The 254,996-nt window shown below is 37.4% G+C and overlaps 4 protein-coding genes and 2 long non-coding RNA genes across 17 annotated transcripts; 4 read left to right on the top strand and 2 right to left on the bottom strand.

The window, feature by feature from the left end:
• Positions 1 to 357: 357 nt before the first annotated feature.
• On the bottom strand, positions 358 to 95,756 carry UBAC2 (UBA domain containing 2). 3 transcript variants are annotated; one of them, XM_087967309.1, is made up of 9 exons: positions 95,664 to 95,756; positions 86,842 to 86,969; positions 84,506 to 84,625; positions 79,066 to 79,172; positions 40,579 to 40,702; positions 38,757 to 38,804; positions 21,037 to 21,276; positions 4,717 to 4,839; positions 358 to 1,004 (listed from the first exon to the last, which is right to left on the bottom strand). In XM_087967309.1, exons 1-9 carry the CDS (start codon positions 95,752 to 95,754, stop codon positions 897 to 899), a joined length of 1,089 nt encoding a protein of 362 aa, XP_087823435.1. In that variant the 5' UTR covers positions 95,755 to 95,756; the 3' UTR covers positions 358 to 896. The 3 variants fall into 3 exon arrangements, with proteins under 3 accessions (XP_087823435.1, XP_087823436.1, XP_087823437.1); XM_087967310.1 differs by lacking the exon at positions 95,664 to 95,756 and adding an exon at positions 92,507 to 92,693; XM_087967311.1 differs by lacking the exons at positions 21,037 to 21,276; positions 95,664 to 95,756 and adding an exon at positions 92,507 to 92,693.
• On the top strand, positions 49,117 to 54,406 carry GPR183 (G protein-coupled receptor 183). The gene is made up of 2 exons (XM_026668929.2): positions 49,117 to 49,238; positions 53,184 to 54,406. Exon 2 carries the CDS (start codon positions 53,212 to 53,214, stop codon positions 54,304 to 54,306), a length of 1,095 nt encoding a protein of 364 aa, XP_026524714.1. The 5' UTR covers positions 49,117 to 49,238; positions 53,184 to 53,211; the 3' UTR covers positions 54,307 to 54,406.
• GPR18 (G protein-coupled receptor 18) lies at positions 74,035 to 75,803 on the top strand. Its single transcript, XM_026668931.2, has 2 exons — positions 74,035 to 74,162; positions 74,662 to 75,803. The coding sequence occupies exon 2, from the start codon at positions 74,680 to 74,682 to the stop codon at positions 75,670 to 75,672; it is 993 nt and encodes a 330-aa protein (XP_026524716.1). The 5' UTR covers positions 74,035 to 74,162; positions 74,662 to 74,679; the 3' UTR covers positions 75,673 to 75,803.
• A 639-nt stretch (positions 95,757 to 96,395) lies between the features above and the next one.
• On the top strand, positions 96,396 to 97,057 carry LOC148130579 (uncharacterized). The gene is made up of 2 exons (XR_015749916.1): positions 96,396 to 96,695; positions 96,741 to 97,057. It is a non-coding gene; the product is annotated as an uncharacterized LOC148130579 (long non-coding RNA).
• A 12,278-nt stretch (positions 97,058 to 109,335) lies between these two features.
• Positions 109,336 to 122,116, bottom strand: LOC148130578 (uncharacterized). Its single transcript, XR_015749915.1, has 3 exons — positions 118,349 to 122,116; positions 117,955 to 118,044; positions 109,336 to 109,472 (listed from the first exon to the last, which is right to left on the bottom strand). It is a non-coding gene; the product is annotated as an uncharacterized LOC148130578 (long non-coding RNA).
• Positions 122,117 to 126,159: 4,043 nt separating this feature from the next.
• DOCK9 (dedicator of cytokinesis 9) lies at positions 126,160 to 238,786 on the top strand. Of its 10 annotated transcripts, none has more exons than XM_026668923.2 (54): positions 126,160 to 126,473; positions 160,894 to 161,010; positions 167,861 to 167,950; positions 170,452 to 170,534; positions 171,259 to 171,328; positions 172,917 to 173,012; positions 173,209 to 173,343; positions 175,290 to 175,464; positions 176,389 to 176,453; positions 180,144 to 180,218; positions 180,305 to 180,445; positions 180,920 to 181,123; positions 181,207 to 181,329; positions 181,847 to 181,929; positions 182,245 to 182,367; positions 183,660 to 183,739; positions 183,824 to 184,011; positions 184,148 to 184,213; positions 187,070 to 187,162; positions 188,280 to 188,403; positions 188,509 to 188,630; positions 188,735 to 188,821; positions 189,953 to 190,042; positions 191,179 to 191,294; positions 193,553 to 193,622; positions 193,723 to 193,848; positions 194,263 to 194,334; positions 194,859 to 195,005; positions 196,277 to 196,360; positions 198,228 to 198,339; positions 200,152 to 200,330; positions 203,024 to 203,140; positions 203,262 to 203,382; positions 204,048 to 204,181; positions 207,314 to 207,428; positions 208,464 to 208,530; positions 209,749 to 209,796; positions 213,148 to 213,191; positions 218,601 to 218,716; positions 219,695 to 219,832; positions 220,318 to 220,500; positions 221,389 to 221,502; positions 222,438 to 222,653; positions 222,971 to 223,028; positions 224,236 to 224,342; positions 225,589 to 225,711; positions 226,339 to 226,452; positions 227,540 to 227,575; positions 228,237 to 228,383; positions 228,707 to 228,917; positions 231,172 to 231,362; positions 231,714 to 231,814; positions 231,907 to 232,045; positions 237,563 to 238,786. In XM_026668923.2, exons 1-54 carry the CDS (start codon positions 126,324 to 126,326, stop codon positions 237,683 to 237,685), a joined length of 6,249 nt encoding a protein of 2,082 aa, XP_026524708.1. In that variant the 5' UTR covers positions 126,160 to 126,323; the 3' UTR covers positions 237,686 to 238,786. The 10 variants fall into 10 exon arrangements, with proteins under 10 accessions (XP_026524708.1, XP_026524705.1, XP_026524701.1 ...); XM_026668920.2 differs by lacking the exon at positions 213,148 to 213,191 and adding an exon at positions 212,598 to 212,665; XM_026668916.2 differs by lacking the exon at positions 213,148 to 213,191 and adding an exon at positions 212,529 to 212,665.
• The last annotated feature ends 16,210 nt before the right edge of the window (positions 238,787 to 254,996 follow it).

Below are 254,996 nucleotides of genomic sequence, written 5' to 3'. Positions count from 1 at the left end.
TATGGGGAATTATAGTGCTGGAAGGGATCTTAGAAAACTTCTTGTTGAAGGCAGGGAGGCTGAGCAAAGTTAGACAGAGTTCAAATATTGGTTGGAGATGGCTAGGTAGATTGTCCCAATGCATCCTTGTAAGAGAAGGAGTTGGATACCAGCCTAGAAAGTTTCTATCTGCTTCTTTGCTCTTAACTCTTTTATTCCCGTTTCCCTCCCGGTCACATGAACTAAGGCAGAGCAGATGTTCCACAGGCCATACATAAATACTGATGGTAAAGGGGTTAAAAAAATATTCTAGAAACCATGTTTTGCATGCTCTCCCCAACCCTTAAAAAAATATGAATAGAATCTTCCGAATACAAGTTTTCAGTCCTTTCTCCCTTTATTGAAATTTCATGGCCAAGGAATTTTGCACATTTCTTGAAGCATTGATAAAGCAGATGAATGACATGTAGCATTTTTTAAAAAAATTAAGAAAATAAAATGCTGCTTTGTTGGTTATATGTAAACAAAAGATTTTTTCGGGGGAGGGAGAGTAAACGGAGTTGTTTTAAAAAAAAAACTTGCTTTTTCTTTGTTATCAGAAATGATCAAACGTGTAATGCTGATTTTGGGGGTGGGGGGCAAGACATAGACCCAATTTTGCAAAATAAATATTGATATATAACATATGTTTATGATTGCAAACACTTTTCCAGTGCAACCTGGCTAGTACGCTCCATTCAAAGGGAAAGATATTTCCAGTGCCAGCCATCTTTTCTGCAGTAATATATTGCATGTGAAGAGGCAGCTTCTTTTTCTTGATTTAAACATTCAAGTGTCTACCCTGCAGTTGTTTACAGTCCTCTGGAAAGCACTTGACGCGTGTCAATTTAAGTTCTTCCCTGCAGATATTCAATTCATCAGTGCTGCAGCAGAAAATTGGTGGCTACATTAAGGTCATTATTAGACGCTCTCAACGCTTCCAAAGCATCTACTCGAGAAAATCCCATTTCCATGAGCCTTGCAACCTATGGAGAAATAAGAGAAAATAGTAAAATTCATACCCAACAGCCAACATAGCAGCATGCGTTGAAGAACTGGTTGTGGACAGGTGAGATATAGCTATAACATAGCTGGTGGGATGGATTATTTTTTCTTGTAATGAAATATATTAAAATTAATTAAGTTATTTAGTTTATCAAGCAGCATAGGAATTTATGAGACTACCTCCATTTTAGATTGATGAACTGCTCTGCTGACAGTACCATCTCCTGTATCAGCACTGCTTCTCATGTTAAGAAACTAGACTTGATAGTTGTGTTATCTACTTATCATAGGAGCAGTAATATCCTTTCTTGCTTAGAGCAATAAAAAAGATGTATGTTTTATGGGAGGGACCCACATGCAACTCATAATGACTCCTTTTCTAGAGGTTGGTTTGTAAGGGGAGATACAGTTCTGAGGCTTCTCTATGTCACCAGTACAGGAAAAGGAACACTACAATGATGTTAAGACTGCCTGTCAGCATAATGTGAAAATTCAAGTCACAGTTTTCAAGAATGTACCAAGATATAGCAAGGAGCGACAATCAGGCTTCCGTATGGAGATATTAATAAACATTATCTGGGTATAACGATAAAACAATACAATAACTGAATTTGCTTTGAGAACACAGCTATTAAAAATCCTGAAACTTGGGGAAATCCCTTTAAAATTTCCAAGCTTAGCACAAGACAACTATCATATGATATCAGAGTCATAAACAGGGCGTGTGTTCGGTTTTAGGCAACTGCATAATTTTTTTCCAGTTTGCTTAAGCAGCCTGGATACTTTTGGATATGTATAAAAGGAATCAGAAAATAAAGATTACTGAATGTTTTTCTATAATTGCCAATGTATACAGAAGGAGAGGAAATGAAAAATGAAAAGGGGAAAAAGAAGACAGAGGAACTCACAAAATCAGAATTAATTGCATGGGGAAGCCATCCATGCTATTCAACCTAGTAATAGCTGGGTTGGCTGGACAGGGGTGCTATGAACAGCCCCCACCCAGTCAGCCTATTCTACATTGTAAAAACAAAAGAACCCCAAAGAGTCAGTGTGGTGTAGCATTAAGCTTAGGAGTGAGAAGATCCTGATCAAGCCTGTCTTAACCTTGGTCTCATTGAGACTGGGCTACTGTACTCATTCCCTTTCAGGTCAGTCTATCTTACTCCATTCTGACCACTTGAAAGAAAAAGAGGAAACCAAACCAAATCAATAAGGAAGGAAAGAGCAAATGTTGGAGCCATTCTGCTCTTTCTACCATTCCTTTCCCCAAGTTTATGAGATGGAATGAAGCAAAACAGATCTCCTTTTACTCCCCCACCCCCCGATAGTTCAGTGCTATTGGACATACTGCCCCAAATCTTAACAACCTACCAATCACAACATGAATATTGAAATTATGTCTGAATTCTTGGCTTGGCTCAGCTTCCCCTTACCGAGCAAATCCAAGGTGGGGATTTGAGGAAAACACATTTAAATATTAAGTTTGTGAGCAGCTACAGTCACTTTGTTTCCCAGAATGACAATATGAAAAACTTGCAGCTGGTTTCCTGATGTTACTCAACTTGTTTTATTATTAAAAAAAATAAGGTAGTGCCATGTTCTCTGAAGGTTGTTTGGAAATTTTTAACTGGAAAATCCCAGAACAGCCACATCTGTGATTATTTAAATATATAATCACCTTCTATAAAAAAAAATTATATTTAATAACAGTTTATTTCAAATTTTTGTTAAGAGCTTTTATTAGACCTTTAACATCTTCTAAAACTTTTTTTTTAACATATAGAGTTCCAATTCCCATTAAACGCTTTATTATTTTGTTATGGTAGAACAGTTTTTTCCCCTCTCTATTTTGTCATTTGGTGATAAATGAATGGATAATTCTCAAAACAGAAAATGTATTTCTAAATGATTCAAAGTTTCCAGAAAGACAATATGAGTCTTGTCTTAAAAGAAGTTTTATAGAACAGAAAGTGACCGGTATTTCTTACTGTCCTCAAGTTTCATTTTCTCCAATTTCAATAATGAATCAGAGAGATCAGTAAGGCAGGGAAGCCCCCGAGCCAGTTCATCTGGCCAGACTAACGGCCAGACTGCTTCTCCGTTTTTAGGAAATTCATGTCCCAGGGCTTTGTGTTCAAGCTCTACCAGAGGCTTCCAGCTGAATAAACCCTGAGAATCGAAACAATAAGGCTCCCTCCAGTGTCCCAGCTAACGCCAAGGGACACCTGACTCTCTCCCCAGTTTCAAATGAAAAACTTCACTGTATAATTGTATGAAAGAATGGAAATGAAGTTTGCTTATTTTTTTTCTCTTTCCTTCCCCCACTTTCCTCTCTGCATTGGATCTGCTAGAGCAGGGGTCTCCAACCTTGGCAACTTTAAGCCTGGAGGACTTCAACTCCCAGAATTCCCCAGCCAGCTTTGCTGGCTGGGGAATTCTGGGAGTTGAAGTCCTCCAGGCTTAAAGTTGCCAAGGTTGGAGACCCCTGTGCTAGAGTATCATGCATTTAAAGAAAAATGTACCCATATACTTTGGAAGACTGTGTATAATCATAATAATAAAAAAATAAGCAACCAAACTTAAATAAAACCCTTAAATACCTCACATACTTTGATGTTACTATCCTTTTTTTAACGGATGGATGGATGGATGGATGGATGGATGGATAGATAGATAGATAGATAGATAGATAGACAGACAGACAGACAGATAGTTCTCAGCTTACCACCACAACTGAGCTCAAAATTTACGTTGCCAAGTGAGAAATTTGTTAAGTGAGTTTTGTTCTGTTTTACGACTTTCCTTGCCATTATTTGTTAAGTGAACCACTGCAGTTGTTAAATTAGTAACATGGTTGTTAAGTGAATCTGGTTTCCGCATCGACTTTGCTTGTTAGAAGGTTGCAAAAGGGACATGACCCTGGGGGCACTGCAACCGTCACAAACGTGAGTCAAGCATCCGAATGTAAATCATGTGACTCCTGGGGATGTTGCAATGGTCGTAAGTGTGAAAAATGGTCATATGTCACTTTTTACTGCCGTTGTAACTTCAAATGGTCACTAAGCGAACTGTTGTAAATCAAGGACTACCTGTAGTAGGGTAAAATATGTGTATATATAGCATCTATGTGATGCTTTCACAATTCTCTGTGTATTAAGCGCACAATTAATTTTCCTTTCAACTCAAGGTCTTGAAAGCAGGTAAAAAAACTTTTTTTTGAAAAAAAAAAGCTCTAACTCAGAGGTCTCTAAACTTGGCAACTTTAAGACTTGTGGACTTCAAATCCCAGAATTCCACAAGTCCACAGGTCTTAAAGTTGCTAAGTTTGGGGACCCCTGCTCTAACTGAACATTCCTATTTCTGAATGTACAAAGTAGATGGAACATTTAAAGAAGATACTATTCCAGCACCTGAAAATATAATGCACAAGTTGATGATACATTATCTGGCAGTTCAAATGTATTCTTATTGTGGGTTGCTAGGCATACATTGGAATAGTTCATGTTGTATAATGTGCATGATTGCTTCCCTATATTTAGTGAAGGGTTGTCATGTGATTAAACCATATGTGATTACTCATATATTATACTGTTGAGCAGTAAGCATGGAAAACAGTTAAATGTGCTTAAGCTTAGCAGAATCATGAGTCTGGAATACTGTGGTTTTCTTCTCATAAAAAGCAGATGTTACCTGTTCTTCAGAAACTTCAGCTGGAGGCCGTGCTTCCTGCACAGTTGGGTGATTATCCAAATAATTTGCATTAGGTCGGTGACGTAAAGGAGGAAAGAAACGATTCCAATTAACTATTCCACCCTACAATGAAATATTCTAACATTACTCTTAAATACAAAAAATACAGTTGAGTATTTGAATTAACTTTCAAATTAAAAACTAACAGCAAATTATAGGAACTGGGTAGAAATGAGTGATTAAAGTAATTCTGCAAAAACTCAACCATAGAGCCAAGCTTTCTAGGAGCCAGCGGAAGTCCCCTACTCTAAGTTCATAGTTGATTCCTTCTTTCACTGTAGATTTGGTTTGGTTCCTTCGGTTCTGAAGGACTGGCCTATAGAATGCATACATCTTCCTTACATCTAACCATTAAACTCCTTTTTTCAGAAAGTTGCAGTCTTGGTATTGTGTGTATGCTTTATCTTTGGTTTTCAAGCTTCTATGGCAGTACTTTCAGCATTTGGGAATAGATAAGATTCTCTTCACTCCTTATCACCATCCCCTCCCACTTGTGACTGTATGACTGTAACTTTGTCACTTGTATCCTTACGATTTATATTGACTGTTTCCTAGTATGATTTGATTGCTTATTGTACCCTATGATGATCATTAAGTGTTGTACCTTATGATTCTTGAGTCTTGACGAATATATCTTTTCTTTTATGTACACTGAGAGCATTTGCACCAAGACAAATTCCTTGTGTGTCCAATCACACTTGGCCAATAAAGAATTCTATTCTATTCTATTCTATTCTATTCTATTCTATTCTATTCTATTCTATTCTGTTCTGTTCTATTCCATTCCATTCTATATTCCTCGACTTATGACCTCAATTGAGCCCAAAATTTCTGTTGCTAAATGAGACATTTGTTAAGTGAGTTTTGGCCCATTTTATGACCTTTCTTGTCACAGTTGTTAAATGAATCACCACCAATTTAGTAACACAGTTAAGTGAGTCTGGCTTCCCCATTGTCTTAGCTTGTCAGAAGGTTGCAAAAGGGGACCATATGGCCCCAGGACACTGCAACTGTCATAAATCTGAATCAGTTGCCAAGCGTCTGAATTTTGATCACATGACGATGGAAATGCTGCAATGGTCATGTGAAAAATGGTCATATAACTCACTTTTTCCAGTGCTGTTGTAATTGTAAGTCGAGGATTACCTGTGCACTTCATGTGCTCCATTTCAAGGAAATAGAAAAATATATTTGTTTGTATAATGTTCTGTTAATGGAAAGTCTTGGGCAATATGCATTTCATTTTTCTCTCCATAGCTTTCTAATTTTAACAATGTCCTTGCTTCCACCACTTCTCTTTTTTATTACCCACATTTAAGTAATCCATTGAAACTTAACACAACTTATTTCTGTACATCTTCTTACATACACGACTGTCATCTCCAACATCCACTTCATTTTTCCTATCAAATACAAGTAGCTTGGTCTTTTATACATTAATTTTCAAATCCATGCTACACGCTGCATTGTACCATGTAATATTCACTGTAAATTAGTCAACAAGGCACATACAAAAAATACATGGACTTTCACCCTCCCTATCCCCTCCATTTCTTATTTTAAGATAAGCATTATGGAAAAATGTTTAAGGAATGTTTACTTCCTAATTAGCAGTACAGCATTAGCAATAGCACTTAGACTTATATACCGCTTCACAATACTTTACAGCCCTCTCTAAATGGTTTTACAGAGTCAGCATATGGCCCCCAACAATCTGGGTCCTCATTTTACCAATCTCGGAAGGATGGAATGCTGAATCAACCTTGAGCCCGGTGAGATTTGAACTGCCAAACTGCTGGCAATCGGCAGTCAGCAGAAGTAGCCTGCAGTACTGCACTCTAACCACTGCGCCACCACAGCTCAGCTAAACTTTTCATTCATTCTCATGAATATTTTACTTCCATCTACACCATTCCTCTCATCCAGCAGGCAATTTTAATGTTTCCTCAAAACAGTTCATGATTAAAGCCTACTCGCAGAATCAGATGCGTTCTCTGAATTAAAAACTATTCAGCCATTCAGAATAGTTCGTGATTAAAATGGTATATAACAGTGATGGCAAACCTTTTTGTTGTGGTGTGCCGAAAGCATGCATGTGCTGGTACCCACAATGCAATGCCCCCCACCCACCCCCGTGCATGCAACACCCCTGCCCTGCCCCTTAGCTGCACTGTGCATGCGCGTGCCTCTCAGCTGATATTTGGCCCTTTTGGCCCTCCCGAAGGCTCAAAAGAAGCCTCTGCAGCCTCGGGAGGCCAAAAAATGGGCCTTCCGGAAATACCAGAAGTGCCTGTTTTCAGCCTCCAGAGGGCCTCTGTAGCCTGGGGGAGGCCGTTTTCACTCTCCCGGAGACTCGAGGAAAGCCTCTGCAGCCTTGGGAGGCTGAAAATGGGCCCATTTTGGCACTTCTGGTATTTCCAGAAGGCCCGTTTTTCGCCCTCCTGAGGCTGCAGAGGCTTCCCTCGAGCCTCCGGGAAGGCAAAAACGGCCTCAAACAGGCCAAAAATCAGCTGGGAGGTGCACGCATGCGCAGTGCAGGTAAGTTTGGCTGGGGCTCGCGTGTCCACACAAATGGTTTTGCGTGCCACCTGTGGCACGCGTGCCATAGGTTCGCCATCACAGGTATATAAGCTTTGTAGCACTAGCAGTTAGACTTATATACCACTTCACAGTGCTTTACAGCCCTCTCTAAGCAGTTTACAGAGTCAGCATATTGCCCCCAATAATCTGGCTCCTCATTTTACTGACCTCGGAAAGATGGAAGGGTGAGTCAGCCTTGAGCCAGTGAGACCCAAACTGCCAAACCGCTGGCAGCCGCTGATCAGCAGAAATAGCCTGCAGTACTGCATTCTAACCACTGCTCCACCATGGCTCTTATTGTAAGTAAGTTAATACCATATAGTTTTTGATTTTCGAATAAAAAAATCTGGCATAAAGTCACGTTGCACTTCCCAAATTTTGCTCAATTTCAGATCTTGTAATCTTTTGATCAGAATAATGTCAAATACCTTCCCAACCATATCTAATATTATTATCCCCTTTTCTATAGGTGAAAAATAACATTTTTCTAATCATTGGGTCCAACACATTCTTATCATGTTAGACAAAACCATATCTATATTTTAATATTCCTACAGTAATATCAGTCTCATTGGCTGTCAATGATCTAAATGCATTTAAAACTTCTTTTCGTCCTTTTTTCCTTGGACTCCAAAACATATATTATTTATTTCAATTGCCTTTTTGGCATAGCACTATCGTTCAATACACTTTTCTGAAATACTTCTTCCAGCATTCCCTTCTTTTGGGTTTCTCTCAAATCATTTCATCTGTATTTATTTATTTCCGTTTAGCCTGTTAGGGGCTCCTTGTTTAGCCTTCTTTACCTATTCTCAGGATAGTTTATTATTCAATCAAAATCAATCTGCACTTTTAATTGTTTCAATCTCAACAGTTCTTTGCTTGCTTTAATTCTCTGCAATTCTCTTTTTATACAAACTCTCTTATACTAATTTCTTACACTAATTTTTGCTCCATGCGCATGTAATTCTTCCCATTTGGTTTAATTTCTTCAGGTTCAAGAAATAGTTCGAACTTCATTTAGAATCTCATCACCCATATCATTCCACTCTCACTTAATTCATAAGCCTATGGCCTATTTATTTTTTATTTCATTCATTATATCATGTATTTTATCATTTACACTTCATACATTCTAACTCTCTTTTTCCGTATGTTGTAATCATTACTGATGACTTGTGCTGCTCATTATGGTTTCACGTAATGCTTTTTAGTAATTTATCAAAGATATAGACTGGTTTACTAGATTTCTGTGCCACATGCAATAAAGATAATGCCAATTTTTTGCTACATTTTAGCCTATATCTCATAAGTACAACTAAAATCCATTTGTCCCCTTATTGTGTTCGATCTGGGGACTACCCTGCAAGTCAACACACTGTTGCTACAGCTCATGATCATGGTTCATATACACTCATGACTCAAGCTTAAAACACTGAATTTGGAATATTTATTTAACACAATACCACAAGTTTGTCAGCTTATTGTACTGCCACCCAACTTCCAATAAAATCAATTAGGGGATACATTATTTTGAAGGTGCTAGAAAAATACAAGTTTCTGTTTTTCAACAGTTCCTCTTTAAAAGAGTCTCATTTAGTTGCAATTTTGTTTCTATGTTTGTTCCTTTTGGTGATAAGTGGTAAACTAGTCTATATCTTTGCTAAATTACTAAAAAGCATTATGTGAAAGCATAATGAGCAGCTATGTAACCTTTAATGATTTCTAAGGAATATACACCAGGCTGTAATTTTTATTGTTATAGTCTCGGTCCAGCATTTTGTACAATTATTATATAAGGTTTAAAGGTTCAAATTAAAAAATAAGCATTTCTAAAATCAAATTAAAGGAATAGTTAACTAAAAAGTTATAAATGCAAATAACGGAATATTAATAAAAGAGCAAAATAAAGATTAGCATTTCTTTTTTTCATTTTCAAAGCAGTGGCAATTATAGAGGTCATCAACTTTAAAGCGGTTGGTTTGATTTTACTTGAGATTTGTAAGAGCTTGGAAGCTATCTAAGGCACATTTTGGGTGATAAAACATTGTCAAGATATAAAACCAACACTGCAATTGGTAGATAAAGAAATTATCATTATTAAATCTCTTGACGCCTAGGCAAGAAATTCCAAAATTAAACTAAAGACACCAAAACTCAAATTAATTAGGTTTCTTCTAACATTATGAAAATAATTATGAAGGAACTCCAGAACTGCTGTGTATCAAATGTGAGCTTTATTTATATTGAAATCAAGTGTCAAATTATTGTCCCTTCTGTGAAAGTGATGCAATGAAATGGAAGCTACTCTCTTGCAAGTGAAGGGATAGCTGTCAGCGTTCCAGCAAACCTCCATTCCAATCAGTAACTCCGAGACAAGCGTCATCTCAAAAGAATATTATTAGAATAGCACCCGGCACATCTGTGAAATCTCGGAACTAAATTCCCCAGAACTTTCCACAATGTCCCAACCTACAACCCATCCCCTTTTCCCTCATCATCACATCACATGAACCAATCCCAAAGTAAGTTCCTTTTTGTTTCTGCACCACACTTCATGACCTTGAACTAACAAAAGAATTCTATTTTGTCTACTTAGAGCTACTCAATTGAAATCACCCCCTCCCACTTTCTCAAGCTATGTGGCAGCGTTGAATAAAGTTTCCAAAGCTGACAGGCGTCCCCCCTTGAGAAGTTCACCTCCTAAAAGAAATAATAAACACAACCAGGGGTTAATACGATGCCCTTAACCCCCTCCCCCCCAAGAGGACCCTTTGGTTTCTTAGGGAATTCCTCATGGAATTGGTTAACTAATCTATCTGCATGTACATCCCAACTTTTAATCCAAGTAGCATCTGATACAGGGTAATGTTTCCACAACACCAAGTATTGTAATCTCCCTCGGTGTAATCTAGAATCGAGGATTTTCTTGATTTCATAATGTGTCTCACCCTGTATGATCAAAGGTTTAGGGGGAGCTGTTGGTATTGGTCTTATAATTGATGCTACAGCTGGTTTCAATAAACTACTATGGAACACTGGGTGTATTTTTCCCAATAACCAGGGAAGACTTAATTGGACTGTGAATGGATTGATTACTATTGATTGGACCTAAGAACTTAGTGCCCAACTTCTTACTAGGAAGTTTCAATCTGAGATATTTTGTTGACAAAAACACTTTGTCCCCTACTTTAAAGAGTGGTTGGAGGAATCTATGTTTGTCCGCCTGCTTTTTGCATTCCTTAGCAGCTTCAGTCAAAGCTTTTTTCATATCCTTCCAACCCTTTTTTAATGAGTCCATCCATTCTGTTATAGATATGGGTGTGGGGGGTTCTCTAGGTAATTCTAGCATAGGGACAAATTCCATGCCAGTGTTGATTTGGAATGGAGTCAAGCCTGTGCTGCTATGTACTGCATTATTATAAGCAACCTCCGCAAATGGCAATAACTCCGCCGTTTTCTTGTTGATAATTTACTTAGCATCTAATGTATTGTTCCACTATGGCATTCATCCTCTCTGCTGCTCCGCTGCATGCAGAATGGAACGTTGAGGAGAATCCTTGGGATGACCCAATACACCTTAAAAACTCCCTCCAGAACTTAGCGGTAAACTATACACCTCTATTTGAGATTGTTCTACGAGATACTCCGTGTAGCCTATAGATATGTTTCGCGAACATATTTGCAAGCTTTTTTGCAGATGGTAGTTCTTTACAGGCTGTAAAGTGGGCTTGCTTAGAGAATAAGTCAATAACAGTCCAAATTATTGTATTCCCTCCACTCTCAGGTAATTCTACGATAAAGTCCATCACGATTTCTTCTCACGGCTGTGTTGTTTCAGCTACTTGTTGGAGGAGGTCACGGGGTCTCCCAGTTCTGTGTTTCATCATGGCACAAATTGAGCAGCTTTTCACATAGTCTTCAACATCAGGTTTCATTTTCGGCCGCCAGAACTGTCTCCTGACTAAATGCAGGGTTTTTAAGAAACTGAAGTGTCCCCCCAACCACACGTCGTGCCTACGCTTTAGTACCATTAGTCTTAGATTAGTGGGTACATAAAGTTTAGTCCCTTTCCAAGCCAATCCCTCATTCATCAAACCAAGTTACAGTATATACATCTGAGCCGGTATGTGTGATGTTGTGCTATTGCACGTTTCTGTAAATTTCACCATCACTATAACTCAAAATAATTTTAAGGAGCTTCTGAATTTATTAACTATCCAATCCTGTTAGTTCAGATCAGGCTTCATCATTCTGACTCTTTGGATACGTTTACCATTACAAATCTTACACTCTCTGAGAATGGTCATGCTGTCTGGGTATTCAAATCACTAGTAACCAAAACATCAGTATGAATCCAAATTGAGAAAGGTTTGTTTAGACTGTCATGGCTAGAAAACATGCTAGTGATATTTCAACAGGTTTAAATCAGATGTGTTCCACTAACAACCAATGCGCTCTATGCAGCCTTGGACAGCTAGTAACACAGATCACAAGATCATAAAAAAATAAAGGAACTTTGCTATTTATATACATTAACTTTATTATGTATTTTATATGCGATCCATGATAATTCCTCTTCACTCAATGCAGCCCATACAAACCCATGGTTTAAATGTACATGCTGTCTTTGGAACAAACTAAACAAGTACAAAGCATAAAGCACATTCGTTTTAAGAATGATGATGTTAATAAGATGATGTTAAAAAAATATATTGTCACTGCCTGAATGGTATTTGTAACATCAAAAAAAAAAAAAAAAAAGGTAGAAACAGTGAACGCTAAAAGCAATTTTGTGGCTGTGGATCTTGCTAGATTCATGCTTATTAATGTGACTAATATGTGGCACAAATGCATCAAGCAAAATTAAATCAAAACTGAAATAGCCAAAAAATTAAGTAATTTGACTCATTTTGCACATTCTATTATTATTATTATTATTATTATTATTATTATTATTATTATTATTATTATTATTATTATTATTATTATTATTTGCACAATCAGGCTTCAGACTGGGTTTGGCATTTTTGTCTATTTAGCAAGTAATTTCTAACAACCTGGATAGGCAGATCTGCATGTTTGATGGTGTTACATATATTGTCACAGGATGTAAGTTGTTCTGCGTAAAGCCGCCTTTTGCAATTGACTGAAGGTGAATTTGTCAATGTCTTTGGTATTCAAGTGGTGCTCCAGTTATTTTGGGATTGCACCCAATGCCCCTATTATTATTGGTACAACCTTTGCTTGCTTTTGCCTCAATCGTTCGAATTCTATTCACAGATCTTTGTATTTTATCTTTATCTTCTCCAGTTCTTTCTCTTCTATTCTCTTGTCTCCAGTATACTGCCATGTCCACTATCCAGACTTTTTTTGTTTTTCTTATTGACAATTGTTAAGTCTGGGATGTCATATGGCAGGTGCCTGTCTGTTTGAATTCTAAAGTCCCAGAGCAATTTAGCTTCTTCATTTTCTATGACTTTCTCTATTTTATGGCCCCACCAGTTCTTGCTTGCAGACAAATGATATTTCTTGCAGATCTTCCAATGCACCATTGTTGCCACTTTGCCATGCTATTGCTTATAGTCAGTCGGGGTGATCCTCTTGAAGCAGATCACCAGGTGGTCCATTTGCATAGGAGACATTTGCTGTCGGTTGCTGTCTTCTCAATTCTGATTTTGTATGTATTTGTTCTTAAGGCTTGGTCTTGTGCAGCCAGAATTACTCCCTCTGTCTCTTTCTTTGATTGTCCTGCTCTTAGCCATTGCCAGGTCTTGTTATTATCTACTTTTCCTGCTATATTTTTAATGTACTGGCCTTGTAAATGTTTTGTCTTTCATGTCCCTATTATGTTCTTCATTTGGTCTTTCTTGTAGGCCAGTTTGATCTCTCCAGTAAGCAGGGAACCTTCCTGGTATACTAGCTTCAGTCCATCTTCTTCGCTGTCCTTCAGATATTCTTCCAATGTCCTTTTCTCTTCTTCAACCCTCTGATGTACTTGCAACATTTTCCTTGATAGGTAGAGTCTGTCAATGTCACTGCGAGAATGAAGGGCATGACTCATTGTCATTATTTCTCTGGTCCTCCTATCCATGACTTTTAGTTCTGCTTGAGTCCAGCTGATTCCAGCTGTGTATCTAATGATTGGAATTGCTCAGGTGTTGATTGCCTTGATGGTATTTCCTCAACTGAATTTGAACTTTAAGATCTTCACTCTCTTGATATATTCACTTTTCTGTTGATTTAGATGTGTCTGCTGTTGTCTGCTTGAAATATGCCCAGGTACTTGTAATGAACATCTTCATCCAGACTCTTGATGTTATTTCCATAGGGCATCTTGATTCCTTCAGTTTTCACTAATTTTCCACATTTGATGGTGAGCATGAAGCATCTGTTCAGTCCAAACTCCACCGCAGTATCTTGGCTGTATGTACAGAAAGTGTTGAGTAGTGATTCTATTTCAGATGATGTTTTTCCATTCAACTTCAAATCATCCAGATAAAGGAAGTGGGATAATCTGGTAGATGTTTTTGATATTTGATAACTATGGCCTGAGTTATTCTATACTGTCGACAGAGGTATCAGTGCAATGACAAACAGTAGAATCTCCTTGGAAGATTCTTCTCTTGATATTAACCTCTCCCATACTATTGCCATTGACAGCAACTGTGTCTTTCATTGTACTATCGATCTTTGCACAAAGCTTCTGATGTTTCTACTCACTTCTGTTATTTCTAGGCACTTGATTATTCAGTCATGTGGCAGGGAGTTGAATGCCTGTTCTTGTTGATGTTGTTGTTGTTGTTACCATTATTATTAACATTATCATTGGGATAGTTATATTAGTAGGAGACTACAATGCTAATGCAGAATAGTAGTTTGACTGCCAATTTACTAGCTCTATTGTGGTACATGCATGCTTCCCAAGGTGTGCCACAGGAAAGCAAGCTAGCTTTGCACCAGAAAGAAATATGAGCTCTTCCTGCAGTGTCATCTAAGCCCCCCTACCCATCAGAGCCACCTCACAAACGAGCATCACAACCGTGACATTTCAGAGTCAGCAAGAATCTGACTGACTGCCTGGAGCACCAACTCATCTCCTCACTGAAGAGTTCTACTTGCATAGAACATGCTTTTCAATTGCTAGGGAGGCAGAAGCTGATCCAAGTGATGGGAGCTCACTCTGTCACACAGTGCTAGGGCTCAAACCACAGGATCATTAAGCCACTGAGCCACTGCTCCTTGTAGGGAAAGCGAGTGAGTTGAATTACAAATGGCTTGGAATAATGGCTAGTGTTAAAAGGAAAAAGGGAAGAATAGAAACAATAGTTGAACAAAATAAATACTTTCATCAATATAATATTTAACCAGCTTTTGAAAGCAGCAGCAGCAGCAGCAACTTCTGGAAGCAGCAAACTAGATGCTTGCAAGCTATTAAGAAAAACATATAACATGATCAGACAGCACTTTTTCATACATAGCTTCATAAATTGAAGGAGTTCTTTTCTGAAACTATTATATGCATTATCTGGAAATAGAAACACCTTCTTTTATGAGTTCTGCTTTATGTCATGCCTTCATACTGTAGGTTTCATGATTCCACCACTTCAGTATATTCCTGTCGTTTACACATTACTTGATCACCAGGACGTAATGTATGACCAGATTTGTCCTGACTGGCATTCTTTAGGTATATGCAGATATAATTAGTATAGATCCATTATTGTTAATATGGACTTTATGTTATTCAAATTCTCTCTCTGAATCACTTACATAAAACATAAGTTGGGATGTGTGTGTGTGTGTGTGTGTGTGTGTGTGTGTGTATTTGCCCCACCTTTATTATTTTTACAAATAACTCATGATGAACATATCCAACCCCTCCCCCCTACACACACACTGATCAAATAATTTCTGAAGTTTAAGTGTATCCATAAATTTTGAATACATACAATCCTGAATATTTTAAATTGATCTGGCATTGATTATAGCATCTTGCTGAATTATGTACTATCATCAAGGGAAAGACAGCCAATGCTGTTTTCAAATATGCTCTAAAACAGGGGTGTCCAATCTGGGCAACTTTAAGACTTGTGGACTTCACCTCCCAGAATTCCCTAACCAGCCAGTTTGGGTGTTGAAGTCCACAAGTATTTTAATGTAGCCAAGGTTGGAAAGCCTTGCTCTAAAATAAACCTATACAGAGCAGATGTTCAAATTACTTGTATCTTAGCCATCAGAGAATATCAGCCAGATGACAATTCTGTCAGTAAAGTATACGATAATTAGTGCCACAACATGAAAAACAGATCTTGTAACCGTTTCTATATCTCAGGCTAGATATATTTCTTGCAAAATATCTTTCTCAGTCAATTGGATGAAGAAGATACAGTTTATGTTATGTAATCACTTTTACTAAGCAGCAAAAACATTAAAAACAAACCTTTTTTTAATTGAACAGGAAATTCAAATCTTCTATGCTAAACTGACAGAATTATTTACTTCTATTGCTGCTTAGCCTTCTCTACTTTATTGGAATAATACTTCTATCTTACCTTATCTAATCTCCATATTAATGTTGCTGAAATATGTTTAACGAGGAAAAAGTGCTGCATCCCACCTTATTCTTAATTCATCAAATATCCTGTGAAATGGCTTCCAAAACATTAATTCTTTTTATCACAATATATTCACTAAATATCCTCTCAATCATTTAAGATATTCTATAAAGATTATCAATGTTTGTATTTACTCTCAGATCTTACTCTAAACTCACCCACACAGGCAGGCAAGACATCAGAATATAAACTGACAGCAAATCGTACTCCTTACTATAGCATTGGTAATGTTACCTAGTTAGGATAGTGAAATGTCTGCAAGAAAACAAGCAAGCTCAGAGAGTACCAAGGATCCCTAATTTCAATTCTGAGCTACAAATATTCCCCTTTATTGATTACTCTAAACTATTTCAAAAAACTAAATTTTCACTCTAGTTTTTAAAAATTCTTTTATATGAATACAGGATTCAATCAAATTTATAATTAATCATTTAAATCTCTCTAATTTTTAGATTCCTTTTTACATTTAAATTTAAAGTTGTTTTTTTTTGCTTTTTTGCAATTCACTTGTTTACTGTCTTACTTTACTTTATTTTTCACTTTGATTTCTGTCCTTCTGTCATGATGATTAGCTAATTATATTTCAGTCCATGACCAGTTTATAATCTGTCATGGAATTCTGTCCTACTTTCGGCAAATGATTATCATAATAAACAGACATACAGTATTGACAGAGCTAGGAGATTTCAAGATAGCATTTCTTTCTGAAATGAGATCTGATTTCTCATTTTTATACTCCAGGTGAAGAAGAATAGCACGAGAGCTCCTCAACCCCTACAGGGTGATATTTTTCCTGAATGGATAGTTTTATAAAACTAGACCTAACTACAGGAAATTTAGAAGCCGTAAGTTAAATAATTAAACCTTCATTTTATAAAACAACAGGATAACATTTATGGAAAAATAAGCTCCTATTTTGGGGAGATCTAGCTACCTGCCTTCTATCTAAAGGTCAGATAACAGGAATTCGTGGTAAGTAAGTTTCCGCTTTCTTCTAGCTTTGCATAGGCCATCCGTCTTTTCAGGATGTAACAGAGCAAAAGCACCAGAGGGTGAGCTTCCTAGAATTCTTTAAATTGTTGCCTATTTTGTTACCATTTGTAAAGGGTATATTTGTCTTGCTTGTAAAGGTTGGGAAAGTATAATTACTTTATATAGATCGCCCTAGAAACTAAACTTGAAAAGCTACCATGTTGCTAGCTTACTATAATAATAAGCTCTGACAACCCTCAACCAATCTCAAAATAATAAATATTTCATGATACCAGTGCATAGCCCTATAAGAAGTCATAAACGAGGCTAGCAAATATTTAAATTTTTACTCTTCTCTCCAAGCAAACATCAATATCCTGAACTCATTCATTCATTCATTCATTTATTCATTCATTCATTATCTAGTCAATGGAGGATATGAAATAACTGGCTAAAATAAAGGAAACTACTGAACAATTGTACAGCACAGGCTAAGGCGGGAGATTTCACCCCTCTTCCCCCAGGCCTGAGGGTCTACACAACTTCTTTGATGTAGAAGCTTTGTACCTATTGCTGCTACCACCTATCTTCAGGGTGGTCATTTCCCCTTGCTCAAATCATAGCAAAATATAAGGTAATGGCTTTGTAAAAAGATTCCTAATGATAAACAATTAGTACAGGGACAACATATTAAACTTAAACATACAATCAAAATTATAGCCTTACCCAATATTTCTAGTTATTGCTTTAATTTACCGTTTTAAAGAAGCTTTTTAAAAATAGATTCCTTCTCTATCTGAATTCTTTTTGGATTTCTCCTCCATTATCTCTGAAGGTTGGAGGGAGTTAATTTGGAGCCTGTTGTTAGATGGAATAATCCCCATTTCTCTCCTCACACTTGGTTCCTTGTGTTTCTTGTTTAAAGTTTTCTATAAAAAAGGCAAGAGCTTGGGGCAATCTCACTGCACAGGTGATCTTCAACCATGCCTCTACTAGAAAGATCTGCTGTGAAACAGAGGAGTATGTGAATATCCTCCCTGGCAGTAATCTGTTGTTCTTATGAATGCTAGGTAACATCACAAAAAAAGTGAAAAAGGGAAACAATTTTGGGATCAAATAGTAGACTGGGGCATAAAACTATTTTCAATGAAAAAACATAAAACCAAGGAAAAGTGTAAAATTGGCCAACCTCCAGTTCATGATCATAAGAAAACATGTCAGCATATGTATCATATTGTGCTCAAAGGAAACAGGTTAGAGCTGCCAAAGTCCAATTTAGATTCCATGTAGAAATGACAGTCTACATAGCAAATCATAGGTGGATTTTAAAGGGTGACTTTTCTCAAGGAATGCTTCAATTATGGATATACGGAAAGAGGTCCATGTCCTTTAGAGACCAGAATGCCACTGAACGCTGCTATTCGGTTCCTTAAGAATACGAAGCAAGCAGCTGAAAGCATTTAAAATATGAGAGATTTCCTATGATTGGAGCTTTACCTATATATATTGAAAGACAATTTTGTCTAAAACATTTTGTTGAACCAATAACATGCTTTTAAGTTGTTCCTCAGAAAAATACCCTTGCAGTCTTACCCGACACAGTAAGATCCAACTGAGTCCAATTCTTGATTTCTTACACCTAATAGAATTTACCAGATTAAAGTTATAATCTAACCTAATAAATATACCCTGGTTGATTCTAGGGTGTGACTACCTTGAATCTTTTCTTGCATCCCCCATCCTATTCAGGACTGCACAGTCTCTTGTCTTGGGCCCCTCCCTGAAATGTGCTGACTCCTTTCTGAGACATTTGATGCTACCCCCCCCCACCCTCTTCAGCTGTCCATTCCATCACACAGCCTTAACCTATTAATAGATGAAAGAGTTTTGATGAGGGCAAGGATTAATACTTATTATTGAACATTCTACTTATTATTGAATGTTCTGTCACAATGGAAGCTTCCAGTGAAATTTCACATGGTTTAAGAACCAAATTGCCTCAAATAATAAGGACCTATTACATTGAACTTTGCTTTGATCCTTACGGTAGTTTGAGGAAGCTGAAGAATAAAAAGAAATATGTACCACAACCCTCTTGGCCCCTAATCTTCTACTGTGCTTGTTTCAATAGCTGTACACAAGGAACCTAGACAGGAAAAGAAGCAACATCCTGTTTTCTTTTGTTGCAGAGTCCCCAATGCTGGATTCTGTTTCAATTATGTTAACCACACTATATGCCTTTAATCACCCATCCTGGTAAAGATATTTTCTGAATTGCAAGTCATTAAGGACTATCTCTAAGATTCCAACTATTGGATGAGAAAGCATTTCTCTCTCTCCCTGTAACAACACTGCATTAATCCCCAGTCTCTTCTATGTCTTCCATATGCTAAAGAGACACTGTCAAAATGGGATTGCCTATTGTCTCTAAGAAATGACAAAATCTCAAAGTGACAAAAGTCCTTTGCAAATTCAAATACTTTCCATACATTCTCCACAGATGACAACAACCATTTTGAAATGATTAACGTAAACTGGTCTCTATAAAGAAACTTACATAGCCGAGAAGGAAGTGGTAAAACAACGTGACAATAAAACAGTAAATCTTTATGACACTTTAAACATATAGACAGACTCAGCTCTTTTGATCCTAGCACTTTCCAGAAAGGATGTTGAGATATCAGCACACATGACATATTTAAGGGGAAAAATAGGATTGATGATAGGGAGGCGATAACTGCAAGGGTTGGCAATGTAAGAATTTAAGACCCTTCTGAACTGGATTCAAAAAGAAGCAGAATCCAACCAGAGTTCCATAAATATGCCCTTAACTTAAATATGCCTCCTATATTTCTACGTCAGTCAAGAGATCCAGTAGTGAGGAGCATCTTGGGCAACTGGAATGAATGAAAGAAGAAGGGAATCTGAGAAATGATTTTGTAAGGGGAAGTATGAAACTATTTCATCACTTTAAAGCTGGATTGCAAAAGCCATTGCCACTCCAAAGTTTTCTGAGGTTAATGTAGACCAGACTACCAAAATTAAGTTCCTCTTAATCAGGAAGATATGAGTCCAGTGAACAATTCTATAGTTATCAGATTTTTTTAAAGCTTCCTTTTTTTTTTTCAGCTAATGATCACACTGAAGTCACTCTTATCCCCATTCAATCTTCCCATAGCACATGGAATTAACATGATTAAGGGTAAATTCACCCAAAGATATTTTTTTAAGGGTGGGAGCAATGGCACTTAGAGTTAGCCACAGGCAGGAAGTCAGACCTAACTGTAATTTTCCACCAAGCATCTGCAAACTTTTGTCCTCTTGAGTTCAAATCACCTTTAATGTCCTCTGATTTAACTCATCTTTAATGTCCTATCCTATGCCCCTCTCACCCCAAAAAGGAATGGTGGGAGTCAATTTTTGGATTAGCTATACTCTATATGTTGCTTGTGTATGTAGGAATATATAGAGCCCTACTCTATATGTTGCTTGTGTACATAGGCATATAAAATATGCACAAAGGCCAATTTAATTTTCATTGTTCAAATGTAGAATTGTGAAAATGACATTTCCACCAATGGAACCATCCTTGTTGATAAGACCAGTGCAGCCATGTTTGTCCTCTTGGGACAAGTTACAAGTTAAAATTCTGGGAGACTTTTAGAAAAGAGGAAAGGGAAAATCCTCACAGATACCTTTACACACTGTTAGATACTTGCATATATAATTAAGTCAACATAAACAAAATTATAAACATTGTAAACAATAAAACATCACCGAATAAAATTAACTTGGTTATTGAAAAACCATTATATGAGTTCACATAATACATTCAACTATAAATTGATCAAATGGTATGAATTTAAACAACATCCTAAAGCAAGAAGCACACATAGACACATGAAGTCTAACCAACATTTGACATGTAAATTTGGCATTTTGTATAATTGAATCCACTAAGAATGTTTTGTGAATAAATAGAACATATCCATAATATGTAAAAGGACTGTTAATTTCATGAAGGATTAACTTTATAAATGGATAAATCCATTTCACAAATATGCTACATCCTACAGAAAAAGGACTTTACTTGTCTTTGTCGCCTCATCTGAGCAACCTGAGAGATCAGTATCTGTCGATCAAGTAGCTCCATCCGCTGTTGCCTCTGTATATCAATAGTGGCTCCCATTCCAACTCCAAATTCATTAGAGGGCTCCGCTGATGTGAAAATTGGTTCAAGAGTCCGAGCAAAGATCTTTGCTATGCCAGAGGGCACACAAAGTATGCGGTACACTTTTAAAAGACTACTACTGTAGCACATTCCAGAAATCTAAAAGCAAAGAGAAATAGACAGATTGAAAAACTGACATATTGACAAGGAAATTCAGGGACTAGGATTAGTTCCCTCACCAAAATCTACTGGATGTCAAAAATGTATTACTAATTCTAATTCCAAAGCAAAACTTCAAAGTTGCTAGTATTCTCTGTTCCCCACATTAAGGAATCACAAACATGTTATGATAAATGTGCAATCTAGTTCTAACCTGGTACTAGACGTATAGTATGAAATATATACTATTGATTATAAAAAAAATTGTTTGTTCAAGAACTGAGAATTTTTGTAAATACTCATCTGAGATCCATTTTCCAGTTTGGCTTTGAACTTTGGCTTTGAATAGTTCCGTTGCTGCAGGAACAAAATTGTTTTGCCCCTGTCAACTAGCAAATTTGTTGATTGCTAGAATTCCTTTTTGTGCTTTCATAGTTAATGACCATAGCATGTTGAAGATTGGAAGTGAATACCCAGGTATTTAAGTGACTTCACTTGCTCAATGAGTCTGCCATTAACTTTCCAACTTGATAATTATCAGAGCAGTGGGGGAAAAACAGAGCTTTTTATTTTTGAGTAACTTTGATGATTCTATTCCAATTCATAAGGATGTATTCTAACCCCCCCCCCCCCCCATTAACTTAATATGCACATTAACAGTATTGTAGTTTTTATTAGTCCAGATTTTCATCCTCATTCCTCACCTGTTGTCCAATCCCCATTCTTTTGTATGTGGATGATGCAGCAATTCTTTCCATTTCAAAAATTGGACTGTGTAAAGATTTCAAGGAGCTTTCGAGGACTCTCATGACGTCCCAGCTCCATATGGAAGTTTATTAGTATTTTTCTGCCAAATGATAAAATGCTAGGCACCAATACATTATAGAATATTCATTCTCAAATCCAGCCTGTTCTGGGACTCTAATACATACTCTATACATCCAGACAGAAATCTAACGTTTAACACAATTCTTCCACATAGACTAGTGTCTAAACTTCTGGACCTTGGACTTTCTAATTCAACCTGCCTTTGGATTATGGATTTCCTATCTGGCCATTCACAGAGGTATTAGGTAATCATATTAGGTATCAGATTCGGTAATCATACTTCTTCAGCCCTTATTCTTAACACTGGTACACCAGAGGGTTGCGTGTTGAGTCCCTTACTCTATACTCTTTATGTGCATGACTGCATTCCCACTCATGCTAGTAATACTATTGCTAAATTTGCAGATGATACAACAGTGGTGGGACTTATCTCCGGGGGGGATGAATGTGTCTACCGAGATTAGGTGGATCAGTTGCTTTCATGGTGTGGAGACAATAACTTGGTCCTCAACACCAATAAGACCAAGGAGCTTATAGTGGATTATAGAAGGAACAGATCAGACATTTAAGATGTCCAGAAACAGCACACCCAGGAGAAGCAATCCTTAGATCCATTTGTACCACTTAAAGATACCAGCTGGTCTCACTCATCTCACAAGATATCCTAAGGAAATCATCCAGCTTTAAGGAAAGGTCACATGCCCCCCAGTAAGGCAGTAAAAAAAATCAGTGCCAAGCTTGCATCCTGCCTCTTGGAAGTACACCCCAAAAGGACAGTGCCAGATATCACTAAAGCAGTGAAGGAAGACCCTCTCCCCAGATAGAAAAAGATAGAAAATGAGGCAGGAAAAAATTCAAACACAATACAAATAATTAAATCACAACAGTAGCTGTTGCTTGTTGAAGCTGAATCGGGAAAATTATCCCATCAATAAACACAGGATTAAACGTCACCAAGCGCAGAATTAACCTTCACCAAAAACCAGTTTTAGACCAAAACTCAGAAAGGGTATGTAAACTCACGTTTGAATGTCAATCTTTCTAGCTAGCCAAGAAGCCTTGCTGAATGACACTCATCTTGGTTCCCTGTCATTAAAAGCTTCTTTCTGACAACTCTGCTTCATTATTCAATTATTTCTTCAAAGTGCTGATTGTCCGGGGAAGTATTTCCTCCCAATAGCAGTGTAAAAATCTTAAAACAATCCTTCCCCTTTAAGAAAGTCAAGCCCCAGAAGCTCCGAAGACAGGAAGTCTAAGCATACTGGCAAGAATGTAATTTAGGGTGGAAAAAAACAAAAGGAGATTGCTTCTAACTACTAGTTCTCCGAACTGCTTAGAAAACTAACAAGGGGTTCTATAGAACTGGTCGGAACCGGTAGAATCCCACCCCTGTAATAAAATATACTTTAACAGAATAATAGATGAAAGAAAGTGGTATTCTACCATTTTACACATTTTAATTAATTTGAATTTTATTAATTCTTGCTATATATAAAGAAGAAAACAAAATTGAGAACATTGTTTATGTTCTATCATTCACTTGTTTGTCTTATTCATCAGAACGAAGTATATTTTTATTTTAATAAACATTTTGCACTCTAATGTTCTATAGTCTATACCATCCCATCCCAAACTTAACCTTACAAAAAAAGGAAGTGGTTGTGGCTTTGTTTTCACTTCCGATAAATCAAACAGACGTTGTTCACTGCATTATATAGGGCAGAGATGCCACTTGAATAAATCCCTGTCATTTATTCAGTTAGAATTATAATTCTTCTAAATAATTGTGAAGAACCAATTAAACCATGGCAAAGCCATTGCTGTGTGCATGAAAAAACCCTCCCCTCTCAAAACGTTTTTTTAAATTTTCAGCACATTCTTCCTGACTAACAAGATTCTATTCTAGTAACACATTTACTTCCTTCCTCCTTGTATTCTTAAAACTCAACTACTGTTCAATACAAATAGTATTTGACTTACAACCACCATTGAGCCAAAGTTTATGTTGCTAAAGGAGAAGTTTGTTAAGTGAGTTTTGCCACATTTTACAACTTTCCTTGCCAGTTAAGTGAATCACTTTCATTTTTAAATTAGTAACACGATTGTTAAGTGAATCTAAATTAGTAACATGGTTGTTAAATGACTTTGTCACAAAAGATGATCACATGACAACTCTCATAAATACTTGTTAAGCATTCAAATATAAATCACGTGACCATGTGGATGCTGCAATGTGAAAAATGATTTTTTTCAATGTGAAATATAATCATAAATAACTTTTTTCAGTGCCATGGTAACTTTGGTCACTAAATGAACTGTTGTAAATCGAGGACTACCTGTATTACAGTACTAGGCCATTTTGATTTGATGTAGACATTATCAATACCATGCTATGGTATAGACAAATATAGAAGATAAAGAGTTTAAAATCCTCCCACTTGATGTTTAGTTCTTAGTCCAAGCCATACAACTTTGGCAAACTATTTTTTTCAGATTATACACAGGTTTCTTTTCAGACTGTATAAAACTTTCACCTTTATTTGTGTATTTTTTTAATGATTATGTTTTTTTATTTCTGTTCATTGCCCAAGTTGCCTGTATGAGAGGGTTGGCCGAATAAATGAATGAGTAAATAAATAAGCAATCAACAAGCATGTAACATTAATTATTCGGCTGCTAATTGCTTCAGTGGAGGACCAAAATTTTATGTTGCTATTTCTGCAGTTATAATTTAGTGAATGGCTAAGTTGACTAAGTACACACAACTACTAAGTACAACTCATAGCTATTAAGATTGTTGGCTGAGCAGGGACAAAAATAGCCAGAGAAATGATTGAAGCCTGGGAAACAGGCCCCTTGTCAATTAACAGGAATGCTGATCTGCATCAGTTTACCAGATACTTAGAAGCTGTAGGGCATAGCAGCACGAAGAAACAACTATTTAATAGCTAACCATCAATACCCAATCAACAACTAAAAGATACACACAGCCAGGTACCACATAAATACTATACATAGAACTGCCCAATGCACATATCCTGGAGATTGAGAAGTTCCCTGAGGAAGGAGATCCAGCACGAGTCCAAAAGCTTGGAAGAACAAACCTCTGGTCCTGGTGACCAACTCAGATTGGATCCTGCAACATTATCCTAGGGCATGCATATATGCCTTCATTGGCATGACTAAATACAAGTTACTTTCCATATATTCATGGTATTTATGTTTTCAAAATGTTTAAAATACTTCATGCAAGTAAACATATTCACAGTTAGACTTTGCCACCTCAAGAGGACTACGATAAATCCTGAAATAACAGTAAACAATTTTGCCTATACAAAATTCTTGAATTTAGTAAAGCACATTAAAACTTTGATCAACAACAGGATAGTAAAAGCCTAGTTTTTTCCTCAAATAGTCTTGGCTTTGGATAGCAGCCAAAACCATCAACTCTAACAATAACAACACATAGACTCACCTAACCACCTGACACCCATGCTTCTGGGGCTGCCACAGAGAGGAAGGGGTCAATCTATTTTCTAAAGTGCCTGTAGGCCAGACAAGGAATGATGGATGAAAACTGAACAAGGAGAGATTCAACCTGGAAATAAGGAGAAACTTTCTGACAATGAGAACAATCAACCAATGGAACAGCTTGCCCTCGGAAGTTGTGGGAGCGCCATCACTTGAGACTTTCAAGAAGAGACTAGGCTGCCATTTGTCAGAAATGGTGTAGGGTCGCCCGCTTGGGCGGGGGGTTGGACTAGATGACCTACAAGGTCCCTTCCGACTCTGATGATCTGTTATCTGCTTCTGAAAAAACATCAGGTTTAAGGCCAACCTAATCCTGAATAGCAATTATGTTCCTAAGGGCAGTCCAGCAGCAGAAAAGGCATGCTTGCTGGACTTACCAGATGATACACCTTATGTGATGAAACCAAAATGTGCCCCTTCTGCAAGACCTGATGGAGCAGACAGAGACAATTGGACAAAGACAATCTCTCAAATATCCTGGCCTATGTCATGAACACCTTTGTAGTTGAGAATTGCATTCAGAAACCAACTGGGAGTTGGTACAGGCAAAACGTGTGTACCAAAGAACACCCATAATTATTTGCACTGCTGCATTCTGCATCAACTGCACCATCAGATATTCTTCAATAGCAGTTCCATGTAGAACATGCTACAGGTAAGTCCTTGACATTCAACAGTTCATTTAATGACGGTTCCAAGTTACCGGAGCACTGGGGGAAAAAAAGACTTCTCACACTTAACGACCATTGCAGAATACTCACTTGATCAAAATTCAGACACTTGGCAACTAACTCATACTTATGATGGGTGCAGTATCCCAGGGTCATGGAATTACCTTTGCCAAGCAAAGTCAATGGGGAATTCAGATTCGCTTAACGTTGGGACGCTGGGACGCTGACACTGTGTCACTAACTTAAGAACTGCAGTGATTCACTTAGCAACTGTGGCAAGAAGGATCATCAAATGGGGGAAAAATCACTTAACAACTGTCTCGCTCAGCAAGATAAATTTTGGGCCCACTTGTGTCTCATATCCATTTCTGGATTGTGTCTCACATCCCGGCATGAAACCTGACTGAAAGAGATGCAGAAAATCTATTTCGTCCAGGAACTTCTGAAGCTGCAGAAAAGGTTGGAGTCAACCAAAAGTTATCTAACATACTGGCGTCTAGCAATGGTTTCTTGAGAAGAAACCACCTCTTCCTTAAGCATTGAAAGGACCAGCCTCTCTCAAGCATGTGTTCACAATTGTCAGAAACTATCCACATTACCTTCAGGAAACCTTAGTTAACCAGGAGGAGCATGGGTGTACTTTCTTACCCATGATTATATTTGTAAAACATCTGTCACCATCATGCTTCATTTTCATAAAATGAAAACTTAGTGAGTCATTTGATAAAGGACAGTCATTTGGTATCTACATAATTAGATATTAAATTTCAAAATCTGAATTTTGCGTTTTGAATTTAAAAGGCAAACTTGCAGACAAATCAATGCAGGAAATTCTGATCATCATTCCAGAAATGTACTTCATAGTTATTCATGATAGATAAAACTAGCCCTTTGGTTATTGCATGAACAAATTTGAGAGCGCCAAGGCATATCTCCATTATCACGGGGAACTTTCAGAAATATAATCATTTGTTGTTGTTTCAGTTGAACTATGTTCTTCATTCAAAAATCAATAGGATTCTTTTTCATTTTTGAAGAACACATAGCATTCTAAGTGGCCTATGTAAAAAAAGTTAAACAAGACCACTTTTGATGGGGTAATGTATAACAACGATATGAACAAACTTCATTTTCCTTTAAAGTATTAGAAAATGTAAAGTATTATAAACAAGGGAATCTCTGAAGAATACCATTCAGGGTATAGTTTGAAATTGTGCCAAAAGCACTGTGCAGTATCAGTGTCTAGGCTCCTGCCTCTCACACAAAGGAAGCGACATCTGTTAAAACAATATATCAAAAGACAACTGCTTCCTTTCATCCATCCAAATAATCAGCATAAGCATTTGTTATTTTAAAAGCAAAAATGAAAAACCTTAATTTTCTTGTTCATTCTTGCAAACCTTTCAGTTTTCAACCAGCTAATAAAACAGAAAAAAATAATGAATGCAGTGTTGACTTAATATGAACTAAATTATTAAATGATACAAGTCCAATATATAATTCTTCGATGAAAGATGTGTAGACCAAAGCAGAAAAGATTAAAGAAAGAAAAAACATTAAACAGGGATGGGGAAACAGCCAATAGTCATAGGTCTTGGCTCTTTTTCAAAGTATCTCCAGGTACCACTTATGCCCGGGAGAAGGAAAAGTAAAGTGCAGACAATTCTGGTAAAAGTAAGTTCAAGCAGCTCTATTGCATGTTTGACCACACATAGTCTTTCTCCCCTGAGAAAAAAGTGCACTTAGCAGGAACCACCTTACACAAGACAAAACAATTTCAAACAAGGCAAGTTGGATAGTGATGTTTCCTCACATTGTTCTGTAAACATAAATGGATGCTGGGCAGTAGGATGAAAAGCAGTGGTATCAGGGCATTTAGCCATTTCTTCCAATGTTAGGGACCCTGGCAAGAAAGATAGCGTCTGACTTCTGAACGTGAAACTGATAACACAAAATCAAATCTTAATTTATAAATTGTTATCTCTGGTTCTAAGATTTACCAACTATTAAGAAACCATAGATGTAAATTTATAAATAGCATCTCGGAGGTGGGGCAGTTAGATGTAAAGATGGATATGATATAAAACATATGAGCTTATTGTCTATAACAGGAAATATCTGGTTGTTTTTTTCTGGATTTACACTGGTATTTCCTGTCAATAGCCACAACTGTGTCAAATTTTGTGATCCAAAGTGAAGGGATATTAAGAAGATCAGTGAAACGGAGGCTGCATTCACACGTACATTCTCTTAAGTATGTAACTCGGGGTTCACATGCATAAGAACTTCAAAAAGGGACTGTTAAACCGAGCCCCACAAGATTCAATTATTTCATCCGATCCATTAATCTTATTTTGCTTACCTAAACTAAGAAAAAGGGTTGAAGAAAAAGCGATGGCCTCCACATGGCAGAAGAGAGTAATTATTAATGGTCCTTGTTAGTATTTTCCTTTCACAGGAGCTCAGGAGAACATGGGTAAATTCCCCAAGAGGTTATTTTTGATCAAGTTTGTGTATCTTGTATGTTGACAGAAGTAGCAAAACATTACAATTATAATGTTATAGCACTGCAACTAGTCAATCCAACTAAGCAGATTAAGCATGTGGTCAGAATAGGGCCAAAATATAATAATTACTGACTCCATGTTGGTACAGTCATTTGAATATTTTTCTCCATGGTGGTACAGCCATCTGACAATTTAAAAAAAAATGAAATATTTTTTATTTCTTTTTCTTTTTTAGCAAACAGGCTTGGTTCACATTAATTACCTAACCAACATCATGAAATATCTGTAGTTAAACAATATGCTTTTTTAATGTTACCTTTGAGTAGATTTCTGTGGCATTAATATGTGTCAACCCAACCCATTTGGTTGCGTTCTGATTCACTAAATTATGCAAATTCAAAAAAACAAATTAAGAATGTTTAAACATATACAAATGTGGAGTGATAAAAAGATGGACATCTTAGCTCATTTTAACAAATTTCTTCTCAGTGACTTTCTGAAAAAAAAGTTACTAAATACCTGGAACAGTGTGTGAGTGTCATGCCCCTGTTGAAGTCTGAATCCAAGGAGGAAGATGAACAGCTGACAGGGAGTGGGAGTGTGGCTCTGTTGGCTGGGGAAGAAACTGGGGAAGGGCAAAGTCTGGCTGGACAGAGCAGGGGGGAGGTAGAACAAAGGAGAGGGAGTTCAGAGGAAGACCCAGGCCCACTCCCTCTTCATCCTAGGGCACGCAGAGAGGAATGGAGAAGAGAGCAATGTGGGTTGCATGGCTTATGGGGGAGGAAAGGGCCCTGATTCCCTTCATTAGCCACACCTGGGAAGAAAGTTTAAAAGAGATGCATGCTAAGTGCAGCATCTTCTGGGAGCAAACATGAGTTTATCTTGTGTTGACTTTGCTTATCTGTGTTCTTGGTATCCTCCCAACCATGTTGAATTACAGCTGTTCCTTCAAGTCTGGAATTCCTTCTACCCTGCCGGACTAATTACCTCATCTTGCCTTGATTGGACTTATAGTTACAGTTTTTGTTGATCACATTTTGGACTTGATTCTCTGCATCCAGGCTGGTCCTGGGAGAGTTTTTCTTCAGCCAGAAGGTAACCAGGACATTGGGGGCAAAGTTGGAGCTAATAAAGAGACTCCTACTGATTATCTGACTGTGTTGCCTTTGTGCCATGCCCAGGGTCATCACAGTGAGACAGTTAATTTTTTCTTCTTCATTCCTAGCCATATTTAGATCCTTGTAACGAGAAGGATTTTTCTGATAACAAGTATTATACTTCTAAGACAAGGCACAACGCTATTATCTATTCACCTTTACAACAAGGCTTAGCACTGCAACGATCACTTCCTCTCTGCTTTGGAAATACTTCCTGTATTTGGTAAAACTATGTATGTAATTACGTGCAAGAACTTCTCAATTCAGATCTGTGGAATTTTTACTGGCATTTAAAACTAGTTCATGTACTATATTATGATGACATGTCTCTCACTTACTAGGATGTGAAAATTCATTAGAATTCAGCATTATGTGGAACTCAAACCACTTTTATTTATTCAAAAAATCAAACTGAAAAATCCTGGCCAGTGAGTGTAGGAGTGATGGTATAGGAGAGTATCTGTTAATGTGCTTGTGACCTTCTTCCTGGCATTTCCCACATTGTTCTCTGCCCTAAACTTGTCATCTATGTCATCTACCTTTTATCACAACATTCTCCGGTCATTAAACAGATCTGACTATACAGGTTTTCCTCACTTTATGCAAATTTACTATTATGTGGTTGATCATTTTACTTTGATTTGTGCCAGCATAGTCAATTTGTGCCAAAGTTCTAGAAGCCCTCTTCCTGCCAAAATCACTTTCTGCCTTCACTCATATTTTTACCATCACGTTACATAATTCTGATTTTGCTTCCTGTCTTATACTTAACTCTATATCTCAGGGCTGTCATTGCGGCCTGCAGGCCGGATGCGTCACGCGCTGGCCATGCCCACTTTAGTGAAGGGGGGAAAAGTCCTGATACATCACATGATGCCCTGTGATGATGTGAGTTTGACACCCCTGCTATATCTATAGGGTCAAAATGGCCCTCAACATCTTGTCCAAAATCTTACTGGGAAAGGAAAAGGATGTAATACCAAGAAAAAAAGTTGGACACCAAAACTGGGGAAAGATTGCTAGTCACAGAACAAGCTTTTAACTTGGAAAAATCTACATGTGGGCAACATAACAATCCATGCTAATAAAATTCATAATGCCATGATGCATTCTACCTCTTACGTCTGCCTTGATAATCAAGTACATTAGAAATCTAGCTCTACGAAAGATGTAGAAAGGCTTTCATGCTACATAGAACATAAGATAAAATGTATTTGGGTAACCTGGTGCTTAAGAATAAGGTTCTAAAAATGTATGACATTTGTCAATTTATCTGGGTTACAAAATTTACACTGCATCCACCACCTGCTTTTTTCCACTTGCTTTATGCAAATTTGCTTTATGTTTTCAGGAAATGTAACCTAGCATAAAGCAAGTAGAACCTGTCTTTTGTTTAAATTCCCCATTCGGTAATGGAATCTTTTATTTTAGCACTCACAAGCCAGTGTTTGAACCATGTCATTGGGCTGATTCTGCAAAAGTCAAGAATTCTCTGGAACATGACCTGCCTGAGCAACATAAAAGAGCTACCACAGAGTTCAGAAATACTGTCCAAACAGGATCTAATTCTGGCCAATCAGTTCATATTCAGTAATTTGAAGAGAACGGTCTTCAAGGTTGTTGCTGTTTGAATCACAATACTCCAAAGGAGAGGAACGTATTCACTGTATGGACAGCAGATATTATATGTCCTAAATAACATCGATAGCAGCACTTGAGACAAACCTGAGCATGTACACATTTCCATGTATGACTATGAAAGTTAGTGTCAAATGCACTGAGAATATGAGGGTTGAGGGTAGTGATAGGTCTACATATCTGTAAAAGCTTGTGTATACACACAAAGCTCCGAATTAAGGAACTTCTGTATACACTCTTACATGTACATGCTTCAGAACAATGTATGTCAACATGTATTTTTCCATGCATGGCACAATTAACTAGAACTTACCATAACTATTGTACCATACCAGTGCGAGAATTTATATCCCTACTCCCTCCCTACTCCCTGAAAACTAATTTCACCTTATCTGTTTTCATTTTCCTGCTCTTTTATCTGAATACATTTTTGACAGCTTTGGCGGCATGAATTTCCTAAAATTTGTTGGGGAAATGGATGTAGTTCCTATCTTGGGAATTTTAAAATTGTGGAGAGCTATGAGCATCTCAAAACAACTTAAAAAATAATCTGATCAGATTTACTCAGGTAAAGCTTTTAGCATTGTCAGAATCCCAAATTTTGCCTCCACTTTGTACAAACCCAAACTCTGAAAACATCTATGGTACATAGATTAAAATATTATTATTAAAAAATCAATGTTAGGGCCATGGTTGGTCTTCACTGAACGGTATTACTCTTTTGTCATGAAAACTTCTTACAATTTCCAAATCCTGATATTTTAGACCATTTGTTCCTTTAAATATGTATGAGATCCTGCCCCAACAGTTCCTCTTCTTTTTTCCCCTCCCCTCAACAGTTGCAGGGCAACAACAACAACATGTCAACTAAAAACCAAACAGAGATTGTAGTTTTTTGCATTTGCTGATAATGTGCAAACTGTGTATCTATTTTAAAGAAAGCTTTATATAACATGTAAGGGGAAGTAAAGAGAGAAAAACATTCTGTACAGTGGTGGAAAATGATTGTCATAAAAGCAACTATAGCCCCAAATTGTTTGTCAAAAAGTTGCATTTTAGTGGGAGTGTTTTCAATTATAATTATAATCGTTCAATTATAGTTATGATCAAGAGAAGACAGGAGGCAGTTGCTGAACTAAAAATAGTAAACTGCAAGTCTATTTTACTCAAATTGAAGGATTATGACTACGGCAGATGAGGGGCTTTCCCACATTCTGGGAAAGACCCCACTCTGGATTTTTTATAAAAATTCATTCTATTTAAGTGAAAGAACTTACTAAAAGGAAGGTGACTTAGAAACTTAGAGAAGATACACATTCTAAATAGAGGCAAGCAACCACAGCTACTGTTATGCTGAATTCTCTGTGCATTAGCAATCTCCACAGATATATTTTCCCATATGTTACGTATGTTTGGAACAAAGCTGCCAAAAGGAAAATAGCAGCCAGTGTATATGTATATGACTTTTCAGAAATCTTCAGTTACAAAAATTGGTATATGAACTTACAAAATACATGCCTTTTAATGTTTTTTTTTGTTTCCTTAGGGACAACTATGACCTGGATGACTGAGAATCTCCACAGACATTTCCTCAAGCAAGTACCTAAATAAGATCATCCAAGCCCTTGATTATATGTAATGTCTATACAACAACAGCTTTCCTAACTTCATGTTTTGTAGATGAGTTGGGTTTCAAATCACATAATCTCATTGACTAAATTGACTGCAGATCAAGGATGATGATGTGGGAAGGTACAGAATTGATGAGATCTGATGTATTTATTTTACTAAACTACCATGCCTCCCATCTTGCCAAAGCCATTCCAAGTGGCTTGTAGTCATTTATATCATCACAGATCTGCTGGAATGTAGCTTCAGCAGCTACATGAATTTTCATTAGGGAGTATTGGACACCCCAGAGACTGTATTTGAAAAGAGAGGTATTGTGATGTTGAACTATATAACAACACTTTGGAATATAACTCACTGGAAACTGAATAATGGTTCTATCAAGCATAGGAGTGGCTAAAAGTCAGTTTAACAAATTGGAAAAGTGGTATTATTCCAGATCAGAAATTTGCGATCTTTTCAGATGCAATCAACCAGAACCCACCTGTAGATAGGCCCAAACAGATACTTTATTATTAATCACCTATAATAAGAATTTTGCCAGACAGCCTGCAGATATACACCTAAGGGTTTGATCTCAGACATTTATTCCACTGAACTGACTCTAAACTGGAATGTCTCTTTAGTTCCCCTGGCAGAATCCCCTCCCCTTTAGCTGGTTCCACCACAAATCCACAATTCCACATTTTGGGAAAAGGCAGTATTTTCTATTAATCAAAAGTTACAGCGATATATGTTAGTATGGTAAAGATACTATGATATTTTATTGTTAATATTTTGGTTATATTAATGTATTTAATCCCAGATGTGGTTGTTAAATGACTGCATGGATCATTAAATGGACAGAATGAAAGAGCTGCCTGCTATAAGAAGGCAGGCTTAAGAAGAGAAGCTCAAATCCCCAAAGCCAAAGTTTTGTTTCTTCAGTCCATTGCAGGCCTTCTCCTCTCCTCCATGTGTGAATGGAACTGCTACACTGAGATGGAAAAGGGAAGCTCAGATTTTGAGATCTGAATTTCCTTCCTCCCCCATTTGCCACAGAAGGCAGACCCTAACTCTAACCCTCTCCTCAAGGCACTAGCCTTTCTACCATCCAGAAACTTGCATTTGCTAATTTTTTTTTCTGGGTACAAAGCTAGCCAACCAGAGGTGATATTCAGCAGGTTCTGACCAGTTCTGGAGAACCAGTAGCGGAAATTTTGAGTAGTTTGGAGAACCGGCAAATACCGCCTCTGACTGGCCCCGCCCCCGTCTATTCTGTGCCTCCCAAGTCCCAGCTGATTGGCTGGGTCTTCTTTTGTTGCCCTGCACAGGAGAATGGGGATTTTGCAGTAACCTTCCCCTGTCATGCCCACCAAGCCACGCCCACAGAACCGGTAGTAAAAAAAATTGAATCCTACCACTGTAGCCAATGCAGTGTTTCTGAGGCCAAGAAAGGCTGATCTTCAGGATGTAAGCTGCTTTTCTCCAGCCCAGTGCAGAAGTTCCCTTCTACACATAGAGGAATCTGGAGAAACTCCAGGACTTGGCAGAAAAAAGAAAGCTTGGATGGAGAACAGCCAAGCATCTTTTCTCCAGCCCAGGGCTGAAATTCCCTTCTATGCATGGAATCTGAATTTAATTTTTTCCAGCCCACTTCAGAAGTCCCTCACCCCCATGTACATAGGGGAGGCAAAATTGTTTGGCAGGTGGCAACAGCTTGCAAACTTTCCTGCCAGCTTTCCCATGAATTTTCTGAGGAAATCAGCAGATAAGATTTTAAATGCCAATCAAATGCTTGCAAAATACTTGGCAATCAGTTTTAAGTGCAAACATGTTGCCCAATTCCTGAAATGCAATCAAATGACCCTGTCGGGTATGGCACTCCTAACTTAAAGGGTCATAAGTAACTTTTTCTAAGTCTGTTGTAATTTCAACATATACAACCAGCACAGCACACTAGCCCCCACCACCAGTATTTATAGAGAGACGGCAGCTCCAATCACACACTGCTTGCACTGGCACGAAGCCGAAAGCACCAGCCTGAGGATGGCGAGTGGGACCTCATTGAAATGTCGCCAAGATATTCTTAATCTTACACGGGAAAAGACCCGAACACACCTAGACCTACATATGTATGTATGTATGTATGTATGTATGTATGTATGTATGTATGTATGTATTCTTAAGTTTTCACGGGTATTTATATGTATGGTATTCAGCTTTGTTCGGGTATTTTCCCACATCATTATAGTTGTGCTTTTAAAGTTGTAGTGACGTTTCGGCAGAATCTCATCTGCCATCATCAGGCTTGTGTATTGGGTTCGTCTGTGTGTCAGGCTTTCACAGCCGTTTCTGTTTTAAATTTGGTGCTAGCCTCATGCTGTGTTAGAATGTTTTTTTCTTCATCCTGATTGATTGGGAGTCTTGGTCTTGGAGTTTGCTGTGTTCTGCTTGATTGGTGTTTCTAATATCTTCTGTCTGTTTTGTAGCAGTTTTTTGTCTTGATTGGCTGGCAACATTGTGTTTCATGTATTGGGGGCTTTTAGTGCAGCTTGGCTTCGGGTGAATGGCTGGCTATCATTTATTAGGAAGCTAGGTTTCATCTGGGTGGGTGGTTGGGGTGTGTTTGGGCTGGAGGTATCGGGGAGGGGGTCTGTTTGTGCCCAGGTGTTTGCTTGGCTTGTGGTGTGGATATTTTTTTGTTTGTGAGTGCATCTCTTCTATTCATGCTTTCATATATATATATATATATATATATATGGAAAAGACCAGAAAGCATAAACAGAAGAGATGATTCCACCAGACTGTCAATCATTTGGAAGCCTGCACTCACAAACACAAAAATCTCCACACCACAAGCCAGGCAAACACCTGGGCACAAACAGATCCCCCCTGATGCCTCCGGCTCAAACACACCCCAACCAGGCACCCAGATGAAACCTAGCTTCCTAACAAATGATAGCCGTCCATTTACCCGGAGCCAAGCTGCACTAAAGGCCTCCAATAAAGTAACACAATGTTGCCAGCCAATCAAGATACAAAAGGAGCCAAAAAACAGACAGAAGATATTAGAAACACCAATCAAGCAGAACACAGCAAACTCCAAGACCATTAAACACAGACCAAGACTCTCAACCAATCAGGATGAAGAAAAAACCATTCTGGCACAGCAATAGGCTGCCCCAAATTCAAATCTGAAACCACTGTAAAAGCCTGACTCACAGATGAACACTATACAGAAGCCTGATGAAACGTCGCTACAACTTTAAAAGCACAACTACTATGACGTGGGAAAATACACGAACAAAGCTGAATGCCTACATACATACATATATATATATATATATATATATATATATATATATATATATATATATCATTCAGCTTTGATCGTATTTTTCCACGTCATTGTAGTTGTACTTTTAAAGTTGTAGCAACGTTTGGCAGAATCTCATCTGCCATCATCAGGCTTCTATATGATGATGGCAGATGAGATTCTGCCGAAACGTTGCTACAACTTTAAAAGCACAACTACAATGACGTGGGAAAATACCCGATCAAAGCTGAATGCCATACATGTAAGTACCCGCGAACACTTAAGAATATATATATATATATATCTCAAAGCTGAGAACACTGACCAAGTAATGCCTATTATAAACATTATATAAACAGATTCACAAATCAAAACTTTCCTCTTCCTTAACATTGTTTTATATTGCCCAAAATAAAACTGTGGGTGTATGTGTTTAAACAGGCACTTTCCTTTGTAGACAGATATTTTAATCAAGAGGTACACATGGCTTCTGTTAGTTCTTCCTTATAAAATAAATTTCTTAAATTTCACTAAATTTCTTTAATTCATCAATAAAATTATTTAATTCCATTACCTCTGTTATGAAACTTTTAATTGTTTATAGTTTTTAGTCTGCATTTTAAGTATTCTGCCCTTTAGTTTGTATATTTGGATGGGAAAGTTGCCTTAGAACTTTACTGAAGAATAAGATAGACACGCTAGAAAAAGAGCAAAATGATCTTATGATAAAGTTTCCAGTAACCAGGAAAATGATCCACTCATATGATCTGTGAAAACAACAATGGGGCTAGGAAAAACATTTGTTACAATTGCAGCAATGAAACATGGCAAAGTTTAGAGTCATTCAAGGGGACTTTCCAACCATGTTCAGCAAAATATTTAGAACATTTATTATTTATGTACTTTATTAAAAGCATACGTTAACCAATTTCCAACAACTCTGGGCAGTTTAAGATTTAAAAAAATATTAGAAGCAAGAAAAAAAACCCAAAGACAAAAAAAGAGTGAAGATGGGAAGTGAGACAAAGTGTGACAAAGAAAGGAAAGAACAAAAGAAATAACCCAATGTAGTCCAAAGGAAACTTCACTCACGCTTACTTAGGGCCTGGGCAAAGAGCAAAGTCTTCAATGCCCCTCAAAACATGAGTAGGTTGGGAGATGTCCAGATTTCAGGGGAACCTCATTCCTGAGCGTAGGTGCTGCTACAGAGAAGGTATACTTTTGAGGTCCAACAGATGTCATTGTTTAATCAAAGATGGAGCATACCAACCCTACCAAACTAATTGGCTAGGCCAGCAATCCTCAACCTGCTTGGCAGCCCAGCTGGGAGGGGGGAGAGGGGAACTGAGTGGCGGGCCTGTGCACACACATGCAGCTCAACTTGTGTGAGAGATAGGTTGGTGCACACTTACGTGATTGCCCGCCAGCCGCTGCTCGCACAAGTTGAGCTACATGTGCACCAGTGGTGGGATTCAAATTTTTTTTACTACCAATTCTATGGGCATGGCTTGGTGGGTGTGGCAGGGGAAGGATACTGTAAAATATCCAGTCAGAGATGGAATTTGCTGGTTCTCCAAACTATTCAAAATTTCCACTACTGGTTCTCCAGAACTGGTCAGAACCTGAATACCACCTCTGATGTGCGCTCCGACCAGTCACTCAAGCGGCCCAATTCTGAATATGCCACGGCCCAGTAGTGGGCTATGGCCCAGGGCTTGGGGACCCCTGGGCTAGGCAGATAGTATGGGAGACAGGCATTTTCGGGTAACCAGGCTCTATACCATGAAGGGCTTTGTAGATTATGAACAGTACCTTGACTTCTACTCCAAAACAAAAAGGCAACCAATGCAGCTCACAAAGGAAATGCTTTATGAAGGTATGCCTATCATGCCCGCAGAACTTTGTCCTGAACCATTTGAAGCTTTCAAGTGTGGTTCAAGGGCAGCCCATGTAGACTGCATTGCAGAAGTCAAACCTTCAGGTGATCAGGGCATGAGTGATTGTAGGAAGGATTGTTAGTAGACTGTTCCAGATTCAAAGAAACTGCCTGTTCATGCATATTCCTAAAGCAAACTGAATTTGGCAAAATATGTTAATATGAAAGAAGAAGAAAATACCGAGAAGTAAGAATGGAAGAAAAACACATCCCATAGATGCTTTATTATACCTGAATGAAAAGCATGAAAAGCACCAAAGCAATAATTAAAAGAATTATACTTACCAGCCCACTTAAGGCTACGATCCAGATGTAAGACCCAGAGGTTAAAAGCTATAAAACAAAAATGTGTAATTTAAAATGGAATTTAGATTGCACAGTCCTTACACTAATATTATTTCAACATTAATTCAAATGCAGTAAAGGAGAGAATATCATAAATTACATTTTGTTTTTATGCAACAAAAGGGGCTCAAGTATTTCTTTAAATGTTGTCATGCGTTTAGAACAAAATTTGGTTCTGAAAGCAAAGCAATTGAAAATCTGAATGAAGGCTGAATGAAATTTGAATAAGGCTGAATGAAAAAGTGGAACAAAAAGAACTGAACATTTGCTGGGATTTGCTAAGTTTTTTTTATTGTAAAATTCAGTTTGATTTAATAAAATTATTTTCTCCAGAATCTGTTATAAAAGCCAACTTTTACAGTAAACATGTAAAAAAGTGCCTTTGTTTTTCATTAGCCATCTATATGTTCAAGAAAAAAACACAACTTCTAAAAACTAATCAGGCAACAAAAATACTGAGAACTATACCCTTGATCACAAACTTATTTTAACTTACTTTATATTATGATGCTTACACCGAATAGAGCAATACTAAATGGAGATGTCTGTCTATCTATCCCACATGCAATGAAACAACTATTTATTCCTCCCTGTCATTGCTGCAAAAAGAACCGAAAATGAGCGTGTAACAACTTAAAAATGGTCAATTGCATTTTTCAGGCTATCAGAAAGAACATTAGGAATGGTTGTTTATCAATTTGCACTCTACTCTCAAAATCCAAGTTATATTGTGTGCATCTTCCATTAAAAAAAACCTTGAAATGCACAACATAGGGTTAATAATATTTTATACTTTTGAACATTGTTTTATCAAAAAAAAATCAGCAATCTGAAAATTTATCATATGTCAGATATATAATTATTCTGCAAGAGAGATAACAATTTAGCACGATCTCAATTGCTTTCAGAATGAAGGAGTGATTATTTAATGGCACTTATCCGTTTGTTATGATAAGACTGGAGAACACAGCAAAGAAAGTGAAGATATGATAATACTAGAAAAATGTCAAGAGTTGCTTAATCAAAGTAACAAAACATATTCTTTATTTGGTCTGAATATTTAGGGAAGGGTAAAAGTATCGTTCAGACTAAATCCATATTAATAGCCTGAGCTGAAAGCTTGTTTGCCAATGAAAAGCCATAATTTATTATTGAAGTAGCTATCTGTCAAACAGATTACTTATAGAATTATTTAAAAATGGAAGAAACAGAAGATTAAGATCCTAGTATTTACCAAACCAGGATTGTCCCCAACATAAAATATTCCCTTAGGTATGTTTAAAAAAATAAATTTGTAGGATAACACATTTATCAATAATGGAATAAATAATAAACAAATGAATTCACTAATCTAGGATGGAAGTTTGAATTCTACGGGAAATTTTGAACTGAAGTCCAATAAAAAGTCCAAAAAAAGTCTATCACAAAATAAAATACTAAAATCACACTGAAAGTTGGTTTCCCCATTGCTAGCAATTAAAAGTGGTGTAAAGCTATGAGATGTATTAAGGTTTACTTTTCACTCACAGACAATATATATATGTATTGAATATCATCACTAAGTTCCTATTGCTACCTCTATCAATTTATTGCACATCTGCAGATTTACGCTACAGTGTTTAGTGCATTTTTAAAAATTAGTTTTGGAATTTTTAGGAGTTCCAATTTTTTGGAATTTTTAGGACCAGACATTTCTAGAAAATAGTGGGTGCAAATGGAAAATGCTAAACTAAGGGAAAAACAAATGAACATATATACAAACCTGCAAACCCAATATATAAACCAATGTCTTGTTTGTGATGGAAAATTGTCCCAGAATTTGTGTCACTTGCACTCTTGGAATGGAGGTATAAAATGGAACAAAAAGAGCAAATACAGGCCCCAAGCTGTTGAGACAAAATATATGCAAAAATGGAATATCAACATAATTCTTACAGAAAGTATTAACTCTCTCTTCCTCAACTATTTTGAATAATCAAATGCAGCTTAGTACTTTTTAAAGTATTAAATACTGTATCCAGGTTTACTAACTGACATATTTTAAATATCACAAAATGGTCTTTTTGTTTAAATTTGTTTTTAAAAAGTGCACTCAATGGTATAGAGCCCACAGAATAAGAGGGCCTTTTGCCTGCTTCTTACTTAAACCATCCAATAAGCCATAATTAAATGCTTTCCTCAATGAGTAAAGTCCAGGAAATGAATTCTTTCTTCCTTCACTTGATACTCAATCACTAGGTAGGAATAACATCTGTGTCTTATCTTTTGCGTGATCTATTCTTCTCGATCATTCTTGACAAATATTAGGAGTGATGTATACATACAAATAGTCTAGAAAGTATTCAATTTTATAAAGGCAGGAGAGGAAATATACATATTGTATACAAGCGATAGTTTTAAGAGAAGAGAACATACAATAGGTAGTTTAGGCTTTAACTGTGGAGTCCTTGGGGTGCACTGAAGATGTTACTACAGTAGTTGGGTAACAACAACCAAAATCAGAGACTACCAAATGATAATTTATATCGAGCTGCTTCTTTGACACACAAGTCAATATTGCAAGAAATCAATGAAAATCAGTGCAAATGGTATTTTAATTATTCAATCTTTCAAATCCAAGTTGAAGGCAACTGCATCTCAAAAATCTCAGCATCCATCTGAACTCAAACATAACCACAGATGCTTCTTTAAATAAGTAATCCCCCCGCTATTTTCAAGGACAATATATTTATTCCTACAAATACTCTGATTGTATTGACAGAATACTAAACATATCCCCTCAGACAGATGCAAAAAGATACAATTCAGACTTGGTCATGCACAATTTAACAAACTAAAATTAATTACATTAAATTAAACTTTTGCCATGCTTTTTTTAAAGTACATGTTTACAGTTAACAAGAAGTGTCATCAAAATATTTATGAATTACTGTGAAGAACAGTAAATTTATTACAGACACTTCTGTAATAGTCACAGACAGAGACACAATATTATGTAACATTATGACATATATTGACTGATATATTGACTTGAATCTGCACAACATATTTGTTTAAAATATGCTTGGCTTATTAGTTTATTTCTCAATGTATTCTGTCTATTTATTTAAAATACTTATATGGCCCTCTATCTTCTGTACAATAACCCTGGGTGACTCACAGCAAAAATAATAAATCATAAAGAAATCAGTAATGCTAACATCAAATTTCATGGTATCCCAGCCCTACCATATCCCTGTACGTTTGTTGGTTCCAATATTCCTCTAGCCTGATGCTGTCATATTTAGACAATTTGGGTCAAGTTTTGGTTCAGTAGGTTGCATAGACCCAAGCAATATGGTTAGCATGTTATGGAAGTACTATTAAGCTATATATTAAGGCTTAGTTTGATATGTGAACTAACAATGATTTGCTGCTACATTAGAAAGCCTTTAAACCCTATCTTTTCCTCTTCTCTCTACAGCGTTGAATTAGACAATAATTTTAATTTATTCTTGTGTCCGCTTAATAGATACTTCATAAGTTTTAAACGTCAAGTATGCTGATTAGGATTTAAAAAAGCAGTTTCCCCCAACACTTCCTCTTAATGAGGGGAAAGTTCCACTGATTGATCGTTGATTCTGATAGCTTTTATTTAACACCACAGCATCTCATTCTACTTTAACATCAAAATAACTCTTTTCTCCCTCTTGCTTCACACACACACACACACACACACACACGTGTGCGTGCACACAATACAACACACACACACACACACACAGGCAAAGCAAATATAAAAACAGTTTTCTTAGACCTTTCTCATTAATATATTCCCCAACATCACAAAAGGCTGCTGGTCTCTTGTTGATTCCCAGATATCTTCATTATAAAAAGCTGGAGAGCTGCTACCAAAAATGAGGAAAAGAAACCCTGGGAAGCCAGTTCTTCTTCTTGGTTACACTTCTTGTCACATATCCGCAAACGTACATTTCCTGATCTTTTGTAGCTGACCATTTTCTTCCTGAGAAATCACTCTACCACAGGCCAACAAAACTCATACATGGGAAAAGGCCAGATTGGTATCTTAAGAATAATTGTGGGTCACAAGAAGAATAGCTGGAGTGCTGATCAATTGTTTAGCTGCAGTATCCATGAGACCTGAAGGTATCTGGCAGAGTATCTTTTGTGGTGGAAGAAACTGCAAAGAACTAGCAGATCCTTCCTACCAGTGCAATGTTTGATGGCAGTAGATTGGTTTGTTTTTTTTAATGGTGTAATAGTAGGTGGGATGACCTTGGAAGACAAGAGAAGATCCATAGATTAGACAGTAGTCAGATAAGTGGTATCTGAGTCCGCAGATAGAACAAGGGCGTGGCAAACATCTCAAAGGAGGCCTCCCCAGTTTCTTGGGGGAGAGGTATAGTTTCAGACTTGCAAGATTCTGTTGATGTCATCTGCAATAACATTAGGGCTAGCACTTCCAGAAGTGGACTGCCTCACAAGGTTGACAACCTCTGAGCTGCCATATGCATCCTGTGGGCCATTTGTTGTGTAGGTCTGCTCTATAGGAATACTTCTATTGTCAAACTGGTCTTGTGGGAAATCTGTGATCAGAACTATGTCTGCATATTTATTCATCTGACACTGGTATAATCGCTAGGAAAATATAAACTTATTTAGAGCTTAGAGAAGTTAATAGAGGTGTCTACATGACATACCGTATTTGCCGGCGTATAAGACGACTTTTTTGCCCTGAAAAACATGCCTCCAATTGGGGGGGTCGTCTTATATGCCGGGTCGTCTTATACGCCGGCAAATAGTAATTGGGAAGCACTGCGGCTGCCCGCGGCTGAGGCACTTTTGCGCACCGTGGAAGCAGATCCCGTGAAGCCGAAAGGAGCAGCCAGCCTTCTCCCAGCTCCCAAGGAAACGAGGCTCGCACCGCCCGAGCTCCGCTGAGGTATCCGGCTGGGGCTGTCAGGAGTTGTTACCGCTGGCGCGGCTCCGCGCGGCTCCAGTCCCGCGCTGCCTCGGGAAGGGAAAGGAAAAACCAGTAGCCGCTGCTGCCATTGCAAAGCGCCGCCGCGGCTCTTCCTTTTTGCCTTTCCCTTCCCGAGGCAACGCTGGACTGGAGCCGCGCGAGCCGCGCCAGCGGTAACAACTCCTGACAGCCCCAGCCGGATACCTCAGCGGAGCCCGGGCGGTGCGAGCCTCGCTTCCTTGGGAGCTGGGAGAAGGCTGGCTGCTCCTTTCGGCTTCACGGGATTCGCTTTCCACGGTGCACAAAAGTGCCTCAAAAAAAAAAAAAGTGCAAAAGTGGAAGGCGTGCGGAAGAGGGGGCGAGTATATAACAAACTATATTTTGAGTGGAAATGTTGGGGGGTCGTCTTATACGCCGGGTCGTCTTATACGTCGGCATATACGGTACTTAACCAAGGGAGCTAGAACCATATAGTACAATAAAAGTTGCCTTGGGTTACAAATTTGTTCACTTCCCACCATTCTTGGTTTTCATAGAGCCATGATGGCGAACCTATGGCACGCGTATCAGAAGTGGCATGCAGAGCCATTTCTGCCAGCACGCAAGCCATCAGCCAGAACAGATCCATTACTCATGCACACACGCCTCCCACCAGCCAGCTGATTGTCGGGTATCTACAAGGGGCGTGCAGAAGACGCGCATGCATGCACAGGGGGCAGGTCGCGCACGCATGCACAGAGGTGCACAAGGGGGTTGCACATGCATGCACAGGGGGTGGGGGGATTGTGCTCGCATTGCATTATGGGTGCAGGCACGCATGAATGTGCGCACACACACACACTTCTGGCACGCAATGATGAAAAGATTAGCCCTCACTGTCATAGACCATTTAGAAAAAAACGACACAGTGGCCTGATAGGACGACTGCCAAAAGAGATGCAGTGGCTTACCATTTCCCTAAACTTCTGCTCTTATTTCCCAATCCATGGGGCAGTGGGAGAATGAAAAGTAATATGGAAAAGAAACAGTGTTGCTACAGGAACACTTTTTTTTTTTTTCCAAATTCAAACCTTTATTGTCAGTGCAAAACATGTGTACAATGAGATTGGTTGAGCCTCCCTTTTTGTGGGTCAATCTAGGATTTTATCTATCAACATTAAAATGATTTAACTTTGTTATCAATATTTGCATAACACAACTGATTGACAAAGGTTTCTTCCCAGCAACCCTAAACCTCTTATGGGTTAAAAGTAATCCCTCAAACTTGTTAATAAATGTAGCAGTTCATAAATCACACTACCTCTTTCTTTGACTCAGTTAAACATGCCCGGAAAACAAGACTATTCATACATTTTTCCAGATTAATCAGATTTCTTTTCTTTTAATGCCTGGTGGCTAGCAAGCAACAAAACTCTAGCTTACAACTAGCCTGTCCTTTTCATCTGAAAAATGTTTTGGGTTTTTGTCAGAGTCAGGGATATTCAGGAAATTGGAACATCAAAAAGTTCACTTTCCTAAGTTTTAAAAATATTAATTAATATCAAGTTGTTGAGGGCTCTGGCAGACACTGTGTTGTCAAGAGTACCACACTGCTGACAAAAATATGTAGACAAAAATTTGCTCAATATGTCTAATTATATGTAATTATATACATAATTATATGTATGTAATTATGGATCACAGTCTGGTGGCAATGAGTTTCTCAAAAGTTGTACCTCCCCCATTGCAGGGAGGCAGGACCTATTAGGCTGGTCCGCCCCCGTTGACTAATGGACCTGGATGGATTCCAGAAGGAGCTGGGGGTTATAACTGCAACTGTGCAGCCGAGCTCTTAGTCACTGTTTGGAATAGGAAGGTGACTGAGGCTCACCTCTCCTCACCCATAGACCTCTCTGTGCCCCGTAGTATACAGAGGAACTGAGAGGGATGAAACGCATGAGGAGGCCTCTAGAGCGCCGCTGGCGGAAGACGGAATGAACTCGATTGAATACGGGTAAGAGCTACTACTAAGGCCTACCTCGTAACGATTCGTGAAAGTGTAAATATTTCTCCACACTAATTGCATCTGCAGATAATTGCCCAGCAACCCTATTTAAAGCGAGCCTTCTCCTCCTGGGGAAGGAGGAGATTGAGGTCCACCTGAAGGGGCATGCTGAGGAATTTGCGGATTTTCTGGAAAACAAAATAACTCGACTTCATTCCCAATTAGATGTTGGCTTGGTTGATGGTCCAGTGGAAACCCCTGAGGCAGTTTCTTGCCCTGTTATCTGGGAATGGTTTGACCCTATTGCTCCCGAGGAAGCGGACAGGATCCTAGGGAGTATGCGTGCAAGCACCTGTGTTATAGACCCATGTCCCTCCTGGCTTGTGAAAACTTCCGAGGAGGTGACAGGTGAGTGGACTCTGGTGGTGATTAATGCTTCCCTACAGGAGGGGGCAGTGCCCAAGCATTTTAAGGAGGCTGTGGTCTACCCTCTTCTTAAGAAGCCATTGCTGGATTCCACCTGGTTGGATAATTTTTGACCCGTCTCCAATCTTCCCTTTTTGGGGAAGGTTGTTGAGAAGGTGGTCGCATGGAAGCTCCAGACGTTTCTGGATGAAATAGATTTATCTCAATCCCTACCAGTCAGGATTCAGGCTGGATTTGGGACAGAAACAGCACTGGTTGCACTTTTGGATGATCTCCGGCAGGAGCTGGATGGGGGTAGTGCATCCAACCTTGCTTTACTTGACCTCTCAGTGCCTTTCGCTACCATGACCATGGTATTCTCCTGGGGCAGCTTTGGGGGATGGGAGTGGGAGACCTGGTTCACTTGTGTTGTCCTGGTTCACTTCCTTCCTCTGCGGCCGCTCTCAGTCAGTATTGATAGTTGGGGAAGGATCCAGCCCTTGCCCACTGCTTTACAGGGTTCCGCAGGGCTCGGTATTCTCTCCATTCCTGTTCAACATTTATATGAAGCAGCTGGGTGAGGTCATCTGTCACCATGGACTGAGGTATCACCAATATGCTGATATTACTCAGCTGTATGTCTCGGCCCATGGTGAGTTAAGTGATGCTGTGTCCTCCCTCTCACAGTGCCTGGAGGCTGTTAGGGGATGGATGGGGAACAACAGGTTTAAACTAAAACCTTGTGAGACCAAGTGGCTCTGGATTGGGGTTCGTTGGCTCAGGGAGAATTGCCACTTTTGGTCTTAGATGGGGTGGCACTACCCCAAACAGACCCTGTGTGTAATCTAGGGGTTTTTGTGGACTCACAACTCCTGCTCTAAAAGCAGGTGGCTGTTGTGGCCAGGAGGGCCTTTGCGCAACTGTGGGTTGTGCACCAATTTTCCTGGACCTTTTCCTGGACCAACAGTCCCTACTCACAGTCACTCATGCCCTGATCACTTCCTGTCTTGACTATTGCAATGTGCTCTACGTGGGGCTGCCCTTGAAGAGCATCCAGAAGCTCCAGTTGGTGCAAAATCAGTGGTGGATTTCAAAAAATTTTATTACCGTTTCTGTGGGTGGCTTGGTGGGTGTGGCAAGGGAAGGATAATATAAAATCTCCAGTCAGAGGTGGTATTTGCTGGTTCTCCGAACTACTCAAAATTTCTGCTACAGGTTCTCCAGAGTTGGTCAGAATCTGCTGAATACCACCTCTATGCAAAATGCAGCAGCCTGCATAGTTTTGTGCAGATCCTAGCATGCACATGTATCACCTCTCCTGCAGGAGCTGCACTGGTTGCCAATTTGCTTCCAGGTGCAATTTAAGGTGCTGGTTGTCACCTTTAAAGCCCTTCATGGCTTGGGGCCAGGTTATCTGAGGGACTGTCTCTTGCCGGTCACATCTACCCGACCCATCAGAGCAGGGAGGCAGGAAATGTTGCGGGTCCCATCCCCAAGGGAGATACACCTGGTGGGACCCAGAAGAAGGGCCTTCTCTGTGGTGGCTCCCTCTCTCAGGAACATCATTCCCCCAGATTAGAACAGCCCCCACTCTAATACTCTTCCAGAAGGCACTGAAGACTTGGTTCTGCCAGCAGGCCTGGGGAACCCAGAGCGGGATGGAGCCCATTAAATGGCTCATGTGATCTGCTGTCGCCAGGGCGGGGTGGGTGGGAGTTGGGGAGTTGATTTTGTTATATTGTACTATATTTATTTGATTCTTTTTGTTAGTTTTTTAACAGGCAGCAATATAAATTTAGTAAGTAAATAAATACATACGTACCCTTGTATTTTCACAAAAGTATAAATCCATCATATCAGAAACTGTTATCTAAGAGTTTTTTTTTTTTGTTTCACAATATCTATAATGCTTTTCTACCCTCATTGTTTAACTGAATGCACTGTTGGGGAGTCTCACTGAAATTCAATATTCTAAGCCTTGACTTAGACATATTCTGGCCTGTGACCATAATAAATATTTGATTTGATCTGATCTGAGTAAGTCTTGACAAAAACACAAATATTTATTTCTTTATTTTGTATCCAAGACCACAAGTGAAACCTGATGTAACAGCTCAATAAAAAAATAATTATTGGCCTTGTTTCACAAAATCTCAAATTTCATTGAACAAAATACTGAATGATAAAGCTAAAGCTATTCATGTACCTTCCCCTTTCCATGTTACAGAATACAGCAAAGAAACAAATTGAACTTATAACTTCTGCTGGTTTCATTGATGCCGTCAATTCCATTTTCATAAAGGGTGTGTGTGTGTGTGTGTGTGTGTGTTTTGCAAAATTACAGAAGTGACTTACCATTGTCTTTCCTGAAAACAAGATTATTGCACTGGTTGCGTTTTAGGTATTTTCATTCTTGCTGCAGCATACTTCTTTTGGTCTCTCGTTTACTGAATTTGTGTCTTATCTTTGCCCAACTAATTAACTATTCTGCATTAATGTCTGCATTAACAATTAACTATATTAATTAATATAGCCTTTGGCAATATTATTGTAGGCTAGTCTAGAAATGTGTCATTCATATATAATTCATACAAATGGGAAATGCAGAGTTTAGTTTGAAAATACAACTGGTTCATAGGAAAGGACACTCAATGTCCCAATTACACCCAAGTTTGATCTTTAGTTTTCAAGAGATACTACCATTGTAAGATTGGGACTGAAAAAACCCTCTCTCACAGCAGAGAAAAGCTCACAATACTTGCAACAGCAAACACTGAATATTATATACTTTCACCTTATTTTGCGAAACAGTTCTTCATTTTGCTCCTTCTTTCTGCATTATTTATGTCTACAAAGGCTACTATTTTATCTGGGATGTGTTAACCAGAATTTTTTTTTTATGACTAGATACTTCAGGTTTAGAGAGAGAGAGAGAGGAAATGCCCTCATGTCTATAAAAGGGGAGTGTGACCGAATCAGTCTTAAGAACAATATACAAAAGGGGAAACAGTTGCATATGAAATGTACCGTCACAAAGAACACAGCAGAGGACTTAATGAAGTAGCAAAACGTAAGTATAGCTAACATTGTTTTTTAATAGATTAATTATTGTGAAGCATGAATATTAAACATCAGTAGTTCATCAAAGCAAACAAATGAACAGCAGGCTTTTATTCTGGGATTATAATTAGCTTTTATTTGAATAGCAAAAATGTAAGGATTAACTACAGCCAACTATTTAAAAAACCATCATATGGCAAAGCAAAAAGTCACAGAGACAATTTACGTTAACCTGTTTTGGCTTTGTTCTAAGATAAATATTATTAAAATAAAAGGCAACTTTTGGAATTTCCTTTCAGTGCTTAAAATGTCATATATCCTCCATAAAATGTTTTATTATATTTCATCTTTATATGGCATTAAACATTTGGAAAAGTCATCTTGCTTTCTCTAGAATATTGTATACAGTCAAAGTTCTGCCCAGAAATATGTCTCATTGAATAGAGTGGTGTCTACTCCTATTTCATGGGTCTTGGACTCATTGTATGCTGGACTAACTGAATTCCTGTAGTATCTCTCTGGATAGTTAATTGAACCAAAAGTACTTGAAAGATCTTAAAAAGGCAGTAGATTTATAGGCGGCTGATACCACTTTTGGGGGAGCATGCTAGTATGAAGCATATTGATGACATTTATCTAACAAATTTCTCTTTTAGGATAACTCCAGTTTGAAAATTGTAGATATTCTTTTGGGGGAAAGTCATGAAAAAGAAGACAATCTTTGGATCAGGTTATTGCTAATCACCCAAGTCTCCTGTCAGAGGAGATTAGATTGTTGAAAATTGCCCCTGGAGTATACTTAAAGTCTATCTTGATTTCACAATTGGGTCCAGATGCATCAGCAACATAAAACTCCAAAACTATTGTCAATATTAGTATGTAAATCTTTTGCATGGCACTTTTTTTAAAAGTGAAAAATTAATGAGTAGAGTTAAGGTAGATACTAGCAACAATTCTGGAATAACAAGTTGAAACAAATTCAATAGGTACGGGTTTAAAAGAATACAAAATATGCTTCTTGTGATGTTAAAACTATTAAAAAAACAACTTTCAGATTTATTGGACACCTCAGAGAATGTCTTCAAAAAGTTAGCAGTCAACCTCAATATGATGACCGTGCAGAGTGGTAAAGAGGATATAAGCTTCTCCTAACATTGCCCGTTTTGGTTTAACATCCTTAGACTGATAATATGTTGTGTACAATATGGCTTATAGATTGAAATATTCTCTTGAACTGTATACCAAGTATTTGGAATTTATATTAAGAGCTATGCCTTTACCAGACTAATATTTCCAGCAAACGATGTTGCAAATACAATGCTGAAAATGCAGTGCAACCCCAGAAGTACTATCTTGGATGAAATACCTATAAACACTTCTGCCTAAATTGTTTTCTGACAATATAATGGAAAATTTAATCATTATTATTCTGCATGATCAAGGACTAATGATAGTCTTACTGACTGTATAAAATATTTTTTTGATTTTCTTTATTTTTTTTTCTGGTGGTTTTTTACATTAAAGCAGTTAAAATGCACTATATCACATATATTTTACATTTAAGTTAACAGTGTTCACATAGAATTTAATTTCAATGCATATGATGTAGTTTCATGGAATTTTATTTGGAAAAAAACTGCAAATCTATCTTTCAAGAAATTCTGACTATTATAAAAAAACATAGACTCAAGTTTTGACGGCTAAGTATCAGTTTAAGGGACTAATTAACATCTATGTTATAGAAGCATATCCCGTAGCAATAGCAATAGCATTTAAATACCGCTTCATAGTGCTTTACAGCCATCTCTAAGCAATTAACCGAATCGGCATATTGCCTCCAACAATCCTTATTTTACCGACCTCGGAAGGTCTGAAGGTTGAGTCAACCTTGAGCCGTTCAGAATCGAACTCCTGTAGTGAGCCATGAGTTAGTCTGCAATACTGCATTCTAACCACTGCTCCACTGCTCTACCACGGCTCTTATCCCATAGCCATTCATATTAAAAACACAAATGAAATGCAAGCCAGATTTAAAACAAGATGCCTATACTTCTCATCAACCATTTTCATATAAAAGCAAACAGAATGATCTGCTCCTGAAATTTAAATAAAACTGATTTATTAACATTTTGAGCAAGAATAAATAATTAAAAGCCATAAATATAAAATAAAAATGTCCAACTGCCAACAAAGAGTAACTGGCTTTATGGGGGTTGCAGTGTATGAAAAATTGACATAAATTTTTTATATTGAAAAACTGGAAAAGAAGCACAGCAACAAAAGAAAGCTATAGACAAGAAAACACAGAGGCTCCCTGCCACTCCGGCTCCTGTTTGTCTTTATGATTTTTGGGTGGGCAGTTCCATGTTAGCTAACAGACTGTGCTGACAGGGTTACTGTTATGCAACAACATTTCTAACATTACTTCTAATATTAAAACTACTAAAATCCCATATATTAGAATTAACTCTATATTAAAATTTGGAGAAAGCCGCATATGTCAAGCACCAGGGAAATCAAGAGATCCAGGAGATCCAGTTATCCAGAGTATAAGGATTTATTACAAGCTTAAGCTCTCTACAAAAATCTCACATACTAACGGTCAAGTGAAATGTGTGGGAATAAGAAGGCATTCCAAGTGGGCTGGGCTTAGATCTCTTATTAGCGAGCAGGGATTGATGACTTATGATGCATTTGACCCCTCCCTCGGACTCAGCCTAGTCATCTCCTATATCATACTTGAAACCTGTTTTACATTAAGAGCATCCAATGCCCCAAATTAAAATAGCTATGGCAATATATCCTCTTTCTTACTTTTCTCTACCTGTTGTCCTTGTTTTTCACCTTTTTCTAAACTAATATTTAATTTAAAAACATGTAATAAAATACAAGTCCTGCAAGCTCCTTCATTTCAACAGGCCTTGTTCCTTATTCCAGAATACGTATCTATGATGGGTAAGTTCAAAAGTAAACTCAGTACAAAGTGGACTAATATCCTGCTTACATTAATGATGATGTAAGAATGGTGTAATACTGTTAAGCAACTTGGTTTTCTAACTGTACACTTGATAGAACAAAATTAAAAAGTTCATGAAAGCCTAGAAGTGAAAAGACCAAAAACTCATTGGGTCTTTATAATTCTTTATAACTATCTCCTCTGCTATTGCTCAGTCTACTAATCCAATGTAACTTATTTTTAAGGATATTTTTAGTTTTATTGTTGTGCTTAAAAATTCTAGGCCGCCTCAAATAGTTTTTATAATAGAAAGATGATTTTTTTGATAAATATGATAATGAGCAGAGACCTTTAATTTGGACACACATAATCAACTTCTTTAGCATGCAAAATATTTCTAATATTGAAATCCTGTCAATAGAGAAAAGTTAACATTAACTGAAACTAAAAATCTAAATACCACATATTTTTTGTGACAGCACAAAATAGAATTTCAATATGCAGTAGTGTTTTTTATTACTGTCCTAATGTTTTTAATCACCAATCATTTTCTCCCTATTATTTATCTCTTTATTTAATTCAATAAACATTTACAAATTGATTTTAGATGACTTTTTAGGGGAAGGAGAGGGGAAAGGATTCAGTGATATTTCACTTTCAGAAAGCATATTTTTCCATTCATAACTTTATACCTTTATTTATTAAACTGAACCTAATATAGCACATGTGTTAATACTTAAGAAAGGATAGCCCTGGTGTTTTCAGCTTCCAAACTATTGCTATCATCTTATTTTAAAATTACCTATGATTACCTAATAGTGTTCAATCAAAAAGTATTTGCATATTAAGAAGATGGAATTTTGTTTTGTTTCTGAAATGAAGAGACAATTTCATACTATCTAATTTCTGGACTTCTAAAATACTTAGCTAGCTATTAAAAAAACAGAACGTCTGAATTCATCCTAACATTTTTTCTGTTTCTTTTGTCACTTTTTCTAGGCCTTCTGAACTTTGAGTCATATTAACCATGGGAACAATCTTTCTATCTTCTACAACAAATCAAACTCAAAATGAAACTTGTGATTTATATGAACATAAAGATTCAGCAAGTATTTTATTGCCTATTTTCTACAGTGTTCTTTTCGTAATTGCAGTACTTGGAAATGGACTTGCTCTCATTGTGATTGTAAAAAATAGGAAAAAAATCAATTCAACCACTATTTACTCAACAAATCTTGTTGTGTCAGACCTTCTTTTTACAACAGCTTTACCTGCAAGAATAGTATACTATGCACTGGGTTTCCATTGGCCATTGGGAGAGGTACTCTGTAAAATTACAGCCCTTTTCTTTTATATCAACATTTATGCAGCTGTGAATTTTATGACATGCTTGAGTATCGATAGATTTGTAGCCGTGGTTCATCCTTTAAAAACCAAGTTCAGAAAAGTTAAAAGTGCAACATACATTTTTTGCTTTGTGTGGTTTCTTGTATTTGCCCAAACTCTCCCATTGCTTACACTACCCATGTCACACAAAGAAGAAAAAAGGGTGACGTGCATGGAATATCCAAACTTTGAAAAAATTGAACAACTCCCTCTGATGCTTCTAGTTGCCTGTTTACTTGGATATGTGATTCCCCTTGGAATTACAATAATCTGTTATTCAAAAATCAGTTACAAACTCTGTCAAACTGCAAAGCAAAACCCACTAGCAGAAAAATCAGGAACAAACAAAAAGGCAATTAATACAATTATCTTCATCATCGTTGTATTTGTAATCTGTCTTACTCCTTATCATCTTGCCATTATTATATACATGATTAAGAAGCTTGTGCAAGGAAATATTCCCTGCAGCCATCAGAAGATCTTTCAAAAGACGCTCCATTATACTGTGTTCCTGATGAACTTAAATTGCTGCATGGATCCTTTCATCTATTTCTTTGCTTGCAAAGGATACAAAAGGACAATAATGAAAATACTGAGGCGTCAAGGAAGCATTTCAGAATCAAGTGCTGCCAGAACTGTTGCTGATGAAAGCTCCCGGGATGTTGGAGACACAAAACTAATTCCCCTTTCAACATCTTTAAATGGAAAAAGGTTAACCCAAGCCCTTTCATTTTGAACATGCCTCCAGAATTTGATTTCAAAAATGCTGGAAATAGCAAGAATCATCATAGCAAGAAAGGCAAAGAAAGAAGAGAGAAAAATCCAATTGTACATTTTTTTTAAAAAAATCTACCATTTGATTTTTTTAGGAGTGAAGCAGAAGATGGATTACGCAACGTATCATTACCACAGATATTTGATTTAATAATATTTGGGGTTTTCCAAATAATGTTGGTTTTTTTTATCTTGCTCTCATGTCATTTCTCCTTGCAAAATAATATGTACCGTATACTTCTATTTTGGGATCCTATTACCCAAGTTCTCAGGAGGAAAGCAACCAGTTTAATGGGTTTAAAAACCAGACTCTAAACAATATACCTTGAATTGGCAAAATAACATGTGACAGATATGCAAAAGGGAATATTTAACATTTTCTTTTTCACATCTATATATGAAATAGATTTAATTATATAATATCCCATATAAATCATTTAATTATAAACAGTTTTGTTTCTCAGGAGGAAGTATGTAGATAGCTTTAGGCAATTTACTATATTGTTAGAAAACAACCCCCAAGCTTTTAAATAACTTACTGAACACTGGATCCTATGTTTCGTTTGATTATTCCATGATAACTTTAAGATATCTAACCTACATAGTTTAAAGTTCATGTAACAAAAGCAGCTGAACTTCTAGGGTGGAAGGCTGAAAGTCTCAAACCTCCTCTCCATGGGTGGGATTCAAAATTTTTAACAACTGGTTCTGTGGGCGTGGCTAAGGTGGTGGGCGTGGCTTGTTGGTCATGTGACTGGGTGGACATTGCTTGATGGTCATGTTATTGGCTGGATGTGGCCAACTCAATATCACTCACATCAAGGCATGCATCTCCTCGCCTGGCCTCTCATGACTGTGGGGATGCTGCAACAGTCGTAAGTGTGAAAAATGGTCATAAGTCACTTTTTTCAGTGCCATTGTAACTTTGAATGGTCACTCCACACAAGCAAAGAAAGGGAAAAAAATCTCCAGAGATGTTCCTGAGACAGGAAGTCTAGTCCTGCCAAGAATGTAATAAGAGTTAATTGAGAGGCAGTTTCTGTAAGCAACACCAGAATGTTTCCTTCCTGCCTTCCTTACAGGATTAGGCCAGTAATTTTTTCTGACAACTGGTTCTCCGAACTGCTTAGAATGTTAACAACCGGTTCTACCGAATAGGTGCGAACTGGTAGAATCCCACCCCTGCTCCTCTCACAGAAGCTCTCTTGTGTTTTCACAAACAGGCACACTCTTAAGGCAGTGTCTTACAATTTCTGCCATTGTGCTTCAGTTTGTATCCTTTCCCAAGCAATAAATATAGGATTTTACAACCTCTGCCACCTTTCTGTCTATTAAAAGATAAAAATGGTTTTAAAAAAGGTTAAAATGTAAATGGATGAAATAATTTGAATAGTACTGCTTTCTAGTTTAACAATGAAAAGGAGCATGGCTAGAAGGTTTAGCATTTAGATGTGTGTGTATGGGGGAGATCAGGCCAATCTCATAAGAGATGAAGAAAATCAAACATTATTTTAAAACACGTAGAACATTTCAACTTCAAGTATTAATACTTTCTTTTGCAAGAAAGAAATACAGGCACTCCTCATTTAGTGACCTCGGTTAGCAACTATTCACAAATAAAAAAGTAACAAAATTCATTTTCTGACCAATGCATGCATTGACAACCAAATTTTGTGCTTCTGACAACACATTCCAGTGACAGTAATACTGACTTAGCTGCTCAACGAATCTTTATCTGAATGAAGCAACAGCAATCAGCGATCTCTCTATCATGGGTTCATTTAGTGATCATTTCACTTAATGATTTGATCAATAGAACGGAACATAGTCACTAAACGAGAAGTGGGTGTACAGATAAAATGCTTTCAGAAGATCACAGGGTGCTATTAGTCTGCTGATGGGAGTGGCTTGGTGGGCATGGCAGGGGAAGGATAGTGCAAAATCTTCATTCCCTCCCTCCCCACCCCACTAACCTGCTTTCCAGCTCCGTCTCCTGTGCAGGGCAACAAAAGAAGACCCAGCCTATCAGCTGGGACTCGGGAGGCAGAGAATAGATGGGGGCGGGGCCAGTCAGAGGTGGCATTTGCCGGTTCTCCGAACTACTCAAAATTTCCGCTACCGGTTCTCCAAAACTGGTCAGAACCTGCTGGATGCCACCTCTGCCTCCCCCAAAAAAGAATAGATACAAATAATTCCTTGTGTGTCCAATCACACTTGGCCAATAAAGAATTCTAATTCTTACTATGTTAATAGTCAGGCAACTGGCAATATAATGCCTATCCAGGAATATAAGAACACTGTCTATGTAACATAGGGCTATTATTCTTGGGCTACAAAGTGTGCATAACTACAGGTGGTCTTACTGGTAAACTTACAGCCATTCATTTAGTAACTGTTCAAAGTTACAACGGCACTGAAAAAAATGATTTATAATCCTTTTTCACACTTACAATCATTGCAGCATCCCCATGGTCATGTGATTAAAATTAAGATGATTGGCAATTGACTCATATTTATGATGGTTGCAATGTTCCGAGGACATGTGATCACATTTTGCAAACTTCTGACAAATAAAGTCAATGGGGAAGCCAGATTTACTGAACAACCATGTAACTCAGTGGTCCCCAACCTTTTTTGTACCAGGGACCAGTTTCATGCAGAAACACTTTTTCAAGGACTGGGTAGGGGCAGTGGAGTCCGAGTTTGGTGGTTTGCTTGCAGACATTTCATTACCTGACTAGGTAACATCTGATGTTGTTACCTAGTCAGGTAATAAAACGTCTGCCAGCAAACCACCAAGTTCAGGGAGCGCCAAGGCCTCCTCATTGCAACCCTGAGCGACAGATATTCTCTTCTATTGGGACATTTAAAACGGAGGGTTTCAGCTGCAGATTCAGGAACTGCGCCTGGCTGAGGAGCGCCTTCAAAACTGAGCGCTGGGCGGCGGCGGCCCACGGCTGTCTCCGCAGCTCAGGACAAGTCCCTGCAGGACGGCTGAGAAGCCCCGCCTCTCGGCCCTTCCTTCCTCAGCCTCATCCCTCAGGTGTCTCCCTCCCTTTAATAACTATTCGCCTCTTTTTCTCAGCCGAAGCTGCTCCGAAACAACCAGAAACGAAGGCAGGCAGGCAAGCAGGCAGAACGGAGCACTGGATTGAACCGCGGGCGGCGGGGTGGGGGTGAACCGGCGCTTCGGAGGAGCTGCGCTGACAGGAAAAGCCACCCTGCCGGCTTCTTTGAAGCAGTTTCTTCCTGGGCTGGTGGAGGAGCGAGAGAGCGACTGAGAGAGGAACGAGGCGGGAGGAAACTGAAGCCACTGAGCTGGAGAGCAGGACATTCTTTGCGGCCCGGTACAAAATGATCCACGGACCGGTACCGGTCTGGGGCCCGGTGGTTGGGGACCCCTGATGTAACTAACTTAACAACAGCAAAGATTCACTTAATAACTATGGCAAGAAAATGGGTCATAAAATGGGGCAAAATTCACAACTGTCTTGCTTAACAAGGGAACTTTGGGGCTTAATTGTAAGTCGAAGACCACCTGTACTAGACAGCAGGAAAGGGGAAAGCTCTTCATTTCTCCTTCCTGCCATCTACTGGTTTTCTCAGAGCCAATATGGTGATCCTATTTATCAACAATGCACCTGATCAGAAATGTATGTTACACATATGCTGCACTCAAATCTATAAATATGCTTCATGCTGACATAGAGCTAAGAACAGTTAGACAGATGTTAAGCAATCAAAAGAAATCATACCAAGACAGTATTGCAGAAAATACATTTTTCCTATTTAGTGGGAAGCCGGTCATTTATCCAACAGAAAAACTGTAATTGAGTCATTTCTATAATTGTGTAGCAAACAAAATGGAGAAGTGGGGAGGGTAACTGTTTTATCTTCTGCAATATCTGCTGTCAAGAATTCTTTGTTGTAATCTTGTTTTAATACCTGTTTGTTTTGCATCAGTTTGTTCCTGTTTATCTTAATCATAGAACTGTTTGTATCTTCTACGTTTCTATATGGTGCTCTTCACTTTCATAATCAGGTTATTCTTTCTCGGGTGGCCTTGTTCTCGTAAACCCAATAATATATATATGGAGAGCTTTGTTTTTATCGGGGCTAAGAAAGATAAGATGTAAAAAATAAGCATTATTTTTAAAGTTCCAAGTATTTGATAAAAGAATAGATTGGTTCCTGAGTGGTTAGGTGAAAAATTCAAATTTATGCAGGAATTGAAAATTTCAATAAAGGGGTGAAGCCTAGAAAGACAATTGCTGACGTAACAGTGATTTTATCTGTATATTGGTAAAACTCTTGTGTCTGTTTGATACTTTGTAACCTTCAACTAGACGAAATGCTGCAATATAGAGCAAAACTTTGCCAACAAAAGCCAAGTTAGCTCAAACGGACTAGCTTACAGAATGCCTCTGAGACTCATGATTCCTGAGGAACTGAAATTTGTAGAATTTTTTTGCCACCTCAGCACTGCTGTCATACTACCACGATTAACTGCGTTCATGTAAATCCCCATTTTCAATGATTCCTTACAGCCTCCCACAAGCCACGGAGAAACCAAAAGCAACTGATACGATTGACGATTCTCCGACACTTCTTGCCGCCTTCCCACAAGCAAGGTGGAAAGCTTGCAGGGAGAAAGTCAAGAGAGAAATGGTCCAGTCCCTCTGTCCTCATACTGAGCCACCCATTTGTGCCTTCTCCCACCTGGCAGCAGCCGGGGAAAGGAAAAGAATATTTCCAGTACTCACTGCCAGTTTCCCACAGGAAACTCAATGGGGAAGGTGACTGGAAGTCGAAAGTCACTCCCACTTCCACTGTTTTTTTCTGATTTTTTAAAATCCGCCCTATTGTCATTGTTTAGGTAAAAAAATATCTCTGAAATGATGACCAAATGTATAATGGGTTTACTGGCATGTTACATAAAGGGAGTGTTTATTCTGATGTAATAAATAGTTGTGGATGGTACCTAAAATTGGTTGCTCTCCAACAAAACTAGGACAGTTGTCTGTGCAGATGTAGCCCTGCAGCAGGAAACAAAGGAACAGAAATCAATGGAGTTATTACTTCTCCTTGCACTTTCCTCTTATATAATGTTGGGGGTGGTGCCAGTGTCTAAACATCTGTTCTCAATTAGAAAAGGCTAATACTATGTTGCAGAAAGGATCACTTAAAGTTAATGCAATGTTTAATCTTCTATGGATGTTTAAACTACGCTTACAGTTGAAATTTTCATATCAAAAACTGTCTGAAAAAAGCTGGAATGACATCCGTTATCAGGCCCATAGATTTAAAAAGCATTCACCAAAAAAGTATCTAACGGTTTTTAAAAAATTATCTTCATTCCCATTATTTTTCTGAATGTCAGTGAGATCATTATGGAAAAAAAGCTGAGTGACTACCCTGTTTCTCCAACAATATGGCCTCCCCCAATAGGAAGTCCCAGCATGTTTTATAGGCATGAAATGAAATTAAGCCCCTCGCCCCAAATTAAGGCCTATATTAAAACATGCGAAATGGGGGGGGGAATGGCAGGGGGGCTTGCTGTTAGGAAGTACTTTTGTTGCACACCCAGATATGGTGCTGCCTGCGTTGACCCTGGTACAAAGTGCCCCTCCAACGCCGAGGTCAACATCCAAGCTGTCGACGCCCGCCTGCCCGAAGATGCAGGGGGGGGAATTAAGTCACCCCCGAAAAGACGGCCTAGCCATTTTTTCGGGGCTCAAAAAAAAATAAGACCCGGCCTTATTATATGAGAAACACGGTATCAAATACCTGACTGGATTTTCTCTTTTCTTGATTAACTGTTTACTCTTATTGGGTCGATACTGTAACTGAATCAATCTCAGTTATCTCCACCAAGTCCTTCGTTTACTTCACAAATTAATTCCTAAGAAATGTGAATTTTCTTAATCAACTAGATGCATTTCTCTTTTCCCCAGCAGTTTTAATCAGCTTGTTCCTGTGCATCTTTGGGGGATAAATACATTTACTTATTTGAAATGAGACATTTCACCAACTCAAGATACTATACAGATGTATAAAAATAATAAACAACAATCGGCATAACTTATTCCTTCTTTTAAAAAAGAAACATAAAACTAAGTCAGTTAGACTTAGTAACAGTGAGATGTAACTTTATAAAGCCAATGCTCATCTTGCCTCATCTACAATATGTGCACAAGAAATCAGCATTTTACTCTTGCTCCTTTAAAAAAAACTACCTCAAAAAATAAATTTTATTTGGTAATTTCTTGTCAGAACTGTAGAAACGTCCATTGACAGAGTTTAGACAAGCAGCATGAAAACTAGCCAAAAGATACACATTTAACATATAATTTACAAGAATTTTTTTAGGTATTTATATTACTTGGCAATAACCTTTATTACCCTTTGTTACCATTAAGATAGGTTATAGTGTTTATCTATAAATGTAAGTAAAATGTAGTGGTTTAGGCTTCAGCTATTCACTATTCACTTCCGTGCTATTGTTAGCAAAGTATTAGAATATTTAAATGATATCACAATGTATCAAGGAATGAAAAATGCTGATATCTGAAAACAGTATTTTATAACTGTCCCTTATGGTTTCATCATGCATGAAAAAGGAAGGAAGTATAGTGACAAAGCCTGTCAGAACGGAGATAGCCTGAAAAACAGAAAAACCAAATATAGACATACAATTGGCAAAACATCAGCAGTATGCTCAGCTGTGATCAATGAACCAGATCCACAGACAAGTTAATAATCAGCACAGTAGTACTAATTACTAAGTGTACAATAGTCATTAATCCCAGCTGATTAGCAGTTAAATCTGTATTTATTTGATATATATAACAATCTGCAGGCCATGAACTGCTCCCAGTTTCTGTGTGGCTCTAATTGTAAATTTGGTTGCAAATGTCAATGTTTTTCCTATTTGGGAATAATGGAACATAAAATTAACAGGCACATTAAGCCTCTGTAAAGCTCAACTTAAGACCATAACTGAGACCAACATTTTCCTTGCTAAGTAAGACAGTTGTTAAATGAGTTTTACCCTATTTTATGACCTTTCTTGCCACAGTTGTTGTGAATCGCTGCAGTTGTTAAGTTAGCAACATGGTTATTAAATGAATCTGGCTCCCCATTGACCTTGCTTGTCAGAAGGTCAGAAAAGAAGGGATCATATGACCCCAGGACACTGCAAACATCATAAATATGCATCAGTTGCCCCGTGTCCAAATTTTCATCACATGACCATGGGGATGCTGTAATGATTTAAGAGTGAAAAACAGTCATAAGTCACTTTTTTCAGTGCTGCTGTAACTTTGAACAGACACTAAATGAATGGTTGTAAGTCAAGGACTGCCTGTACACATTTTGTATATAAAAAATAAAGCACACAATTGCCTTCCACACTTCCCACTCAGGTGAAAATTTTATTCTCTACATACAATTATATAAAGTTAACAGTCATATATCTCTGCATTAAGTTAGCAGTCATACATCTCTGCAGCAGAGAAATTGCTCATCTCAAGAATATAAGAATTTTTTTAATGAAAAAATGTTAAATGTTGTTTTAGATGTAATAGGGGTAATTGTCCAAGAACCATTTCCCCTTCTCTTTTTTATAGAAGAAAACTCTTCTAATGTGTTCTTTCCACTCTGCAGTTTTATTACTTAGGAGTATCGTATTATTGTACCTTTTACAAATATGTACCGTATTTGCCGGCGTATAAGACGACTTTTTTGCCCCGAAAAACATGCCTCCAAGTGGGGGGGGTCGTCTTATACGCCGGTATATCCACTGCCGGCTTTCGGATGCTTGTTGGACGCAGCGAAGGAGCCTCTGGCTTCCCGGATCCCCTGCGTCGCTTCCGCTTCATCCCGCTCGCCTCGCTCCGCCCGAGGCTGCAGCCTTCCTGCTCTTCCCACGGCCCCTGGCACTCCGCCCTGCCGCTGCAGCCCCGGGGATTTCTGGAGGGCGTTTCTGGTGGTGGTGGGGGGTCGTCTTATACGCCGGGTCGTCTTATACGCCGGCAAATACGGTACCTGATTTAACTGTACCATATACAGTATGGCACAAATAATAATGTGATGCACAGTAATCAAAGTTGTGCAAGATTATTGACTACCTACACAACTAGCTCCATGACGTAACTAAGCTTAAAGCCGTTTGTTGTGGCTGAAAAAAAAATAGTACAGTATGTCACATCAAAATGTTCTGAAACAAAGATATATTTTTAAAATAGTTTTGAGACATGCCATGGGATAATAGCCATCTGTTTAAGGGAAAAAAATATGCTCAAATCCTAAATCAACTTTCTGGATTCAATCCAGTTAAGAACATGATCACTGAAAAAGTGAAGAAGCCTACGTTATTTCTAAATGATACCTGTTTAAGTTCAGTTCATCAGAATTGTTTGGGCAACCCTTAAGGTCTGCAGAAATAATGTTACAAAGAACTTCAGAAAAAACAATAAAAGAAAAGAAACACCACCAGCAGCAGCCAAAGTACTGAAAAAGAAGTCAATGACCATATTTACCAAACAGAACCGTCCTGAGTCTTCTTCTCCCAGGGAATTAACTCACTTCATGAGTTGGCAGCACACAAGTCAGGAGCACATTACAGCTATCCTGACAGCCATTTTCTCAGATCTCCCAGCCTCTGCAAAGGAAATTGATATTTCCTTTTAAGAGGGGTTTGGTTTTTTTCTGAGGTTAAAACAAGAACATTGCTGTAGCTAGTGCTCTGCGGAAAAAGATAAGAGGGAGTGCATTCAATCTATCCAACCAGTTTTCATTTTGTGAGATTTGGACGAAAAGAATTTAAATTGTGACAGAAATGGAAGATCGAAACAGGACGCATTTTCCAGTTTCTCTAGGAATTTGCCACAATCACAGGAAGGGCAGTTAACCATCAAGTCAGTTCTTTGAATTCCACATTTAATTTGCTTCAGATAAACCAAGGACTGCTGGGATTAAAATCAAAACTTTCTCTGGATGTTTTTGAATTAATCTGCTTGTTTTTCCTATTCATATAACATGTTAACCCTATCATCCCATTACCTAGTTCAGCACATTATGTGAGCATCACTAAGGATCCAGGATACAACCAGTGGATTGCTGAGATTGGAGAAAGCCAAAGACTTCAACAATGCTTCAACATTTTCTTTTGTTTGTGTATATATGTGCGGGTGTGCATGAGACAAGAATTCTACATATTTACTCCTCATACAACTACAAATTAGCGTTTCAACTGAATAAATTCTCTCTAAACCATCCTTTCCAAATAGGGCCCCTCAAAACCTACAGAAAACTAGATGGCACAGATTGGAGATCCTTCTTTTCCTTGCCATGTTAAGTAATGTGGTAACTATAGCAATAGGATGTGGTTTGAGTTTCAAATATTTTCTGAGAACTGCAAACAGACCGTGCCCCAAGTATCATTTATAAGTAGATATTAATCTGCAGCAAACAAGAAAAGGAAGTGAATTTGTTCTGAATAAAGTCGTGACAGTGAACCTTTTGGCCTCAGCATGTCATAAATTCAGAAAATGTCAACTTGACTCTGCTGGAGTGTCTGTCTATCTGTCTGTTACACATACACACACACACAAAGAAACAATTCTTGACATATTAAAATAGAGTCTAATCATGTGTGTGATTTCCAAGGATCTGCCTCAGACTATGTACTTTCAGGTATGTTCTTTTTCTCTTAACAGTCCCAAGGCCTACCCTATCTTCAGGTCTCATGAAGCTTTTTGTTCTTGAAGCTACTTTGGCAAATGCTCTTTTATGGCTTCTGCAGCTTCTAAAAACTATGTGAAATCACGGGCTATTCTCATGTAGTTTTCGAAGGCATTAGAGGCTGGATGAAAACATGGTCGTCTTTTTATTTTGTGGCAATGGGCAAGAGCACACCTCATTTTTGAATGACCTCCACAGCCTCTGCAAATCGTCCAAGGACAGGGGCGTGTTTTCAAGAATAGACGTTATTATCTAAAACCTTCTAATGTGTCAACTTTGACACACTTGTCATAGGTTTGCCATTATTGGTATAAAGCAAATTGTACGTGTACCACATTTTTATTCAATCTCATCATTCCCTATCAGTTCTAACTTGGCTAAGGCACTATATTGATGGAAGTGAAAGCTTGCAAACAGAACTACATATCTGTTTGGCACAATAACAAAATTTGAGATACATTTTTGTTGTGAAAAGATGTTCTGAATTAACAACATTCAAAAGCAAGACTAAATGGGAATGGTACTCGTAGCCTGTCTGGATTTGCATAACACAGTAACTCTTGTATTACATTAATAAGATCTTACAAAGAAACACACACAAAAAAACACAAAAAAGTTTTTTAAAAAATTCCAAAACATAAAAAATAATGAAAACACTAAAAATAATAAAGCTATTTTGAAAGTCATAAAAAGATGAACTCCAGGAAAGCATCACCAGTTTCCCTAAAAGAACAATCCTTTGCAGGTTTTACTATACCAACATTACCAAATCCCCAGGCCATATGACCATATATTCAGGCCCTTTTGGAAGGCCAACAAGGTTGGGGCCAGTCTAACTTCAAGAATGATGTTCCAGAGCAGGGGTGTCAAACTCAATTCCACTGAGGGCTGCATCAGGTTGTGTTTGACCTCAGGGTGCCAGGGGTGGGTGTGGCTGGGTTGGGTGTGGCCAGCTCGACATCACTCATGTTGGGGGCAGCTGTGGTGGCCCAAGCAGTCTGCCAGCAAAAATGGGTTCCTGAGCTCCATTTTCGGCTGCAATGGCCTCCTGCAACTCTCTGCCAGCAAAAATGGAGCTCAGGAGGGCTGCCCTCCTGAGGTCTGTTTTCACTGGCAGAGGCACCGTGAACTGGTCCTTCGCTGTTTCCTGGGCAGCACCGCGGGCCAGATCTAAGCACCCTGTGGGCAGGATCCTTGAGTTTGACACTCCTGTTCCATAGAGTGGGCGTTATGGCAAAAAAGGCTCTCCAACGGGATTGCATCAGATGATATTTCTCTGTGGATGGCACCCATAATATGTCCTTTCTGCTGGATGTGATAGGGGGAGGCCATCTCTCAAATATCCTGGCCCCATGACACATAGGGTTTTGTTGATCCTTATCAGCACCTTGAATTGAATCTGGAGGTCAACGGGTAACTAATGCAGCACATAGAGCAAGCATGTAATGTATGCTGATCTAGTTGCTCACATAACTCCCACCACCACCACATTTTGCATCATCTGAAGCATCCAGATGTTCTTCAAGGGCAACCCCATGTAGATAATCTCTAGATACTTGACACTCACCTATTGTCACCAGCTTTAACGGTGACTGTTAAAGCTATCATTGGGCAGAGTGTAAAACACAAATAAGTAAACATCAAAAATCAGACCGAGATACAAGGAAAATATATATATCAGTGCTAAGCTACTGATATTAGCAAAGTCAATAGTAGATACTGAACAGTAGAGGGCGATAGTGCTACATCTATATTTATACCAGGCACACTACATTAATTTAAACATTACTACACAGGAATTTTTTATGAAAGAAATTTGCTCCCAATTGACTTTCTAGTGGCAAGCAAAGACTCTAATATTGGAATTTTTCCTTAATCAAATATTAGCAATAGGAAAATCTGGATGTACAGAAGTAATAATTTAAAAAACTTGCATTGACTAAATTACTGTTTTAAAAAAATATATCCTTGAGAACATTAATATAACAAAGACAGATATCAATAAAACTTGAATTAAAAAAAATATGTTATTTATTTATTAAACTTGTTGCTGACTATCTCTCTGCATAGCGACCCTTAAAAAAGTTTAGCAATATTACAAAGTAAATAAGTTCTGAGAAAATGCATAAAAATTTGTAAATATCAACAGTTATAAAGTATCTTACTCCCTAAAAACAAAACTGTAAAATAATGAATAGACTGGAATACTGCCTTATTAAAACCAAGAGTAAACTATGTTACATTTTGTTTATTCATACATTTACACCAATATTTTTTTTAAAATTATTATATAAAGATAATGAATTCTTAAGAAAAAATGCCATTGCCGGTGTTTTGGGTGATTGCTGTTTCTGGTTGGTTATAACTGCCAAAAACTTACCAGCTAAAAAGACAATTTTAACAATATTCACACATCACACTAAGATATGGCTTGCTTTAGCTTTCTGTATACAACTTACTACATCAAGATCAAGCAAATCAAGTGATGGTTTAAATTAATACACAATATTTAAATTAATTTAAGCTATCATTTGGTTTAACAGTCCAGTATCTGGCTAAAGAAACCAAATGAGATCTCAACATTTTGAACTTTCCTGGGTCCAATTTTCGTTTTCCCACAAAATGCAACTCCAGATTTAACTGGTCACGCAGATCAGATTCAGATCTAGTTGTGGCTATGTATTTATACCGGTAGTTCTTAACTTACAACCATTCATTTAGTGCCCGTTTGAAGTTACAACAGCTCTGAAAAAAATGATTTATGACTGGGTTTCCCATTTACAATTCTTGGAGCATCCCCATGGTCATGTGATCAAAATTCAAGCGCTTAGCAACTGGCATGTATTATTTACGACAGATGCCCTGTTCCAGGGCTACGTGATCACCATTTGTAACCTTCCCAGCCAGCTCCTGACAAGCAAAATCAATGGGGGAAGTAAGATTCATTTAATAACCACAAGATTCACTTAACGACTGCTTAACCATTGTGGCAAAGGTCATAAAGTAGAGCAAAACTCAATTAACATTATTTAACAACAGAAAATTTGGGCTCAATTGTAGTCGTACATTGAAGACTACCTGTAGATGATTGACACTGGGAACTGGCCAAGACTGTTTCTGGGTGTAATATTTTTAATATTTTAGCATTTCAACACCTATGGGTAAATGGCATTTTGAAGCATCAAGATCCAGCTGACTGAATTTGCCAAAAGGAGACAACAGGGAATCATTATTTAGTTTCCTGTACATTCAGCCATGGGGCATCTAAAGGCACTTTTTAAATCATCATTGAACATATATATGGTAGAAAAGAAAGATTTAAGGCCAAGTAAGATCTATTGCAAAACAGACATTTTAATCTAGGTTTGGGCTACCAGTAGAATGCTTATCAACCATTCAAAATTATGACAGCTCTGATTGAATAAGAGTTATGACTATTCCTTGAACTTACAGATGTTGCAACATCCCTGAAGTCACATGATCAAATTTTTTGGTGCTTGGCAAAATTTGACTTCTTGGCCTTCCCACATTTCAAAACACAGCATGCGATTCAACTCCGCCCAACATTTCCCTGCCCCTCTGGCTGCCCTGCACTCTGCTACCTCCAGCTGATCTTCACTGTCTTCTATTCCTTCCCTTTCCTCCTAATGCTGATAGCAATAGAATTAAGATTTATATACTGCTTCACAGTGCTTTACAACCGTCTCTAAGTGGTTTAAAGAATCAGCATGTTGCCTCCAACAATCTGGGTCCTCATTTTACCGACCTTGGAAGGATGGAAAGCTGAGTCAACCTTGAGCTGGTGAAACTCAAACTGCTAAACTGCTGACAATTGGCAGGCAGCAGAATTAGCCTGCAGTATTGCATTCTAACCACTGCGTCACCATGGCTCTGATGAGGCATTTACAGCCAAAGTATCTTTGTGAGGCCATGTGAGGGCTCACACAGTATTGGGAGGTCTTGAGAAGGGCCAGCAGCTAACTTGGACAGGTAACCGTCATCAGCAGTGGGAGGAAGAAGACAGCAAAGGCCAGCTTGGGGGAGGGGGGGCAGAGCAGCAAAGGGTAACCAAAAGGGCAGAGATGGCGGGGCAGATAGGCCAGTAGGGGAAGTTGACGTGGAGATGAGCATGGCAAGGCAAGGGAAACATGACATCCTCACCTAATGTTCACAGCCAAGACTACTGGAACTGTCACTGCTAAACAGAGCGATCACATGATATTTTGCCTAACAATTGCTTCATTAGCAACAGAAATTCTGCTCCCAGTTAGGGTCATTAAGAACGAACTACTTGTACAACTTATTCTGGATGGGATTGCTTTTTCTTTGAAGAAAGGAAAGAGAGACTCTGGTAATGATTTTGGATTTCCTTTGCACCTGGATGCTAAAAGAAATAAAACATCTGGCTGAGAACAGGAGGAGCTTTTTTTTGTTTTAACTTTACATGCTGGGGGAAATCTGTATTCATTTTTTTTTAATTTTGTCTTGTAAAGTGTGGTTAGATGTGGTGGTTTTATCCTTAATTTCTGTGTGCTCCACCTGGTGATATCCATGTATACAGATGTTGTTTGATGACAAGTTGGCAATGAAGAAATCACAGAATTGACAAGCATCAACTATTATTTTCCTGCTTCATTTTGGTTTTGTAAGTTATGCAGTCCAGCTATGTTTTCATTCTTACTATTTCAAATTTTGTTATTTGGGTTTTCTTTTAGCTTTTCATTTTATTTTTACTCCTGGATTTTGGCTCCATTCAGGCTATTTGTCATGCAGCCTATAGCTGCAGAGCTCCCAGGCAGCCATTTTGTGTCCCTGCTTCTTGCCCAACGCGGCTGTTTGATTGGTAGCTGGATTGTTGAGACGATAGGGGAGAGCAAAGATAGGAGGGGGAAGAAAGGAGCACGGGTGCTTACAATCTGTCAGGCTTTTCATTGCTTCTCAGGTTGGATGGCATTCAAGATGTTACTGAGGAAGAACTGAGGATCTTTCAAAGTACTAATGGCATTTATGATGTGGCTAAATTAAGCATGCTGGGCATCCAGTTACTAACGTTGCCATGCAGGAAAAGAAAAGCCAAATCTGCAAAGACAGAATCCATGGGAACAGGAAATGTAAGAAGCAATGAACATGGAAAGCTCAACACAGTGAAAGATGCAATGAATCAACTATATACTAATATCTTAGATATCCGTGAATTGAAATGGACTGGAATCCGATACTTTCCATACAAGATCACTGTAATTACTGCTCAGGATACAAAAAGTGGAAAGTAACGGCGCTGTTTTCATAGTCAGGAAGAAAAAAATGAAGAAAATATTTGGGTAATGCAATGAGTGACCGAATAATAACTAATTCTGTGAGCAGCCCCTTAATGTGAGCTTATCCAAGTTTATGCTCCAACTGTTAACACAGACATTTAATGGGGTTTGGCCTCAGGTTCAGACAGAAAATAACTGCTGATAGGAAAAAGATGTGCTGCTTGGGGTGGAAAATAGGAATGACAAGTGTATGAGAGATACAGAACAGAAAGATATAAATATATAATGAAATCGGACTTTAGAGAAAACAGTATAGATACAAAGCCTCTGGAAAATAAAAATATAATTTTAATTAAGATTAATTTCTAGTTTAGAAGTAGAAATTAATAAAAACTAGTTTAAGGCGTTTATAATTTGCCATTCTTTTTTTATTCTTTCTTTTTTTAATGAGCTTTCCTTTTGTAAAATAAAAGCACCCCCCGGCCACTGAAGGAAGACACTCGTCCTATTTCCAAGTTTTCTGTGCTTTTTGTCTATTAAGCCTATGTCAATCTGGTTATTGGCAGTTCAAAAAAGAATCTGCAAGAGAGGCCCATCATCTTCATAGGCAGCATAGGATAAATTACTTTATGTTGCCTGTGTGCATCTGGTTTTCTCAGTAAAATATAGGAATGGTTTAGTATTGCCTTCTCCCGTGCAATATGAAATTATGGCATTGTTGTTGCCATTAAACAACAATGTGGTTCCAGCATCTTCCTATACTGGTACTGTCAATACAGGAGCCAAGTTGCTTTAGATGGGTTAACTTGAATGATTTTCATGGCTCGAGTGCCCTGCTGGAGTAGATTTTCTTGTATACACTCCTGGATTTCTTTCCTAATTTCCACCAGGAACACACAGAAACACACATATGCAGATGGACAGGAGTGCGGGACTATTCTATAGGGATGTCCCAACAGTGCTTTTTTGAAAAGCAACTGGACTTTGTTTTTCCTTGAAGACTTTTCACTTCTCACCCAAGAAGCTTCTTCAGTTCTGTTCTTGGATGAGAAGTGAAACATCTTCAAAGGAAAACAAAGTCCAGTCACTTTTTGAAAGAGCATCTTTGGGAAAACCATGACTTGGATGACCGAGAATTTCCATAGACATTACTCCATAGGGATCCATTTTTATAATGACACTCATACATGGAAAAAGTTTTTGGCAAATTATGGGGATCACTTCACTTACTTCCTATTGTCAGTCAGCCATCGTCATATCTAGAAGAGTCGCAAAATTTCTTTCAGTCACCACTGATTTATGCAGGAATTTAGAATTCTATTACTATAAAATTCATTTTGTTCCATCTGAAGTTCTTTATCTTTTATTGTTGCTTTGTTTCACCAGTCACTAGCTCTAATAAGATTTCTATACATTAGACAATAATTTATAATTTATAAATTAAACTGAACTTATTTATATACTGTATACTAAGACAAAGAGGAAATGGATGGCAATTCCTTGGTATTCAGTTTAATTTCATCTTGAATTGAAAATTACACTTCAATTAAGTTTGAACAGAAGCAAAGAATTAAGGATAATTTTATATCAGATAACCCTTCAAATAATCTATGAACATCACATAAGTAGTTTATATAAAATATAACAACTGCAACACTTACAGTATTTCTTTATAATATTTCAGCATACATATACTTTATGTTAGACAGCTGAAGAAGATTACAGAAACATTTTGTCAGCTAACATATGAGATATATAGCATATATAATTTGTTCATGCAACAAATTATACACACAGCCAAAAAAAAATTCGTAGAACCAATTGAGAATCTAGTTGCATTATGATACTTCCTGATTATGAAAAGGTTTCTATTTTAGATCACAGATCTTAAGACAAAAACTAATCTTTTGCTTGCCTGGGTTGATGAAAGACATCACTGAAAAGCTAAAGGTAAGAAAACTTGTATTTTATATATACTTAGGCATATGTGCAAATTTTGAAATTTTTCAAATTTTCAACTTGAATTATGTTTTAAAATTAATGGAACATTGCTAAAGACTTTGAATATTACAGAATTATGTCTCGAATGAATGTTATCTTTTAAAACTATATGCAAGCCTAAAAATCACTGTTTTTATAAACCAATCAAGATGAAGTAAACAACAGCTGAAGTAAGGAATGTGTGAGTTACAAATAAAATAAAAATAAAATAAAATAAATCCACTTAGCTGTTTAAATAAACAGGCACTGGTACCAGTATACTAGCTGAAAATTACTAACGGATTCAAAATGGAAAATACAGCTATTTCTTAAATGGGTACATGTAGAAGGGTGCATACACATGTAAGGTTGCATACATGAGTACCACTTTAGATATTTCTAAAAATTTGAGGATAGCAGATGAGGTTTTGACTTTTCATACAACACAGAATATTTGATTCAGAAGGCTCTCTCAGGCCAACACATCAACCAGGATTTGTTGTGAGGAAAATAGGAGGAGAAAAGAGTACTAAATATGTTCATCATTTATTTATTTATTTATGTTATTTATAAAAAGTAAAGGCAGGAAAAAACCTCTAATAAATATTTGAAGATCTGTTATACTAGTTTTCTTTACATCCATTTGCCTTACTTCAAAACTCTTCAAATAATGGTTTTATTTTATTTGTACAATTCTTAGTATTTTCTACATAGTTACATAAATTTGTATTTATTCAGCAAATCAAGGAACAATCAATCTTGTGTTAGCATTCCTGCAAACACAGCCAGCACATTGTAAGAACCCAACCAATGGATGAATAGCTTCACTATCACTTTCTTTCAACCATCTCAGCCAGTGAAAATTACTAACAACATCTAAGTCCGTCCAGCCAACCACAAATTTATGTTCACATAACACAGTGCCGGATTTGCACAACAGGCCTTTATAGTATTCTTGATCTGTTTTCCAAAAGGTGTTTTGGAGGATGTGAAAATAGCTGTTTGCATTTCATTACAGCAGCTATTTCTTTTCAAAGGGGTCTGCCCTGTAGATTCTGTCTGGAATTGAATCCAAAGCAGTGGAGATCCTGATTGCACTGGCTAAGTTCGCAAAAAACATAAGCCACATACTAGCAAATTTCAATTGAGGCTGTTGTGCAAAACATTTAAATACTGAGTCATGAGAATCCAGAAAACTGCACATAAGTCCATAGTTTATAAATATGTGCATGCAAGCATGTCAGATGAAGAGGGTAGGGTCTTCTTGTGTAACCTAAAATCCATTAGAATAAACCAACAGATACTAATCTATGTAGCCACTAATGCAGCCTCTAACATTGACTAAGGATCTCCTCCAGAAAAAGTACAGTAATAAAGCTTTACTAGAGTAAAGTAAAGGGTAGAGTAACGCTTTATAAGACCATTCTTATGGGAAAGGACACAATATTTTTGGAAACTACTAGAGAAGTTGGCTATTATACCATACATAGTGGAATTTCAACAGTTTCTAAATTGGACTGCAGTACAGCAGCTATTTTTGTGATAGCTGCAAATCTTTTTAAATTGAGGATAGTGAAGGAAGGTAACTCATTTCTATTTCTCTTTGTCCTTTTAATAGTCTTGCTGTGCTTCATCATTCAGAGCTTTCTGAAACGGTCACTGCCCCACTTTCAAGTCTAATCACGATTAAGTGGAATGGCAGCACCTAAACAGATCTGGCTGTAACCTCTGCAAGAGTAGAAAGTAGCCATGTTCAAAAACAACACATATTTTACCCTCTGAGCAGTGCAGACACAGGAATGATGAAGAAAGAGTGAACTCTTTCTCTTTCACCCACAAAAGCCAAGGAGGAGTTGAGTCAGTGCAGATGTAAAGCAGCAAATATCTGCAGCCCACCTGCAAGAGCAAGGGAAGCACAGCTTCTCTTTCAACATGATTGACCAGCTTCCTCTTTCAAACCATGCTACCAAACAAATTTGCATCATTTTAAAGCCAAATACCCTCCACTTTCATGATATCATTTTGTCTTAATTATTCCAGAGGAGATAAGATTCATCTTTACCAAGAGTCATTGACATGAGAGAAAATGAGTTGATAAAAGCAATCCCTAAATCAGGGGTGTTCAAACTTGATAGCTTTAAGACTTGTGGACTTCAACTCCCAGAATTCCACTTCCAGTCATGTTAGCTCAGGAATTCTGGGAGTTGAAGTCCACAAGTCTTAAACTTGCCAAGGTTGAAGACCTTTGCCCTAAATCTTTAGAAAGGGAGCTATTTATGGGTAATTGCCCAATGTTTAATGTGTCAAATTGCTTGTATTTAACAAACTGCAGAGATTTTTTGGCGATGACATTAATTAGAAATGCTGAGCACTTTTTCTAGAGCACTAAAAGAATAACAGAATTGGAAGGGACCTTGGAGGTCTTCTGGTCCAACCCCGTGCTTAGGCAGGAAACTCTATACCGTTTCAGACAAATGGATGTCCAGTCTCTTAAAATTTTCCAGCGTTGGAACACCCACAACTTCTGAAGGCAAGTCATTCCATTGGTATAAAGCCTTCCCATGGCATAGAACCAGACTACTTGATGGACCGTCTCGTCTTGCTAAAACAACTCTGTCTACTTGTCCCAGCAGAGGAGGCCCGCTGAAGACCCCAACGGTCAAGGAACTCCAGAGAAGGTCCAGAAGAAGAGTCTACTCTGCTGCAGCGCTGGACTTCTGGAACATCCTGTATCCTGGGGTGAGGTTTGTCCCCACTCTCCTATCCTTCTGCAACAGCCTGAAGACCTGACCCTGCCGGATGACCTGGGTACTCACAGGCGAGTACATCTTTGGAGGTAGCTATTGGTCTAATTAGCTGACCCCACCTCCCTGCTGCACTTCCTGCTTCCCCCCTGCTTCCCCTCTGTCCATCTTTTTATTTCATATTATTGTACTTCCCTTGTTTATTTGTATTGTTTATCCCTTTGCTATTGTTACATTTATATTTTTTAAACTTTCCCCCCCGTTTTATTGCTGTAAACTGCCCAGAGTAAGCCCATAGTGAGATGGGCAGCAAATACATTTAACAAATAAATAAATAAAATAAAACTTGCTGGAATTCTTTTACAGCAAACTCAGACTTGAGGCCCATATAAATTACACTAACTGTTTGGCTAGTTAAATTCTCAATTTAACAGAATACTGAAAATCATGCTTTTGAAGATTAATGCACTCAATTTTTCCAGAGTACCCTCTGTACAGTACAAACCTGGAATTGTCTGATTCTTGGTGCTTACAATGCAAAACTGTTCTAATTGATAGCTAAACTTGATCTTTCTCCTGCTTTTTTCTTAGATAACGTATTAGAAAGCTATGAATAACTACAATCACAGTCTAATTACAATGGTTGAAAATAGCTATCCTGAGGAATACCGAATTTCATCACTCGTCTTCTACAGCTTCATTTTTACAACTGGCTTAGTTGTAAACATTACAGCTCTCTGGGTCTTCAGCTGTACCACCAAGAAGAAAACAACTATTACTATCTACATGATGAATGTTGCGTTGCTTGACTTGTTGCTTATACTCACCTTGCCTTTTCGAATGCATTATTATGGGAAACGCTCTTGGATCTTTGGAGATGTCTTCTGCCGGATTCTTAGTGCTTTCACTATTTTTTACCCCAGCATTGCAATATGGCTGCTAGCTTTTATAAGCATTGATAGATGTCTGGCTGTTGTTCAACCCAAATATGCCAAGAAACTCAAGAACACAAGCAAAGCTCTGATGGCTTGCACAACACTTTGGATCTTAACTCTTGTGACAACTTCTCCCCTGCTTTTCTTATATTCTGATCCAGACAAAACTTCAAATTTCACTACCTGCATAAAGATGATGGATATTATCTACCTAAAGGAAGTCAATGTGTTAAATTTTTCTCGGTTAATATTTTTTTTCTTGATTCCCATATTTAATATGCTTGGTTGTTATCTAGTCATCATTTATAGTATAATTCGTGGAAGAACTTCCAAGCTAAAACCAAGGGCTAAAGAAAGATCGATCAGAATCATTGTGACACTAATTACCCAAGTGCTTGTGTGTTTTGTGCCTTTTCACATTTGTTTTACATTTCTCATGCTCCAAAATGGAGAAGCAAGCTACAACCCTTGGGGAGCATTTACCACCTTCCTCATGAATCTCAGCACATGTCTAGATATAATCCTTTACTACCTAGTTTCTAAGCAATTTCAGGCCCGAGTTATCAGTGTTATGCTTTATCGTAATTATCTTCGAAGTGTTCGGAGAAAAAGTATACGGTCTGGTAGTATGCATTCATTAAGTAATATTAACAGCGGGATCATATAAAGCAAGTAAAGCAATACAATACAATACAAATACATTTCAAAGCAATACCATATACATGTGCTAAGTAAAGCTTAGAATAAACTCAAATTTCCAATAAATGTATTATGTTTGAACAGGAAAGTTTTTATTATTCGTCTTTTAAATTGGTTTTTTTCTTTGAAAAAGAAATTAGTCTAGCTTGAAATGCATAATCATTTCTGCCTCTTTCATATTAATATATTCCATTTTCCTTCATTATTTATTCCAGCATTATTTTTGCTACTGAGGTTTCAGCTTCATAACTTCTATGAGTTGCACAATTTATTAAGAAGAGAGCGATACAAATGTATATATGTATGTATGTATGTATGTATGTATGTATGGTATTCAGCTTTGTTCGGGTATTTTCTCACATCATTATAGTTGTGCTTTTAAAGTTGTAGCAATGTTTCGGCAGAATCTCATCTGCCATCATCAGGCTTCTGTATTGTGACTCACAGATGAACACAATACAGAAGCCTGATGATGGCAGATGAGATTCTGCCGAAACGTTGCTACAACTTTAAAAGCACAACTATAATGACGTGGGAAAATACACACACACACACACACACACACACACACACACATGCAGGTCTTGGCGTGTTCGGGTGTTTTCCCGTGTAAGATTGAGAGTATCTTGGCAACGTTTCGACAAGGTCCCACTTGCCATCTTCAGCCTGGTGCTTTTGGCTTCGTGCTTGTGCGAGCAAAGCGTGATCAGAGCTGCCATCTCCCTATATATACTGGTGGGGAGGTTGGCTGTGTTATCATTTCTTGATTGGTTGATGGAGTTGAAGTTTGCAGATTGGCTGGCTTTTTCTTAAGAACATGTGTGGCTGAGGTATTGGCTGTGTGTCTATCAGCCTCCTGTGTTGTAATGACCTGGGTAATGGGCTGTGTGATGATCTTCTGAGTTCTATTGTTTTGACATCTTGGGTCTTGTGCTGTAATCTCCTGGGTCATTGGCTGTGTTGTAACATCCTGAGGTTTTGTGGTGTAACCTCCTGAGTTCTGTGATGTGATATCCTGAGCGGGTGGCTGTGATGTGACGTTCCGGGTTTTGGTTTGGCTCCGAGTTTGAGGCCTGGCTATGTGTTCATGGTGTGTGTCAGTTTGCTTGGTTTGGGGGTCGGGGTGTGTGGCAGGTGGTGATGCAGCCGTGGTCTGGTTTCTGGATGTTGGTTGCCTTTCGTCTATGGGGTAGGTTTGGGTTTGAGTCTGGTGAGGGAGATTGGTGGTGGCATCATGTGTTGTTTCGGGTCCGGTGTTGATTTTCATGGCTGGGACTCATTTGTTGATAAGGGCTAGTTTCCAAATATCTGGTAGGCGGGAGGTATCGTCCCGTTTATTCATGTTATGGGGATGTTTCTCTATTTCGATGGCTTTCCTGATTATTCTCTTGTTGAAGTGTTCAGTATTGGAGATTAATTTGGTTCCCTCAAAATTAATTTCATGTCCTGTGGCTTTAAGGTGCTAGAAAAAGAATGCACAAAGCACGAAGCCAAAAGCACCAGCCTGAAGATGGCGAATGGGACCTCGTCGAAGCGTTGCCAAGATACTCTCAATCTTACACGGGAAAAGACCCAAACACACCAAGACCTGCATATCTGTACCTGTGAAAATCTATGAATATTATACATACATACATACATACATACATACATACAATCACATGATTTCAATGTTTACAGTATTGGAAGGGGGTGGGAATTCCATATTTCTAAATCAAGTGTTTCATCTTTAATAAAAATTTAAGTCTTCATGTGTACATCCCTTAAGGCAAAATGAAAAAATCTCCAACATACTAATGAGTTTTAAATTACTTCTGGGAATCATTTACATGTGCTTTCATTTGTTAAAACAGGTGGCTATCTCCTCAATGCTATGGTCAGACTGATCTAGTTCGTACATGGGGAACAATCAGGAAATTCACTGTTGTAAACCTTATTGAAACATAAGTGGGGAATCTCAGAAAAAGGCAATACCAAGCCATTTCTGTATTAGTGGCAAGAAAATAATATGGAGATGTTTTTAACTTGGGGAGATATTAGTTTACTTATGTGCCAAGACGAATGCATATTCAGGTGTTACTGCACACTGCATATGTTACTGTGCATCTAGTATTATAATATAGATTTTGTTATCATTTTTATTATTGAACAGCAGAGAGGGGAATGTCTGGGCTCAAGATACTTTGCATCTGCAATAATGCTGAACTGAACACCAAAGCTCTTTCTCCTGCCAAGTAATATGAAAAAAAATAAAGAAAATGATACTTAATGTAGCACAGCTAAAATGGAGACATGGAAGAAAATGCCTAACAATGCGTCAAATAAAACACTTCTTCTGAATAAGAGAATTTAAATAATGCTTAACAAGATATTAAATGTAAACTTGAATTTAGGGTTTCCATCCTGGAACAGAACCTGGCTGATGAAGCAATAAAAGTAAATTCGTAGAGAAACTTTTTGTATTGCAAATTCTGATACAATACAGGTGTCACCAGTTTAACATCAAATAGAATGTGTTCCCAAATGTGTTCTCAAATGACTGTCACTGCTATAAAGAAAGTTATCAGCTGTTTTTTGTCTCAAATACAATCATATCCTCTTTATAATCACTCTGCTTACTGTGACAACTGTTGGCAACTAATAGCTCAGCCAATCTGACTTCGAGCTTATCCAGTCATGATTGGCTAACACAATAAATTTTGGAGATCCAGAGTTGAATCCAAAGGCATCCGTTAACTGGTAAAACAGCATCTGGAATTAATTGTGCTATTTATCTGTATTCACCCTAAATCTGCTCCAGAGAATCAGATGACACTTCAGAGGAGATCTGTGAGATTGCTTGGTGGCCTTACAAATTTGATAAACAGTAAAGGGGAAAAGCAGAACACCTATCAATGAATATGCCGCACAGATTCAAATCATTAGCAGTATAGATATACAGTATTAAACTTACATTTGAGAATGCAGCATTCTGAAGAATTTCATTTCTCTTCTGGGTGGGGAGTGAGCTTCTCCAGACCTTCCCATTCTGGGGCAATTGACAGTTTCCAGAAATAAAACCTCCAAGCCAGATGTTGGTCAGAGCCCTTAACAGGTTTGCTATGTCCAGGAGATTGAATTATTTCTGATTCAGAAGATTTATCTGAGAACTGTTAAACTACCTCCAGAACAGCAAGTTCTGAAATTCTAAAGAGAGAACACAGAGTTCTATAGTTCTAAAGAACATTCAGTTGCTGAATAGCTGAATTTCACACAACCCAAATTAATAATACTAAACATTTCATTTTTATAAATTTCAATAGCCCTAGAAATAATATTTAAGATACAAAGAGAGATGAATGTCTCTTAACAGTAAACTTACAATCCTGAAGGCAAGCTGCTGATGTTGAGGTCAAAAGAATATTCAATAGCTTCTACCAGGACAAAATCAAACATCACTGATAGCATCCAGGAGCCCAGTAAAAATGACTGAAAAAATAAAAATTAATAATCACAAACTGTCCACCTTTTATAACAAAAAAAATATCCATTAAAAAAATACAATGTTGAACTAAATCTAAAGATACAACATTTGTGTGGAGAAATTAGAATTGCAAAATTAGACCACATTCTACCAAACAAAGATTTTGGAGTAATGAACCTGCAGAACTGAATGCTCAGGTTACTGATAAAATAAGAGCATTTCTATTGCAGGAACTGTGTCTGATTTTGCCTAATAGTCAGTCATGTTAGGCAATGAGTCTTAATGCTGCATTATCTGTGAACCACAAAAGTCCCACAGGATTGTAGTGGGAAATAATGAGTTAATAAATATCAAGAGAATATAATAGCAACATTAATGGCATCAACATTTAAATCATGGATGTCCAACTTTTTGGCCTGCCTCAGCTGTATTGAGTGATGAGAAATTGTCTTAGATCGCATATAAAAATATAATAAACATATATAAATTACATATTAATGTTTATGATCTTGTGGGGTTGCATTACTAGCTGTTCAGGGTTGCACATGGCTCATGAGCTAGACCTGCTTGATTCAAACTCTAGCAGATGGAATAAATTCTAATGATCTTCCCAGCCGTTGATACAGCTCCTAGTGAAAAGAGATCTTTCCATTGTTCAAAGACCTTCAAATTAGGATCATGGAACATCAATGGCTTAAATCTAGGAAAGCTGAACACTGTTAAGAACGAAATGAATAGGTTCAACATACTAGGCATCAGTTGAAGTTCTTTGAACTGGCTGTGGCTTCTTCAACTCCGATGGTCATATCATATACTACTCTGACAATGATACCATCAGAAGAGCAGTGGGTTTCATACTAAAAAGAACCACAGAAAGATTTCAAGCAGTCAGTGATGAGATTATGGCAATACATATCAATTGATACGGATAGAGGCACAGAGGAGGTCAGCAAGGCTGCTTGCAAGGAAGCAGCCCTGCCCCTCTTCACAAGGAGGGAAGGTGTGTTTGTCGGAAACACCTGTTCATTTTGGATGTGCTTCTTCCTGGCATTCCTGGATCCTGTTCCTTGAACTTCAGACTATGTTTTTGAACTCTGAACCTTGGACACTTGTGGACTTGGACTTGGCTCTCAGACTTTGCACTCTTGGAGTGTGCTTTGGTTGTTGGAACTCTGGACTTGTTGGTATTGTTACCTCCCTCTTGCCTTGTGGCCCGGCTGGGACCTAGTTTGTAAATCCAGGGAAAACTGAGGGCTCAAGCGGAATTTCTCCATCACCATTGGTGGGTGGATTGTCACTGTGGTGAGTAATGAGCAGACCTGCCTTGTCTGTGTGACTTGGGTCAGAACATCCAATACCAAAGAAAGGTGACATGAAAGACTGTTTCAACCACCAAACCAAAGCCTTGATATCACAGGTAAGTAAAATTCTCTTGAAGATAATCCAGCAACGTTTGAATCCAACCACCAAGAGGGAACTGCCTGATGTACAAGCAGGATTTCAGAAAGGAAGAAGAACACATGATCATATTGCCACTCTATGTTGGATGATGGAAAAAGCAATGGAATACCAAAAGATCTCTACTTCTGTGCTTCATTGACTACATAAAAGCCTTCAATTGTGTTGACCATGACAAGCTCTGGAACTGCCTCAAAGAACTGCAAATATCACCAGACCACATCCTGCTCATTCAGTCATTCTGCTGTGATCAGGCAGCCAGAAATATGGACACACAAAATGGTTCAGAATTGAAAAAGGCACTTGTGGCAAGGTTGCATTCTGTCACCTATACTAGTCAACATGTTATGAGAAATGCACATTTGGAGGAATCTACCATTGGGGTTAAAATTGGTGGTAGGAATATCAACAACCTCAGATACAACACGGAAAGCAAGAATGATCTGGAATGGTTAATTCTGAGAGCCAAAGATAAAAATGGAAAATTCGGACTGCACGTTAACATCAAGAAAACAAAGGTAATGACAACTGTAGAGACACACAGGTCAGACTGCAGACGATCTAAGCAGTAAAGGAATTGATTTTCCTGAGCTCTAAAATCAACCAAAATGGTGACTGTAGTGTGGAGATCAGAAGGTGCATAGCACATGGAAGAACTACAATATCTGGCATGAATAACATCTGGAAGAGTAAAGACAAATGCCTTACAACCAAATGCAGATTAGTTAATGCAATAATTTTTTTCAATTGTTATTTATGGCTGCGAAAAAGGCTGATAGGAGAAGGGTGGGCGCCTCTGAACTGTGGTGCTGGAGGTGACTATTATGCACCCCATGGACTGCAAAAATAATAAAGAATTCCTAGACTGAACCTCACCAAAAATATCACTTGAAGCCAAGATCACCAAACAGATATTTTTTCATGAGAGCTGACTCCCTTGAAAAGTCAATCATGCTGGGAGTGATCAGTGGCAAAAAAGAAGGGGCCAACCTAATACCCGCTAGCTGGACACTATAAAAGATGACACTGGGATGACCATGAAGGATCTGACAGAAGCAGTGTAAGGCAGACAGGCATAGAGAGTGGTGATCCATAGAGTGACCGAGGGTCAGACACAAATGAATGGCTGATGACAAGAGTTTTCACTCTCTGAGAACCACAACCAGATATATGTTATGCATTAATTTCACTTACAATGCATAAATTATCTGTGACTCTTCCAAGGCATTCACAATGGAATGGAATGGACAGTCCAGGTAGTTATATCTATACTACATGTGGCCTACGGGCCACATGTGACCCTGGACAACTAGTAATGTGGCCCCACAAGATAATAAAAAATAAAGGAAGTCTGTTATTTATATACATTAACTATATATTTTATATGCAAAAAGACAACTCCTCTTCACTCAATGCGCCCTGGCAAGTCAAAAGGTTGTACAACCATGATCTACACTGGTCACAAAATATTTAAGCAGCATATTATTTTGCTACATGCCATTTTCATCTAGTAATTTATTAAAACTACAGTGCTTTTAAAGCTAATTGAAGCATTTTAATGCTAACTAAAGAAAGAGGTAACCATACTGCTTATGAATTGTAACAAATATATGGAATTAGTCTACAAAATGGTCACAAGCCTTGGCTTCAAATGATAAGCACAGCACAGCTTTGTAAGGAAGGCATCGAGAGAAACCTGGGGATCACAGGGAGGCATGCAGAAAGTACAGTATCAGCATAAACTTTGACATTAGGCCAGGACCTAATACAGTAGTAATAATTACTAATCTAAGAAAATAATAATCTAGAGCTCCTGAAAATGGAGCACTATACTCTGGCCTGGTATCCACAAGAAGCAATTACAATACAGCAATGTCCCAAATAGGCCTTTCTACTTTTTAGGAAGTAGTAATATATTCCTTCCCAAAACACATCAGAAATAGAGTGTGAAGTTCGACAAATGAGAGCTGATCTTTTGAATACTGACACCTATTCTCAAGAAGGCAGCACTTGAGGTAAGTGATACATGTTAGATGAGGATATACGTAACTCGTAAAACCTCGGAGCAAATTGCTCTGTTAGCTGAATTCTGTCCAAGTTCCTGCTGTCCAGGACCTTTATTACTGATCTCTAAAGGTATCGTCTTGTGGATTTCTGCAAGATAGAACAGGAGCAAACCAAGACCCAATTTATACACTTCAGTTCATATTCATGCACTCACACAGAGAGTGCATCTTCAACTGCTACCTTAGAATAGAAATGGCCATTCATTCATTCAGGCTGCTACGTACTAGTCTGTATATTAGATATGGACTAATAAAAACAGTGAAATATATGTATAACACTATACATATTACTTACTTAACACTCGTAAGTTCTTAACTTATGATGGTTCACTTTATGGCAATCCAAATTAATGACAGCCTTGGAAAGGGTGCTTTACAATATATAAATATATACATTACACTATATAAAGCAAAGTTCCCCAACCTTTCTGGCTTTGCAGACCCGGGGAGAGAATGGTTCTGTGAGAGAGGTGGGCAAGCATGCACATGAGCACACAGCTCCATTTGCACGAGTAGTGGGCACAAATGTTGCTCACACAAATGGAGCAGGCGCACATGCGCTTGCCTGCTGCTCACACAAGGGCGACGTGTGTGCACGCACTTGCCTGCCACTTCCGCAGTCCACTTCTGAACAGCTCACAGCCTGGTAGTGGGCCGCGGCCCAGAGGTTGGGGACCCCTGATAGAAAGCCCTTCTGTGGTCATATGATTGCGATCCGGGTGCTTAGCAATTTGTTTGCCCTTATGACAGGTTGCCAAGCACCCCGTGATCCTGTGATCGCCCTCAACGGGGGAGTCAAAGAAGATGGCAAGCTACTATTGTCTGCCAAGAGTTCTGAAGGAACTCTGTGCCAAAATCCAAGCAGGCACAAGGCTGAACTCCTTTGGCAGGGAGCTCTTTCAGCCAGTTCCCAGGGCGAGAAGGAGCCAAAACCCAAGCAAGATTTTCAGCCATGACCAGAAAGCCAAATGCAGTTAAGGAGTCCAGGACGCCTCAGGGGACTGGAAGAGAGCCTAAGAGGTCCAGCGCAGACCACGTGCCAGTTTCTCCCTGTTCAGGGGCTGAAAACTCTGCTTGGATTTTAACAGGGAGGACTTTCAGCTCCTGAGTGGAGAGTTACGTGCCGGGCTCCCATAGTCTTCCCAACCTCAAGGCACTCCCACGTTCCTTATTTGAGACTCTTGTCTGCTTAATGACCTGCAACGTGTTTTAATGGCTGCAATTGTTAAGTGAACCAGTTGTATGACATCTCGCTTAACTGCTATGCTATACAACCAAGAGTTTGATCCCAGTTATGTTGAGGGTACCTGTATTACAAAAAAATAATTTGTAAAAGCAGCTTGGGTTCATTATTTCCACTTAGAGCTCCCCAAAATGGGTGTTTTTACTGCATTGCAAAAAGTAGACAAAACTGGAGCATCATGTAATTTGGGGGCAAGGTTTCCATAGTATGGGTCCCAACCCTTAAAACGCATTTCTGGGCTTCCGCTATTTTTCTCATGACATATTTGCGTAGCAACCGACTTAGCTTAGAAACAGACCAAGCTTTTCCACTATCGCCTTTTGTTGAGGTTCGAAGTATTTTAGGAGGTATCTTTTTTCTAAAATTAAGTTTAATTGAGCTAATAAAATAGCAATTATTTTGCTTACTTTATTACTTAAAAATCCATTTTAAAATGGAAATATAAAAATGGCTCCCTAGAATTTTTGAATACCAGTTGTACTAAATACTGGAATAGGAAAAAGAAAGACAAATAAGGAATGTAAATATATTACTTGTGAAACATGAGAACAAAACCAGAACATGAACTTACTGAAAATTTTCTACTGCCATACCGCCTTTCAAATATTCTGAAGTTGTAGATAAGTAAACTACTGCAGAAAGTGTCTTTAAGATCAAGGCACACTGTTCGTCCACACAGCAGCCTCCAAATCTAAAAGGTAACAAAACAGTAATCATAGTTTCCACTTGCATTTTATGGAAATTTAATATATAGCAGGCAAACTTTAGCAGCTGGTAGATGAACTTTAAAAAGCAGGGGGAGGTGCAGCAGGCAGGATGATATTGCAATGATGAAGAAGGCAAGTTTTTCTACAAATTTCCTTCTGTATTTCTGAAGACAATGAAGTTAAATATATGTTGAAACACCAATGTTTTGTTTTCTCTCATGAAATGGCAGGAAGTAGCATCAACGTTTCTGGTGGTTTGTCACTGAAATTCAGCATCCCCATTTCTGTTCAGGGACAGGAGGCAGATTCCATCTCCTGCCAACTCCAAAACATGTTTGTGTCATAATGAGAGACGACAAAATGTAGCTTCCAAATGTCAACTACTCTTTTCCCTAAGCTATTTTACCAAAAAAAAAAAGGGCGTATATGAATATATTCTTTTCCTTATAACCTTCACTTTATAAATTATATGTTAACTGAAGTCACATTTTCCAGTTATAGTTCTGCTCCATTTACCTACAGAAGTTCTTCCTACACTCCAAAAACCACCAGCCCATAGCACAGTAAAGGTGTAAAACACACAAGGGCACAACATGCTGTTAATAGTTGTCAAAAAGAATCCTTCTAGCAAGGACAGTGCTATTGTTGGAACAAGTATTACCTTTCATCTCCATTTAAAGATACAAGGAAATGAAAAATGTTAGCATGCTTCAGCTACCCAGGCTTTAAAGTATGCTTAAAGGTAGCTATAAATATTTTGCCCATGTTAACTTTTTTTCCTTGCGGCCCTATTATCAGATATTATTTTCAGAACAAGCTCCATACTACCGTGTTTCTCATATAATAAGTCCGGGTCTTTTTTTTTTTTTTTTGAGCCCCGAAAAAATGGCTAGGTCGTCTTTTTGGGGGTGACTTAATTCCCCCCCCTTGCATCTTCAGGCGGGCTGGCGGTGACAGCTTGGATGTTGACCTCGGCGTTGGTGGGGCACTTCGTATCGGGGTCAACACAGGCAGCACCATATCTGGGTGTGCAACAAAAGTACTTCCTAACGGCAAGCCCCCCCACACCATTCCCCCCCCATTTCGCATGTTTTAATATAGGCCTTAATTTGGGGGGAGGGGCTTAATTTCATTTCATGCCTATAAAACATGCTGGGACTTCCTATTGGGGGAGGCCGTATTGTTGGAGAAACAGGGTATATGCTGCTGAGCAAACCTATATTTTTTTTCTTCTGTCTTAATTATAAACACAGCAGGGAGAGGGAACAGATCTCTGTCTGAAACGAAACAAGGAGGACTTTCCCCCCAATTGCTGTATGCATCATTTTTCATTCATCCAGAGTCCAAAGCATTCTAAGTTAAGTTCAGCTGGGAAGAGAGCAAGAAAGTAAAAAAAGAACCACTACTGAGAGACAAGCAGAAACTGGCACTAGAAGGACTCCAATTCCTCATCACTTGTTCATTCCAACCACTTTCTACGTGCTTAAAGGCACAAGTTATCACTGTCATAAGTATTAACATAATTCCATTATCTCTATATCAATTTGAGGGTGGGAGAAAAAGAAAATAAGAATGGTCCATAGTCCCAGCCTTTCAGTTTTAACACACAACAAAGAATAACCCTTTTTTTCTCTCCCAAAAATGTGTGTGCAAATATACACTCATTTTTAGGCCAGGAATTTTGCTGAAAAAACTACCTGGAGTAGATCATAACCCTATGAATTAAGATGTATAGGGGCTGATGTCCCGGGTTTAGAGATGCCACCTAGTATAATGTATAAAGCACAAAATCTAGCAGTATTACTACTGTCAACTCAAGTTCCCCTCATCTGAAATACATTTGGGACAATGTTTTTCTCCACAGTTACCAGCATCACCTTTGGATTAACTCAACATCTTTGAAAACATTGTTATCTGATTTTAATTGTGAAGAGTTTCAACAAAACACACGTTAATTAATCGTTAGCAAAACTAACAAGAAATTAGAGGCTTCCTCCTTCCCACACTGCAGCCACAACTCATTTCTCACATATCTACATTTTACATGAATGTTGCTCTGCTATTGGTTGTGGTATGGAGTGCGACATCATTCTAAATTTAAAGTTCAAAATATTCACACCAGAACTCATATTAAAAAAATAAAGAACACCAGCCCCATGCTTATCCCATGTCACAATATTATAAATCAATTGCTGCTTACCTGAAATTCCTCTTTTACTGCTTGCAGATTGTAGGTAAAGAACTTTTGATAATGCTGAAAGAGTAGAGCCAGCAGTAGCGAGAAGATGCTTGGTATTATTAATAGACCCTTTGAGAGAGGTGCTTTATCTTCAAAAGAAAACAAAATACACACATATCCAATAAAGTTATGGTGAGGATTCTTAAAACAATTTAAAAAAGCAATCAAGTACTAATTTTTTTTAAAAAAAATATGTTTACAATTAAATCTATTACACTACTAAAAGAACTTTCCACCTCATATTATCCGAATTTTGGTTCAAGTTACGAAAACAAAACCAACTAGGTGCATGCAGGAACCACCTAATTCATTTCAAATGCTCAAACTAAGCCAGAAAATGATGCAGCACTTTGGCTTTGTCTGGGAAAATTCAGTCCAACCTGGTGCCTGAATCCAGAGAGTCTGCAAGAAACAAAATTCCAGTCTCCTATAGAAATGCCCTGGAAATATAAAAACATTCTCTTCCTTTTCTTCGATTAGAAGAAATCAGATTGAAATACACAAGCAAGTTAGAGCTTTGTAAAGTGTACTAACAAAATACCTGATGTACTTCTAAATTTTGATTTAAAGGAAAATAAATTGCTTACAATATTGTTATTCTCAGATAGATGATTACTCAATGTTCTTAGCATAAGCATTGGGGTGAGTGAGTGTTCAGCCCAACAGCACAGAGATCACAGAATAGAAACAGAAGAAACCTTACTATCAAAGAGTGTTCTACTATACAGGGGTCTTCAAACTTGACAGCTTTAAGACTTGTGGACTTCAACTCCCAGAATTCCTCCTCCAGTCATGTTAGCTCAGGAATTCTGGGAGTTGAAGTCCACAAGTCTTAAACTTGCTAAGTTTGAAGACCCTTGTACTATAAGGATGGATTTCTATTCTTTCTGTAAGATAAATGAATTGTTAGGTGAAATCAACACGAGATCTGGAAAAAAACAAGATGGAATTAAGGGGAGAGGGGGGAAAAGGACATTTACAATGCAGTAAATGGTATGTTGTCCTTTCTTCCCAAATGACTTCACTACCCATCTGAGATGCTGTAATTTGAATAAGGCAGATTGCTTGTAAGGCAAGGAAGGGATCTGATAGCAAGATCTCTATTGTCTTTCCAAATATACCACTAGTCATTAAGGGAGGAATAAGTTACTTGTGGAAGTCAATGTGTTTAGGATTTTGAGAACATGTTTTGGGAGCTCTTGCAAAATAACTGCCAGGGAAGATTCACCTAATCATAAAATCACTGGGATTGTTCCTTGCTATGCTGTTAAGAAACACTGAAGGTTCCCTATCACTCCTCTAAGTTGTTTTGTTTTCATTTTTCTTGATTAGTGGCATTCCTTTGGGCAAAGCACTGGGTTATAGCCAGCTACCATTTCCATTTGTTAAGAATGCCTGGAAAGTTCCTTTGTGGCTTGGGGCATTTTTATATATAATGAATACTTCAGCTTCCTTTTTTATAATTAACTGGGAAGAAAAAGTAGCTTATGGGATTTACATCTAATCATAGACTTAATGTGGAAGGTGAGAATGATAAATATTCATATTAATTTCTACCATGAGTGCAATATTTCCAGGTTAATTTTACTGCTTTGTTTATGCATACCTTATGCTCTACCTATTACAATGCTGTGGTTCTTATCTGGTGTTTTATTTCCTGTTACTTTATTAAAACAATTGTTAATAGTTTGTACACAGAAATATAGATGTATTTAATAATTTACCCAAAATTCTGCAATTTAACATTCTGATTGTTATATTCTAATCTCTTTTGCATACATTCCACATTCTACCCACTGAATAACTCAAATTCAGCTGTCATATAAATGAAAGGGGCATGAATTCCATTTTAGAATAACACTATTCCACTGTATAAATTAAACAACTGAATTAAAGGGAGATTGTCCTTCTGTTATACACTCTCAAGATTAGAAAAACGTTTTGAAGTATGAGTACATGCCATTTAAAAAGATTTAAGAACTATTGAAATATATATATATATTGATTTCCTAGAATGGTATAAAAATGACAGTCTGCTAGAAAAATACTATTTAAACAATGCCTCTTAAAACTGCTTCAATGTTAACAGTTCCAAGAGGGGGGGAAACATTTCCTCCTCTATTTAAGAAAGGATGTTTTTATATTAAGAGATGTTAATGGATAAACTCTACTTGAAAACAATGTGTAAAGCAAATTATTCTTATTTTGCCCTTAGTGTAGGTGTATCAAACTCGTGACATGTCATCACATGATATATCGCAATTTTTTTCCCGTTCACTAAAATGGGTGGGTGTGGCCAGTGCATGACGCATCTGGCCTGCGGGCCACAAGCTTGACACCCCTGCCTTAGTGCAACACATGAATTAAGCTTTGTACATTTTTTAACAAATCAGGATTAAAGCAAGCTCTGCTTAAGGATATGAACATAGACATAGTGAATTGGTATCCTCATATAATGTTATTTGCATCAACAAGCATTTTCTGTAAAATCACATTAGCATCATATATTAATATTTCTTTCATATCTTCATTATTTTTTTTAATCTGGTCTAATTTAGATCACTATAAATATACTATAAGCACTGGGCTCATATACAATTCACTAACCATGCAGAAAACTTGAAGACATTCTATTCAGTAAACCACGTTGTTATGTGAACATTATGGTTTATTTTAGCTCAAGATAATTATCAAAAAAGGAAATATCAAACTGACCATTGCTAAGTTCAACTAATTACCATATTGTAGAAATATAGTTGTTCTTTTTGTACAGAACACTCAGGTTCTAGTTTTTAACTTACATTGTTAGCCACTTTGCACTTGTGCTTAATTTACCTGGAGAACTAACTGAACAGTTCACAACCAGCTCAAAGTTACTAGGTTCCTGCATTGTACAATACCATTTAATTGGGGAAAGGTATTAGAACAATTTCTCACCTGAACTGGCATGTTTCTATATTTGTTCAACATGTTGGGCTAGAAATAGTCCAGTAAAAGGTGTTGTGCAATTGTATCTAGTGAGTCATGGAAATGTAAGCACAGATTTGATTCACACACCACATTAAACTTTAAAATAGTTAATCTGGTTTTGTGGCTTAATGTTTTGTGAACCCTGTCACTGTGGTTTCTAAACCATGGTGCATGGTTTAATGTACTTATGCAAACATAGCAACTTACAGTGGCTTAAAACCATTCACTAGGTAATTTAATTAGGTCACAGTTAAAATTTATTTTAATCCCTGCTGGCCCAATCCTATGCATTATTGTTTGGAATAAGTTTATTCAATATAATTTATATCTGGAGGGGGGGAACAGTAGTGTTGGTAATGAAAAGCTGGACTTTGGTATCAATGGGATGCTTTATTCTGTATGAGTTTACACTCTCCAAGCAGAAGCAAGTTTGCAGTTTGAATGTACTCCCTGATCCCAGCTGTAACTGGACTTTCAAGTAGCAGCTGTGGTGAGGACCATGTTTACACAACTATGATCAGAATGCCAACTGCAAACTTTCCCGAACCAGCCAGATTTAACAGCAGTTATCCAGCCCTTATTACCACCCAACCTGATTATAGCAATGCACGTGGGGCTTCCCTCGAAGTGGATCCAGAAAATACAACTTGTGCAAAATTCAACTTCTAGGTTGATGACAGATACAGTATATAGGAAGCATCATGATACCATATGAAAGATCTGTTCTAGTAGCCAGTTGTCTAGTGATTATAATTCAAAGTATCCATATTGCTCTATAAGGCCCGACTTTACAGCTTAGGGACTGCTTATCTCTCCTACTAAAAAACTACTAGTAAAAGTGAAGATATCTTTGTTATTGGAAATTCCATTATTGGTATGCAAGAATAGGTTTGCATTTAGCAAGCTGACTAGGGAATTCTGGGTGTTGAACTTCACAGCTCTTAAAATTGCTAAGGTTGAGAAACCCTTATGGCCACCCACTTGACTGTCAAAATTAGAAAGTTGAGGAAACCACATCTCTTCCACCAAGTGTTTGTTACTTAAATGTTAGGTTTTAATTCTAACTGTTCTGTTTACATTTTGCACCTTTTCCTGTTGCAGGCCACCTGGATGGTAACAGAATGAAAAAATGGAGCACAGGTAGTCCTTGACTTACAACAGTTTATTTAGCAACTGTTTATCAGTACCTTATTAAGATGTGAAAAGATGTGAAATTGCAATGCCTCATTCAGATATATAATAACATATTACAGTACAATCCATCTCTTGTGTATTACACTCGGCAAAGCATCACGGTCAGTGTTGGATGTATATTTTGTGTATATTCGTAGATATTGTACTCTCTAACTGCAAATGGAGATGCAGGTACTCTATTTTTCTTATCTTCATCTTTAAGTGCTCTGGTTTTATTGTATTGCAAACAGTTGCTGGGGTGCATCCACAGTTTCGTTGTACTTGTACAATGACAATAAAGCTGTTGTTGTTCCTCCTCCTCCTCTTCTTCTTCTTCTCCTTCTTTTCTTCTTCTTCTTTGTTTAGCAACCGTTCAAAGTTACAACAGCACTGAAAAAAGTGGCTTGACCCCTTTTCTCACTTATGACAGTTGCAGCATCCCCACGGGCATGTGATCACAACTTAAGATGCTTGGCAACTGATTCATATTTATGATAATTGCTATGTCCCAGGGTCCTATCATCAACTCTTGCAACCTTCTGACAAGCAGTCAATAGGGAAGCCAGATTCACTTAACAACTGTGGCAAGAAAAGTTGTAAAATGGGGGCAAAGCTGACTTGACACATATCTCACTCAGCAACTTAAATGTTGGGCTCACTTGTGGTTGTTAAGTCGTGAAGTACCTATAATATAAATCCAATTATAAAGAAAAAGATAAGGAGCTATGTTTCTCTTCATTTACAAGATTGTAGGGTACATTGGAGGTGGTGACACTTTGAGGGCTGTATGCAACAGAATTTCATTTTAATGTATGCCAATTAATGTGCATTCAAAGTGACAATGAAGTTATTCTGAGATTCACCCTGGGGGAAGACACCAAGCAAAATCTTCGCTGAAAGCATACATCAAAGCAGCACTGGCTAGAAAGGAGAGCGCTGCTTCACCTCTATTCAGGTTAATTTAACCCAGGGGGAGGGGGGGTTTCTCCAAACTTGGCAACTTTTAAGACTTGTACACTTCAACTCCCAGAATGCCACAGCCATTTTGAAGACCCCCCTTATTTAACTGAGTCGCAAGAGCCGCTCGAGATATTCCCGAAGTCAGAGATCTCCAACCTTTGCAACGTAAAGACTTCAACTCCCAGAATTCCCCAGCCAGCCAGCACGGTATCCAACCTGCAGCATGGCTGGCTGGAGGAATTCTGGGAGTTGAAGTCCATAAGTCTTAAAGTTGCCAAGGTTGGGGACCCCTACCCTAAGCCGATATGACTTTAAAGCCACGTTCCTCCCCTGGCTGGCAAGAGGCGCCCCCGCTCGGGCCGGGAAAGAGCACCGGGGTGGAGGTTCAGCCCCTGAAGGGAGAGGCCGTTCCCACAGCTAAGCAGGAAGGCAAGGAGTCGCCTCACCGCGCCGCTCGGCTCCCGACCTTTTGCCCTGTGGAGCGGCCCCTCCTCCCGGGCGGGGGAGGCGCGTGGATACTTACACAGCCCGCTGGAGCCCGTGCTGGTGAACATGGTCCCTGGCGGGGAGGGGGGCAAATGGTTGCCCTGGCGATGCGCCTGGCCTCGGGAAAGCCGCCGCTCCGCTGATTTCCCAGCCCCCCTCCGGAGGCCGAGCAGCCTCGGAGACGGCCGGGCCGGGAGCTCCTCCTAAGGCGGCCGGGATGGGTCAAAGCCGGCAGGGCAGGGAGAGCCCCGCACAGCGCCCCCTGCCGGAGCCTCCGTTTCCTCTTCTTCCCGGACGGGCGAGGTCGCGGTTTCTCTCGGTCCTTGCACGTCTCCGTCTAAATAGGCCTCTGCCTCTTTGGGGTGGGCGGCTCGGATTGAAGTCAACCTAGCTGAGCGCGATAGGAGTCCCGGCCTGCTTGGAAATGCACAGGGGAGCATCCCGTCGAGTGGCCCCGGTGACTCTGCAGTCGCGCCCATGGACGTTTCCTTGGCATTGGCAGCGCTGCGGAAGGGCCGGCTGGGGTTTCCCTTCTGTTTTGTTTGACTTCCCCGTCCAGCCTACGTGCTTGGGGTTTCCCTAGATTCGAGGAGTCGCCCCTTGTTGACCCTGCATATAGTATTCAAGGTCAGCGGGATGCTGCCATCTGCTGCGGAACTGCAGCCTTGGAAGTTAAGGTGCAACCTCGGTGCGTATTTGCAGAGAAAATCTCAACCGTGGAAGTGGTTGCAAGGGTCCTTTGGGTGCAGCCGGGGAATTCTGGGAATTGAGGGTCACCTGCCTTGACAGGTGTCACCTGTCTGATGTTCACTTGTCTGAAATGATATAAAGATCTGCTGCTTGAGCAGGGGGCTGGACTAGAAGACCTCCAAGGCCCCGTCCAGCTCTATTCTGATTCTGTCTTAAAGTTGCCAAGGTTGAGAAATGCTGGTGTAAACTACAGGGAGTCTCAGCTTACGACTGCAATTGAGCCCAAAATTTCTGTTGGTAAGTGAGACATGGGTTAAGGGAGTTATGCCCCATTTTTACGACCTTTCTGGCCACAGTTGCTAAGTGAATCACTGAAGTTGTTAAGTTAGTAACCCAGTTGTTAAGTGAATCTGGCATCCCCATTGACATTGCTTGTCAGAAGAAAGCAAAAGGGGATCATATGACCTTGGTACACAGGAACAGTCCTAAGTGTGAACCAGTTGTCAAGCACGGTTGACAGTTGTCAAATAAGGACTCAGATTATGCTGACTCTGTAAATTGCTTAGAGAGGGCTGTAAAGCACTGTAAAGCGGCATATAAGTCTAAGCGCTATTGCTATCTAATTTTGATCACATGACCATAGGAATGCTGGAAAGGTTATAACTGAAAAATAGTCATAAGTCACTTTATTCAGTGCCGTTGTTACTTTGGTCACTAAATGAACAGTTGTAAGTTGAGGGCTACTTGTACAGGGCTTAATCACTTAGTATGTTATGTAAAGCCTGTAGCTCTTGAGCTTCTGAAATGTGCTTATGGATGAAAAGGAGATTCCTATCCGTGTTAATAATTAGGAGGAAGGGAAACACAGATTAATCAAACTGGGCTGCAAAATGGCATTTGTTTCCTGTGTCTCAATAAAGAGTTGAAATCATCACATGCACACATTTTCATGCCTCCCATTTTTAATGGTAAACGTATATGCAGTTTGCCTTCTTTTAAGCTGTCATAGCAGGGCAATACAGATATTATGACATGTATGGGGGCATGGTATAATACAAAAGGGCTCCCTCTTTCTTAGGACTCCATTGTTCTATGTTAAAAACCAACGTAGAAAAGACATCTAAACTGGTAAAATTAATGCATGCCTCAAAGAAAAGTAAAACTGTTAATCATTGGAATGAAATAGGATAATTGCAACAATTATTTGTAACAACTCACTGTAATATGAATTAAGGACAAAATCCTGCCTACCTATCAAGGCGGTTTTATGGGAGCCAGCTCCTGTGTAATTTAGGCCACTGGGGGCTTTTCTGGACACAGAGCTAAATCTGGCTAAATGAGTTAGGATTTAAGAATAACGAGTGAAATCAAATCCTTCTTTGCCATTAATTTATGACAGGCTATGCACATTACTCAGATTTCCTTGGAGGAGGAATTGTATATTAGTAATGGATGATAATAATGGTGGCTATATTATAGAGTTTGAGATAAATATTGAAACTATATATATATATATATATATATATATATATATATATATATATATATATATATATCTTTGTTATTCGGTTTTCTCCACGTAAGATTGGAAGTATCTGGCACGTTTGATGAAGTCTCACTCATCATCTTCAGGCTTGTCTTCAGCTCTGTGCTTCTCAGAATGAAGCACAGAGCTGAAGACAGAAGCCTGAAGATGATGAATGAGACTTCATCGAAACGTTGCTCTAGATACTTCCAATCTTACGCGGGAGAAAACCCGAATAACCAAAGATCCACATACAAATACCCGAGAACCTCAGAAAACAAATATATATATATATATATATATATATATATATATATATATATATATATATATATATATATATATATATATATATTACAATATAAATGCAATATTTTAATAATAGTATCCTTATAATACTAGACTATGACCTAAATAAAATTGTAGACCATGTCATTGGTAATAATTCTCTGCATGCTTGAGCTGAGTGTATCTATATACATGTCATACAATGCATGGATAATTCAGCCTGTGAGCCAGTACACTTTACTGTTACATTTTCAGGGATATCCTGTGACACGGACTTGCAGGTGAAAATGAGCCCTTTCAGTCATGAAAGCAATAAAATGCCATATAATGCAGATAATTGTGCAAAGGAGGTGGGTAGCCTGATGATCTTCTAGGATGAATTCAGTGTTAACTGAGTTTCCTACTATTTCCTTTTTATTGAGAATGTTTCAATCAGAATAGAGCTGGAAGGGACTGTGGAGGTCTTCTACTCCAACTCCATGTTTAAGCAAGAGACCCTATACCATTCCATGTTAAGGACTACTACATACAAGCAAATATTATTGAACAAGACACTTGTTTCTATTCCAGCTATCTCCAAGACATCTTGGAGTTGACAATAGCTTAGTAACTGTTAAGAATAGCATGTCAAGACACAAGGCCTCTTTCTATAACTGATATCAGCATGTGCCCTTTCAAATTCGTTACTCACAGACACAATTTTCAGAACTCTTTCTGGTTCTAGGTTCATCCTCTTCACAGCTGCATCTCATAAATGGGCATGCTTTATACCTTGCTGCCATTAGAAGACAAGAAGATGAAAAAAATAACATTAAATTCATCAGTCTGGAACCCACACTACGTATCTGATATTAGCACAATTGAGAAAGTCCAGAAATATTTCACAAGAAGAGTTCTCCACTCCTCTACTCGCTGTAGAATACCTTATGCCACCAGACTTGAAATTCTAGAACTAGAAAACCTTGAATTACGCCGTCTTCGGTCTGACTTAAGCATGGTATACAAAATCATACATTGCAATGTCCTACCTGTCAATGAATACTTCAGCTTCAACCATAACAACACAAGAGCACACAATAGATACAAACTCAAAGTAAACCGCACCAAACTTGATTGCAGGAAATACGACTTCAGCAATAGAGTGGTCAATGTCTGGAATACTCTACCCGACTCTGTAGTTTCTTCCCCAAACCCCAAAAACTTTAACCTTAGACTGTCTACTATTGACCTCACCCCTTTCCTAAGAGGTCTGTAGGGGGCGTGCATAAGCGCACCAACGTGCCTACCGTCCCTGTCCTATTGTTTCTCTTATTCTTTTATTTTTCTTATATGTACCCATTTCATGTATTCACAACTATGTATACACTTATACTTATTATCTTGTAAACAATTGGCAAATCAAATAAATAAATAAAATAAATAAATAAATAAATATTACTGGCGCTTCCTTTTTGTAAACTCCTGACCTTTGGAGGCTGAGCACAGCCTCAAACACAGCATCCAAACAATAGCCCTTTCCAGGGATGCAATCAGCTGGCTACAGATGTTTATGAATAGCTGTTCAGAGGCTTTCAGAAAACAAAAAGCCAATACTTTTCAGTACAATGGCCCAAGCAAAAGAGGCTTTATAGTAGCCTGTTGATTTGTTTCTAAACCACATATAATTGCAATGATGGAGGCTGCCATTGTGTTGTGCATAGTAATCGTACTACAGAGAGGCTTAGTATTTAGATCTTGCTTCCTCAAGTTCTTAAAGCAATGGCTATAGCTGATGATAAGATACTATAATTAACAATTTTTCAAAAGATTTTTCAGTCATGTCTCATTTCACTACTGAAATTCTCCTGTACTTGTTACATTATAAAATCAGGAATTGCAGTGGTGCTTAAAGAGCTTAATAGTTGACCAACTGCAAACATGCAATGCTTAACTCTGGCTGAGTTTCTGGCATAGTTTGAAAATATTCATACCACATGGTAAGTTGTTCAGTTTTGATAATGAGAATGCCTTTGTTTTATCCCCTTACACTATGCAGCTGTTTAATCACAACTCAAGGCTTTGTTGAAAATAAATATGTTTCCTAAACGTTGTGTCTGATTCTTTATATTTAAACTATAGGATACCTTATTATGGCATTCCACTTGTATTCCCCTTTTTTTTTATTCTGTCAGCCATTGAAAAGGGTGTTTTTGTAGGCTGTGCTATCTATATATATAAGAGAAAAAAAATGATTTGCCAAACCACCCAAGAGGATGGAAATTATAAAAAGAAAAATTTTAAACCTTCAAACATGGATTGTTCTCCTTTGAATAGCAGTTTTGGGTTGCTTCTTCACTGTTCACTTTGCCTGGATTTTAGATCACAAGGGGGAGATCTATGTTGCTTAAGTTTATTAATTATTTGTTTTTATCCCACAAATTATTATTGGTGGAAAACCTATTTCATTAATATTGAAATTCAAAAGTTTGTCTCTTAGGTAAAAAAGAAAAGCAATAATAATAATAAAGGTCCCAGGATATTTGTTTACTTTGGAAGTTGCATTTACCATTCTTTAATAAACATTTGTATTAGCAGACTTGGCACAACATACAGCTGGACTTATGCCAAGTGCTAATACAGCTAACATAGTTCCAGTTTGTACAAGTTGTTTGCATGCTTAAAACATCACAATCTGTTACCGAAGAACCTGGAAGCGATATTATGCACTAATTTGCACTGGGACAAAGATGTTAAAAAATCAGAGAAACATAGCTAATTCCATTGTTTGGTTGAAAGGAAAAGTTACCCAGGCAAATCAGTGATTGGACAAATCCAAGAGGTTAATATAGTTGTGATGAAGAGGTCAGAATATTCCCATCCCTCTCAGGGTACCTTTATTCTGTCCACAGTTTTAAGTTTTATATTTTTAAACTTTTAAGACATCTATTTGCAACAGTCATGTGCAGTTAGTTCTTCAATTTCATCTAAGGAGTCAGTGGTTCATGCAACCCATTTAACTTCATTAAATTAACTATGGCTTGTGGGATGAACACGATTAGCTGTGTTATAAACTAATCAGAAAAACTGGGTTTTTGTATAACATATATGGCTACAAAAAAAGTGATGGCAAACATATGTCACGCATGTCAAAGATGACATGGCATGACATTTAGATGACACACCAACTTTCACCAGTACCTGACAACTATTCTTGAAAACACACCCTGTTCTCACATATTTTGGGGGACGGTAGAGGCTGCGTGCGAATGGGTTGTGCTCTTGTGTGAGTTCTGGACCTCCAAAAATAGAACAGGGTGTGCTTTTGTATGGTTTTGGAGGCTGCAGATGCCACAGAAAAATGTTCTCCAAAGCTGCTTCAAGAATGAAGGCCTTATGCCACTCTTAAGTTGTCTTAGGTAGGCCCCAGGACGGGGGAGTGTGGGTCAACAGAAAGAGAACTTTGCCTGAAGGTAATATGATTGGACCACATATATTTAAAATAAATTAAAATGTAAAGAATTATTTCTCTTTTGTTCATGGGAGGGGATGGTAACACGCCAGCAGAGTCAAGATAGGCGTTTCCTCAATTTTTGATGCACTGAACTCAAAGTTTTGCCGTCACTGGCTCAAATGTGGATGATTAGTTTATGGATTACCACAATTTGGTGAACCCAAGCTATTAGCCAGTAAAGGTTAAATGACTTATGAAAAAGTGGACTAGGTTGAGAACAATTTATCTGTGTATTACTGCCAGCATTACACTAAGGGCAACATCCTGTGTATTTTACCACACTCAAGTATTGCAAGAATGTGTTGTTCACATGCAAGTAAAGTATTTCATATACGCCTAGCAAGAAAACAGGTATGCAAACCGACATTTCTTCTATTTCTGTTAAGTTTTGGTGGAGACAGGGATGGTCCAGAACAAGATTATCAAGAAATTAATTGGGACACAATACAAAATGTAGTAATACAGTTATGATGTAACATCTCAGAATAGAGATTCAAAAGGCCACATGGGGAAAGAATGAAAAAAAGAGAGAAACAAGTAGGGACAAAGAGGTGAATGAATAGATTCCTTTCTAGTACCAGGAATGTGACAAATATGGGAGTCAGTGCAGTATGATGGTTAACTGATTTGGATTGGAGAGATCTGGGATCAACATGGATCTTATTGAATGACTTTTACAACCCTTTCAGCCATATCTAACTCACTAGAACACTTGCTGAGATGAACTTAGTAGACTACTACCAGCCTAAGTATACCTCCTGACATATAAATGCAATAAAGAAATTATACATAAATATGAATAAAAAGGAGAGAGAGTCGGAAGAGACCCTTCAAACTTGTCATATTTAATCTAGAATTCCAAAGCCTCTTTGAGGTGACTTTTTCATCAAGTATTAGATGGAATTCGCAGGGAAATTTGCCTAAAACCCTTTTAGGCTCATCTTAGGCAATTTTCCTCAAGTGGATGCTCTCAAATATTTGGATCAACAATGTAAGGAAAGTCATGGCAAACTTGTGAGCCTCATTCTACTATAAACTCCAGTTATTTCATGGTCCTGTGTGTTGTGCTAACCCAGAAAAGAGCTAAATGACCACAAATAAGCTGCTGGCTTGGAAATGTATGTGTTTTCAATATCTCTTGAATCTGATGCATTCCAAAATGACATTGGCACCTTGGCTAATAATAATGAAGGATAGATATGACTAGTATGAATATTCTCCGGGAAGTCTCTGTCGGAGTGGTTCAATTATTAACTTTTTCATCCAGATAAACATTTTAAAAATGATTGTTGGAAACACTAAATTTTGGATGTGCAAAATGAGGAGAATAAAGACACATAACCAATCACTCTGCAAATTTTTCAAACCCATTTTCATCTAACATTGTCATTGTTCACTGCGTTGCATCGTATGTATGTATTTACCAGGTTCTATGAGGCTCCAGATGAAGCTTTTCTGAGTGCAGATCATTAAGGAGCCTGTTTGGTTTAGTGCAGTGGTTCCCCAACTTTTTCGGTCCATTGCCCCCTTGGTGCTACAAACTCATCCTCAGTGCCGCCCACCCAGGGGTGGGATTCAAATTTCTGTGGGTGTGGCCTAATTTGAAGGTGTGGTTTGCTGGTCACATGACAGTAGGCGTGGCTTGCTGGTCATGTGACTGGGTGGGCGTGGCCAGGTGACTGGCAAACCAAATACAAGTGGTCCTCACTTAATGACCGGTTGTTTAGAAAGTGTTCTAATTTATGACTGGCCTCCCCTGAGCTACTTGACCAGTTTTTGGAGTTTTGACAGCTTTAGATCAGGGGTCTAAATCCCACCCCTGCCTGTGTGTATGAGAGAGAGGGAGAGAGAGAGGTTGGATCAGATCTCTCTCTTTCTCTCTCGCACCAATGCTAGAAAGCCACCATCAGTCAAAATTCATATTAGTGGTCTCCGGGATTTAAAATTATGAGTTTGGTGGTCCCTGAGGTCCAAAAGTTTGGCAACCCCTGATCCAAAGGGATGAGCCTGAGAGAGGGAAAAAGAGAGAGAAAAGAAAGAGAGAAAGAGAGGAAGAAAATAAAGAGAAAAGGGAAAGAAAGAAAAAGGGACAAAGAAAGAGGGGGGTGGGTGGAAGGAAGGGACAGAAAGAAAAAGAAATAAAAAAGGAGGGAGGGAGGGAGGAGAAAGATAATGAGATATCTATTCTAGTCCAATCACCTGCTCCAGCAGGGTTAGAAGGGAGTGTGTGTGTGTGTGTGTGTGTGTGTGTTCTTGTAATTTACCAGTACATTTTGGTTTTGCCTTCTTCAGAAGTGGCACTGTAATACATTGGGGAAAAGTAATTTTTAGGGTGGAGATCTGGTCCAATGGATCCTGTTTAAAGCCTCAACAAAATGTGAGAGCTTCCTGATAGTCTTGACCATTTTTCATTCACAAAACCTTTAATAGAAGCCAAAGAGGTTTCAATGTGCTGGCAAAGATGTTTCAATGTGGAAAAGGGCCTCAGTCTAAACTAGGCCTCATTCAATCTGATGCATCAGGTCTCTCTCTTTCTCTCTCTCTCTCTCTCTCTCTCCCTCCTTCCCTCCCTCCCTCTCAGACTGACTTTGCTCTACTTTCCCGATGTGCCTGCGGGGCCGGCGCTTCGAACATGGATGGATGGATGGAGAGAGGGAGACAGAGAGAGAAAGAGAGAGAGAGAGAGAGAGAGGCAGGGAGGCAGGCAGGCAGGCAGGCAGGTAGGTAGGTAGGTAGGCAGGAAGGCAGGAAGGCAAATAGACAGACCTTTTGGATGGATGGATGGATGGACGGACGGACGGACAGACAGACAGAATGCGACAGCAGTGACACTTTGGGAAAGCGGTGGCAGTGGCTTTTCCCAATGTGCTGCCGCATTCGAGGCACCAGTTCTGGAGCATTAGTACAGTCAATGGGTGAACCTGCAGGGCCAGCCTCTCGAACCCCACCCTGCCACCTCTTAGCGTCCCCAAGGGTGCCGGCAGAGGGGAGCTAAGAGGCAGCAGGGGGGAGTTTGAGGCGCCGGCCGGCCCTGCAGTTTCACCCATTGACTAGCACTGCTCCGGAGCTGGTGCCTCCAATGCGGAAGCGGTGACACATTACATGCCGCAACGGCTGCGTTCGACGCGCTGCCCCCCTGCCGCCTCTTAGCACCCTTCTGCTGGCCCCCTTGGGGATGCTAAGAGGTGGCAGGGGGCGTTTGAGGCGCTGGCCCTGCAGGTTCACCCATTGACTGTAGCACCGCTCCGGAGCCGGTGCCTCAATGGATGAAACTGCAGGGCCGGCTGGCGCCTCAAACACCCCCCTGCTGCCTCTTAGCGCCCCTCTGCCGGCCCCCTTGGGGACACTAAGAGGTGGCAGGGGGATGGTGCATTGAACGCTGCCGCGGCGGCACATAACGTGCCACTGTTTCCGCATTGGAGGCGCTGGCTCCGGAGTGGTGCTACAGTCAATGGGTGAACCTGCAGGATTGGCACCTCGAATGCCCCCCTGCTGCCTCTTAGCGTCCCCAAGGGGGCCAGCAGAGGGGCGCTAAGAGGCAGCAGGGGCGTGGCGCATTGAACGCAGCCGTGGCGGCACGTAATGTGCCACCACTTCCGCATTGGAGGCGCCGGCTCTGGAGCAGTGCTAGTCAATGGGTGAATCTTCAAGGCCGGCACCTCGAACACCCCCCTGCTGCCTCTTAGCGCCCCCTGCCAGCCTCCTTGCCTCTTAGCGCCCCCTAAGGCATCCCACCGCTCCCCAGCGGTAACACCCACTTTGAGAACCACTGGTTTAGTGGCTTAGGCATGAAGCTAAAAACCAGGACAGTAGTTCTAGTCCTACTTCAGATAAAAAACCAGTTGTGTGATCTTCAGCCAATCTCTCTCTCTCTCTCTCTCTCTCTCTCTCTCTCTCTCTCTCTCTCTCTCTCTCTCTCTCTCTTTCTCTCTCCCTCCCTCCCTCCCTCAGACCAAGGAAAAAAGTAAGGGGCAAACCACTTCCAAATATCTTGCTAAGAAAACTGCAGAGACTAATCACAAGGAGTCAAAGTTGACTCAAAAGCACAGAAAAAAATAATAATTAATTTATCAGTATGAAAATCTGCCAATCAGATTACATGATGGGGAAGATGCCAAGTGAATGACAAGCATCAAGCAACATTATCCAAGGTGTTCACAGGTGCTTGGCATCCATAGATCCCTAGGTTCAGTCCTGACATCTCCCAAGTAAGACCAAGAAAGAAAATTTCCAATGCTTCCAATACAGTGCCATATTGTCTGTTGCACCTAGTCTATTGCTCTGAGTTAATATAAAGCATTATTTTTCATTGGGTTTTTTGCACTGGGTGAATGAATATGTTGTCAGTCAAAATTGGCTTATTATAATATGCATGATTCATGAGCTAGATGCTTAGTTAGCTTTTCTTCAGCAAGAGGGGGAGAGGCTATTTAGTCATTGCTAAAAAACGTTGTTCTGAATATAAATTAAGCAAATGAAATAATTCATGAAGCCCAAATGGTGAGAAACAAAAGGAGTAATCATGAGAGACTAGGAGAAGGAATGTAGGAAGTTGGCAAGGTGTGGAGAGTGTGGAGGAGGTGAGGAGGCGAAAAATAACGCTGAGCCTGAAGTTGTGCAAATGGTCTTGCCTTCAATAAGATTGGGGAAAAAAGGAAGGAAAATCAGAAATAATTATATGGGAATAAGAAATGAGGACTTACATTTTAATAGATAATTATTGTTTCTTCAAATTTTTCTTTAAAACCTGCATATCTATGCAGCTGTTCACACTGCAGGCAACTCTTTAACACAATCGACCATAAAAACCAAAATTATCTAATGCCAACTCCTCAATCATGTTTTCCCAAACTCTGGGAGAACAGGTTTTTCATTATGACATTAGGGTGGGAGCTGTTGTGAATCTCTGGGTGGATATCCTTCCAAAGGGTAGGTATTAAATTCCTGGGTCTTATTAGATGTCATGGGAGTCAGAAGATATCCACTCTGCATGATTTTACTGGATGAGCAGAAACAGACTGAGATAAAATGGTCCCTCAAACAGCCAGGACCTATTATGCCATGAAGGGCTTTATGGGGGAGAACCAGCACCTTGAATCACCTGGAAGCTAACTGATGACCAGGGTGCACCACAGCTTCCTTCAAGGCCCAGTTGACTGACCATTCTGAAGGAAGCTGATGCCACCTGCCAGGCAGCCTTAACTGTATTCAGGAGAAACCCAGATCTAGCAAGTAGCTGGTCAAGCTCACAGGCTGGAGGTGCTGGCCAAAGAGTATTTGTTGCATTGGCCTTGCAGCCAATGTAGTCCATTCCTTCCCCAAGTAATCAAGTAATATTAAATCAGGGGCCTGGACAGTTCTCATCATAGGCAATACAATCTGAGAAATAAACCATTTTTTCACCCTTATTGCAACATTGTGATGCTTATATAAATGAATTCTTACTCATGCTTAGCCTGCTTACCACAAAGTTCTTCAGAAATAGATCCAGAGGCTGCCTAATTAATCTTTCCAAGGGATGCTATAATGATTTTGTCTCTGCCTGAATGACTGTAATCTCATGTATTGCCTTGCCTTTTAACTGTCTCCTTATAATGGTGCTACCTGCTACCTTCTCTTGGATGAATCTTCCCACAATTCAATTTGGCACATCGATGAAAGAATTTGACATTAGGCCTGAAGCTACTTCAGTTGCCTGAAGTAGTTATGGCTGCAAGCAGGAGAAAACAGACAAGAGATTTGCTGCCCTAAATTGCCTATATATGTGTCATCTGTGTCATCTGAAAGTACGGTGCTAATTGGAATTCTTGTGTTATTATAACATTTTCTTTCCTTCTAAAAATAGTATTAACTGGAGGTCTGGTATTTTTGGTTCTTGGATTAATATTTTTTAATCCGAAAGACAGGGAGGACTGGCATAATTCTTTTGGACGGTACATTGAGTGATAGACTAAGATTGTTTCTGCAAAAAGAGGATTGATAGAGAGCAAAGTCTGGACCTCTATTTTTGTCAGGCTCCAAAATCCAAGAAAGACACATTGAAATTCTCTAAGTAGTTTCCTTTATTGTTCCTCATTTACAGACACAAACTTTGCCAAACAAAAGCAGACTATTTGCACCATAAAACATACTGTGGGAACTATTAGGGAGAAACTGTCTTTCCCCCTTTTCCTCCCACACAAAATATCTAAAGTGTGATGTTTCTTGCTCCTTTGGAATGCACTTGCTCCCTCCTGGGAAGCCACACAACATTCCATCACAATTTCCCCAAATACATTATCATGTTTACAAATTTGGAGAAGACTGAAGAGCCACTGAGAGTCAAGCAAGGACCAATGAATTTCTGACCTTTGCAAGTTATGCATTTAATTCAAGGTAAATCAAAGATAATGTCAACATGAGCCCAAAGCCAATACTTTCCAAGGACTATTAGAAAATGCAAGGGGAAGGTTAAATTGATATGGGGTTATTGCTGATGGTGAATTACAGTGGTTCTGTGTGGTCAGTTATTGGACATGCACATAGAATCTAGTGATCAATTGATTCCATCAAGATGACATAGGCTGAGTAGATATGATGAAACTTTTGTGGATTTGCTAGTAGTGCCAGAATCTAGTTGCCAAATTTCACACCTGGACATAACCATAAATCACAGATCTCCTGAACTGAATTCTCAGCAAGTTTCAGCAGAAGATTCATGAAGAAAAAGAAGAGCCTGAAGAATCTCAACAAACCAAAGAAGGCCTAGGAAGCCTTCATTTAGCAGGCAGAGGGAGTTGTCTCAGGAGACTTCAAGAATTGCAGCTGTAGATCCTGATTAAATCTCTAAACCAGGGGGGTCCAACCTTGGCAACTTTAAGACTTCTGGACTTCAACTCCCAGAATTCCTCAGCCAGCAAAGTTAGCAAAGCTGGCTGAGGAATTCTGGGAGTTGAAGTCCAGAAGTCTTAAAGTTGCCAAGGTTGGACCCCCCTGCTCTAAATTAAAGGCACTTGTGGCAGGAGGATTAAAAGGCTAACTGGAACTAAAACATGCACCATCAGGGAAAGACACTTCTGGAGTAAAGGACTACTGGTCTTACTGCTCTCTCCATGATGCATAAAATAGATGCAAGCATGCTGTGTAGAGGATGAACACTCTGGAATAAATTTACCTTTTGAAAGTAAGCCAATGCTGGAAAAAAACCTCTTTTGGCTTCCTACGACGATTATCTGAACTCTTGCCTTTTGGTTGGGGATAAATCTCTTGGATCTGGATGGTATGGTGCCTGTCTCTTTCCTTGTGCTCTTTGGTGATTGGCTGTCGACTTGTTTAGATATCTGCAGAAGTGTGTAAAGGACCCAATGTTTTTGTCAAAATAATAAAAAGAGCATTGTGCTGTTGCACAGCAATCTCCGCCCCTTTTAGATGCGTATGAAGTATCATAATAAAAGAAAGGCACAGCCTCATTTATCACCTACACTAACCCTTTTGCAGTGAAACCTGGATAATGGACTTTGATGTTCTAATAAAAAAACCGGTTGGATCTAGCTTGCTTAAAATCTTCACAATTAAAAGTACCTTTATTAATTGTCTCTGGTCTTCGGGCTGTTTAAATGCTTGAGAAATATTATTCCATACTACGAATGTGTCTCAAATTGGGCAAAAGCCCAAATAACAAGATGGAGTAAGGTAATGTATAACAAATGTTCATTTTTATGAGATAAGCAGCTCTGAAATGTGACTTCAGAGTTCCAATCTATTGCAGGCATTGCAACAGCACTGTGAAAAAGAAGGGGAAATAAAAAATATTTCTCATTGGGGAAGAGAAAGAATACAGGTAGTTCTTGACTTACAACAGTTCATTTAGTGACCATTCAAAGTTACAATAGCACTGAAAAAAGTGACTTATGACCATTGTTCACACTTACAACTGTTGCAGCATCCCCACAGTCACACGATCAAAATTCAGATGCCTGGCAACTGACTCATATCTATGACGGCTTCACTGCCGTAAGTTCATGTGATGTTATGACCTTATCACAAGCAAAGTCAAGGGTGTTACTAACTTAACAACTGCAATGATTCACTTAACACTTGTGGCATGAAAAGTCGTAAAATGAGGCAAAATTCACTTAACAAATGTTTCACTTGGCAACAAAGATTTTGGGCTCAATTGGTCTAAGTGGCCAACAGCCCTCTCCTGTGATCACAGCAGCATTTATAATCAGAATACCATTAATTATCATATAGGTAGTTCTCGACTTACAACCGTAATTGAACTCAACATTTCTGTTGCTAAGTGAGACAGTTGTTAAGTGGACTTTGTCCCATTTTATAACTTTTCTTGTACAGTTAGATGAATCACCGCAGTTGTTAAGTTAGTAACACAGTTGTTAAAGTGATTCTGGCTTCCTCATTGATTTTATCAAAAAAATCGCAAAGGTGATCACATGACCCCGGGAAACTACAACCATTGTAGATCTTTTTGATTGCCAAGCGCCTGAATTTTGATCACATGACCATGGAGATTAGTGATTCAAATTTTTTTACTACCGGTTCTTTTTTTTATTTTTTACTTAATGATTTTTTTATTTTTATATTTTAAAAAACACCTCTTTTTTGCGAACAGTATGGTTCCAGGTTTTTACATTTCAATACTACTGGTTCTGTGGGTGTGGCTTGGTGGGCGTGGCAGGGGAAGGATACTTTAAAATCTCCAGTCAGAGGTGGTATTTGCCGGTTGTCCGAACTACTCAAAATTTCCACTACCGGTTCTCCAGAACTGGTCAGGACCTGCTGAATACCACCAATGATGGAGATGCTCCATTGGTCAAAAATGTGAAACAATCATATGTTACTTTTTTCAGTGCCATTGTGACTTTGAATGGCACCACATGAACTGTTGTAAGTCGAGGACTACCCATATGTGGAAAAATCATGGAGGCTCAAAGAGACCCTGTATGATTTACCCTTTTCCACCAGCTCTATTATTCAAGCTAGCAACTAACTTATTTTGTGAGAATGGCTACTGAGTTAATTTCTTTTTCAAAACCCAAAAATGTAATCCAATTTATTCCACAGAAATGCTTCTGATCATCACTTCTGCTTGAAATCTAATAAGACATTTCCCACAAATGGTTCTATTGCCATTGCAAATTCCATCACACTCTATCTTCTATAAGGAAAAGAATTTGCATAGTCTGTACAATTCTGGTGAAATCCAAACACTATATTTTGGGGAAATGGAGTTCTAATTCTCTGAATTGCAATCTAGATCTGAACATGGAATTGGATTGGATTATTTCTGGGTGGCCCACTTTTGAAAAATGTCCAAGTTCCAGATCAGGCCCTGAGATAGATTCCCTGTTCTCATTTATTATTCACAATAAATTGAGATGGGCTTATGGTCAGTGGTGGGATTCAACATTTTTTACTACCAGTTCTGTGGGCGTGGCTTGGTGGGCGTGGTGTGGCTTGGTGGGCTTGGCTTGGTGGGCGTGGTGTGGCTTGGTGGGTTTGGCTTGGTGGGTGTGGGAGGGGATGGATACTGTAAAATCTCCATTCCCTCCCCATTCCTGGGGAAAGGTTACTGCCCTAACCCTAACCCCACTAACCTGCTTTCCAGCTCCATTCTCCTGTGCAGAGCAACCAAAGAAGACCCAGCCGATCAACTGAGACTCAGGAGTAGGAGAATAGATGGGGGCGGGACCAGTTAGAGATGGTATTTGCCAGTTCTCTGAACTACCGTATTTGCCGGCGTATAAGACGACTTTTTTGCCCCGAAAAACATGCCTCCAAGTGGGGGGGTCGTCTTATACGCCGGTATATCCACTGCCGGCTTTCGGATGCTTGTTGGACGCAGCGAAGGCGCCTCTGGCTTCCTGGATCCTCTGCGTCGCTTCCGCTTCATCCCGCTCGCCTCGCTCCGCCCGAGGCTGCAGCCTTACTGCTCTTCCCACGGCCCCTGGCACTCTGCCCTGCCGCTGCAGCCCCGGGGATTTCTGGAGGGCGTTTCCGGTGGTGGTGGGGGGTCGTCTTATACGCCGGGTCGTCTTATACGCCGGCAAATACGGTACTCAAAATTTCCACTACTGATTCTCCAGAACTGGTCAGAACCTGCTGAATACCACCTCTGCTTATGGTCTTTTTCAGTTCTAAGATTAGCCATGGAAAACTACTGGCCATTTTGAATATTTGCTAGCCTAATTACCATCTCTGGGATATTTCAATATTTGATGAACAGTACTGAGAAACTGACAGGTGTACTGGATCAATTCATGAGTCATCTTATACCTGTTCTAAAATGCCTTGGGCTTGCTGCCAAGTTGTTTCTATAGCTGTCCAGGACTCTGGAAAGCACCTTCAGAAGACTTTGGCTGGCTTTTATAATGTATTCCTTCTGCCACAATTTTAAATGAAACACTGCCCTATAGAGTACATTGCACAAAACCCACGTTCATTATTTTCAATATTGCTAGTTTAATTTTTACTTTATCTTTCATCGTGATCTGCTGAGACATCAGCAGTATAATAACTTTAATAAACAATGATCTCTATTATATTAATTTGTCTGCCTACTGAGGATTATGGTTGTTTGGGCATTATTGTTCCAAAAAAAACAAAGGAATGCTGACCTGGTTTATTGCCCTCTAGCCTAGGGGCCTCAGCCTAGGGGTACTTTCTGGGACTGAAAATTACACAATTGTCGATTCTCTAGTTCTGCTTAAGGATTTGTTGAAGGCTGGAGAATTTATAGCTGCTAAAAACATACTGGTAATCATCCATGAAACTTTTATTTTTTCTTTTATATAAAATGTTTATTATACTGTATTTTATATACATACACTATCTATTACATTAAAAAATATTTACCATATGGGCATACAGAGAGATGAATATATTTAAGCATGCAAAGCTAATAAATTGTTCTCAATGCAAAGGTCAGGTGAAATGCGTCAGTAAAACAGGTTCCTACATCCATTTCCTTTGTGCTTCATCAAAAAAGCATCAACTCCAGAGTGTGCCTTACTACAATTGAAAGAAACAAAACAAGTGTTAAATAGACTAATAAACCCAAATAAACCCCTCAGATTTAGTTAAATTTCATTAAAGCTGACAGGTATAAATCCTTCTTCCTTCATGTTTCTAAGGAAACATTCTGAGTTGATTGCTCAATGTTTGAAAATCACGCTGTTTGAAAATGATATAACTTCTATTATTGTGTTAACTGAAATTGGGGCAGAAATATGGGCTTTCTTTCAAATCAAAATCTATAAATATATTATCCAATTATTTAAACTGAGCTGCCTGAGATGAGTAAGCTTGTTTCACTTAAGGTAACCTATATTTTGTTCACTCATTACTTATAGCTGTATTTCTAATTATTCAGTATTATTTCTGTCCAATAAAATAACATGAACATTTATTTTTCTGCAATTTTTGCATGATAAAACAATGTCAGCTTTTCTAGCTCTGATAGAAAACTTTCCTGTGGATAAAGTTGTAAAATGTAGTATTATGAAGCCTAAAAGACAAAATAGATTCTACACTAAGAATTACTGAAGAAATAAAAAGCCCTTTAGTTACACCCATGGTCCAGTTCTCAGCCAAACCTACTACTGAGTACATAAAAAAAGCATAATTTTACTAGGCCTACATATAATTTCATTTTATTCAAGCCAAATATGAAAAATTGTAAGAGATAACTGCTGCTGGTGTTTATTAAGACCTAACATTTCAAAAGCAATCTGAGTTTTTCATGCTCTTATTTCCCATGATGAAATGTCTGGTATTTTTATTAAAATTATAATTAATTCCAACTTTGCATCCATGTGTATATTTGGCATGTGCGATTTTAAATTAGCATACTACTTGCTCACTCAGCATTAAGTGTATAAGACAAGCTGGGCAGCACATATTTCTAATAAATTAATAATAATAAGTAAATAATATTTATTGCTTGAAATTTAACCTGGAAACGTCCAACAAAATTCTACTGTGACATAGTGGAAGTGACTCAACAATTATGGTTCTGCATGAATGATAAAAAGAAAAGAAGAGATGGTAAACAGATCTATTTTCTTTCTTCGTGGTCAATATAAAGAAAAATCAATTTTCAGACTAACACCAGAACTCTAAGTTCAGAAATCTAAGTGCTAGAGCCCACTGCAACTACATAGCCAAAAAGGCATTAAGAGTTGTTAACCTAATCCTACGTAGCTTTTTCTCTGGTAATATCACACTACTAACCAGAGCATACAAAACATTTGCTAGACCAATACTCGAATACAGTTCATCAGTCTGGAACCCACATTACGTATCTGATATTAGCACAATTGAGAAAGTCCAGAAATATTTCACAAGAAGAGTTCTCCACTCCTCTACTCGTTGTAGAATACCTTATGCCACCAGACTTGAAATTCTAGAACTAGAAAACCTTGAATTACGCCGTCTTCGGTCTGATTTAAGCATGGTATATAAAATCATACATTGCAATGTCCTACCTGTCAATGAATACTTCAGCTTCAACCATAACAACACAAGAGCACACAATAGATACAAACTCAAAGTTAACCGCACCAAACTTGATTGCAGGAAATACGACTTCAGCAATAGAGTGGTCAATGTCTGGAATACTCTACCCGACTCTGTAGTTTCTTCCCCAAACCCCAAAAACTTTAACCTTAGACTGTCTACTATTGACCTCACCCCTTTCCTAAGAGGTCTGTAGGGGGCGTGCATAAGCGCACCAACGTGCCTACCGTCCCTGTCCTATTGTTTCTCTTATTCTTCTTTTATTTTTCTTATATGTACCCATTTCATGTATTCACAACTATGTATACACTTATACTTATTATCTTGTAAACAATTGGCAAATCAAATAAATAAATAAATAAATAAACTCTTATATGCCGATGCCAAATGACCAATCAAGACCAATGTGGGTGGTTGTTTATCCCAGTTGTTGTGTGCTGCCAATTATACCACAGACAGCTTCTGCTATAAATTCAAGGTATTTATTGCAGTCTTAAATCGTTAACTGAAGTTACATAAAAGCATACTGAAGATTTAAAGCTTCCTGTTTCAGTGTAGACAGGACAGCTTACTCCTCCAAGAGTCCAGAGGAATAAGTCATGCGTTCAGGGAAGGCCCAAGAGCAGTCAATGTCCGGTTTACAGGTGAGCCAGTAAATCAACCCAGCATGCAAAGAGAGCTTCGGGAAAGAGGACATAATTCGACAAAAAAAGAGCCAGTCAATCGTTTGTCCCCTTTTGACTGCCAGGTATCTAATTTGCTGGGTCTATTTCTTTCTTTTGAGTTGTCAGGTTGACTTTTCTTCCCTTTGTGGTTTGTGATGTATCAGCAAGTGTAGGACCTTGCCCAATTCAGGCTCTGAGTCGATTGGTTAAGATGCTCCCTAAATTCAATCTGATTTCATTGCCATTTTATTTAATTATTAAGTTTATCTACTGCCCATCTCATGGTTCAAGGTGACTCTGAGTGATTGACATCACTGTTTATCTCCCTAAATATCACCACCACCTCCAGTACTGTTCTTTTGACTACATTCTTTGTCTTCCATGCTACTGCTACTTCCCCAGGTACTGTGGCACCCACAAAAAAATGACATTTTCTATTGTACATTATATGTGTCCTATTATATGCCTAGGGACAGGCCTCACTCCTCAAAATGTTGCTCCTTGTTTGGGTCTCCCCTGAAAGTGGAACACCTGCTGTGGTCCTTATGAATTCAGTTTACTAACTGATCTCAGAAATTTCTGTCCCTCCCTCCTTCCATTCATTTCTTCTCATTCCTTCCAATGCCAGCTGTTTCTAGGAAATAAGAAATGTGAAATCGATTGGTTTAGCTTAATTTGTTGAAAGGCTGTATATGATCCCAATGAATAAGACTCAGATATAATATATTTCATGGTCAATACAAAGGACAAAGAAGAGAGACTGATTTTTTCATTGCTAGCTTCATAGTTCATTTATTCACAAACTATCAAAGTTTCATTAAAAATGCTGGCCACACTGTGTTTACAGAAGAACACTATTTTATTGTTTCAACACGATTAAATACAGCTTATATGCATAAAATTTACTGTTATCGCTTTCCCCCATCGACAAAGAAGCACAAGTATATTAATTGCTTTGAGCACAAAAACTTTGAATGCAGCTACGAAGGCTAAACTGTTTCCAGAATATTGTTATTGAAAAAAATGGATTCTGATCAGCATTGATTGATCTATCTATCAAATGTATTTAGCTGCCCATCTCACCAAAGCCAACTCTGGATGAGGCACAGAAGAAATGGATAAAACCACACGTATAAATCACAATGATAAAAATACAAAAAAGTTGTATTAAAAAGTAAATATAAAAACAGATACAAATCCTAGGTGAGGAGAGAACCTGGTCCTGTGCCATGAAGGTCAAACCAGCACCTTGAGTTGGACTTGGAAAAAAACTGTCAATCAATGCAACTTGTAGGGCAGTAGTTTCACATGTGTGTTTTAAGAGCCGACATAACTGCCTGTACCACTGCATTCTGTACCAGCTGAAGCTTCCAGAAACTCTTCAAGGGAATGTCCATGTAGAGTGCAGTGCAATAGTACAATCTGGAAGTGACTAGGACATGAGTGACTGTGAACGGGGCCTACTGATCCAGTAACGGGAGCAACTGTTACACAACATGAAGCTGTAAAAAGGTTCTCCTAGCCACAACTGTCATCTGCTCATCAAGCAGAAGTTGTGAGTCTAGGACAGGGCTGTCAAACTCCCGATCCACGGGCCGGATGCATCATGTGCTGGCCACGCCAACGCCCGGTTTAGCAAATAGGAAAAAAGTCCTGATATGTCACATGATGCTGCCGTGATGATGTGAGTTTGACATCTCTGGTCTTGGAGGACTCCCAGATTGTGCATAGGGTCTGTTTGGGGTAATAAAACCCCAGCAACAAAAATTGCAGTCTTGGACCCTAATATTCAGATTTTCTTTTAACCCCTACATCACCCAATTAGAGGAACAATTAAACAATTACTGAAACATTTAGGGTCATCAGTTTCAGCTAATAGGTATGAAAACTCTGTTATCTCAGCTGTGGAGGTATTTATGGGCACTTCAGCTGCTCAGAAGTTCAAAGATCACCTCATGAAGTCCACAGAAGTATCAGAAAGACTTAATAAACATCTCCATGCTAATTTTAACAGGTATTTTCACCTGCACTCTTCTAAAATATACCCACTTAATTATTCAGTGAGATATACAATCACGTATTGTTATTAACATGTTCACTAATTTCACATATGCATTCTTACAAATATAATTACAGAATAGCAATTCTTGCAGGATTAGATTTCCAATTAACTTGCTAAATCTGCTGGTTTCATCATCTTGATGAGTTGTAATAATGATTGGACACTGAGTAACTCATGAGCAAAGAATAATTTTGTAACCAAAGATTAAAGATTTGTTGGTTTGTATGTGTCACAAATGCTGAACATTGCCATAATCTTAATAGCTTCTATTTGGAAGTTAGCCCCACTGATATCAATGGGATTTGCCTCCCAGTAAGCAGGAAACAGACAATAATGGACATACCTGTATGTTCTACATGAAAAATGTCAAGGGATAGTTACTTGGATCTAATATTTGTTGGAAAAATTAAAGATTGATACCTTGTGCTATTTAGTAACATTTAGGCTTATTAACAGATAAAGACATTGGTTGGTTTGTTTTTTTTCACTAATGCTTTTCCTGAGTTGCCCTGATCTTTTTTCACTGGTTCATAGCCCCTCCTCCTACTGGTATATATCTATAAGGAAAATGTATTTGGGATCATAAGATATAATGTCATTCTTTTGGTTAGGACTTAACATTGAAACCACAGTTTATGGTTTAGCACTGTATAACCCTGGCCACTGTGCTGTACTCATGAAACCACAGTTAAAGCAATGTGTGAAGACAGCCATAGTAGAATTATCTTCCATTTTTTCCTGGTCATTCAGGTTCTTTATCTACGTAAATATTCTTTATCTGAGTAAATAGGTTGCAGACAGATTCCAAGTTTGCTTGACAGCAGAAATCAAATGTTTGATTTTAAAATCCTGACTTTCAGGAAGTAGGTTTGTTTCGGTATGCTTAAGTTGTCAAGAAACAAAGAAGTTTTCTTAGGAAGAGACATGGCTTGACAACTTAGCAACTGTTTCAAAAGTCCATATGATGTCCATTAATTCTCTCTACAGTATTAATTCTCTCTACAGTACTCTACAGAGTTTAAAATAAAAATCCCTGAAAATGCTGAACAAGAGTTAATTGCTGTAATATTTTAGTGAAAGAAGCAACAGGATGAAAATTTCCAGTTTCATAAAACCATTCAAATCAACTTTCCATCATTGCTGTTAGTTAACTATTATGTATTGTCTGAAATCACTATATTATTGTCATTTGTTGACCATTATCACATGGTTAAGGAAAAATAGTTGAAAATTAAGTTGTTATTTTTTAAAAAAAACTCCTAAGAAATTTCCCCAAGGGCCAAAAGAGAAACTTTGAGTTGTGGCATTATGATCTGAAAGCCAATATGAGATTAGTTTGAACAAAATTTCCAAACCTTCAGTTATATTTCTTAGGCACATCAGTATGATTGTAATTGGTTTGTTGGCTTTTTTGTAAGCCTTAGAAATAGCTCTTCTCCATGTTTACTCTGGCTCACTGCTACCTTGTCATTTCAAAACTAAGTACAGCTGATCTGAGTAAATAGGTTGTAGACAGATTTCAAGTTTGCTTGACAGCAGAAATCAAATGTTTGATTTTAAAATCCCGACTTTCAGGAAGTAGGTTTGTTTCGGTATTCTTAAATTGTCAAGAAACAAAGAAGTTACCATGACAAAAAGGTCCAAAGATAATTGTGGACTAAAGAAAAGAATTACCCTTTGTAGTTTGAACTACATAGAATTTCTCCTGTCTTCAAACCATTGAAACTACTGAAACTACAAACTGCTGAAATATTCAGGGAGACTACAGATCACTTAAGGCTGTGTTGGAATTTTGATTCACAGTCTTTCCTGAACATTTTGCATGGAGTATTATTTATTTTTTTCATGCTGTGTGATTCTCTAACCTCAGGTACTTAGCCTTCCTAGGCTTCTGTATGCCAAAAGTATTAAGACAGCAGTTATTGCAAATGAATTTCACCCATATCTTTGGATGTTCTTTGCAGTAACTTTCCTGTTTCATTGGTGTATAGAAAAATGAAATTAAGAAGGAAACAATTCTAGAGAAAAATCAGAAAATGTTTTCCTGCGTCCAGAGGATAAAATATAATATACTAGTATGTACAAAAAGTAAATTGGATGGATTCATTAGAACTGAAACAGATGAGGTAGCAAGACTTTTACTCTGTTAAAGTGTAGTCATTTCCAAGATTGCTTTCTCCAAAAACAGCTCCAGGCAGCATGAATTCATGATGTTGTCTCTATTTGGCAAATCATCTGATTTATTTTGCACTCAGATGAAATGTTTTTGAAACTGCAGTCAGACTCACAGATCCTTTCTTAGGATCAGTGAAGCTTATGCGCTCGTGGAAGAAAGGTATAACTATAAATCTAACAAATCCATTTCACTTCTATATCTGGTGCAGATTGACCACTTGGGGTTGGCCTTGTTTCTCTGTTCTCTAGGTAAAAGAAATGTAGTATCTGGCTTCGGTTTCTTTACAGGGATCAAACATAAAATTACTCTGGGAATAAAGCTGAGCTGTGAAAGAATTGCACATGGCAAACTGACACCATCTGGTAAAAAGGCTCAAGCAGTGGGGAGTAAGATTTTTCTTCCAACACTTTGGTACAAGAAGAAGGATTTTACAGCCAGCTATCCTTAGCATAGTAGTCAGACCAGATTGTTATATTTAAGATATAGACTGTTGTATTGGTTGGACGGACACACCAGGCAGACACAGGAGCTGAAGAATAACGTTTCTTTATTTGAAGCAGTAACAGATTAACGTGGCTGCCCAGCTGGGCTGGCAGCCGGCTGGCTGGAGCCGGAGCCCCAAAAGCCCCTAGTTGATGCCGTTTGACAGCTCCTTATATAGTCTGCTGTCAAACGGCACCAACCAATGGGAACAGTCGGTGGTCCCGCTCAAAATGCGGACCAGGTTGAAGACTTAGCTAGTCAGGGACACAACATAGACCACACCTCAGCCAAAACACTTAATCACAAGACACTGCTAAACTGCAAGTCGCTTTTTAAATGCTCCAGAGATTTTTCTGAACACTGTCCTGACTGTTGTGGGAACAATTAATGAAAAATGTTGGTCCCTGAAACAGTGACACAATTTCTATGCCTTTGTTCAATTATATAAAGAATACTATTGGTATACTAAAATATTTGAGATTAAGTAAGTAAGTGTAGTAAGTGTGGTTCTGTTTATATGTTACTACGGTTGGAGGTTAAGAAGTGACTAACTTAAACACCATTGCCTGAAAGAAACCTACCAAAACTTTAATCCTGCAAATTACCTGAATAAATAATATTGCATTTCCAAGAATTTAAAAACCCACATTACATTATACAGTTAATCCTCAACTTATAACAATTGAGCCCAAAATTTATGTTGCTAAGTGAGACATTTGACAAGTGAGTTTTGCTCCATTTTAAGACCTTTCTTGTCACAGTTGTTAAGTGAATCACTGAAGCTGCTAATTTAGTAACATGGTTGTTAAATGAATCCGGCTTTCCCATTAACTTTGCTTGCCAGAAGGTCAGAAAAGGTGATCGCATGACTCTGGGACATTGCAAATGTCATAAATATGAGTCAGTTGCCAAGGGTCTGAATTTTGATCATGTGACCATGGGGATGTTACAATGGTCGTAAGTGTGAAAAATGGTCATAAGCCACTTTTCTCACTGCTGTTGTAACTTCAAACAGTCACTAAATGAATTGTTATAAGTTGAGGATTACCTGTAGACACAGGACAAAAAAAGAGGAAACTAACAATAGCTTGAAAATCTTTGCCAGCAAGATGTTTTCTCTACCAGAAGAATAGCATTTTTTGAAGGTCAGCTATTTATAAATAAATACCTGCTTTTTAAAAATAGAAAACATGATACAGGATCCCTATTTCTGAGTCAATTAGAACTTACTGTTTGGAGAAGATACATTAAAGCCAGTGAGTGCACTACTACTTTAAAAAGAAACAGGACTTGGCTTGAGAATGTAAAAGAAAAATTGCTTGCTGGCAGAGATCCAAGCTTAGTCAACTGTTCTGTGTGAAATACTTTTCTGCAGATATGTTTAAGCTGTACAAACTGCCAGATTTTGCAGCTGAATATTATCCTGACTTGCTCAATCTTGTCTTCTCCTTAAATCAAAGATAATTAAATGCAGGTGAAACACAAGTGATTTTTCTGAATCTGCATAATGTTCTGTTACATAATAGAGCTATCCAAAATGATTTATCCTGTCTCAAAGTTTTAATTTCAGAATTTGCAATGGGCACATACCTCCCCATCCCAGCAGTGATTTGCACAAACTCCCCAGTTAAGCTCAGCATCATATACAGATCAAGTTGGGAAATTCTTGAACTACAATTTCTAGAATAAGAACAGTTAAGTGTACCCTATTTAATAGTAGTCAGTATTATTAGTTTTTAATCTGGGTATATGCAATGATTGTGCTTAATTAAATCAGTATAAATTAATTAAATATCATTTACTCCAGAATAAGAATATAATACATTAAGAACATTTTGTCTCATATGTGGCTGCGCCCAGGGGTGGGATTCTACCTGGTCGCACTGGTTCTATAGAATCGGTTGTTACAATTCTGCGCAGTTTGGAGAACCAACAAATTGCACCATTGGCTGGCCCCACCCTGCCCTGCCCCATCATTCCTTACCTGGCATGAGCGCCATCCAACTTGTCTGCTAAGTTGCTATTTTTCTTTTTTTTCCCTAACCATCAGCTGTTCGGAGTATCAGCTGTGCGGGAGATTTAGATTAGCTAGAAAGCAGGAAATAATTGGATTTCTTGCTTTCTAGATAATCTAAAAGCAGAGCTGAATCTTCCTAGCTTCTATTTTTCAGTGCAGACTCAAGTAGCAGATTGCAGAAAGATAGATCTCTGAATGAATCTGTAATTCTGTGAGCAGCTCAATCTGTCTGCCTCTCTTGCCTGATTTTGGGTAAAAGTTGCTTTTTTAAAATAAAAGATTAAATATTTACATGCATGGTGTGTTGTGAGTTAATTTTGTGAGTTTGCTTGCAAGCAAATTTTATGTGACAGAGTCAGGCAGCAGATTGCAGAATGGTAGATCTCTGAGTGAATCTGTAATTCTGGGAGCAACTCAATTTGCCTGCCTGCTTTGCCTGATTTTGGGTAAAAGTTGCTCATTTTTATACAAAATTCAATATTTATATAAACATTTACAATATTTACATACAAATCACGCCCACCCAGTCATGTGACCACCAAGCCATGCCCAGTCAGCAAGTCACGCCCATCCAGTCACATGACCACCAAGCCACACCCACAAATTAGGCCACGCCCACAGAACAGGTTGTTAAGAAATTTTAATCCCACCCCTGGCTGTGCCTGGCTGTCCTCTGATCTTGGAACCAAAACACAGCCAGGGTAGAAGACCAAGACTGTAGATCAGATTGAAAAGCATCCCAGAAAAGGGCACGGCATATGCACGTTTGCAAGAAATCTACACCTAGAAGGTGTGTCCACAGAATCATAAGACGCTGTGTTCGACTTGAAGATGCCTCCATCTGCTAAGAAAATATTAATTTTAACAGAATATTTCAAAGAGCTTTCACATGCAGTATAAAACAATGGCACAGTACCTTTGGGGCACCAGGGATCACTTCTATGGGGAGAGGATTTTCTGCAGACTGGGAGGGACGTGGTTTTGGGTGCTGCCTGCATCCCGTGGATGGGGCTTTGCTTGTTTGCGCAGCCTGGTTTCTAGCATGTTGCAGCCCATGCCATTTCACAGACCAGTGAACTGGGCACCCCTGGTATAAAATACAATATTTTAGATGTACATTTATACAATTTTTGAACAATAGTGGAGCAATGGATGATACTGAAAAGAAATCTCGCTGGCCTTGTTTACACATCAGTAAAGACAGGATTCTTAAATAGTATTTTATTGAACAAGCGAGCTTACTTCACACAGAATGCTAAGCCGGAATGGATAAAATGGGTGTATAATGCTGATCTGGGAAGAAATTATTATTTTGGGTTTGCTTTGGATAAAACTTAAAAGAGCTGTTAAGGCAGATGGGCTTTTTGGTATAATCCAGATGATTTAAGTAAAAATTGTGCAAACATGAGAGTTAATAGGCAGAACCTGTGAGAATTAAATTTTCAGGCTACTAGCAACCAGCTATTTCAGAACAATGGTGTTCTTTGGACAAGATCCCGGTTAATTGTTTAGCTATGAGCAGTTCTTGAATTGCCAACAGAATGATTTACAGTGCAATTTCCTGCATGCTGCATGGATGTGTGTTTTCATTTACTCGTATATAAATATTGGTATGTGTTTTGGGGATACACTTGTGTGCAAGAACACAAATTGTCAGTCTACAACAATCAACTCCCCAAAGTGGAATCTGTCAACCTTTCTCTGTTATATAGAACTATTGCTCTAAAGCAGAGCTTCTGTCAAAAAGAAATAAGATCAAGAATATATTCTGAACTTTTATTAAAATGTGCATTAGATATGTAATGCATAAGTTTATTTATAATTATAGGATTATTTATAATTATCTACACTTTTCAAGATTTGCAAAAAAAATTAAAGTAACCAGTTCAAAGGATTTTGTAGTATTATCTGATTTTAATTGTTAATTTGCTGTTTTAAAACAATACTTATTACATTTTTGTGGTCCCAAATTCTTATTTTATGGCCATCCAAAAGAACAAATAGGACTTTAATATTGTTTTCATATATCTGGGAGTGAACCTCATTAAGTTTGGTAAATATTACTTCTGCGAAAGCACTAATTAAATTTCCTATCCTTCTCCACATTTTGTTGAGCTACAACCTGCCAACTAGTTTCGCCAGCACAATTTAGCAAAATGTGAATTGTCACATCTGGTCTATATAGGCTTAGATTTTTTGAATTTTATTTTTTTAGGAGTGAGGGGGCGAGTTAGTGCTTTTGAGTCAGTGTTGATTCTAGGAAATTGCCCAGACAAGTCTCTGCAGTTTTCTTCGCAAGATTTTTCGGAAGTGGTTTGCCACTGCTGCTTCTGTGGCTAAGAGAGCGGGGACTGATCCAGATTTTTCAGCTGTCTTTAAAACTCAGAGTCTCCCAGTTTCTAGCCTGATACCTTAACCACTACACTAAACTGATTTTCTTTCTACGATTGTTACAGATTAATATTGTTGTCGTCATTGTTCAGTCATTAAGTTGTGTCTGACTTTGTGGCCCAATGGACCATAGCATGCTAGGCTCTCGTCTCCTCCTGGAGTTTGTCCAAATTCGTGTTCATTGTGTCAATGACACTATCTAGCCGTCTCATCCTCTGACTTCCCTTTTCCTTTTGCCATCAATCCTTCCCAACATTAGGGTCTTTTCCAATGAGTCCTCTCTCCTCATTTAATAACTGAAATATTTGAACTTCCGGTTCAGTATCTGTCTTTCCAAAGGGTTGATTTTCTTTAGGATTGACTGATTTGCTCTCCTTGCACTCCAAGGGATTCTCAAGAGTCTTCCACAACACCACAGTTCAAAAGCATCAATTCTTCAGCGCTCAGCCTCCCATGTGGTTCAGCTCTCACAGCCATACATTACTGCCGGGAAAACCATAGCAGATTCATGTCATACTAATTTTTGTTTTATTAAAATTAAATTTAGCTCTGCTCAAATTCTACAGATTTGGATCCTTTTAGGCGTAAGATAATCTCATGCAGGGGTGCCAAACTCAAGGCACGGGGCTGGATCTGGCCCATGGGGCAACCCTGGAAACCACGGCCCATGGTGCTTCTGTCAGTGAAAATAGAGCTTGGGAGGGTGGCCCTCCCGAGTTCCGTTTTCGTTGGCAGTGGGCTGCAGGAGGCCATGGCAGCCAAAAATGGAGCTTGGGAGACTGTTTTTGCTGGCAGAGCATTTGGGTCACCACAGTCACCCCCGACATGAGTGACGTTGAGCTGGCCATGCCCATCCCGGTCCCCTGAGTCAAACACAACCCTGATGAAATTAAGTTTGACACTCCTGATCTAATGCATTATTATTGAAAGTATCTTTTTTATTGTTGCATGGCTCTGGCTAAACAGCTATCGATGGGAAAGACTCTCCATCTTTTGTCTGATGTCAAAAGAGAAGAAAGACTCTAGAAAACCTAGATGTGCTTGGCTGTGTCATGTGTACACTGTCTAAGAAGAGAACATGCATCACTGAAAAGAACAAAATGAATGCAACATATTTGCATGCATTTGTTTATATTAATATTTATCGTAATTTAAATAGGTAACCTAGGGAACCACCTTCGTCCCATTATATCAGCCTGTCTCACTTGTTCAGGCAGGGAGGGTATGCTACAGAATTTTGATTGGCGGGGTCTAGGAAGAGAGCCTTCTCTGTCACTGCCCCTGCATTGCGGAACATCCTTCCCTCGGAGATGAGGCAGGCCCCAGCTCTCTTGGACTTCCGCAGAGGGGGTCAAAATTTGGCTGTGCGGCCTTGCACGGAGGACACAGAGGCTCATACAATCATGGAGCTGGCTGGCTCCATGAGAATTCCCCTACCTGTATTAGCATTCTGATTTTAATTTTATTGATAAAGTTGTACATCACCAATGGGGAGTGTGGATAAGAAAGATACATACGTGTGTGTGTGTGTGTGTGTGTGTGTGTGTGTGTGAGAGAGAGAGAGAGAGAGAGAGAGAGAGAGAGATTTTGCATACAGACACACAAATTTCTCCCTGGACAACTTACTTATTTTGCTCTGAATTGCATTCTGTTTCTCTCTATTCAGTTAATGAGGGCATGCATTTCATCTTATACACCTTGTCAATATTAAACATGTCCCCTAATTCACCGCCCTTCACCAAATTACAGGTAGTCCTTGAGTTATGACCACTATTGAGCCCATTCTTTCTCTTGCTAAGTGAGGCAAGTAGTTTTGCCTCATTTTACAACCTTCCTGCCACTGAATCACTGCAGTTGTTAAGTTGGTAATATGGTTGTTAATTGAATCTGGTTTCCCCATTGATTTTGCTTGTCGGAAGTTACCAAAAGATGATCACATGACCCCAGAACACTGCTACTGTCATAAATATGAGTCAGTTGCCAAGTGCCTGAATTACATGGGGATGCTGCAATGGTCATAAGTATGAAATTCACTCATAAGTCATTTATTTCAATGCTGTGGTAACTGCGAATGGTCACTAAATGAACTGTTGTAAGTTGAGGACTACATGTACACACATGGCAAAAAAAAAAAGGAAACTACCAATAGCTTGAAAAACTTTTGTTAGCAGGGTGTTTTCTCTACCGGAAGAATATAATTTTTTAAAGGTCAGCTATTTATGAATAAATAGCTGATTTTTAAAAATAGCAAATATAATACAGGATCTCTATTTCTGAGTCAATTAGAACTTATTGTTTGGAGAAGATACATAACAGCCACTACTATTTTAAAAAGAAACAGGATTTGACTTGAGAATGTAAAAGAAAAATTGCTTGCTGGCAGAGGTCCAAGCTTAGTCAACTGTTCTGTGTGAAATACTTTTCTTTAGATATGTTTAAGCTGTAGAAGCTGCAATGTTCATAAGTGTGAAAAATGCTCATAAGTCACTTATTGCAACGCTGTGGTAACTTCGAATGGTTGCAAGTCAAGAACTACCTGTACTCATAGTTAGTTCAAAAGCACTGAAGAGGATTTCAAGGTGGCCCATTTGAAACTAGGCAGATTTCGGCTTTACATTTTTCCTGTGGGAAGCAACAGCTACTCTGAATTTTTTTATGGGTTTAGGTCAGAGGTCTCCAAACTTGGTAACTTTGAGACTTGTGGACTTCAACTCCCAGAATTCTCCAGCCATCATAGCTGGTTGGCTGAGGATAGCTGGTTGGCTGAGGAATTCTGAGAGTTGAAGTCCACAAGTATTAAAATTGCCAAGGTTGGGGACCCCTGGTTTAGGTGTTAAGTGGCACTTACTGTTCATTTACTGCCTCTTTTATTGTGTTCTAATCTAATAAAGCAGAAATTGCACAAGCAGCTCGACCAAGAATCTGTGCCATTTCTCTTCTTTGAGAGAGGACTGTTCAAAGTAAGGCAAGAGGAGACGGGAAGAAACTGAGAGAGGAATTGAACTTCTCCTATCATTTGGGAAAAGAGAAGTATGAAGCATAACTTTTTTTTTTAACCAGTGTATGGCCATTTCTACTTCTAATAATTTATAGGGTCTTGCTGCATCATCCAACCATTGATATCAGTAATGAAGAGAAACTTTCTATCTCCACAGAGATGCTCGGATGAGTCTATAAGAAGCTATAGATCACTCAGGGGAGGTTTATTTCATTCTGCCCTTCTTCAGTTAATGTGAAAGTCCAGTAGAGGTGATGGGATCTCAGTGAATTAATAAATATGTTCTGAACAGCAGATATCTTGTAAGCTGGATATATGAAAAATGAGGCCAGTTCCAGTTAGCTACACTCCCTAAGCTGCTTTAATAATTTAATGTATTTAATGTATTTAGCCAAGAAAATAAACTAAAGGATTATCACTCACATCAATAAGAATTTCATTTCAGGCATAAATGTCCAGGCTCAAATTATCTTACTTTGGACACATTATGCAAAGTAAGACCTAGTTTATTTTGGAAAAAGCTGTCATGCTAGGAAAAAGGGAAGAAAAAAAAAAAGGAAAAGACTAGCGACAAGGTGGTTGATTCAGTTACAGTGGTGTTGGAACACCACAAAATCATATCAGAGACAGACCATTATAGAGAATATATATATAGATATATATGGTTGTGAAGATTTGGCACCAACTTGATGGTACATAATCAATTTATTAATGTATATGGCACCAAAATTGTATAACTCATTGTTTAAAAGTATATAAAATGCAACATACTGTTCCCTGCAATGAACCAGATGTTTTACCAAAATGACAAAATGTGCATTATGATGTTACAATATCTACCCCTTATGTGCTTGTGTATGATATCTCAATGCAATACGAAAGGGTGAAGTTATTCCAGTTTCATAATACAGTTGAGTAATAGGAAAATGTATTTTTATTACATGGAAAGGTACAGCTAGTCTTCAACTTATGACCACAATGGAGCCCAAAATTTCTGTTGCTAAGTGAGACATTTGTTAATTGGGTTTTGCCCTATTTCACGACCTTTGTTGCCACGGTTGTTAAGTGAATCACTGTAATTGATAAGTTGCTAACCCGGTTGTTAAGTGAAATTGGCTTCCCCCTTGACTTTGCTTGTCACAGAAGGAGATCACATGTCCTTGAGGCACAGCAACAACTGTCATAAGGATGAACCAACTGCCAGGCATCTGATTTTTTTGACCACATGATCGTGGAGTTGCTGCAAAGGTCAGAACTTCAAATTTCATTGTATTCATGGAATGCAATGACAATAAAGGTATTGTATTGTATTGTACTGTATTGTATTGTATTGTATTCTATTCTTTTCTATAAAAAACTGTGAAAAACGGTCATAAGTCCCTCTTTTCAGTGCTGTTGTAACTTTGGCCATCAAATGAACTGTTGTATATCAAGGACTACCTGGACTTGACTTTCTGCTAGATTAGGGTGTTTTTTTTTAAATAGTAGAGAGTACATTATTATGGATCAAAGCCATGACCTGACTCTATTAAATTTTTAAAGTAGTAGCAACAGTATATGTATACCAGAGCTGTCAAAGGATCACTGCTTGTGAGAACTCGCTTCGTGATAGGTGATGAAAATGGAACTTCTGCAAACGCCTACAAGTATTGCATTAAAACGCCTAGTTTAAAAATGCCGCTTTTGATTAAAAAAAAATTGAAGGGGGTATTTATGTGATTTGGAAGTCCACTATATTTGAATGCCTGTCTCAATAGTTGCCCATATTAAAAGAAAGACAATTTTCATTTACGTTACGTCCACATGGGCGTAATTTATTTATTTGGAGCTCCGTGAGCTGAATGGAGCCGTCACGCTTGGATTTTCGATGTCTGCACTAAGAGGCAGGAAAACAAATCCCAGAATGATGCGGTTGTTTGAAAAGGACCCTTCCGCGCTGCTCTCCTTTCCTAAATGACCAGATCACGAAAAGTCTAACTGGGGGGACGAGGTCATTGCTTGGGAGGGAATGGAATTTCCGCTCTTCGCTGGCCACGCCCCAAGTCTTTAGCAGGGGGCGGGGACTACTCCATGGATGGGGAGTAATGGGGCAACCGCACAGGTAATCGTATTGCCCAATCAGAGGCCGTGTAAGGAAATGGGTTTAGGCGGACACCGCGCACTTTTATTTAAAGCGACACCACATCTTACTGGGAAGAGCAGGGCCACGCCTCCTCCATTCCGCTTGCGCCAATCAGCTCTCCGAGGGATCGCTGCCTCCCGAGCGTGCCAGTGTTTGGAGCCAGGGGAGCAGCAGCGGCGGCGGCGGCGGCGGCGGGCGGTGCCTCGCGAAAGGGAGGGGCTACCTGACAGGAGCGGCGGCGCGAGGCCAGCCGGCGCCGAGCCAATTGCGACACGAGAGGCACCGGCGGGCGGACCGGACGGCTGCGCTTGACGAGGGACTACTGAGGAGGGGAGGGGGATGGGGCGCCCCAGCGCCGGCGAAGCAGCGCCCTGAGAGGTGGCCGGGCCGGGCTCGGTCTCCGGAAGGGAGGAAGGACCGAGGCGGGAAGGATGGCGACGACGTCTCTTCAGTCCGCCGCCTCCTCCTCCTCCTTCTCCTCCTCGGAGACTCGGAAGTTCACGCGGGCGCTCAGCAAGCCGGGCACGGCCGCCGAGTTGCGGCAAAGCGTCTCCGAAGTGGTGCGGAGTTCGGTTTTCGTGGTGAGTGGCGGCGAAAGGGCGGGCGGCGGACCCCGGGAAGGTTCCCTCGAGCCGGGCGGGTGGGTTCAGAGACCCTCCTCCACCCTCGGCGCCCCTTCCTCCCTTGGACGGGGTGCGTGTGTGTGTGTGTGGGGGGGGGAGAGACAGCAGCCACCTCCGAGTTGTTCCCTCCAGTCCTGTCCCGTTTGGAGGTTGGTGGCCACACACACACACACACACCGGCCAGCCTGCCCGCCCGCCCTCCTGTCTGTCTGAAAGCAGGCGCGGGTTCGCCCGTATCATCAGCCCGTCGGTGCCTTCAGACGTGTCTCCCCGCGTTTTCCTCGTCCGGGGTGGGTGGGGGGAGAGAAGCGTGTCTGAGCCCCGCTCTGCGAAAGGTGCGAAAGAAGGAAGGGAAGGCATGGACCAAGTTTGGATCCCGCTGCTTCTCCCCGTCCCGATGAATGGCAAGATCCCTTTCCGAACCGAGTCGCCGGGCCGGAATTCCCGAGGTTGATTCGGGGAGCGGGGGAAGAAAAGAAAAGAAAAGAAAACCAAAACCCCTCCGCTCGCGGGGATGATCTAGCACCGCCCGCTTCCGGCTCGGCTTTCCCCACCTTTGGTTCTTTCCCCTCTCCAGTTCAGCGGAGACCTGTTTCCCGTTCCCTGCTTCGAAGCACTGAATACACAGGAACGGGAAGGAGGGGAGGTGGTGGTGGGGTGTTGATCCCTTCCCATCTGCAGCAGCTGGCTCCAGACGTTCGGGTTTTCCCTTTTCTGTGAAAACTTCCGTCCATTCACAAAGGAGACCCGCCTTCGTTTCCTTCCCGCGATACCTATGAATGAATGAGTGGTTGGAAAACTTGGGAAGGAGAGGATTCCAGGAGTTGAAGGGTGGAATAAAAAAGGTAGCTGTCGTGAAACACCTTCAGCAGTGGCTTTGGAAAATAATAATAATAATAATAATAATAAAGCACTACATCTTTTTAGTTAAAAGTTTTAAGCTTCCATGCTCAGAATAGGATAGGATAGGGTTGGAATAGGAATAGAAAGAAATGGGATAGGATAGGATAGAATAGAATAGAGAATAGAATAAGAATAAGAATAGTTTGTTGGTGAAGTGTGATAGGACACGCAAGGAATTTGTCTCCAGTTCATAAGCTCACAGTGTACATATAAACAGCAAGTAATAGGCCATAGGTCATAATCATAGTTACAATCATTAATCATAAGTTACAAACAACAACTGATAAATCATAAGAAAGCAGTAGGAGAAGATAGTAGGAAAGATGACAAGATGAAAAAGAGGGGATATACAACCTAGTACTGTATTTCTCTTTAACACTATTTTTTTTAAACAGTCTTCCCTGTTTTGTTTTTATTTTGTTACCAACGGAAATGTTTCATGGACTTTTTGTAACAAGGTTAGAAGTTTTAGAGGGTTTGTCTTAAAAAGTTGGTAGGACCAAAAGAAAGAGGTTGATAGAATCATGACAAATGTGAGGGTGAAATCTTGATGGATTAACATGACAGTTTAAATCAAACTATTTAAACCAAGTTAGCATTTTACTCTGTGCACTTACCACTTTTCTTTTTCTGTGGGAATGAGCATCTATTGTAAGTAGACTGTAGGTTATAGATCTTTGACATACAAGGAATAAAGTACCACTCTGACAGCTTTGATTGTCTCCAGCTCTTTCTCCTACAGTATGATGATATTCAAAGAGCTGCTTGCTCATTTTCACCCAGATAAGTTAAGGATAAATCTGTATCTAGGGTAGTAAAAGGAGACTGAGTTCTTGTCCTGCCTTCGGCACAAAGCCAACTAGATTGGGCCAGTCACTCTTCCTCAGTTCTGGAAAGCAGGCAGTGGCATACCACTTCCAAAATCTTGCCAAGAAAACTGCAGGGACTTCTCCAGGTACTTGCCAGAAGTCAAAGGCACACATAGAAACGTATAATACAGTAGAAGCTATTCATGATTGGATAAATCACAAAATTTGATGGTGATATTAAAGAACCTTACGAATGAAGGTGAATATACATGTCCCAGGATAAAGAATCTTACTCCCTTATGGTGAATGGTGAAACCACGAATACTTGATATAGTTCTAACCATTAAAAATAGACATTTAATTTCTTTGAATTTCAGAGACTATTAATTCTAGTCTTTCTTTAGACATGGAAGGTAGCTTGGTGACTTTGTAGAAAATGAGAGTGTCTCTATCTCTCATCCCAACCCACCTCATTTGATGTGGGGACAAATAGAAGGAAGCATTATGTACTCAATAAGACACTGTCAAGACACTGACTTGACGGTTCATAATTTTAAGTCAATAGGTTATAAATCAAATAGTTTTCAGCTCATTAGGTACTTCAGGTTTGATAAGCATTGCTGCAGATATATTAAATATAGTTTAATGAATTTTCTAATCAAGACTGCAGGCTTGGAATAATTTTATTAAGAGTACTTAAGGACAGCTATATTACATGATTGTGTTTTTGGTGATTGCAAGTTGCACGTTATTTTATATTGGCTCCTGCCTTGGTAAAAAGTTCAAATTATGCAGCCCTGGTCCCTTCAAAAAAATTTAGGATTAGATCTCTTATGGATCTTGCTGGTAGGATTGGTCATATTGATTTCAACCTTTGTAGGTTGAGAGTAACCTAGTCAGTAATGATTTGGTTGTATCTTTCTATTACATTGATAAAGTTTAGCATTGTTTGCTAAACTATATCTTGGCTATATGTCTATATGTTGTTGCGTGTATTTCCACTTGATGGGACTCACATAGTTACATTGTCTCTTATAGAATGTGAGTATGCTTAGAACAGGAAGGAAAAAGGTATTTCTATGAAACTTAGAGAAACTAAAAGGGTATAACAGAGCTAAATGGAGATGGTCTGATCTTATGAGGTTGATGAATATATTCAGGAAAGTGAAAACATAGGTTTAACCATGAATGAATTACTGATCTCTGTTCTTAAGGGTGTATATGAAAGTAGGAATGGTTGGTGACAGTTGCTTGCCATTTGTCATACTAGAAGAATGAATTTTGGCGAAAACTATAACATTCTGTATAAGAGTGATCTGGGGAAACTTACTTTGCTAAGTAACATGAATAAATAGGAATGAGCAGAGAGAGTTACAAAAAGCAATTAAGTGGTTTGGCAATGCAAGGATGAATATGAATTTGTCAGTGTTTGATGAATCTTTAGAAAAATATTCTGAATACATGATTTAAGATAATTCCATTGATGCTTACATGTAGAAAAGAAATGAATAGAAAACCATGACTAAGAGAAATAGTGGTAGAGCAATGATTCATGATTCTGAAGGTAGATTATGGTATCAAGAGTAGATCTTGACAAAGAAATAGGTATGTAGGAAAATAGCATTTTTGTTATGAAAATTTATTATAAGATAGATTAGTTTCCTAACTGAAAAAAATGGAAAGTTATCAGAAGGAAAGAAGGCATACAACTGCCTTCTTTTAGTGAACAGAATTGTGTTTCAGAGTACCACATAAAAGTATATGGAGTAATGATAAAGAGGAATATGAAAAATAATGCTTGGTGGAATGACCAAATGAAAGAGACTGTGAATTAAAAAATGCATATAAAAGTATAATTGATGCACAAATCTAGAATGTAGAGATGGAAGATAGTTGTAGAGGATGTAGTCAAGAAAGAATGAAAAAGACGTAGATGGAATATGCAACAAGTTCTATAAAAGTTTGTTTTGGAAATGAGAAAAAAATATGGAGCCTCCAGCAGCATTACTGTATCAAATTATCTGAGATGAAAATGAAGTCAGAAGTTGCCAGAAGGAATATATACAGGATTTGCATAGAAATGTTAGTGGAATTGAAGAGCAGGTTTGAAGACAATGCTAGAAATGTTAGCATCCATGAGAAAAATAATGAAGTCATAAAACATATACAAATGTTGTAAAATGGTAAGACTGTAGCTATAACTGAAAACATATTAAAATATGGCTGTTTTTGATTATGGAACGACTGCTTATCATATGTTTAGATCTGTACATTATGATAGAAGACTTGTTACCTTGGCTTAGGGTAAGCAATACGAGGAGAGGTTGCATTTTTAATATTTTGTCCCAATAAATTCTTAAGAATTGTTGTTATTGTTCTATTACATTAAGATCAAGATAGCAAATAAATTAGCTTTTTTGCTGTGCCAGGGAAAAGTCTTATTACGAAGGTGTCAGTAAGCAGAATGTTGGAAGTGTTTAGCTTTGAGTTGGGCAAGATATGTGCAGGTCAGAATTTTGTTCTTTGGAAATTTCTGAGAAATGTATAAATTTGAGAAAGAAATCTATTATATATTTATTGATTGTGGAAAGCATATGATAAAGTAAATAGGATTGAGTTATGGATATGTTTAATGAATATCTGAAGGTTAGTTCCTGAATGCAACACAAGCAGTATGATTTTGAGGTGTAACTGATGTGAGATTACATTGAATGCCTAGCAAATGTGCTCAACAGTGAATAAGACAAAAATGAGTGTTATTTCCCTGGTTGTTTAATATTTTTATGATTACATACATACCCAATGTTTATAATAACATTAGATTTTGCTGATTGAGGACATAGGAATATATAGAATGTGTGTATGTGTGGAGGGGAGAATGTTAATATTTTTGGCTTGGAACCAAATTACAGCATGTATTATTAGACTCTATGATATAGTAAAGCTCAAATGCTGGTAAAAAAAAAATAGGCAATATGTGGTTTCTTGCAAGAAATGAATCTTGATAGATGGAAAAATGGCTGTGTATAGAGTGTGCTTTTGCCCACTTTGTTATATGGAAGCGAAAGTTGGGTTTGTGAAGAGAAACGTAAAAGTTAAATGTGATGAGTTATTTAAGAGGTATGTGTGATAATAGCTGATCCTCATATCCTATCCAAAGGCATTTTATAGTTATTTCAACTTTCTAATTGGTTTAAGGACTGTTTTGTTTTAGAGGAAAAGTTAAATAAGTTAATTTCTCTCCATCCTCAAATCATTAGCAGTCAACCTATTTAATACTTGTTCAAAACTTCATAGATGACTTTTCGAACAAGAGTGAATGATGCAGGTTTGCTGAGCAAGTAAAACAAATAATTATAGTTTGCTGTGTCAGAGGTATTATGCACACCCAGAGTTTTTAACCATCTATTCTAGACATAACTATACAGTAGCCCTTTCCCTTTTTTTCCTGGCCATCATATTTTCCTTTATCAAATGGGGAGCCAGCAAAACTTTCAGCATATTAGATTTATTCATTCAGAAATCAGGGCATTGCTAACTAATACTCTAGTCTTCTGTTGCTTAATTTTAGCTTGTCATGTCTTCTGTCTCTAAATAATTTAAGCTATCACCAACTTTGGAAATTTGGATGATTCAATGCAGAGGTTGTGTTAATTTGTTGCTGGTTGTTTTAAGTTTTGCCTTAACTATGCAATTATATATGCACTACTTGTATTATTATATGTTGATTTATGGTGCTTTTTTTAACTGTTAACCTCCCAGAGTAATGAATTTGAGTTGGGTAGCCATGTATATATCAAAACAATAAATAAATCTGATAAACCTAAATCATCATGAAGGGAAATCCAAATATTTTAAGTCTAAAAAGGGAAAATGTATAAAAGGCAATAAATTACAGTGTTATCAGCTAAGGAAAGTGGATCTAGAAATATGGGGATAAGGGCCTACATTGTAACCATGATACAAAGTCATGGTATTAAATCTGATATAAGCCACAGCCTTCCCAATAAAAAGTATCAAGATATTTTGATGTTGCCAACACATAGTTAATCAGAAAGACTTATAACTTTTGAAATTAAATCATTTTTGAATATTCACGATCAAATATTTTCATTTTGCTCAACAAATGCCTAAATTTCATATTTTATTGTTGAAAAATGAAATAATAGCCACACAGTTATAGATGCAGTTATAGATCTTGCCTCCTTCAAGTAACAAAATAATCTTTGAAATTTTTAAAAAATCATTGCCACAAATCTCTACCAGTCTCTCCAAGTATTTTCAGAATGAAGATAGAATTATTAACAATGATTTGATAAGTCATGGAGAATTTTGAATCACAGAAAGGGAATTAAAGTAGCAAATTTACAACAAATGATTTCCAAACTATCCTGAACTGCCTTGATCTGTTTTGACTTCGAAATTTACACCAAACTAGTGAAGAGTCCTAGACAGTTAAAACAAACAAACAAAAGAAAACAAATTCTCCTTCTTTTACAATACTTGGAAGGTCTTACATAAAAGTGTAGGAAACCCTTAACGTTATATGAGAACATGGAGAAATAGGTAAGTTGTCTTTTAGTGATATTTACTGCTTCATAAAACATAAAGCCATTTTCCAGTTTGGTTTATTATGTTCCTAAACTTACAGAAGCAGGTTAGGGGCCACAAATAGGTTGATATTAATTAAATAAGTAAGTAACATTGACTGTAGCTTCATGTAATAAGGACCAATAATTAATTTATGCTTAAAGAAATGAGTTCCCAGGACCATGACAGAAATGCTTTGCTGTTGTCTTCTTGGATGTTTCTTCAACTTTTCATCTACAACCCAGCTATCCCATCCAAATACTAACAAGCCTGCCCTTGTTCACCTTACAAGCTAAGTGTAGCCACCTACTGAAGCACTTGTTTGTGTAAATGTTCAAATTAATAGCAATAGCACTTAGACTTATATACCGCGTCATGGTGTTTTTCAGCCCTCTCTAAGCAGTTTACAGAGTCAGCATATTGTCCCCAACAATCTGGATCCTAATTTTATTGACCTTAGAAAGGATGGAAGGCTGAGTCAACCTTGAGGCGATCAGAATTGAACTCCTGGCAGACAGCAGAATTATCCTGCAATATTGCATTCTAACCACTGTGCCATCACGGCTCTTGTAATTCATATCAGACAGATGTCTGTCAACCTTCTACATGAATATAGGTGAGATTACTACATTTGTGGGTAATTGATTCTGTTGAAAAACTGCTGTTGGTGCTAGGAAATATTTCCCCCCCCAAGATTTTAGTTGGAACATATCTATTATCCTATGCTCTACACTGTGAAATAATAATGAAGGGGCCTTAAAACTTTGTCTCTGTGACATCCTTTCAAGTAATTGAGTAGTCTCATTTCTTCATCCAGTCATCTTTTCTAGACAAACTCAGCTCCTTAAATCTTTTTTCATAGGATTAACTTTCTAATTTCCTGGATATTCTCACTCTTAATTTTCTCCAAACCATCTTAAGGAGAGGTATCCAGAACTGGACATAATAATTGAAGTGGCATTTAACCAAAATGGAAGTTGAAAACTTCTCCTCCATGCTGCATCGAGAGCCCAGGATGGGTTGACTCCTTCCTATGATGTCATTTAGCTGAGTCTGTACTAAGATATAAAAGCCAGCCCCCGGAAGAGACCTCAGCTTTTGACTCAGCTCCTTTCAGTCAATAGCTGTGTCTCTGACAGCTTCTGTTAGATAACACTCACCAGCGATCTTCAATGCCGTTTTTTCCTCATTTCAAGCAAGGTTGGGAGCAGCGTTGCCAGAGCGCTGTTCAGGCAAGTTGGGCAGCGTCTGTAGACCTCCCCCATGCCTGCGATTTGAGCGGTCGTAAAAAAGCGATCGGCAAACCGATAACAGCTTCAGCCAGCTGAGGTTTTGTAGATAGCACTCACCAACGATCTTCAGTATATTTTTCCTCGCTTCAGCAGCTCCCAGGATCTGGGCAGCTGCTCTTCCAGGAGAGCAGGGCTCTCTCTCTCCTGTAGTGTTGGGAGCAGCGTTGCCAGAGTGCTGTTCAGGCAAGTTGGGCAGTGTCTGTAGACCTCTCCCAAGCCTGCGGTTTGAGCGGTCGTAAAAAGCGATCGGCAAACCGATACCAGCGTCAGCCAGCTGATCGTGTGGCCAGAGGCTGCCCTTTCCTTTGCTGACTTCACTCAGGGCTCTTTATAGCCTAAGGAGAAATTCTTCGATCTCGGAGCCTGTTTCCCATAGTCAGTGGCCATCTTGGATTGAAGCCTTCCACCACGAGGTGAGCGGCCATTTTGTAAGCCCGGGGGCCAATTTATACCCTAAGGGGCTTAATACAAAAAAATTACAAACAGTTTCTTTCCATCGTAAGAGCCTTTATTCTTCAAATGGAGCAAGATAAGGGTCAGGCAGAGTCCCACCCCCCCCAGTGGAACAGTCTCTTATGCCAATAAGAAAAAAAGTTGTAGGCAAAGCACCCAATCAGTCCAGAGGGAGGTGGCTGCTAAAATCAGAGCTAAGGCTCTAGTCTCTAAGAAGGCAACTCAGGCTGAGTTGAGGGCAGAAAAGCGCAGACATGCAGCCGTAGAGAGGCAGTTCAACAGAACTATTCAACAGAAGGGAGTGCAACTACAGCATGTTTCATGTGATACCTGTGGGCCTCAGCCAAGCCCTCCCAGGGGAGGAGAAGTAATCTAAGAGCCTGTCTCCTGAGGCTTTTGCAGTACAATGATCTTCAGGATCTAAGCAGATCTGGGCCTTATTTCCAACAGGCTTCTGGGCCCTATGCTCCTCCCCCTCCCTCCAGGCCTCGAACCTCTTCTCAATCTAGGCCTGAAGCCACCCTCACTCCCTCAGCAGCGGGCCTACGGCCTTCTGCCCCTACCTTTGAGCATAGACCAGGGGATATCCAAGATGTTGTCTCTTTGGCCATTAGGCAGGGATTGGTGCAAGGCTTCAAGCAAATCCTTTGACCTCGGAAAGGGTTCAGGCCCTTCTCCCTTCTCAATCTATAAGTTGCCTCATCACCCTGATTTACACAGGCCCCAGGACCTCAGGGTCCATTCTTCTCTACCGGAATGGGAGGAGGTTGATGAGGAGGGAAGGGCTTCACCATCTGAACACAGTGACTCCTCTCATTCAGAACGTGAAGAGGGCGAGACCTTTGACCAAAATCTTTCAGAAGAAGAGGACTCTCTCCCAGAGCAGACATCCTTTGCATTGGTCTTCAATCCTTCTCTCTTCAGGCCATTACTCAGCATGGCCTTGGTCACTGCCAAGCTGTCGCCAGAGGAAGTGGCTCCCGAGCCACAAGGAATTCCCTCTAGCCAGGGAGACTCATTCTTCTCCGAGCCTGTAGTGCATGCAAAGGTTTTGTCTTCTCCCACTTTGTTCCTGGACATGGTCAAGGAACAGTGCGCTTCCCCTTCGGCAGGTCCTCGCCCATCTTCTCTGGATAAGCATTTCTACAACATCAGCACAGCCCTGGACAACTCCTTGGCAGTGCCTTCTGTTGACATTCCGGATCTGGCCTCGTTCCCATTTTCTGGCACTCTCACGTGGGCATCCATACGGTAGCTGCACCAACTCCAGATTAGATTGCCTACATCTGACCTTCGGTCTCACCAAGGCCTTAATTAGATTATCGCAGCGGCGGAATTCACTGCAGATGCCACTCTCAATTCGGCCAAATTTGCATCTAGGGCCATGGCATCTTCAGTAGCAGCAAGAAGACTGTTATGGCTCAGAAATTGGCAGGCGGAGTCACACTGTAAATGGAAGCTCGTTTCAGTTCCATTCGCGGGCGATAAGCTTTTTGGCGATGCTCTGGAACCTTATCTCATTGAAACCAGAGATAAACGTAAAATTCTCTCTTCCTTTGGGAAGAGAGCTGACTATCGCCCAGCTCCTTATACTGGTAAACAGCCCTTTTGGGAGGGCGGGAGTAGTTCCTGCCATCGCTCTAAGTCAGAGGTGGGCAACTATGGCCCCTTTATGACTTGTGGACTTCAACTCCCAAAATTCCTGAGCTAGCATGGCTTGCTCAGGAATTCTGGGAGTTGAAGTCCATAATTCATAAAAGGGCCATAGTTGCCCACCCCTGCTCTAAGTAATCCCTCGTTCTCCCAACCCATTGGAGGTCGCCTAGCCTTCTTTGCCTCCAAATGGGAGGAGTCAACGGCGGATGCCTGCGTGCTCAGCACTATTAGGTCAGGATTACAATTGGACTTCCTAATGTACCCCCCCCCCCAATTTTTTTTATCTGTCCTGTCTCTTGGCTCATTTCAAGGCAAGACCTCATGAATCAGGCCATTCAACTCCTTTTTGAAATCCGAGCTATTCAAACCTGTTCCCCCCTCTCAATGGGGACGTGGGCTTTATTCTCACCTTTCATTGTTCCCAAAGCCTCAGGGGGGGGGTAGCGAACTATCCTGGATCTAAAATTTCTCAACCAATTTGTAATATACAGGCTATTTAAAATGCAGACTCTGCATTCTATGTTAGAGAGCGTTTGGGAGGGCGATCTCCTCTCTTCCACTGATCTCATGGAGGCTTACCTCTACATCCCCATTTGGCCTCATCATCGCCAGTTTTTCCGTTTCTGTTATCAGAATACCCATTACCAGTATCGAGCACTTCCCTTCGGCCTCTCATCGGCTTCAAGGGTCTTCACGAAGGTTCTGGCAGCATTGATGGCATCTCTGCTTTTTGTTCCAGTGAGGATCCAATGCTACTTGGACAACATTTTGATTCTGTCCTCCTTCATCCATGCAGCCCATCGGGATCTGCAAATTACCCTGTCATATCACCAGAGCCATGGATTTTTCCACTCCTGTCCACTCTAATGTTTCCTGCTTCCCTACCAACGAGCAGGAACCAGCCACTCATCCATCAAGGTCCCACTCCCACCACAAATCCGGAGATCTCTCAATTGGTGGTGTTCCCTGTTAATCTAGTGATAACCACCAATGCCAGCCTCCTGGGTTGGGGTTCCCATATGCAGGGCCAGATAGCTCAGGACCTTGGTCCAGGTCAGAGCAGGCCCTTCCCATAAATTGGCTAGAGCTCAGAGCCATTTTTCTAGCTCTCAAGCATTTCAGGCACTCAGTGACCGGCTCTCATGTTCTAGTCCTTATGGACAACATGGCCTCCATGGCTCATGTCAACCGGTGGGGGGGATGAGGTCCAGAGCCCTCATGGGAGAAGCTCTACGGTTGGGGTTATGGGCAGAGCAACACCTGTTGTCGATCTCGGTGGGCCACTTCTCCGGGATCAACAACTCTCAGGCTGACTGGCTCAGCAGGAGCCTAGTCAACCAGGCAGAATGGTCTATTCCTCCTTCTCTATTCAGGGACCTTTCCCTCAGATTTGGAACGCCGGATGTGGATCTTCTCCACTCCTGAAAACACCCAGGTCACCAGATTCTTCACCAGGTTTCCTTGCCAGGGAGCGGAGGGGACCAATGCCCTTCGGTGCAGATGCTCCAAAAGTCTCCTCTATGCCTTTCCCCTGCTCCCATCATTCCGGCAGTAATTCGGAAGATGTTGGAGGAACGAGCGGAACTCCTCCTCCTGGCACCCTATTGGCCAAGGACGCCCTGGTTTGCGGACCTGGTCAACCTGTCAGTGGCTTCTCCTTGGAGGATTCCAGCCCATCTAATCTCCCTTCATCAGGAGATTCTGCTCTACCCGGAGCCCCAGTGGCTCAAGCTGACCATGTGGCACTTGAGCAGCAGCGGCTAGGGGTGGCTGATCTTCCTGAAAGGGTCATCATCACTATCCTGGCATCTTGCAAACCTCCCACAAGGTGCATCTATGATGCCACTTGGAAGGCTCTTCCCGATGGTGCCTTAGGGAGGGTCTCTCTCTCCCGCTTTAGCCCAGTTGGAAGAGGTTCTTAGATTCCTTCAGCATGATCTGGAGAAAGGTTTGGCCCCCAACACCTTTACGCAGGCAGGTTGAGGCCCTCTCCTCGGTTCTTTCATGAGGTTCACTTCCTTCCTTATCCCATCACCCTTCAGTCAGGAGGTTTTTGAAAGGGACTTCCAACCTGCACCCTCCGGTGGTTCACAGGTATCCTTCCTGGGATCTTCATGTGGTCCTTTATGCCCTTACGAAGCCCCCTTTTGAACCCCTTAGAATATTGTCTCTCCATTTCCTGACTCTGAAGGTAGTGTTCCCCATTTCCATCACTTCAGCCAGGAGGGTTTCCGAGCTCGCTGCTCTTTCCATCAGACAGGACCTTTGTTCCTGTCACGATGATAGGGTTGTCCTCAGTCTGGACCCCTCATTTATTCCAAGGGTTAACACCTGTTTCACAGGTCCCAGGACATTATGTTGCCTGGCTTCTGCCCACTCCCACACCATGACTTAGAGCAGCAGTGGCACTCGCTAGACGTAGGTAGGGCTCTTAGAATATACATTAAGCGCACTTCCTCCTTCAGGAAGTCTGAAGCCATTTTGTTTCCTTTTCCCTTCTTACTTGGGGCACAAGGCCTCTTCTCCTACTATTACCAGGTGGGTCAGATCTTGCATTGAGCAGGCCTACAAAGCTGCGGCCTTTCCGGTTCCTCGAGGTTTGATGGCGCACTCTACCAGAAACGTGGCCACTTCGGCTGCCTGGGCGATCCAAGCACCCTTGGAGGAGATCTGTCGTATGGCCATGTGGACATCTCCGTCTCCTTTCATCAGATAGTACCGTCTGGATGTCTTTGCCTCGGCAACTGCAGCCTTCAGCAGACGGGTGCTTCAACAAGTGGTTCAACAGTCGGTCTGATGAGCCGGACGAGGACCCACCCGTGGACATGCAAGCTTTGGTATGTCCCATCCTGGGCTCTCGATGCAGCATGGAGGAGAATGGGCGTTGGTAGAAGTTACCCTGAACGCCCTTTCTATCTATGCTGCGAGAGAGCCCAGCCCCTCCTTTGATTCGTCCGGAGAGGGTAAGTCATATTTCTGTATTCATTTTGTGCTTTCAGAGACACCTTTCGGTCTGTCAAGTATCTTCGCCAAAGCTGGGGTCTCTTCCGGGGGCTGATTTTTATATCTTAGTACAGACTCAGCTAAATGACATCATAGGAAGGAGTCAACCCATCCTGGACTCTCTCGCAGCATAGATAGAAAGGGCGTTCAGGGTAACTTCTACCAACGCCCATTCTATTGATGCATTCTAAAACTGCATTTGTCTTTTCTGATGTCAGATTACAACGATGACTCTTATTGGAAATTAATTATTTGTCAACATCTTTTCTCCCGAATCAAGATAGTATCTCATGATGGTTTTTATGTTATTTCTATTCTATAGCTATTAGCTATCTTACCCAATTTTATGTAATATCCTAATTTGATAAACATTCTCTGTACCCTTTTCTCCAGGACTGATCTTTATCCTCAGCCCATTTATTAGCTCGCTCCAGTTTAATTAGGAACCATTAAAAAGCACATTCTGAACTTAATTTTTGAACCAGCTATGTATTCAGTTAATTGCTATGCCATGCAACCACAATTAATTAGCTGAATAGAATGACATGGGTGTTTTGTAAAATTCAAAATAAGATTAGCTAATGGAGATTTGTGTTTGACAAATCCATGCTGATTTCTGGTAAATATTACATTGTTTTTAGTTTGTCTACAAATAGCTCTCTATGTCATCTGTTTTACAACTTTCCCAAATGGCGGTACGATATTAGTTTAATTCTCCATATCTGCCCTCTGTTTTTTAGAGTTGGAAACAACATTTGCATTATCTCAGATATTTCAAAGTTACTATATAAAATGACAAGCATCAATTAGTTTCTTTGGAGCCATAGCATGCAGTTCATTCTGTTTGGAGGACTTAAACTCATTCAGAGTAGAGATACTTTATAATCCTATTTCAGTTAGTTCCATGTTACTTTTGTGCTTCTTTTTCCTTTTTTCAGACTTTCCCTGTAGAATATACATAGCCCTCAATTATTTGTTATAATTGGGACCATGAACTCCAGTGTTAAGCAACATGATTGCAAAGTGACTCGACCACACTATCTTACGATGGCAGTTCTAGTAGTTCTGGTTGCAATCATTCAGTGAATTGCAATTTGTGACTTCTTACCAGTTTTCCCATTGATTTTGCTTGATGGAAGCTGCCAGTGAAGGTTGCAAATGGTGATCATGTGACCGTGGGAAGCTGCACACAAAATAGGATCATGTGATTGCGGGAAAGCAGTAACGGCTGCAACTTGTGGCAGTTGTAAATCTTGCTCAGAACTGTCATAATTTTGAACATTTACTAAACGAGTGTTTGCTAAGCGAGGACTACCTGTACTTTTTTTTTGTTGAACACTGACAGGAGTTGATGGTATTTTAATGTCTTCATTGAGTACCAAGTACACTGATTCTTTTCTTTTCTATTTGAACTGATTTAAGAAGCTTCCAAATTTTTTTTTCTTTGCAATCTCCATTCCTCTGAAATCTTACAATTCTTGATACCTTCTTTAAAGTTCTGGACTACTTGGTGTGTACAGTACTCCTTCTTGAGAATCTAGATCTCTTTCTTTATATCTAGCCTTTTCGCCTCTCTACACTGGATGGTCACATTGGTACTTTCGCTATATTTTTTTCCCATGTGGGAATGATTTGAAATTGTGTTTTTATTATTCCTTTTTTAATATTTTTATTTTATTTTAAGACAAACATAAACAGACAATACATAAAAAAACCTAAAACCATCTCCCATTTTGTACATTTATTATTCCTTTTTTAAAAGAGTGTTCATTCATTTTGAGCTCCCTTTTCCATTAGGTTCTCTTATTCCTATTTCTCCATTCATTAAAATATGCTTTTTTTCAATCCAAGATATGTGTTCAACTGTACTTACAATCAATTACTTGAATATCACTTTCCTCCATAATCTAATTTCTGTTTCCTAGTATTGCGCCTTCCATATTGGTTAGTATCTAGTGAAGGAAAGTAGATCTTTGTCTTTTACCCCAGCCTCAGAAGAAAGTTGATTGATACATGAATTTCTAAGTTTCAAGAAAACATACAAAAGTGAACTATATACAATTAAATCTATGCATAAACTCTAACCACTAGATGGAGTACTATTTCATAGTTTCATACAACTAAAAGATTCAAGATTTAAATTTTAAAGATAGTTAAAGTGAAAAATTTGCATACCCTTTAATATATTTTTATAAACATGTTTATAAAAATGTAAACATTTATAAAAAATATAGTTTCTTATTGAAACTCATATACTGTAGTTTCTTACTGAAGATACTGTTGAACAGTAATAACATCTAAAGTGTGTTTTTTTAAAAAAGGTATCCATTAGAATGCCTTTTATGGTCTTATGGACAAGCAATTTTAATGCTATGTGTTCACTCTATAATGTGCAATATAAATGGTTGAATATAGAAAGTAATATTGACTTTTTAGTTTCCACACATAACCAACTGATAAAGCAATATTATCATGTCACATGCAATTCAGAGAGGTTTTTAATACATGTTATTTACTATCATCTTCCTATAGATTTGCTCCCTCAAGCTGTTGTGTATCCTTCCTCCCATTGGTTAAAATGAGAATTTTTAGTTTTAGTTTTCATTTAAGACATTTTGGAGTTTTTAACTTTTGTAGTAGTATTATGTATTTATATTAATATTCTTACATACACTATTTGCTATATGTCAGGATTTGTCTGTTCCTTTCTCAAAATATTAATATTAAGCAGAAGAATTGATATTTGAAAATATCTGTTAACAACCTTTTTATGAAAGAGCTGTGGTGGTACAGTAGTTAGTATACAGTATTACAGGCTGACTTTGCCCACTGCCAGGAGTTCGATCTTGACAGGCTCCAGGTTGACTCATCTTTCCATCCCTCCGAGATCAGTCAAATGAGGTTCCAGATTGTTGGGGGCAATATGTTGAGTGTGTAAACCACTTAGAAAGTGCTGTAAAGCATTATGAAGCAGTATACAATTTTAAGTGTTATTGCTATAAAAGAACTCTTTAGAAAATATTTATTTCTGCTATAACACTTGTTTGAAGGGTGGGGTGGTAGATAATTTGGGCTGTTTTGCGATGTTATTTTTGCCAGTAATGGGCAATGGAATGTATATATTTTGAATGCCATTGCAACTGTTAAAATCTCCTAAGCGACGTTCCTTATGACTTTAGCTAAAGTAAAAAGGCATATTATTGCTTTCAAAGAAAAAGAAAAGAAAAAAGAAAAAGGTTAATTGGAGACATTTTATGAGATACAATGAATAACACCTCCCTCCTTCAAAATGCTTTCTGTAAAATATATTTTTGAAGTAGCAGGCCATCTTTAAAAGCCTATAAATGTTTATACTGATTAATCATTTCCCCTCACTACTGATTGAGGCGCTTTATGTTACCCTGTTCTAGTCTTATTTGCTGAATTTTTATTTTATTTTTACTGTTTTCTGGTTGTTTATTATTATTATTATTATTATTATTATTATTATTATTATTATTATTATTATTATTATCATCCTTTTGATGGAGAAATGCAGTACACATTTTTAAAGAAAGAATGCTGTTTCCTGATTTTTCTTAGCAGCATTGATTTTTCTTAGCTGATTAAGAAAAATACATGTATTAGTTAAATTAAATTCAAAGTCTTAAAAATAAAACTCTGGTCACCATGCCCCCAAGTAGGACATAGCAGATTTTAATTTCAAATAGATTTGATTTACATAAATGCGTACTCTTAGTACTGAATTTTAAGCAAGTTCAACAATCAGGTAGCAGTATGAAGGTTGTTCTGGCTGTGTACTGCTGAAGTAGTGATGGACTGGATGGAGAAATTATATGTCCATTCCGAAGTGGACTTTAGGACTGCAACCAAGCTCTGACGCCAAACTAAGTTGTAATCTCCACTGTATCAGAATTAACACACTGGCTAGACGTTTCTAATAAGCTTGTATTAGCAAATCAAATTAAATCAAAATTTTAATTTGGTCATTGGCCAACAAAGCATTACACAATCAATCCAACAATTTGATTAGAACAAAATAGTCAAAACTAGAAACACTGGATTGATTATGACTACAGTAAAATAACAGAATAAGTCAGAATGTTTATGGTCACAAAGATTATAACTTGAAGATGTAACTTATTGTTACTTCTAATACAATAATTCTGTAATTTTCATTAAATTTGGGCTATAATCTGTGCATTAGGCATAAATTGCATAGGTCAAGAAGTAAAACTTAAATTAAAATTAAAATTTATTACACAATTACATTAGAGCAGTGAGTGCTTAATGCAAACATTCATTTGAGTCATTAATGAAAAATTTGTTAGAATCAGATCTGGAAATTGAATAGTGAAAATAGATTACTATAAAAGATGATTTGTTATTTTGAAAATAACTCATTCTCTAAGAATTAAAAACCATCAAGCTCATATCGTGACCTCAAATGTGTATTTTTCTGCTATATAATCTGTGACATGCTTAGCTATATTTTTAGATTGAGATGTTATACAAAGAGAAAATGTGGTTGGCTTGGTTTTAACTTCAGGTATTGTGTCCAGCTACTGTGGTTTATGTATTTTTGGTATATGGGTAGTGTTAGATGAAAACCCAGATATTGTGACCTATTCAGCAAACAAGGTCTTCACATACTGAAGTGTGATTTGAAAATGAAAGGAATCCTCTACAGATCCACCTAGAAATGGTGGGTCTGTAGGGTTATTCCTGGGTTCACAGGTATAGAATTGTCTCTGTAAACAGTAATTAAGCTTCCTTAAACTCTGTAGAAATTGCTTCTCAGTTAGCACTTATAGACTCTTACAGTTTTCTTTATTTGGAAATGTATGAATGAAAAAAATAACCTATATTCTTTCATATTCCAGTAACTGCAATGCTGCTTACACTGAATTCATTTAGAATTTTTTTTTAAAAAATGCTCTGTTGTCTGCTCTCTAGTGGTTTACTATTTACAGTACATGTATATCTGGATATTTAAAATAAGCTTCCACTGCTGCACGTATCGAATAGTTCCTATAGCAGCAACAGATGGGCATATCTTCTGCATCTCTTTTTGTACAAGGTCAAATGTTCTTTCAGCAGGAATCTTAACACCCCCACCCACTCCAAATCCAGCACCTCAATATTTAGGTTGACAAAAAAAAATTGTCTGCTGGTGCAAATTCTAAGCTAAGCATTCTGGGAGAATGCTTTGCCTCCAGAGATGAGAGAATTCTTTGTGCCTGGCACTAGAAGCTGCAGCAGGGTGCTTTTTTTCCTTTTCCTTTTTCTCTTTTGGCTTCGGAAAATTTGTCAACATTGGCAAATGGAAATCAAGACAGCTTAGTTAGGAGTGCTGCATTTTTTTTTAATCTATTTGTTTTTCGAGCATTTTAGGAAGGATTCTGTTGGAGGCATGGCTGCATTATGAGGTGTGGCTCTTGCTGATATCTTCAAAAGATTTTTTGGCATTCTTCTACATAAGCTTAGAATATAAGTGCTATTAAATCTTAATAGATATATACTGCTGGAGTGGCTGAAGAAAACCATGCTTGTGAATTAAAGGAATATATTCTGGAAACATTAGCTGGAAAAGCAGGCTGCAGAGAAATTGTAATGGGTTGCACAACTAGTGTTGTTTTGTTTAAAGGTATTCGTACAGTTATTGAGAGAAACTGTTCATATATTTGCAAACATCAAAGAGAAAATAAAGCTCTGGAATATACAGCAAATAGCTTAACAAAAGAAGATTCTGGGATACTACTGATCCATTCATTTTTGGTAAATGTTGATGTGCTTCATTAAGATATTTTAAATTTATTTTATATATTCTGTATCTGATGCTTTTGAAATTCTCCATCCATTCTGATTCTGTTGCTGTTGAAGCTTTATTATTATTTTAATAATAGTACGACATGCTAAAATGCTGTTGATACCATTTGTGAGCAATATTTTAGTAAAATATTGATATTTTTTCTCAGTATGTCTATGCAGTACTATTTTTAGCATTCTCATTGTTGTTTTATGAATGTCCAAAGCATGTGTCAGGAAAAGCAGATATTATAATTGTAGTAGAAGATAGAAGAATACAGTAAAACAAGGTATTCTTACTATAAAGGTGAAGTGATTCTTATAAAGATAAGCAAAGCATTTAGAAGGAAGAACTTTTCAAGTATGTTTTTATTGTTATAATGAAGTGCATATATAGCATAAGGCAATTGTTAAATAGTGCATACTTAGCAATATGATGTATCTCAGCATTAGGCGTATTTTATTAGCATTTGAGGGAGTGGTAATGTAGCATTTATTAATGCAGAAAATCCACGTGCATAACAAGTATGCATTTTAATGTCTTCCAACATTAATAATGAATATAGCACAGTACTGATTATGCTATTTTATTAAGCCTGATTTGAAAAAAATACATGTTAACCTAGAGGAAAATTAATTAGACAAAATCTTTATTATGAATTATTTTTAAATTCTCCCAATATTTTCTTTACTTTGTTTTACTTTATATGAACCATATTTTTGAGAAAAGATGCACAGTATTAATATATCAATGAATGTAAAATAAGTCTTTGAATAGATATTATAATATTTATTAAGATGATTATCAACTGCCTTTCTGACCAAAGTCATTTTTACGAAGATATATAATTTTTAAAAACAAGATAATTATGTTAAGTACAGAGTAAACTTTTTTTTAAAATACAGAATGTAAACTATCTGTTAAACCATTTCAAGTGAAACAATATTGATACTCTTCTAACAGAAAAGCCACCTACCACTTGGGTAAGAACTGTTATAATCTTGGTGCATCCATGCTACCATTTCACTAACTTTTCTTATGCTGCAATTTGCTAGCAGCCCTTGAATCATGACCATAATTGAGGCCAGAATTAGAGTCATAAGCCATTGCAGTTGTAAGTCTAGACACCCATGTGACAGGAACAGTGGTGGGATTCAAATTTTTTTACTACCAGTTCTGTGGGTGTGGCATGGCTTGGTGGGCATGGCAGGGGAAAGATACTGCAAAATCCCCATTCCCTCCCCACTCCTGGGGGAAGATTACTGCAAAATCCCCATTCCCTCCCCACCCCACTAACCTGCTTTCCACCTCTGTTCTCCTGTGCAGAGCAACAAAAGAAGACCCAGCTGATCAGCTGGGACTCGGGAGGCAGAGAATAGATGGGGGCGGGGCGGGACCAGTCAGAGGTGGTGTTTGCTGGTTCTCCGAATGACTCAAAATTTCGGCTGCCGGTTCTGCAGAACTGGTCAGAACCTGCTGAATACCACCTCTGGACAGGAAGTAATTTATGGCCTTTATTGTGGCAGTCATTAGGCAAATGCCACAGTTGTTAAACAAACCCATTGGGTGTTTTTTGGTGGGTTTTTTTGGCCAAAAACCAGCAAACTCCACCCCCCCATGAATCACAGTCATGTGACCATGGGATGCTTCAGTGGGTTGGTTGTAAAGCTGACTTGGCATGTTGTCATGTAACCACAGGGAACGGGCACAACCATGGGCACTTTATGGGCCATTAAAGCACTTGTTCCGTGGCTGTTGTAACTTTGGTCATTCAGCAAGGACCACCTGTATGACAAAGCATTTGAGGAAGGTAGTGAATTGATTTTGGGGTATCCTGGTTACAAACTTTATAGCCAATTACCTTAAATTTTGAAAAAGTATCATTTGTATATACTATAAATATGGCATGATGCCATTTTGGTCTAGTAGTTAAGGTATCAGGAGACAGAGTTCTAGTCATGCCTTTGCCATAAAAGTTGACTGGGGACTAGCCTCCTTGCCCTCTCTCTCAGTTCAACTTACCCACAAGATCACAATGTTTCAGGGAAGGAATGTGTCCAACCTTTGTGCAGAAAGATTCATGGAGAATGGTCCCACAATTAACCTGATCCCATGCTATGTAGGAATTTAAAGATGATAACCTACACCTTGAATTGCATCTTGAAGAAGACTGGGAGCCAGTGCAGCTCACACAACGGGGGTGTTAAATGGACATCCAACATGGTACCCTCCACTGCATTTTAGACCAGTTGTAACTTCTAGGGGGTCATCAAGGGCAGCCCCATACATAATAACAGTAAATTTAAATGGGAATGACCAAGGTATTAATGACCATGAGCAAGATCTCCTGGTTAAGGAGAAGGCACAATTTGGCATACAAAATGAATAGTCCAAAGATTTCTAGCACAGCTCTGACCTAACTCATCAAGCAGGAGTCATGAGCCTAGGATGATCCTCAAATTACACATCAGCTCTGAATGGGGTAGTACCATACCCTGACCCACACCCTGAGTGACCTTGGGCCAGTGACTCCCTCTCAGCTCTAGGAAGAAGGTATTGGCAAATCATTGTCAAAAAGTTGTCTAGAAAATATTGCGGACTTGCCGAAGAATAAAGTAAGAAGTAAGGCAAGAAGCACAGATTATTCAAAGGCACCCCCTAAAAAAATAAAACAACTCTTTAAGACCCTACCTAAAAGTGTAGTTGAAAAGAGATGTGTTTTAAAGGGATAAGCTCATGGAAAATCAGGTTTTCAATAACTATTCGTGTTGATGGCTGTTTACTATCTCTTGAATCATAGGTAGCCTATCTTCAATACTGATTGCTTGGAAGTGGAAAAAGGCTATTGTCTTTACTTGAGGCTTGTTATCTTTTTCAGTGCATCCTGTTTGGTCTCAGCGAACACGTAACATACATAGATTTTCACCGTGACTGTTTATGCCTAACCCAGTCTTTCAAGTCTTCCAAATGCTTGGCTCATCACCATTGTAATTGAATCTATTGACCTTCCTGCTTGGTCCTCTTCCTCCTCCTCTTTTTCTTTCCACTTTTGCAGGGTTGAATTAGATTGTTCTGAATTGTCTTTTGCATTTTGCATTACTGGTAAATACCAAAGGTATTAGCAATAGCACTTAGACTTATATACTGCTCCACGGAGCTTTATAGCTCTGTGCAGTTTACGGCGTCAGCACATTGCCTCCAACAATCTGGCTCTTCATTTTATCAACCTCGGAATTATGGAAAGTTGAGTCAACCTCGAGCCTTGTCAGGATCAAACTCCAGACTGTGGGCAGTTAGCCTGCAATACTGCATTCTAACTACTGTGCCACCAGGGCTCCTAGGTATTGCAGGTATAGTGGAGTTTGTGTGTGTGTTTGTGTAGCTAGAACCCACAAAATAGACGTTAATTTTATTTTTTAATTAAATATTTGAAATCCTTCCTCAAATTTTGGCATGTATTGTTCCAGAGTTTGGACTCAGAATATAAACAGACATGAACTTCTTGGTACTTGCATGAGATAATTCCAGGGAACATCAGGATAAACAGAAGTAAAAAAACATCCTGGAAGTAGGCAGTAGCAAACTATAAACGTTTGGCTTATACAATTTATTTGGAAAAGACAGTTCCCAAGTCGTAGGGTTAGGTGACTAAAATTTCTGTCAAAATGAATGGGAGGCCAATGTAGCTACTGTAACAATGGAGTTTGGTCTAGTGGTTAAGGCGCCAGGCTTGAAAGCAGGAGACTGTGAGTTCAAGTCCTGCTTTAGCCATGAAAGCTAGCTGGGAGACTTTAGCCAGTCACTCTCCCTCAGCCAACTCTCCTCAGAGGATTGTTATTGTGAGAAAAATAGGAGGAGAAAGGTATGTTGAGAAAGGGGTCAGTTTTTGGCTTGAATGTAGACTTAACAAAGGAAATCAAAAAATGGACCTCCTCTGATTTGGAAAGCCAGTAATCAATTCTAATCTAATAAAATTAATAAAAGAGGCCAATGATCCAGGTTAAAAAAGCCACAACAGCAACACTTTTGCAGAGCATACAAGCATCAGAAAAATTGCAAAAACATTATGACAACCCCCCACCCCAAATATCCGTTTGCTTGGATTGCCAGCCCAGCTACGTGTTTCTCATATAATAAGGCTGGGTCTTATTTTTTTTTGAGCCCCGAAAAAATGGCTAGGCCATCTTTTCGGGGGTGACTTAATTCCCCCCCCTTGCATCTTCGGGCGGGCGGGCGGCGATGGCTTGGATGTTGACCTCGGCGTTGGTGGGGCACTTCGTATCGGGGTCGACGCAGGCAGCACCATATCAGGGTGTGCAACAAAAGTACTTCCTTACGGCAAGCTCTCCCACCATTCCCCCCCATTTCGCATGTTTTAATATAGGCCTTAATTTGGGGGGAGGGGCTTAATTTCATTTCATGCCTATAAAACATGCTGGGACTTCCTATTGGGGGAGGCCGTATTGTTGGAGAAACAGGTTATATATAAATGTTGGGAGAATGAACTAGAAGAGTTAATGCAAGTGTTATTTTTCCATTTAACTTTACATTTACGCAGCAATTATTATTTAGGAAACTCACCAGACTATCCTGATTCTTGTTCTAGATATTTTCAGGATGATTGTTAGACGTTGCCTGAATGAGTTCTCGTCTTATGATTTGGATCCAATAGAACTTGTTGCCCTATTCATGCATGCTCTTTTCTTTAAGGCCAGTTCCTAGGTTTATCAACCTGAATCCTTTATCTCTTTACTCTTGAGTATGTATGGATACCTTATCTGCATGTTAGGTACCATCCTTCTGGTTTATTTATTATTGCCTACATATTTTGAGGGAATTCAAGGTGTTATATATAAGATTTTTCCCAATTTTCTCAATACAGGTGGTCCTTGAATTACAACAGTTCATTTAGCGACTGTTCAAAGTTACAATGGTACTGAAAAGAGTGACTTATGGCCATTTTTCACATTTAACAATCATTGCAGCATCCCAATGGTCCTATGATCAAAATGCAGATGCTTGGCAAACTGACTCATATTTATGATGGTTGCTTGTGACCACCTTTTGTGACCTTCTGACAAGCAAAGTCAATGAGGAAGCTAAGTTCACTTAATCATGTTACTAATTTAACAACTGCAGTGATTCACTTAACAACTGTGGCACAAAAGGTTGTAAAATTGTGTAAAGTTCACTTAAGAACAACAAAAATTTTGGGCTCAATTGTGGTCATAAATCAAGGACTACCTGTACAATATCAGTCCAAGAGAAGTGCTTGCCTGGGATAAGAAATTTATTTGTCCAAAGTTACCCAGTGAAGTTATAGGAAAAGTGATAACTTGATCTAGGTGTCCTCTCTCCAGATCCAACTCACCAATCACAACACAACACAGATTATTGATATAATCCAAATTATTGGTACTTATAGAATCAGCTAGTCAGACCAGCAACATCTGCTGGAGAAATTGGTTATGTTACCTTTCCATATCAGAATCCATAAAATAATATTTTTATTGCATTTCAAAGTCACTAACATTTAATACTTAAGCTGGCAGAGCCCACATATTCTATGGTCATAGGACTCTCTTGTCTCTTTTTATTCCCATGAGAAAAATTGTTTCATTTTAAAAGTACTCTGACTGAAAGAGCCCTAAACACATAAATACAATGTATTGTTGAACTTAATTGTTTAGAAACTACTGGTTTAGAATATTTTAAAATATATGATCATTAGCTTCATTTTATGAGAGCGGGGAAGAACTGTTTGGTGAGTTTTATGCCGAGATGGATCCACCTCCTTTTCTCCCACACTCTCTTTCCTCCCCCTTCTCGAGGGCTGGCCTTTATCTGTCATGCATTCCCACCATAACTTGACTAAAGTCTTCAGCAGAATAACACAACTACCCTCTTTGCAGTTTTAAAGGTGGCAGAAGGTTTACTTTTTGCTCTATCCTTGGTATGCTTCTGTTAGAAGATAAAGTTGCTGAGATTTACATTTGTGTGAAATATTCTGGATAAGAATGCTGGCAAGAACAAATAGTAAAAATATTAAAAAGGAACTTACAGATTTTCCTAAAAAATGTTTGGATGCAGGAGCTTCTGAAACAGACATGAACACTCCAATACAGGTTTTGGTAAGGTGTTTATTTTCTTTCTTTTGCTGATTGTCTTTGTGTTGCTGTTGGTTGGTTTTTTGTTTTTTTGGAGGGGAGAGAAAAAAAAAATTATAGCATTTAAGATTGAACAGTTCTAATGTCCTCTTTCAGTCTCTTGCTGTGTTATTTCTGATGAATGTATATATAATTTGTTCTTTTATATTTTAGAAAAGCATTTTTCTAAGTGATATGTCAGTACTGGTTGAACTTAAATACATTTAAACTAGAAAGTCGTCCTAGCTTACTAGTTTAAATATAATGAAACTGATGTTCTACTGCACCCAGTTCAACTTTCAATGCTTATATTTAATATTTCAAATGAACAAATTGTTACATTTTTATCTTGTAAACTAAGGTGCACAATTTCAAAATTTTAGACTTTGATTAAATACACCTCTGCAATTAAAAACAAGCTATAGAATATATATTCAGTAGGAGCAATGAAAATGTTTTGCTTTCTGTGGTTAAGACATCAAAAGGCAATTTCTATAGTATGTGAATCTTGACATGTATTTTTGTTTGTAAATTTTGGGTTAGCTATTCAAATAGGGAAGATAATGGAAAGCAGAAAATATTGCATCTCATTAATTTCTGACCTGATACCAGAAGTTATATGGTGGATCTTATTATCAGGAGAGTCACTCGGATAACCAAATGTAATTCTTAAGTTGGTGGTCAGACACTTGAAACATCATAACTACAAGTCAGTGTTGGTTATAATTGATAAGCAGTCAATTTTAAACTTAGGTGCATTCCTTAGGAATATAAAAATGACTGATGTCTACTGGGTCAAACTATAAATGTTTTCTGTGGCAAAATAAATATGAAGATTATGTCAGAAAAAGATTCTCATAGATTTTGAAAGGATAAAGTTGTATATAGAATTCATTAGTACATGTACTAAAGGAAGTCCAAAGGAAATGTTTATTGGAAACAAATTTGAACAGAGATGTGAGCCACACCCAACCAACGCAGTACTTATTGGGAGTGTGTTCTACATAACAGCCAGGTTCCATTCTGTGCTTCAGCTATTCTTTGGAATGGTCATTAATTTCTTTATAATAGACTATATCTCTGACCTTAGTATGGATAAGCTAAATGTTTTAATAGAAGTTCTATAGGCCAATATTTGATTTTGTACATTTTAAACAAGCATTGTGAAATTTACATTAATAGAGGATAAAGACTAATCCAGAAACTTGGGGTATTGAAAAGTATTGATTTAAGAATATTTCTTTTGAAAAAATCTATTAATAGTTCAACTCCTTTATGACACCCAAACAAATATCATTGTTATTGTTGACCTCATTTGGGATTGTTTTTCCACAGTCTTAAATAATGGAACAAATACATATCAAACAACCAGAAATTTGAATATGAATCATATAAATGCCAGCTTATAACCCTAATAAAGATTTTATTAATATAAATTTATGTAGTCTTATGATATTGAGCAAGATGAGATTGTTATCACATTCTTTAATATGAGTTATTTATTTGAATTTATCTAGACTTTATTATGAAACTTGAGTTATGTGTTGCCTCCACTTGTTTGTGGAACTGAAAACAGACTCTCTAATCTGTAATGCAATTTTGATTGGAATGAGATATGGTGTGATATATAAATTCATATGTATTTCAGGACCTACTCTTTTGTTACCTATGGAGATCTGGGAGAAAATTATTATGTACTTTCAGTGGTTCATTTAGTGACCGTTTGAAGTTACAACAGCACTGGAAAAAGTGATTTATGACCTTTTTAACATTTACAATCATTGCAACATCCCCATGGTTACATGATCCAAATTCAACGGCTTGGGAACTGCAGTGTCCTGGGGTCATATGATTATATTTTGTGACCTTCTGACAAGCAAAGTCAATGGGAAAGCCAAATTCATGTAACTGTGCAACTAATTTAACAACTGCATTGATTCAGTTAACAACTGTGGCAAGAAAGGTTGTAAAATGGGGTAAAACTCACTTTATAAATGTCTCACTTAGCAACAAAAATTTTGGGCTCAATTTTGGTCATAAGTTGAGAACTACTTGTGTTTGGTTTTTCCTGTCCTTGAGGTTTGTTAATCATAAAACTTCAGACTTCTTTCTGTCATATTATGATTATAATTAAATTCAGTGTCAATTAAATATACTGATTTTTAAAAATATTTGGTCATAGATCATAGATCTCACCTTATCTATCTCTTTCAGTTTTTTGGGTTACTATAATGCAGTCTTGGATCCATTTTTATTATTTCTGCCTTTTTTAAAAAACTAATTCTTTCTCATTCTAAGTTCGTATCCTATTTATCAGTGTTCCAATATAATGGTAGAATGACTTCAGTGGTTTTAAAATACATGAAAGGTGAAATTTTTTGGTAGTGCTGATAACAGCTGAATATAACTATATGAATTGTCAATTTCTATATTGGGGATAGTGCTGCTTATGCCATTGTTCTTGAATATATTATTTGCATCTATTTCTCTCCAAATACTAGCTTTATGTTATTACTAACATCATTTTGGACACCTCAAACTTAAATGCAGATTTTCTAAAGATAATCATGTACTGGAATATTTCAGTTTCTGTTGATGTATATAGTTCCATTTCTCCACTTATTCAACTTTTCCAGAAAAAGGTAGGAATGATTGATATAAGCTTTAAAGATTCCTATTGGAGACGTGTTGATGAGAAGAAATACATATATTTTTTATGGTTATAACAAGTTCTCTACAGCTTTCTGATAAATCTTATGGTGTTGAATAGCAAAGGACATATCTATTTGCTTCTCATTGCTTGTATTTTAAATAGGAAAACCACAGAGTGTAATGATAAGGTGTTGGGTTTGCCTACTTAACCATGGAGATCGCTAAAAAATAGTTCAGTCTTTTTCAGGCCAACTTATCTTAGTGTTGTTATTGTGGGAATAATACTAAGAAAGTTCTCCTAAGAAGGTCTCCTTATTATTATTTTTCTAGGGGAAAAGTATTATTTGTTGTTTCTTTTCCCTTCCAGGTTTCCCTTTTTAATTTCAGCTTTTTTCCTTGATTTCTGGCACAATATTCAAATTTTGTATGATTTTATAATGGTATTTTAAAATTTTGTTTATTTTAGGAAAAGGAAGTAATTATGATGTGGGATAAAAACAGCAGAAAAAATATCATATAGTATTATCTATAATTTTTCTAGAGTAGAATCTTTTTCTCATGTGCTGAAGCTATTTATAAATGGAAAATATTTCTAAGAGAATATGAGAAAGAAAGATTCTGCTTTCCTGTAAAAGTGTTGGTATCAATGTAGCAAATGCCAAAGTCAATATATTGTCCTCATATTCTTTTGTTAGGGATGATGAAATTTCCTTCCTCTTTTTGTAGATCTGAACTCGCAGATGAGTTTGAAACAAATGCCTCACAAGAGTTTTTTCAATCAGGTTAATTAGTTTAATTTAAAATCCAATGTTAGATCTAAATATAGATATATGAAGCATTATAAAACATGCTATTTTCATAGGAAATTTTGAATACGATGACCATTTGTTGGCTAAACATACATGAGCACAAAAAAGCAGTTACTTCAGAATCTTAAATTTATTTTAGTAATCTAACTAGTCCAATGTTTAAACCTGAAAATACATCATTTGAAGAAAATATGTTTGCTATATGAAATATCTTAATATAAGTTTCTACTTAATAAAAATAGTAGCTTTGTACCATATAGTATCAATCTCTTTTTTCTGCTCTGTATTCAAAATGGATTGTGGTGTGTGTGTGTGTGTGTGTGATATGTATATGGGTATGTATATATATTTTCTTCTGAGAGTGGGCATGAAAATTTCATTTTTTAAAAGTGCCAGTGTGTTCACAGAAATAAATGACAATAAAAATTGTCTTGTCTTAACCATAAGAATGATTAATATTTTGATTTGGCTTTTCTGAAATTTAGCTGGTTTTGAATTAAGTGAGGTGAAAATATATTCTGCGCTTAAGCGTGTGACATAATGTCAAATAGATTTTACAACTAGCATTTATAGTACTAACAGAAATCCAATGCTATCAATCAATTTCTACACATAAAGCTTTAATGATCTAGATATGAAAACCTATTACAAGGAAATAATGGTTTTCTGAAATGTGTATATCCATTCTAATACCGAGAGGCATTTGAATATCATTTGCTGCTTTTTCCCATTCCCAACCTTTTAAAACTTTTTCAGGGTTAGTTGGAGAGACTGGAAAGGCTTGGGGGAAATATGGTCCAGAATTAAAACTATCAGAGAATATTGACAGACATGAAGACAGTTTACTGGTCTTCCTGTCTTTGAAACACCACAAATGCTGTACTGCAGGGGTCCCCAACCCCCAGTCCGAGGACTGCTACCGGTCGACGACCCATTGGGACCTGGGCACATAAGCGGCAGGCGAGTGTGTGAAGCCCCATTTGTGCATGTGTGGGATTAGGTTGCACATAAAAATCATCCTCTCCCCTCCTGCCACTGCTGGTCTGCTGAGGGTTGTAGTAAGGTTGGGGAGTCCTGCTCTACTGGAAATGTGGGGGGGAATCTACTATAAGGCCTTGCTGTGGGGATACATAGTTTTCCTTGTATCCAGAAATTCAGAGAATATACATTCAGTATAACAACAAGAACAAATTTCTGAAGGTATCATTTGAAGAAAGAAATAGATTATTATATGATATTGACTAATATCCAATTGGGATAGGAATATATTGGACTTGCAATCACATTTAACTAGTTAATATTACATGCAGATATTTCAATTTTGTGTTGCCGTTTCAGGCTGCCTTTTTCTTCTTTTCCTTCCCTCAGTTTTACCAAGCATATTCTGAACAAGTCTTTACAGTCAAATCCCAAACAAATCTGAAGCATATTTGAAACAATATTCTGTTGTTATACTATTCTGGATCAGGGATCCATGCTATCAGCAAAGCAATTTGAAAGAGCTTTCTTAACCAAATGCTTTACTATGGTGAACTATTCCATGACATGGCGTGTTTTGATACTGTCAGGAAACAGTTTTCAGGAAGCATATGCAAAAACAATAATGTGTGTTGAAAATCTTTCCACTTAACAATATAGAACAACCGCTCTTTCAAATTGTTTTGCTGTCAGCATGGATCCCTGATCCACAACAGCATAAAAACAGAATATTGCTTCAATTATGCTTCAGATTTCTTTGGGATTTGACTGTAAAGACTTGTTCAGACTATACTTGCTAAAACTGAGGGAATAAAACAAGGAAAAGGCAACACGTGAGATGAAGGGACAGGACCAGCAAGATGATTAAGAGTGTCCTGAGAAATAGCTGTTAATTATTACTAAAATCAGATCAAGATGAAGCACATTTGTTCATGTAATCTCCATGAGTTCAACTTGATTTGATGACATTTCAATAACTATTGAAATTGGAATTAGAGGAGAAATCCCAAAGACTGCCAATCCACAGTTGGAGGAGAAATAGCTGGAGGAAAGGGTGTGTCTCTGTAGAGGTTGCTTTCATTTCCTTCAGTGTATATTGATAATGCGAAGTTGCAGTGTAAAAAGTCCCTCACAAAGTTTGGAGTTAAGTCTAGTATTTTTGTAAAAAAGCCCATAGCTTGCTGTCTCCCCACTTCTTTTATTTGCTGACTTTTTGCTTCAGTGCAAGAAAGGTAATTGAAAGTCTGCATCAGCTCAATGTAAGACATTGCACATTTGAACTTGGATTGCCAAATTGTATTCCCAAATTGTTATTGAAGAGTTACTTCAATTCTTGTATTATAAAATATAGTGGGGGTTTCTAAATTGTGAAAACCAATGTATTTAGTACTGATAGAAAAGAATATTTGTACTTTAGAGCTGAACTGTAGTGCCCTTGCTGTTCTCTGAACTTGGTGGTTTTCTTGTAGATACTTCATGATGCATTGATGATGTTACCTGGTTGGGTAATGAAACGTCTGCTGGAAAACCACCAAACTCCGACAACAGCAAGGACTCCACAATGTTTTTAATCTTTTTATCTAATGTTTGGGTAAAAATAAGGAGTCTTTTGTAATAATATTTTTAAATTATAGTGTCATAATATTCTTATTATGCTAACCCATATTCAATTCAGTAACATAGAAAAAATAAAATTATATTTCTTTGTGCTTTGAAAAAAAAGAACTCCAGAACTTGTTCTTTCTGTGTAATGTCTCGCCCTTTTAATATTTAGTGGATTGTAAAGTACAAACAAATGTAACACAATACAGGAAAACTTAAACACTGAAACAAAATAGTCTGTGTTAAATATAGCTGACAGTGAACAAAATACTAATAGTTTTATTGCCTAAAATAATTAAATAATCCTAAGATAGTTCAAAATAATATTACCATTGGAAAATTAATCTGTTAGATGTCATTGTCTTTGTAAAATTAAACTTTCTGAAAAAAGGAATGTCAATCCACATTTTGTTACAGCATTCATCACATTAGGGAAGTAGCAAAGCATTGATGAAAATTAAATATTTATAATAAAGAAAGCTATTTCTAATATAGGTAGTCCTTGACTTATGGAAATTGAGCCTAAAATTTCTGTTGCTAAGTGAGTTTTGCGCCATTTTACGACCTTTCCTGCCACAGCTGTTAAGTGAATCACTGCTGTTGTTGGTAAGATGGTTGTTAAGTGAATCTGGCTTCCCCATTGACTGCTTGTCAGAAGGTTGCAAATGGTGATCACATGTCTCCAGGACACCGCAACTGTTATAAATATGAACCAGTTGCCAGGCGTCAGGATTTTGATCAAAAGATCATGAGAATAATTGTGAAAAACAGTCATAAGACACATCTTTTTTCGTGCTGTTGTAACTTCAGTCACCAAACGAACTGTTGTAAGTCAAGGATTACCTATAAAACTACTATATTGTAGGTGGGAATTATGACAGTAATAAAATACTATTGAAGGTTCCAACTTATGTTTTTCTCTATGTATGAGCTTGTTGTCTCTATTACTTCATTATTAGTTAGAAAGATAATTTATTTCTTACCCAGTTGTAATAATGGGTAATAAGTGTTGAACTGTGTTTAACACTTTTTATGTTTAATTATCCATCTGCAGAAGACTTAGATTTAAGTATTCATTTCTATGAAAATATTTCTATAAGGCTATATATGAACTGACATCTAATTGTCTTGGTACATTTTTTGAGCTAAATCACTTAAATGAATTAGTTGAAGATAATGTTCAGCATGCTTTGTAATTAGCAAAAAATGTAGATGTGTACTTCCTGATTTTTTAAAAATCATTGTTAATATCCTCTATTTATATTTTGCTCTTTTACTACTTTTACTTTTGCTCTTTTTGCAAGGGCTAAGTTAGTGTTTTCAAAATGAATTTTGTCTATATATTTTTTAAAAATGTGGGTGTTATTCTTTGAACTAAGTGTACTCTGCTGTATCAACAAAGCATATTTTCCTGCTATAATGATACATAGTGTGCAGTCTTAAAAAAATAGTTTGCTTCACAGTCTTAATTCTGTAGCCGCTCCTTCATAATGAATCTTTCAAAATGTAACCTTTTGTTCTTTTGAACTCCTTCCAATAACATTATTCAAAGACAGTATCTCCATGTGGTAGGCATTAGACTATGTGAAGTAATCTTCTTTGACCAACCTATCTGCTGATCACGGTACTTCTATAACACTTTTCTAAGAAATCATTATCCTAGAAATACTTTATAATGGTACTTCAATCTAGAATGGAAATGTAATGTTTTTACAATCTAATTTCACATTCTCCATGCAATTCTAATGTTGGAATTTAAGCTTTCCTAGTTTTTTTCTGAAGAAACCTAGGTATTTGGAGAAATTTTTAAGCTCAAAAGTAAACTGATTTTATTTTTTTGTTACATCAAAACAGCCTTTGTAGCTAACACCAAAAATGAAATAAAACATATAATTGTGTTTGATGCCACAATATTTTCAGAAATGGAATTGGAGATTTGTCTAGATTCATGATCAAAGGATTAGAAAACAGAATCATAGTCTAAGATGAAGAGTAATAAAAACAGTTTCTATAGCTAAACAATTTAGATGGTTTTATAGTAATTTTCAAGCTATTAGCATGAGGTTTTTATGTTAAGAAACTAGATGTTCCTACAGTTTATAGTGCCTAGTGCTACCAATAATTATAATACAATAGAAGTTCAAGCTCTATATTAAATATGGAAGATGCAAGATTATATTTGGACTCATACGTCAAGTACAGTCACACCTACAAGCACAAATAGGCTGAAAAACAGCTTCCATTCCAGGGCAGTAGCTCTTTTGAATTCTACTGTATAGTGCAGTGTTGGTGAGGTGTTGCGGGTTTTCGGTTCAAAGTGTGGAGTGTGAAGGATGTGTGTTTGTGTTTATTTTCATGGTAATGATGTTCACTGAAGATGGTGTTTGATTTCGTTGTACGAGGTGCAATGACAATAAACTAAACTAAACTATCTCCCTGAATCCTTTGGTTTAGAATTGTGAAGTAGAGTTTACTCAGTTTCTCTTGAACATAAGAACTTGAGTATGACACAGAGCCTGGCTTTCTGAGATATTGATTGTCTCCCAATAGCTTCTGTCCATTCAGTGCATTCCAGCAGAATGGCTGTGCTCCAAGTCCACCTCATTAAACATTTCCATCTTGTAGGATCTAGAAACCTACCCCGTTGTTGCCCCCCAGAACAGCATTCCCTCTCCGCCCCATCCCCCCCGGGTTAAGGACAGCGCCCTCTCTCCTACAGTTTCAAAAAACTTTGAAAATTTTTGGTCTCAGGCCTGGGAAAATGTTTATTATTTGTTTAATGGACCTTGTTTTAGTTTGTTAATTTTGTTGTTTACTAGATAATTTAACTCTGGTTTATCTGTATGTTTTTAGCAATTTTTACGTTTTTCCCCCCTTAGGTTGTATGCAATGGGCAGCCAATGAATTTAAAATAATAATAAGGTCCTTGGAAAGGACTCAATAGGTGGATAAAAAGGCAAAATCCAGTCTAAATACCACTCCCTATACCACATATATTCCATCTTAAAAAGGAACATTAGAATGTTAAGATGTGGTTTACGTATAGTTCTCCAGATGAGCGGTTCAGAGTATCCAGGCATGGGAGGTGCTTCCTTCTCTGATCCGATAGGCTGAGCTGATTTCCGAGGACACTCCTCCTTGAGGCTCCTCCTTAGTGTCCCCAGTTTTTGCTCAGCCTTCCTTCCATAAAGGCACATTTCCCTTGGCTGGATTGTCTGAAAACAAAAAAGGTCAGATCGTGAATTTAAAAGCTCCCAACGCTGCACTTAACAGTTCTGAATCAGTTATTGCAAAATAAATTAGCTAATTGATTAAAATGCAATGACCAGGGAAACTGATATCAATTAATGGAAAGACTATGAGCTGATTAAAAATCAGTTGCATTTGTTTCTTTAGACAGAGTTGAACTACATATCATCTTAATAGGTAACATAATGCTTATTTTTCCATATATAATTTTAACACATAATTTTAAGTTCAAAACCTTTCTTGATAAAAACAGTAATTCTGTACACTCTTAACTAGGGAATAAATCCAGTGTAAATAATGGTATTTAATTTTGAGTAGTCATAGTGAGATTGTATTGCATAGGTTTATGGATATGTATGGCATTTTAAAATATATATGGGTATAAGCATAAAAATCTCTCTTCATCAAATTTTTTCCCCCTTTTCAGGCAAAACCAAAGGTAATAGACCCAATAGACTATGAAAATATAATTGTTCAGAAGAAAACTCAAATAATCAACGATGGCTTGCGTGAGCTGCTACTTTTTCCATATGATGATTTCCAGGTACTTTTTATTTTTTATGAATGTTGAATTTTATTAATGTTGAATTATATTGTATACATTTATTATACAATACTATAATACTAAGGCTTGAAAGAAAATAGTTCATACAGTGTAGCTGATCTACCAATTTCTAATATTGTACAGCTGTGTGGTTTAGGTACATCATAAATAAATGAAACAATGAATCAAGTCTAAGTAAATTTCAAGGGGTTTGTTAGATCACTGCTCATAATCTGTAGTTAATGGTGAAGTATTGTTATCTTTCTATTTTTGAGCTTAACTTGATTGTTGATTATTTCTTTTAAAGTCTTAAACAGGATAGGACTAGATCACCTGATATGACTCACTTTATATACCTTCTCAGTTTTGGAACTCCAATCATCTCTTCGGAGAATTAACCCAAAGTCACCTGTGAGTTTTTAAGTGATGTGGAAACACAGCTATTAAAGACAGCCTTTAGAAACAGATAGCTTAACAGTGGATGGATAAGTGTATTTGTTGCTCATTTTCCTAGTGCTGTTCCCCCCACCCAGGGGAGAATGATCATATTTGTCTATAGATCTATGTTGGCTTTGTTGTATATTCTGATTTTGATCTGATTTTTCATTGTTAATCACAGTTTTGAAGGTCAACTCCAATTTGTTTATGACATTGTGATTATTAGACACAAAGAGTATCCAAAGAGATTAGTTGGCCTGAAAAATTAACAAGAAAAAAAGATCCAAGGCTTGTGAAACTAGTTTTACTCATCTAAGCAGATTCTGAGCCAGCAGAGAATGTGAGGTGTGCAACCTAAGAAAATCAGAAGTGGAAAAGCTTCAAATATTTGAAGTTGACTACCTATGAGCTGGAGAGATGAATCATGGAAAAATCTTGGACCTAACTGAATCTTTAAAAGATTTGTTGATATATAATATGTCATGACCCAGACTCTGCATTCAGATTCTGAATCTGAAGTTGAAGAAGCTGCTGCATCTAAATGTATGGAATGTCAGCCTCAGGGACAGAGCCAGACATTGCATGAGGCTGATCAATCACAAGCACTACTTGAACAGCTGGACTTGTCAGTTGATGATGACATAAGGTCTCCCAGTCCTTGCAGTAGATAAGTGGACAAGAGATAGAGCAAAGTAAGTCTGTTAGGTTACTTGCCAAGCAATGGAGTAAACATTCTAATTAGTGGCAGCTGGCTGCAGCCTATTAAAAAGACATGATTTATCCCTTTGCTGGAAACAATACCAGGCTCATGCATGACTCCTGTGTGTGAATTCTACTCTTGGACATTAGATGCTTGGACTAACTTACAACTTGGACAGATTCCTGAAACTTTAGATAACTCTTCTGCATGCTCCTCTTTGAAAACAAACTTCACAGTCAAGCCTTTGTGGTGTTTGATATTGCTTGCTACAGTACTGTTGCTTGAAAATAAAACTGATAATCTCCCCCCAAAAAACTACATATTGGTTTGTGGCTGAAACCTAAAGCAGGACACAATACAAATATGGTGTCACTGCTTCAGGCAGAGAACCTACCTGAATAAATATAATGACTGAAGTACCAAAGATGTCATATCAGTATAACAATGTCAAACTATATGTCACTGCTTGAATAGATGAACAAATGGTCATTTTGTGTAACTTGAAGAATCTGTTCCTTGTAGAGTTGTAGGCCAAGATGATAACAGTAGTCTTCAAAATCAAGTTGTTAGTAGAAAAAGTAATTGGGTGAATTGATATTTAATCATTTTAAAAATGATGTTATAAATGACCATCATTCTTGCTATGTTGAGGGAAAATGATTAAGATGTTTGAACAATGCGATTAAAATATTTTAGAAACTGTCTGAAGTAACAGTAGAATAAATAGCAATACATAATCAAACAATATAGGCAGTGAGAGATAGGAATTTATAGATCTGCCAATTGTAGTATGAGGATAAGAATTGGCAGACTGAAGACAGTTCTGCAAAAAGCAGACCTGACAAATGCAACAGAATGAAGAGCTACTGAGTAGTCGACCAGCTCTTTTATAATACCTCCCTGGACAAGAAGAGTACTTCAGGTCACCAACAAATGCTCCAGACAATTGCTTCTTGTGAGGAATACCCCAAAAATTGTCTCCAGCAGGTTTAGAGCTCTGGGAGATGAGGAAATAAAGATCTTGCTCAAACTGCAGTCATTGCCTTTGAAAGAACACTGGGTTCACGTATTTTGTTTTCTAATCACTTTCAGAAATTGCTTGTTAACTGCCTTTATTAGGAACATTTGGAGTAACAGGTTTTAAAGCACCAGATGAATTTTCTTGAATCCACAGTGAAAGAACTTTTAAATCCAAGATTAAGGATTTATGTTTTGTGGAATGAACAATAAAGGAGTGATTAAAACTTTGATTTTAGAAAGTTCCACATGGGGGTCCAGATAAACTTGAAACTATTTTCACATAGGGGTCTAGATAAATTTGAAACAAAGATTTTTGGAATTCCTTATTAAAATGCTTTTGTTTTGAAGTTTTTTTTTAAATAACAACTTTAAAATTAGTCAGTAGCAGAAATCATAAGGAAGTAAAGATTACAATTAAAGAAGAATACATTGAAATACAACTTACAAATACAGAAAAAACAAAAACAAAATATTTTAACACTGGACATGTTGAAGAATATTTTTGAACAGTGTATCCAAAAGTTAATTTTAAGAGTTTCTGCCTCTGTAGATAGACTCTAAAGGATGTTATGGAAGAGGGCAAGTTTTATATTACAAAATTGAGACTGATTTGGAAGTGGATTGAAAAGTGACTGGCTACAAGAATGACATGGAAAAAAATAACACACTGGATACTGGCCTACATTTTAAGAATAAAATGATATACAAATATACAGATATAGAAAAAAAAACCTGGGAAATTTTCTTATATTAGATTCATAAAAGAACACTGTTAAAGCTTTGAAGAATTTTGTAAGAATAGACAAAAAAAAAGACATTTATTTGAATAGCTAAAGGTCCAGATTGTTAGATGTGCTAGGAAGGAATATAAAGTTGGTTTATTTAATCAAGATTAAAATACATATATTACTTCTGATAAACTTCAATGGACTTTTGCTATGCTAGGACTAAATATCTATGGAGACTCTCAATGATCTGCATCATAGTTGTCCCAAAATTGCTTTTCCAAAAGAGAACTGGACATTCTTGTTCTTTTCCCCCCTTGAAAACATTTTGCTTCTTATCTAAAAAGCAGAACTGAAGAAGTTTCTTGGATGAGAAGTGAAATGTTTTCAGGGGAAAAAACCTTGAAAGTCCAGTTGCCTTTTGGAAAAATACCTTGGACTGAAAGGATAATACTTTAAGGATTTGTTTATAGATGGAGATCAGCTATGGGAAGATGATGTCATTTGCTGTATTTTAAGAGAATGTGATACTAAAATTGTACTTATGTTGAAGGACGAAGTCATTGCTTTATATATATTTTCTTCTTAACTGTTATTTTTCTATTTCTTCTATTTTTCCTTCTTTTTTTCTTTTTTTGCACTTTTTTTCCAACTTGTTCTAATTGTAATTTTTAATGAAGCTACTTTATTAAAAAAGAGTAGTTTTTCTAGAATGGCATTCTCAAAATGTGTTGATATGGTACAATTTAAAATCTGAAATGCTATTTGGAATATCATTTTTTTACCTGTTCTATTTGGAATGATCATTTTCAGAATAAAATAATGTAACATTAATGATGATTAATTGATACATTTATGTGGCTGCTCAACTCAAATTATGTGCATGCATAGTTTGATATACATCCTCGATTATATTTGTTCTCAGCCTTTGAAAAAAAGTGAAATTGGAAACACTTTTTTTTAAAAAAAACAGGTTTATTGTAGAGTTAAAGTTTTTATTTTTATATATGACTAGTTTTGCCTAAACAATTCGTATTTTAAAGAACCCCGTTCCTCTTTTAAAGGAATTGAACTATTTACTTGTGTGTTTGGAGAAAACTATATTTAGTAGATCCAATAAGAAATATGTTGAACATTTATAGAAGGAACCACATCAAATGCAGGAAACAGGTGTGACTATAAACAATAGGAAGTGCATATGTACTTTAAAAGTTAAACATCTTGGAATTTATTACCAGAACATTGACCTCTAATACAGATTTAATGTCTTAAGTTACTTCTAGATTTGGCTGTTACTATGAAGTGTCTCTACCTTCTCCATGCAGTATTTCAGAGATGGGGAATAGCGGGAAGGAAGGGATCTTGTAATGTTCCATTTATAATTCTCTGTTTTCTAATCTTTCCTTCTATTTTTGCATCAAATTAGTTAAGTGAAAAAAAAAAGATGGTAATACAAAAGCCGTCATATGAAAACAGCCCTAGATTCCTTTAGAGAGAAAAAAACCTCTATGATATCAAAATAATCGTCCATGTAATTTATATAGAATAGAATAGAATACCTTTATTGTCATTGCATTCTACAAATACAATGAAATTTGAAAGCTACTCCAGCACAGTGCCCCAAACACCACATCACAATCACACTACAGAATATTTAAAAATGATGATGATGATGATAATAATAATAATAATAATAATAATAATAATAATAATAATAAAAATTAATAATAATAATAATAATAATAATAATAATAATAATAATAATAATAATAATAATAATAATTAATAATAATAATAATAATTAATAATAATAATAATAATAATAATAATAATAATAATAATAATAATAATAATAATAATAATAATAATAATAATAATAATAATAATAATAATATGCTGCCCAACTCCCAAATTACTCTGGGCAGCTATAGCTAAGAAGATTTCTATATATCTACATTCTGCATACTTTTTATTGTAGTAATATTATTAGTAATGAAAAGTACCTTGGGATTGGCAACTCCATTGCTAAGCAAAGTGGTTGTTAAATGAGACAACACCTGCCTGTCCTGTTTAACGGCAGCAGCTCCAACAATCCCAGTTACAGCTATTAAGCAAACTACCTACAGTCATTAAGTGAGAAATCATGTAAGTATTACTTGCAACCTTCTGTCGATTTCCCCATTGGCTTTGGTTGTTGGAAGACATCTGGGAAGGCTTACATGATAATCATGTGTATGTAAGTGCAAGCACTGGTCATAAGTTACTTTTTTCAGGAACTTTGGAGCTAAACAGTGGCTAAACCAATGATTATTAAGCATGGACTACATGTATTTGTGTATATGTAAAATATATTTCTCAGAACAAGTAATCTTCTCTCTATATAAAAGTGAAATACCACTCAAGCATCATCACAAAATCTCCAGAACTGTAAAGCTACAAACTTGAGCTTTGGCATGTGTGTTCCTCTTGGCTTCTAGGTGCTCACTAAGAAATCTGTTGAATAAATTGATGACATGCTTTCATGCTTTCTTTTGAAAATATTGGAATGAATTTAAAACTCAGAAAATATGCACATACATAAGTACGACATAAAACGGCAACCTGCACTATCACCATTTGCAAAATATTTTTAAAAATCACATAGGAAGTTTAGGAAATAAAATTTTCTGATTTTTTTAAAAAATGTGTGCAAAGAAAACAGAAAGAAAACCTGGTTGCCAAAACAAATACATGCAGTAGACCAGAACTGAAACAGGGATGTCAGGAAGGCAAAAACTGAAAATGCACTGAAGTTGCTGAAAGGTGTTAAAAGACAAAAAAGGGACTCCGTATACCTATTGCTGCAAAATGCTACAAGACAAAATTTATTTCTATATTGGTTCCCTTTTCTCCAATAGAATATTTAGTTCCATGAGGAAATCATGACAACAATGAGGAAAATAGGATTAAAGAGAAAACTATTAAAAATCTACTCAGAAATACTGATTTTAAATGGCCAGGGCAGAAGAATTACTTCCTAGGCTTTAGCTGATTTCTCGATAAACCTTTGTGCATTATATTTAGGAAATCCTGGAGAACTAAATGCAAATGTTCTTATCTTTAAAAACAATAAGGAGGGAATCTGAGGAATTAAGAGTTCCATCTGCCTGACATCAATACCTGGAAAGATTCTAGAGCAGATTATAAAGCAAGTGAGGAGATTTCAGAAACAGTGTGGTAATTGCCAGCATGAACAATTGTTTCCAAATTAACTTTATTTTGGACTTTGATCAGATTGCTTTGTTACTTAGAATATGGAAGTGAGGTAGGCTTAATAGACCTTGATCTCAACAAAGCATTTGACAAAAGTAGTTGTGACATGCTGATTATAAGTTAAATAAATACATGTATGGCTATAGGACATTAATTAAAAAAGAATGTAGTTGAAGAATTCTGAGGATTTCCATGGATGTCATCACACTGGAGCAAAATTTCAAAATTTTAATAATGACTTGAAGAAGTGAAGGAAGTGTATTCTAGCTGAGAATACTTTTAGGACAATAGGTATGGATGATGCATCTCTATTGTAATCAAAGGACTACCAAAATATTTGAAGATTTTAGCAAACTCTGGTCTAGAAGTATATTTTCCCTACTAGATACGACAAATCAGAGCATGATCTAATACCATGTGTCCAGCTTGCCTTTCAACTAATTTTTTTTAACTCAATTTTTTATTCCACCTTTATTATTTTTATAAATAACTCAAGGCAGGAAATATACCAAACACTCCCTTTTCCTCCTGTTTTCCCCATAATTGCGATCCTTTGATGTGAGTTGGGCTTGAAGAGAATGATGGGCCCAGAGTCACTTAGTAGTTTTTATTAAGGGGTGTGCTAATTAGCAGAAATTTTCTGGTTACCTTTTTTACACATTGGAACCCACTCTTGTGAATAAAGTTCTTACTGACTGTATTTTTTTCATTAAAGACTGCAGTATTGAAACGACAACACCAGTATGTATGTTCTACAATTCCAGAGAATGCAGAGAAAGAAGCTTACAGCTTATTTGTAACAGAGGTATTTTTTTTGTATCTTTCTAACATGCGCCACTTCTGGGCTATAAAAATCTAAATAGTCATTAGATGGCATCAGGTTTCTTAGATCTCATAGACATCTGGAGCTCATCTGGATTTCTGCAGTCCAGAGGTGGTATGCCTAGTTACTTAAGTCTATATTACAATTTGCTTTGTTATTGTAACCAGTCAAAACAACAATAAAGTGTTCCGATTCATCTCCACCCTTTACTCAGAGCTCCAGCTGGCTAGAGTAGCAATCTCGAAGTACTGTTCAGTAAGACTTTAGAAGCTGTTTGGAGTTTTGTAAAATTTCCTTCCAAACTAGCTACCTGGAGTGTGCTGGATATTTAAGAAATAGGCTGTTTCAACATTCTGAATAGTGTGCTTTACTTTGTTACTTAGTATTTCAGGAACAAAGAAAGGGGAAAAGAAAATAATGCTTTGTTTATTTAATAAATATAGCACAAAATAGTTACATCTTGAACCTGAGCATTCACTTTGACTCTTTGTGTTTAAGTGAGAGAGATTTTGGACAGTAGAAGTGGAGATTTTCCTCTTTTAAATTCCTCTTGGAGAGTACATTTTGAAACCTCACATGATATATCCGTATCAATCCGAATCCAGTCGCCTCTTCATTCTAAATTCAGTCCAATTAAATCGCTAGATGGTTGAGCAAGTCGGTTTCTGCGGTCATTTATTGCTGTCAGTTGTTCACAATTATGTCTCTTTAAATCATTCTGGCAGACCTCTTATTCATTCATACAGTAGTACAGACCTATAGGGAGATTGCAGTACAATTCTCCTTTCTATAAGATACTCTGTTTCTTAGAAAACATCTCCATTATGTTTTAGGAAATTGAGTGCCAAAATAAACTCTCCAGATATGTTGTTTCCAACTTTAATAGGAGTAAAGAGTTTTTTTTGTCATTCATCATAATTTAGTAGAAGACGTTGTACTTTATTGAATGAATGAATGAATTCTTTATTGACCAAGTGTTGATTAGACACACAAGGAATTTGTCTTGGTGCATATGCTCTCAGTGTACATAAAAAGAAGAGACCCATTCATCAAGAATAATAAAGTACAACACTTAATATAGGCATAGGGTACAAATAGGCAATCAAATCATATTAGTCAAATTATATTAGTCAATATAAATTGCAGTTGATGACCAGTTCCAAAGAACAAAGAAAAGGAAAACAAATAGCAAGATAGCAAATAAAAACCACAATAAAACATGTACAGTACTGGAGAAGTTAAAGTTTAGGATATTTTTCAAATAGTAAAACAAAACGTAGCCAAGTTAAGAGAAATAAAATCACAGTACATCGATAATAACCATAAATAAAATGGACCTGGAGGACCTGACAATCTAGCTAAATGGACTACTGTTAGCTGCAAGTGGATATCTTTGTAATAGGAGCAATGTAAAAATACAGTAATATGGGTTAGTGATTCAGAACTCCTTCAATACAGGGGCAAAGTGTTTATTCAAATGGGATGAGATTCCTCCTAATAATAGCTCCTGGGAGGGCATTAAATCTTGCCAGAATTAGGGCTGTTCTGAAATTTGGGAGCTGTTATTTGGCTTAGAAATCAACCTGGATTGAGAACAGGTGAATAACTGCCCAGGAACACACCTCCAAGTATGGCAGCCAAGTCTGATTCCAGATCCCTGGCATGCTATATAAAGGATGCCTCTGCATCTTCATATACCACCATCAGGATTATATTAAGTGAGAAATCTAGCAATTCCTACCCTAAGAGGAATCAAAGTAATGGCTTAAAATCACAGGAATTAAGCCACAATGGTGGAAAAATAACCAATAAGAGAAAAAAAGGCATAAACTTTCAATTTTGGTCACTCCAAACAAACGGTGAAGGGGCACAATAGGAGCTCATCATGGATACAATGAAAATGGCATTGGAAGCCATTGAGAGGTCAAGAAGAACAAGAATCCTCCCCATTCTCCTTCCCCCACCTCACCCCGAGGCCATCCAAGAGCACAGTCAATGCTGTCTCTTTTCCTTACCTTGGCCTGAATCCTGATTGAAGGGGCTCCATTAATCTGTTTCATCCAGAGTCCTTTGAAGCTGAAGTGTGACCACCACCACCTCTCCAGAATCTTCCCTAAAAAGGAAAGGTTGGAGACTGGATGTTGTCCAGATTGGCCAGGCCAAGCAATGGCCTCTTGAGAAGGGGATGCTCCACCACTTTCTTTAGAGGTGGAGGGATTCCCCCTCCCTCAAGGAAGAGTTTACCACCCACCCAATCAAACATCTATCCTAGGCAGCCTTGACCAGCTAGGAGAGGCACGGATCTAAGAGACAGATGGATTAAGATTGACAAAAATCCTGTCCACTTCTTGTAATGAAAATTCCTTTTTTCTTAATTAGTATAAATATAGCAGTGTGATCGGAGCAAGTGCTCAAATTACTAAGATAAATGTATTGTTGCATAAAGAAGTGACCTAAAGTTTAATTTTTGTCCTGATTTAAAGTGCATTAAGACATACATCTCTGACTGGCATGTTGTCAATTTCAAATATGAAGATTACTCAGGAGACTTTCGGCAGCTTCCAAAGTAAGTAATTTTTGTCTTAAGCTTTATATTAATGTTTACTAATGCTTGTGGTTAACTTTTAATATTTAATGTGGTAGATTCTTGAAAATTACTTCCATTTCAATTCTAACATGCCAGATTTGGAAACATGTTTTTTTTCCTGGCTTCCAGGTTTTATTTCTTAGGATGATTCAGTCCTGCAATATGGGTTTCACAAAAATAACATGGAAAGAGATTTACAGTTTGTTTTTTCATGGTTTTGGGGGAAGCAAGAGCCATGCTGGTTATTTATAATTGATCATTAATTTTTAAAATTGAAGAATACTATCAGTACTGTATACAGATAGCTGCAGAAATGTATGTGGCTGCGTTAACCATTTTCCTATAAAGGCAGAATGTCAGTTCAATGAAGAAATAATATGTTTTAAGTCCTCATTTTAAGCAGGTAAAATTTTAATATTGATAGATTGTAGCAAGTATGTCAACAATTAGTTTAGCAGGCTTTTAAATGATTTTTCCTACATTTGTAAAACAAATTTGAAATTGTTTGCAAATCTTAGCTATATTTGCATTCAAGATACAAAAGTAAGAAAAAAAGCCAAGTTGAAACTATTATTACCTTCATATAGGTAATAATAGAGCCTCTCATGTACTGTATATTTTAATCATACTTTCACATGTTGGCAAGTTGTTACAGTATGGAATATTGTAATAATTATTGTGTGTTATGGTATCTTTTTTTTAGCAAAGGGAACAGATTAGAAAAGCTTCCAGTTCATGTTTTTGAAGTTGATGAAGAAGCTGATAAGGATGAGGCAAGTCTATTTTTTTATTACTTGACTTCAGTTCATTTTTAAGTTGATGTTATGATCAATAGGCCCCTTTGGGAGTAACAAAATGTTATGTTTAATAAGAAGTAACTTTATCCTGAAATATTTAAAATATATTGAATAATATATTACTTTGCCCCAGTGATCTGTATGAGACATAGGAATTTTAAATTGTTTGTACTCTAGATGGAAGTGCATGATTGCTCCTTATGTATTCTGTTTATTATTTTAAAACCACCTTATAATTCTGTGAATTTCCAGATGGTATGCAACATTAAAATATTTAAATTTAAAATACACACACCATAGATTACCTTATATTTGAAAGCTACTATGAATGTATATATGTTGGTGGCACAAAAACAAGAATTTAAGAATTATTAAAACACTCAGAAGTATATTAATTCATACTCCTTGGAAAAAAACAGGAACAGATGAATTTATATAGCAAAGATTGTGAAAAAGATTAAAATTATTACTATATTTTCAAGAAAGATTATTCTCTCTAATACCATCTGCTATTTATTTATAGTTCCTTTCTTCTTCCTTTCCTCCCCTTAAGAATCTAGTTTCCTTAGTTTTTTTAGAAATAGTACATTGCCTTGGCTTCTTCCAACTCTCTAGAAATTAATAGTTTATTAGTGTGGTCTTTGCTTATGCTGATTTACAAGAACTTACGACTTTGTTTAGAAACCAGTTCCAAGTTATAGATTTATCTCTAGGAGAGCTTTTTAACCTCTTCTACGTAATTTTTTATTGTCAAGCTAATATTTGATTTATGTGTTTCTAATTTCAATTTACGCCCACCCATCCGAGTTTCATGCATCTGGGCAGCTAACAACAGTTAAAAGCACAATAAACATATAACAAAAAAAGACAATAGTACCCATTTAATGAGTAGCTGAGGTTAAAAAAAACCCTACAACAAGCAAATCAAACTATTGTATAGGCTCTATCATGTATCGTATCTGAACCTCCGTGCTCAGTGACAAAACCATATCTGAAGCCTTGTGAAAGGCCAACAGCATTAGGACAATTTAATCTGGGGAGGAGCTGCTGTTCCAAAGGGCCCTATAACAAATGGGACATCCTAATAGACTGGACAGGAACATTAATCCCAGCCAATCCAGTCCTTAATAGAGTGATTGCCTGGCTGTTCTGACCAAGATATTTAGACTTTTTCCTAAAAGATATAAAACATTTTGAAATCACCTACAAAATTGCTGAATACTGTGCTTAACTCAATTCTTTGCTGTGTTTTAACCTAACAATAAAAGTTGGTTATTCATTTCATTAATGAGATTTAGCTGTATTTTTAGAATTTACTTTAATTGTTATGATCTAATATTGAACAACGGATGGGAAACCATAATGAATGAGTGTTACAATACTGCGTTTCTCTTCTATTGGCAACATTGAGTTATGCTCAATAATTTTATAGCATAGGGAACGTTTCTTCATATTAAAGTTAGATCAAAGCACTTGTTTATTAGTTATTTTATTTCTTTACAGGCTTGAAAAAGTATTTTAAATGTTTTACTCATGCGTTTATGTGAATTTTATTTTTTAATAGGATGCTGCATCTCTAGGATCTCAAAAGGGTGGACTTACAAAACAAGGATGGTTATACAAAGGGAACATGAACAGTGCAATCAGTGTTACTATGCGGGTATGTATATTTTTTGTCTATTTGTAAAATATTGTGATGCTGTATAATGTACAAATGCATATTGACTGTGATCTCAGTAATATTTCTTAATGTATAAAAAGATTTGCAGTGTTGTGGGTACAATTAAAGAGATGCTTTTGGTTTTCTATGTCGCATTGCTTTTGTTTTTAATATAATTTAATTTTTCACAAATTAGTCATTTAAAAGAAGATTTTTTCATCTCCTTCAACTTGGTGATGGATCATATAATCTTAATTTCTACAAAGATGAAAAAATATCAAAAGAACCAAAAGGCTCAATTTTTTTGGATTCCTGCATGGGCGTTGTTCAAGTAAGTAGAGAATTATACTGCTTGATATGATGTGCAACTCTTGCAGAAACCTATAGTATTTCTTCTAGTGCTTTGGAATGACACCTTTATGCTTATTTACTTGTATAGAGTGTAAATTCATTAAATGCAACAGGGATTATTTTTGAATAAATTTACTAGAATTGCACTATTGGGCCTCTGGGTGATAGAAATATTTTTTTTAATTACAGTGGCTTTATGTTTTTAGTGAGCTAGTATTATAAAAGACTGTGTTTTCATAAGAGCTTAATAATAATAACCCAGTTCCAGTTTAAGTGTTGAATTAATACACCTAAAATCATGTGTTTTTTGAAATAAGATATTCAGGAATTGGGGCGACTACACCATATTGTTTCATATTGTTGCTATGAAATTTATCTTTGTGAGCATCTAGTGGGTTGCCAAGTTTGAAAAATACTGACACAGACTGAAAAAGTATCTTCTCACCAGAAAGAACAAAAATAGTGCTATTTTTCATTTGCATGCTATACATAGAGAATGCTGGGAGCTTATTCTGATGTAACAAACCTGGAATTATGCACTCTTATTAATTGCCTTCAGATTTCCCCCCTCTGTTTAATAGTTTAATATAATATTGTTGCAGTAATCTGGTTCATGTAACACTAAACCCTGGTTGAGCATTATATTTGGAAGCAAGTAAGCTTGAATAAAACTTCATGATCATGCATTCTCCATTCCTCTCTTGGGCACATTTGGGAGAATAGTTCAGAAGAGTTCATTTTCACTATTACAGAATCTTGAATTACAGTACTATAGCCAGCAGACAACTTAAAAATTCAACAGCAGGTTTTAGTGTTCATTAATGTTCACTGAAAACATTGAACTCCAGTGCTGCTGAAGTCTGCAAGAAGAAAATAAGAATATGATCCATCATTATTCAGGGTATTCTGCTTATAAGTGCTAAACCATAATTTAGTATTGCATGTGAACACAATCAGTATGTGCATTTTTTCCCTTGGAAATATTTCTTGTGTGAATTTTGTTAATTATAATTTTAAGCTAATAACCAAAATGCCAAAGTTCTTCAAAAATCAGGGCAAAATATAAGCTGAAACCTTCAATATTTTATCTTACATTTTCTGGCAAACAACATTCTTCTCATCCTTCATTACTGGTCTTCCACATTATTATATAAATTAAAAATACTTCTCAGGCAGAATATTTTGGGAAACTTGCCCATGGGTTAATTAGAAAAACTAGAACTTTAGATGGAAAATATTTTAATTTTTGTTTTTTATCACAACTCCTAAAATTGAATGCTTTTTTCATAGTCTTCATTCACAGTAGCACAATTTCTTGTAATCAATATGTTCAGAGTAAATCTATAGAACTCCCAAATTATTATTAATTATCTGACCTGTCTTGACTTCTTTCTCTTTTTTGGCCATATAAAAGAAGTTCTAATATTGCTAAATTGAGCTAAATAGACAAGTTGTCATTTGGGAAGTATTTGGTTCTTAATACTTGAATGGGTTTTTGTATATGTATAATTTTATTATATTTAATCTTAAAAATTATTTCTATAAACTGGACAGATATTATAAAAAGCCACTGTCTCACTTTTTCTTTCTCATACCTCTCAAAAGGAGAAAAATCAATAAAAATAGCAAAGTAAAAGAAAATCTCAATAAAGCATAAACACACATACACACACATAACCCCCTCACAATATACATTAGAATAGAAATACAGAAAACAACAGATTTTTACACAAAAAATTAAAGCCTGCCCACAATAAATCATATTGTTCAGTCTATCCATTATTCATTCAAACATTGAGAGTGAACAGTTTTACTATTTTAGGCCTAAAAGTGGTAGTTTCTTTTTAGCAATGCAAAATTAGGGGTGATGGAGAAAAAGAAAATCTGCTGCAGCTGCTAGATTAATATTTTTTCATTATATTGCAGAACAATAAAGTCCGACGTTTTGCCTTTGAGCTCAAGATGCAGGACAAGAGTAGCTATCTCCTTGCGGCAGACAGTGAAGCAGAAATGGAAGAATGGATTACAACTCTAAACAAAATTCTTCAATTAAATTTTGAAGCAGCAATGCAAGAAAAGAGATATGAGGAGTCCCATGAGGGTAAATGCTTATTTTCAAGTTACTTTCAGGCTATTCAGTAAAAGAAAGGTTTTTCTCTATAATTAATAATCGGGTATGTAATTTTCAAACAGCAGCGTGATAGCCTAAGGGTGAAGATGCTCACATTCCACTTGGAAGTTGAGAGTTCAATCCTAGGTAGCAGCAGATATTGCTCTCCAAGGGCACAAAGAAAAAAAAAATCTGCTCTGAACTCCATGTAGGCTCAGAAGGGTATCTGGCCAGTAAATGTCTAGTCGCCCTGATTCTATCCCAAATAGGGACTGTAGCAGTGGTGGGATTCAATTTTTTTTACTACCGGTTCTGTGGCCGTGGCTTGGTGGGTGTGGCAGGGTAAGGATACTGTAAAATCTCCAGTCAGAGGTGGTATTTGCTGGTTCTCTGAACTAGTCAAAATTTTCACTACCGGTTTTCCAGAACTGGTCAGAACCTGCTGAATAGCACCTCTGGACTGTAGGGTTGTAAAAAGGGAGTTTATACATTACTTTCCTCTTTTCGGTGGAGGTAGAGATTTTCGGTAACCTGTACAGATATGTATTAACAAAAACAAGACACATTTATAAATAAATAAACAATATGTATTAACAAAAACAAGACACATTTATAAATAAATAAATAATATGTCCACGATGAATCTCATTTATAGTTTTTACAAATCAAGCTGCTGTGATTCTCAAGAATCAATGGGTGGCTCTTCTTACAAGTACCAGAATGCTGCTGTGATGGTGACAAATTAGATACAGTCCAACATCAAACAGAAAAGAGAAAATTGCCCATTTGAATTTTGTTCCTGAATAGTGTGAAAGATTACCAATTTCCACACTTTTGAAAGCTTGTGAGATTCTTGGTTGTAATATTTTTCTATAGTGATCAATGGACTTCTATAACTTTATTTTTAATTTCCAGAAGATGAACAAAACAGGATAGACAGCTCATCTGGTTTAGATGCTTACCTTCCTGAAATTGCGAAGGTATTCTTGTGCTTTTTTCTTTTTCTTTTAAAGTATGAAATTTAATGACTGTATGTAATAGAATCTGCAAAAATAGAATATTCTGGAATGTACAATTGCCCCTCTGACCTGTACCAAACTATTATCCCAGCAGCAGTTTGTTGATTTCTAGAATTAAATACTTTAAATTAAAAATGGTTTAAGGTATCCAGGGTATAGTATACTTGATGAAACAGGTTTTGTTTAAGGTTCAAACTACTCTCTGAACACCTCAAATTGTTTCTGGTTTGAAGGATGGAAGATGTCACTAAACAGCCACTTGAGACAGCAGGATCCAAAGATGTTTGCCGTGATCAAGGGCAGAAATTCCATATTCTTTGGAATGCTTCATTTCTAAATGAATTCTAAAATGGATTTTGAAAATTGCTAGTTTATGCACCTTACTAAGGAAAGAATGTTGATACTTACCAGGAAAGTTTGTTTTTCAAGTATAGTTGTTAAATAAAACTTAGACTGCTAGAAATAATGCTTTTTGAGTTGGGTTTTCGTTTTTTCATAATTTCAAGCTAGATTTTCTTGGTAGGCAGATATAGAGAAAAAGTTAATTTGGATCATTGTAAAGTAATCAGAGTCATCTTTAAGTAGATCTAATCTTTGATAGAATAAGAAATTAATGGGATAATAGTTTCATTGGACTTTAAGTTTAATAGTGATTTATATTTAGAAAAATTACACTCAAAATAGTCTGATTTAGCCCTAAGACTGATATACTAAAGCAGTATTTTGAGGATCAGATTTGAACAAATGATATCTTCAACAGACAGATCTATAATTAAAAACTTTTAGCATCTCCTTCTTAATTTAGTTCAGTATTTCTCAACCTTGCCAACTTTACGATATGTGGAGTTCAGCTCCTAGAACTACATTAAGCAGGATTCTGAGTAGCATTCTGCATGCCTTCAGCTCTTTTTACTCAAAGCAAGCTGTTATTGAAAGGAGGTACCAAAAGATCACTTTAGAACAGAGATTGTGTCCATGTGGTGGAGGAATAATTGAAACAACGGAACATATTATTTTGTATTGTCCCCTCTTTGCAGACACTTGCCTGGAATTTCATCTCCATTTCTTACTAAATATTTTAGTTCTTATTTGTTTTATTTTTATTTGTTACTATCAGATGAATTCTTCTTGCCAGAAAGTTTGCTCCTATTTGGAGCTCTCTGTTTAAGAAATTAAAAAATTTCTAAGAAATTGTTCTTTGCAATGTGCTGTATGCTCTTGCCCCTTGGAAATTCTGCTTAGATCAGGTAAACATCTGTACTGCATCTCAAAATCCAATGTAAGAATTGGGACATTAATGTGTTATAGAATATTATCATGTATTGGGACATTACACTTATATCAATAAGGGACAGCCTTAAAAAAAAACCTTTGGGACTGAATGCCAACATTTTTTCTGTGACTAGGAAAGGAACTAAACAATTTTCTACAAGCTGTCTATGTGACTTAAATTAATTGAAGTCACCTCATACTTTTCATTCTAGAAATGTCTTTTATGGTCATTAAAAGCAAAATGGGATTTGTGTATGATATAGGGATGACTAGACCGTTGTGTATGGTATATAGCCTGATGGCGAACCTATGGCACGCAGAGCCATTAATGCCGGCATGCGAGCCCTCGCCCAGAGCAGGTCTTCTGTGCATGCGTGCTGCCTGCCCACCAGCTGATTGTTGGGTACCTGGCGCACATGCACGGGCGGGCATGGTGTGTGGGAGACGCATGCGCATAGAAGTGGGGCGTGGGGGTCACACAAGCATGCGCAGAGATGCAGGGTGTGCACATGGGGGACCCGTGTGCATTGCCTTCTGGATCTTCTTCGATCGGCACAGGAGCCCAAAAAGGTTAGCCATCACTAGTATATAGTTTTAGCCACTGATGCACATGAAGCTAAATACATACTTATGATATATATTCAAAAATATTTCTTTCTAAATTCAGTAAAAAATACAGTGTGAAGGAGGAAATGTTGAAGTCTATAGAAAGGGATTTGACTGTCCCTTGAGATTCAGATTTGACTGTCCCTTGAGATTCAGAACACCTGCTTATTATATCTAATCTTGGTGCCTCAAATGCAGCTTCCTGTTTCCTTGAGATCCAGCAGCTATTTTGGCTTATGTTTTTCTTAGGTACTATTCTCCCTGTATTCTGAACCATGTACTTTTTGTTGCTATTTACAGTAAGACTAATTTTGTTTAATCTCTGGATGGTTTCAAAAATATAAGTGCCCTTGTGAATTATGCTCCATTTCTTGGCATCAGTCTGTTTTATATACACTATATATTTTCTGTAGAAACAAGCACTACAGAATGGCTTGGCAATTGTATTTCTCTGTGTTGGAGATGCTGTCTTCATTCATTTTTTAAAGCTGGCTACTCATGACAGGGTCATCTGTTCTGTTTCAAGATAAATCTTTGCAGGAGATATTTGCTATCCCATTCTTGGTATGCTGAAGGCTTTTCTACCAATGTCGTCTTCTTTTTCTGAACCAGAATAATTCTAGACAGGAAATAAAGTTGGACAGAAAGGTTATATTTTACTATAAAAGCAAGTAAATGGAGAATTTACAGAAATAGATTCTATTTTTGTAAAAGAATGCAGAATGAAATATACTAGCATATTAAAGAATTGCCATATTTTTATACTCCAGACTAGATCTGTTATTGTATGTTTAATGTATTGTTCATTTCCTACTATACATCATCAAACTTCCCTTACCATAAAATTAACTATAGTATTGTGTATATGTGTGTTTATAAACAAATACACACATATACATATATACACATGTGTGCATGTGTGTACACACACACACAAACACACACACATGGTTACAAATAAGAAAAGAAATAAAGATAAACATTTTTGTAATGGGGATTGGAATTAAGATGAAAGAAGAATGTATAAAGTATTAAACAAAGGATGGAATTGCTGTCAGGAGAATTGGAGTGGATGTGAAAGTGACTGTACTGGTTTTATTTGCAATTCTTTATTTTTTCTTGTTCCACATCAGTATATTAATGTGCTGTTTATGAGACAAATGTTAGAATTAATTGATTAAATGATTAAAATGATCCAGAGAACATAGAAATATGCCTAGAGATGATAATTTGGAAGAAAGATTTAAACCTAAAATCAGTTGGCCATACCTGTGAGAAATATTCTAGAGCCCAAACTGGCCTGTGTCATCTCATACTGTTATCAACCCTAGTCCTACAGAGCAGTGATCCCCAACCTTTTCGACGCCGCGGCCCGGTACCGGCATCAGCTGGGCGCCGCGCCCGGTACCGGCATCAACTGGGCGCCCCATCTTTTTGACGAAAAAGTGCTTCCGGTGACCTCACCGGAAGCACTTTTCATCAAAAGATGGCGGCGCGCAGCGCTCCGGTGAGCTTTTTCGGGTAGAAATGGCTTTCTACCGGAAAAGCTTACCGAAGCACTTTTTACCAAAAAGATGGCGGCGCCCAGCAACCAGCGGCCCGTTAAAGCTTGTTCCGTGGCCCGGTACCGGTCCGCGGACCGGCGGTTGGGGACCCCTGCTACAGAGGACTTAACATCTGTTCTTGAGAGATCTATTTAGTCTAGGGAAATTCCGTAAAGAAAGAAGGAAAAAAAAATGTTTATTAATTTTAAAATGCCATTTTATTTTGTAGAGTTGCAGAGATTCTGAATTCAAATTCAAAAATGAAAACAGGGTTAAGCTCTTTGCACTGGACCCAGATGCACAGGTAAGACTGATTGCAGGGAAAAATCCAAAGCTTTTAGATAATGTTGAGTATTTAAAGGTTATTTTCAATGTTTGTTTCTTTTAAAGAAACTAGACTTCTCCGGTATTGAGCCTGAAGTTAAGCCATTTGAAGAGAAGTTTGGGAAGAAAATTCTGGTGAAGTGCAATGACTTATCTTTCAATCTACAAAGCTGTGTGGCTGAAAATGAAGAGGGACCAACAACGAATGTAAGCTGCAATGGTGAATCTATCATAACTAATGTTTCAAGAGTAATACTTAATATATATATATATTGATGTTTAAGACTCAAAACATTCTGAGAAAATATAATTTCATCTGAAAACTTATTAGGGTTTTACAATCCAGTGCAAGAACAAGTTGAATGATAATGTTTTATCACAGCAAGGAATTGGAAGTTATATAGAGCTAATTATGTTTTGTTTAAGTAAGGTGTACATGCAAATTTTAAAGAAATATAATATTGTAGTATTAAACATTTGACTATATATAGTACTAGTATGATCTAGACAATAAGAATATATGGAGCATAAGGTACTATTCTGTTTAATGGCATTCATCATGTAAATGTTAATGTGCAATATAAGAACCGCTTTTTCTACGGGCAGTTCTACACTATCTATTGTTACAAGCAAATTAGCATTTGCCATTATTATGTTCATGTCTTCTTTTTTAATGTCCAGGTAGAGCCATTTTTCATCTCACTGTCACTATTCGATGTTAAGCATAATCGGAAGATTTCATCAGATTTCCATGTTGATTTGAATCATAGCACAGTGAGACATATGCTAGCTAATACATCACAGGAGTTGTTGAATGGGAATAGTGATTGCTTACATCCAATTCAGGATATTATTTCAGATGTTATACTACAATATCCCAAACAAGTAAGGAAAAAATAGTGTTTCATTACAAATCAGTGTCCCATATTTATATTTAAGAATTAATGAAGCAATTAATTTGTTTTTAGGGAATATTCTCAGTAACGTGTCCACACCCGGATATATTTCTAGTGGCCAGAATAGAAAAAGTTCTACAAGGCAGCATTACTCATTGTGCTGAGCCATATATGAAAAGTTCTGATTCTTCTAAGGTATTTACTTTGATTGTTGGGTATTTCTAATTTCTGAATTAATCTATAACCTGATAACTCAACAACATTAACCAATTGAAAAGTGCACATATTCAAGACATAGTTGCCAGATTTCACTGTCAGTTTAATTCCTACACTTGCAGACATGGGCAAAGACAGATTGTAGGCAAAGTTGCACCTTCTGTCCTGAAATTTGTTTATCAGTTGACAAAGCAGACTAAAAAAGATTGTAAAATCATGTTTTGAATACTCTGTTAAGGAATCTCAAATATTGCTTTAGTTTTAAGATTTGTTTGGAAAACAAGAAATTAATTGTAATAAAAAAAACATGGGAAACAACCTTTTAGATAAATTTTAGGAGTTAAGGCTGAATTTGATTTAGAGTTTGATGCCCATAGTAGTTTGGTAAATTAAGAAAAGGGAGTGGAAGAAATTTCAGTTTCAGTAAGACTAGGGATTGCAAAAATGTATGTGGGGGCATTTTTTAAAATTCAGTTCTTTTTCTGATTGCTTACAGGTTGCTCAAAAGGTTCTGAAAAATGCAAAGCAAGCTTGCCAACGACTAGGGCAATACAGAATGCCATTTGCATGGGCAGCCAGGTAATGCATGATAATGTTCTTGATTTAATCTGAGAACTCTCTGACTTGTATTGTTGTGATCTCCTATATTGGTAAATTAATTTATGGGAGTGCCCTCTCCTATTGAATAAAAGTAAAGGTTTAAATGTATTTCTAGTTTGGCATCAACTCAATTTTTGTGAAAAATGATTTAGAATTGGAATGTACTGCTTTTCAACCATTTATACTAAATTCGGTAAATTCGTGTGTTAATGTTTTCTAAACTGCCTCTTATCTTTATTTTTCTACTATGAAGTTTATATAAATATTTTTGATTTTAAAAAACTTGTATTTCAGAACACTGTTTAAGGACATGGCTGGAACACTGGACAAAAGTGCAAGATTTTCTACACTTTACAAACAAGATAGTAACAAACTTTCAAACGAAGACATGCTTAAATTGTTAGCTGATTTCAGAAAGTGAGTATTTTGTTTTACATAGAAATGAAATCATTCACATTAATTTAAATGGTAATAAACTGTGTTGCATGGAATGGTGTGGTGCTGCCTTTTTTGGGGGTCTCCAATTGAGTTATTACCAACTTCCTCTGGTATTTTAGATTGATTTTTAATTCGTTTATTTAGGACTGAGCCTGTCTATGTGATTTATTCAAAAGTGGCTTTAAATATACATGTCATAAGTCTTTAGTAATGATATATATTCCACGATTAAAAAGTTTAAAATCAATAATTTTACATTTAGTTTTGATGTATTAAGAGCGCACTGAAAGAATTAGGACTTTGAAACCTGACTCATGAGTTCTGAAGGTTTCCTTGCAAAAGTGGATACTATTTATAAATTTTTCTTACTGGTAAAATGAAAACAAAACACAATTAAAGAGAAAGACTTCCTGTTGTCTGAAACTATAAAAAGCCATATATAGAAAAAAATGAAAATCTTCTTGCAAATGTACAGGTTAAGTAAAAATATTGTAGCAGAAGGCATTTTTGTGAAAAGACTAAAAATTGCAAAGAAAATTCTGTGGATGTGAATATTTGTGGAATTTGTGAAAACATTTTGTGGATGTTTTGAATTAAAAGCTGCATGAATATGCACATTAGGGTTTGCAGATATAAAGCTGTATTGTACATTATGTAAAGAACTTCATTTCTCTAGAATACAAAATGCAAACATATTTCATGAAATTAGATTTGGGAGGGATTTTCAAACTCATTTAATCCAATCTCCTACTCAATGCAGCTTCCTCTGGAGAATCTCTGACAGAGGACAATTCAGCATCTGCTAGAAGTTGCTAGATTATCTTTTTCCATTGTTTGCCTTCTGAAAGGCCCTCCAAAGGTCAAGGACTTACCATTCACGCAGTAATGGCACGCAGAAGGAGAGAAAAGCGTAACATAATGAACTTTGTGCAAACGATGAAGGATTCCTCTATTTTATTCTGCTTCTCAGCTCTGTTATACCATGCAAGACATAATACCCTATGTTGGACAGACCCTCTATTTCTCTGGGGACTTTTGGGGGGGGGGTGGAAAACTGAAATACCAGCAATCTATGAGGTAGAGAAAGGCTAGTTCCATAAACATCCCTTCTTTCAGGGTGACCCAGAGCCCAGATCGTTATTTTAATTTGAAATGAGTTGAACTATTTTTTTTTTAAGTATGCTTTGTATTTTTTCATAATTGAGAGTGAATATATTGTCTCAACTATTTTTCTGTTAGATCATATTTGTTTTTTTCTTTTTTTCTTATAGGCTTGAAAAGATGTCTAAGTTGCCAGTTATTTTAGGAAACCTAGACATAACAATTGATAATGTTTCTCCAGAAGTACCAAGTAAGTATTGAAAAACTATTGTAAAAAGTGGCTACAATGGCTTTATTCTTCCATTTTTTAAATTCAATTCTAATATATTTTCAGATTTTGTTAATTCATCATACATTCCCATGAAACAGTTTGAAAACAATTCCAAGGCAGTAGTAACGTTTGAAGTAGAGGAATTTGTTCCCTGTATACCAAAACATACTCAGCCTTTCACTATCTACAACAACCACCTTTATGTTTATCCAAAGTACTTGAAATATGACAGTCAGAAGTCATTTGCAAAGGTGGGTTAATGTGTCTGTTAATTATGTTCAGATTCAGAGCTAAATTGAATCTGAATAAAAAAACATGTCTGTTGGAAATTTGATTTATGTACTTGAAAATAAAAGCAACTAAACTTAATTTCTGTGCTCTGTTTAGGCAAGAAATATTGCAGTGTGCATACAATTCAGAGATTCCGATGATGAAGACTCTCAGCCTCTGAAGGTATGTTGATCTGGCTTGTGGCTGTTCAGTCATTAATACCAATTTACAGTACTGATGGGGCAATATCTAAGATACATCCTCAAGTTTCTTAATATTATATTCTGTGTTTTACATAAGCACAAATAAATCTGGTTACAAGAACAAGCTACACACAATTCTACTCTGCTTTTTTCATAGAAATAAATGGAGTTGGAATTGTTTTTCAGTGAAATAAGAAGTTAAGCAGAAATCAAGTTAACTACAGCTGCTAAGTAATTGAGTTTCTATGTTACATTAAACTTATTTTCCATAAATGTGTAGAAATATAAACAAAAGAGGTAACATCCATTTTTAATAAGTTTGCTGCCTGAAATTAGAATCAACCAATTTCTTGTAAAGTTATTTTTCATATTGAGGCAGACTTTAACATTTCAGGAATACCCTGTTTCTCCAACAATACGGCCTAGGAAGTCCCAGCATGTTTTATAGGCATGAAATGAAATTAAGCCCCTCCCCCCAAATTAAGGCCTATATTAAAACATGCGAGATGGGGGGAATGGTGGGGGGGCTTGCCGTTAGGAAGTACTTTTGTTGCACACCTGGATATGGTGCTGTCTACGTTGACCCCGATACGAAGTGCCCCACCAACACCGAGGTCAACATCCAAGCTGTCGCCGCCCGCCCGCCCGAAGATGCAAGGGGGGGGAATTAAGTCACCCCCGAAAAGACGGCCTAGCCATTTTTGGGGGGCTCAAAAAAAAATAAGACCCGGCCTTATTATATGAGAAACACAGTAGTATTGAACAAAAACAATCTTTTAGGACATTTTAAAAATTGCAACATTCACAGTAATATGTGGTTGCAATTTGTGTCAATGTACATCCCTTTAACACAGCTGTTTTTGTGTGTGTGTGTGTGCATATTCTTTGGTATTTAGAATTGAATTTCAAGATAGGGAAAAGCCAATACAAATAACTCTATTTACTTTCTATTAGTAACTTTCCTAATCTGTACTCAATATTATGTAAGAAATACCATATTTTTTTAAAAAAAACCTTTTGTTTTAAGAGATATAAGACACTAAATAAGGATTAAAAGCAATTTAGCAAGTCTCAGTTTATGCACATTAGATCACCCTGCCTTGTTTTTTAGATTTTCAATTTATTTCTCATCTCTGGGTTGGTTCCCATGAGTTGTTATCAGGTTCAAGAAAAGTACAAGTTGTAAATCCCTCACAGGAATAATGAAATGACATCAGTAAAAACCAGGAATTCCCCCTTGAAGAAAGCAGTTGTAGCAGAGTTTGAACTTTGCTCTGTTAGTACAAAAATAATCTCCCTTTTCTTCACATATTCACTCTGATACAGACTCTGATACAATCAGAATCAATCTCTAAAGAGATAATATTCCTTTTATCACAGGGGTCCCCAACCGCCGGTCCGCGGACCGATACCGGTCCGCGGAACAACTCTTACCGGGCCGCTGGTTGCTGGGCGCCGCCATCTTTTTTGACGAAAAAGTGCTTCCGGTGAGCTTTTCCGGGTAGAAAGCTCACGGAAGCACGTTTTCATCAAAAAGATGGCGGCGCAGCGCTCGTGAGCTTTTCCGGTAGAAAGCCATTTCTACCGAAAAAGCTCACCGAAGCGCTACGCCGCCATCTTTTGACGAAAAAGTGCTTCCGGTGAGGTCACCGGAAGCACTTTTTCGTCAAAAAAAGATGGCGGCGCCCAGTTGATGCCGGTACCGGGCCGCGGCGCCCAGCTGATGCCGGTACCGGGCCGCGGCGTCAAAAAGGTTGGGGATCCCTGTTTTATCATATATTCCATATATCACAGAGTGCTTATTGTTGCATGCCAGAAGTTGTACAGTAGCACTTTAGACTGAAAGCTGACAAGTGTTACAGAGCAAGCTTGGGCTCACCTACCCCTACCAAAGTGCTTCACATCCATACTGTTAAGTATTATTAAATATAGCAACAGTCGGCAGAATATTTTCTGAGCATTTTTTCATCCATTGAGTCATAATTAAAGGAGAAGCTTTGCTAACTTGCATTATCTTGTAGAAAAAACGGGAACGTTATTTATTTACTGATTTATTTTAGGAAATTTATATTGCTGCCTATTCTCACATGGTGACTCAAGGTGGCTTACAAGAATATAAAAACCTCATATAAAAACAATAAAGCTAATAAAAGAGAGAATCATATAATAAATTAATAAAATAATACAATATAATAATCCCCCATTCTCCCCACCCCAGCGACAACACATCACACCAGCCATTTAATGGGCTCCATCCCATTCTGTGTTCCCCAGGCCCATTGGCAGAACCAGGTCTTCAGTGCCTTCCAAAAGAGTATTAGGGTGGGGGCCATTCTAATCTCTTGAGGGAATGATGTTTCAGAGAAAGGAAGCTACCATGGAAAAGGCCATTCTTCTGGGTCCCACCAGGTGTATCTCCCTAGGCTAGGGAATGGGACGCGCAACTATGACCAGCAAGAGATCCCTCAGATAACCTGGTCTCAAGCCATGAAGTGATTTAATCAGCACCTTGAATTGCACCCGGAAGCAAATCGGCAACCAATGCAGCTCCCACAGGAGAAGTGATACATGGGCACACCGAAATCTGCACAAAACCATGCGGGCTGTTGCATTTTGCACCAACTGGAGCTTCCGTATGCTCTTCAAGGGCAGCCCCATGTAGAGCATGTTGCAATAGTCAAGATGAGAAGTGACTAGGACACGAGTGACCGTGAGTAGGGATTGTAGATCCAGAATGTTTTTTTCCAAAAAATCTCACATGAAATATTTCAGAAATTATATCTAAAAAAATAGGATTAGTATAAACCAGCCATTTCTTCTTCTTTTTCATTCCTAGTGCATCTATGGCAGACCAGGGGGTCCAATATTTACAAGACAAGCATTTGTTGCAGTTCTGCATCACCAGCAAAACCCAGAGTTTTATGATGAGGTAACTTTGTCTTCTTTCTTTGCTCCAAAAATCCTTGCCCAATTTAATTGTTTTCCAGAAACACAGTGGGTTAAGAGGAAAGAAGTTGCTTTGCAAACATGTCAAGCATTTTTATTCAGAGTTAGGCAGATAAGTCTGTCTACTGCAGGGTTGTCAAACTCACATCATCACAATGACTTTTTTCCCCTTTGCTAAACTGGGCATGGGCGTGGCCAGTGCATGACGCATCTGGCCCATGGGCCAGGAGTTTGACAGCTCTCAAACTGTCTACCCTCAGTTTCTACCCATTAAATAACACAGTGATATCAACTCATTTTCCAACTCTATAAGATTATGTGTGATAAATGTGCAAGATCCTCTTGTGATTAGGTGCTTTTCTTTAAGGAAAATGTTCTGCAAGAAAATTAATTTTTTCTTAAAAAAGAAAAGAAAATAGTGAGCATGTACAGAAAGAAAAAAATATGAAGTAGCAACAGATCATATGATAATTAATGGGGAAATGCATATAATTGCATTCTACCCTGTTTTTTAAAATGTAAAACAAATATTTTGTCAATTTTTGTAAACTCACTAGTATTTCAGTTCCCTTCATCTAATTTCCATCTTAGCAGCACTCTGATTCTAGTAGGAAGAATTACTATTTGAAGTTTGTTCTCTACCCAGTTGAATTCGCAAAACAGAAAAGAACAGCAACCACAAGTAACGTAGAAGTACAATTATGAAAAAAAATCACATTTCAACCTTATTAAAAATATTTTGAATAAGAACATAAAGTGAAATAAGGTTGTGCTAGTTTTAACTCTAAGTGATTATTATGTTATCCTTTTAAAATGCCACGACAGAGAAGGTTCTCTTCCTTCTTCACCCCAAAGAAGTTATTGATAAAATGTGGTACAATCAGATAATCTTGAACTGGTCACAGTAGGAACTAGGCCATCTTGGCAGTATGCTGGTCCCTCATTGTTTATAAGATCATATAGGTTAATACAAAGTCTCTTAAATCTGGTCCAGTGGTAAATGTATAATGCTTATGTGTTGTATATTGTAAATTTGTACTATATATACTACTGCTAAAAGACACTTTCCAAACCAAAACTTGCATTTTATTTCTTCTTAGGTAAAAATAGAATTGCCCACACAGCTGCATGAAAAACACCATTTATTGTTTACCTTCTATCATGTTAGTTGTGACAGTTCAAGTAAAGGGACCACCAAGAAGAAGGATATAATTGAAACACAAGGTTTGATTGAGTTATTTTTTATAGGTGATATATTTAGCTAAAATTAAACATAAAACTTATTAGAAAATACAACAAAGATATAATTTCTCTTTACATTCCTTCTAGTTGGATATTCCTGGCTTCAGTTGTTAAAAGATGGCAGAGTGGTGACAAATGAACAACATATGCCAGTATCTGCTTATCTTCCAAGTGGATATCTTAACAATCAAGAATCAGGCATAAGCAAAGTAAAAAACCCAAGATAATATCTATCTTATTTGTTTGGTTTTGCTATTAGAAAAAGCTGGTTTGTATTAATACATTAAATTACCACCTTTTATTTTTATATCAGTATTCCAGCCCTGAAATTAAATGGGTAGATGGAGGCAAACCACTGTTGACAATTTCAACTCACCTAGTTTCCACTGTATATACACAGGTTGGTATTATTTACACTATTTTACCAAGATTTTATTTAATCTGCAAATAACTTATATTTTTATAATTCTGTAGTTATAAAATATAAGTTATGAAAAATATGACACAATCAAGTTTTGATTATCTTGCTTGCCCATCTTACTATAGCAATAAACCCGGAGAACAAAAGGCAGAGGAAATGTATGAATCTTTGCTTAAGTGTAGGAAAGGGAAGTAAAGGGAAGTAAACTCATATAGCCTTTCCCACATGACAGGGCTCCAACTTTACTAACAGTGTCCAAGCGTAGAGTTGGAAAGAATATATAGCAGATTTTCCTGTCTTTGTGCTGGCTTTTAGATTAGCACAAGATGAGGACAATACTCTGACTTTCTGGGGGAAAGGTCATGGGATAAACAAATCTGTTCAACACTAACATTTCAAAATTAAAATTACGAGTTTTATGTAATGGGACTTTGTACAAGTAAGAAAATACAAAGGGAGGACCAAGAGAGCATGTTTCCCCTAGGCTTCGCTATTCTTTCTTGCACCCTACTTTCCTGAAAACATTCAAGAGGATGCTTAGTATTAGTATTAAATCATAATTAGACACAGCCTTCATTAAGTAAAATAATGAATTACAGGCATAAAAGTCTTCGAGATCTATTATTAGCCTGGGCTATGAAACAGCAATACCAAGGAAATTTGAGCCAAACTTTTGAATTGGTGCAAACCTTAACCTTTGGAATGAGATCATATATAGTATTTACCAAGTAATGAATAGATAGAAATAGAGAAGTCTAATGTACATCTCAGAGATCCCATTTGTAGTTATAATACGCTTACTGAAAATCCAAAGTGTGGAATTGGTCTTTGCTTCCATATTTTAATATTTTTGGTGTTTGAAATATTAGAAAAATGAAAACTTCCAAGTATTTTGTACAAGAATAATGAAGGCTCAGGAGCAATAAGTGTTACATAATTGAAATGAATAAAGTTGTATTATTATATGATGTATGAGAACTCAACAGGGAAGGACAAGTTTTTCAATTTTGTTGAGTTCTTGAAAGTCAAAACGTTTCCCCCCTAGTCAATATTGACTTTTTAAAATGGAAGTAGTGATGTCATATAAATAGTTTATTCTTCTTTTACTAGGACCAGCATTTAAACAATTTCTTCCATTACTGTCAAAAAACTATGTCTGGCGCTCAAGCTTTAGGATGTGACCTTGTGAAATATCTTAAGGTATGAAATGTTATAAGATGACTAAAAGATGGGCACTAGATGGGCACAGTTGAATGGTTACCAATACAATGGCATGTTTAAATACATTCAGCCATAAAGTAAAAAAAAAAAATGAAAAACCTTACATGTAAAAAAAAAGTTTGAAGTAAATTTCAGCTCTGGATGACTTGATTAACCGATTATATACTATCAAGATGGTATCAGCTCTTAATGACCACATACATTTTCTCCAGGCCAATCCTGGTAGTTCAGGAACAACCAAATTTGGAATGTGTAAAATAAAATGGTTGCATATATTAATAAGGAGAACTTTGTCATACCAGCATGCAAAATGGGTACTCCTACTCATATGTTTATGTGCACTATTCTGGGAGTCAGAATGTGTGTTTTGTAATAACTTTACAACAAAATAAATCTTAACCAGGTGGACAGGATTGAATGGAAACCAAATTTTGCTACAATTAGCAATGTCTATTCATGGCAGAGAATTAGTCATGGCAAAAGTTATCTATGTAGTGTACTCCTAAAGTGTAACAATAAGCTGTGGAACAATGTTACTCAGTATTCTGTTCTCTTGTACAGCTATGTTCACTTTACTCTCACTACAACATGCATTATTGTCAAGCACACAAAATTTGATCATAAATGCTCATTAGTTGGAAAATGAATTTATTACCCCTACCATATTTACAAATGGTTGCTAACCAAGATAGTTGTTAAATAAGTGAGTATATTACATGTCTGAGATATTAACCTTGTTTAGAAGGTTAGTTTAAAATATCCCAACAATAATTTTAATGGGGCATGTTCAACAACCTTTCATATTAGAACAGTACAGCAGCATGGTGCTTTTTTTATTACTTGAGTAAAAGTATGTCTGTAAAACAGTATTTTCTCATCTTACCTGTTCTTATCTGTCTTGATTCTTCTGGAAAACTATGAAATAACATAGAAATTGGCTTGCTTATGTTACTGAATTTTTATTCTGTGTTTAAACTCTTCTCAGTTTGGTGCAAATCTTGTCAGTCTTGGTAGAACTAAAGTTTAATAGAATTACAATCATAGATTCTTGATTTAGTTTTGAAAATAAGTATGTTAGAAAAAAAAGTCCCTTTGTGTCACTGTTTTTATTCTAGAGCCTTCATGCTATGGAGGGACATGTCATGATAGCATTTCTGCCTACCATTTTAAACCAGTTGTTTAGAGTTCTTACAAGGGCAACTCAGGAAGATGTTGCAGTGAATGTGACAAGGTAAAAAGGGTTTTAACGTATTTATGTATTTATTTATTTATGCAACATAATTGATTTTGGCAGTTTAAAATAATTAAAAGTATCAGCAACAAGATCAGAATGGAAACTTTCATGGTAAGAGTAAAACCGACACATAGAGAACCACAAAACTATTAATATAAAGTAAAACCAACAGTTATGGACATGCAATCACCTAATGTAAACTCTTTGGAATATATACTTCACCCTGTTTTAGTTTTGGAAAGACTAATACAGTTAAATTTTGATCATTGGCAATGATCAAAACACATAATGATAAGGGTTTGAATTCCTGTTGTGAGATTCTCCTCCTTCTGGTAGGTCTACAGCTAGCCTACCAAATGGAGTTGGGCAAAGCACACTTTCCTTAACCTTCTCCAACCCCTCACACCTGACTCTACTTCAGAGCAGCCTTTATGCTCAGCAAGCACAGATTTAGTAGTTGCTCATACTCTGTTGCTATTGCTTATTTATAAGAAGACTTTTCCTTCACCACACAGTAACCCACATATACTGGGAATTTGCTTCCACAAGCTTCAGGGAAGCTGGATTCACTTAACCACTGTAAAAATTGTTGTAAAATGGGGTCCAACTCAACTCAACAACCTCAATGACTCAATGGAAATTCTAGCCCCAATTGTGGCTGTAGCAAGAGCAAGAGCACTTAGGCTTATATACTGCTTCGTAGTGTTTTACAGCCCTCTCTAAGCGGTTTACAGAGTCAGCATATTGTCCTCATTTTACCGACCTGGGAAGGATGGAAGGCTGAGTCAACCTTGAGGTGGTGAGGATCTAGAAGTCAGCAGAATTAAAATAGTTTAGTTTACTTTATTGTCACTGCAGCTCGTATAATGAAATCAGACACCATCTTCAGTGCACATCATGACCATGAAAATAAACACAAACACACAACCTTTACACTCCACACATTGAACCGAAAACCCCCAACACCACACCAACACCGCACTATACAGTAGAATTCAAAAGAGCTACTGCCCTGGGATAGAAGCTGTTTTTTAGCCTATTTGTCCTTGTTTTTATTATTCTGTACTGTCTGCCAGAAGGTAATAGTTAAAAAAAAGGGTTCCCAGGATGAGATGGATCTTTGAGAATGTTTTGAGCTTTCTTAAGGCAGCGGGAGCTATAAAGCTCTTCCAAAGAGTGGAGAGGGCAACCAATGATCTTCTGCGCAATGACATTAACCCTCTGGAGTGCTTTCCTATCTGCCACTGTGCGATTGGCAAACCATACAGAGGTGCAGTAAGTTAAAATGCTCTCTATGGTGCAGCGGTAGAAAGTCACCAGCAGTTTTTCATTCAATTGTTGTTTTCTGAGAAGTCTCAGGTAGTGTAATCTCTGCTGGCCCTTTTGACCAGTGCTGCAATGTGAGCACCCCAGGTCAGGTCCTCTTTTATGGTAACACCCCAAAACTTAAAACTGGTCACTTGCTCCACTCAGTCTCCATTGAAAGCAAGGGCTGGATGTCTGATCTGTTCCTTCTATAATCCACTATAAGCTCCTTGGTCTTATTGGTGTTGACGACCAAGTTATTGTCTCCATACCACGAAAGCAACCGGTCCAACTCATCTTGGTAGGCAGACTCACCCCCCCCCCCGGAGATGAGTCCTACCGCTGTTGTATCATCTACAAATTTAGTAATAGTATTACTAGCGTGAGTGGGAATGCAGTCATGCACATGAAGAGTATGGAGTAAGGGACTCAACATGCAACCCTGTGGTGTACCAGTGTTAAGAATAAGGGCTGAAAAGGTATGATTACCTAATCTGACCCTCTGTGAGCAGCCAGACAGGAAATCCATAATCCAAAGGCAGATTGAATAAGAAAGTCCAAGATCCAGAAGTTCAGACACTAGTCTATGTGGAAGAATTGTGTTAAATGCAGAACTAAAATCCACAAAAAGCATCACCACATAGCGTCCCCGCTGTTCTAGATGAGTCAGAGCAGTGTGAAGAGTGATGGCTATAGTGTCCTCTGTAGATCTATTTTTTCTGTATGCAAACTGGTGTTTATCAAATATATGTAGAAGACCAGAAAGAATGTGCTGGCAGACCAATTTTTCAAAGGACTTCATGATGAATTAGCTTGCAATGCTGCATTCTAATTCTAACCATTGTGACCCCGTGGCTTTTAAGCTGAGGACTGCCTGTAATGTGCCAATTGCTGACTTTAAAAATATTTAGAGCATGAAGATTTCTTATTGTTAACTTTATTTTACTTAGGGTTATTATCCATGTGGTTGCCCACTGTCATGAAGAAGGATTGGATAGCTATTTGAGATCCTATGTCAAGGTATCAATCATATAAATATGCTTTGTTTAAAAATTGCATGATTAACATAACTCTGAATATTTTTGCGTAATATAAGCTCTTTTATTTTTCTTATCCCAAGTACGTTTTTAAAGGAGAAACTTATATTGCTTCAGAATATAAAACTGTACATGAAGAACTTGCCAAAACCATGACAACAATCTTGAAGCCTTGTACTGACTTCCTCACAAGCAACAAGCTGCTTAAGGTATATAAGGAAAAATGATGTTTTGTTTGTATCATCAACTGAAGAGTTTCTCAGATCTGAAAACAATTTTAGCACTTCATCATTTTAATAATTGACAATAACAGTTGTATAAGTTATAGATATAAATGAATAACTTATATTGCTTTTACATACTAAACTATGTATTACCTATAAATATAATTGTATTATGTATATACATTAGATTATGTGAGTTATAATCTCACTTTAGGCATGAAAGCCATTTTGGTGAGTTTGGGCCCGACACTTTTCTCTACCCAACTCACCTCACAGGGTGGTTGTGGGGAAAATTGAGGAAGAAAGGGTATTACATATATGTTTGCTGCTTTGAGTTATTTATAAAAAAGAAGGTAGACTAAAAAAATCTAATTTACTTAATTTTTGTTTCTCTAATAGTATTCCTGGTTTTTCTTCGAAATTTTGATCAAATCAATGGCCCAACACCTACTGGAAAATGCTAAAGTAAAGGTAAATGATCTGCTATTTCAAGAAGTTATGGTACCCATTGACCTTTAAAAATGGATCTATCTGTTTCTAATCCCTGCTGCCATTTACTGGCCACAAAATAGTGGTAATGCTGTCTAGAATGATGGGAATTGTACTCTACAGTTGTACTCTACAGTTGTAGAAAGCTGCAGCAAATGGGAAGTTGTTTACTTAAAATTGTATCTATTTTTCTTATTGAAATATATTCTATAAATTAATTTGGATTTATAATTCCAAATGCTCTCATGTTAGTGTACTTACTTTTTCTATAATTTTTCACTGCAAGAAGTTGTTAGTACTATTACTTGCGCTAAACTAAATATTTTTAGAATGGTGTTTCCTATAGCTTCATAGATATTTAGATAAAGGTGTTTCAATATTTTTCAACACTACAAAATTCTTGCAGCTGAAGTTGTTTCAGAATTGAAAACTGTACACATGTGTTATGGATAAACAGGATAATTGTTCAGTTCCCATTTGTTAAATTCTAATTTGTCTGTTTGTAGTTGCTGAGAAATCAGAGATTTCCAGCATCGTTTCATCATGCTGTGGAAACTGTTGTCAGTATGCTGATGCCCCACATTACTCAGAAATATAAGGATAACCCAGAAGCTTCAAAGAATGCAAACTATAGTCTTGCTGTCTTCATAAAAGTAAGTAGACTGTATGTATGTCCTCATTAGTTCTTCCAAATGGCTGTGAATTGTTCAGATGTATTATCTTTGTGGGCATTTATTTATTGAAATCATTTCTATTTCATTTGGCAGCTTACAAGAATCTCACAGTGCAATTTTAAAATATAAATAATACATAGTAAAAAATGATCAGAATGCTTCCCTGCTAAGTCATCTACTTTGCTGCTGGTTTTTGCAGCCTTACAGCCTCTTTTAGAGAGCTAAGTCTTAACATAATATGTCCAAAGTAGCTCATTTAGTCATTTATGTCCTGTCAATTTGTATCTCAGGGGAGAACTGGACATTTGTGCCCTGAACTCTGAGTTGATTTGTTCAATGGTATCCATTTGTTTTCTTCACTATCTATGGTATTCTCAGAGGTCTTTTCCAACATCAAAGTTTTAAGGCATCAATACTCTCCCTATCCTTTATTCCTTAAAGTCCAACCTCTACTTCCATGAAATAACATGGCTTGAACAATTTTTTGTAGGTATAGACACATCATGGCATTTGAGTATAATTTCAGTAATCTTCATTGTCAATTCTAAGGTTGATTGTTCTACTTCTTGTCATTAATTCCAACCTAATTTACATTTAATTTTCATCCTCCGCCCCCCCCCAGTCTTTGACTTTTAGTTCTAGGGTTTGCAGATCCTGTGCATTTTTGACTATTAGAAAGTGCCAAGGGTGTGGTGCAGGATATTGATGTTTCTTTGTCCAATTTTAAAATTACATTAATCTTCTTCCAGTCCAGCTTCCCTTAATATATATTGCATGTAGATTGAATGAAGAAGTGGAGAGTCTGTTCTATTTGTTGTGTTTCTTTACCAACCTGGAGCCTGTCTGTTTTGCCATGCTGTATGTGTACTGAGGGTTCCTGACCTGTTTATACGTTTCCCATGATGGTCTGGGATTTTCCTTTTTCTGAGCACTTTCCACAACTTGATATGATCAATACAATTGAAGGCTTTTCTGTAATCAATGAAGCATTCCAGTTGTATACATTCGGTTTTTAATAATACTTATTGGTTAACACTGAGTGGTCTTAAACTATATCATTATTCAAATTAGACTATTTTAATTTGCAAATCTAAAATGTATGTACTGTGAAAAGGTATAATAGGTATTTGGCTATTGTTTGCCCTTTAGACTAGTTTAATTCATAGGATTTTTTTTTTAGATATCAAAGAAATGTAAATTTCAGTGACTCTTTTGTTTTGTTTTTGCTTTGCTTTGCTTTGCTTTTGCAGCAATGTTTCACCTTTATGGACAGAGGTTTCATATTCAAGCAAATTAACAACTATATCAGCTTCTTTGCTCCAGGAGATCCAAAGGTACTATACTGCAAATATAATTCTTGAATTGGGAAATAGATAGTATTTTCCTATTATGTTTAGGGATATTTAGATATATGAACTTTCAATGGGGTTGTTTTGTAAATTCAGGGAAGACATTGTATCCTTCTTAGAACCCCAATCAAATGGAATTGCAGTCATTCTTGTCTATAGGTAGTCCTCGATTACAACAGATCATTTAGTAACCATTCAAAGTTACAATGGCACTGAAAAAAGTGATTTATGACCATTTTTCACACTTATGACCATTGCTGCATCTCCATGTTCATGTGATCAAAATTCAGATTCTTGGGAACTGACTCATATTTATTGTGGTGGCAATGCCCCAAGTCATGTGTTCACTTTTGCAACCTTTTAACAAGCAAAGTCAATGGGGAAATCAGATTCATGTAACCATGTTACTAACTTAACAACTGCAGTGATTCACTGCAGTAATTGTGGCAAGAAAGGTCTTAAAATGTCTCACTTAGCAACAGAAAAACTGTTCACTAAAAACTCTCACTTAGCAACAGAAATTTTGCATCCAATTGCGGTCATAACACTAAATCAAGTAGTGTGTATAATCTACACAGAATCTTCTTACTTACTGCAGCCTGCAGTAACTGAACAATAACTAAATTGAACTGAGCTTCTTATCTTCAAGATAGGAGATTTATATTAACATGTTGAATTTCAGTTAGAAAGTCAACAAAGAGTGCTAATTAGGTATCTAAGAACTTTTCAATAAACTTTAAATGAGCTTGATAGGAATGTTATTAACATCTGCAAATTTTTCCTATGTAGTCTATATTCAGAAAACTATTTATTTATTAAATGTAGAAACTGCCCATCTTCCTCACAGAGGGACTGTGAGCGGTGTTTTTATGTAAAGATATAAAAACTTAATATAAAAATTTAAAGTAGAGGCAAGGATAGTAAATTAAAAGGTGGAGTAGTCCTTCAGGGTCCTAATCAGCCTCATGGCTGCGTGCTCTTCTGTGAGCCCCAAGCAGTCTTAAGAGATTCAGGGGGCCCTCATCTCTGGTGAGAGAATGTTCCAAAGGGCAGGGCAACAGCAGAGAAGGCTCCCTTCCTGGTCCCCGCCAGTGGGAATTGTTTAACTGACAGTATGTCCACAACATACCTTCCCTCCCTAACCAGGAAAAAAACCTTGTTTATCCAGAATACTATGACTAGCAAGCATAATTAAGCCATAGCCCGTGGGTTGCTTTAGGGGATATTTGTGGTATATTCTCATCTATATCAGATTTACTTAATTGGACTGTTAGGGATTAAAATGTAATATATGAGACTAAATTGTGGCGTGCTAGTTCTGCAAAATTGTCTTGATCCTTTTTCTAATGCTATATTGATACAATGCAGTAATCCAGACCATAACGTTTATTTTAAAAACCTGGTATATGGAAGATTTTAACTGATGATGGGATTTTTAGTTTAAATCAGTTATTAGATGATGAGGCTTTTTTGTGTTAGAAGATACATATCATTGTATATTGCCATCCGCTGGCAGTATCTAAAATTGCAAAATCTATTCATAACTTGATTTGAACCAGTTTCAGAAATTATTAGAAGCTGCTGTTAATATACTTGGTACACAATCTATGCAACTGTAACAGAAATAGAAAATGAATCAAGAACGGGCAAATAATCCATAATTATTGTGTTGAAATACAAGTGTCTACATCCATACAATTCTTTAAGATTTTATATACTGTATATATAGAACATATAGCCATTGCTTTGCTAATATCTAGGATATTGAGCCAGTGATCTAAAGATTATTTTCCTTGCCTTTTTTGATTAACAACTAGTAGATCATAACTTATAACAATAATATGTTTTACAGGCTCTTTTTGAATTCAAATTTGAATTTCTCCGAGCAGTATGTAATCACGAACACTACATTCCTTTAAATCTTCCTATGCCATTTGGAACAGGCAGGATTCAGAGATACCAAGGTAAATTTATATTTGATACAGCTAAATTGAGATTCCTAAAAGAATAAACATATCTTTTTAAAAATTCTTTCCTATCCTAAGAAATATATATTGGAATTCTGTAGTCTGATAAATATAATCAATTCTTCTTCCTGCTTCAGTTCTGTAGGCAGTACAATGATGAAGTAAAAAACATAGGTAATTTAATATGTAATTCAGTTTCTTACTTTCTTTGTTAGGCATGAGGAGAGTCAACGACAACATGTTAGTTTTTGTCTATCTTTGCTTCTTGTTTTCTTTGAATTAGCTTTCCTTACAGTGGAGTCGTATGATATTCCCGGAGGTAGGTGTGAAGTGTGTTTCCCAATCATAAACTTTGATTTTAGAAATTATAATAATGTGTATATAAAAGCAAATGCGGGAAACTGTTAAGATACACAGGCTTGAAGCACTGTGGATCACAGAGAACTATTTGTGCACTTCTCCAGAACTCTATCAAAACTAGATGTAATTTTTAAAAAAGTAGAACTACTACTAGCTGGGGAGTCCATGGGATACGGTTACATGTGTGAAACTTGCAAAAAATGGGTAGAACTTCAATTACAACAGCGTAGCTGTGTCGTGTTGACTTTTTTGACCACACCCTGTGTTATCCCTGACTTCTAGGTTCTGCTACAATTGTAGCAAATGCTACAATAAATAACATCCTGCATTTTATTTTTTTCAGTTTATTGTAATATGCATTTTCATTTTGTTTCCAATGAAGGCCGATATGTCATGTTTTAAATGTTTATTTTAATAAACTCTAGCATGACTCAAACATGAAATTCAAAAAAGTCAACACGACACAGCTACGCTGTTGTAATTGAAGTTCTACCCATTTTTTGCAAGTTTCACACATGTAACCGTATCCCATGGACTCCCCAGCTAGTAGTAGTTCTACTTTTTTAAAAATTACATCTAGTTTTGATAGAGTTCTGGAGAAGTGCACAAATAGTTCTCTGTGATCCACAGTGCTTCAAGCCTGTGTATCTTAACAGTTTCTTGTGCTACACTGGGAAATAACCTTAAAACTATTAGTTTATTTATTTCCACTTTGGCACCCCTTGATTTCAAACCTGAAGTTCTGAAGAGATATTCAGACTTCAGCTATTTGTAAGAAAATATATCTGCAGACACCTAGCTTTTTGGATGCTGATATTTCTGGTTTGCAATACAGCAATAGCACTTACACTTATATACCGCTTCACAGTGCCTTACAGCCCTCTCTAAGCAGTTTATAGAGTCAGCATATTTTCCGCGACAATCTGGGTCCTCATTTTTCTGACCTCGGACGGATGGAAGGCTGAGTCAACCTTGAGACGGTGAGAATATATGCAAGTGGTGTAACTGGCACACAACACCAAGTTAAGGAAAGGGCCTCCTAGCCACAACTATCATTTGCTCTTTGAGCAGGAGCCCCGAGGGGTCCAGGAGAACACTTCCAGATTTCGCACTGGATCTGTCTAGGATAGTGCAACCTCATCCAGGACCAAAGATGATAAACCCCCAGATGCAGAGACACCCTCCCCCACCTGCCCACAGACAAAGATTCACCTACAGCCATTTAATCTTACCAGGGTTTATATGAAAATCGTTATTTATCTGGTTTTCTCCTTTTCTAAAATTATGTCATTTTTAAAATGGTTTGTGTGCATATGTGTCGAAGTGTCATTGATGAATTTATTGTGATGATTTTTCAGTCTTCTTTTATACCCATTCAGACTTTCTGGACTCATCTAAGAAGAAGACCAGCATAAAAATAAAATAAAACTGTGTGATGCTTGATTTCAGATCTTCAGCTGGACTACTCCTTATCGGATGACTTCTGCAAGCATCACTTTTTGGTGGGACTGCTTCTCAGAGAAGTGGGAAATGCATTGCAAGAATTCAGAGAGATTCGACAAATTGCAATTGGAGTTTTGAAGAATCTAATGATAAAACATTCTTTTGATGACAGATACGCTTTAAAGGTAAGCAGATTGCCAAAATGTTTACTTTGTAAAGTTAATTATTAATATCTTTATGTACAGAAGATTCTAATTACATTGAGAATTCACAGAAATTTTTACACATAGTCTAAATCCAGGGCTCTATGTACTGTTGTGCTCTAATGGTAAAGATGTTCTAGGCACTATTGGCTTCTCCACTCACTGTATAAAGTATATATAGTAGATCTGCACTGCTGTGATTTAAACATTGTACTTAGTAGGAGGCTTACAGAGTGTCCAACTCCCTCCTTGTGCCATTATTTAATTTTCTCTCTGGAAATGACTATTAGGAAATCTTTTGCCTGATATCAGTTCTTACCAGATTAAATTTGCTATCTTTTCAATTTGAAATACACTGCTCAAAAAAATAAAGGGAACACAAAAATAAGACATCCTAGATCTGAATGAATGAAATATTATTCTTAAATACTTTGTTCATTACATAGCTGAATGTGCTGACAACAAAATCACACAAAAATTATCAATGGAAATCAAATTTAGCAACCCATGGAGGTCTGGATTTGGAGTTACACTCAAAATTAAAGTGGAAAAAAACACTACAGGCTGATCCAACTTTGATGTAATGTCCTTAAAAGAAGTCAAAATGAGGCTCTGTAGTGTGTGTGGCCTCCACGTGCCTGTATGACCTCCCTACAACACCTGGGCATGCTCCTGATTAGGTGGTGGATGGTCTCTTGAGGGATCTCCTCCCACACCTGGACTAAAACATCCCCCAACTCCTGGACAGTCTGTGGTGCAACGTGGCATTGGTGGAATGAGCGAGACATGATGTCCCAGATGTGCTCAATTGGATTCAGGTCTGAGGAACGGGCGGGCCAGTCCATAGCATCAATGCCTTCGTCTTGCAGGAACTGCTGACACACTCCAGCCACATGAGGTCTAGCATTGTCGTGCATTAGGAGGAACCCAGGGCCAACCGCACCAGCATATGGTCTCACAAAGGGTCTGAGGATCTCATCTCAGTACCTAATGGCAGTCAGGATACCTCTGGTGACCACATGGAGAGCTGTGCGGCCCCCTAAAGAAATGCCACCCCACACCATTACTGACCCACTGCCAAACCGGTCATGCTGGAGGATGTTGCAGGCAGCAGAACATTCTCCACGGCGTCTCCAGACCCTGTCACGTCTGTCACATGTGCTCAGTGTGAATCTGCTTTCATCTGTGAAGAGCACAGGGTGCCAGTGGCAAATTTGCCAATCTTGGTGTTCTCTGGCAAATGCCAAATGTCCTGCACAGTGTTGGGCTGTAAGCACAACCCCCACCTGTGGACGTCGGGCCCTCATACCACCCTCATGGAGTCCGTTTCTGACTGTTTGAGCAGCCACATGCACATTTGTGGTCCACTGGAGGTCATTTTACAGGGCTCTGGCAGTGCTTCTCCTGTCCCTCCTTGCACAAAGGTGGAGGTAGCGGTCCTGATGCTGGGTTGTTGCCCTCCTACAGCCTCCTCCACATCTCCTGATGTACTGGCCTGTCTCCTGGTAGCGCCTCCATGCTCTGGACACTACACTGACAGACACAGCAAACTTTCTTGCCACCGCTTGCATTGATGTGCCATCCTGCACTACCTGAGCCACTTGTGTGGGTTGTAGACTCCATCTCATGCTACCACTAGTGTGAAAGCACCGCCAGCATTCAAAAGTGACCAAACCACCAGCCAGAAAGCATAGGAACTGAGAAGTGGTCTGTGGTCACCACCTGCAGAACCACTCCTTTATTGGGGATGTCTTGCTAACTGCCTATGCTTTCCACCTGTTGTCTATTCCACTTGTACAACAGCATGTGAAATTGATTGTCAATCAGTGTGGCTACCTAAGTGGACAGTTTGATTTCACAGAAGTGGGATTGACTTGGAGTTACATTGTGTTGTTTAAGTGTTCCCTTTATTTTTTTGAGCAGTGTAGAATCCCAGTTCTTAAAAATTAAGCTTTCAAAATAATAAATGTTATGCTATTCAAAATCTTGAAATATTTACGGTCTTGTCCTTATAGAGATCTTTCTAAACCTGTAACATCCTAATTCGTTTCCAGTGTTGATAAACTGATAATACCCCACAATGAAGGGGAAAGAGCTGATTGGTTTTAACATCTAATGTATTGCCATCTGAAGGGCATTTTTAACTTTTATGGATTCTCATATTATCGAAGAATTTATTATGAACAGACAATATAATATTTATTTACAAAGTAACCCAATAATTGAGTAAACATTAAACTTGTGATTTCCTCTAGAAGAATACTCAACACAGTTTTATCTGTACTTTTTAAACTTAAATTTGGATACTGCTTTTCCTCAGGCCATTGAATAATTAGCAACTCTCTTTCCCACATCTGGAAAATGCTATCATTTCAGCACTCCAAGTTACTTGAATTTCACAGATGTTAGGAATTGGAAATGTGTTGACCTCTTAAAGCATTTAATCAGATTGGCTACTGGTAACCAGGAATATAGAGAGAGAATACATTCATGAATCTAATTTAAAATCCTTCTCTGGTAACTGCATTAATGTAGATTCTCAAGTGTTAAACGTCAAAGCCCTGATGGTTATAACTAAATGAACAACTTAAAACTGGAAGACATCTGGTCATATTTATGGACATTTAATGTGCTTTTACTTTGGTTTAATAATGAACTTAAATATTCTTTTACAGAGTCATCAAGCGAGGATAGCTACCTTGTATCTGCCAATATTTGGTCTACTGATTGAAAACGTTCATCGAATTGATGTCAAGGATATTTCACCCTTCCCTATCAATGCTGCTAGCAGTGTAAGCATATATTTTTTCAAAATAAAACTATCATAAATCTCAGGGAGCACATATCTCTTTAATATAAAAATTAAACATATCAACAGATGTTAAAAAAAAACATTTTGCATCTCTTTAACAGGGTGCAAAGGATGAAACACTTAATTTACCAGCTGCAAATCCATTGATGACTCCACCAAAATCTGTGAATGCCCTTGACAGCAGCCTCCAGAAAGATTTGTTTGGTGCTATATCAGGCATTGGTAACCATATATGGAATTCAGAAACTTTTAAATAAAGCTTTTAGTGACTTGCAACATACATGCTTATGAGAAATTAAATCAATAATTATAATGACTGAAGTTGGGAGGTGACATCTCAAGTTTGCATATTGCTGTGAAGCTTTTGACTAGGGCCACATTTGACTCTCTAAGGGGCTAATTTCACTTGATTATGAGGTTAAAATCAAGTATATGGCAGGAGAAAATGGGACATATGACTATTTGATTTCAAGTTCTAAAAGTAAATATGAAGCAATAACTTCCATTACTGAAAATGGAGCAGTGTTGTTATGAGGTTCTATTTCTCCCATTGATAATGCCATGCTACTCATTTTCAGCATTAGTATTAAATATACACCTAACCCTCATACTTCCCTCAACCCTATTTCATCATACACAGGCCAACTGTTTATCCCTGACTTGGTACATAATTGAGGGAAATGTTAAGTCAAGTAAATCTTGTGGGATGAGGTAAAAGTAAGTTAAGCCTTCCAATAATAGTGGGTATTGCTAGACTGGGTATAGGAGATGATAGAAAGTACATCACTGTGAAGAAAATTATTTTTGAAATTTCTGTTTTTGTGGAATACTTTTCTTTATCAGTTGAGACTGTAACACATCCCTTTTGTGTACATTTCATTATTCAGCACCCCCATACACTTGTTCTACTCCTAATGTTAATTATGCGAGGAATGCAGATTCAAGAGGCTCTCTTATAAGTACAGACTCAGGAAACAGTTTCCCAGAAAAACATGGTGAAAAGAACAATTCTCTAGACAAGGTATGAACTTCTAATGCATTTGTACGTATTAACAAAATAAACAGCATTTTTGTTCTATTGCAAGTGTCAGGACAGTTTGCCTTTCGTACAGACAAGGATTTGTCACCGAATTGGGAAGTCAAGAGCGATGGTTGAGCCATCCCTCCTGACTTCCTAATTGGTTATGTAAACCCCATTGGTTATGTTGACTTCTGATTGATAGGTCTGTTGTTAACTCAGCTGCTGATTCTGTGCATGTTGGGTTTTTTCTCTCCTGTTTTTTACATTTTCTTTTAACATTGTTAGATGCCCGAAGTCACTCTGTGAGATGGGCAGTATCTAAATTTAATAAATAAAGTAATTAAGTTGAGCTGGGTGGCCAATTAGATTGAAATAATTACTTAATTAGTTTCTGCCAAGGAGAAAGGCTAACTTTCATTTCTGTCATAAATAAGATACTGTGTATGGTATAGTTACACAGTCTTACACAAATTTAAGTATATTTTCAGTTGGAAAAATATGATATTTACAATATTTTGTAGCCAATTCCTTTAGTTTGTGTGTGTGACATATTTCTGTCTTAATTCTAAAAACCTTGCAAGAGGAACAATATGTTTTTTAAAAGTGTCAACATAGCGTTTTTACCTTTTTAATAAAACATTTATTAAGTGTTCAGTGGCAAAATATAGATTAAATATTACAGATGGATTGCCTAAGCATAACTTGGTTGACATAATAATACACAGTTATCCTTTAATTGGCATTTTACTTTTGGCATTGGGACTTAATTCTTGTACACTAAGAAAACATTGGTTTAATCAATTTTCTCCTTGACCTGCCTTGTGGCAGAGGGAAAAACCGCTCAGGAGACATTCTTCATCTGCAGTGTATAAAAGTGGAGTAGAAGAACGCTATTTATCATCCAAGCAAAAACGGGTCACGGTGGATTTTTCAGTACTGACAGCTCTGTCCTTACCAGAAAGAAATTGTCATGCAACTCTTCCATTACAAGTAGAATTTGGGTGTTTTGTTTTTGTGGTTGGTTGGTTTGACTGTAAGAGTGCAGTGAATCCTGACAATTTTGCTAAACCACTGAAGCAGATTTTTAAGAGAAAATAGCTCAAATAATCAATAAACAACACCATATATGTGTATGTATATGGAAATGTAAATAAAACAAAATTATATTTTTAAATACCTTTTAAAAACTGCTTCTACCACATTGTAAAATTGTCATTAAATCTATTCCCTTCTTGCTAATGGATTAATTTCTGATGTGAAACAATTGACTGTAGTATTAAGATTTTCAAACTTTTAAAATGTTCTTTATTTAATAGGTTTTCAGAGTGGTAGTTAGCTTTACTAATTGATCTTATAGCCTCTTTTTAACTTATTTGTTGATATATTTAAGTTAAATTTCTCCAGTTGGTGCAAGATAGAGGACAGAGTTTTCTTCCAGCACCAAACATAGTAGAAAGCGGTTACAGCGTAGAGGAATGAGACTTTGTGGTTACCTCAGAAGCATAATTTAATCCTCAAGATAAAAAGAAAAATGAATGTATTTATTTAACCATCATGAGAATTTTCCCCAATCCACTCAACGTTCTGGATAGCATAAAACATCAACAAAACATAATTGAAAATAAGTATATCAGAACAATGATAGAGTAAAAAAAATAATAACTGAAGACAAAGATAATCCAAATTGAAATAAATTCAAATTCATGAGGAGAGACAAATGAAGGATTGAAGAACTTTGTTCTAAATATATTATTTGAAGCATATATGTGTTTGAACTGGATTTTGTCAAACTGTCTTTACCTTGCATGATGCAAGTTTTTAATACTGTGTTGTGAACATCTCTGTCAGATATTCTGAGTTACCTACTGAAGTAAATCTTACGTCTTAACTATGTTTGTGAATAATTATGATGGATTCTTTTTGTTCTTCATGTTTGCTGTGCTTTGTTTATAATGTATAATTCCACCTTGCACTGACTGGTATTTTGTGTGTATATATTTCTGGTGCAACTGAAATATGTAATTCAACATTAACAGCTCACGGTTTGTCTTACATATGTAATACATAAAAATTTAGTTATGGATCGATCTATAGATTATGAGTAGGGAATTGTTAGTCTTTGGATCAGATTGGCACTCATCCTCTTAGCTATATCAGCTATATCTCTCCTTGCTTGCCTTGATTCTTTGAGATAGAGAAAAATGCTGAAAGACAAGAGCAGATACACAGAAAAAGAGGTGTGGCAATGGTGTAGAGAACAGATATAGAAGGAATTAAAAATGTTTGCCGGAAAGGGACCAGGCTATATTGAGGGAAGACTTTTCTATTCAAATATATTTTGAATATATGTTGATCTTGATTCTATTAACAGAAGGATAGAATCAAGATCACGTGAAGTATTAGCATTGCTTTATAAAGCCTTAGTAAGACCACACTTGGAATACTGCATCCAGTTTTGGTCACCATGTTATAAAAAAGATACCGTGTTTCTCCAACAATACGGCCTCCACCAATAGGAAGCCCCAGCATGATTTATTGGCATAAAATCAAATTAAGCCCCTCCCCCCAAATTAAGGCCCATATTAAACATGCAAAATGGGGGGGGGAATGGCGGGGGGGGCTTGCCGTTAGGAAGTACTTTGTTGCATGCCCGGATGTGGTGCTGCCTGCGTTGGTGGAGCACTTCATATCGGGAGACCTTCCGCCACCGTTGCTTTCCCTTCTCCCTTGCTGCCGTAGCGTTACAGCAACGCCGCGGCGTTTGGCGCAGCCACGTGCAGCCAGTCAGGGCTCCTGGAATTTTATATAGAAGAGCATCCAAAGGCATCCAAAGGATGATAGATGGATGCTTCCAGCCTTGCAAATGTAGGAAAATGACTCAGAAAAATGTGCTCATATTATTAAATACAATCACATATTTATATCATTATAAATATTTAAGGAAGTTTGATATAGGAAACATGTAAACACATAGAAATAAAATAAAATTCAGTTTTGTCCAATTTTTTGGTATGGTGAATTTTGTAATCATCTGTACTGTTCTCATATGAGTGTTAGAATTATCTTCTTTTTGAAGGATTGGGATGCTTGCATTATTTTTTTATGTTAATATTTAAATGCCTTGTTTTTCAGAACCAGCAAGCTTGCATTTCAGGAAGTTCTGTTGTTCGTTGTGATAAACTTGATCAAGCTGAGATAAGGAGTTTACTGATGTGCTTCCTTCATGTTTTAAAAAGCATGACAGACGGTAAAGGAAACTCATGTTTTTCATAATACATTTGCAGTAATATTTTGTCTATTAGCTGTTTGGGGCAAGAAAGGATCTCCTCCTTATAACTCTGCAAAGCCGAGCGCTAAGTGTCTCATATTATCTCAATTTTTTTTTAGCCACTGTAATGCACATGCGCACGTGCGCGCACACACACACACACACATGTAAATGTGTTGATGTGTTACTTATTTCTTTGGAATTGTTTCAGCTTCATTTTTGGTACCAGTTATTTCCAAATCAATTGCAGCTCAGAATTTGAAGATTTGGGGTGACTAATTCCTCAGCACTAAAATATCAAAATTCTGGAATTCTCCTGACATTTGTCAGATTCCAATAGCACATCTACTGTGTGTCTGAAAGTATGGTTCAAGTCTATTCATTTAGGATAGCAGCAATTTGCATCAGTGGTTATTCTACATTATTCTATTTGAGTTCTCAGTGTTGCTGAGGGGGTAATCAGATTCAAGGATATCCATGATATCCACAGACTATAATCCCCATGGATTTATTCTCAGGATCAAAATTAACACCATCACTATTATAGTTATGTTCCATACAGTTCCCAACACTACTTACATATATATTCCTATATAAACTATAAAGATCATTACTCCATGAATATCCGCTCTATGGCAGTATAATTTAATGATAATTTATTACTGATTGATCAAAATCACCGGTACTCAGAAACTGATTTATTTAACTTCATAGTATTGTCAACCTCAAGTCTAAAACTGTCTGAGTACGGGTGGTCTTGGTCAATCAGTAATAAATTCTGCTCAGTCTTCAGTAGTACAGAAACTCAACTTGTTTCTAGAGAAGAGTTTGAATTTGGTTCTTAACTATTCAGTAAAGGTATCTACATTGTACATACATACCGTACTCAAAATTGATTAGTAAGTACTTTTAACGAAGGATTCATATTACGTAACAAAATTATACCTTCTTTTTAGCTCCTTAAATCTAAAAATAATTGCTCTAATTACACTTTTATTTTCTTATACTTTGTAGATGCTTTGTTTACATATTGGAACAAGGCCTCAACATCAGAACTTATGGATTTTTTTACTATTACTGAGTAAGTTTAAATATATCATATAGTTACCCTATTAGCAGCACAATATAAATCTTATATGTAAAATTCAAGGTAAACATTGTATTTGTTTTGTGGTGCAATGGCTAGAATGCAGTATTGCAGGCTAATTCTGCTGATTGCGAGACTTACTGGCTCAAGGGTGACTCAGCCTTCCATCTCTCTGAGGTCGGTAAAATGAGGACCAGATTATTGGGGGCAATATGCTGACTCTGTAAACCAAGTGGTTGTAAAAAAAGGGCTGTAAAGCACTGTGAAATCTAAGTGCTATTGCTATTTCTGTTAATTTGTGTCCTATTCTTGAAGACTGCCTGCCCTACAGTTTTCTTGGCAAGGTTTTTCACAATTGGTTTACTATTACCGCTTTCCTAGGGCTGAGAATGAGTGACTGGCCCAAAGTTACCCAACTATTTTTGTGCCTAAGGTGGGACTAGAACTCACAGGCTCTGGTTTCTAGCCTGATACCTTAACTACTATACCAAACTGGCTCTCTAAATGTTGTATATGATATTGTAATATCATAAACATTTCAGTTATAAAAGTACCTACTGTACATAATGAGGTAATCCCAGATTCAAGAGATAGAATATGATTTATCCCTTATTTTGACTCTAACATTAGCACAGTTTGTGGATAGTTAACCAGGACTAGGTAAGCTAAATCAGGGTGACTTCTTTTTCAATCTCTACTCTGTGCCACTCCCATGTTGACCTTATTTTATTTTTATTATGCTTTTATGATCAATCTCCTTTAGTTTATGTCCTTCTGAAATTCAATATAAAATTCATTTGCTGATCTCCTTTCATTAATTTCATTCAGTCCAACACTTCTTTTTATTGTATTTTTATATAGGTATAAAGTATTCTGAATATTTGAACATTGAAACCCAGCTTAATATTATTAATATTTTAATTATTAATTACTGGGCTTATTATAATCCCAGTAGTGTCTACAGGAAATCTTGCAAGAATATAAAAAGTCTTGGTTCAGAAGCCTAAAATAATGAATTCATCCATTCAGTCATCCTTAAAGAATAATAATAATAATAAGGAAAGCTGTGATGAAGACTAAATGAAATGTATCTCATTTTTTTACCGGATTCCTTCCATCAGCCCAGAAATAAAAGCATTCTTATTACAGTATATGGCTAGCATTTAATATTTGAAGATAATGTCTATAATAATTCTTACTTTCTTCTTTCAGAGTATGCTTACATCAATTTCAGTACATGGGGAAACGATACATTGCCAGGTAATGTGTATAAGTCAAGTGTGTTATTTTATTGCAACAGAATGCTTTAAAATCTTGATGATTGACTAACATCTAACATTGGGAAAAATGCATATCAAGAAAGAGGTAAGTAATTAGACTTAGTTATCTGACATGTTATCTGTGGCTCCTGAATGTACAGTATTTTGCTTCCACCTTGACATTTTTTTGATTTCACAGAATTTTTTGTTTATTATTGTAGCTGTAGAGATTACCGAATATTTGGCTAAGGAAAGTGGTTATACAGTGTTTGACACCTGAATTAAATTGTTCATTCTGCTTTATGTATTCTCTTGGCACTAGGAAGTTTGAGAGAATCATCATATATGCCTCCCATTCCTGACCACTCTTAAGGCTGATATTTTATGCTTTGATATCAATTTACTCAATTAATTAATTAAAATAGTAGAGCATTTTAATGTTGAAAAATTAGCCTCCTCGAATAATTTGGAATAAACCTGTTACTTGTAGGCACATCAAAAGTTGCCCCAAACAATTGGATTGAACAATAGCTTCTTGAGCAAGAGTCACACCACAGTCTTCTTCAAGGGGTAATGGAAATACCCCCTTACTCAATGAAGCATGGGCTTTCTCTCTCATATCCAATCTCCTACCATCTCATTAGTTGTCATCCAACTGGGAAGTGATGGGGCTGACAGTGACACTGCAGAGATCCCACTCCACTTTCTAAAGACTTAGTTTGGATATACTGAATACAAACATGCATTGCTTTCTTTCTTTCTTTCATGTCTTGTGCTCAAATATATTTAAAACAATCCTATCTGAATTTTTGCTGATTTTTTTTCTTTTTCTTTACACAAATGTCATTTTCTTGCAAGTGTGAGGAAGAATAACGATGCAAGAATTTACTGTTTTCTGAAGTTAATTATTATTTGAAAATAGACACTGATACTGGGTCTCTTTCAGTTATGTTTGTTTGCTTCATAAGTCTGTTTTTATGAAATTGCAGAGATGCCTAATTTGCATTATGACTTCAGATTGCAGGTGTAGACCATCCAAGAAATATTTAGGGTACCCATCGTTTACATTCTAATATTGTAAGCCGCTTTGAATATTGAGATGGGCAGCATATAAATTTAATAATAATTATAATAAAAATAATAAAAATTATTTTTAAATAATTTCTGGTTTCCAACACTAGAGCTTTCACCTGCAATCTCAAGTTGTAAATTCAAGATAACAGATTTGCATTCAGACTACATATTTCCTGATTGTGAAAATTGGGTCTGTAAATGTTTGTGCTGATAAAATTCGGGGTGAGAGCAGAGTGGACTCGAATCACTATAATTATTGCATTATCATATTGTATACAGGTAGTCCTCGACTTACAACAGTTCATTTAGTGAGTTAGAACCATTTTTCACACTACAACCTTTGTAGCATCTCCATTTTTGATCATGTGTCTAAAATTCAGATGCTTGGCAACTAGTTCATGCTTAGGATGGTTGCAATGTCCTGAATTCATGTGATCACCTTTTGCAACCTTCAGGCAAGCAGTCAATGGGGAAGCCAGATTCACTTAACAACCAAGTTACTAACTTATCAACTGCAGTGATTCATTTAACAACTGTGACAAGAAAGGTTGTAAAATGGGACAAAATTCACTTAACAAATGTCTCACTTAACAACATAAATTTTGGGCTCAATTATGGTTGTAAGTTGAAGACTATCTGTATTAAAATATAATGATAATTTCTGTGAATTCAATCTATCTTTCCCTTGATTTGTTCTTGTATTGCAAAAAGAAAAAAATATTTAATTACAATAATGGCTATTGCACAGAAAACGTATCATCCAGACAGCATGTGATAATATTGAAATTAAAATTAAAAACATGCATGTTTCTGATTTTGTGGGGTTGAAAGAAATTCACCAACAAATATTAACTCTACACATTGAAATGCACCAAAGGAATGTATTAGCAAAGAAATTGCATGCGATATTTACACACCCTATAGTTAAGAGTAACAGAGAAGTGTGTAATTCTGGTATTGGTTTTCGTTTCTTGTCAGCTCTGGTGGTGGTACACACTAGGAGGTTAGTCTGTACTGATTGCTAACTCAGATCATTTTCTTATTTCCTTCATTTGATTGCTGGCAAGTTTAACAAAATATATGGCTCTACTCCCTTCCTGCCTGGTAAGATATAGGCGTTAGCATTTTTCATGTAATTCTGCATTAATTGCATGTGTGCTTATTAAAGACCTGTTGACTTTCCTTTAACTTCTTTTCACAAATGTGTATGACCCACAATATATTTTAACTTTTACATTATTTTAACTTAAACAACCTCCTGCAATGCTTGCAAAATACTTCTTATTTGTGCTAATCAGTGCAAAACAGCTCAGGACCAACTGGTCAAACAGTTAATCTTTGTTGACTGAGTCTGGTTTTAAAGACTACCATGGCTGACTATCTGAAAACCATCCAACATTTTAAAATGTTAAAAGACCACCCAACATTTCCAGTTGGGAATTAAATTGTATGGGTCACCTTCTCTATATAGTGTGGGCCATATATAATTGCTTTGGCTGGCTAGATTTGTTCACATGGACATTAACTGAAAACACAAGAAGCTACTTTCATTCTCTAGTGGAATTTTTTTGCTTGAGCTGCTTAACTAACTCTCCCCCTCTTATGCTGCAGTGCAACATGTTTAACTTTTGCTTCTGTCCAATTTCACTCATCTTGCAGGAACCAGGAGGGGTTGGGACCCATAGTTCATGATCGAAAATCTCAGACATTGCCTGTTTCCCGTAACAGAACAGGGATGATGCATGCCAGATTACAGCAGCTGAGCAGCCTGGATAACTCTCTCTCATTTAGCCACAGTAAGTTCCATGACATCATAACAGCTGAAATCTCATCTGGTACCACAACACCAGGGGCAGGTCAAAACCCACACCAGAACATGTCATGGACTTTAGTTTTCTAGGTCAAACCAAAACATGAATCTGCTCACTGGACAGCAATAACACCAAAGGCAAACACAATGTTAAACACGGTTGACATACATACCTATCAAAAATACTCTTCACAGACTTGAAAATTATGTATTTACATTCCATGATGTTCACCTTGAAAACTTTTTATTGTGTCCAATGCTGCTGGGAATTGTGTCAGTTTACAGTTTCTCCTGAGTCCTCTTAAAATGGGGAAATGTGCTTAGTCGATTATGTGACCATGTTTTGACATAGAGTTTAAGAGGAACCCTTTGCAGTAGTTTGAAAATACTGTGAAAATGTAAAGTCCATGATTTAGTTTGGATGTGAAGAAGCACACAGTAATTAAGTGACTTTTTCTGTGTTTTCAGTGTGAGAAAAATATCAAGTTTGCTTGGGATTTCTGTAGACAATGGTAAGAAAATGAGGTTACAGTCAGATTTTGTTGAAACGGTTTGAAATAATCACCTCTGAAAATATTTCAATTTTATTACTAAGAAGAGCATTCAATAGACATTTTTAATAACAGAAATATCAAGTTAAGAACAGGCAGTTTGGTGAAATAACACATGCATATATATACAGACTCCCAAACTTATACACCCATATATTCCTGTCATATTCATTTTTAGGGTATACAGCACTGAGGAACTGTGGAAGAAATAATAAATGAAAGAAATTATGCCCAGGGTTTAGAAAAAGAAAAGGAAACCTAATTAAAAGTGGCTTACACCAAGACCATTTGCTAGACTTTTCCATATGTATCTATCCTTGTAAACTATCCTCTCTCTAACTATGACCGTATACTGCTTTTATTATTCGAACTTCTCATTAACAGTTCTTAAAATTTAATTTTTGACTAAATTTCTGATAATTTCTGACTAAAATAAAATATCAAGTTGAGATCAGGCACCTTGCTAAAATAATGTATGTATGTATAAATACACATACCAAATTGATTGGAAACATGCGGAAAAGGCCTTCATCCTGTAGTAGATAGACAATGGCTAAAATTAGGATGATGATGACATATGCACATAAACGCACACAAATATAAATCATATATTTCTGTCACATTCCCTTTTAGAGTGCACAGCATTGAGCAGAATATAAAAAAAGGAAAAAATACAAAATAAAATAAATTAAAGGCCAAGGTGTAGGGGGAAAAAAGGAAACCTAGCTAAAAATGGTTTACACAAAGACTCTTCGGTAGATTTTTTTTCATATCTATCTATTCTTATCCTTGTTTTCACTATGTCTGTGTACTGCTTTTATTCTTCAAACGTCTTGATGAAATTGCTTTGAGGGTTTCTATCAAAATCCATCGTTCTTAGTTCTCTTCTTCCTCTCAACCCATTCATACATTTCTTTTGCAATTTGATCATTCTTTCTACATGACCAAATCTTATGAATTTATTCTTGGTGGTGGTCCACATTATTTCTGAGTGGAATGATATTCCATAGAACAGACACTATAACAAATAAAATGCATTTTCTGGATCCTGTTAGATCAGATTTCCCCAACCTTCTTTGCGTACTGGCAGAGGGGAGCGGATGGCTCTGTGCAAGTGCCAGTCAAGCATGTGCAGCTCCATTTGGGGGCTCATCTCCCCCCTACTTCTGCAGCCCAATACCCAGTATTGGGCCATGGTTCAGGGGTTGGAGATCCCTGCGTTAGATGACTCCCCTTTAATCAGGGGAGTTAGAGCATGCCTACTCTGTCAGTTCTGGGAGGATTAGCAGAAACAATTGGAGGCAGGTGATCCCTCAAATAACTCAACACTATGCCATCCAGGTCTTTATAGGTGACACATAGCACTTGAATTGCAGCCAGAACATAACTGGGACCCAGTTCAGCTCATAGAGCAGAGGTATTGCAATAATGTACTGTAGAACATCCCAAACTGACCTCATCACTGCATTCTGGGCCACTTGGGCACAATTGACACACAAGATGGATCAGCGCAAAGACCTTCCTAGCCACAGCTGCCACCTGCTCCTCACAGGAGTCATGCATCTAAGAGGATCCCTAAATTGCACAGAGAGTCAGTGGGAATGTTACTACCACATAAAAAAAAAAGATTATGAAAATTATGTATTTACATTCTATGATGTTCATCGTGAAAACTTTTTATTGTGTCCAATGCTGCTGGGAATTGTGTCAGTTTACAGTTTTTCCTGAGTCCTCTTAAAATGGGGAAATGTGCTTAGTTGATTATGTGACCCTGTCTTGACATAGAGTTTAAGAGGAACCTTTTGCAGTAGTTTGAAAATACTGTGAAAATGTAAAGTCCATGATTTAGTTTGGATGTGAAGAAGCACACAGCTCTCTTCCCATCTTTCCTTCTTTTTCTTTTTCTTTCCCTTTCTCCTTTCCTGTCCCTTCTTGCATGCTCAAATGCACAAGGGGAAACATTTCTCCTTTTGTTTTGTTTTTAGTTTGTTTTGTAAGCTCTCTGCCAGCAAAAATAGAGCCGGGGGGGGGGCGCACAGCCCTTCTGAGCTCCGTCTTTGCTGGCAGAGGCACCACAGGTTGGTCCTTTGCTGTTTCCAGAGCAGCCCCCAGGCCAGATCTAAGCACCCCGTGGTCCGCATTTGGCCCACGGGCCTTGCGTTTGACACTCCTGGACTAGGATAACTCACTGTGGGACAATTCAAAGCTATATTAATTGTTCAGTTATTTTTATTATTGGTGATCACATTTTCATTGAAATTAATGTAATTCTTGTATTTCTGGCTTGAAATTATTTTATTATTAATGGTCATGGTTCCACTGAAATTAATTTAGCTTTTCTATTTTTTGAATTGTCCCATGGCATGTTACTCTATTTTGGCGAGAGAGACTTCCATCTTTCTTCTGGCTTCCTCACTGATTTTGTTTGTGGGAAGCTGCAAGGATATGTTGGAAATCACAATCAGGTGACTGTAGCAGCCACCACAAATTTGCTAATGTAATTATTCTAAAGATTCTTAAAATTTCAGTTCCACAGGAGTAATGGATTCTGGCTTTTGGATGTGTTCATTAAGTACAATTTGAGGTGCATTGCTTCAAAAGTATTGCCTAATAATGCACAGTTTCAATTAATTAAAGGTTACAGACTGAGAGGAGACTTTTAGTAGTAGTATACAGATTTTAGCAAGATACACAATTCATCTGGTTTTGTGCCATGATATGTGACTTTCTATCTTATTTACCTCATTTTCTTTGTCAAACACAGCAGCCTTTTTCTTTGATACATTAATTTTCAGATTATTCTTGTTGTATCTTACAATCTGCTAACTTTCACTTCAGGTTGTTCTGGTTCACAGCCAATACAATACAAACATATACATTCACATCCTACTATGGTTATAGGCATCCTTAAACACTAAGCCAATGATATAAACCACTAGAGGGACATCATTGTTAATTGTTTGGTAAGCATTTCTCATATGCATAATTACTGTTGTATACTGCTCTGATCATATTCAGCAATCAATTTTCAACACTGTTTTTGAACAAAATATTCTACATTCGATGAAACCTCATCCCTTTATCATGCTCTTTAATGACATTAAAAATTAATATTACAATAAACATTAATTTACATATGTCTCAATGACCTAATGATCCACTTTTGATATTACTATACAAAGTTGTGTCCCACATTCAAAACTTTTCATCACCCCATATACTTCAATGATGTTTTCAGTCTTTCATAATAATAAATTATACACTTAGGTTTATATGTTACATTGTCATCCTTTTTGTTTTCATTTCGCAAAATATAACTCATCTGTATTTTTGTTAATGTATTAATTTTTTAACATATTTATTTTTTAATCTCCAAAGATAAAATGCAAAATACAAAACAAAACCCCCCAACAAACTTCTGAAAACAAGAGTAAATACCACATGTACAAAAAACAAAGCCCCAAAATATCAAAAACATCTAACATTAAACATTAAAAAAAGTCCACCTTGGTGGAATTCTGAAAGATGTATAAAAAAAATCTTATTTCCTCCTTCCCTTATATAACAGGTCTTTAACAAAAATGCTATATTACATAAATATCCCTGAGGTGGAAATTTATTTATCTAGTAATCAACCCTTTTCTGAGAGATATATATATATATTAAGCAGTTAATTAAGTTAATTAAATTAATTAACTTAATTAAAGTTAATTAAATTAAGTTAATTAATTTAATTTAATTAAGCAGTTAATTAAATTAAGCAGTTAATTTTGCCATCTCTGCTAAATCAGTCAATTCTAAAATCCACTCTTCGACAGTCAGCGTCCCCTTTTCCTTCCAATGCTTAACATAAACAATCCTTTCAGCGGTCACCATATTAAGAAATAGCGTCCTATACTGTTTTTTTTATTGGTTTGTCCATAATACATTAAAAAAGGCTTCAGGTTTCATTAATATTTGTATTTGAAATTAATGTATTTATTTCATTTCACAGTTTATGTTCTTTACTGTTTCCTTTTTTTAACAATCCAAGCTGCAATTTTTCATATAGTATGGCTATCATCAAACCATAGTTTCCAATTAATGAAAGTTTTACACAAAATGCTTGTAATAATATCAAGTAGGAATAAACTTCACTTTTTAATTCCGAATCCTTTACTGCTCTTTCTCTGTTCCTAAAAGGGAAAAATGCAGACAGAAGCAATCCCATATTTTTGTTTCCAGATGGATCCTATGGAAGCAACTCTGACTAGTCCAGAATCCAGAACCTCATTGTGTCAGATTCTCTTTAAAAATGCCAAATGTAACCACTTGGCTCATAAAATGGCTTACTTTTTATGTTTGCCAGCTTGAAGAATTGCATTTTCTCTTGATTTATTTTTATAGGCATATGTGTATATTATTTGAATAAACTATGTGGTTAATCTGTGCTATATTTTACTTGTTTATTTTATTAGGATAATAAAAAATATTCTGTGGCCATTAAGTTCAAGTGCAGTAATGAGTAAATAAATCTAAGAATGAATTGATTTGGTCTATTGAATTTGTAATATAGGAATTGCAAGCTAATGAATCGAAAGTGTACTCATTTCATAAATTGCTTTGTTTTATATATAAGGCAATAACTTAAACTATATAAAAAAACCAAGGTAATTCTTGATCATGAGATGTCTAGGTATGAAACCAGGTCAAAATTGCTCAAAACTCTGTTGCAGCCCAATTTCTAAGTGAGTCTCAAGACACTAAAAGAGACAAGGAGGTTCTGCTTGTTTCAATGCTATGGCATTCCTTCTTTCTTTCATTTCATCTTCAATAGAATTAAATATATTTGGAGATTTGAATTAAAATTGTTTGCCGTCAGAGTCTTCTTAATAACACTAATAAATTTAATCAAATTAAAAAACTGTCTTCTAAAGGTGACTGTTTTTATCTGTCTAAAAATTATGCTGTAAGCAGCAAAAAGATTTTTCAACAAATAAACAAATAAATATTAAACCTTCAACTCTTATCCAGTCTTCATTTTCTAGTTAAATAAAAAAGACAAGTCACAGATTTAGAAATAACACTGTAAGACTATTTGAGTGTTTCTCATAATTTTTAGAACATTTTCTGATAGATAACAAAACACAAATAATCTACAATTATTAATAGTTATCATTACTGTTTAGGGAACTATAAATACATTGTTCCCTTTAGTATTAAATTTCTCTGTAAAATAATCAAGGTAAATGGATGTTATATGCATTATATTACATGCATTATCTTGTTAATGTTGCTATCTATATCTCCAGCTCTATTCTGTAACATAAATACCACTTGATTAATTGAAATAAAATTGATCTAGATAAAAGTTACTTCAAATTTATACAGGTTATGGCCATTCAGAAGCAGATGTTCTTCACCAATCTTTACTTGAAGCCAATATTGCCACTGAAGTGGGCCTTACGATTCTGAATACTTTATCTTTGTTCACAGTGGCATTTAAGGTATGTTTTAGATATGTACAGTTGTGTACTAATATTGATAAAAACAGTGTCTAACAGTACTATTTTACAGATATTATATTCCTGCTCTAGAACTTCATTTTATAATTGTGTTTAGGCTTCCTTGTTGGTATTCCTAAAAGGTTGAGTTTCTGTATTATACTGTGTAATATTTTAAAGGCTGTTCTACTTCCCTCCCCCTCAGAAATCTGATAAAAGTCACACTATCCATTAACTGAAATTTTAGCAATTAATTTGTTAAACAATACTTCTGTTTATTAATAGAATTACCATTAATAACTTCTTTGAGGGAAAAAAGTGTGCTATGTGCACTGGCACCTAGTAAGTGAAATTGCTATTCAGATAGACAAATCAAAACTAATATTGCATACACAAAAGCTGATGTACAGGTAAGTCCTTGACTTACAACAATTTGTTTAACAACTATTTGAAGTAATGACAGCAATGACAAGTTACTTACAACTTGCAAAACTTGCATTTATAACCATTGCCGCATTCCTATGGTCTGATGATCATCATCTGGGTGCTTTGCAAAGGCCTCAATATCCTAAAATCATGGGATTGCCATTTGAAACCTGCCCAGGGGACTTCCGACAAGCAAAGTCAATGAGAGAAGCCCCTTTAAAAACTACAGCAAAAAGGTTGCAAAATTGAGCATGATTCATTTAACAACTGCATTGTTTAGCAGCAGAAGTTCTGCTCCTAATTTTGGTTGTAAGTCAAGGACTATCTTCTCTGGATCTAGTCAAAAGGAAACTTTGAAAATGTTATTTGATAATATATCAGTATATTGTTAACATCAGGATATTGTAAATTTCGCTTATGGTAGTAATTAAGAATTCCTGAATTATTGTATGCAGATCTTTGTGAAGATAATTAATTAGCAGATCTATATACAGATGCCTTAATGTAAATAATTCTTTTTTTTTTTTTCAAAATACACATTTTATTAATTTTAAGAATCAGTTGCTGAAGGATGATGGCCATAATCCGCTGATGAAAAAACTATTTGATGTATACATTTGCTTTCTACAAAAAAATCAGTCCGAAACAGCTTTAAAAAATGTTTTCAATGCTTTAAGGACATTAATTTTTAAGGTAAGTAGTTTTAATTTCATTTCCTTGATAGTGTATATTAAATTGCTGTATGGTTTCATTTTTTATTTATTTCTCTAACTGTTAGGAATCAGTTAAATGCTTTCCCCCATATCAAAAATCTACATGTTAAATCGAAAGATACAGTACTACTATTTCAAATGCCAAGGGTCTGTCTTTTAGACAGCAGAATAACTTGATCCAGATTGTTGGGGGTAGTATGCAAATAATGCTTCTACATTATAAATCACCCAGAGATTTCTGTGAAGTGCTGTGGGATGATATATAAGCCTGAATGCTAATTGCTATTGCTAATTAATTTCTCTTCTGTTTAATGTCCAACAATATTTTTATTTTGCTCAACTTTAGAAAACATGAAAGTACATTTAGAAATATGAACAATATTACTTGGATTAAGATTTTATTTCATTCTAGTTTGATTAAATTAGTCTTAACAGAATAAATAAATAGATTTTTCTGCTCTACAGTTCCCTTCTACCTTTTATGAAGGGCGAGCTGATATGTGTTCTTCACTATGCTGTGAAATTTTGAAGTGCTGTAACTCCAAACTAAGTTCAATTCGAACTGAAGCTTCACAGCTCCTTTACTTCTTAATGAAGAATAATTTTGATTATACTAAAAAGAGATCGTTTGTAAGGACACATTTACAGGTTAGTATACTTTGTTTCATAAAGAAAAAAACAATGAGGCTATCTTTAAATTTCTGAAGATTTTAAACTGAGAGTTTATCTTTGCTAAAATACATACAACAAATGGAGATAATGCATGATTATGAGCATGGATATATATATACATGAAAACAGACACACTTTCTATCAGATGTTGTTCTGTTGTCATATATAACAAATATCAAAAGATAATCCTTATTAATCAAGCATTAAGTTTTATATATACATCATTCTTTGTAAAAAATTGAATTTTGATACTTAGTTTGCTAACTGACATTCAGTGTGCAGAATAGATTTTATATGATACAGCATAGGCAACCTTATTTGACATTTTAGTGATCACACAATTTCTTTTGCAAGATTGCAGAGGGTTTTTTGGAGAAAGGAAGGGAGGCCTTGCATTATGATATTTCATTGCAGGAAACCCAAGTTAGATATTTGGCATAGAGAGTTTATGATCAGATATATTCAGGCCAGGATCTTACTTGGCATCACTTCATGTATATTTTTAATATCTTGTATATCATTTGGAAAGTCGATTTATTTTATCCATTTTTAAATTCTTTCTTCAAATTGTAACAATGTAATTTCAGTAAGTATGATCTGATTTGTCTTGATAATAGTCATTTTTGCAATGACATTTGCAAAAATAAATGTTAAGTGGCAGGGAAAAAAACACAAATGCCCTAGTTTTTGGTATGAATATTGCTTGGGTGACATTGCTTTAAAAGCAGTATTTATATGGAAAAAATATGATTGCTAATTTAAATTATACTGCATGCTTTCAAGCTGAAATTGTGAGATAATTTACAAATTATTGAATTTTGAATATTGATGAGTAACCAAAATTGTGCTTTTGCATCTTAATAGGTTATCATTTCTGTGAGTCAGCTGATTGCAGATGTTGCTGGAATTGGAGGAACCAGATTTCAGCAGTCTCTTTCCATTATTAATAACTGTGCAAACAATGATAAATATATTAAGGTTTGTAAAATATGGAATGTAGAATTTGTCAATTGACATTACTCTGGTGGTACTGTGTAATGTGAAGGAGGTTCAGAAGTTCTTGGAACTTGCAAACTACTATTAGAAGTTTATTCCCCTTTATCCATGTGGTTCTGTAAGGTAAGCTTTTTGTATTTGAGGGGAAGGAACACAAATTAGACTTCTAGAAATGTAAGATTTGTTTATGTCAAGTACTATATGTCAGTCTGAACCACAGTAATACAGTCAGTTTTACTACATCATGTGGTCTTCAAAACTATTTTGAGTATGAAAATTCAGTCTTACTGAGAGAAATTTACCATATTGGCAAAGTTAATTGATGACATTTGTACCCTTAAATACCTCCAAACAATGAGAAAATTCAAAGATAAATTTGTTCTTGTCAAGGTTCCATTTTACCGTCCTTTACCTTTCACAATCTCACTCCTTGAACTCTGATATTGAATGTGGGCTGTTGGCTGAAATCTTCAGTGCTGCAAATTGCCTGACTCTCTGTAACTCTGACAAGTTTGTGAACTAATTTATAACTTTACAACCCAACATGATAATAAATGAACATACCACTCTGATTATTTATTGCAGGAGTCTCTATAGACTGTGAAATCCACGTATTAGCTAACAAGTCAAAGAGAAGTTTACATTAAGTTCCTTAAATGTATTCAGAATATTTGCATGGTCTGAATTTCTAATACTGCAAAGAGTTGTTTTCTTCAGAGTACAACTTTACACATGGAAGTTGAAGAGAATATGGAATGGAATTAGCATTTGTACCCACCCTATGCTTTTCATTTTGTGCTTTCAGGCAAATGCCTGAAGATGACTTCTATCTATATTGGGTGTATACATTGCAGTTTACTCATCTTTTGTGGCCCTTGTTTGTGCTCACATTATTTATCATGTTATTTCAATTATAGCACACTACCTTTCCTTCTGATGTAAAAGATCTGACAAAACGCATCCGTACAGTCCTAATGGCTACTGCACAAATGAAGGAACATGAGAATGATCCAGAAATGCTAGTGGATCTTCAGTATAGTCTGGCAAAGTCTTACGCTAGTACACCTGAGCTGAGGAAAACATGGCTGGATAGCATGGCAAAAATTCATGTTAAAAATGGAGATTTTTCAGAGGTAAACAAGAAGAAAGTACCTTAAAGTGATATCATGGTACTGTTTCACAATTTAAACAAAAAGTAGTAGTAATTAGATTTTTTTTAAACAACAAGAAAGTTAAAAACGTGGGAAACTTCATTTCAGCTTAAGGAGAAAGTTGCATTATCTATATATTTGCCTTTGAAGAACAGTCTGCTCTTATCTGTGGAAATAGTGATGTTTTTTCTGAAATAAGTTCCTGTACAAATAGCTTAGTGCTTTTTGCCTCTTCCATTGCTTAAACCTTACAATCCCAAATTTATCATAAGTGTCCTTTCTTTCTATTCATAATATAGGCAGCAATGTGCTATGTTCATGTAGCAGCTTTGGTGGCTGAATACCTTCTACGGAAAGGTATGCATCATTGTTATTTTGGGGCAGTAAAATATTTTAAAATATATTAAAAATAATACAGAATGTTAAGTTTATTATTTCAACTCTGTTAATCTCGATCTTTACCTGCATTTTAAAAATTATTTTGGCCTCTCAGAATCCATAGGCAATTAGTTGGTTTTATAGTCGAGCACGTAGTTCATCACACAGTCTAATAAATAAATCTGAAACACATATGGCTACATAGGAAAAAAGCAGTTCTTTACTTTTTGTAAAGCACATTTCTATTTCAGAAGTTATTTCAGGTGCCCTTTGAAATATGGCAATATTAACTGCGTCTAAATCACGGCCTATACAGCATCCAAAAGAATCTGCTGAGGATTAGTGGTTTTGAAACATTGCCATGTTGCCAAATGCAAAAACCTAGGTTGTATATGCCCTTGGAAGCCTATATATTAAAATAAGACAATATGGCTCAATGCAGATTAGACAGCAGTTGTGGTAAACACATGGAGAAGTGTAGGTCATAAAGGTGAGCAAGAGAGGAAAAGGCTATTTTTTATTTTCCTAAATTTGGTGCATCTCTTTAACTATAAAATTTACAGGAAAATAACTAAAACTGAGGCATTATTTTCACAACTATTTTTCGATATGATGCACCCATAATGCTTAAAGCACCTCCATGATATGCCAGAGACAATTCACACAATTCTGGCTATGACAATAACACCATAATACGTGTATTTCTGGGTGGAGTGAACCTTAATACTACCCACCTCCCAAATTGTCTCATATAAAAGGACTTTGTATTGTTCAGTCTTAGTCATGAAAAACCATGGAATGTTACTTAACTAGTAGGTGTCCTTGTAGAATTGACTTGAGACTCAGATATCTTGGAAGGTCATTTCTGATAGGTTCTTTGACAAAATTTCCTTGTTGCTGTTCTTGTTACCATGAAATAATTCTTTTGTAGTCTTCTTTAAGAACAGCAGTCACTTGAACTCATTTTTTGGAAGAAAATGTTACAAATACTTTTAATACTCCCAATATTCGATACATACCACTTTTTAAATATATCCTGATACAATTGTACAAAACTCACAGCTGAACTATATACCAGTAGCTATGAGACCGTTTTTATTCATCTGTGGGATTTACATTCTCTCTCTCCCTAATTGTTTCAGATTAATTTGTGCATTTTTCTTCGTGTTTTTTCCTATATGTTTAGGAATGTTTAGACAAGGTTGTAGCAGTTTCAGAGTAATCACTCCAAATATAGATGAAGAGGCCTCAATGATGGAAGATGTGGGGATGCAAGGTGTTCACTTTAATGAAGTATGCAAACTTAGTTTATATACTTACAAGTCATTATCGTTTTGATTTTCTTGACTTCTGAAATATCTGTTTTATTGACTTGCCCAAATAGGGCTGTCAAATAACATTACATTTTTAATTCATTTATTTATTTATTACAGTTCCTAAGCTGTACATTTATTGCTAAAAACAATCAAACAAACATACATTTTTTTTTAGAAAAGTGCTTTAAAATTTAAAATGAGACTCTGAAAGAGTTAGTGAAATCCTTTAAAACTCACCTTTTTACAAATGATGAAACAAGCCTTCACTACCAAATATAACAAATAATGTATGATGTTCCAGAGTTGAGAGAATGAAATCACAAAGGAAACAAGCTAAAACCTGGTAGTTTTCTATCACGTCAATTTAATTTGATAATATTAATGCAACTTGTAAAAAATATGAAAATTTCACATTTCCACATTGTTAATACTGCATAGAGCTTCACCCATGGTTTGCTATATTGTACTTAAGAATGTTAAAAGAGCTTGTTATATGATCAAGAAATAGTTTGTATGAATAAGTAAACATGCCACCTAAATGAAAATAACAACATTGCTATCAATTATTCTAGAAAAATATCTGGATTTAATCTTTCTGTAAAAACTACTGTTTATTATTTTCAGATTATTACATTTTGCCACATAGGCAATAAATGCTTAGCTTAGCTGATAATTATTGCATGTACTCTGCTGAGTCCTGAACTTTATCTTATGATAATTACATGAACTCTAGACCCTATTAAAGATAGATATATATATCTATTCTAGGAATACTGATATCAAGTTGATGATAAACTAATACAAAAATGCACTGATATGTTATCAGTTAATTTAATATATATTGATTCTGCCATTTTGTTCTAAGAAAATGGAGGTAAATGGAAAATTCTTTTGACATTAAAATAAAAGAATTGAATGTGGTGTTCTGCAGTATATTAATCAAACAAAGATCAAACTGAGTTAAAAATATAAATCAAATAATTTAAAATAATAAATTACAAAAAATAAAAATTTTGAATGTTACTTGCCGTCCCTGTTTGCTTCTTGAGCAATTTTTTATTAGAATATTTGCTGTATATTGCTAGTGCTTAAATATGAGGTAGATAGATGTATCAATAGATAGTGTAAAATGCATCTATATTTTTATTTTTTTCTCCATAAAATTGGTACAGATTCATTTCTATTAATAATGACCGTTTGCTTGTCATCCTTTCTGTAACTAGGAAATATTGATGGAATTATTGGAACAATGTGCAGATGGTCTTTGGAAGGCCGAACGTTATGAACTGATTGCTGATATATATAAACTTATAATTCCCATTTATGAAAAACGAAGAGATTTTGAGGTATTAATTTAAATCTATAAATACTTCAGAGACTTATTTTTATACTGTTTAATGATGTAGTACATTCAACTTGTACAAAAATAATGCCCAGTTCCAAGGACTAGCCGACCATACAGGTAGTCCTTGAGAAACGACAGGCCATTTAACAACTGTTCAAAACAATGATCAAACTCCCCCCCCTCCAATCTACATACCAACATGTTTCAAAGTTATGCCAAATGCAGTGCTCCAGCGGTGATCCACACTTACAACAGACCATGGGGATTCTGCAGTGCAATGAGTTGACTTCATAGTTGAGCACATAGTTTATCATATAGTCAAAGCTCATTAAGAAGACTACCTTTTTTCTATATATCTTTATAGACTTGAGATGCTTACAGTTAATTTTTTCAGTTGTTATATAGTCCTGCCTAACTTAATGAAACTGGGACCGTTAGATATTTCAACAAATGTCACTGCTAATAATTTAAAAAGTTATTTTTAACATTAAACCCTTTTTTGTTCTAGTTTAAGAAAACCTAGTTTTGAATTTTTAAAACTTAAGTAGATAATACATTTTATTCTGTTTCTAATAACCCAAATGTATTAATGTCTTTACTTATAAAAACATTTCGCATCTATTTTTAGAAATTAGCTCATCTGTACGACACATTGCACCGGGCATATAGCAAAGTTACTGAAGTTATGCACACAGGAAAGAGATTGTTGGGAACGTATTTCAGAGTTGCCTTTTTTGGACAGGTGAGCATTATCTGTTGTAGTTTTTGCTCAATGCCAATTAAACTCCTGAAGAATGCAACATACAGGTAGCCCTCACATAGCAACCACAATTGGGTCTGGCAACTACATCTCTAGGCGATTGCAGTCATTAAATGAAACTTCATATGATTGTGATGGGCATACATCCCTTCTCATTCAGTCGTTAAACAGCTTGCCCTGGTTGTTAAGTGAGACAACACATGAGAGTGACTTTCAATTTTACTGCCAACTTTACCATAGAGCAGGTCTCCAAACTTGGCAACTTTAAGACTTGTGGACTTCAACTCCCAGAATTAACGTCCACAAGTCTTAAAGTTGCCAAGTTTGGGGACCCCTGCCATAGAGTCTGCTTCTTGGAAGTTGGTTGTGAAGTGTACAAGTGGCAATCGTGACTGTGATATGTTCTTGACGGTCGTAAATTCCTGCTGATTGCAAAGTGCCCAAATGTTCATCATGCCATTGCAGGGCTGCTGCAATGATCATGAATATGAGGATTGGTTGTAAAGTACTTTTTCAGCAAGAATTGTAACTTTGAATGGTCACTAAACAGGGCAGTTGTTAAGCAAGGTCTACCTGTATTCTAACAGCATACTTTTAAAACCTGTTTGTATCTCTTTCTATTTGCATGTACTTTCAATTAATGTTTATAGAACTAACAGTTGTATTCTGGAAAGGACAATCTCTTCATCAGTAAACTTTATGCTTTTTTCTTTTTTCTTTATGATTACTTTCTTAAGGCAGCGGTAAGTTTTCTACTAATATCAATATGAAATTATTAAGCACATTACTTAGTGTTTTGATATGGAGAAGATTTTTTTTTCTGATCTTTGTTTCAATTTTTCTGAAAATATATAATTTCACTTGGAAAAGATACCTCTGTACTTAGGCATACTCACTATTTTAACATATATATATTTCCTTTGCAACCAAATAAAGTAAATTGTGTATATACGAGTATATGTGTATGTGCATTTATTGGAGAAAAATATGTGTTGGTGATAGAAATTAAATTATGACAGGACTGAAACGTATAACACTCCATTTATTCTATTGTCTCTTATGACTATAGCAATACCAGTTTACAGACAGTGAAACAGATGTGGAGGTAATTACAAATATTGCTTTTTAAAGCGAGCAGTGCAGTAATCATCACTGCATACAAGCTTAATCTGGTGTGGATATTGTTGTCAATTTAGTCTGCATTTTAAGCATACTATGTTGTATTCCCTGCACCATTTCATTTTCAGATACAGATATTTATTTCTGTAATTTATAAAACAATAGATCTGCTTTCTAGATGAAAACACCTGTTTCACCTTCCATGGAACCTATTCAAATAAATAAATCAGTGAATATGTGAGCAATGATGATTTATAGCATTTCCTTAAAATAAGATATAATTCAGCTAAATTAACCCTTGATTTAAAATCGCACAATTGGGTTGTACTGCATGACATGATGAAATATTATAGAGTGTTTCGTTAAACTTCAAAATACACAAATTTTTAAACATGGACTAGTGCTTTGGCATGTGAAACAGGCATACAAACAATATATTGGAAAAATGTATGTTCCTGAAAACATTAACATCACATATAATTATGACATTCATTATATAGCTGTGTGTATTCATTTTAATGCAACCCTACTGCTTTATTCTTCAATATTTTTTCTCCTTCATCCTTGACATTAAAGACTGACATTGCATTACACATTGAATATTGATATAATCAGAACTTAACTATTATGTGTTATTTTTTCTAAAGGGATTCTTTGAAGATGAGGATGGAAAAGAATATATTTACAAAGAACCTAAGCTCACATCTCTTTCAGAAATTTCCCAGAGGCTACAAAAGCTCTACTCAGATAAATTTGGATCTGAAAATGTCAGGATGATCCAGGATTCTGACAAAGTAGGACCACATATTATTTTATAAGAATTGAAGAAGCTGTAACAAAATCTAAATACAGTAAACCTAATAAATAAATCAAATCATCTGTTGCCATTGTTTAAATAGAATAAAATAAGGCTTTACAGATCTTCATTTGTTTTAATAATTGTAATAAAGCTAGTCTGAGCTTAGTAATACTACTGAATACATCACGGTTTTTATGTCAATTTTTCAACAAAATAGTGTTTTTAGTTCTCATGAAAATATTCTATCAAGCCTTAAATTAATAAATAAATAACTATATATTCATAACTGAGCATTGTATTATCTACAATTTTTTGAAGGTAAATCCTAAGGATTTGGATTCAAAATATGCCTATATTCAAGTTACACACGTAGTTCCATATTTTGAAGAAAAGGAATTGCAGGAAAGAAAAACGGAATTTGAAAGGAATCACAACATCCGCCGATTTATGTTCGAAATGCCTTTTACTCAGCTGGGTAAAAGACGAGGTGTGGTGGAAGAGCAATGCAAGCGACGCATCATTCTTACAGGTAATACAGAGAAAATGCAGCTCTTGTTTCTCCTGCCACCCACCCACCAAACTTATTTTGTTCCCCTCAAATTTAGAGCAATCTGTGTCTTATTAAAGGTTTGTGTTTATGTCTTACCAACTCTCACAATTCCATTTGGCAGGAAATTGGTATAGGGTTTTTATTCCTACCAAGGATAAGTAGGATTGAATCAGTCATAATGAATTATATTTAGGTACTTTTATGAACATATGAGTGTTGAAAACTAATACAGGGTATGCTGTAAACATTTTTCTATGCTGACCTTGACCTGTTTAGCTAGGAGTCCTGACGGAATTAGTCACATTCTTGTAAATATGAAAGTAGTTCTAAGTTGTCTACATCTCTTAAGGTAGTCTTTAAATCTGGCATTAAAGCATCAATTACAACAATTCTAATGGAAAAGACTGTTTTGTATCTTTTCACATTTTTAAACATATTTTGATTTATGGCAGTATGTGAGACATTCACATTATGTGCATGCTTGAGTCTTGTCTTTTATTCATATCCTGTCCTTTTAAACAAATGTAGCCCTACAAAGAGCTGATTTTCCGACAGAACTTAGTTTTTATGCCATTTCAATTGCCATAAATTTAGTTATTAATATGTCAAGGCCAGATGATATGCTGGCTCATGACTACCCTTGCGCCATGATTATTGATTGCTTAAGTAAGGTTGGATAGCTGTCAGGGATGTTTTTTTCTCACTAAGAAACCAAAACTTCCTAGTTTCTTAATGACAATCTGTTAATTGTTCTCAATTTTTACCATACTTGAACCAGCTGATTTATATAAATCAAGTAATGTAAAAATATACAATTACAGACAATAAAAATGAAAAATCAGTGAAATGAAAATTAGTAAAATCAAGAAAAATTAATCAGGAAAAAGTACCGTGAAGTACAAGAACAAATGAGAGGGCAATAAAGAAAAAATACATTTTAGCAGCAGTAGAATCAAAGAGTTTTTTTTAAAGCATTTGTGTTGATAGAAGATAAAAACCAAAGCAATCTAACCTAGAAAAAAGTAGAATTATAATCTTCCCATGCTAGTCCTTTTAACTCAAGAGTGCTCTACAATAGATTCATCCAGGGTTCTACCAGTTCGCACCGGTTCAGGCGAACCAGATGTTAGATTTGCATCTGGTTTGCTGAACCGGTATTTGAACCAACCAGCTGGCCGTGCCCCACCTCTCCCTCCCAGGAGTCTCCACGTGGCCCATTTTCGATGCAGGTAAGTGCAGGGTTCGCCCAGAGGCTCTGGGAGGGGGAAAAACGGGCCTTCCGGAAGTCCGGAAACAGGTCTGTTTCTGCTGTCCAGAGGGCCTCCAGAGCCCAGGGGAGGCCATTTTGCCCTCCCAGAGGCCCGAGGGAAGCCTGTAGATCCTTGGGAAGGCGAAAAACGCCCTTACTTAGAAGTACCAGAAGTCGCAAAACTGGTCTGTTTCCAGCTTCCGGAAGGCCTCCAGAGCCCGGGAGAGGTAGTTTTCGCCCTCTCAGAGGCCCGAGGGAAGCCTCCAGACCCTTAGGAAGGCGAAAAACAGCCTTACCAGAAGTGCCAGTAGGCCACGCTCACCATGGCCATGCCTACCCAGCAACTGGGCAGCAAACCGCAGCAAACCGGTTGCTGGGATTTTTTCCCCACCCCTGGATTCATCTTACCATGTGCCGACTAACACAGGAGGAGACTTTTATTTATTACCTTGGTCACAGTTATTGTGGCCTTAAAGGATATAATTACACCAAGAAATAATCTGGTACCCAGTATACAGCTGAAACATTACAGGGGATTACATGTCCAAGGCCATTTACATGGGCTTCTGTATGAGGGCGTCATGATGTTTATAAGAACATTTTGACATTACCATAACTTTTTAAATGCTTCTACCTGGAGTTTCTTCATTTTGCAACTGGGATCTGAAATCTTGCAGCCGCACCTTTCATGGGAAAAATGCTAAATAAGGAGTGCATTTTTAAAAAAGCATTACATCATTTGTTGATACTTATTTGCTATTCAGGGATAGCTATATTAAGGATTGTCTGCAGACGGGACACAAAGGAACACTAATTTCCAAACTGGTGATTTTTTAGAATATGCATTTTTAGACAAAATCTACTTCGTCCCAATATAAAAAGAATTGCATTATCAGTTTTTTAAAAAAAGGTTTTTTTATTTTCAAAACTTTGTGATTGAAATTAACCACATACTTAATCATATTAATTGTTTTCTGTCTCTAGTTATAAATTGCTTTCCATATGTAAAAAAGCGGATTCCCATAATGTATCAACAGTACAAAGATTTAAATCCAATTGAGGTAGCCATTGATGAAATGAATAAAAAAAATGCAGAACTCCGTCAACTTTGTTCATCAACTGAAGTTGATATGATCAAACTTCAATTAAAGCTGCAGGGTAGTGTTAGTGTCCAGGTAAGTGCCATACATTTTTCATTTGGTATATTTCTTTTTTTTTTTAACCATTAAACCATTTCCCTTCCTTTATTATTCAACACCTGCTATTCGTTATATTAAAATAATAACCTAAATAATCAAAATCTAATCTAAAAAAGAGGAATGGATTTGACATGGTCTGCATTGAGTCATACTGTGTCTTACAATGAGGCATCCTTTTTGTAAGTAGCCCTATTCAGGTGGCATATTTCATCCTGTTGCAGATCACACAAGAGCTGCATGAGACACTGAGCAGATTCCCTGCTATGGATTCACTCCATAGCAGAAGGGGGGAAAACCTATATTAATGAACAGCAATTTTTCTTTTAGGTTAATGCTGGTCCATTAGCATATGCCAGAGCTTTCTTGGATGATACAAGCACCAAAAGATATCCAGACAATAAAGTCAAATCACTGAAGGAAATTTTCAGGTAAGCAATCTGAAAATTTTTTTTTTTCCCTTGGACATAAGATACTTGAATGCTTTTAACTTTACTTTATTTTACTTCCATTTTTATTTCAGACAGTTTATTGAAACTTGTGGGCAGGCTCTAGAAGTAAACGAACGGCTTATAAAAGAAGACCAGATAGAATATCAAGAAGAAATGAAAGCTAACTATAGAGAGATGGCAAAAGAACTTTCTGAAATTATGCATGAGCAAGTATGTACTGAGCCTCATTCAAGATACTCTAGATTATCCTATGGTTAAGAAGCATTATCTCCATGTCAGTTATCTCACCCAGAGTTTGCCTATCTTGGTTTTTGTTTGCTTGGCTGTATATGTGTATCTAGTGCAGACAAAAAATATAATATATATATATATATATATATATATATATATATATATATATGGATCTTTGGTTATTCGGGTTCTCTCCCGCGTAAGATTCAAAGTATCTAGGCAAGCGTTTGGCGAGGTCCCACTCGCCATCTTCAGGCTGGTGCTTTGGCTTAGTGCCAGTGCAAGCAGTGTGTGACCGGAGCTGCCATCTCTCTATATATACAAGTGGTGGGGGATGATGTGCTGGGCTGGTTGGCTGTGCTGCAGCCTCTTGATTGGTTGATGGAGTTGATGTTGGTATAATGGGCTGTGTAATGGCCTTTTGTTGTGGAGATATCCTGGATCTTGTGCTGTCATCTCCTGGGTCGTTAGCCTCTTGTGTTTTAACGGCTTGGGTAATGGGTTGTGTGATGGGCTTGTGAGTTCTTTTGTTGTGGTATCCTGGGTCTTGCGTTGTAATCTCCTGGGTCGTTTGTGTTTTGATCTCTTTTCCATTAGCCTCCTGTGTAGTAACAGCTTGGGTAATGGGTTGTGTGATGACCTTGTGAGATTTATTGCTGTGGTATCCTTGGTCTTGTGCTGTGATATCCTGGGTCATTTGCTGTGTTGTGACTTCTTGAGTTCTTGAGGTGTAATTTCTTGAGTTTTCTGATGTGATGTCCTGAGCAGGTGGCTGTGATGTAGCATTTTGGGTTTTTAATATGGCTTTGAGTTTGGGGTCTGGGTCTGTGTTCGTTTGGCTTCGAGTTCGTGGTCGTGCCACATCTTCATGGTGGGGGTCAGTTCGCTTCATGTATGGTTCAGAGGAGTTTGAAGTGGGTAGTGATGCAGCTGCAGTGCGGCTTCTGGTCTGTGGTCGTGTCTCATCTTCTGTGTGGGTGTGAGTCTGATTTGCCACAGGACATGAGATTGACCTTAAAAATACCAGAACTATCGCCAAAACTGAACACCACAGCAGCAGAATAATCAGAGAAGCCATAGAGATAGAAAAACGCCCACACAGCATGAATAAAAGAGATGACACCTCCCGCTTACCAGCCATTTGGAAACCCGCCCTCATGAACAGACGAGTACCCAACATGATAAATGACACCAGACCCACACCCATGAGGGCCACACAAGATGCCACCACCACACTTCCACGTAAAAATCAGACTCACACCCACACAGAAGATGAGACACGACCACAGACCAGAAGCCGCACTGCAGCTGCATCACTACCCACTTCAAACTCCTCTGAACCATACATGAAGCGAACTGACCCCCACCATGAAGATGTGGCACGACCACGAACTCGAAGCCAAACGAACACAGACCCAGACCCCAAACTCAAAGCCATATTAAAAACCCAAAATGCTACATCACAGCCACCTGCTCAGGACATCACATCAGAAAACTCAAGAAATTACACCTCAAGAACTCAAGAAGTCACAACACAGCAAATGACCCAGGATATCACAGCACAAGACCAAGGATACCACAGCAATAAATCTCACAAGGTCATCACACAACCCATTACCCAAGCTGTTACTACACAGGAGGCTAATGGAAAAGAGATCAAAACACAAACGACCCAGGAGATTACAACGCAAGACCCAGGATACCACAACAAAAGAACTCACAAGCCCATCACACAACCCATTACCCAAGCCGTTAAAACACAAGAGGCTAACGACCCAGGAGATGACAGCACAAGATCCAGGATATCTCCACAACAAAAGGCCATTACACAGCCCATTATACCAACATCAACTCCATCAACCAATCAAGAGGCTGCAGCACAGCCAACCAGCCCAGCACACCATCCCCCACCACTTGTATATAGAGAGAGATGGCAGCTCCGGTCACACACTGCTTGCACTGGCACTAAGCCGAAAGCACCAGCCTGAAGATGGCGAGTGGGACCTCGCCGAAACGTTGCCTAGATACTTTGAATCTTACGCGGGAGAGAACCCGAATAACCAAAGATCCACATACAAATACCACAGAACCTCAGAAAATATATATATATATATATATATATATATATATATATATATATATATATATATATATATATATATATAGAGAGAGAGAGAGAGAGAGAGAGAGAGAGAGAGAGAGAGAGAGAGAGAGAGAGAGAGAGAGAGAGAGAGAAGACATTTGAACAAGAGAGGTTGTGCCTTATTTTACTTTTTCCCTTAAAGCTGACATAAAAATAAGTTTGGCAATTTTCTTTTTCTCTCATTTTCCCCAAAGCTGTCCTGCTATGAAATAAACAGTAGGGTCTAAGATGAGCTATGGTAACATTTGCAGCATAACTACTGCAGTATATTGCCAATATCACATTTCTGTTTATCAGTTGCTTAGTAAAATTAATATTTTCTGTCAATACTATGTTTGTACAACATGTAAGCACATGTTCAACAATAGCACATTGTATATTTTTGCTATTTCTTGATATGTTTAAATTAAACACAACATAATTTTAAAAACATCATTTTCCTACAATAAGCATGGAGTACCTCTGTGACATGGATCAAATTGCCAACCAATCATGTTCAGCCCACCACTTTCTTCCCCAAATCAATACAGAGAATTTTATTTTTTTTCTGATTAGGAGATATTTGGACTTGAGAGCAACTCTTGTTATTACTTTGCAATCTGATTATACCACTTTTTTTTTAAAAAAAAAACCTCTACTTTGTATTGTGGAGTACCATTTTCAAAGGGAGTTGGTGAAAACGTGTTATTCTTCTAAATGCTGCAGACTCCTCCATATTAATTCCCCCTGCACTGGAACTATACTATATTAACAAATATCAAGTATTTGTCTTGTACTGTAAAGCAACAGTTAATTATAAGTCTAATTATTATGTGTGGAAACAGTATAAGAAGCGAGAGATTTATGTCTGAAAAATCTGCATATATTTGTTTATGAATGTGTGAATGGGATTCAGACAATCACGTCTGAGTATAATACGCTGCAAGGAGGGTGGACCTGCCATTACTGGTATGCAACCCCTGTGTGCCTTTCCAAAACCAATTTAAACCCTGCTATAATTGGAGCTACTCTTAATATAACTGATTCCAGTGAATGATACAGACTCTGTGGGTGGTGTCCAGCCTGAGTGCCAATAGTTTATGAAAATTTCTCAAGATTTCAGGAGGGAGTAGAGCAACAAATTTCTCATGAGATTTGCAATCTGAAAGATTTAAGCCATTCAACTCTCTCTATATGGTGCTCCTTAGAGGCTTCCAATTATGAAATAATCTTGTATTTTTAAAATTTATTGATCTCTTATTGAAATATCTTACATTTTTATCTTATTATTATAAAGGGTGTACTCTTTTTTTTTGCAAAGTTTAAATACCTATTTTGCTTTCCTAAATACATATTAAAGAAATTAAACAAATTTTCTTTGAGAAAAGTGTTATATATTCTATATTCCGTAGAAACCTTAATGGGCATCTCTCTTTCTTCCTTTTCTTTTTCCCTATGCTGCTTTGAAAATGTGATCAGCTGGGATGGTAATATCTTTTAGTTTCTTTCTAGTTTTCTCTTTGTCTTTTAGTTATGTTTTATTTGACTTTAACTTATTAACACAAGACAAATTGCATTACCCTTGTTTATATTGCATATTAGATTTGTTTCTAATAAATGAAGTAGTTTCTCATTCTCTAGCCCTAGTTTACCATACAGGTAGTGTAGGCAGTCTTGCCCAAGCTAATAACTTCAAGATACTGTGCTCTGCAACTCTTGAAATCCCTAGCCAGCAGGATTTAGGACAACTTGGCATGGCCAGCTCACCGCCGCCAAGTCCCTGCAACTCAGTGAGGCAACTCTTCATGGGTGACCAGAAGGAGAGCTGAGAGAGCAAGCGGGTAGGTGAGGGCTTCCCATTTTCACACCCCCTGCCACCATCACCCCGAACTCAGGACTGGAGACATGAGGCAGTGGCAGTAGGTGGTGTGAAAATGGGACGCCTCTGGCTGCCGCCACTTCCCCATCACCCGCTGACGTCCTTGGCCTATCCGGAACAAAGCTCCATAGCTGTGGCGATGGTGGCCAGGGAGGTGAAAATGGAAAGCCACTGCTGCTCTGCACTCTGCCCACCCACTCACTCAACCAGCTCTTCTTTTGGCTAGATGCAGCAAATTGTCCCCGCGGCGAGTTGGCCATATGGAGTTGTCCCAGTGGTGGGCTGCTGCCGGTTCAGACCAGCTTGCCCATACAACCACTGGTTGGGCCCAACCAACCGCCCAGGAGCTATCCTGTCCTATATATCTCAGCTTTTTGCTCGTGCGCTTGCAGCCTAGCTCCTTTCTGCACCTCGCCTGATCTACTCACTTGGCTGCCATGCACAGGAAATTCCCTTGGTTTTGCAACCACGCGCAAGCGCAGATGGTGCACACAAAGGGAGCGTACACACATGCTCTCACATTTGCAGCAAACCAGTTGTTAAAGTATGTGCAGCCCACCTCTGAGTTGTCCTGTGATGACTTGGCGGGTGGGTTGGCAGAGGCAACTTTGCAGCGGAGAGCTGCTAGTGGCAAGCTGGCCGTTGCAAGCTGTCCCATTCCATAGCCAGCATAATTACTGGTGATTGTGACTAGGAATGGTAAGAATTGCAGTCGGAGCTATCTGCAACATACTTGATTAGTAACCAAATAAGTTCTGATAAACTTCATTTTGTGTGCTGACCTCTCCTCCCCACTAACTTTTATTTTCACTTTTGCTTAATCATATCTTGCCATACGTGCAGATCTGAATAGTTAATATTAATATTAATATTGATATTAGTAAGCCAGCTTCCAAAACCTGTATGACATTGGATATTCTTCAATTACTCAAAAATATTTTAGCTGGCTTAGAGATCAGAAATAAAATACCTACCTCCACCCTTATTTGACTAATTTATTTACAAATTGTCCTGAACCAGTAAATCCATTTTTCATGTTTTAATATTGTGTAATTGAAAAATTATCAGTCATATAAGATTAATGTGCTTCATTTTTTTAAAAGAAGTTATTTTCTTGGGGGGAAATAGCAAATATGTTCAATATAGAAATGGGCTTTATTTAATGTACCGTCATGCTACATAATCCATTGTTGTCTTTCATTTCTGTGACTGGGAATGATCCATAACTGTTTTTCCACTAGAGAAGTCAGCCAAACCTCATTGCAATAATATACACGGGAAGTATAATCCCTTTAAATAATTGGGGTGGTGTCATCAGGTAAATCATTTTGTCTCTTTCTAAAGTACATAGAGGTATAATACGCGGTTCTCATTTTAAAAATTACATTCATGCAAGGGATATTCAAAATTGGCTGATACCCTAATCTTTACAAAGATTATTATTCTTTACAATGTTCTCAGCCTGTGTGTAAGACACCCTTTTTTCTTTTTTAAGATTACTGCTGTGGAAGAAAAGGCCAATGCAATGTCCAACTCACTACACATTTTCAATGCCATTAGTGGGACAGCAACAAGCACAACAGTTCATGGGATGCCCAGCTCTTCTTCAATTGCATAACTGTCTTATACGTGAAAGTACCTTGACTTTGGAACAAGAGGGTTTGGGGATGGCTTGCTAACTCAGGATGAAATAAAAAATCGTGAAAGAACTATGCAGATTCTAGTTATTGTATCAATCAGGTATAAAGAAATAAGACATCAAAAATGCACATATTTTTATATTATGCTTGCAATATTATATGTTCTGAGAAGTATTTAGGAAAACTGATCGCATAAGGATTTCATGAAGTGAATGGCACAATGTAGGCAGATTTGGAACGTGTGTAGACACAAACTTATGAGAGTGTTGCTGAAGTTATGCACATATCAACTGATAAAAGTATTAACCACTATGAACTAAATAAGCACTAAATAGAGGTGTTAATGTAAGTAGAAGTAGGTTTTTATAATGTCGACTAACAGTTGTGCTCTATTTTATAACTTACTGGCATTTTGGAGAGCTTATAAGCTTAAAATGAATCAAGTATTTACTTCCAATCAATGGTGACTATATGATATTATCTTAAACGATAAATGTAAAAGTTTGTTAATACAGCTTATAAGATCTATATAAATGTATTGCATTTTAAATATTTTTAATATTCATACTCACTTTCATCCTTTTACAGTTGTGATGGATTCATGTTCATTCCAAGTAAATGCTCTATTTTCTTTTACATTTTATTTGTATATATAAAGTGCAATATGAAGTTGTATACACTTTCTGTAACATTATGCACTGTTAAAAAAAAATACCTAATTTTGCCAAAGTGGTGGAATATAAAAGTGGTGATGACTACTGTGGAAATGGTGATGTAATTTAAGGCTTTTGCTGTGTTGCTTAAAGACATGAATAATTTTATACCTGAGAAAGATAAAGGTTTTAATTTTATTTAACTGGAATCACTGTCCTGCTGTAATTAAACATTATGTATAACATCTATATTTTTTAAAAAATTAATTTATGTGCAATTTATTTGGATCTTTTTATTTTGCAAAACAAATCACTAAAATCAAGTATTACATTATTTTAATAAATAATATTTTCATATTCTTTTTTGACATATTTGGTTTAGGTTTGTGCTATTCTTAAGATTTGCAATAAATGATTCTACTCATATGTGTCACTTGGAAATTCTGATTTATTATGTAGAGATGTTGATAGAAATTATTACCATAGCTAGATTTCTTGGTGTTTAAGATAGTTGTTTAAATTCCTTGATGTATGCATTAGAAACTTAATGATTTCCTACTATTCTGTTTTTAGAATAACTTTAATTTATGCAAAATTCAATGTTGGCTACCATTATATGGCTTGTATTTTTAATTAGTGAAGAGCCCAGATCCAGCTGAATTACAGAATATTGAAGGAACTTGCTGAATATCTGGTTGAACTTTATACATTTTGATCCTGGACAATGAATAAAATGCCAAACAAAATCTTCAAAAATGGGAAAAGGGAAGATCAAGAGAACTAGATTGCTCAAACTGATATGGATCTAAGAAATTTCCAAAGCAGATAAGATATTGACCAATATGTATTTTCAAAATAATATAATTGCCAGAAAATACTAGAAGAAATCTCATCAGATTTCTTTAAAGTCACTAGGAATCATCAGAAATTTGTTTATATACAACATTAGCAGGAAATTTTCTTTTTTAAGATGTATTAAAAAAATAAGTAAAGCTCAGACAATGTCATGGGCTACATCAAAAACAGCTAAATCAGGAAATAAGGCAAAGCATAAATAATTAAGTATGTGAATAAATGAAGCGACTGCTGTATTTTTCTTGTCATCAAGTAACAGAGTCCAAGTGCTGAAATTTACTTTTCTTCTCACCTCTTTGCAGTCCTGCATCTTATGGGCTAAAATCTAATTATGTCACAGTTTCACATGGCTAAATTCCAAGGTAAATAATAAAAGGGGCATAATTCCTACAGTAGATGAAGGGCTGATCGTTCCAAATGCTTTTGTGAGGAAAGATATATATGCAGGTGGGAATGTTAACATGGCATTCTCTCTGTGATTTGTAAAGGGATTTCCTCTGCATGCTTAGCCCTTTTCATCCAAGTAATCCTGCTTCTAATAATTGCCTGATAAATCAACTGGGTTACCTAATCATGTAGAACAGCGGATGTCCAAATATGTTGTGACACACAGAGCCTGCTTAATCTGTCCTTTTATTGTTGATCTATTACTGTAGTCTTACATTTGCAGTTTCACTGACACATTTTAAGAAGGAGCACACCCTTCAAAGTATTTCACATCTGGACAGGCAAAACTGGTTGCTGGATATTGCCTGTCCTACATCTTTAGTTTCTCTGATGTTGACTTTACACACTAGAGGTTGCTTTCCGCAAAGGCCAGCAACTGAATGAAAAAAGGAAGGGGATTTTAAATTGACACTGCAATCCAGCTGAATTGATATCTTTATTTACATGGACTGTGATAGAAACCTACAGAGAAAAAAAAATACAACATACTTATTATTAGTCATATAGTTAACAATATTGGGATTTAATGCTTATTTTATTGTTTTTTATTATACTAAGCACACCTCAAAGGAAAAAATATAGTTAAATTGTTCGTAACATTTCAATGACAATATATTCCCCAGCCTTTCATTACTGCTCCAGCTTTTGCCTGTAATTTCAAACTACCAGCAGTAAAGATACAGGTAGTCCTCAACTTATGACCACATTTGAGCCCAACATTTCTGTTGCTAAGTAAAACACTTGTTGCGGCTTGCCCTGTTTTGCAATCTTGCCACAGTTCTTAAGTGAATCACCACAGGTGTTAAATTAGTAACCCAGTTGTTAAGTGGATCTGGCTTCCCCACTGACTTTGCTTGTCAGAAAGATGCAAAAGGTGATCAGATGATCCCAGGACACTGCAACCATCATAAATATGAGTCAGTTGCCAAGAGCCTGAATTTTGAACACATGATCATGGGGATGCTACAATCGTTGTATGAAAAACGGTCATAAGTAAATTTTTTCAATGTAACTTCGGTTATTAAACTGTTGTTAAGTCAAGAACTACCTGTATTTTTTCCCTCATTAGCTAGCAATATTGAATGAAAGGAATCTGTTCAAAGTACCAATACCTAGCCCAGTGGTTCTCAACCTTTTCTTCACCATGGACCCCTTTTAAATAACTTCTGTGGGCAAGGACCATGGCCATGGACCTCCAAGACTTAACTCTAAATCATAACATTTCTTCAAGCCTTCGTGGACCCCCCGTGCCAATATCAAGCCCCCCCCCCAGGGGTTCATAGACCATAGGTCTTAACGTTGCCAAGTTTGGGGACCTCTGCAGTAGAGAGAAGTTCCCTGAAGATAGGCTCTTCGGGGAACCCGGGAAAAGTACACCTCTGGTCCCAGTGATTGACCCAGATTCAATCTTGCAAAAAATAGTAAACTCAAGCACAAAATGGAGAAAATTTACGTGTACCATAGAATTAGACTATGTTTTCATATTTCTTCAATTAACCTAACCAAAATATGACAACTTTGTCATGACGAATTATTGTTGAAGTGGAGGTAATATAGAAGTATCAACAATAGTACAGTGTAAATCATATGCCATATGCTAAATAAAAAATAAATAAAACTTACAGTAATTCTGGCCTAGCAATTAAAACTTTATATTAAAAGAAATCTAAATTTTAGATGGTACAAACTCCTATTTAGTATTTTAAGGCAAAAATGGTTTTTAAGTTGAATTAAACTGGTGTCAGATTTACCTTTAAATACAAAGTTTTGGGCATGAAGGCATACTCTCAGAGTTAATTAGCCACTTTTTGCACAAGAAATTGTCCATACTTTTTGATTGGAATCATAGAATATACTTAAAACAATAGACATGTATAATTCAACATACAATATTTTGTAAGATTTAGTCATTTTTAACTAAAAATAGATTGTAAAGGTAATTCAGGTTTTAACGTTTGTTTTAGCTTCTTTTCTTTTTATCTGATGCCTTTATTTTCTTCAGAATTGAAAACAAGCTGAGATAAATATTTAACTGTTATATAAGAAATTAAAGAGACAAGTAATTATAAATTTATTAGACCTACTTTTTAGAATGTAGGTAAGTAGAACTGAATTATTTCTTGGAATCTGCCCATCATCTTGCTCTATAACCTTAATTTAATAGTGATGATTCATATTTGGTGTTTTCATTTTCAGTTATTAGAGATTTTAAAAATTCTTATGCAGATCTTTAAGCCTTTCTTAGAGATTTACAGATATTATACCTGAACTGGAAATTTAAATTTAGGTTAAATTTAATCCTATGTATTGAAGTACAGGCTTGTGAAATTGCATGATGATGATGTCTCATTGAAATGTCTTGCTTTTTTAAAAAACTTTTTTGATGCTTTGCTGAAAGAGGAATTTCCAATTTAATTTTTAGAAAATTTAGTCATACCTTGACCTCAACAAATGCAATATGACTTCTTTTCAAGTAAGTTATCTTCTCGTTCCAAATGTATAAAACATCCAAATGTTTTCCCAAATCCAAGACACTCATAGGATATCAATAGTTTTTTTTCTCTATCTAAACAAGTTTATATATATGAATTTATTCTTATATTGGGACATTGGTCTGACTTACAGTATTTGTTGCTACTTCTCTGAGGTTTTACGAAACAACATAACATGTACTTCTTTGGCAGAGATGTTGTAGTAGTGACTTTCTCCGAAAGTCTCTTCCGTATTGATTACAAATCCCAGAAAAATATGCTGGTTCCTCTCTAACAGGGTTCCTCTTGCTGTCATCCATGACATTCTACATTCCAACTAGCACCTAGGCGTTTCCTTATTCTATCTTTTCCTTATTCTATCTCCACTTTCCGGAACACAGGGATGTACAGCCTCTTAGCATTTCAGGTTTTGCTGAACCAACACTACCCAACCAGGACTGACAGGGAACTGGGAGTTGTAATTCTACCTTTAGGGCACTTCCATTCTCTATCTGAAGCAGTCAAGTTGATCCATTATCGCTGTCTGATATGTCAAGCTTGAAGTGCTGACAATGATGAGCAAACATCCTGTCCTGCTCCAAATTTATTTATTTATCATGTTTAAGAACCACCCTCAGAAAGGGATTCTGAGCAGTGTACAAATAAAACATCAAAAGCATAAAAAACAGCATATAACATTTAAAAGAGACAAATATTAAAAATCAAACCCCTCCCCCCACATAGAATCAAAAATCATCTCATTCTGTTCATGAAGACAGATGGTTATTATGTGATCACAGGAGTTCCTTTGTGGTTGGCAGAGTCCATTTGTGGAAATGTGCTTATAGACTCCAAGATCTTCACCTTCTTTTTAAAAATGCATCAAAATGGGGAAAAGGGATAAATTCTCCCCTGATTTTAATTGAATAGAAGCTGCTGGCTGCAGTTGCTTTTGGGAAATGCCCAGCTGACTGAGAGCAAAAAGATTCATTACTAGGGTAGTAGGATTTATTTCCGTGCATGAGGCATGTTTTTGTTTGTCTTCTGCCTCTGCAGAACAGCTCTGAGTTCATACCTTTATCTCCAATTAGGATTATGTAATTGCAATTATATTTTAAAACGTTTAAAACTTTTAAAAGTGAATTCCAATATGGGTACAATAAAGGTATCTACAGGGTATCTATTCCTATGATCTGCAGTATCTACAGAGTATCTTGTTAGATTAGGGTGTCCACTTCTCAAAATCCTGGCTGGGTTCCCACATAACCAAAAGGAGGGATATTCCCCCATATAAATCTAGGAGACTTCAGCACCTGGCCTACTTTCCAAAACATTCCAGATATCCCACAAGCCAACAACCTGCATTCTCTCTCAGGTCACCTCAAAGTAGCAGACAGCTGATGCTGAACTTTGAGATGAGAAAGGGAGGAGGAAGAGGTGGAATAGGCGGACTGAGGCTGCATCCTGGCTCAGGAGGCAAAGAACATCCTTTTGGTGGGTTATTCATTTCTGTGACTATGTCATTCCTGCCACATAGCCTCCTGACAGAAATGCAAAAAAGAATAATCAACTGCCAAAACCAGTCTGATCTAGTGGTTAAGGCATCAGGCTAGAAACAGAAGACCATGAGCCAGGGGTGGGATTCTACCAGTTCGGACCAGTTCTATAGAACCGATTGTTATGATTCTGCGCAGTTCGGAGAACTGGCAAATCATGCCCCTGGCTGGCCCCTCCCCTCTCTGCCCGCCGCTCCCCGCCCAGTCAGTCTTTATCACGCATGCGTGACATCGCGTGCATGCCTGACATCGCTGACTGTGTTCTCCCCCTCCCAGTCACTCTTTAAGGTATTTCTTTTTTCCCCCCTCCTGATGATCAGCTGTTCCTATGATCAGCTGTGCCGGGATTCCCCTCGCTGTCTTACTGCTTTGCCCAGGAAGCTTCCCTGAGGCCCAGAAGGCCCAAAAAATGGGGGGCTGCCAAAAAGGAAGCCATGCCCACCCAGTGACATGACCACACCCACCTAGCCACGCCCAGAGAACCGGTTGTTAAAATATTTGAATCCCACCCCTGCCATGAGCCCAAGTATCACCTTAGCCATGAAAGCCAGCTGGGTGATCTGGGGGCCAGTCACTCTCTACCCAAATAACCTCTCAGGATTGTTGTTGTAGGAAAAATAGAAGGAGGAAGGTATGTTGGATACGTTCGTCACCTTGAATTGTTCATAAAAATAATAAAGGCAGGATATAAATAAATACAAATTAAATAAACTGGGAGAGGGACATGAGGAAAAGGAAGCTCTACTTCCAAAGGCATTGAATAAGGAACCCCAGTCTTGTTATTTACAATGCACGCTAGGAAGTAAGGTGGAGACTAGCAAGACAACTGGACAACCAGAATCTAGAACAAGAACAAGCATCACTGGGGAAGAAACATACTATACCTTTCATGACTCCTGGAGCAGAGTAACATCAAACTTGGTAAGTGCATACAGCAATGAACAAGAGACAGCAGACCTCCAACCAGAGGTCTTGCAACACATTCTGAAAGGCAAGAGGAAAAGACACTTTCACCTCGCCTTACCTATTGTCCCTGGTTATCTGCATTCATTGGCTCTTAAACCCCAAGGCCATTTCACATATTTTTGCAGAAAAATCTGAAAAGGAGAAGAGGCAAATAAAGGGAAAGGACTCCAAAAGAAGCCATATATTCCCCTTTAGGTTATTGAAGATGAAAGCGGACAATTGAGTCTAAGAAAACTCCAGACATGGAAATATCCTGGTGGATATAAGGAAAAGGCTGCAAAGGCACTTCATAGTATTATATAGCAGGGGTGTCAGACTCAAGGCCTGGGGGCTGGATCTGCCCCACGGGGTGCTTAGATCTGGCCCACCCTGGAAAAAGCGAAGGATTGGCCTGTGGTGCTTTTGCAAAATTGAGCTCAGGAGTGCCGCACATAGCCCTCCTGAGCTCCATTTTTGCTGGCAGAGGGTTGTAGGAGGCTGTCGCTGCTGAAAACAGAGCTCGGGAGACCGTTTTCACTGGCAGAGTGCTCGGGCCTACGGGCACCCCCAACACAAGTGACGTTGAGCAGGCCCCGTGCACCCTGGCCACGCCCACCCCAGCCCCCCAAAGTCAAACATAACCCTGATGCGGCCCTCAATGAAATCGAGTTTGACACTCCTGGATTATGGCATGGAAACTAAACCTTATTTCCTGGTACAATGTTTCCATTTATTGCAGCTATAACCCCATGATTCCCATTGTCCTAGTACACTATCAATAGCTAGGCCGTCACAGAGGTTTTCTGACAAATGTCAGACCATCTATCTCTTCTACTTTCCTCCAAGTTCCCATTAGTCTCTTACCCTTCCAGTGCTTCAGATTGTACTGCAATGGCAACAGAGCTCATTCCAGACCTTTGATCCTGGAATGGTTCAGGTCCTGCTTTTAAAGCTTTATAACCCACTGTTTGTCAGTTCTTTATTATGATTTCTCTTCAAGTTCTATCTTGGCACATGATCTTTTGGGCTGGAGTATTTAATATGTGCTACTGCTAATGGCATGAGTGTAGTTCAAGGCCAGAGAGTAAAGTTAACTTTGTGTACTTTGAGCCTCTTTCACTTGTGCATTACAGAGACTGCTTGGCAAGGCAAGTTTCCAGCCCTTCAATGCAATTTAAAGTCACATCATTCCTCTTTGCCATGTGGAAGTATAGGGAAGTATAGGTTCCTTCCAGATTGTATACATTTAGAAGTGCCTTTAATTACCTTAGAGGTGTCTGTGGCCACTATCTGCTGGAAGAACGCAGTGACTGGGGTGATAGTAGATCACTAAAATGGATCCAATGAAAGAGTAGTCAAGTCAAACATCAGTCAACATTTCCTTTGAGGGCCACCCTACAGTATTGGAGAGCTTGTTATATGCAAATGAAATATGTTATATTTCAACTCTGCCCACCTGCAAACAGGCCACTACATTTTGCACTAGCTAAAGTGTCTAAGTAGAAAAATGTAGGAAGTTTCATCATTTAGCTTTCAGAAAAAAAATATCTGTTTCAATCGATTCAAAGTATCCAGGAAGAAAGATATGTAGTGCCTAAAATTTGTGAACTCTTTTGAATTTTTAATACTACTGCATAAATATGATCTAAAACATGATCTGTTCTCCACCAAGTCCTAAAATTAAACAAACGAGTCAAAATATTTATGCTTGTTCATTTATTTATTGGGGACAATGATCCCAAGCTGCTACATATTGTTCAGTAATAGACAGATGTGAGCCTCTAGGAATATCAGTTCATTTGAAGGGGAAATTAGAGCCAGGTGTTTCAATCAATGGGATGATAATCAGGTGTGAATGTGGGAAGTCCTGCATTATTTAACAACAGATTTCTGGCAATTCACTGTCAAAAGCTGATCTCACAACACGGGTTTGAACAAAGGAAATTGCTGGGGACTGCTAAAAAAAAAACCCAACAATTTGCCAGGCTGGAAAAGATTATGAAAACTATTTCCAAGGAATTTGGACTCAATCCACTAATAGGCAGATTGTGCTCATATGGAGGTAATTCAACACTATTGTTAGCTTCCCTCAGAGTGGACAATCGGCCAAGATCACACCAAGGGCAAGATGTATAATATTCCAGGAAGTCTCCAAGAGCCAACGTAATATCTACAAAAGTTAAAGGTGCACTTGTTGGTGTTTATGAGACTCCCAGCAGGAGAACCCTGGACAATAGCTCGCATGGCTGAGTTGCAAGGAGAAGGCCACTAGCCTCCAAAATGAACATTGCTGCCTGTCTACAATTTGCAGGAGAAAAAGGTCACAGCATGGATAATAGTTTGATAAAATCTGAGTCTAAAGGAAGAGTGTGAGGTGGAGAAAACATCTCAAAATGGACCTTCCTTAGTTCTTTTGAGGGGAGAAGTACTTGTATAGTTGAAGATTCTGTTTCTGTAATCTCAATAAAGATATTGTTAATATATATAAATAAAGATATATATAAAATGAATAATATATATATATAAAATATATAAACTGAACAAGGAGAGATTTAACCTGGAAATAAGGAGAAACTTTCTGACAGTAAGAACAATCAACCAATGGAATAGCTTGCCCTTGGAAGTTGTGGGAGTGCCATCACTTGAGACTTTCAAGAAGAGATTGGACTGCCATCTGTCAGAAATGGTGTAGGGTCTCCCACTTGGGTGGGGGGGTTGGACTAGATGGCCTACAAGGTCCCTTCCAACTCTGATTGTCTGTTATATATGGTTGGTGTGTTTTCTCTGGGCTACTGGAAGTGGTAATATGGAAGACCATGTGGATAAGCCAGAAGCTATTGGAAGAATATACTGACTTGAATGAATGCATTCCAGCATAAGATTCATATCATATGCTGAAATGGGTTACAAGCACAATGAATTAAATATTTTCAGCCATAGTTATCTTTTAGGGCAACTTAATTAATTTTTCTTTTTTTTAAAAAATGAACAATGCATTATGTCTCATTCATATTTTCAAGAACAATGCTTAATCTACAATCACAGGATGATAAATTCTTACAATATAGTTCTTAGCAATTAATATGTTTATGAAAGGTTTGTGCACAACTTTGCTTCCAAAAATACAACCCAAAATATGGATCAGATATGTAGACAACACCTTCACCATAATTTTTTAAAAAGGTCCAATTAGAGAACACCCAGAGAACCATCAACACCAGTTTACCAAAGAACAACTTACTACCTATCCTGGCGGAACACATCCATGAACTAGTGGTGAAAAAATACGATGAAAACTCTTTACTTAAACAATATATGGACAGATTTGATCATAATTTCAGTTGGGAAACTGTGACCATCCTAGACCAAGCCGAGTACAATAATGCTACCAAATTTCTAGAATCCTGGCACTCTTAGACTTAGAATAACTTTATTGTCATTTTGAATGTACACAAATTGGCATACGTTAAAATGAAATTTTGTTGCATACAGCTCTCAAAGGCTCACCACCTCCAATATACATAGTTCATAAACGTGACAAAATAAATAAATACAAAATTATATATATACTCACATATATTATATGACACAGACAAACATCATAGTCTAGTTCCAATGTATACATGTACATGGCGAGAAAAACGAACTTTGCAAGTTTACCAAACGCATGGCATAGGAAATAAACCTATTATAGAATCTGGTAGTCCTGCTAGAAATACTTTGAATCCTCTCTGACAAATTAGCCATCAATGGACATATAAACATATAAAATATCTACATATTATGCAAAAGAGAAAATGAACAAGCTAAAAACAGAACAAAAAGACCAAAACACCTCCCCACCAGCAATCAGCACCCAGAGCGGTGTAGATTAACTGCAAGATTAACATCAGACCAACAATCAAGTCAACAATACCCCAATCAAGGAACCGGCAAACAAGCCAACAGTAAACAGCCCTCCAAGACCATCTCCACTAACACTGACAAGGCTAGAATATAAACTGAGAGCAAACCCCACTTCTTACCAGCACTGATGATGTTGTCTAGTTTGGGTAATGAAACGTCTGCAAGAAAACAATCAAACACAGAGAACATCAAGGATCCCTCCGTTAACAATTAAAAACAAAAAGCTAAAAATACAAACATAAAATAGCAGCTGAGCAGCAACACAGAACAAAATATCACTGCAGCAAAGAAACTGATTCATCCACATTACTTGCAGTACTTCCTTTGATGTACCTAAATTTAGCGTGCACACACAATATAAATTTGCTTGTCTGAAATTCAAAAAGTTGAAAATTTCCTCAAAAGCCTACATAATATTTTTAGAAAATACGTAGTGTACTTTTTACTATTTGTAGATAACAAAATGAACCAAACTCCCATTAAGTCCTATTGCCCCAAATTTCTACATCAGTTCTTTCTGCCCTTTTGTTCTTTCAACAGTCTATTTTAAATTGTGTTGCTGCACCTATAGAAAAAGTTGTTCACTCTGGAATGAATATGGAAGTCCCTTACTGATTGTTAACATATTAAGATTCCACAATCAATAGGTGTGTGTGTGTGTATGTTTTGTGTGTGTGTGTGTGTGTGTGTGTGTGTGTGTGTGTGTATGTATGTATATATATATATATATATATATATATATATATATATATATATATATATATATATATATATAATGGCATTCAGCTTTGTTCGGGTATTTTCCCACGTCATAATAGTTATGGTGGTCTCTCATGAATGAAGACACTGAGGCAGTCGTCTTGAAGCCAAATCGGGATGAGAGCCCAGGGCAGGCTCTGACACCCTCTTTTATTAGAAGCAATCTTTGTTAACGTTTGCAATTTTTTGTTAGTGTGTTGTTACAAACTCATTACATCACACAAAATACCATATGAGAATACAAAGCTGTAAAGTTTAAGTTTGCTACAATTCTGGGTAAGAAGTGGCAACATTTCGACCTTGTCCCTCGCCTCGTGTTACAAACAACTACCAGAAGGCCCGTTGTCCTTGCACGCGCGCGAGGAAACAGATAGCAATTCCCACATCTCCTCTGTTTTTCTTTTTTTAAAAGACAGGGAGTGTTTTAGTTCCAACAGCAGCCTTTGTCAGGCGCGTAGGCAAGAGTGCTGTGTATGCTGATGTTATCCATGGCATTCGTGACTTCTTCGACCATCACAAACATCTTGTCCTCGTCTGGGTCATCACAGGTTGGCTCTCCCATTTCGTCTTCGGATGGCAGTGGTTCATATGTGGTAGTTATTTGTTGATTCCAGAGAGCCATTACCTGTGCAGTGGCTTTTTTCTCAACCAAAAGGGATAAACTGTTAGAAATAGTGCGTACAAAGATAGGTAATACACAAGGCAATATAATACATCCTGGAGCAATCATACCAATAAGCGCTACAATAGCTTGCAAACCAGGTAATTTTGGGAACCAGGATCCAAACATGTCTCTAAAATCAGGACCATTCCATGTTTGTACAGGTACATGTGCAATCTTGATCATTCTATCAGTGATTTGTTGGATAACTTTTCCACTATCATCTATTTCAATACAACAATTACTAAGATTAAATTTTCCATACACTCTTCCTTCTTTGGCAAGAAGATAATCTAACGCCAAACGATTTTGCATGATATATGTTCTAGACAATGCACTTTCTTTAGCTAATGTTTTCAAAGCAAGAGCAGTTTCATTGGTTATAATTTCTAATACAGCTTGCAACCTTATAATTCTATTGAGCATGTATATGTGTGGGTATGGTACCCCCTTGTTTCAGGTAAGTGAGTGTACAAGCAAATAGGATTACATTTGTTAGTGGTACATGAAGTAGAGCTTGATTTAACAGTGATATTAATATTTTGAGGGCCTCTTACTTGAGCAGAGTCAATAGGTGGGGTGTATCAGTGTAAACAGTGGTGGCCCCCACATTAGTCCCGGACACCTTTTGGAAGAGATATTTCCTTTCCTGTAGATAAGATCTTTGCCAGCTGTGTGAGCCGCAGGTGACTCCTGCAGCGTCGTTAGGACCTTGGCCTTTGTTGATGGCAAAGCAAGCATCAAAACACACAGAAGTGTTGGTATCCCCCCGAGTGACATTATGGGTAATGTACCCATTTTTTGCTTGACTGGTAGAGAACATTGAGGCAAAGTCAGAGCTGGATCCTCCTTTGTAGGCATAGACATACAGCGAGGCGATGATGGGCCCCACAGCCTTTGGTTCGTAGCATTGGATACCTTGTTTGGTGTAGCATCGTGCATATTGAGTGTTGTTATGCAGACAAGGGGAGACTGTCGTGGAGTTGCACTCAGGCTTCAAAGTATGATAGATCAGGGTGGACTGGGTCTTTGTTCCGCTGCGAGTAGTTTTGATGCAGGCATCGCAGGAGGATGGGATGGCTGTTGTATTGGCAGGAACGATGTGGAAACCCAGGAAGCAAATGATGAATGCAGTGAGCAGCTTCATGATGCTGATGTAGGCAAGGCTGGTTTGGGTAGAAAAGGCCTTACTTGTCGTCCAGGGACCCAGATGGTGTTGTTGTTGTCAGCGTACCCTCGTCCCCAGGTTATACGTTCAGCAGGACCTTTCCACTGAGGATCTGGCATGACGCTGATGAAAATATACCGTTGGTCTGGGTTCAGGATGAGGCGAGGAAGCGAAATGACGTGATGCTGCTGTGCATGGGGGGGATCCGGACTCATTGAGGAAGTTAAGAGTAAACAAGCAAACATTCAATGCATTCTGGAGTCCTGGCAACCCTGTGACATTTTTAAATTTGAATTTAAACTGTCTGGCCAAGGCTTTTTTGTTTTGATGAAAATAACTATGACTGTCCCAGGGTGTTTGTTGTGAAAGAATCATGCAAGAAATGGCGCTGTCTGCGGTTGCAGCTGCAGCTGCCGCATCAGCCATATCATTGCCTTCCTGGAGAATTCCTGGGAAGGGTTGGTGGCTGCGAATGTGTGCTACAAAGAGCGGGTGCTGGTGCTGTGCAACAAGGTGTTGCAATGTAACAAAAAGAGAGAGAAGATTTTTAGAGACAGAGAAGGAAGTGAAGGATGGGCAGTAGTTGAAAGCATTTTATGCGTATGGAGTTAGTACTTCGATGAAATCAATCTGTGTTCTCTGGAAAGGCCAGCCCATCAGGGGTCGCCCTCCCATTTCTTTTTTCCTTGCTACTTTCTTGTTTACTTTCAAACATACTTTGCATTCACAGAAACCACCTTCACCCCTTCTCAGTTTCCCAACTCATCTTTCTCTTTTTCCTCAGGTTTCCAATCCTAACAACTCACATTTCTGCACAGACCATGAAGGAAGGGAGGGAGCCCTTTTATGACCTCCCCTGCTCCTATCATGACTGCAAATCCTGATTTCCTCTTTCCTTCTTCAACCCTGCTTGACCCATCCACCTACTTGCAACAAACAATCATGGTCCTCAGTTCCCACGATTCTGCAAGCCTTTAGATAGTCCGAGAGGGAAGCCCCCCCTCGGGCAGATAGAGGCTGCAGAATCCTCTTTCAATCCTCATTTGCATTTTCAACAACCAGTTTTAACAGACTAAGAGATTTTTTAGGAGTGTTGAGGAAGATGTATCCATTCTAAGATAAGGAGGTTGCTAGTGTGCTGAGACTTTTGGGTTAATACAGCAATAGGTAAGGAGGGGGTGTATTGAGCAAGATTAAGGAAATAGGAGCATTGTTGTGACATCGGTTGACCCACCTTTTCTGCATAATGTGCTATATGTCCTGGGTGATTTTTAATTGATGATCTGTAAGGGTAATTTTATCCCCTGGAGTGGTTCCTCCCTTTAACACATCAAACGGGGTTGAGCATGTGTAGTAATGCCAAAATAGGGACGGGTCCAATTAATAGCCCCTAAATATTGTTGTAATTGTTCGAGGGATGTCTACACAATGGCATCACGTGTGGATGGACTGAAACTTGTATATCAAAATTTTAAAAAAGAAAAGCAAGAAGGGAAAGGTGTCCTAGGCACTCTTTTCCAATATTTTACAAGGAGAAGAAGAAGCAAGGGAGAAAGGAAGAGATGAGAGGCCTTAAGCAAAAGTTCTCCAGAGACAATAGACAAATTCCACTGAAAAAGGGATTTCAGAAAGGGACACAAGACCGCACTTCTACACCTGCATCCAGAAATAACCATAGAAAACTGGAAACAACATGCAATTCAAAATGTGACAAAACACTCAGTATAATCTAGTGAAACCTTTGCCAAGAAAAGGAGTACTGTAATGAAACAATGATTTAAGACATGGGATGTGGGGGGGGGGGGGGAACAATCCTGGAAAGCATAAGTGTTCCCACAAAGGCATGATATCTAACCGAAAGGGGTAAAATGTTCAAGACATAAATGATTGTCAACATCAATGATTAGACTATGTTATCCCAGCGAAACCTTTTGTGAAATGAAAGATCTGAAGTAGGAGAAGGGGGAACACTGCAATGAAATAATGATCAATAATATGTGATGTGGTTTAACTGAAAAGCAATGTACCAAATATTCAAGACACAAATGAACATCAACACTAATGAATAACAATACTGCACAATTTCAGAATGCACCAGATAGAATCCCAGTGCAAATTATGTGTTCTATATTAAATATTACAAATATAGGGGAAAGAGTTAAAGGCATCACACTCCATTCAGTGCACAGGAGAAGTTTTTCTTCAAAGAAGAAACTGGAAATAGAACAAAGAATAACAAACTATGATTCGAATTGAGAGGAGATAAACAAAATAAAACCGAGAAAATTCAAAAGAGAGGAGAAGCTATGTAGAAAATTGAAAATGCCAATAAGATGCCAATGGTATGCAAAATGCCAATGGTATGCAAAATGCCAATGGTATGCAAAATGCCAATGGTATGCAAAATGAACATGAATCTGAATCTGTGTCTGTACCAAGAGTTTTGACCTGGGACTAAGCAACTTTCAGAAAAGAGATTTTTTATGCTTTTATGTTTTGTGTTTCTGTGTATCCATGTTCTGCATGTCTTTAAAAATTAACAAAGTTTGTTAAAAAAAGAGAGAGAGGCTGAGAGTTTTGAGGAAGGATAGAGCAGATCGGGAACCACAGAGATTCCTTTGAGAAGGGCATGAGGGTGAGATTGTAAGAGCAGTTTTATCGGAGAAGAAGGAGGCAGAAGGAGGAAGCTGTGTGCTGACAGAGATGGGGAAAGGATATGAACACATCTTCTGCCATTGATAATTCATACACAGTGGATGGTATATGGGCAGCCTTGGGAGAGGGGCTAGCTGCCGGCCCCTCTACTGTCGAGCATCTCTGCTGGCGGAGGGCTTTGCTGCCCCCCCGCCGGGGCTTGACATTGTGATTTAAAATGACCAGGCTTCCCACAATTGTAACAATTACCAGATGGTTTATTACCTCTGGTGATAGCTGCAGCCATCATTTCGGAAGTGTCTAAAGAGGCTTTACTGAGGGGTTTTTCAAGAGAGCCCCCTCTTTTAAAAAGGAAAAAATTTCGTTTGGTTGATTCTCTTAGTTCCTCAATGTGCAATTTCTGGTCCCGAGAGAATCCTCCACCCATACTCACGAAGGGATCCACGGCGATCGCCTGCGATCGAATCAGGGATGAGGTATACCAAGGCTATGCCAGCCGATGAGTATGGATGGTCCAAAGACGTACCACCTCGCAGATGATCACGTCGGGGTCACCAGTTATGGTGGTCTCTCATGAATGAAGACACTGAGGCAGTCGTCTTGAAGCCAAATCGGGATGAGAGCCCAGGGCAGGCTCTGACACCCTCTTTTATTAGAAGCAATCTTTGTTAACGTTTGCAATTTTTTGTTAGTGTGTTGTTACAAACTCATTACATCACACAAAATACCATATGAGAATACAAAGCTGTAAAGTTTAAGTTTGCTACAATTCTGGGTAAGAAGTGGCAACATTTCGACCTTGTCCCTCGCCTCGTGTTACAAACAACTACCAGAAGGCCCGTTGTCCTTGCACGCGCGCGAGGAAACAGATAGCAATTCCCACAAATAGTGGTGCTTTTAAAGTTGTAGCAACGTTTCAGCAGAATCTCATCTGCCATCATCAGGCTTTTGTATAGTGTTCGTCTATACAAAAGCCTGATGATGGCAGATGAGATTCTGCTGAAACGTGCTACAACTTTAAAAGCACCACTACTATGACGTGGGAAAATACCCGAACAAAGCTGAATGCCATACATGTAAGTACCGCGAAAACTTAAGAATATATATATATATATATATATATATATATATATATATATATATATATATATATATATATATATATATATATATATACACACACACACACACACACACACACACACACACATAA

Source organism: Notechis scutatus, chromosome 5 (genome assembly GCF_049901735.1).
Source record: "Notechis scutatus isolate UNSWTSFEM ecotype Mainland chromosome 5, rNotScu1.2, whole genome shotgun sequence".
In the NCBI taxonomy this organism is placed as follows: domain Eukaryota; kingdom Metazoa; phylum Chordata; class Lepidosauria; order Squamata; family Elapidae; genus Notechis; species Notechis scutatus.
The sequence above is the reverse complement of the archived record's forward strand: the minus strand, read 5'-3'. Positions and strand labels throughout refer to the sequence as shown.

Coding starts and splice junctions, on each gene's coding strand:
- GPR18 (XM_026668931.2), top strand. CDS start 74,680: ATGAATAACTACAATCACAGTCTAATTACAATGGTTGAAAATAGCTAT.
- GPR183 (XM_026668929.2), top strand. CDS start 53,212: ATGGGAACAATCTTTCTATCTTCTACAACAAATCAAACTCAAAATGAA.
- UBAC2 (XM_087967309.1), bottom strand. CDS start 95,754: ATGGCAGCAAGGTATAAAGCATGCCCATTTATGAGATGCAGCTGTGAA. Junction 40,703..79,065: donor AGCAGCTTGCCTTCAGGATT/GTAAGTTTACTG, acceptor TTGTCTCAACAG/CTTGGGGCCTGTATTTGCTC. Junction 4,840..21,036: donor AGATGAGGCGACAAAGACAA/GTAAAGTCCTTT, acceptor ATTTCATTGTAG/GGTGGAATAGTTAATTGGAA.
- DOCK9 (XM_026668916.2), top strand. CDS start 126,324: ATGGCGACGACGTCTCTTCAGTCCGCCGCCTCCTCCTCCTCCTTCTCC. Junction 220,501..221,388: donor TTGTAAGGACACATTTACAG/GTTAGTATACTT, acceptor GCATCTTAATAG/GTTATCATTTCTGTGAGTCA. Junction 231,363..231,713: donor AGGGTAGTGTTAGTGTCCAG/GTAAGTGCCATA, acceptor TTTTTCTTTTAG/GTTAATGCTGGTCCATTAGC.